The following is a 235433-nucleotide window of genomic DNA, read 5'->3' as shown; positions in this document are numbered from 1 at the left end:
GATTGAATAAAGCATAATCTAAACTGCAAGTTACAGTCAAACTTGTCTATAGCAGCCACTCTTGGTAAAGGCCAAAAAAAATATCTCTCTCTCATACATAGACAAATTCACTGAAACAAATATATAAAACTGCAAGTGACGTTACGAGTTAATTTGGCCTGGATTGTCTTGATACATTTGCCCACAACAACAAATATATTTTTTTAAATACATTTGGCATATATGTATTTTTTACACATTGACATGTTACTGCCTCACCCTTTGTCTCTCTCTCTCTCTCTCTCTCTCTCTCTCTCTCTCTCACACACACACACACACACACACACACATTAATTTTATCATGTACGAGTACCAGTACTTTAAAAATTTGCACTTTCTCTGGTTCTTCACGATGTCAGTAGGCTCAACTTCAGGTACCTCATATCTCTGCCACTTGAATCTACATACCAATGGACTTTGCATCAGGTTTTTTCGTGTGCTACTGCTCGTAAATGCCCCCTCTGGTCTAGGCCACCCAAACACTTTCTTATGGTGTTGCTTTTTTTTAATAAAAACTACAAGCATGCCGGGAGGGCCGAAATTCTTGCTCCACGTCATATGTAATGTTGTTCTTGTTGCGAGCAAGGTCCTGTGGCCCTAAGGCATAGTTGACGCTAGAAAAAAATATCATCCCCGTCTCTTCTATACAGGCCGCTTACCACTGACCGCGCACAGTAATGCAATCTTCTCAAAGACGCTGATCTGCCGCAGCACGTCGCATGTTTGGACATCCGCAGTTGGGCGGTAAGGACCAATGATGAGGAGGCTTCCAAAGACCAAAACAGTCTGTGACTGTCGCGTCATATTCCTGGCCAAAGGCTCGCGCACTCTCTTGACACCTGTACGATGAGAAAGGTCACATATGTGGGTGTCACCAAGGTAAAAGAAAAAAAGCGTGGCTATGACATCATGGCTAGCCTCTGAGAGCTACTACAAAAGTATTCCTTTGGGAAAAAACAACACTTGCCATGCTATAACTACTGAAGGTCCGGGATGCGGCTAGCAGCACCAACCCATCCGAGGTACCCGCCAATCGCGTAGACTTCGCACGCTACCGGTATAATCTGGCAGGATCGTCGCAAGGTCCACGTGGACCTAAACCATAAACTTAAGGGCATCCGGGGATCCGCTGTCGCCGAGTGGCTCAGTGGCATGCTCGTTACGGGCGGGAAGAAGGCCAGGATCTCGGTCGGTGAGCATCTCGCCATCAAAAGACGGACCTTTATGTGCTGGAACGATAGAAGTCCATCTTGCATCCGACTACTACAGTCCCAGGCGTTACTCAAAGAGTGCTAGTAGCAGATGACAGTGCCCCTGAAAGACACTGCCAAGGAGTTTCTAAGAAAACTGACCATGTGACATATCTAACAAACAGCACTATGTAAAATCGTCCGCCGAATCATCTGAGTGTTTAGACCCCAGCGAAGTGCACCAGGCTAACGTATTGCTTCATCTCACCACAAGGTTGGATGGCGTAAGTACATGCACGCTCTGACCGTTGTGTATGTTGCTATCCGCTGTAAGGCAGCAGAGCCATTGACCCTATGTGCATGATAGACTCAGGGGCTTGAGGTCGTGCAGCTTCTTCCTGTGGGTAGACTCTGTGTCATGGCTCAAAAATGAAGGTTAAGGATGTCAGTGTAGATAATCTAGGTGGCAGGTTTAGAGATCTAGATGGTAGGTTTGGAGGGGTCGTAGTCCGGGCACATGGGGTTATTGGCCTTTGCAAATAACTTACTCGCTATAGAGAGACCGCTTCGTAGGCATTGGTCATCAATGAGATGCATGTCAATGTCTGTCAGCAGCTCGAGATCTGCACATGCCTTTAAGCTGGATGAATCAGCTCATCCTGAAGTTCTAAAGTAGTGGGGAGGGTCGATGCCATGTGTCTCCAAGGCTTCAGAAGTATCTGCCAGAAGGAGCACTTCTGTCTTAACATAAAGGTTGTGATAGTCTCTTGCAGACAAATGTATTCCTTTTTGAGCGTACTAATAGTTCTCCGATGATATATCCAAACGTTTAATGGTGCTGCTGAAAGCTCATCAAAAAGACCCCGTTCATCTATATACTCCTAAGGTTAGACACCTTTGGTGCTACCAAAGGGGACGTGGGCATCGTGTTTGATATCAGGACGGGTGGTGCGGAAGCCAGCCTTAGTTAGGTGATTAGCAAGTTTGGATAGGCTGCACGCTAAGAAATTATGACCTTCTATAAAATGAACCATGAGGAAAATAAATTATAATTTGGAATGGGGTTCATCTCACTTTTTGACAATAACAGACAATTCTTGAATTAGATTCTCGTTGCCATGTTTCTGTTTATTCAGTCCCAGGCCAAAATTACATTTAAAAACAGTCTCGTACTCACCTCTTCGGGCAATGCACCATTTGGCTGTTGTCAAAAGTTTGAAGTGATCACTTCTAGGAATTTATAAATTTTTGTCCATTCCATGTATGCCTGTGTTTATGTTACATTAGTTGAATACGTTATTTTTTCCTCGATATGTGTAACTGACAGAACCGGACACTTCCTTGGTCAAACTTCTTTTAAAAGTAAAAGGAAACTATTTACCAATCCTTGTGAAAATCGAATCAACTTTTAGATTTGTCAAAGATTGTATGCATATCTTCATGTAAAATTGTCATTGTCTTCAATCTGTTATATTTTCGCATCAATTATCAATTACTATCACATTCAATTAATGTTATAAAATATTAATTTCCATTTCTGTGATTTTTCCAATTGGTAGTAATAATACCGTTTTATCTCTTTAAATTTGTCGTAGCCTAATTTATGTCTTGAGTTATTTATGTACAATATAAGAAAGAATCTTATACTCAGAATCCATTCTATTGTTTCAAAATTCTTATAGTTTGTGTATCAAGCCATTTTCCGTTACCAATATACCATTTTGTAGTTTCCTATTTCGATATCCCAAATTGCTCTTTTCTCTTTTTTTCCCCCGAGTTAAGCCACTCCGGCGGCCTAAGTTGTTGGAGAATCCGCCTCAGATGCATGAGGTCGCAGGTTCGAACCCCAAACTAGTCATATCAAAGACTTATAAAAATGGTCCAAGTCGCTGACTCGCTTGGCCTCAGCATTATGAGGTTAGTGTTAGAACTGGTCGGCCTGGTGTCAGGATAATGTGACTGGGTAGGACTAGGTGGAACAGGATGCTAAATGCGCTCCAGTGCTAAACATCCCCATAAACTGTCACACTGCAGACATCATAGTGATATGACTCAAATTGTTAAATCTAAGTCAACCCCACACCACAAAAACACAAATACTTTTTACCCGATTTAGTAGTTTCAGTAATTTCTGAGCTTGGCATGTTTCGTCACTTCTCCCCATTTCATTTTTTATTTTCTGATTTTGTGTTGTGTTGTGTTTTTTGTGTGTGTGTGTGTGCTTTTGTCGTAGTTTTGTTTGTGATTATTAATTACGTTCTAACTCCTGGTTCGTTGTTTCTTTCGTGAATTTGGCTCTCGCCTTTCTCCTTTAATTGTCTTCATCGGCAGAATTGTATTTAACTATATTTCCTTATTAGGACAAAGAGTTGGGGGGGGGATCCTTTCAAGGCCTGGGGTAATGTCGCCCTTTTCCTTTTCTTTCCAAGTGTTCTATTTGTTTTATTTTTATTCATAGGATTTCACTTATCACACCGTCTACTCAAACTGACTTCTGTTATGCTTTGTGACTTTTTGTATTTTCTGGTCTGTTTTCACTTCCTTCTCGCCACTTTTCTCAGCGAGGCCATTATTTTTCCAACCTTCTCATCATTTCTCTCTCGTTCTTCTAGTTCATTAAGAGCTAAGAAAGGATTTGACAAGAGGCTTGAAAAGCTTGTGGAGCTTAGTATGAATTCAAGTGTGTCTCTCCCTCCCCCCCACCCCCCGGTCAAAAATGTGGTTTCTGCCGTTTATTCAACTGTTTTTTTTTTAAATGTTTTTTTTTTTCGTTCTGAATTAGGCGTGGGTCCAGTCGAAAGTAAGCACAATTCCTAAAGATTATGGGGAGTTTAAGGAAACAATATCTTATGTTGGTGATTAGAATACGTACACGCTTTTCTTGGCCTGGAGTTACCAGGCTGCCGTCCTGCATTTCTTTATCATTGTCCTATTCTGTTTAATTTCACATATTTATAATGTCCCTATCTGCTATTTCATTCTTTGCAATACTTCTTATCTCTCCCATGTTTAACTACTTGAGAGTAGTTTTGTCCCGGTTGCTTTTGTCCTTGTTTTAAGTTAATTGTGACCAGTCTGTCTGCATTTAAAGCATGACCTGTGGTAAATACACCCTGGGTGCCATATTCCTACTTCTAAAACAACACAGTATAGATTATGGCTGGGGTTTTATTTTTCCTCTCGTCTCCTTTACGGAGTTTAAATAGGCATACCCGTTTATGATATCGAGATAGGCCATGTAGAACCTGTAGTTGTGTTCATTAACAATCATATCAACTTTAGTACTATTTTGTCTATCGGGTTACTATCAAGAATTTATATAGGCAGACCTGACATGTGCATGGTTGTGCATTTTCCTTCTGTCTTACTGGGCAATGCGTATTTTCTGTTGGAAGTATATTTTCCATTAGGACCATAGGGCTCAGTGGTAGTAATGCTCTTGTTTCCTTGTGGATCATTGAAAACTGAAAATGTCCAAGGTTTTGTAATATTTTTTTTAATATCAGATATGTCTTGCATTTACTTGAATGTTGGATAGAATTTCTGTTCCTTTTAAGTAACGTTCCCGACAGAGTGAGGTCTTGTTCAGAATAGTACAATCCTGTTTCCCTTTTGCAACCAGAAACATGGCTGCATTGTTTCATCCTTCTGCCTCAATTCGCACATCATAGTATTGGTTCAGTTTGTGAATATCCGTATGGCCATTTTACCTTGGGGACCGCCATAGTCTAAATCTTGCTATTCACACCTATCGGTACTCTTGATTTAGTGTGGCAATTTCTATTCTTGTTCGACTTAACAATATCGACAATCTGTAGCATGCTGTACTGGCGCCGGAGACCAACGGTGTTATGCACTAATTGTACTGAAGCGTCAGCAGGTGTATTGGCGGATGATCAGACCTCAGATTTGAATTACCCAACCTGACCAACCATACTACATTTCATAGGGTGAAAATCCAGTTTCCTCATGTGAGACTTCGCGGTATGCAAACTACAAAAATGGTAACATCTCATCCCATTTATTCTTGTTGTCTGTACAGAACTTTCGCAACACTGACTTCAACGTTCCGTTAAAACGTTCTACCTTTCCATTCGCTTGTGGGTGATAAGGCGTTGTTGTAACTCCACGGATACCCAGTAGCTCATACAACTGTTTGAATAAGGAGTTAGTGAATTTGGTCCCTTTCTCTGTTAATATGACCCTTGGAAAACCAACGGATAAACAGCTCAATCAGTGCTCTAGATACACTCGTTGTCTCCATATCCTTCAAAGGAAAAGCTTCAATATACATTGTTGCATCATCAGCCACAGTCAGAATGTATTTGTGTCCAGACTTCGTTCTAGATAACGGTCATACAATATCCATATCAATTTTTGAGAACGGTTCTTCTATCACTGGTGGGCAAACCATTGGTGCTTTATCACCTGCAGTCCATTTTGCTGTCTTCTGACATTCGTGACACGATGTACAGTATCTTTTTACATCTGAAAACATTCCAGGCAAAAAGAACAATTTGAGAATCCTCTCTTTAGTTTTTTCCAAACCCATGTGATCTGCAAGGGGTCGATCATGTGTCAGCTCCATTACCATCTTTCGTAATCCTGCTCGTACAATGATTTGCTCCCTTCCACGCGTACCATCACCAGATTGCCATTTCCGCCGCAAAATATCATTCTCACAGAAGAATGCCATTGGCTCCTCCTCAGCCTCTTCACGAGTAGCAAAGAACTTCTCTCGAATACTTTGCAGTGTATCCGCAGTCTGTAGTTTCGACATGTCCACATTCATGTACATACTGTAAGTTCTATCACTGTATTCACAGCCATTGGACTAGTTTTTCTTTTCTATGAATTTCTGGGCTTATTCGTGTACACGCGTTACAGTGGTACACACTTTGCACTTAGCAATCAACAACTGTATGTTATACACACATTACAACCAGTCACTGCTAATATCACACACAGACTCACTGAATTCACAGCTTTCAGAATTGTCAAACATAATTCCAATGTATTGAACAATTCCAAATAATTCACACAGAATTATTGGAATCTCACCGCTGCCTCCAAAATTGTTACACACAGGTTCAAAGGACACACAAACGCCAAGTAAGGGTCCTACAACTTTATGTAAAATAAAACAAATCTTCACAAAAACAAAAAACCACTGTTGCTTACAGTACCAAGCCCCAGCTAGATAACTGCGTGCTCTACTACTCTGCTCTTGTTTTAGTAAGGGTTAGAGGTAAGGGATCTTAATTTAACATTTGTGCCTTATCCAGGGGCATGAACTGGTGGTCCAGGCTCAGTTAGCCCTGGGAAGAAAAACAACAGCACGGAACCTGTTGACAGTCTCAGGTATCAAAAATCCAGAATGCTGGGGTTAATGTTCTGGCCAACTGTCACTACTAACAGCTAGAATCTGACACAGACAATCATACTTATAACACCTACAGAGTTATATTTCACTGTTAAGGGGGTTATTTCAAGTTGTTGCATTATGTTTTCATGACATATTGGAATTTAGTCCTAAAAATCTATTTTAAAGGTAAGAGAGATCTTGAGTGGACTACCTTCACAAAATGAATATTTGGAAGATATTAAACTCCTAAAAGTATTTGTACTATTGCCCAACAGAATTATATTTCACAGTTATGAGGGTTGTTCTAAATTGCTGTACAATGCATGCACACCATGTTTGGAAATTTAATAATGTTAAAACCATTACAAAGGTATGAAAGGTCTTCAAGGGAGTTGTGGCAGAAATACAATATTTGGAAGATATTAAAGGTCTAAGGGTCTTGTTACTATTGTCCCACATAACTTATTGGGGTTATTCCAAGATGTTGCATAATTCTTGTATGCAACATTTTGTTATTTAATCCTGGAAAGATTTATTTAAATTGTTATCATTGTCACCTAGGGTTATGTTGCACAGCCTATGGTGTTTATTCGAAGTTGTTGCATTATGCCGGCATAACTTTGTTCTTAAATTTAGTTCTAAAAAGACTATTTTGAAGGTAGGTGAGACCAGGAAGGGAGATATTCATAACATGAAAAATACCAGGAAGATATTAAATCTCTATTGTCACATAGACTTGTATTTCACACTTATGGGGTTATTCCAGTGGATGTTTCGTGATGCATGCATGCCATTATTTTTTTAAAATCATTTTAAATACTATTGTAAAGCTAGGAAAGGTCTTCAATGTAGTTGTTGCCGAAAAAGATTATCTTTGAGATGTTAAAAGTCTGTAGGTATCTTTGCTATTACCCTATATAGTTATATTTCTCTATGGAGCATATTCCAAAGTTTCTGCATGCCATATTTTGCAATTTAATCCTAGAAAGACTGACTTAAAGGTAGGAAAGGTCCTGAAGGGATTTGTTGCATAAAATGAATATTGGAAGATATTAAACATCACAAGGGACTGTTACTATTGCCCAGTAGGGTTATAATGCACTGCTATGAGGATTATTCCAAGTTGTTGCATGACACTTGCATGCCATTCTTGTGAATTTAGTCTTAGAAAGGCATTTAAATGTGGGAAAGGTCTTGAAGATAGTCTAGGATCAGTAGAGCTAATAAATTATGCATGCAGACATACAAAGAGATTGAAAAAGAAATTTGTGTTGTTTTAGATATCATCCTGACATGATTTTACAACAAATGAGTATAACATCTTCTAAAATGTATAGTACCTATTATTACAAAGGTTTACAGCTGAGAAATGTCTAAAGAAATCGTATGTTGGATTAAAGGTATTGTCATTTAATATGTGGTAGAATGATAAAACAACAACTATCTGATGATTTTAAGAATTTTATTTATGTTCTTATTTACAGTTTTATAATATTAAACAGGCAACAAGTACACATTTTAAGAACTAATTCTGTGTTGACAATTGTCCTGGACGATGACCTCAGTCTCAAGATGGGAGATGCCTTCAACAACTGCAATCATGTGAATGAGTACCTTGAAGTTGATGAAAAAATAAAAGCTACTTTAAAATATTTTATCAAACTTGAGAAGGTGATCTAATGTGTCCAAGTAATTCATTCAATATATATCCATATACATGCCAAGATGTACCGTTCGGACTCTATGATCTTAAAGTCAGTAACAGAAAAGAATGAAAACCAAAGGTTGTGTTAAATTTAAAAAAGATTTTTTTCCCCTGTGACACAAAGTGAAAATTTAAAAAGAACTTACAGTATTGTGTATTCAATTCCAAATGGTCAAAAACATCCTATCACAAGTCCAAAAGTATAGAGTATTCCAAATTAATTGTATCGGTGTTCTGAATGAATTCCAATCTTGAAAGTTCTGATGTACCAACAATTTATAATACTGTTGACGTGCCAACAGTCTTGATATATCACAATGATATAACCTAAAATGTCTCTACATGAATTAACAATAATCCCAAATTAATGTTTTAGTTTGAAAATATTATTGAGCACTTTGTAATGGTGGCGCTCAACAGTTTCGTATTTTGCATAGGGTTAGGATTTTAAAGAAAAAGAATTTTCCTGGGTTTCCTCACTGGTTATACTGGCTATTTAAAAAAGACCTTGTATATCTTAGGTATAATTCAAAGAACCTTTAATTCCCTTTATTTTGGTGTATGATTGATGGGTGTACTATAGAGTATACAGCTTGGCCTTACTTCAAATGTGCACCTTTCAAAAAAGTGCTAGCTCTACTTGGTCATTTTCACTTCCTGAACTTCAGAGGTAAATTGTATAAAAAAGAGCCGATAACTTTTTTTACATTTTATATATTTGGTAATTCATTCATTGCACTTTCAGAAGCTGGTATTGTCTAGTCTGGCAAAATTCATTTTCCCTATTTTAATAGCTGCTATGTATAGTGTACTTTAGACTAATTCAGGCTGATTTTTTAACACAAGGGAGCAGTCATTTTAGTTAGCAGTGTGCTTAAATCATGTCAAATTTCCAAAAGTACAGTATCCAAAAGAAATATCATCCACATTACATTAATGTAGCATAGAGGTATGCCAACATTCTCTCCACTGTGCATGTTTTAAATGCGAACTACTTCACCTTACATGCGTCACTCTCTCAAAAGTACATATTATCTGGTGAGCGCCCCCAATACCAGTGAACAACAAGGGATTGTCCTGGGCTTCGCAATGTCGCAAATCACTATGTTTTTTCCTTATTGGCGACAAAATATACCATCAGGCGATTTTTTGGGCGACAACCTTTTTGGCTATTTAATTTGTACATACAATCATAGATTTAGAGTGGAGACATTCAATGGGACCACGAACGGAAGCCACAAACTTGGATACACAATGCACTGGAATATAAATGTTACATAAACAAATTCTTTGTTCGTATTGACAAACCCATCTTTACAGTGCATTGTTACATTATAATCCGCTTATGTTAACATCTGGCCTGAGTACTGTTATGCTGTGATACCCTCAGTCATGCTACCGGACTATACCTACAATCGACCGACCTTTGAAGACACGAACAGAACCAGCTACAATTAATTGAACAACGGCTAATCCTTCTGTAGTTTATTTATTTATTTTTTTTTTTATAAATGTACCAATAAAATAGTTTTGCTGAAACTTCAGAGCCAACTGAATACCTTTGAAGTACAGATTGCTGTGTATAAATACAAAGCAAATGGAAAAAATCTCAATCAGAATTATATACTGTCAGCAGTGCAACTTTTTTCATGGGTAAACGTAAGTTAGACATTGCGTGTTCATCGTCTCATCCTAAGAGTGGGTAAACAAAATTAACATCATTTGGATTTAGTGCAAATTCATCTGACAACACAGTCAATGAACCCGATGTTATGCCTGACAAGTCCAACATCATCTACATGTAGTGATGGTAGTAATGTTTCAAGGGCAACACTACATCATGATGAACGGTCAGAAGTTCCGACAATTTATTGACAGCTGCAAACTCGGACGTCCGTGGCTGAGATATGATACAAAGTTAAAGCAGATGTTCCGTGCTATATGTATCAAGGCACAAGTCGTCAATTCATTTACAACTGGTTGTGATATTTTGAAGGAGTGTGTCACCAAACAGGAATCCAGGCAGGGTAATTAATATATGGTAATTTTGCTCATTGGTCTTTTACTTTTGCCATCAATCCCAGGGACTTAAACTACGCAACAAGAAATAGCAAAACAAAAAGGTTTTGCATAATTGAAAATAATTTATTTCTCAAAATACAGGAGTGAAAGAATTAAATTAGCTTACAGCATGGTGAATAAATTCCTATTTCTTAAATGTCCTTTCAGTTCCAATAGTTCCAAGAAATCCAAATATGTTCCAACGAAGAATGTCCCTTCTGTGTTGAAGTTTCAAAATGACAGAAAGATTTCCAAAAAAATTCAAATAGTCGTTGAATAAATTTAGTTAATACCGTACAGTTATTCTAGCGTGTCATGCAAAAAATAAATCTTGTAAAAAACCAAGTTGGGAGATTGAAGCCGAATGCACGCAGACTGGGACATACCATTGGGAAGTTTTTCGTGGCATATTTAACATTTTCGGGTCCAATTCACGTGAAATTCTCAAAAGACACGTCGTTTCTCCCTGTGGAGTGCGTTATCCCCCTCCCCCCCCCCAACGTGCCCCCATTTCATATTCTGGTCAGCTGTACCCAAACTGCACAACAGTTTTAACCTTTAAGGTTAGACTCAAGCCTCTTCGACATACTTCAAAGAAACCGCCTGTTCTATAGTGAGTGAAAGCACTAGCAATTGATTGACAAATAAAGAATGTTTTTTTAGTTATAACTAACAATGCCTAAAATGGGTGTGAGGTTATGTTAACAGTTCAAATGTGGTTTCAAGCTACCATACATGTGATAATTATTTCCCACATTTTATATTCCACCTTATTTCCTTATTGTTAACTCATATATATATATATATATGTATATGTATATATATATGCATATAACACTGCTTACTAAATAACATATTCCGATTTTTTTGGGGTGGGTGGGTGAATGTGCTCTGTGATATGTTTCTTCGTTCCTTCTTTTAGTTTAATGATGGTAATTAATGCTTATATATACGGTATAATAATGCCAGGTGTTGACGTTTCATTGGTGGGATGGCGATCCTAGTTTGCTTGTCGAGAAAAAACATCTACAGCATTCGGTGATTATTCTTGGGATTTAGGAAGAAATTCACTACAAGCAAAACATGTAAAGCGCGGCAAAAATAAATTTCCAAACTTCTTTTTGACGGAGATGTATTTTGTGAAGCTAGCCGTAAGTGTGTGTGTGTGTGATTTAATGCCTGATTGCATGAACTCGACGGTCGCATTAAACGTCACTTACCTTACATTGCAAAGTACGATCATAGAGTTTTGTTATTAAAATGTCATTGACTAAAGTTCCTTACAAAATTATTATTTGTAAAATGATATACATACTATAGATTTGCTTAATACCTGACGTTTCTATTAAAGAGAGAGAGAGAGAGAGAGAGGGGCTGTAGATGCCAGGAATGTAGATATTTTACATTTGATAATGCATTTATTTCAGGTATTTTACATTTGATAATGCATTTATTTCAGGTGACAACAGTCATACCTATGCACTAACGGTGATGGGGGATGCAAAGACCATGGAAGTAGTGCAAAACAGTCATGTAATGATTTATTTGGTAATATTATGGCTGTACTGCTTGTTGTCAATAAAGTAATAACTATCCCATCTTTTTCAATTTTCATTGGCAATTACATTAATAGACTTGGAAAAATATTCACTATTTGTACTGGCGACAGTTTTTGAAAAATCCTCTCAAATTAAAACTGAACACAACTGAAGTTAAAGAAAGGAATTTAGAATTTCTGTTTACTTCTCCCTAACACAAAAATATAAATGTCAAAAATATAAGACACAATATAGGGACCAAGATGTGGATTATATAAATGTCAAAAATATAAGACACAATATAGGGACCAAGATGGGGGATTATATAAATGTCAAAAATATAAGACACAATATAGGGACCAAGATGGGGATTATATAAATGTCAAAAATATAAGACACAATATAGGGACCAAGATGGGGATTATCTTAATGAAAATGTCCAGCAAACTGTAAACATTATTCATTTTAGAATTTTCTAAGGTCAGAATGAAAGGCTATGCCTAGAACTAAAAACCAAGTAAACATGTTACACACAAATAATAATCTTAACATACAATCTACAAACGTAGACAAAAATTAGCTATGTAATGTTTTTTTTTTTTTTAAAAAAAGACATTAGTCTGGTAGGCCCAAACTCCTACCCTCAATTATTGACAAGGGTAAATCATACAATAAATTTAAAATACGCATAACATATAATCTTTGACAAAAGTCAGGATACAAAACATAAATTAGACATAACTGGAACAGTACAGTGAATGATCTCTCTCTTCCTCATCCCTCCACCACCATACAATATAATGTTCCCAGGCCTTGTTAGAGTTATTACTCGAGTATGTAGTTCAGTGCTAAATACAAGCAGATGATAGAAAGGAAATAAGTAGATATTTTATTGTGTCATCTTCGTAACTAACAACTGCGGCTCATCCATTTTCATTGAAGTTAATATACTGACAACAATACAAACACAAAGTTTATAACTGTTGAAGTGATTACAATATGTACTGACTTGTATTTTCAAACAATAAGTATGTGTCAGGATTTAACAATGCACTATGCAACAGTGTAACCATCAATCAACACCAAATTTACCAAAACCAATATTTGTTTTAGCCACCAAAATTAAAACGCACCACAATGTACAATAACGATATTTGGTGGCGCTCTACAGTTTTGTATTTTGCATAGGTTAGAATTTTAAAGAAAAATAATTTCCCCGGTTTTCCTCACTGGTTATACTGGCTATTTAAAAAAAAGACCTTGTATATCTTAGGTATAGTTCAAAGAATCTTCAATTCCCTTTATTTTGGTGTACGATTGATGGGTGTAATATGGGTTATAGAGTATACAGCTTGGCCTTACTTCAGATATGCACCTTTCAAAAAAGTACTATATAGCTCCACTTCGTCATTTTCACTTTCTGAACTTCAGAGATAAATTGTATAAAAAAAGAGCTGATAACCTTTTTAACATTTTATATATTTGGTAATTCATTCATTGCACTTCCAGAAGCTGGTATTTTCTAGTCTGGCAAAATTCAGTTTCCCTATTTGAATAGCTGCTATGTATAGTGTACTTTAGACTAATTCAGGCCGATTTTTGAGCACAAGGGAGCAGTCATTCTAGTTAGCAGTGTGCTTAGATCATGTAAAATTTCCCAAAGTACAATATCCAAAGAAATGTCAGCCACATTGCATTAAAGTAGCATAGAGGTATGCCAACATTCTCTCCACTGTGCATGTTTTAAATGCAAACAACTTCACCTTACATAAGTCACTCTCTCAAAAGTACATAGTAACTGGTGAGCGCCCCCTTTACTGTGGACTCATGGTTGTTCGGATCTTACCTTTCGGTCAATGATGAAATCCAAAACAATCCGAATGCAAACGGCACTGCTGTGGACGTTACTTGTCCACATGTCAAGATCGGCGCACAATTACTGTATTTTATCTAATATGTCACAAACTGAACAAAGTGTGACGAGCTGTTTTGAAAATTGAACTATTCTTGATTACGACTTGCCTAAGTTAGAAATTAGCAAACGCAATTAGGATAAACTATCAGGGTTGGAACTACCGAGGGGTTCTGATTCATGTCTTCCCTTGTGTTATATTGTTACAGTACAGGTTAGACCCCTCATTTTCTTTGTAACGAACCCCTGTGGCATGACTGGAACAGAACTGTCATTCATAAACCTCCATAGCAAGATTCCATTTCAATGAAATTCTCCTTTACAATACGTAGGGCACTAAAAGCATCGATTACATTTAGCTCTTTTCTATGACGATCTGCATGTGAAAGTTGCACTGTAACACAATGCTTGCCCGTTTCATATCATTACTTCACGGATGTGGATTTCGATATATACATCGAGTAGCCAAGTTTAGGCACACTATTAATTCCAATACTATTTGTCCAGGTGCGTGTTTTAAAAGAAATCTATCATTTTGTTATGCATCTATAAAATGGAATTTATGGGTTGAAAGCCGTATTGGTTTCAGGACATTTTCTACAATTTCAGAATGGCTTGCAAGTTCTCAGCACCTTGAAAAGATGATCAAAGAACAGGGTGATGTCAGTGCCATGTTGCAAACTGTTGCTGAGAAATTCCCACTAGAAAACTTGGATCCATTTGTAGCTGTTGACTGTTTGAAAATTATAAGAACATTTATGTACAATAAAATGTTATGCAAGAATGCAGTCTTTCAGAATCAGCCACCGATAATCACATTTGCAAAAGTATTTCAGTATCAAAATGAGGCAGAAATTTTGATGTTTGTGTTCCAAAATCCCTATTTCCAAGGTTTGTTGAATCAAATCCAAGGACACCTTTCACAGTTTACTCCTGCAGACAATGCAGAAGTGTTTGCATGCTTGGTTACTCTAGGGATTTCAGTTGAGCATTCAGTTATGCAGGAATTGATTTCCCTCTTCTACGATGAAAAATATCCTATGTGTTTGAATGATTTGGCGACGATTTTTGATCATGTGAAAGTTACACCTCTCAGATGGGATTTATTTTTTTTGCGAGTATGCATGCCAAGACTGCAGAAAAGTTTTGAAACAAACATTGTCATGGAAGATACAAGATGTTGCTTGGAAAGGGTTGCCAGACTTTTAGAACCGTTCAGTTTAATTCAGTGTTCAAAAATGCGAGACTGGTACCTAGAAAGACTATTATCCATGACTGAAGATGATAGATGTATGAATCTTGATAGTGTACGATCAATCATGATCATGCTTAGTAAATCTTCTAGCAGATCAGTGCCGTTATCCTACATGGTAAGATTGAGTGACTTATGTTTTAAAGAAATTGAGAAAAGATTGCACGAACTGAAGCCATATCAAATAGAAGTTATTGCACAAGTTGGTTGGCAATTAGTTGTTTATAAATCACTGAAGGTAACGGCTCATGCATTGGATATTTTGGAAAAGGTCCACTTCTTGGCTTTAAATATGCTTGAGAAAGTTAAAGCATCAGCAACGTTAACAGAGATTTTAACACTTTTGCTTGGAGTAAGATGGCAGAAGCTTAATATAAACGAAAGAGAATCATTGGAAAGATTAGTGGTTAAACATATAGAAGAGGCAAATATCGATGATCTTTTAAAAGTTGTTAATTTTACCCAGTTTCATAAAGTAAAAAACAAGACTTGTCAGTGTGCAGTAGATGCAAAAATTAATGAGAACATGGGTAGAATTATGGATGTACCACAAGCCTTTAGACAGATCAGCAATTATTACCGTTCATTCTCTGCATCACTACCTCTACATAATACACTCATGGATCATATGCAGAAATCGCAGATACTGTTTGAAACAAAGGAATTTGTTTATTTAGCACAGATGTATTTGTGCACATCTCCTGAAGACAAGCCATTTCCTAAACTTTTTATTGACAAAGTTGAAGCCATGATTTCACAGTTCAGAATGTCTGAGATTACTGTTCTTCTAAGAGGGCTGGATCTTCTAAGCAGGAGGAAGTGCACACAGGCACAGGTAAATAAGTAATACAGGTATATGTAATTTTTCGTAACTTTTATGTACACTGTCAGTCCATACATAACCCAAATTACTTTGTGTCCTTTTATTTCTTGATATCTAGACGATTTCAGATTCTGTTCATATTGTCCAAATTTATATGCATAAATGGGCTGGAAAAATTCTGAGATGGCCTGATTGCCTAGAATTGAGTTTTCTTATGGAGCTGCACAACAGAATTTAAATGTTTCCTAATACTTAACACATAATTTAGGGCATGTAATATACAACGTTTAGGTACTCGACCAGTAACATTTTCAACTTGTCCTAGGTTGCCCATGCAGGAAAATAGATTTGTTCACCAATGCCTAATATATGTGGGAGAAAGTTTGCATTCTTTGCAGAGATTGGCAGCTATCAATTAGTTGTCACTATAACAGAAATTCCAATGGACTGCTGACAGTTTAATCCCCAGCTTGTTATGTATCATTACATAATAATATTCAATGGAATTGACATATATGCTCGGGCTAGATTTAAAGTGCAGCTTTTACTGATTTCTCCTTGAAATGAAGATTTTACTGCTTAACAACACAAGCTTTTATATAAATTTACTGACATGCACAATATGCAGCCTCATTGTGAAAACAAACACAAAAGCCAGATTTAGTTATAATAGGTAGAAGGTTGGGTGAATTTTTATAGACTTTAGATAGGGTCTGTTTTAGGACAGTCTTTTGTAGAATTTATGCTAATTTCCAAATAATTAGAAATGTACACAATTCCAGTATGCAAAAATTGTGCATTATATTTTCCTACCTTACCTTGGTCATACTAACCCCACCTATATTCACACAAATTTGTCTTTTTTTATACATCCACCATAAGAATTATGATGATGTTGGTCTATCTGTTACCAATTTTATTTCTACACTTTAACATAAGTTATCAGGACCCCAAGTGGTCTAAAGCGCTCTCCGTTACGGATCACTACCATCTCACCTCTGTCTGCGTGGGTTAGAGTCTCAGATTCAGCCAATGTAGGTATGTGAGAAAGCTTGCCGGTAGCTTCTCGTGGGTCGGTGGTTCTTTCCGAGGTTTTCCCGGGTTCTTCCTCCACCATTAATACTGGCCGCCATGTATAGCCTATTGTGTGCTGAAAAATGGTGTTAGACCCTACAACAACAACAACTTAAGTTATCTACCCTCTGCAGTTATGAGACTTTGTGAATAACTTACAGTTGGGATAAGGAAGAACCTTATCAGCCAAGGTGTGTAAGAGTAGAAACTTGAGTCTCTTTTCTCCAACATAATGGAGATCTGACAGGTAATGGAGATCTGACAAGTAGTGATAAAAGTTAATCAGTGCCAGATTACCCTATAAGCACATGCTTAGGGTGCCAGCCCAACAGGGGTACCCAAAAATGTCAGATTAAATGTTGATGATAAAATTGAATGAATTATATATGACCATTTTGATGTGCATGTACAAGTTTTTTGATTTAAAATGATGGCAGCACTAGTATTTTCAGACCTTTTTATCTTTTAATATTGGTTTTTTTTTAAAAGTCTAACATTTTGTAGGAAGTGTGTGTGGGTGAGTTTGCACCATAATACATGTATTTTTGGTGCTTAGGGCCTTAATCCAGCACTGAATTATTGTTGTGGTGTCAATTGTGAATATCCCAGTCCTCTTATATTTAGCGTATCATATTGTTTATTGCTGCTATATGTTATTTTTAGCAACAATATATTCTGGATGATGTTTTTAAGAAGTATGAAAGCAGTAATTTGATTATCGATTCAAAAGGTCAGTCAAACATGACTTCATATTGGTGCCTATCAGATCTGCTTATTGAAAGTAGATTTTTGGTTTTAATCAGATTGTCTGGCATGAAGACCTTCCTGATTTGTACATATGATTATGATTTGCCACCACATATGGCCACAGTTATAACAAAATTGAAAAACTTGACAAATTCTTCAAAATTGCTGAATAGAATTCAACTAAACTTGACAGAGCTTTCTTGTATAAATAACTTTAATATTTGTACAAATGATGCCAATCTGCCATCAGATATGGCTGTTGTTACTAAAATTAAAAAGCCTACAAGAGCTTAGTTCAGATAAAAATGTAGGTGTGGTTTTACGGAGCAGATGCTACTGGTGGTGGTGTTGTGAGGTTGTGCCTTCTTACAAGGTGTAATGCTTTATTTGGTTATCGTTATCTAGAGGGTGATCGCCCTTGGTATTGTTGAGTAAATATTAAAATGAAGTGAAACTTGAAGATGGAATAAATAGGTCTGAGCAGATATATAGAACAGAATGACAGGAGCCCCTGTTCATGGAAGAACAAATATTTAATCAATTACATGAACAACTGGAATAATACAAGTCTTTTCCCTTTTTCCCTTTTCCGACCTCCCTACTGTCTCACCTCTTTTTGGACCTCAAACTTTGTGTGGGTAGGTGGATACGTAACTACGTAGATAGTTGGATAAGTAGGTACATGGATACATCCGTGGAGTTATTTCCCCATACAAATTAAAGAGAGAAGTGACCTAAATATTCTGTCAGTCGTCATAATGGGAACAGATCATTACTCCCCTCTCATTATGTCAGATATCATTCTATCGGAATTTGAACAGACCAAAGGCTGTCTGGTAAAGCTAAATATGGCAGACCATAAACAAACTTAGTATCATAAGATTAATGTACTTCCTAATGGCTATTTCATCACTGATTCCCATTAACATTACATGAGACATAATGGTTCCATTCTTGTCTCAGTTACACAAATGAATGAATGAAATTCATTATTCCATGGCTTAACTGCATTATTTTCAGCGAATACACACATTCAAGTTTTTATCATGCATGAAATCATCTATGATAGTGAATTCACACGGATTCTTGTAACTCATATCAACTAAAGTAATGCATGAAATTCTTAGAATACCCAATTCCTTTACAAACAAGATGACAAATTCAAACAATTTGTCAAACTAATAAAGATCATAATAATAATAATAATAATATAATAATAATAATGCTTTTTTTATAGAGGGTGACTCATTAGTCAAGGACTATTCTCCCTTGAGACCCTCTTAAGGAGAGTATAACAATGCACATTATATGAAGATAGCAATAATTAGTGTTTATATTAACATGTTTTGTATTAACATACTAAATTGCATTATCTATTAGAAACAGATACATGCTCATGATATCTTTTCTTAAATACTCTAATATTTTCAGCAGATTTTACATGTAGTGGAAGCTTATTCCACAGAACTGTACCAGAGTATTGAAAACTCTTTTTAAATTGCTCTGTTCTTGGTTTTGGTATTAGAAGGTTTCCATGTGATATTGATCTCAGCTGGTATTGTGTTGAAAAAGGCCTGAATAAGTCCTGAAGATACTCTGGTACAGTTCCATGCAGACATTTATGTAAAAGAACTGCCTTGTGAAAATCTATCTTGTCATAATATTGTGCACCATTTGAGTTTTGTAAATAATGCTTTTGAGGGATGATCAACAGATGCAACTAAAATTACACGTGCTGCTCACTTCTGAAGTTTATAAATCCTTTCAAGCTCAGATTTAGCACAGTTTCCCCATACATTAGAACAATAATCCATTGTTGGAAGAATATATGACTTGTAGTATAGATTGAGAGTTTCCATAGGTAAATATTTCTTGATTCTGCTGAGAAGGGCAATTTTGGATGACAGTGTTTTACAAAGCTTATCAATATGGTCATTCCATAATAAATTATTATCTACAGACACACCTACAAGCCTTTCATGTTTGACATTTTCTGATGGATGATTATTTATTGCAAGAGATAGTTTTGGGTTCCCTGACTTGTGTAGCTTTTGTGATGTCCCCAAAATCATGCATTTTGTTTTATCTTCATTAATTACCATCCTATTTTGTTGTGCCCAGTTTTGGACTCTAATAAGGTCTGAGTTTAATCTCATTTGGATAACTTCAGTATCAGAACTAGATGTATACAAGATTGCATCATCTGCAAACAAATCTGTGTTTGTGGATCCATTATTTAATGGTAGATCATTGATATAGATAAGGAAGAGGAGAGGGCCCAAAACTGAGCCTTGAGGGACTCCTGAATGAATAGTGCGAGTTTGAGAGCTAATATTTCCAATGCTTACTTGTTGAGACCTTTGGTTTAGGTATGATCTAAACCAGTTTAAAGAAGGATTGTCAAACCTGTAACAGTTCAACTTTTGCAGCAGAATTTCATGATCAACAAGATCAAAGGCTTTCTTGAAGTCAAGGAAAACAATCCTAGTCATATGTCCATTATCCATTTCCTTCAGCCAAAGATCAATTAATTTGGTAAGTTCTGTTTGGCACGAGTGGTACTTTCTAAATCCTGATTGCGCTTTATGAAATAGAGAGTACGTTTCGAAAAATTTATAGACCTGAATGGCTACATGCTTTTCAAATAGTTTTGACAATACAGGTAGAATTGATATTGGTCTGTAATTTCCTGGATCCTCCTTTTCTCCTTTCTTAAAGATAGGTGTAACCTTTGCACATTTCAGTGTTTTTGGAAAATTACCACTCATTATACTTAAATTTATGATATGCGTTAGTGACTTTGTTATTACTGGTGCAGCAATTTTAAGAATTCATGGACCAATAACATCCAATCCAGAGGATTTATTAATATTAACCTTAATTAGCATATCAAAAACATCCACTTCACTAACATTAGCTATTGAAAAATAATTATCATCAGGAATTTTAGCTATTATAAATAATAGAAGAGCATCAAGTTCAATTGGGATGTTAGTCTGGTTCTGATTACTCTTACTGAAGATGCTTATGAAGAAATTGTTGAACATTTCCACATTGTCTTGTACAGATGTTGCTATATCATCATTTTGCTTAAGTCTAGGGGGAAGACAACTGTTCTTGGGTGGGTTCAGCTCTTTTAGATGCTTCCACAATGTTTTGGTACTCTTACTTTCATTAATAGCCTGTTTATAGTAGTTCTCTTTTGCCTTATCTATCAGGTGCTTAGTTTTATTTCTTCACTTTCTATAGCTTTTCATGTCTTTTTTCTTGTGGAAATTATCTCTTATCTCTTAGGTGCCAAGCCTCATTGATCTCAGGGGTAATCCACTTGGGTGTAATTTGGTGTTTAACCCTTTTTGTTTATTGTATGAATTCAGATATATTAACTCAGTTATACTCATATCAAGAATATTGATCTACGGATTAAAACAAATTCATGTAAATGTAAGCAAATCGTTATATTGGTATCAATGAATTACATGAAATTGATGCAAATACCTTGTGCTTTCAGGCTTTGTTCACTTCTACCTTCAAATTGTGTCTGTTGACTTTCCAGACATCTGGTCCCTTAATTTTGACCAATGTTTTATAAGAGAATTTCTTCCAAATTTACTCTTGGAGTCCCTTATATTTTCACTCTTGCAGGAAAACTGCAGACTGACTAGATTTCTTTCAATGAGGGCAATTTAACCCCCAAGAAATTTTCGTGTGGGAACCATGCCCCTTATTTAGCGTAACCAATCAGGATTAAATATATTTATTGCCTTTTATTATAGGTGCCAAAATTGCAGTCAGCATGACTTACAGAATTCCAAACAACCGATGGAAAAACTCAGCTTCTGACAGTTCTGATATAAAATCGAAGTTATCCATCCCTTTCTAGTCGTCTAATAGTTAAGCAAACGAAGGATTTTTTAAGAATCACTTCCTCTCCTGACATAGACATTAGAGTTCATTGCAGTATACCATATCAGTTTTTTATACATAAGTCATTTCATAGCATTGACTTCATAGTTTTTTTGATTTACACTTTGGCAATTTTAACTGTATAGGCAGTCATTGAGGGACATAGCTGGTTGTCTTCCTAATCAATATTTTTAGATGGTGCTGCGCAATTGTGTCTCTTGTTTGGAACACATTTGATTTTATCACACATGGAGGGTCTGTTGTTGTGCAGTAAGTGTTTGACATTTGAATAACAACAAGCATTATCTCATGCCTGAAATGATATGTCTTGTGCCAAACTGTTCTCAGAAGGATGGGCATATCTTGCCTAAAAATAATCAGAATGCATGGATATGTAAAAGTGCTGGAAAGAGATGAAGTGCTGTCTCTCCACTTCCACCTTTCTGAAAGATCATCACAAGTCAAGCAAGGATCACAGTTCTTATCCATGACCATGGTGAGGAAATAACTGATCCTATTGTGGCAGAAGGCAAAAGTTCTCAAGAAGAGGTAGAGAGAGGGAAATCATTTTCACCCTATTTTCTCTCTCCACACCAGCCTCTCTTTATCAAGAAAGTTTCATTATCGGATATTCAGGTATGGTTAAGGTTCCTAGATTTTGGAATGTCACTCCTCTATTGTCCCAAGTCCCTTCAGCTAGAGGGATGCCCAAAGACCTGCTCTAAGCAGACATTCTACAGCAAGAGACCAACAGCTTGCTCTTGAAAAGGCAGTAGAGACCAATCACAATGTAAAATCATTCTCTTGTCCCAATGAAGACTGAGACTTTGCCCCATGTACCAACATATAACAGTGGTCTCGCTAGGATTTTAAAACTAGGAGTCCAGGACACCCATTTTGGTAAAAATAGGAGTCCCACCAGCAAAAGTTGCAGTCCCTTCCAGGGGTCAAGCCAGACTTGAATTATTTTAGGGAGAACTGACTTCTCCTTTTGGACAGTCAGCAAAATACATGCTTTATTAGTTGACCTGAACTACTTGTAGTTCCAACAGGATGGAACAGTGTCACTCATGATAGGTGGTTATATTGCCTGTAACAGGCTTCTGCTCATAGGAAATCAAGCTTTTGTGCTGAAAACCTTGTCTACTCTGAAAACATATTAAGGTTATCTACATTGAGAGCTCTGATGTGGTACGAGAAAATCACTGAGCTGGCATATCTAGGGAGGCCCCACCTCTTCGAGCCCCCCCCCCAAAGAAAAGGATGGATTATCAGGCTTTTATCAGCACAGGCATATGTTCATCTAGAATAAAATTGGGTATCTGCTCTTCATATCAGGAACTGGCCCAAGATTAAATGAACTTGCTATGCATCTGGACTGATGAAGTTCTGGTGGTTACTGAATGAATTGTTGAGTGAAACTGTTCCCTAGATGACATTGTAAAAGTTTGGGATAGAGGCCAGTCTATTTTTCCAGCTTTTACCTCAGAGATCTTGCATCTAAAAGGTTCAACTAGATCTGGTGGGGCCTATCACCATGGTGCAACAGGTTACCTTTTCACATCATTCAGTTGCATCCAAAAGACACTGCTTCATGACTTTGCTGGATTTGCAGAAGGGAAAACTTTTATCTTTTAAAACTGTGCCCCAGAATATGGAGTTAGTGCTAAAGCCAGCTTATGAATCTAGAATTAGCATCAGCAACCTTTTAGAACTGCTGTGACATGTTCGCTCAGTTGTAGAATGCAGTGTGCCAAGTCATATTAGTTCCTTTAATTATTGTTTTCAGTACATACTGTACTAAGCTACAACTTGTACCACTTGCCTTTCCAAAGAGTCTGACCTGTCACCATTGATACACATGCCATAGGTTGCTGACACCTGATCTAGAAGCTGTCTCACATGCCTTATGAGACCTGTTTGGTCTGGGGTAAGGATTATAACTCTCTCCACCTCTTAACTATGCTCCTAAGGTATTATGATTGGGTATTGTATTTAAAGACAAAAGCAGTATTTTCAAGTAAAAAATGTTTGTCTGATAATACTTAATTTAATAAACGTACACCCTCACATCCATGATTCATCTCCACATTTGCTCACATATATAGAGTGTGTACTCCGCTCCACTTGTAACTGAAGTAAAGCAATAAAAACTGGTACCAAGTGTGACTACCCATGTTACCATGCAGTAAAAAATATAAAAACCAAACACTTTAATCTTGTCTGGAGGATAACTTTTGAACCACTGAAGATATTTGAATGGAATTTTAGCCACTTAATGTTTATTATAGATGGTGTTTGGCTTACCAAAACTGTACCCACAGCCTCAAGTTTTAAGATCACATACAAAGAAAATGTAACGCTGGCTTATAGTCCTTTCTGGAGTCTATTAACTTTTGAACCCCCAAAGATATTTAAATAAAATGATATCAAGGTCACTGCAGAGGCAAGGAAAATAGTGATCTATTTATAGGTATGACTTTTCATTGGTTTGGTGTTGTACATTACAGAAAAACAAGTGGTAGGGGGTGAAGTGTCTTGCCCAAGGACCTATCATGTTAGCTTACCAGGACTGATCCAGTAGCACAAATAAAATCAGCAACCTTATGGTCACTAGGGCAGCACTCTAATCATGGAGCCACCGCAACTCCCACCATCACTAGTTTTCATTATGATGAGGAAAGCATATTCAACATACTCTGTACTATATCTCTGAGCAAATAAGGGCATATAAGTTTTGAACCAGTGAAGATATTTTAATTAGACTTTATCATTTTATATTCATGTAACTTGATTTGAAAGTGTCCTGTGCATCACATGTATTCAGTATCAAGGTCATAACAAGGCATAATGCCAAGTCAGCTGCAAGCTTTTCTTATCCAGGATGTCAAATCTTAACCCCATTAAATATCACATGAAATTTTTCCCAGGCCCATTACCTTAGGTGGCGCTCTCAGTTTCGTATTTTGCATAGGGTTAGGATTTTAAAGAAAAAGAATTTCCCCAGCTTTCAGAGTATACAGCTTGGCCTTACTTCAGGTGTGCACCTTTCAAAAAAGTGCTAGCTGTACTTGGTCATTTTCACTTCCTGAACTTCAGAGGTCAATTGTATAAAAAAGAGCCGATAACTTTTTTTTACATTTTATATATTTGGTAATTCATTCATTGCACTTTCAGAAGCTGGTATTGTCTAGTCTGGCAAAATTCATTTTCCCTATTTTAATAGCTGCTATGTATAGTGTACTTTAGACTAATTCAGGCTGATTTTTTATCACAAGGGAGCAGTCATTTTTGTTAGTAATGTACTTAAATCATGTCAAATTTCCAAAAGTACAATATCCAAAGAAATATCATCCACATTACATTAATGTAGCATAGAGGTATGCCAACATTCTCTCCATTGTGCATGTTTTAAATGCGAACTACTTCACCTTACATACGTCACTCTCTCAAAAGTACATATTAACTGGTGAGCGCCCCCTTATCATACCATAGTTACGTCCTTAGCTTAAAGGTCAAGGTCATTGGTAGGGACAGGGCCATGAAAGAAATGTATAATGCACTGTTAAAAGTATTCTTTCTTTAATTTTAGATCTTGGATCTTCATATACTGCTGGACAATGCATTTGTTCAGAAGATTGAGACAACGGAACTACAGGAACTTTGTGATGTTGCTTACAAACTTGGTTTTTTTGAGCACAGCAAGTACAGACATGCAGAAAAGATTTATTTGCTGTATGAGAAGATGGCAAAATTAACAATGTTGATGAAAATGGATGAGTTGTACAGATTTGCCTTTAGCATTCGGAAGACGAAACTGTACAAGAAAGATGTTCTTGACAGCCTGGCCCAGTATCTGATCAGACATAGTGAGGCATTGATTGGTAAGGTTTTTGTATTGATTGTTATGGTCATTGCAAAGTCTGGATACCAGCTTCAGGAGCACAGTGTATTTACCAAACATTGCCTTGAAATGTCGCAGAAGCATTTCGACAAGTTGGATATCCAGGAACAGATTTCGCTTGCACATGGTCTTTGTCTGTTACAAATATGTCCTCAGGAGATCTTGTGTCGTATTTTCTCTTTTGAGTATCTAATGGCTGTTGACAAGTATAGAGCACAAACTGGATGGGAATTAAAATTTATGACTATGCACTTGAACAGATGTGCCGTGTTAGAATATCCACAGTTAAACATCCCATGGTTCCATGAAAGTTTTGACTCTAACTTCTCCTTGCCTTATTTTGCTATGATAAATCAATTTACTGGTCTGTTAGATGCATTGTCTCAGATTCTTGGTGGTCCTGAATTCTTTCAGCAGAATGTGCTTACACCCTACTTTCATCCAATCACTGTGGAGCTTTTTCTTGATGAGAGCAAAAGACCAGTTTACTATGCAAAGGCCAAACGGGCTCAGGCAAGAACTGCTTCTTATCAGCCAATAGCTATTCTTGTTGCTACAAAATTTAATGATGAAAAACTGAATGGCTTCCTGCAGATGGAAATTCGACAACTCGAGATCCTTGGTTACAAAGTTGTGGTCATATGCTACAATGAATGGAACTCCATGGCATTGTCTGATAATGATGAAAGAGTGAAATATCTTGAAGATAAGTTGTTCACTATATAAAAATGATCTGGTTTGATTTAACGGCAGGTTCTGTATTTTTGTACTAGTCAGAAATGTGTTACTTGTACCATAGTAGAACTAAAAATTGCATTGATTTATGTAAAGAGACTATGTTGTGGAGTGGGAGTTGGTTGGGATTTATAAACCAATTTCATCACCATTTTTCTTGGGTGAAAATAATATATTCTGCACGTAATGTCTCTTGTGGTTTTATTTTGTTTTTGTGGTAATCATATTTCATGCTTTTGCAAAAAAAAAAAGGAAGAAATTTTAGTGCATACATTAATTCATGAATTTGTCTCTCAAAGTTTGAATTTTATTTCATGGATGAACCTCTACAAATACTGCCCCCAATATACTGTCAACAAATGCTGGTCACTTGAATTGTTAAAACAACACTACCACCAATATGAACATATATCAAACGACATGTTCTTGATCCAGTGCTTAATATCAAACAGCAGATGCTTTCACCAACACCAAACTGTGTAGCTACTGAAACATGTCTTTATGATAATTTAATTAAATAACCTTCTATAAAGTTGTACTATTCTTGTGATCCTGTCATGTTAGTGATGTCAACATTTCATATGTGAATGAAACACGTGACTGACTGCCCCTTGCTCAGTGCAATCAGCAGGCTCTGGCAACATTTAATGTGCTGTGGAGGAAAGCAGCTCGTTCTAAAATGTCAGAGAGATTGGTCATAATCAGCAGTTATCCATGGATTTGAGAAACCTGGACTAGCTTAATTTTCCAATTATATTACAGACATTTGTGTGTACTGTACTAGGAAACTTGATCGACTTTATAAAGTGCACTTATGTTATGCAAGTATTTATGACAGCAGTTTTGCTTGAACAAAGGATCAAAGTAAATCTCTTTTAAATCTGTTTTTCATTCATAATTTCATTATTCTTTCTTTCATTTTAGGTGATATTAGTACTTTTTTCTCTTTCCTAACTTGCTCTCACATCACGTGTTGATTTAAGACGGGCAGTTAGTGGAAAAGACAGCCACACATTACTGTGTAGAAATGTGCATTAAAACAATATACATTGTTTTATTATACATTTCTTTTTCAAAATGGTTTGAATAAAATAAACTGTTGTAAAAGACAATATTTTATTACAGTAATGAAATTTAATTATCAAATAACTAAGGATTGTTGATCACTAGTAATGAATTGGCAAGGAAAAAATGGGGATAAGCCTCTGTATTACAGTGGCTTATGATTTGTTGGCTCTTTAAATTTGTGGTTATGAGCAACCTCAAAATCCATAAAAATAATGAAACCTACCGACAGTAACAAAATTTAGTTTAGTGAACTAATTTCTAATTTAGTTAAAAGTGAAATTCCAGCCCTCTCCCTCACTCTTCCATCATTCCAAGATAAAATAGTGTGTAAGACTTTTGAATTTATTTAACTCTTTGTTATTTTATTTACGTGACATACATGTACAAAAAGTATTGAAAATTATTTCTGCATGGCATAGATTTACACTCAACAGCAGTGTATAATACCAAGAAATGACATGTCATTGGACCCATATTGTTGGACTGTAACTGAAGTAGGACACTTCTGGTTACTACCTGCAGATAGTCTGATAAGAATAAAGTGATATTAGATAAGGTTATCTACAGACTGTTGGGGGGTCCCCGAGTGGCCAGGTGGACTAAAGCACTCACAATTATGGATCATTGCCATCTCACCACTGTCTGCGTGGGTTCGAGTCTCGGGTTCGGCCAATGTGGGTATGTGAGAAAGCTTGCCAGTAGATTCTCATGGGTCAGTGGTTCTTTCTAGGGTTTTCACAGGTTCTTCATCCACCATTTATACTAGCCGCCATGTATAGCCTATCTTGTGCTGAAAAATGGCATAAACCCTAAAACAACTTCAACAACAGACTGTGTTGATCCCAATTTAATTGTACTTGTGATGTTGAGCATGATTGTCCCATGCCTAGACATTTTAAATGTTGTTCAAACAATGTCAGGATAATGTGACTGGGTAGGACATCGTGCTACATCTTAGAGTTGTATAATCAGTCCACATGTAGATTTTGGTCTGTGTAGTTTGCACCATACAATTATGGTAGATCTTGAGACTTTATATTTCATTGTACAGTAATAGATCTTTGTGTAGTTTCCACTGAACAGTGGTAGATCTTGACTTTAGTTTGCATATAGTAGATATTGGTCTGTGTAGTTTCCACTGTACAGTTATAGATCTTGGACTGTAGTTTGCACTGAACAAGTGTATATCTTGCATTGTGTAGTCTGCATTGTGCAATGATATATCTTGGACTGAGTCATTTTGCATTTGGTTGCACATAACAATAGTCCTTACATATTGTAACTTTAGTCAATACAGATAATCATGTTTTTCTGTATTGAACATGGACCTGGCAGGAACTATTTAGATGTTTTCAGTGAAGTTTGGGTATGTTATTCAAGTGCAGTGAATCAGATTTTAAAATAAATGTACTTTTTATTATATTTAAAATTGAATGTAAACAAAAGTGAGAAGCTTGGAAATAGGGTAGTAATACAGGTAAATAGAAAACCTATATCTCAGTTTTGGAAAGAACTAGGTTGATGTGGCTATGGAATACCTCATGGCGTTGACACTACATATACTTGTATTTTCAGTTAAACCTGTCCTTTCTTCTAACTGGAAAAAAATATATGGTTTTGAAGCCTGTTCCTGTATACAAGTTCCATAATGTCCATAACAGTTGGTTAAGATACCATACAGAATCCTTTAATATAAATGTATGAATGTTTTATTTTATTCTTGTACTGACAAACTGTATTTTGCAGTACATATATCACTAGTTTTCTTGAAGGGTCAGTCATCAACCAGGATTAGAGTATGTCTTTTGGCAGAGGCCCACAAAATCAGTTATCACTTATCTGTAGCACTTTGTGACCTTTTTGTTGGTGGTGCTAAACATCAGGTGACGTTTTGGGTAGCTGTTCATGTCCTATATGAGAGCTTCACTGAAATCCTGCTTTAGGTCACCCATTTCAATACTCAACAGCAGGCTGTCAGTGTCTATGTAAAGATGGCTTGCCTTGTCCCTGTAGGATACACATCTACTGTAAATTGGGTGGTTTAGCCACAGGTTGACCTTCATGCTGTCGATTGTAACGAGGTTGCCATAAAAAAATGGAACACAGATTAATTATCAGGCAGCACAGCATGCCATCCTCCCTTTATGGCCTCCCCTAACCCTCCCAGTCACTTTCTTCTGATTTTCATGGTCAGTCCCTAGACAGAGACATTCATCAGTTTGATGAAGTCCTTCTCAAACTCAGTCTTCACCTAGGTTCATTGTCCTGTATTGAGCTGTATGTACAGTGCCATCCACAGCAAAGAATCAAACTGGACTCCTAGTTTGCTCACACCCAATTGATACCAGCAAGCAGACACTGCATCATGACTGATCCCTAGAGGCTATTGTTGTTAAAATAGGTCACCCAGCTGTTTGGCTTCACGCTGTGAAAGTCAGGGCACATTGGAATGTTCACTTTTTATAGTGGCAGCTAACCTTGAAAAAGGTGCCTCCGATGCCTTTCTTAATAAATGGGTGTATGTCAGTAAAGTCAGCAGCTCCAGCTTCAAGCCTGTCTTTTCCAGAAGTGCATCCCCTATTGGGCAAGCTACAATAGGGGCAAATTCCAGCCAGTAGTGTCTGAATGAGGTTTTACAGAATGTGTAAAACACGTCTGCCATCTGTATCGAGGTAGATGTTGTGGTGGTCACTAAGATTTTGTAATTTAAGTGCTTTTCATAATTCTTTTCTGCATGCATTGCATATTTCTTCCTTTCCAGAATGACTGAGCTGGATGTAAAATGACTTCATTTCAACACAGTGCTCCTATGAGCTTATATAGATTCTTTAGGTGGACATCTTTCCACATTAGCAGTGTACATTTGAAATAATTTGTGAGCAATGGTGTTGAAAATAAAAATGCAGAGAAACAATGAAATGCTCTTTTAGAAAAAAGCACATATAGAAAACAATTTCATACACTTTAATATAGCAATACTAGCAACTGTTGTACTTGTTTTAATCAAACACACTGAACCTGCTTAGAAAAATATTCAAGAATGTTAAATATTGTCTTGTCATTGTAAGCATTATTTCTCTGCAAACAAATATATATATACATTCTGTAAGACGAGCATTTTTAAACTTTCATATTTCACAGATGCAATCAGCATTTCATGTAACTGGTTTACATCAATTTACTCGTTATTAAATAATTCTTATAATTAAGTGAAATGTGATCATTTTCATGTCAATATATTTTATGTTTGCTTATAATGTATATTTTGAATATAACAGGTGCATAGAATACTCATTTGTCTTGCTTTGTGTCTCATTAACGGGAAAATGTTAATCTATTTGTAACTGACAAAAATAACTAACCTATTAGTCATAATGTTGCATAATTGAAACTGTAATTGTAACCAACATCTGCAAGCACATCGTAATTGTAATTGACAAAAGTAATCGAACTCAAGTCTGAGTAGAATGGTCACAAGCTCAACCAATCAGATTCAAGTTGATAAAAAAAAACTTGCAGATGGATAAAAGAAGAATGCAAGACCATTCCATAAAAAAAACTTGACCTTTGGCCAGGTGAACTTGACAAAGAAAAGATATAGTCAACCACATGGGTGTGTTGTAGAAAGAATTGTCTTAACTTCATAATGATTCATGACAAGTATAAAGAAAATGTATTAAATGGTTTAATTTGGGCAGCATAAATATTTTTAAACCAAATCCTTAATGCATATTTTCTATGCGACTTTTACCCCAAGGTCATAGGGGTAAGCATGTATGTTGTAGAATCAGCTGTCTTTGCTTCGTATGACAAGAAGCCATCAAAGAACAAATCAACCAAAATCTGTTGATGCCAACTGCTGCTGTTGCTGCTGCTGGCAGAAAAAACAATGCCTGTGTCTTGTTTCCAATAAATGTGGTCTTGACAAGAACTGCTGTAATGGTCTTATCAAGAATTGCTGTAATGTTTATGTCTTGCTGCCAATGAATGTGTTTTTGACAAGAACTGCTGTAATGGTCTATGTCTTGCTTCCAGTGAATTCTGCTAACAAGTTTGCTGGCTGGATGTACATATGGACAGGGCAGCAGTGGAGACATAAAGAATCCCAGAAAAGCATTCCAAGTTTTTAAAAAACGCTGAATGTAGTGGGTTGAATACCCTGCGTTTAGATGGAAAATATTATGGATAATATTCAGGGTCTTTATTAGAACTCCTCATTTTTACCAGGTTATGCACACTTGGCTAACAGTGCATAAACAGAGGATACTCTTGTCAACATTTAACAAAAGAAGATATGATGAAAGAGTACACATGAAGTGTATTGACCATATTTTACCCATGCTGTTGGAAGGTGCTTGAGTAAAGTTGTGAAAATATGCCTCTGAAATCTCCCATCACTAGCTATACTTCTCACAACGTGTATAACTTAGACTTAATTCCACTTCAAGACTGAATTCTACATGGCCAGAGTGAAGCTCACATCTGAATTCCACTTGTAATTCCCAGAGATCTGTAGTGGGATGCACTTAAGTGGATAACACAGTTTTGAGAGAAGATGACAAATACATTTTCTGTGTATTGTATATGCTTCAATGAATAACTAGTTAATAGACTCTCCATTTTCCTTTTAAAAACTCCAAACGTTTCTAAAATATTAATTAAACTGTAAAGTCAGCATAGAAACTAATTAAATACAAAACATTCAACATAGGTAAAATATTTATTCTGCATGCAGGCTGCCATTAAATATATTTGTGTTCTTAACAAAGCATTAAAATCCCTCTAATTGCATGAAATGGTATAAAATCTTGTAAAAATGACATAAAATAAATTTGAGCACTGATAAACTATACATTGTCAAAAATGCTCCCTCTATAAAAATGTCCTAGGAAAGCTCCAAATGCAGTTTCCACAACACGGATTACAAAATGAACCCATAATTATATAAACCTAACTTGTGTGCCAGAAACCCTGCAGAGCCATGGTTTACTTATGGTTCTATAAGTACTTCTAAAAACAAGTCCTTGTATTGCACGTGCCATCAATTTTGATTCGGTCAGTCACCCTGCAATAGCTATTCATTGCAGAATTGACCTTAAATTATTTATATTATATGCACACAAATAAAACCATAAAACGCTAAAATGCCAGCACAGCAGTGGACCTTTCTTTATCGACTAATCGCCTTGTTAATAAGCACAGAGTATGCACAACTCTTTGAATAACAAAAGGAGAAAATGAGAATTAGATGTCATGTAGCAGTTAAAACATTTGATATATTTATTAAATGTTAATTGCTAATTTGTTTGTTGTTGCAAAATAAAATAATTAAAATACCCAGTACTTAACTAATGATTGTAACCAGAACTTTTATTTTGACAACATTCAAATAATAGACCAAAGTAACACCACAAGACCGTGTGAAGAAAGATAACTGCAAAATCAGGGAAATTCATTTCCTGAAACTTTGGAATTCAAAATATTTTCAATATACATACTGCTAATAATCAGTAATAGGATATATTTGCATCACGGTACAACAAGTCACAAAGTACAGTGATGTAAAATGATATGCGATACCTTGATTGTTGGTACTTATTGGGCATCAAATTCTTGACAAACCTAATGGTTAAACAACTGTCGTACTTTGAATAAAATGCTATCAAATATATCAAACTAAGCCAGGCATATTTTGAAATTTAATTTTTAGTTTTGTTCATATTTTAAAATAAGCCTAACTTGTAGTGTGTCAGCATTTAATGTGATTTGTTAAAAAGAATTTGACCAATATCTTTGGTGATTTTGACGAACTTAAATTTTTTTTTTAACAGTTCTGAAAACATTGTAAATGGGATGGAGCAAGAATGCCATGCCATTAATCCGAAAGCCGGCTTAGAGCTAAAAAATTTTATAGTAAAAGCAAAGAAAACTTTATGATCCAGGAGACCACACATTCTTAAACATGCCTGTCTAGTATCCGCTGTCCTTTGATGAGCACAAAAGTTCAAGTACGTCATAGATTCCTTTGTGTTGAAAAATGAAATCGATGCTTTTGAAGGTACAATAAAAAATATTTACATGTATTACCATATTAATTTATTTTAAATTCTTAATGGTTGAAATAACAACTGTATTATTAGAAACAATCCAAATGAAATATTTAGTAATTTTAATGTGAGTTAAAAGACAGATATTGTCGGAAGTCACTTAATAGCACTGCATGGGGATAATGGCATACAGGTCAGATTCGTATACTCACTTTCTTACCCAAATGTCCCCCTACATGTGTAAGAAATAAAAATTGCTTGACCAAATAACAAATCTCTGGCTTCAACTTATTGTTGTTTGGTAATGCAAAAACATTTTTGCACAAGAAAGAGGACACTTGTAGTAATGCGTACAATATCTACAACATGTTGTGCTACTACAAAAGCAAATGCCTCTCTTGGTCCACTAAGTGTCTCCATTCACTGCATTGCACACTGCTCCTTGTTTCATCATAGCCTGAAAACATAAAATGACAGGAATACGAGCACAGATTTGAAAATTCATCTTGAGTGTCAGTTAACTACCATATACTATAAAACCCATTAAGAATTGTTTTCAGTAAAAATGTGCTAGCAAAATTCATTGGGATCAATGAATTACTATGAGTCCCATGTTTGTTCTTTGCATATTTCAAAAGAATTATATTTTTATCTGAACAATTTAACATTAGGAAAATCACACCAGTAAAATTTAAATCCAAACTGAAAGCTCCAGACATCTTTAATTTTAGATCAGGAACCTCATGTATTCAAAGTGAAATGCCCATCTGGCTTGTTGAAAAAAAATTAATTTGCCTGTGAAAACTATGGTCAAGCTGATGAAATGTGAAAGTTATTTTAAAATTGTTGAAAGACAGGTTAATTATTAATATTTATCCCCATGTATACCCTTATCTTTATGAAGGTCATCTACTTATTGTTCTTCTGTCAAAAGCTGCAAACTTTGTGTACAAAGTATGTGACCTGCAAATGGGGAACAGATTGCCTGGTTGCATATGATTAGTACTCACATGACTTTAACATTCATGTAATTCTACCTGCAGTAGGATAAAATGCTCTTTTTAAATCTGTCAACCACACATACCATTTTAAAGTTGAAATCTACTGCTTTTGAAAATTAACAAATTTGTAATTAAAAAGTTTGAAGAAGAAAATAAACTGGTAATTTTAAACATTTTATCCATGCATTACAAACACCAGCCAAAACAAATTCACAGGATATCAGAAGTGTTCCAGCAGTCATTACAAATGGTGTAATGATGCACTGCTAGATAACGGGATTAAGGCTGTATATAGGTATCCACATATTTACACGATTAGGATTTGTATATGAATTAAAAGAATGGTATTAAGGTTAAACGAATTATGTATTTTTCAATGAAAATTAAAGGCAGGAAACCAAAAATTTTGAGTTACGTAATTTCAAGTTGTGCGTCTTGGGAATGCAACTATTGTGCAAGTCTGGGATTAGCTGTACAAAACAAATTGTCATGGGATCATATTATATGTTACAAGCTCTATTTGTAGATGAGAAAAAAGGGCTGAAAATTGCATTTCAAGATGGTCAAACTGCAACATACATAGGGCTTTTCTCATCTAGAAACAGAGCTTGTTAAGATATAATGTGATCCCATGACAAATCAAACTGGTAATCTAAGGTGCAAATGATGTTTATGCTTTCACATTAATTTATGTGATAATAAAAGAATATCTACTGCTGTCATTGGTGGGTTGAAAGAGTTTAAATAGACAGTCAATTATTCTCCTGGAACTAAAACTGTTAGGTTTTTATATGCAGTTTTAGAGCAGTGAATAAGCAAGTGAAGTTCTTGTGCAATTGGGCTGTGGAGGTCATCTCAAAGTGTTACTAACTGAAAGTTTAAGTTATCACATATCTCTCTCTCGTAAAATACAATAATAAAAGGATGGTAAACACATACTAATCCCAAGTTTACCTTTAGTGAAAGTTCAGTGATATTAATCAAAGCTGTATAAGAGTTTCAACATGGACACTGAAGCAAGAGTAATCCACACACATAGATGGACAAAGTAAATTCCACATATTGCCAGTTTATTTTTAGTTTTTGTGTTAAGCTGTCAGTAGGTTATTTTATGGTATGTGTGAGAGCCAAGTTCTTCAGATTACTACATATTAAAAGTCATTAATAATTCAACGTCTGTAGTGAATTGTTTTGGAATGCCCTTTCTTTTCTTATATCAACTTCAAGTTGACACTTTTCAAATTCCGAAAGTTTGACTTTAATTATGCATGTACAAAATGTTTGACAGTATTTTATGGGTCAGAAAATTGTGTCTTTACAAGGACTATAATTCCCAAAAGTTTTACAGATTTTTTTTCTTCTTCATGTTATGCAGTAGTGCTCCTTTAAAGTCTTTCATTTTTTTGTATGGTAACTGCTTTGTGTGATGGTTGTGCATAACTTGTCAACCTGAAAACTCTTCTTGCCAAGGTGGTTTCAGTTAAATCTGGTAAAGCCCTTCATGCCAGGATGTTTCAGTTAAATTTGATAAAGAATTTCATGCCAGGGTGGTTTTGGATAAATATGGTAAAGCTCTTTATGCCAGGGTGATTTCAGTTAAGATTTGGAAAAGCCCTTCATGCCAGGGTGATTTCAGTTAGATTTGGAAAAGCCCTTCATGTCAAGATGGTTTCAGTTAAATTTGATAAAGAACTTCATGCCAGGGTGATTTCAGTTTGATTTGGAAAAGCCCTTCATGCAAGGGTTATTTATGTTAAACTTCGTAAAGCTCTTCATGGCAGGGTGATTTCTGTTAAATCTGGCAACATCCTGTTCCATGTGCTTTGTAAAAAAAATTTTTTTTTATCGAAAATCCAGATTTGTTTACCCTAATAAAGAACCCTTAAAGAAATTTAATTTTTTTATATAGGTAAATAATATTTCTCCAAGAATTCTTATCCAGTCACATTACATTAGGAATATTAGTCTGCTAAAATTGTCCATCTCATATAATAAAAGGGCAATAACTCTTGCAAATTACCTCCCCTATCCACAGCCAGGTGTTGCTAGTTTTTTTTTTAGCTGAGCAATATACTAATGAGAATGCTCACATGTTGGGGTGGTAAGGAGGTTTTTAAGTAATATGATTGGGTAAGCATTCTTGGAAAAACACAATTTGCTTTTCCAGTCAAATACATTCTCCAATCATATTATTATAGGAGAATAGTAATATGAGGAGGGAATGCTGAGCATCTACCTCTACCTTGGGTATCCTTCTAGGGACTGATGGCTGGTTTTGATAACCTGTTCTCCTAATTACTTAATTTCAGCCACAAAACAAGGGCCTGCCAGGTGCTATCCTGTTTCTCAGCTTTCTGTCGAAGAAAGAGGCGTTTGTGTGTGCCACAACTTGTGCATTTCAAGAAATGCTTGAAAGTACAAATAGGATCTTGCGTGGCCTCTGTTCTTGATGTATCAAGTGAATGATGACTCTTTATCGGCAGATGGTAACCTTATTTTGGCTACAAAGCCTGGTTGTCCCAAGAGGACCACCGAACCATCCGATCTGAACTGAAGATAGTTCATGTCGATGGAAAGGGCACTGGCTCACTTGAATGCTGAAGCTAAAGTTATCAGGAAACATGTTTAACAGAATAGTAACTTTAGCAAAGTTTGGGCTAAAACTGAGCCATGTTAAAATCTAGTACAGAGTTCATTTTGGAAAGGAAGTGAGGGAATTTGGTTGACAGAGATCAGTGTGTAGAGTCCTGTTCTGGTTCTTGTTGTAACTCTGGATAAGACATATAGGGTGCAATTGATGTACTCTCTGAAAATGTCACTAACTCTCCCATGTGGATAAGCAGTGATCATATGGAAGTCTGGCACTGCCAGAACAGCTGGCTGGTTTGCCTGGCTTATGGTCAGCTTGGAAGCTGGTGGTATAGAAGATGGTTCTGTTATCACTGGTACTGGCCACTCCAAGGGCTTAGCTGGATGGACAGATTTCTCACTGCAGTCTGTTATATTAAGATTATGTTGGCAATGGTAAGCTAAAGAAACAGATCTGTCACTAAGATCCCCATAAATCATAGTTGGCTGGACTGTTTTATGAAAAATAAAGTCCCTCATGTTCTGTGAAATAAATCCATTTTAAAGCACATGCACTCAAGACTTTACCCACTGGACCACCTACAATTGGGGGGACACTCACCAATAAGTCACAATTGTAAGCAATAAACTTTAGGTTTGAGAGCTGGAGGGGGGGACCACAGCATGTTGTTTCCTTGAATTATTCTGTCTTTCCTGCCCCTTTTAATGCCTTCTGGACTATTGTGTTGAACTTGCATTTTATGCTTTAGTTGACACTTTTACCGAAATGACACAAGAAGAGAAAATAAAGCATAAAGGAGTAATTCAGCACATTACTAACATGCTAACACCACCCATTTTTAACAAGAAGAGAAAATAAAGCATAAATGAGTAATTCAGCATGTTGCTAACACCACCCATTTTTAACAGTAAGGGAGAATAGTGTCACATTCTAGATGCCCACTAGACTATCTTTGATCTTATGCATTTCATTCATTTAGTTGACATTCTACTGAAATGACGCAAAGGAAAAAAAAACAAAGCATAAATTAGCAATTCAGCATGTTACTAGCTCTCTAATACCATCTCTGTTACTAACTGGAGTAAGTGAAAACAGTGTAACATTTAGATGCCTTCTAGACTATGCTTTGAAGTTATGTTGTTGTTGTGGGGTTTAACGCCATTTTTCAGCACACGATAGGCTATACATGGCGGCCAGTATTAATGGTGGAGGAAGAACCCGGGAAAACCCCGGAAAGAACCACCGACCCTCGAGAAGCTACTGGCAAGCTTTCTCACATACCCGCATTGGCTGAATCTTAGACTCGAACCGCCGCAGACAGAGGTGAGATGGCAGTGATCCGTAACGAAGAGCGCTTTAGACCACTCGGCCACTCGGGGCCCCTGCTTTGAAGTTATACATTTCATACATTTAGTTGACATTTTCTATTGAAAAGACAAGAAAAACAAAGCACAAATTAGCAATGCAGCATGTTATTAATTTGCTAATACCTTCTTCGTTACTAACACAGTAAACACAAATAGTGTTGCTCTTACTCAAAAATGACAAAATGAGATCAACGATAGCATGGTCTTAAATAGACAAAGTCCATAAAGGCGAAGAGTTATGCAAATTTTGCATAAATTGCAAAAAGAATGTATGCAACCTGCAGATGAATAATTGTTGAATACAATAAATCCAAAACTAAAGTTGGATGGTACAATTTTGACACTAAGATGGGTTGGATTGTTGGAGGTAAACGTACAATACTATCAGTACAGCAGCAAAGCTAAAAAGATAATGACACCTGGCACTGCTAAGGGGAGCTAATGGGAAAGAGTTATTGCCCTTTGTCTATATGAGATAGAAAAAGATGATTTTTGTCTTTTAGTAGGGCTGGATTCATGAGTTAACATGCCAATATTCCTAACGTAATGTGACTGGAGAATGCATTAGAAGGGGAAAAGACCAAGTCCATAAACTAAATACTTGTATAATTTGTATAGAGATAAAAAAACTTGTACATTTTACATTATTTATACATAACACTTACTTTAACTAATCTATATGTCTAACATTTGCTGAATTTTCATTAAGACTACAAATAATGAATGCTATATTACATCTGAAGAACTCTTCTTTCAAAATTTTTCAAGTGCTGTTTATTTGTCCTTTTCCTGATGCAATGTGTTTTTAAGTTTAACACAATCCCACTCATCTAACATTTTTCTGTTAAATAAAAGCCATGAGTCACATCATTAAAGCCTTTTTCGCTTAATATTTGGCACCATTTTTTTCAATATAGACTGGTCTATTGCATAAGTGTGCATAAAAACATAATGAATCTGCGGCACATCATTTCACTTTCAAGAAACCCGTCTGCTTTCTTGGAAATGTTTCATATACAGTTACTGTAAATAGAAACTAAGAATATTGGACAGAGGTCTAATGATGGATAAATGTGCAGCAGCCAATAATTACACAACATGAGCCATGAACTGTACTCATTATTATCTGATGTCTATGAGATGAACTTGGAAATGTTCTTTTTTTTAAATCGGTACCTGGTGGCCCATTTTATTACCTGGGTTACTATCAATGGGTGGGTAGATGACAGCTTTAGGTTTCACACAAAGTCATCTGGTGGAATTCCATTTTGATATGTCATTTTAATTTGGAGGAGTAACTATAAGATTTTAAAGATGGATGGCACTTTGGCCATATTCAATATCAGATTGAAACAATGTCTATTTAGTACCAACTAGACATCGTAATAAGTCCTCTGGAGAAGGCAATGATGATATAACCAGCAATCTAAGAGAGGTAGTTATAACAAAATTTTCAAGATGGCCATTGTGGCAGTCATGTTAGAAGTCGATGAAGTACTAGAAGCCATAATGGATATCAGATTGGCAACATTTTCATTTAGGACCAACCAGACAACATAGGAAGTCTTTGGTGAAAACCCTATGTCAATATTCTTTTCATTCAGGAGAAGTATCAATCATAAACCATCATAGGTCTTTCTGTGATAATCCCATGCTGATATGATGAATGATGCAGGAGAAATTGTGATAACAAGATTTTCAAGATGGCCACAAGTCACAAACATACTGAATGTCCGAATGGCACCCTTAGGATCAACTAGATATCATAAGAAGTTGTTTAGTAATTTAAAAAAAAACATGTTGATATGACCATCTGTTCAGGAGGAGTGGCAATAATGTTTTCAAAATGTGCACTGTGGTGGCCATATTTGACACCAGATTAATGTCATTTTCATTTTGGGCCTACCACAACTCCACGGAAGTTTTTTGGTGACAATGGCATGATAATATTTTGGTCATTCAAGAGGATTAGCAAATAAGATTTCAAGACGGCCACTGTAGTGGCCATGTTGAACATCAGATCTGCACCATTTTTGTTTGGGACCAACAAGACATTTTCTGATGAAAATCCCATGGCAACATTACTCTTCATTCAGGAGAACTAATCACCCATATTGTTGATGAAGTTGTTTATTGGTTTGTCTGATTTTTTTAAAAACAGTGACCATATTTAAAGACAGATACACATCATTTGTATAAATCTGAAAGCCCTTTAAACCCAATTATTTCTTTCCAATTTAGTCAGATTGTCCCAAGACATCATTTACATCTTTTTCTACTTTTAGTAACAGCAGCCATATTTGATGATTTATATTTTGCCATGTTTCAGAAGTTGTTTTTCTATTTTTAGCAGTACTGGTTATATCTGATGGCAAATCTGCATCACTGGTGTACATCTCAAAGCCCTTTATGCCATGGTAATTTTTGCAAAATGTGGTCAAATTCTGTTGAGAAGTTTTTGAGTGACCATATTTGACAGTGATGGGTGCAAGCTGGATGGCTGTCCATACCAGAAGCTCAAATAACCTTAGAGCCAGGTGACATCAAAGTCATTAAGTCTTTTTCCTGTCATAGTCATTAAGCCTTTTTCCTGTCATTAAAGTTATCTTTTTTTTGTATATAAGCACAGTTGATTTATAAAGTGGAGGTAAATGTGATGAAAATATTTGTGTACCTTTTTGGCAAACTGGGGTAACACAAATGCGGCCTTGTGCACATCACTATTGTAAAATTTAAGGTCCATAGCTACTATCTCGTCCTCGGTTAATTTCTTACATGGCTCAGTGAAATCAATATCCTGAAAATAAATAACATGGTTTTAACATTTCTTCTTAAGCAAAGTAAAACTAAACTAATATCAGGGTTATAAAAAGTACACAAATGCTAACATTCTGTTAGGAGACCTGAGCTGAATCTTTTACTAATGGTACATTCAATAGAACTAAAGTTTTGCACACAAAAATCTGTCTTTTCAATTACAAATGAACATGACATTAAACATTTAGATTTTAAAAATATTTAGTAGGCTTCCTTGTATCGTCAAGGACAGCATATTTTTATAACTGTGGTTAAGTGTGTTTTGTTGTTGTTGTGGGGTTTAACGCCATTTTTCAGCACACGATAGGCTATGTATGGCGGCCAGTATTAATGGTGGATGAAGAACCCAGGAAAACCCCAGGAAGAACCATTGACCCATGAGAAGCTACTGGCAAGCTTTCTCACATACCCAAATTGGTCGAAGTGTGTTTTGTAGTACTTAGATCATAGTGATCTTGACATTTGACCTTTGGGTCCCCAAATGAATAAGTTTCTTTATATCTCAAAATGCAACCTTCCTTAAAAGTTTGGTATAGGTATGTCAAACAAAGCTAAGTTATTGCAACATTTCAGATTGTTATTACTGAATACACGACACAGAAGATGTAACAAATAAATCGTTAAACTCAAAATGTCACTCAAGAAAATTATGTCACACTGACCTAGTTTTGCTATCGCTGAATTAGTCTCCTGAAGTTATATCCTGATATTTATGTTTATGTGTAGGTATGCTATGATGCTATGAACCAATATACTGAAGGTGTAATAAATTAATAGTTAAAATACACATGTGTGAAAATTATCATATTAACCAACTTTTAGAGCATGTTACTCTCCTAGATGAATACACATAACTTTAGAAACATGGTAATAATTAAAAACAAAAGTTTGAAAATGCAAAGATGGAAGACTGGAAAACAGAGAACTAGAGGATTATAACTAAATGGTAAAGATGTTAACATTCTGCAAAAATTATAACAAAAGATAAAGTTACAATATATAAATTACTAAAAAAAAATACATGGTCAACATTTGTTATATAAACTGCATCTGCTCAAAAAGCCCAAGATATTTTAAAGTGAAACATTACTAAAAAGTTCCTTAATACAGTTCACATTAAAAGCTTGTCTCACAGGACAGAAGTCAATACACATGACAAGAGTGATTTGATGTGGATGTTTCATTCCATGTATTATACTAGAAGTTGCCAATTTACATAATGCTGGATATATATAATTTGGTTACTTATTATTTGCCCTTTTGTTGCTCTTAATACACCACTCCCTCAATAACTCGCATTCTGATAACCTGCAAACCCACTTATCATGCAGGGTCAGGCGTGGATCACATTTTTTAAAACCAGAAAATACCCCAAAATTGATCCCAATTTGTTGAAGAAAATTGCAGTAAAAGTTGTCAATGTACACTTTGATATATCACTCGTTTTATCATCAAAAACGGTAGATAGGACCTGGAAATTGTAGTCAACAATCTAAAATTAAAAACAAAAGCCTTACAATTTGTTACATTTTCTTTCCAAACGTCATTCCTACTACACAGCAATTAACGATATGTAAGGAAATTTTGATTAATGAAAATGTCACTTATGCTAAGTTGCGGCAGTACTTTAATAAATAAATACAAATTAGGTGTATATCGTCACTCATATTTTGAGTGTCCTAGTTCTATCTTTTAGTTCCATTGAAGTGTAATCATCATAAATTTAATGTGTCCTCTTGTAATTAAACGTAAAATGTGTCAACCTACAGTAACAACTATGTCTGCAAGCATTTCTCTGAGAACCTAATTAGGTGCTGATCGTGTTTTGATAACGGACTTGTGGAAGTATTTGTTGTATTGTTGCACTGAATTAAAAGCTGGCCTCCTTTGTACTATCACATCAATTATTTCAGCTATCTGAAGGACAATGTATGAAGTAACATAAGCAGTTCAACTGACTATGAATAATTTTCAGTTACACTGCTATGAACTATTTTTGATGTAATACCTGAAAGACACATATAGGTGGAGTAGCAGTTCAACTGCCTATGGAACACTATGACATTGTGTGCATGAATTATGATGAGCATTAACCTGAAGAAATTGACATAAATCAAAAGTTTTTCATCACACAGGATGGATACTGTGCTATCAGACCTGCCAACCCTAACAAGATCATCTCAGTAAGGGAGCTGATTTTTTCCATAACATTGGCAAGTTTTCAGTACGGTGCAACAAAATATCAATGTACTGCTATTGTCAAGTTAGAAAATGTGTATTTAAAAAGTTCCACATTCCAAACTGATGCATCGATGGTAAACGTTTGACTGAAACTTTGTGAAGTACACATACACCTTACTGACATCTAGCACAGTTGCACAAGCTTCAGTTGCAGTCCAATGTTGCTATCTCACAATGTAATTCTTGGAATTTTTTTCTCTTGATTTCACATCATGTCAATTGTATCTCCCACCATGTGATGTCCTCAAATCAACAAGTCCAATAAATGTAATTGTGTCCCTTTCTGCTTTTATTCAGAACAATCTGAATATTTCTTTTTATTCTTCTGTACTGATTATTAAAACGTTTTAAAAGACATAGTTTTTCCCTTTCATTTTTAACATGTGACTGCAGCTGGAAGCCATTTTTATAAAAAAAAGGCTATAATCAACAATTTGATTATGCAGACGCTTCTCATGAAAAAATATACGCAGTTTAAAGCATCTGAGGTTCTACTATATAGTCAGTCTGGTTCTCTGACTAATTTCACTAAAGGTAATATGAAACCGAGATCCAAATTAAACACAGACAAGCCAATTTATCTGGATTTTACTAAAACAATACAATATTTCCACAGTTTTTCCATTTATTCATTTTATGGGTCATTTTCATAAGACTTATGGCAAAATCATAAGGGTTGGCAGGTATGTGTTACATATGCTATCATACATACAGGGTTGGTGGTAGCCATGACAAAACCAATCTGGCCACTGGCATAAGTTGGCATACTGGCATAGGCATAGCCGGCTCTAGGGAACAAACGCTGGCATAGTTGGAATAACATAGTAGCTATATGAAGATCAAGCCACAGATTTTCAGCTGAAAAGAGAAGAGCATGTTTGATATTCTACTGAAGACAGAATGTAATCTGTGACCTTTAAAATAAGGTCAAAGTCACCAGAAGCTAATCTGTTCTTGAGAACTAAGATACCTAAATTTCAAAAGCAGGTTCTGTTCATTCTTAAAATACAGGATACATAATGCTTACAAGGTGATGCCCTCTAATAAAAACAAAATAGTTTCAAGTGATCTTATAAACTGGGTCAAGGTCACCAGAACCCAAAAAGACTTTGGGTGGCGCTCTACAGTTTCGTATTTTGCATAGGGTTAGGATTTTAAAGAAAAAGAATTTCCCCGGCTTTCCTCACTGGTTATACTGGCTATTTAAAAAAGACCTTGTATATCTTAGGCTTAATTCAAAGAACCTTTAATTCCCTTTATTTTGGTGTATGATTGATGGGTGTACTATGGGTTATAGAGTATACAGCTTGGCCTTACTTCAGATGTGCACCTTTCAAAAAAGTGCTAGCTCTACTTGGTCATTTTCACTTCCTGAACTTCAGAGGTAAATTGTATAAAAAAGAGCCGATAACTTTTTTCACATTTTATATATTTGGTAATTCATTCACTGCACTTTCAGAAGCTGTATTGTCTAGTCTGGCAAAATTCATTTTCCCTATTTTAATAGCTGCTATGTATAGTGTACTTTAGACTAAATCAGGCTGATGTTTTAACACAAGGGAGCAGTCATTTTAGTTAGCAGTGTGCTTAAATCATGTCAAATTTCCAAAAAGTACAATATCCAAAGAAATATCATCCACATTACATTAATGTAGCATAGAGGTATGCCAACATTCTCTCCATTGTGCATGTTTTAAATGTGAACTACTTCACTTTACATATGTCACTCTCTCAAAAGTACATAAAAACTGGTGAGCGCCCCCTTGGGATTAAAAGAAAAATGTATCCCTTTGTTAATCTTACCAACTGGATAGGCTTACCGACTGCATATTACCAGGCTTACTGATTGGATATTACAGGGCTTACTGATTGGATAGTATGAGGCTTACTGATGGATATGACTGAGCTTACTGATTGGATATTACCAGGATTACTGACTGTATATTACTGTGCGTACTGTTTCAATTTTATTATGCTTACTGGCTAGATATTACTAGACTTGCTGATTAGATACAACAAGGTTTACTTTTTGGATAGTATCATGCCTTCTATTGGAAATTACTTGGCTTACTGATTTGATATTACCAGGAGTTCATCAAGCATCTAATTTATTTTAATTTACTGATGACTTGCTTCAAAGAAGAACCCCCCAAAAAACTGGGGATCAAGGGGACTAAAATTTTAACAATACACAATTCTGATCAATGGTAACTTCACTTTTTTTTCAAGAACTCTTTCAGTGGACTTTTCTTCAAATCAGATATTTCATCAGAGATGGCAATGAAAATTGCACTCCCTTACAAATTAGCCCCTTTATAAAAACACATTTCCAGCTGTCAGGAAGGTGCCTTCATTATAACAGGTTTCCTGCTGTCAGGTGGATGCCTTCATTAGAACATGTTTCTAGCTGCCAGGTGGATGCCTTCATTATAGCATGCTTTCATCTGTCTGGTGGATGTGGTCATGGATTCCAGTTTATTATGTACTAATAAAATTATATGTATAATGTACTTTATTAAAAGGGAGTCTCCCTATAAAGCAGTAGTATACTCCCTCTCTTCTATGGGCAGTAGCATTATAATGAGGGAATGCTGTAATTAACTGGTGAAAAATATGCTGGGTTGGTCAAATTTCATTGATAATAACACTTGATGCTTTTTGTGTAATACATAGAATTCTGTCCAGCACCAAGTTAAATACATTATTTCTTGATTTTGATCTAAATTTGGGCTGTTCTCAATAAGGCTAGCACGAGATAACATAGAGCTATTGCTAAGCTAACAGCCCTACTATTGAGCTGCCACCAAATGACAGCAGGTGAAATTATTAGCTTACCACTGAGAAATGCATGAAATTTGTTTTCATTTGCAAAAGAGCTAGACATGTAAAAAGAGGTTCAGATAGCCTAGATACAGTTAAATTACCATCAATCACATATGAATGATGTTGCCACAGAATTAGCAAAGAAATAACTTGGTTTTGTCTTAAAACTGTTCAACTATTTCTCGTTGTACATGTGTACAATGTTATCTAGGGTGAATGTGTTTTTCCAGGTAAGCGACTGTATTAACATGTACCTAGCCACAGAGATTACTTGTGACGAGGTAACGTGACTAACATGATATGCACGGGTATTCTACCCTGACTTGTACTCACTCTCCTACGGATTTAAGTAAGACCAATTTCTAAAACCACACTGGTCGTTTTTGGATCACGTCAAGGAGTATACACTCTCCATTGTTCTCCAGCCATAGGGGTAAGTGTTAAATTTACATTTTCATTTGATATGCGAAGCTTTTTATTCGGTTTGTAATGTCTTATCGCGTAATAATGTATTTATTACAACGCAGATTTAAAGTATTGAATTACAAGTAACTGTTTGAGGTTAAAGTATTATCATATATCTAGAGATTATACAGAAACTATTATTATGACCAATTTGGTTTTATTGTAGCTGACTGTGTTTGTAGCTGACTGTGTTTGAAGCTGATTCTGACTGTTATTGTAGCTGACTGTTATTGTAGCTGATTGTGACTGTCGCTGTGATTGTGTCTATGAAGTGTGATTGTCAATGTGACTGTGAATATGACTAGAGCGGTCTGAAGCTGTCCGAAGCCGTCTAAAGTTGCTTAGAGCTATTTGGAGTTTCCAGAACATTTAATGCTACGTGCTGTTGATACATATGTATGTATGTACATATGTCTGTGCCACGGACGTAGACGTGGCAAATTAGAAAAAGTGCTGTATGCTGTCTGTACGTGTAACGTATGACTGTACTCATGGTGGATTCATAAAGGGTGTGAGCGGTCGATAAGAGTGTGGACCAACCCAAGGAATCGTGCGACTATACAAGGGGTCTAGAAGCATACATTTGGATCAATTGTTGTTCCATTGCATTTTTTATATCCATAAGATTATTTTGAATCTTCGTTATGTTCATAAGATTATTTTGAATCTTAGTTGTGTTCTTAAGATTATTTTTAATCTTAACAGAATTCATATTCGAGATTATGTGAATCTCTTATTGTGTAAAATACTGTTTGAAGCGTATGTGCAGTCCATGAGGTTTCTTGGATCTGTACTTCATTTTGATTTAATATTTTTGGTTTATTTTCGATGTATGAATGTTGTGTAGAGTGATTCGAGTAAATCGTATGTTGAGAGCGTGAGAGATTCATTGTATTTTTACATCATATATTTATCTTTATTAATTCATTCATAAATTTCCATCTTTCTCACACTGTGTTTGTCTTATTCATTTAGTCCATTTAGTCGGTTGCAATTCTGCGACAGATGTATATTAAGACACAGTTACTGGATTAAATAAACAAATACAATACTAAACTGATGCAACCATCAGCAGCCATGTTACAAATTCCTGCCATAAGATGGGTCATTCAGTTGGGCCTGTCTTCAGCACTCACAGTGCATTACAATCTCTAGTTAATGCAGCCCAGTATTTCTGCCAAGAAGTCTCTAAATCGAATTTCAAGGTACCATATATACTCACAACATAGAACCTGAATTGTCATTACATAATACATGACTGGATCAAGGTCATTTTTGTATGTTCTAACAATTACTCCTAATAAGCTGCATAGAAACAGACATGCCTTATGCAATGGCAGATCTGGGTCTATGCAGTTTGCAGATGGATCCAACTTACAAGTAAGTATTTATGCTAAACAGATCTCTTCTAAATTTCAAGACCTGTAAAGTCTGTACCATGCTACTGACCTTGGCTACAAATTATCCCATTTGGCTTCAAAGCAGCCCGTAGACACTGGTAGTAACTCTCCTGATACAAGCCAACAGCAGCTCCTAAATTAAAAAGATAAAGTGTCAACACTGTTGCAAAAACATTGCTGACAGTAAGAAATGTAACCAAAATAAATGCATTATCTTGTGTGTGTGTGTGTGTGCGTGATTTGGAATTTTAAACATAGCTTTAACAATGTCTGCAGTGTGACAGTTTATAGTGATGTCTAGCACTGGAGCATCATGCTGCAGACATGTAGCATCATGTACCACCCAGTCACATTATCCTGACACCTGGCCGACTGTTCTAACACTAACCTCTTAATACTGATTGCCTAGTGAGGCAGCTGTAAGTACCATTTTTAAAAGTCTTTGGCATGACTTGGCTGAGGTTTGAACCCATGACCTCCTGCATCGTCTATAGCAAATTTGAATCCAATGTGATAAAAGAAACCAATATTTACATCACTTGTACTACATGTGATACAAATTTAAATACCATCAAACCTGCCACAGCAACCACCCTGCATAAATGGAAATCATGTGCATATATGCGTGTGTGTGTGTATGTGTGATTTAGATAGCTTTAACAATTTTCCAGTCATATTGCTATGATGTCTGCAGTGTGGCAGTTTAAAGTAATGTCTAGCACTGGGGCATCATGCCACAGACATGTAGCATGATGTCCTACCCAGTCACATTATCCTGACATCAGGCCGACCAGTCCTAACACTAACCTCTTAATGCTGAGCGCCTAGCAAGGCAGCTGTTGGCACCATTTTTAGAAGTCTTTAATATGACTCAGCCGGGGTTCAAACAAATGACCTCCTGCTTCCGGGATGGATGCTCTAACCGCTAGGCCATCAGAGCAGCCATACAAGAGTTATCCAAACAGAAAAGGAGTAACCCACTTAAAACATGCTAAAAATTCAATAAACACATGTACAAAATTATTTATTTGCCCCTCTGGGGTTTTAATGTTATTAAAAACTTTAAGTTTTCATATATACCACTTTTAGCTTTAGAAAGCAACAGGCTGTCATGTTGCATTTCAAAACACTTTGTACCAGCTGAGACCATGAATGTTTTGCACACCAGTAGAGCACTTAGTTTATTGAGCCTGGATCTGATTTAGGTTTATTTTTCTTAACAATACTGAACAATCTCTCACAGTCAGCATTAGAATGGTAAAGAACCAATATTCCTTTTATAACCTGATAAAGAAGAGGAAATTTATATCTTCCAGTGATTGGGTCTTTTAGTTGGGGAAATAAGGTGCCACTGGAGATCAACTCTGTCTGCATGAAGTACATTGTCAGGGTGTGTGTGTGTGTGTGATTGAGCATAACATAGCTTTAAAAAATTCAGTCATATCCCTATGATATCTGCAATGTGGCAGTTTATAGTGGTGTCAAGCAATGAGGCATCATGCCGCAGACATGATGCATCATGTCCCATCCAGTCCCATTAGTAAGTACAATGATTGGACAGCTTCCCAGTCCCACCCGATCCCATTAGTAAGTACAATGATCAGACAGCTTCCCAGTCCCACCCAGTCCCATTAGTAAGTACAATGATCAGACAGCTTCCCAGTCCCTCCCAGTCCCACCCAGTCCCATTAGTAAGTACAATGATTGGACAGCTTTCCAGTCCCACCCAGTCCCATTAGTAAGTACAATGATCAGACAGCTTCCCAGTCCCTCCCAGTCCCACCCAGTCCCATTAGTAAGTACAATGATTGGACAGCTTTCCAGTCCCACACAGTCCCATTAGTAAGTACAATGATTGGACAGCTTCAGATGAAACTAATATGTACAGAAGAACCTACCTTGAATGACCACTCCTTCTGTTAAAATATCATAGTGTTTCAAAACATGTTGTAACACTATGTAATCAATAAATCTGTGCACTGAGATTCTGTCCTCTCAAGACAGGAGGTATTTCAAAACATGTTTTACTGCACTCTGTTTGAATACAATTCACTGAAAACTAAAGTAGTTGCATTCACGAAATTCTGTCACACATTGCATCCAGCTTTAGTTGAAAAGGGCAATAACCAACAAAACTGCACATGCACTGATTTGTTGATATGCACAGATGATGAACACAATATATACCACCAAAAACTGCAAAACTAGTTCTGAGAACCCTGAAAATATTCATCCTTTGATTAATTATAATCAAAGATTCACCAAAATTTTTGAAATATTTTCCATACTTGAAAATTTTCTTGAAATGAGCCTTGTTTTTATCTTTTATGAAAATTACATAAGAAATTCCCCAATTTATTCTTCAAGAAAAAAAAATAATTTCCCCAACTATGGAGAATTTGTACTATCTCCACCTTTAACAAAATTCAAAGTCCTAAAATTTTCTAAATTTTATATACCGGTAGATCATGTAAAATCTTTATTGAAGGATAAAGTTTGAGAAAATGAGTAAAACTGGGACTGGATCTCTGAATCAATGTATAGCCAAAATGTTCTCCTGGATGACTAAACATACCAATTGGGTCTGGAGCATCAGTTATGATGACATCAAATTCAGCCTTATGTTCCTTCGTGAACTGGATGCCATCTCCAATGTGGATCTGTACTCTTGGGTCAGAGAGACTCTTTGCCATATCTGGCAGGAACTTCTTGCTCACCTCCACAACCATCTGTAGCATAGAACAACAGAAAAAGTGAATCACCATCTAATAAACTTCAATAAACAACTAAAAGTTTAGTGGTACCTGTTTGCTTTGCAGTTTTTGACAATGTGTATTATCCCATTGTATGCTGGTATCTATTGGAGATGAATCATTTTGCCTGTGTTTTCTCCACATCAAAAAACCAAAAGAATGAAAATATCAGGCCTGGAAATCATAAAACTCGGAGCTTGACTTTGAAACAGTTTCCACTATCTACCAATCAGAAACAAACAATCTTTCAAAAGAAACATCATTTATAACTGGTTGTGAAAAGATAAAAAGACCTCCAAGTAAAAAATTCCAGGCTTGTTCCTGCCATTTTAAAAGTGACTCAACATTTCAAGTAATAAATGTCACTTCCAATTTGTAAATTTTACTTGAAATTGACAAATGCAACATTCTGGTTGATCAGAATACTGTACTATCTTTAAACAAGATTTAGAGCCAGGTAAAGTTATATTTTATGACAGAGGGACCAGGTCTACTGCATATGTAAAATTTCTCGAAACAGTATAATATACTTAATTAGACATTGTTTAAATACAATTATATTAAACACATATTTAAAAACACACTAAAACTCTTTATAAAAGCAGTATCCATTTTATTCTTGGTGACTATAAATTCATTTAATTTTGTGGGCATATTTTTTAAACAGAGTTCACTGATATCAATTCCTGTGATTTAGTAAAAACATTGTCATTACAACAGGCTTAAATTCATGGATAAATATGCTTCTAGTGATGAAGGTGGAGGGAAGGGCCTTTAACTTACTGATAATTGGTTCCTCTTTTGTTGGGGTTTCAAATTTATGATTTTAAAGCAAGAAAGAAAGAAAAGAAAAAACAAATTGGTACCTGACAATTAAGAGTGAATTTCAGAGTATTCTTTACATTTTTCTACTCTAATCATGTCTTGTGAGCTTGAGCATACAGGATAAGGCTGATGTGCCCTTCCATACATCGTAAGACTTCACTAATGGACACAACATTTTTGCCCTGGGATGCATTTGGTGTGAATGTCTTGAGAGGTTTCTTTTAAAAAATATGGTTTATAAAAAAAATCATTTTTATATTTTATGGATTTGAGCCTTTCAGCTTTGTCTTTGTTTTGTGTGTTTTATCTGGATACCTAAACTTACACAACGGTATAGCCACGATTCTGTTGGCATGCATTAAACCACATAATGATTGGTACTTACCTATCCCCTCTTTACAGTCTAGATCAAATCTCTTAAAACATATTTTGCCCTGATACCAACCCCTCACAAAAATACCCAACAGAAAACAAAACATCGAAATGTTCTGTCTGTATTGTGACTGTTAGGCTGTTAAAAGATTTACATCATGGTACACATATATGGACAAACAGAAAGGTGACCCATCTGGTTGAGGACATACAAAGATAAGCATAGTGTTTAAACAAATCTTTCTTGGTTTCTTTTGCTCACTAACTTTCAGAAATATTTGGGAAGCTATAAATACTTTAACATTTTTTTAATACAACAGTTCACATCTTATGAAGCAGCCAAATCTATAGTGTAAAAGTGGCCTTGTAAAAAGGGCAAACTATCTTTATGATATTGAAATGGTATAATTATATTATTATTGTACTAGACAGGATGACCTTATAATAAGGATGTCCTCTCTAGAAAGGGCTTCTCAAAAGAGGGGACCACTGTATAAACAATGCATTCAGGCAAAATTCTCTTAAAGAACAGAGCCTCTAACTGATGCCCACCTGCACTGGCAGCCCTAGAGCCTTCCTTTTTTTGCATCAGAATTAACATATTATAGTCCTAAGAAAATCATCATTATATTTTCTCAGATTTTCCTCATGGTGTCCCTTTATACAAGATACAAGAGTGAGCTCTCTTTGTCAATTTTAGGAGATCTTCATTCTGGAGGTTCATTCTCTCAGAATATGGACATGTCCAATAAAACTACTAGGTTTTAAGAAAATTGCTATGTATTGGTAATAAGACAGCTGCACTTAGAAGTGACTATTTTTAGGCAAGTTATGAATGAGGCACTGTATAAACAGGTAATGCGTGTAATAAAGTAATAACAATCTTGATACTGCTGTGAATAAAGTGACACAATGTACAACCATCAGTTGGCAAGTAGAAGGAAGGTATAATTTGACACCATATCCATCTGCTGACAGAGGCATGACAATACAGCACATGACAGATGAGGTATAAAGGGACACCATGTACAATTAGATGGGAACAGAGACAAATAAATACCATACATCAAGGAAGTATGAAATGACACCATGTCCAACAAGATAATATAAAGTACATAAAAGAAGAGGTACAATGGGACAACATGTCCAGCTACATATGACACATATAAGAAAATACAGTACATCATGAAAAGAAGGAAGTGATTACCTCATCAATTTCACACAGAACCACTTTTTCTATACTAGGATGCTTTAGTATCTCACGTACAACTCCTCCATCCCCTCCACCAACTACAAGTACCTGAAATACAACACAACCTCAGATTTCTGAATGGGAAAAAGACTCAAAGATTTCGAGATGCACATGCTAATATGAAAAGCACCAAGTATGAAGAGAGAAAATGCACTTCTTTGTGGTGTATAGCTCCTTATCTTTATAATGAAATAAATTCAAAGAATTTAAGTAACTGTTAAATAAAAAGTGGTGAAGTTTGAAAATGTGGCAATTAAGTGATGTGTTGAAAATTGAGGCATATAATGTAATGTTGATAATGTTATAAAATAATCTAATTGTTACTACTCCATGTATCCATACCGATTGTATTTTTTTTTCTCCTCTCATTATTGGGATAAAAATCTTTGCATTCAATTTAAAATTCTACACAAAAAATGCATACTTAAGAATCTGCTGAGCATTAAAATTATTTTATTTTTAATTATAACTTTTTAAATACCACCCAAAGTAATTAATAAAATGCAATAAAATTGACAGAGAATAATGTAAATTCTGATCTGAGCAGATAATGCTCGAGAAATGGATACTGATGTCAAAAGTAAGGCTTAAAACTATAAATTATATTTTGGATCTATGTATGGATATATATATGTAGGTATGTATGCATGTCTGTATGTATATATATGTAGGTATGACTTTATTTCCATGTAAACTGAGGTTTAATGGCACAAAAGCACAATACTGACTAATTGGTATCCATTTAAAGGTGAAGTTCTAAAATGCAAATATAAAGAACTGCAAAAAGACATTAAGAAGATGAACACTTTGAAGTAATGAAACAGGAAGTACGTGTACAAAACCGAGACAAACGGTAAAGATGTCACAATTCAGTAAAAGGTATATACAATAAAAGATAAAAGTAAAAAATATAAAACATTTAAAAACCTTGAGCATAAGGTCAAATTTTAATAAAAATATATATGCACTGCATTCCCTCAAAGAGTCCAAGATTTTTAGGTGGTATATAATCATGATAGTTGAAGTCGATATAATCAACAAATAAAAAAGTGATTTTAGGCAGAAAGACTGGAGCATGCTAGCCACAGGTAATGCAGGAACTTAAAAGAATGTCAACACCATGATAAAATATGCATCTGTGTTTCGTAAGCATGGATACCTTTATTGAAGAATCATCTGCAATAGTGAACAAATTTTATATCAGTGAGGGAACCATACCTTTATCCAAAATTTGATATAAAAAATGTCAAAACTGAAAACAGCATATTTAGAAAATGCAGAATTTTAAAATTCTGTAGAGAAGTTATTTCTTGCATGCCTGCAGCATATTCCCAACACTGCTGTTTCTGAATTACTCTTTAGCAAATTACGTTATATGACTTTGTTATTTTTTTCTTTGTTATCTTTTTAAAGGGAATAGTACTTACAAGAAATATATGATATTGGTGCCTAATTTGTAAAAGCTAAGTCATTTATGAAAATATTTTGAGGTAAATCACCTGTCTGGGATCAGTATGGCAGCAAAGAGGAAGGTGGACAATCATTTCCTGGTAGCAACACTCATCTCTCTCTGTACACTGGATGCAGCCATCCAGGACAAGAACATTACCAAATGTAGTGCTGCAATGAAAATACTGTAGCATGCAAAAATAAATGCAACTGCAGTGAAAATGGGTAGCTCCAAAGTAAAGGACACCTGTTAATCAAGGACAAGTGTTTACAGCAAAATACCAATAATCCAGACATGGCTGGAGGCAATAATTATTATTTAAACTAGAGTCTGAGAACAAACTCAGGCTCTACTGTCGAAAATGAATTTCCACAAATTCAAGACAAGATTATTTCTTCTTCTGAACTAATGAGTGCTGAAACCATATTCTGATATTCCTTAGCAATAAGATTTTCAAATCAGCCGCTGTTGAAGCCAATACTGGACGTAAAATCAGCACTATTTTCATTTAGGACAGAATAAACACCTGAAGAACACTTATAGTGAAAACCCCACACTGGTATGATTACACATTCAGATTGGCACCCTTTTCATTCAAGACCAACTAGCAATCATAATTAGTCTTCTAGTGAAAACCCCTGGTTAGTATGACTTCCCATGTATGAATTGTAATCATAACAATCATGGCTGCGAGATCTGTACCATTTTTTATATATGACTTTCCATATTATGAGGAGTTGTTGATGAGGTTTTCAATATGGCCAATATAGTGGCCATAATGGACAACAGATTGACACAATTTTTATTGAAGACCAACAAGACATTATGAGAAGTCTTCTGTTGAAAATCCCACTGCTGGCAGGACCTTTCAGGATGGCTGCTTTGGTGGCCATATTGAATGTCTGATAGGCACCTTTTTTATCTAGATGTAAGAAGAAGTCTTTTAGTGAGAACCCCATATTGATATAACCGTCCATTCTGGTGGAGTATATATAATAATATTTTCCATATGGCCACTGTGGTGGCCATATTGGATGTTCAGGTGGCATCCTTTTTTTCATTTAAGACCAACAAAACAACATAGGAAATCTTCTGGTGAAATCTCCATACTGATATGACCATCTGTTCTAAAGAAGCAGTGACAACAAGATTCTGAGGATGCCATTGTAGAGTACATATTGGATATCCAAGTGGAATCATTTTAAATTAGGACCAACTAGACTTTATAATAAGTCTCCTATTGAAAGCCCATGTCAATATGATTTTTCTTAGAAAGAGAAACGATAAGATTTTCAATATGGCTCCAATTGTGGCCAGACAACACATCAGATTAGCACAATTTTCATTTAGGACCAACAAGATGTCGTAATAAATCTTTTAGTAAAAATACCATCTTGAGATGATACTCCAATAAGTAGTGATAACACGATTTTGAAGATGTCTGTTGTTTTGACCATACTGGATGTAATTCAGGACCAACTGGAAGAATGTGTGTATAAAGTTCCATGGCAATCATCAAAGTAGTTCAGGAGTAATTGCAATTTGAAACTTGTGCTAATGGATGGATGGATGATAATAAGTGTCACAAAGGTACGGACACTCTACCGGGGAAAAAGAATTTTCATGGATTCAAGATATGATCATTTCTTCCTTTTAACTGTTGAGTGTTAAAACCAGCTCTGAAATTTGTCAGCAATCAAGTTTTTGAAATTAGCTGCTGTGGTGAGAATACTAGATAAAATATTGGAACCATTTTCACTGAGGACCAAGAAGACATCATTTTAAATCTTTTGGTGAAAATGCCATAACAGTATGATCATCCATTCATTAAGTAGTGCCAGCAAAACTTTCAAGATGGCCATCATTGCAGTCATATTTCATGTATGATTGGCACTGTTATTATAAGTCTACTGGTTAAAACCCCATGTTTCTACAGCCATCCATTTGAAAAGAGTAGAGATAACAATACTGTCAAGATGCCCACCATGGGGGCCATACTGAAGGTCAGTTTGCACTATTTTCCTGTAAGTCCAACTAAACATCATTAGCACTCTTCTGATAAAAACCCTATTCCAAATTACTTTCCATTTAAGAGGCTTAGCCACAAGAGGATTTTCAAGATGGCCATACTGGTCACCATATTGGACATCAGATCTGCACATATTAATGTAGAATCAACATTATAAGAAGCCTTCTGGTAAGAACCCTATGTTGATAGGACTGTTTTTTTTTAAGGATTATTAACAATAACAAGATTTTCAAGATGGCTGTCATGCGTGACTGTGTTTGAAAGAGAAACGTTGATTGACTGGTTCAAACTGTGAAAGGCCTAGCTGGGTCACAATAGAAAGAAAGGTTTACTGCCCTCAGAGTGACCAGTTAAGCAGGGTTATGCACATTCATGAGAAAGGAGGAAATCTCTGCAATTAGCCACCTCTGATAAAGGGGTATAGAAGACATTCATCCGTGGTGTGTGATGATGTTATGGACCCCAACTACTTCATTATAATGGGGAAGTGTGGTTTCTTTTATAGACTTTTGTCATCACAAAAACATATGATACAGTTGGAAGGGCATAACCGACTTTTGATCCGGAAATCGGATTCCACCGGATAGTATGAACTTCCGATTAATCGGAGTCGGACAAGGCAGGAACGACCGATTCGGATAATAAAAATAATAAAGTTGAATTTCTATAGCACCGTGTCTAACACTGCGTGTCATTCGATAGTGCATTAATAAAGTTAAATAAGAAGTCAGAAAAGTCCAATATGGTCAACACAACGGGGTGAAACGATAATACTTGAGTTAGACCGAAAGATTTAAATTTATTAAAATATATAATACAGTCCTACCCATTTATGTCAACATCCTCAATAATGAAGGTATAATATTGAATACATTGACACATGCTAATGAGGTATTAAAAGAAAATGATTCCGCAAGAGGCCAACTTTATAGGACCAAACAAAATCCTGTTTTATTTTTATTTGACCGCGACATTAAAGCATGGCGGCAAGATCAACTAATTGTTGAATATAGTACAGGATGGAACTGGCCGCTTGCCGACATAAATGATTAAGGCGGTAAAATAAAAGCCTGGCGGCAAGATCAACTAATTGTTGAACAAAGAATGGGTCGGAACTGGCAAAAAAATAAAAAATTTCATGGATTCTTTGTGGCTTTGAACTTCGTTGCATTTTGCTATAGTCCTGCCATATCCTTCCCCTTGTGACATCGGTGTGATATGCAAAACGTGTGTAACACGGTTTAAAAAGTTAATTTGAAAAACCTTTTAATTTAGCATTTCCGATTAATTGAATCGTATCCGGAATCGGAAAAATTTCATGCCCAAAATCCGGAATCGGAAATCAGTAGAAAAATGCTAATCGGTTATGCCCTAACAGTTGGCATGAGAAATGTGTATTTAATGCATATATCTATAGCAAATACTAAATTGTACAAATGCAGCACTGCTTGGGTTCTATAAAAAATTCTTAATTCTTGCTGAGTAATTTATAATGTGCATTGTTTTGAAAATAAATTTTATTTAATTTCATTATGTTTCTCACTTATTCTCCACCCAACATATTAGCACTAACTTCCAATTTAAGGAAATTATCAACATGATTTCAACCTGGCATCAAAATGTATGATTTTTCTGATGATAAAATGTAATACTCGTGCACTTAATTACAAACATGCTGATCACACGATAACAGAAAGATAACATTACACAAATTAAGTGTAATGTCCTTGACCCATTTATGAAAGAAAACAAAGTAACATTCCATGTTTACTAGACAGGAAAAACCCTATTCTGGATAGTTAACAATTAAGCATTCGTTGTGATGAAAATGAGTCAATGGTGTAGGATTGTTTTATCACATAAAATTAGAAACAATCTGCCTGTAAATGTTTTTTTTTTTGCTGTTATTATCAGAACCAGATTAAACTTGATTTTCAAGTGAAACTAATACTATCTAATGAAAAAGTCAGAGAAGGGACATATTAGTATTTCAAAAAAAGTATTTATATCTGCAAAAAACATTTATGACTACTAAACCTGTGTAACAAATATGTTAACAGATGGTTCTGAGCTCGACTCTGGCTGGGGAAAACAGCTGGTGTACCATGGTCTTATTGATCACCCACCTTTCAATGCTTGAGTATAGTACAATACACTACTGGTCAAATATACACCTGTATCAAGTCATATATTGGAAACATTTGAGAAAAATACATAGTAAGCACGCTGCAGTCAGCATTTAGCTTTAAAAAAAATGGAGCTGAACAGGGATTTATCTATCATAAAGGTATAAGGAACTACAGAGAAAAATGTTGTTTAGTGGAACCTGCTGTCTCAATCAAGCTCCAGTGCCTCCCACTTTCAGACTTGGAAAAACATTAAAATTGCTAGTGTCACCAGCAAACTACTGGAAGAATGATGCCATGGTAATGCAGGTGAGATATATAGTGAGTGAATGTCTTCTTCAACTGAGCAAGTACATCCAAAGTGGTTTCTAAAATTATGGATTAGTTTTGCCTGGATATACCTCTGTTGATTTTCATCATAAAGAGTCTTAATAAAAGATTAAATACCAGTATGCTACCATTAAAAAAAAAACAAACAAGCTAATAATAGTTATGTTTTTTGGAACCAACAAAGAAGTTTACCATTAGAGAGCATAAAGTATCCAAAACAGTCTACACTCAAACTCAACTGACTTCCATTTATAGACTGGAATTATTTTTAGCAGCATTTATTAATGAAACATTACACAAGAGTAAAGCTATATTATACTGTCACCATGTTTCATGGGGTTGCCATTTTTCTGTACCCATCAGCCATAATGATTTTCAATAATATTATGATATGTACTCAGAAGTATCCAAAACAGTCTACACTCAACTCAACTGACTTCCATTTACAGACTGGAATTAGTTTTAGCAGCATTTATTTATGTAATAATAAATAGAGTAATGCTATATAATACTGTCACCACATTTCATGGGGTTGCCATTTTGCTGTACCCGTCAGCCATAATGATTTTCAATAATATGATATGTACTCAGCAGAGCATCCAAAATTCTGATTTTTGCCTGACATGTCCAATTGATGAGTTGAAATGATGGGAAGAAAACTCAGCATGCTGGACATTTGTCATAGGGTGCCCATTATTACTGTATACATTAGTTTAGTAATTAAGTTTTCTTACTTTTTTTAAACAGCTTACAAAATATCAAACTTGAGTTATTAAGCCATAGTGGCAATAATAACTAACACGGCTACCCTTTTTTAAAAGTCAACCATAAACTACAGCTTTTTAATTAATTATAGCTGCAACATTGCACTGGATGAGAGAGCGAGAGAGATCAATTAAAGCTGCTAGGATGAGAGACAGACAGACATAATTTTCTTTCCTATATTATTTCTGTAATATCTAAACATTTCTATTCTGTATGCTTAGTATCTTCCATAAATTCTCTTATCACAAGAACACTTTATAATTATATATTTTGCATATGAAATGTGCTTTTATTTTATCTATCAAATTTTACTTAGTGATTACTGCTTGCATTTTACATGTGCCTTCATTATTTTCTGACAGATTTGTAATGTGCTTCGACATCTTTTAGAAAGAGACCACTCTGGTGGCCTAAATGGTTGCAGTGTCCACCTTGGATGTGGGAGGTCACAGGTTCGAATCTCAGCCTATATCAAAGACTTATAAAAATGTTAGTAACATCTGCTTGGCACTCAGCATTAAGAGGCTAGTGTTAGGACTGGTCAGCCTGTTTTCAAGATAATTTTACTAGGTGGAACATGATGCTACATGTCTGTGGCATGATGTCCCAGTGCTAGGCATCACTATCAACTGCCACACTGCAGACATAGTGATAAGACTGAAACACTGTTAAAGATATGTTAAAAATCCAAATAACGTGCGCACACACACACACGTCTAAAAATATTATTTATTTATTTACATCTTGTTTCTCATTTATTCTGTACCCATTGCAGGCAATTAAATTAAACTAACTGAAATTTAAGGAAAATACCAGCAATATCTAAACTTGCAATCAGTTGTAGGATTAGGTGTATGTAGCTAAAGTGTAGCATTTATGCATCTAATCATAGTGGGCTTATCAACTGTAAACAGAAAGATAGATAATATTACAAGTATTTAGTCTGAAGATCTTGAATCATAATGGGCTTATCAATTGTAAACAGAAAGATAGATAATATTACAAGTATTTAGTCTGAAGATCTTGAATCATAATGGGCTTATCAACTGTAAACAGAATGATAGATAATATTACATGTACTTCATGTATTATTTAAGAGATAAAACAATGCAAAATGACATAGTTTAGTGGATTGGAAATATGAATGGGAAGTTTCAACAATTGCTCCATAAAAATGAATTGAAGGTGCATGATGGACTGTGTACTGTGCATGCTGTACATAAAATAAACTGGACTGAAAACAGGTTACTAATAATATCCCTAATATTTGGAACTTTTTTTTTTACAAAAGGTACAAGGCATTAAAATGCAAAAGAAATTAAAAGTTAAAAAGTCAAAAACAGCAAGAACTGAAAATATAAAAATTATTTAAATAGCACAATAGTGTGTATGTATGTATGTATGTGTGTGTGTGTGTGTGTGTGTATGTATGTATGTATGTATGTAAGGATGGACTTAGAAGGATGCAAAAGTAAGTCAAAACAACCCTATTACACTTACAGTGGGTTGGGGTACAGTTAGTGTTATTTACCAAATACAAATCATTACTACTAAAAACAAATCATAGGTTAATTGGGAATGTCATACAAATGGATTCAATTTATAAATGACATTTGAGGATTCTTTATCATTTCTTGTGTCATAAAAGTGATTTTGGGATAATCTTTATTTGAATAAACTATATACCAATCACCTGTGTTACCAAATCTCTCCCTACAATACCTAGAGGAATTTCACTAAACCCTGAGGTTATATGCCCTAGACAAATGGTCAAAAAGGAGTGAAAACCTTGGGTTCCACACCTGGAGTCTTGGGAAGGAGGGGGTCAAAGGTGAGATTCACACTGAAACTTTCAAATATTTTCTGCCCAAACTTGCAGGAAGACATATCATACATCTGATGGATTTTGCATGATGAGCCTTGGCAAGGGTAGGGGGATGGGGCCTGGCTATCAAGGTGGGGTTGATGATTTGATATTGTAAGCCACTGCAGCTTTCCAGTCTAGTAAAACATGGAATGTTTAATACTCTTGACGAAAAAGTGCAAAATAAAGACTTAAAACATACAGCTAATCAATACAAATATAAAAGCATACAACTGACCGTTTTATAGCAACAACAAAAAAGACTGGTGAACCTGAGACTGCTTATCTGCAATACATGATAAAAGCAAAAAATGACAACAAATGCAACAACGGTTGCAATTAAATCTAATAACCTGTGATTTTTTTGCTGAGAAAACTAACATTTATTACAGCAATAAATTTAAAAGTTGGAAAACTTTATTCTCAAACCATTTATCTTTTTTGATCAGAACTAAATTCGACCTTAGTTTTGAGTGAGACTTTTATTATCCATGAAGACTGTTAGAAATGGTGCTTTAATATGTACTAAATGTAAGTTATATTAGTGACTACAAATGAAATGCTCATGAGTATCAATTATTTTAACACTAGGTTAACTGCCCATCCTAGGATGGGGAAAAAAAAGTATTTTAATTTTTAAAAAAAATCTAGGATGTGAGAGTTTAAAAGTTTGATTATAAAAATACAAAAATACTGCACACAAAATTTGGGATGCCATCATAAGTTTTGAATTTGTGACCTCTTGTTTAGCAACTGGATAGCCCATCATAGGATGGGGATGATAAAAGAAATTTTAAACAAAAAAATTAAACAGATATTTATAAAAAATAAAAAAATTGGAATGAGCAAAAGAAAGTTTGAACATATAAATACAAAAAGAGTAACAAAAATTATGGGATTCTGCCATAAATTTCAAACTCATGACCTCTTGTTTGGCAAGTGGGACACACAGAAAGAAAGACAGACAAATGTAGGTGTATATAAGACAAAGCTCAAACCCTATTTAACCTACCTTTCAACACTTGATATCATATATAGATATTTGTGAGCCAAGCAATTTTGCGACCAATATTTATGTATATAAAGATGTTCTTGGTGCAATTGCTTAATTTAAAAAGAATGGAGACAAAACCGGTGAAAAAATTCTTTGAATTATGAAAAAAATCCTACAAATATAAATGAAAATGACAAAATTAATATACAAACAATTATTATAATTATTACAATTAGTCAAATAATTTTAATTCATAATCTGATACAATTTTACAAATTTATATTATGATGAAAAAATATCACTCATTATTTTAAAATTGTGTTTGTAATGTCATTCTTCAATAGTTTTATTTCACTTTTTTCTACCGAGTCATCTAAATATTTTCATTATAACTTTGATCCCACATACACTATAGAGCTTGATAATTCCTCTATAATAAAACTAATGCCTAAATTACTTATTATTTAAATGACAGTCAAAATACTGATATCTTACATGCAAAATATGAACAAAAATAATATTCTTGGGTAAAGTTACTTTTATTTAGATCCATTACTGTATAATGATTGGCAGGTTTTAAAAAATGGATACAACTTCTGACACTACTTACAGAATATTTGTATCATTTTGTAAATTTTATCACCTTGAGTCCACCTCCATATTATAACTGAAGCCACTGTGGCAGTTGGCATCTCATATTTTGTATACAGTATACATCTGTACATGTAGTGGCTTCAGATTTTACCTCTGTGAGAGTCTGTATGATGTCACTGCACATCTTTATGTACATTAGACAACTCTATGTCCCAAAAATTGCATGAAATTAACATTGCAATAATTGTAGACAATGGCATTTCAAAATTACTAATTTGTAAGATATGAGAGATGAAGGGATTAAATAATTCTCTAACTTGGCTGTAATTATGCCAGGTTATTACTTTCCAAGATGAAGAAGGCCTGGGTATAATTCACAGTGGGTTAGACCCCATATATTTTTATATAAACTTGTATACTTCTATTTAGACTGGTCTCCATCCTTGTTTATAATTATCTTTACACAAGTACCAAAAAGGTCAAAACCAAAGTATCTGTCTTGGTACCATGGAAGATATATATTTGTACTTCGCTGAGGTTAAATCCAGCTTTATACTGTTATGAACAAATATCCCATTATATTGATATATGTCATTGTGTTAGACAACATATCACAGGAATGTCGGGCATATTTGTTTCTTCCTAGAAAAAAAGATTTATTGAATACAGATATTATTTTTTTTGCACCTGTGCAAAATGTCAAAATGTTACAACTGCAAAAAATGAGAAGGAGTCTAATTAATGCTTGTCATCGCTGATCGAAACATTAATAAAGTGCATCTATCGTTCTTAAGTTTGACCCAAGACCTTTACCAAAGGTTTTGGTCCCACCCGCCCTGTGTACCTTTTGAAGACAAGAACATCCTGATATTTTGATTTTTCCTGGAAAAGAATTTTCTCTATCCCTAGGCCGACACCGAATCCAGCCCACTGCTCGTTTGTCTCCCAAAACCAGCCGTCTTTAATGAATGACATCCTTTCCAATTTCCGAAATATTACAGCAAGGACCTGATCAATACGTGCTCTGTCATGTGCTGGATGTGGACTGGTTATAAATACTTATGCAAATTACCATAGCCAGAAATACTACCCAGTCTTCTTAGCGTCTCGATGATGCAGATTTTAGTTAAAGTGTGAAAAACGCATTTTCTTTTAAGTATAATGTCTGATCCTATCGATAGAGAAAGGGGAAGATCAGGGCGACGACGTGGTAGAAGAGGAGGAGGACCACCAAGAAAGGTTCATTTGTGATTGCAACATGTTATATACTTTTTTAAATTTGTTTTCTGAAGTGGAGAGGCTATACAAACCAGTGGCTTATGTGTAGCCTATTTTCACAACCTAGTCCTACGAGAGAGACGGTCTCTCTAAACACCCCAAGACACCCCAGGAATCCCCAAGACTCTTCAAGAACACCACAATATTACATATATTGGCACCAAAGCTCTCAAAAACGTACTAAAAAGCGAAAAAAAGCAAACACACATACAGACATTGTTACTATAAACGATTAATAGTATTGGCTGATGTCCCTATTTCCCAGATGCTCGACGCGAGCTTGATGTTAAGAAAAAAATAATAATCTAAAGGAAACAAATCATACAGAGTGACAAAAATACCTTAGATTACCCCAATGACCCGTTTTGACATGGGACCCTCTCTATCATAATATATGAGAGAAGGTACGGAACTCCCAAATACTTCGCTCCACCCATGACCCACCCTCGATTTCCTTCTGCTATTTCCGTCTTTAAAGGCACGCGACCATACTATATGGCTTGTTTTACTTCTGATATATTTTTCTATCCATCAAGCCATCATTGACTTTTCTGCGTTGTACCAAACTGAAGTTACGGGCTCCGAAACGTGCGATTTTCGCTAAGTTTTCCTTTGTGGACACTTCCGTGCTCATCTGAAAACCGGTAACAAGAGTGATATGGACAATGTTTTCAACTCTATGTTGCATCTGTTCTTGAATTACAGAACAGCAGTAGATGCAAAAGTAAGTTTTTTACTTACCATTAACTCGATTCAACTTTAGGAATCCTGTTCCATGCAAGTATTATACATTGTCTTCTTCACTGCACAACACATCGTATACATGCATCTCTATTTTCAAAATAGGCGGCACTAACGTCAACACCGAAATATGATTGGCTCAAAATGTTATTCTTATTATCATAGGAGCACGGATACAATAATGACCCAAATATTTTATACCTGTGTCATCACAGACGAAAATACTGCAATAGGTTTTGAAAGTCGATCAGAACTTTTGGAAACAATCATCAATGAACAGCATCCAACATTTGCACCATACTTTATAAATAACTTGAAACCAAGATGATATAAATATTTTTTCCAAAAGATAGCTGCAAAAATGCTGAACGCGTGAATTAGACTAATGACAATGAGTCCATGAATAACATTTTACAACTTTCCGTTGACTGGAAACCACAACACGCGCAAGATCTAATACATAAACTTCTTAGCATGACACAGCTCCATTTCATAGATGATAGAAGCGCTCTTTACAACAGCGGGAATTATCAGTTAATGAAAAAAGAACACATTTGACACATACATGACAGCATCTGGAGGTGCAAATCCGAAAAGCAAAAAAACAGATTTTCGCAAACGTCATCAAGGGCATTAAACGTATACAAAAATCAAAGTACATGAAATCACAAAATGGAAAATATACCATAATTAATAAAGCTATTATTATTATATACTGCTAATTATAAAATATATATTTTGTTTTGGAAAGCTAAATATTATTAAGAATTTACATGTATCTATAATCGTAGTATTGATTTATTGTATAGAAGATTTCGCTACTAACTTCATGCTCAGTACTAATTAATTTAGAAATAAAATACATTTAAAAATACAGAACATGATATATTGGTATTTAAAGTCAAACATCTAATACTTCGCAATTACTGCAAACAGTGTTGAAGTCAGCCTGAAATATTGAAATTAGTAAGATTTTTTTGCTAATCGTTAATTGATTCAATATTTAATTATTTACATTATGTTTTAAAAATAAAGAAATTATATAACTGTATGAAGTTGGTAAGCTTGAAGGAAAAAAATAATTATATATATACTATTATATCTAAAATGTATGAATATACAAGCATCATCTATGTATGTTCAATTCAGAAATAAATAGATAAATAAATAAATATTTAAGAGATGAAGACTGACAGAATAAAAAAGGATAATGAATCATTACACTAACCTGTATCACAAATGTGATGCTGTAGTTTCCCACATCTATTACAAGACAAAGCAAGCTGGCAAGGCCTGACATGATTATGATATTGTACACAAGGATAAAACGCCATTGTCACAATTAACACAGTTCAGTTCATATTGTACCAAAATATATCCGATCGAAATGTCACAATATAAACTATAATTAATATAATGCAAAATGTACACACAAGTATGCCAAACACCTTGATTAAAGCTTAGGATAAAAACTAGCATGTAATGAAAATGTTTGGTTCTTTTGTAAAATTTAAAGCGTGTGGTGCTTTTAATTTTCAAACCTTTTTTTTCTCATTCAAAATAGTGTGCATTAATTAACTTAATAAAAGTGACTTTAATTATTGTTAACTGTTGTACATCTTTTTATATATTGCAGACATCAATGAATAACCATGTGATTAGTGGGAATGACCATTAGCAGTGTGTTAATTATTGTTTCTAAAACAAAATTGGATTTTTTATGCAAATTTCTAGTGTGCAGTAAATGTGATTTCTTTTCATTCAGATTAGCGTGCATTCATTAACTTAATAAAAGTGACTTTAATTATAATTAACTGTTGACATTTTTTTCCCGGTGACTTAGAGATATGTTAGTATCTTCTTTAATTGCAGATGCCAATGAATAATGGCGTGGTTAGTGGAAATTAATAGTAGTGTTAGTTATTATTTTAAATATGCATGAATTGGGGGCGAATTGTCCCTTGACTGGAGTTGAAGTGTCTTGGGGTCGAAATGTCTTGCTCCCATGTGGTATTGCTACTTATTTATAAATGTTGATAAATATTCACGTTACTGCACCCGAACATTCTTCGTCGAAAAGGGAGTTATTTCCCTTGGCAACTCTTTGACCTCGCTACTTTTTCCGTTACATAAACATCGCTAAATATTCACACTTTTTGTTTCTATGTTTGTTTGTGTTGTTGAAATTTAAAGTAGGCAATTTATTGAGTGTTGATGTGTTCTTTGAGAGTCTTCGGGTGTTTAGTGAGACCCCGAGAGAGACATCCACCCTTCATTCCTGTCAACTTTTCAAAAGCCAAGTAGGGACATTGAATGAAGAAAGGAAGATTGGGACCTAAAATGAGGGGGTATTTAGCGTCATTTTTTTAAAGCCTCATTTTCGCTAAATATTGACCGATTTTCCGGGTCCAATAAATGTGAAATTCTAAAAGGACATGCCGTATCTCCCCGTGATGCGCCTTATTTTGTCCCAGGGCATGCCTTCTTTAATATTCTGGTCAGCTGTGGCCAAATGGCACACTAGCAAATAAAGCCAGCGTAACTAATTTAGCAGTTAATCCATATCATTGCAGTTATCTTGTGCAAAGTACTGGCCCTCCGACTTAATTCAAAGAAACAATTTTCCACAGTGCTTGTTATTTTAGCACCATCAGTTGATTGGCAAATAAAAGATTCCCAATTTTGTTGTTACTAGCTACATGTGGCAACTAATTTTCCTACATTTTATATCCCTTGTTTATTCTCAACTCAAAAGGCATTTAACATTGTTTACTAAGTAACATTTATTCTGAATAATTTTTTGAGGGCATGTAAGCTACATGGTATATTTCTCCATTCCTTCTTTTAATTTAATTATGGTAATTAATGTTTGTATATATGCTACAATAATGCCAGGTTTTCACTCGTGTAGGTTTCTTTGGTGGTAATGGAGATGCTACAGCATCACAGTGATCATTCTTGGGATTGAAAAGTAGCATACAAAGTAGCCATTATTGAATCATGCTTTCCAATTCGTGCACTGTAGGCCTTTAGAAATACTTTGAGAATAGTAAGCATCTTTTTTATAAAGTATGATGTCTGTTACTATTACCTACAGAGTAAAATCCAGACTGGTCTCAACATTCAGAAAATTCAGCATTCTTCATACTGTATATGGTTGGCAGGCAAAAAGCATGGTTGGTTGTGAAACCGAGAATAAAGATTTTCTGTTACACGTTGTTTATGCTTCTTTTTCAAATATGCTAAACATTATGTGCCAGAGTTTAAAAAGAGAAGCATAAAATAATTTTCAGTTTTTATATAATTTGAAGAAAATAGCACAGCACCTACCATTGTGTGCATACTAATGTTAGTAAGTCAATTCAGTACTTCCTGAGCATTAAACATCAATATGCTTTGTTCTAGGAGAAACATTATGATGTTGACAGCACCCCTCGGCCAACCATTATCCTGGCCAAACCCAGCACTGGACCCTCTTCATCAGCCACTGGTGATTCTTCACAGGTATATGAAACTTTGTTCTGTTTGTAATAATGGTCATGATAATTCTTGATGATAAAGATACTCTATTCATTTCAATAAAAACAACATCTGGCAATTGAAACTCATGGGAATTGTGCTCTTGTCTGCCAATTTTCACCTTGAAGTTGCTAATGTAAGATAATGTTAATATAATGTATATTTGGGGTATAAATGGTGTAAGGGACTGTCTTGTAACAGATGATCAAACCTTTAATATATTGCAATAAATCAAACTTCTGTTGGTTTGAAAAGACAAATTTTATATGAAACAGGAGACTTTAGAAACAAAATACTACTCAGTTACACTCTGGATAATGACTAAAGTTGAATCAGAATCAGATCAGTGATTGAAAATTAGAGAGTTCAGATCTTCTTTGTTAATGGAACATATGATTTTTTTCAGTGCAGAATTTGGCACCTAATTGGGAAATTTTAGTGTCGATTATTGTTATTTAAAAATAACTTTCATTAAATGGATTTTATGATAAACGATATGACAATGAATGGCTGCCAGGTACAGTCCTCTTATTGAAACTTGACTCTTGAGAGTAATAAAGCACTTGCACATTTAAGTGTGGCTGTTTTTAATGAAGTAATTTGCAGCAAAGGCATTGACAAAAATGTATATGGTACATGTGAAACTATTGTAACATTATATATGATTTAAGGGTCCATGTTGAATAGCTCAGCAAAATAGTTTCACTTTCCAGCCAGAATAGGGAAGAGTTGGTGAATATAAGGAGAAGACGATTTATAAAGTTACAAAATATTTAATGTTGAAAACAGTCCTGTAAACTTCTGATTTTACATATTTTTTTTCAAATGAGGTAATCTCAAAAAGAGATCACAAATAAAAATCAGCAACAGTTTCCATCAATGAAGTCTTCATTTCTTGTGATTTTAGGATGAAATGATTGTTTTTTGACTGTTGGTCTCCATAATTTTTCTCTTAATGACAACTTTGCTACATGCTAAAGTAAATTTTGTTTATTCATTTTAAAAAGTTCATGCATTTTCAAAAAATCTTGTGGCAAAAAAGTAACAAGTATCTCTTTTGAAAACAGGATAGTATGCATTTTTTCTTGCCCACATGCATGATGTATGTTACATCATATATAAATTTAAAAATGCTTTAGATTGATAAATTTGCTGCATTTACCTCTGTAATAGTTTGCTAACAAAAAAAAACACATTTGTTTATCCTCTTGATTTCCTTTAATTAAAAGTTATGTTTTCTCCAGGTTCTAATGTAAGACAGTACTCAGTAGTTTCATTTTCTGAATGCCAGGTTTCTCAATAGGCATGTACTCTCAGGTATTAACACTAGGAATTTAAATGTGGTCCATTTCTGATGTATGAAAATTTCAGCCTGTGTGTTTTTATGCCACATGTATATTAGGGCTGGAGCATCAGTCTGTACTCCAGTATGATTTCTTATTGAGCATGCACTGTTCATAGAAATTTACTGTATGCACTAGTGATCAGCATTAGATCATATCAGCCATTGATATTGCACCTGTGTAAAATCAATATGCACTGGACAGAACTCACAGGTCGCTAATGTCATGCTTAGGTATGCATAACTGAACCAAGGTTAGATTGTTTTGAGATTATCTTTGATTTTTATGATCCTTAGAGTTAGAGGGAATCAGTTATGATTAGATTGGATAGGCATTTGATGAAATATTGACATGTGTTTGGTTATCATTCAAATTACATTCATTTTGACAATGTGATGGAAATTATAGCAGCTCACAATATGGCAGCCGGTTGTCAAAGGGAACTAACTTTGTTTTATTTGTAATTACTTTGCTTCATTTGGCAAAGAGTTTAAAAATTTGGCTGTTTTAATTATTGTATCATTCAGTAAGAATTTACTAAAGATTATGCTCAGTTATTGATTTCTTGCTTTGGAATTACTTGAGATAGAATAACAAGTTGGGATAATTTTGTTATATTTATTTGTGAACTAATACATCACGATGTCCATCAGTCAATAACTTTGATGCAGAAAGGGTTTTTGCTAAGTTAGTGAAGTTTAAAAATAGGATATAATTAACTAATATGTTCTGTTCACAGTTGACTTCACAGTATACATAGTCACCTGTTGATTAAACTGGATATGCCTTGTTCATCTTGTCATTGAAACTGTTCTGGTGGTCTAGTGGTTAGAGCGTCCGCCTCGGATGCGGGAGGTCGTGGCTTGGATCTCCAGCCAAGTCATACCAAAGACTTACAAAAATGGTACTAACAGCTGCCTCGCTTGGCGCTCAGCATTAAGAGGTTGGTGTTAATACTGGTCGGCCGTGTGTCAGGATAATGTGAATGGTAGGGACATTATGATACATGTCTGCAGTACGATGCCTCAGTGCTAGACATCACTATAAACTGCCACACTGCAGACATTGTAGCGATATGACTGAAATTTTTGTAAAGCTGTGTTAAAAGTCCAAGTCACACACACATTTTGTCAGTGATGCATTAGTTTGATGGATGATCTGATTGAATTGGTTTTGATTCAGAAATTAAATTTCTGATTCATATATGACTTTCATATTGGTATGTATATATGCTTGCATTTAAATTGATTTGAGAAGTTAAAAATCGATAGTAAAGTAATTATTTCTTAAGTTACTTTAGTGTGCAAAGCTCTGTACTGGAGGCTCTTATAAGTCACTAATCCTATAGCTTAGCTTAACTGTTAAGGAGCAGAATAGGTACTTCTCAACATATTTAGCCAGTGCTGCATTATCAAGTCAAAGGGAGCTCGGGACAGCTCATTGTTATTTATGCTGGACAAGTGGGCACTAATTGTATGTAATCAATGAACTGTGGAGGAAAGAAATAGTACTATTCCATATTCCTTGGTTGTTGGTTGTTTGCTTTGCTTTATACACAAAGTTTATAGATTAGGAGGTTAAGCAGGTTGTCTTTGTATTGTGGAGGGAACTACATAGCTCTAGCTAGAGGCTGAATATTACTAAATTGCATTTCTTTAAAGAATGTTCAAAATCAAAATACCATTAAGATTAGATTACACTTTTCCAACAGCCACCTACTTACAATATGAGACGGATCTGATCTAGGTTTACCAGTAACTAAGTTGTAAGCATTTATTTACTAGATTTACATATATTTCTCTAAATTCATTGACGCTTTATATTATTAATGTTGAGCTTGCCAGCCATGGAATATTTATTTGCACAATTGTAGTGTGCTCTCCAAATTTCTTTTGTCTTACAGTGACTGTTATGATCTGCTCATGCTACATCAGCTAGCATGTCATTGGATACAATAAATGGACGTACTTGATTCACTCTCTATTCTTGATTTTTAAATATTGTTATTGGATGATATAAACTAGGTGAACAGTATCCAGCCCTCTTCAGTCATTTGCTTTTTGCATATAGGGAACTGCAGCAGTTAGTCGTCAAAGTGGGTCTTCAGCATCAATCTCCCCAATGGGCAGACAGCAAGAGAAACCAATGATGGTTCTGAAAGCAAGAGAAGATGGGAGGCCAATTTCATCTGCCACCAGTATACCAGGCATTGCCTTGGCCTCTGGTTCAGGGGAAGCAACCCAAACAACACCCTACCACCTGCAGCGAACACAGTCAGGTCCACCTGGGTCTCAAGATGGTATGGTTACTTTGTGCTGATTTTGTTATCATATTCTATAGTGATATTGCCATAATAAAAGCTATTGTAACAATAAAACCCATGCAATCACTCAGAATTTTAGTTTTAAAAAGAAAATAATTGTGCAATCAAGAGTTAAAAGTGTTTAATTTCCTTTTTCATGGCATTATTGGGTTGAATCATATACATATACCTTTGTTGAACTGTCCAGATTATGGTGTGTGTGCATGCGACCTCCAATTTTTGTTCGACATCAAGTAGAGTATGTTTTAAAGTAATCATGTTATGAGTATTAGTACTTTTATTAAGAGTATGTGAATGAATGCAGGTACACCACATCCCTCGATAACTCATGCCCTGAAAACTCACGAACCCACTTTCAGGCTTGGATCCCATTCTTTAAAGCAGAAAATAAAAAAAATTGATCCCTATTTGTTGAACTTGAAGAAAATCGTGATCAAAATTGGTAATGGAAACTTTAATATATCACTTGTTTTATCGTTAGAAATGGTAGATAGGACCTGGAAATTTTAATGAACATTATGAAATATTAACTTTTAATAAGAAGTCATATAATTTGTTACATTTTCTTTGCAAACAACATTTTTAGTACACCGCAATTACATAAAATTTGGAAGCCTAACACTACTGTTTGAATAAAAGAGGGAAAAGTTTTACCTACATACCATGTTCCTTTATTTTAAGCATGAAATAATTTTTAAAAATGAAGTTACTCTTTATTTGCAGACCGCATGGTTATGGCTAAAGTAAATGTTCTTGGTGTTTAATGCCATTTTTCAGCACATGATAGGCTATACATGGCAGCCAGTATATTTGGTGGAGGAAGACCTCAGGGGAAAACCCTGGGGAAGAGCCACCAACCACAAGAAGCTAATGGCAAGCTATCTCATGTACCCATATTGGCCGAGCCTGAGACTCGAACCCAGGAGAGAGGTGAGATGTCAGTGATCTTTAAAGTCGAGTGCCTTAGACCCAAGTAAAGTAAAGCAAATAGGATTCATATAATAACCATTAAATTTCAGAACATCAAATGATCCAATACTGTTTATAATGCAATCTAAATCCTAAGTATGATTTCCACTATCAGTGCTATCTCAATTTTAGACAGAAACTGATATTGTTAACAATTTATATCTTTGATTATACTTAAGGAAAAGACTTTCAAAGAGCAGAAAATTCATTATCTGTGCAGCAGTTCAGCAATACCCAATTAGATGTAAATACTGTTTAGTTAGATACATATGAATTTTAACCTGGAATAAAGTAAAAATAGAAGTATACAGAATTCTGTTTTAATGTTCATATATTGTTGAACATAATTTACTATTTAAAAAAAACTTGATTCCCATGCTGTATTTTCTGAGTAAGATGTAATGGTAACGATGGCTAAAAGAAAAAATCTGGTCATGTCACTTGATATAATTTCTGAGAAATTTGTGTTTGTCCATTATTTTGACCATTATCTTAGAAGCTGCAGTGGCTGAATGGTTGGTGTCAGACTTGAGACCAAATGGGTTTTGTTTTTTAAGTAATACCAATTGACCAGTCTGAGTCAGCTACCATGGTGTATCCATGGGCGATGCACATTATTTTGATTGCTGGGCACTAATTGAGTTTCTGTGCTGTAAAACACCAGACCATCATTAATTTATACTGGGTCCACACCATATGCACACATGTTTGGTTTACAAAAGAAATCAGAAATGAATTATTCTGAATAATTCTTAGTACATATTGGGAATATGATTTTTTCTAGATTCGCCAAAACGGGTTACTCAAGAAGATAAGAGAATCTTTAGGAATGAAGCTGAGGTTGATTACCAGTTGATTACCAGTTGTACAATTTGTCAGAAATTTTAGTCTGGCCAAAAATATACATTTGGCAAATGTTTCTGGTACAAAACATGAGTTGCTGTACACATTTTCTGATAGTTTGCCTGTATCTGAGACCTTTTGATTTGTGAGGTACCTCATATTTGACCTTGTTTCTTTTCTAGATTGGTAAATGAAAGAAATAGATTAATTTTAATCACTTGAACAGTTTAATGTCAATTTCTTGAAATAAAATTTTATAATGGATTATTGACAATGATGCACCGAGCATGATCAACTTTATTGTAAACATATTTTTGCAAATTCATTTTCTCTGCACAATTCATGAATAGTTTGCAGTCATAAAAATTTCAGGATTTATGGTTGACCCACTTGTGGGGCCAGCTTTAGTTTTGTAGTGCAATGTTAAAGTTTTTTTTATTTATTTTATTTTGTTTTTAGATCAATTATCAATTCCAAAATATTTTTAAAAATGATTTTTGAACCCTTGTTAGTGGAATGCCAAATATTTGAGCAATAGTTTGAACACAAACTGAAGACTTGTAAATGTAGTATATTTTATATAGAAATACATCAATAAAATTTACATATATTTAGGGAATTACATTTTTGGTTGCATATCGCTAACATAAATCTTAAACGACTCTGTCCTTGGGCATAAAACTTCGGAATAAACAGCTGAAAAAAGTCTTGGTCCCTTTTAACTTTGTATAATAATGATAATGCTATTATTAATATTAATAATATTATTATTATTGACATTGTCCCTAAACTTTTTCTCATTTAATTAATGAGGAGAATTCTTGATTATAGGTTCCTTGAAACTGGCAGTCTCCCCAGAGATGACCAAATCAGTGAAACTCATAGATGACATGTATCAGTGGTGTGAGACGGCAAACGAAGTAAGTTGAAACTAGGACAGTAATGGGTACCCAGTATAGGACTTGAGTACTCAAAGTGGCAGACTTGGCTTGGCCTCTACTACGTCAAATTGCAGTAACCAACACATTATTTCTGGCCAGGGCAGAGAAGATGCCTACCCACCTGTGTCCCCCATCTCAGAGAGTTTTTCAAGTTTGAATCCAAACTTAACCCCCCCCCCCTTTTTTTTAATTGGGTAATCACTTTCTTGTTGGGCTTCATTGCTTCGTTTGTCCTTGTATAAAACCTGCTTTGAAAAGGAATGGTTTATGATAGGTGAAAATAAATGTCTATTGGGGCTATGGTATGCTATGATACATCTGTGGTTGGAGCTACAAATTCTACCTTCTCATTCTGTTTTTTTTTGCTTCGTCATGCCCAAACAAACACTTGAAAAAGTCTGTTAATTCATACTGAATGAATGCTGCTTTTCTAATTATTGAATGAAGCTCCCATTTATCTAAAGTCCATTAAATAGAGCATTTGAAATAAGCACCAGATTACTGGCCCAGTGCTGATGGTTTTCAAGATGAGTAAAAGAAAAATTGAAATCTAGTCAAACCAACTTATTTTGACCTTGGTTATTTCAAGAACCCATGTATGTCATGCATTTTGGTCCAGTCCCTAAAAAATTCTTCTTTGTTATACTAATTTTTCCCCTTTATCTCGACCCCTGTTAAGTTGATAACCCTGTTATGTCGGACATAAGTTTCTGTCCAGAGTAACATATGGACCTTCTTAATTTGATGAAATGCAGCTTTTAACATTCATCTCAGAGAAATTTTGCAAGAAATGATTCTGCATTTCTGCTATTACCGGTACCTTGTACCGGCAAGGATGGTAAAAGTTGTTACAAGACCAAATTTTACTGTTGCAAATGCTAATCGACCAATCTCATCAGTGGTTTATCACTTGCATAGAGTGGAGAAAATTATCTTGTAAACAATACTTTAGAGTAAGAAAATTGAATGAATGCGTTTCTGACCTTTACATATGCTGCGTTCAAAATGGACATTATTACATGTCAACACCACAACAATATAGTTTGTCCCACACAACATCGCGATTTTGAACTTACCTATAGCTTGGTAAATTATCAGGTTAACATCATTAAACGCAGCTACAAATACCTTATTTGTTTTATACAATATATTTAAAACAAATTCATTAATAGTTAAAGTGTCTCCATGCTTGGTGTGAGTGTAATCCTTCAGCTTCAGCATGGCTAGATCACATGACTCACAATAATCTATAAAGAGAAACCTGCAAAATTCCAAGCTTAGATCCCCCCATCCCCTCCACATTGGTTATTAATTTATTTTGAACAAGAGTAAATAAAAGCACCAATGGTATTGTAAAAAAATAATCCATAGCACCCAGTATTTTTAAAAATGAAACATAAAGAATAGTGTTTTCATTTGTATTGTTTTTATTTTGAATATCCAAGTCTTGCAATACTCAAAGAGATTAGCCAACTCTCCTTATGGTGCTATGTTCTTGCTGATGGTCACTGATCAAAGTTGGGGGCCCCGAGTGGCCGAGTGGTCTAAAGCGCTCACCGTTCCAGATCACTGCCATCTCACCTCTGTCTGCGTGGGTTCAAGTCCAAGGCTTGACTAGCGTGGGTACGTGGGAAAGCCTGCCAGTAGCTTCTCGTGGGTCGGTGGTTCTTCCCTGGGTTTTCCAGGGTTCTTCCTCCACCAGTTATACTGGCCGCCATGTATAGCCTATCTTGTGCTGAAAAATGGTGTTAAACCCTAGAACAACAACAACTGATCAAAGTCGGAAGGAATATGGGACTACAAATGTATGAATGAAAAAAGTTGGCTTCTAATTGTATGAATTAAATAAGTTGGCTTTATAGAGAATTTGATGTTGAGACAGTTAACTTTAAAGTTAACTGTAAAGTTAACTTTAAAGACTTGAAACACAGTTTACAGTTTGTTGGTACATGAATACTGACAGCCCTGTCTTTTTCCAGTACAGAAGCAAATTTTATCGGTAAAAACCGGCATATAGTGGTGTAAAGGAACCTCTGACAATCAGAAAAACAAAAACAATTGATTTTCAAGCACAATATTGGTCAGTTACATTTTGCTGCTAGTAAACTCTAACAAAAGAAAATACTTTAAAAAAAAAAGAGTATAGTCCTATATGTACATGTACTCCAATTGGCTTAGATTTTGGATAGCGTCAGAAAATCATTGTCTTGCTGATGCTACCAAAGGGATGAGGCTATTCACGGGAAATAAAAACAACTTTAAACCACTGACATTGTTGCAGTAACTTATTGTTGTAAAAATGTGTGACTTGTTACTTAATCTCATTTAAAACACCGCCAATATTTTTTTTGCAACCAGGCATGACAGAATTATTATTTTTATTATGATTAAAAATGCCATTTGTTTTTAGAAACAAAACTCCTCATTTTTGTTACTTCAGATGCATAATCATTGTTCAGCAGTAAATTTATCAGCTTTACCCTGACATCTCAGGACCCTGTTATGTTGGCGATTTTTGAACCCCCCCACCCCCGATGTAATCGTGATAATCAGGTTTGACTGTAGGTCCTTGTGGCAAGCTCAGAATGTTATGAGCTGATGAAAAGCAAATATGGAGGACCAGTAAATGTTTTGGATGACCAGTAATTTTTATTAGTTGTTAGTCCTTCAGGCTGTAGAGAATTTAAGAAAAAGGGGTACACTAGATATGTGATGATATTTTAGCATTGTTTAATTGTTTTGCGATTTTCATGATTGGGTTTGAGATAACATAAGGTTAACTTTGTTAGCCTTCACTGCATTTGATGTTTCATTTGGAAATAAAAAATATTACAATATATTGTGGCATAAAATAACCCAAAAATTATTTTAAACAGATGTTAATGGACCAGACTGACTTTCTTGTGGTAGGAGTTTTGGGTCTACAAGGCGTGGGAAAATCCACCATTATGTCCCTGCTAGCTGGAAACTCCCCATCCGACTCGTACAGGTAAAATATGTCAGCAGATCTTGGTCTGTGCAGTTTTTTGGGTAGCAATCAGAACAAACAAGATAAACCCTGATCTACCAGTGCATTGTATGAAGGTAGATAAAGGTCTATATTTTTTGCAGTTGGACTTAACTTACAAGCAAGTGGTTATGGTATATTCAGCATTTGACCAGAGTATGCACAGATTGTGTTGTCTATATTACACTCATGCAGGTGAAGGGTGCATTTTGAGTAGACCAATGTTTGCAAAGTCTTTGTCTCTAACTGCACTTTTCTCACCAGGTGTAACTTTCAGCTCAATAATATGAGTGCATTCTGCCTGGCTAATTCGCATATTTCTTCTATATTCCTAAAGCACCTAATTCATGTGCTAATATCCTGAGTCATACATCAATTATTTTATTGTGATTTCACTAATTTTCGTGAGGTACCAATTTTCATAAATTTTGTCATTGCTCATGAATAAAATACCCAATGAAAAATTTGCCACATATGAGAAAGAATCCTCCCCCTGCTTACTGTGTTTCATTCCAGGAGATCAACAAAGCTGTTTGGATAAGTCAATGTAATTTCTGTAATCTGGTATCAAATATTAGCTATTACATACTTTTGTTATACTTTAACCCTTAAAAAGTAAATTGTCAAGCATGTTATATTGTGTTTTTGCTCATCTATCTGTATGGTATCCGTTAATTGTAATTTACACTCACTGCCTTAAATCAGTATGTTGTGACATAAGTAAAAATAGAGAGAAACAAGAAAAAAACATTTTCTGTTCGATGGTATTACTGAAAGAAAGAAATAATAATAAATGTTACCATTACCACCAATTCGGCCAATTCTGCATGATACGTCATTTCTGTAAACATTGGATCACATGTTATTTTTTGTCAAAAATTCATTTTGTATCAAGAAAGAAGGATCATACTTTAATTAAGAAAAGTACTATTCATAAAGTGTACAGAAATATCCCACATTTTGACTTGAAATGCATATGAAAATGTGATTTATAAATGTTAACATGAAGACTCACTCCTCTACCTTCTTGAACCTGTAACGCAGAAAATCCTATTTACTATGTATCTGCTAGAATCATACAAATAAATACATTTTATAAAAGATGGAAATGTATACCTTAAAAAAATTATGCATCTTAATCCAAGTTTCCAATTTTGCAAGAAGTTGTCCCACATGTACAAAATTGTCTGCTACCCAACATGTAGGCTTGCTATTAGAATGGGATTCTCATGAAATTTCCCAGCGTATAGTCTGTTTCTAAATTCTTGGTAATTTTTCCCCGTAAACAAGACGTTGTAAACACATTACACCCTATTCATTGTTGTTTCTCTTCTACATAATAGCTTATTTTTTATAAAATGTTGAACTTTACTAATATTTTTTACAAGATTGATTTAATTGGCTTAATATTGCTTGCATTTATTGGCATTGTTACATTGAATTTTGTAAAACTAGTTATAAACCTGACCTAATTACTCAACTGAACTGCTGACAAACAGTCCAGAGTAAAGTATTTCATATATATAGCCCAATGGATAAACATTACATCTTTTCAAAGCTGTGTGCAGAATTGGCCGACATAACGTGAGTCATGAAAATACAGGAGTGGTATCGTGTGTGTCCAAAATCAATATTATTTTTTAAAAAAATATTTTGGTGACAACTGCCTCTTTTAAAATGGTAAGCATTACAGTATTTTATTTTCATCAATCGGTTGAATTCGGTATGCGTTTTGCTTCAGTATTGGAGATGGAAACCTTAGGGGTGCAGAAATGCCAGACAGCATTGTATATGAAAATTAGATTTAATACTTATCGAAATTGATGCTTCTTTCAGGTGAAACTTGTGAAAAAAATGTAAACCCTTGTCAAAAGCAAATTTCATTTTATCCATGCATGTTTAATTCCAATGAACCACATGACTGTAAAATAGAACATTTGTAGGAAGTACAATAAATCCAGCATTCTCAGAGCCAGAGATAATTAGGTACAGTCTTTCACATAGAGCTGCAGTTATCCATTCAGATGCTTGATTGATGAGGTTTTAAGGTTCACTGATACAGTACACTGATCTTCTTCCTGATGGTCCATGACCTATTTAGAATACAAGTTGTGGGCCCCAGGTAGCAAAGTGATCTACGGAGATCACCTTTACTAGTCAATGCCATCATAAGGCTCTCTGCATGGGTTTGAGTCTTGGGCTTAGCCAATGTGAAAATGCAAGAAAACCTGCCAGTGGCTTCCCATGGGTTGGTGGTTCTTACCTTTGATTTCCTGGGACTTTTTCACCACCATTTATACTGGCCACCATATATAGCCTTTCATCCACTGAGAAATGGCACTGAACAAAAACATAACAACGTCAGCATCATATCAATTTTGGAAATATGATATGAATTCTTATCTCCATTGGTAGTCTTTATTTATTTTAAAGTCTAGTGGTTGAAATTGGCTTGCACATAAGGCAGGGTCAAAGAGTTGAGTGATGCCATTGTTTTTCAATTTTCTTAGCAACTTTGCATTTTGATGGGCTTTGATCACATCAAATGTTGACACTTCTTGCTAATTCCATTGAGCAAAGGGCACCTGGTCACATGCTTGCTTCACGCAGAATGATGACATTATCCAAACCATTGGGAATCTAAGTTGAATTTTACAACTCTTACACCACTTATTTGAGCCATTGAAGTGACCTCCATTAGTTTTTGGCATAGTTTTTTTCTTTTGTATCCTTTATTTTTATGAATTTGTAGCAGTTAATGCAAAAATTGAAAATCTTTAAAAAAAAAAAAAACCTGGCAAAAATTCAGACCTGCAAAAAATATAAGTATATAAGTGGTAAATTACACAACAATATGTGTGTGTGTGTATATATATATATATATATATATATATATATATATATATATATATATATATATATATATATATATAATAAAGCAATTTGATATATCAATATAGTGTTGTATTTCAAATTGTGATCCATTTATATCATATTAATACACATGTAAATGTGGCTTCTTATTACTCATAATATTTTCCCCCTAAAACACTTATTTGTTAAGTTAGATTTTTAATCTTGTATCAAAATTTGGCACAGAGATAACTGAATCTTGAGTCGGGTGAATAATATCCTTTTGTTTCCAGAGTTTTGAACAGGATGTGAGTTTAGATTTTGACGTGAGTGATCCTTTAAATTCAAATTGACTTGTTCTTCAAACTGTCAGACAGGTGTAAATCATGATCATTGTAATAACATTATGGATTGGAGAAAACTCTTTCTCTCATAAAGCTGTCATACAAATACTGTATTCACTTTGTGTCAGTCAAATGCTGACATGTCATAAAGCTGTCATACAAATACTGTATTCACTATATGTCAGTCAAATGCTGTCATACATCTGTCAAACAATGTATTGACAATATGTCATTCAAACTAAAACATGTGCAGATATCTTTGGACCACTTACCAATAACATTACTGTAAAAGGTGTAAAATGTTGTGCAATATTTTGGAAGACATGAAGTTTGTCACATATTTATGCCTAGGGTCTGGCACCTATCCAACTGCCACAAAAATATCATATATGGATTAAAAACATCATGACTTCAACATTTGTCATAAAGGTTTGTTATTATGTACCAAATAATTAACACTAATTTAAATGGGGTAAGTGCCATTATAAAACACTCCAATTTTATATGATGTGCTATACTATGAGTGGTTGCATATGTTATGGTGATAGGTATGTGGACATAATTTACATTAAACTTTGGATGGAATATGAAAGTCAGACATTGTGAACGAATACAGTTAATTGTAAATGACATTACAATTAGTGCTCTTAATGAAAACAAATTCTTGTCATAAAGTTGTGTTATTCTGATAGATTGAACACATATTTGTCATACACTTTTCATGTTTTTGGTAAAGGATGCCGATCTTTTACATTTTTTCAGTGGTAAATATGACAAATTGTTTGCTTGTTAAAACTTCATGATTTACACTAATACAATCTCATTTCAGAAGCTTTGTGTTTACACCACAGAGCAAAGATGCAAGGGAAATCTGTGACCACCAGACTAATGGATTAGATATATTTGTTACCTCTGAAAGAATTATTCTTATCGATACACAGGTATGTTTGTTATTCATTATGTAAACCTTCATTATACTGATGCCCCTGTTGTAACATTGGTATAATTATGGCTTCCATTAAACTGGTTACATTTTATTTTATTATTGCTCCTGTTATTTATTTAACTTAAATTTTGTTGGGAAATGAGAACAAATTAAAATGTGTTTAAACATTTTTTTTATATTTCCTGCACAATTGTAAGATTGGCCCCCAGATGACTGAGTGATCTAAGGTGCTTGCCTTTACAGATAACTGACATCTCACCTCTGTCAGCATGGTTTTGAGTCTTGAGCTAGGCCAATGTATGTATGTGAAAAACTTGCCAATAGCTTCCCTTGGGTCAGTGATTCTTCACATGGTTTTCCTGGGTTCTTCTTCCACCAAATATACTGGCTGCCATGTATAACCTGTCATGTGCTGAAAAATTATGTTAAATCAACAACAACAACTATTAGAGCATAATCTTGTCAGAAACCACCTAAGTATATGATGTCTTTAATTTATAATTGGGGTCACTTTTATGATGTCCCTGTATAGCGTGGTAAAGCTGGATCAATGTATTTTGCATGATATTTCAAAAATCTACTGGTTTCATTTTTGGTTACATTTGTACCATATTTAGCTCTACTAGTCAAAGACCAGGAGATCTTATCTGAATCAGTGATGGACATGCATCCATCATCTGTTGTCCATCTGTCCAGTGCCTGTTAACAATTGTTTATTATAGCTACTCGTCCTACTCGACTTATGCTAAAAGACTTTATAACTTGTAGATGGCCTTAAATGAAATGGTGCTGATCTGATGTTGAACATGGCTGACATAGCAGACATCTTGAAAATATTGTTATCCCTACTCCTTCTGAATGGATGGTCTTATCGCATAAGATTTAAACTAAAAGACTTCTTGTGATATATAGCTGGTTCTAAATGAAAATGGTATTCCTCAAACATCCACTATGAATTCCATAATAGCCGTGTTAAAATCTTATCATTATTCCTCATGAACATTGGTCATATTGACGTTGTTTTCATCATCATAATATTTTTAATGGCTTTAGATGGTCTTCAGTTATACTGGTGCTGATCTAATGTCCAACATGGCTACCTTGATGGCCATCTTGAAATTCTTGTTATTGCTACTTATCCTGAATGAATGATGACGTTGACATTGGTTCTTAAAAAGACATCTTGTGACTTGAAGATGGTCTTAAATGAAAATGGTGCCTGTATGACATCCAGCATTGGTTTTATTTTGAAAATCTTGTCATTGCCAAACCTCCTGAACGGATGGTCATGTTAAGATGGGATTTTCACTAAAAGATTTCTTATGGCATATTGATGGTCATACATGAAAATAGAGCCAACTGACATCCCACATTGCAACCATGATGACCATCTTTAAATTGTGTTATTACTACTTCTGTTTAGATGGTCATAGCAATGTGAGGTTTTAATGAATATCCTCTAATGACTTGTAGATGGTCATAGCAATGTGAGGTTTTAATGAATATCCTCTAATGACTTGTAGATGGTCATAGCAATGTGAGGTTTTAATGAATATCCTCTAATGACTTGTAGATGGTCATAGCAATGTGAGGTTTTAATGAATATCCTCTAATGACTTGTAGATGGTCATAGCAATGTGAGGTTTTAATGAATATCCTCTAATGACTTGTAGATGGTCATAGCAATGTGAGGTTTTAATGAATATCCTCTAATGACTTGTAGATGGTCATAGCAATGTGAGGTTTTAATGAATATCCTCTAATGACTTGTAGATGGTCATAGCAATGTGAGGTTTTAATGAATATCCTCTAATGACTTGTAGATGGTCATAGCAATGTGAGGTTTTAATGAATATCCTCTAATGACTTGTAGATGGTCATAAATGAAAATGGTACTGTACTGATAACCAGCATGGCCACCATGGCCATTTTTGTATATTTTGTTATGTTTACTTTTCCTTATCAGAAGGTCATATTAACATGGGGTTTCACTAAAACTGTTCTTGCAGTATTTAGTTGTTCCTGTTGTAATTAATGCTGGACTAATCTCAGAATGGCTGCCTTGAGAGTCATCTTGAAAATTTTCTTATGGCCACTTGTCCTGAATCGATGGTTGTTTCCACATGGATTTTGCACTAAAACACTGTTTGTAGCAGGTTCTGAATAAAGCTGGTACTGGTTTGATCTCCGTGACAGTCATGGTGGGCATCTAAAAAATCTTGCTATTACAACTCTTCTCGAAGGAATGATGGCACTGACATTGAGTTTGCTGTATGTAATTAGTTCTAAATGAAATTAATGCAATCTGGCTCCAGTGTTGCTTGTCCTATTGTGAACAAGTTTAAAAACCAGATTTATTTTGACCTTGGGGTGAAGGGAAAGGTCACTCCTTGTATTTTTGTACATCAATGAGCCTAGGAATGCAGGTACTTGAACATACACAAATACATTTTGACTAGGCTTTGTTTTTTTGTTCATTTTAAATAAGTTGATAGAACTCTGACATTGATTCCAAAGTCAAAGGTCTTGACCTTGGTTTTTATTTGTGGTGGCTTGTGAGCATGCTGACACAAACATGTAAGAATAGATTTCTGTCAAATGCATCATGTTGATATATCTGAAGAATATCTCGAATAACGCCACTGATATAACATGTAGTTTTATTTTTTTAAAATAAATATGGGTTAAATAAAGCTTGGTAAATGGGTATACCTTTACCAGAGATCAGTCACAAGTTCAGTGATCTTACATTAGTGACATCATGTTAAAGGTGAAAAGCCAGGCTTTTGATATGTTACTTTGCTAATCATATAAATAGATTAAATTGGACACATATGAAAATATCTTTGTCTTGTTGGAGTTTCTCAAGAATATCGAAGCGATGTTAATATTCAGACATTCAAAATGATAGAAGGTGGGAAGAAATGGATTTCTCATGAATTCCTGCAAATTCTTTTGATCCATACTCATGTTCTGATAATATTACATATTATTTTATATTTAAATCTACAAGAACTTGTGTCATCCATATTACTTAGTAGTATGCCATCTCAGCTGAAATGTTTTATGAAATGAAGTGACAGTTGTACTATCAAAATACATCTGTGTAAATTTCAGTTTATTTAATAAAAAGAGCCAGTGTGTATCTTACTTGTGTCAGAACCAGTATTGCAAATTTTAGAAGTTCCTTTCACTGTAATGGTAAGATACAATGTCTTATTGCTTAATAATTTTCAAAATGCTGATAGCTGTTTTCCAATCGTACACTTCTGTTAGCATTGGCAGCAGATCACTTGTTTGCACTGTACACCTTGAGTTTCTGACCCACCCACTTTTACTTCCATATAATAACTCCCTTTATTATTTTTGGATTTCATCCAAATTTGGTATACAGCTTAATATTGATGAAACATTGGCTGAGTTGGATTGTGGGCCTTTGCATCATCTTGTAGCAGAGTTACAGCCTGTAATTGTTAGACCCACTCAGCTTCTTTTCAGCACAACAAATCCATTGATTGGTATTGATTTTTACAAAATTTGGAATGCAACTTGTTATTGATGAGACCATGCCTGAATTTATTTTGTTTGCATCATAATTCTTTATTCTCTGCTTGTCTGACCCATCCACTTTCATTTCCACAGAATGATTCATTTAATTTGTGCATTTCAACCAAATTTAATATGCAGCTTTGATCGTCATCACAGCTTGTCTGAGTTTGATTCGTCAGCATTCTGCATTATCAGTGTATAGCCCATGTTTGTCAGACTGAACCACTTTTGTGATGTACTTGGATAACTCCATTTTTCAGATATGAAACAAATTTGGTTGCAAGTTTCATGTAAATGAGACCTCAGCTATATTGGATTGGTAGTGTTGTTTATGTAGAGGTTTAGCATGTAATATTATCGTTTGGCAGAGTTATGGACTCTTAACAGAGTTGTGGTCCCTGATTGTTGGACACCCACCTTTTTTCATCAAAATAATTATCTTAGTTTTATATATTGCTCTATATTGGTGTGCCTTAAGAAGATTTTAATTATCAGCTTCCTGTATTGTCATGTAATGGAGTTATGGCTCCTGAATGTTGGGCCCACATTTTGTATGCAGTTTTTTATTTACGAGACCATACCTGGATTTCATTGTTACTGTTGTGTGTGATCATTATGATCTTCATTTATAAATGTATTTTATGCAGCCTGTTTTGAGTGCATCAGTCATGGAACATCTGATTCGACATGACAAGAAATTTTCTACAGAATACACATTTGCTGAGAACTGCGTGGAAATGCAGGTACCTATAATAAAATCATACTTTAATTATCATATATTTTAAAGTTTTACTTTGAATGTATGCCTGCAAGGTGGACAAAGCTAAGTAAGATAAGGTTTCAGTAGGAAATGTTAAAGTGTGCATAAATAAAATTTTACTCTTTGTAATGAAAGAACTTTTATGTTAGTCATGATTTTTACAGAGATTAAAATGTTGAGATTCACAATGGTGTTTGTTTTCAGTATGTAAATGTGAACTTATATGTTTTTATATGCTTTTGATTTACTTTTCCTTCTTTACCCAAAATTAGGGTTGTTCCGTTAAAACATACCTGGAACCCAGGGAAGGCACTTTTAAAGTGGATTACTCACCCATAGATGCAACTTAAAATTTTCTTATCATTTTAATATGAACTCTGAACCATAGTAGCCTGGCATATGTTTTTTTAAAAACTGCCTTCCCTGGGTACCATGTATGCTTTAATGGAACAGCCCTTACACAATTGAAACTTAAAGATCTTAGCACACCTGATAACCAGTAAATCTCGTTCTGAGCAATCAATGCAAGTTAATTCAACATTATCAAAGGGTCATATCTTTAAAAATTGAAAGGTATGTAGTAAATTTCACAATCATGACAAAATATGTAGAATTACACTAAAATCCAGCTGTCTTTGTTTCAGCATTTAGGTTCAATGATTAGGGTTTTGCATTTTTTATGTGAACAAGAAAGTGCCATTCATGGGGAACTATTGTTATCAAGTACCACTTGTGTTTCTATGAGTGCCAGTGATGATGTTAGCAAATGTATACCACTTATATTTAAGTCAATATCAGAGATACTATCACTTCTGCAGTCATAAGAACTGATTTGCATGTTCAGCTTATGGAATAGTTCATTTCCATACTCAAAGTAGGTAATTATGACTTGCTTTTTCACACTTCAGTGACTGTGTACACTTTTTATGGTTATGTTAATATATAGAATATTGTTATACAGTCATCAAAACAATATCTGCACAATCCTGAGGAGTACTACACCATCATGCTCATAGTCATCAAATTTTCATGCCATATTTATCATGTACACTTTCATGATCAGATCAGTTTCTGGGACACTTATTTGTGCAGTCATAAATCTTTATAAGTGCATCTATCCTAAGGAGGACTACACCACCATACCAAAAGTAGGTCACTGTCCTTTTCATGCTGCAGTGATTGTGTACATTTTCACATGAAGGCAGTTTCCTGGATACTTTTACAAGAACAGTCATGAAAATAAACTTTTGTATGCATACTGAATAGTGCCATGCTGCCATATCAAAAGTAGATCACTGAGACCTACTTTTTATGATGCACTGATTATGTGTACTGTTAAAGTTTAGGTGTCCACTTTTACTTGAACATATGATACCTTTTGTACTTGTATGCATCCAGAAGAGTACTTCACCACAATAGCAAAAGTAGGTCTCAATGACATACTTTTTACACTTAAACCATTATGTACATCTTTGATGTTATAGGAGTTTCATGCACCTTGTTGCTCATAGTCACCAAATTAAACACTTCCTTTGAAAGACAGCATTACCATTTCAGTGGAAAGAGTAATTGTGACTTTCATCAATGACTTGGCTTGTCTTCATTATCACTCAGAACTTGAGTGCTGATAAATACAAAACTTCTTTTTTGAATAAATATGCACAGATGAGCTATACTGTCATTTGACAGCTTCTTGTAAAGTTCCACACAGTAAACACTGACAGCAATTTCCAAGTGAATTATTCATGATGTGATGGCTGTCATTCACTATAGCTATACTTGTCATGTCAGTAACTTCCACATATTTGTCCACACTTGAATGAACTATTTCCAGGATAATTAAAAATCATGAGAAAATGTGCCCAATTAAATGAATATAATATAGGTGGCTTTGTTCAAACTATCTTGAAAATGACAGTCATTTTGCGGTATGCAAACATGTATCCTCTATTTGGATTAGATTTAGTCAGTAGTCAAGAGTTATAATCAAGATCATCTTTAAACCTCTTAATGTTGTGTGTTTTAACAGTCACTACAATTGGCTGCCTTCCTGATGACTGTGTGCCATGTTGTCCTTATAGTACAAGACTGGTTCGTGGACACCAATTTTATGCACTTTCTTCTGACAGCAGAGATGCTGAAACCAGCCAGTCATTCTGCCAGCCATGAGAGTGGTACAGGACAAGAAGATGTCAATGAGTACAACCCTCATATAGGTTGATGGACCAGATTTGTTCAGATTTCACAGAATCAAAATATCATCTGTTTCGAAATAGAATATATAATTTGAATAGTCATTTCATAATACAGTGAGCTCTTTTTTTCTGGGTATCAAATTATGTGGTTTTACATTTTCACCGAACTAAATTCATGAATTGGGTAAGGGTTCCTATTGTTTCAGCAAAAGCATTATTGTTTGTTAGGTGTTTAAATTTTAAAACTTTAAACTAATGTAGTGATATTATTTTTATGTGATACATATAAAAATTTTGTCTTGGTCTTGTATGGCATCGTTATGTTATCTCTGATGCTGTGACAATATTTTAGCTGTGTAATGTAAAAAAAAATCATTAAATAAGTTTGCCTTTAAAATGAAATCCAGTTATATATGTGGTTATATGTGACATGGTATGTCATATTAGTGCCATAATGCAGTCCAAAAGGCTGTGCATATCTTCTGCACCTAGTTTGCTATATATTTACTGTCTTGGAGAAAGTTCAGTCCCTCTGTGTTTGACCATTCTCTTTTATCACATACAGTTTATATCACAAGTAATAGTAACAAATTGTATGGTCTTAAAAAAATTAGTATGAAAGTATAGTTATACTGGTCAATTTAAAATTTTTTTTATATTAAAATATATTTAAAGGGAAACAACTCAGCTTTAGATAAACTATTAGATCTTTTAGTAGTTATCTCCCTTAGATATTGTTCCATTGTTAATAACAATTGAACCATTAATAGAAAATGGTTCTAAAATGAAATTCCCACATTAATTCTCAAACAATGTTTCAAAAAGTAACAAAAAAGCAAATTTGGGAATAATTTTTTATTAAGATTATTTAGAGCAGTTGTAAAATGGACCACAAATATCAATATTTCTTGAGTAATGTTCTTCCATCCAATCCTATGTACATCACTTCACCCCATAAAGCCATCAGTGTTTTCAGTACTTTGATTACTGTTTATTATCTTTCAGTAAAATACATTGCCAGTTGCGGTTTTACTCAGCCAAGCTAAGTGTGAAATCAGTTGGGCTTATTTTTTATTTTTGCATTTTAAAATCTAGCTAGATATTTGTGTCTATCAACAATCTTTGTTCAGTTACTTAAATTAGGTCCAAGCCAAGCATTTACATTTTATTTTTTTGATCTATGGATGAATAAATGCAAATTATCTTTGACAGTATTTCTTCAGAACAAGGCAACAAGGGCAAACTTCAGTGCTGAGAACTACAGCATGATGAAGAAAACATACAGTAAAATTTTTGAGTCATCCAAGCTGAAGACCAAAGGTTAGTGTGCAGGCTCAGTCTCTCAAAAGATTTTATTGAGTTTATGATTTACAATTATATTTTGGCTTAGAACAAAAATGGTTTAAATACTTCATCCACTTTCACACTTGATTCCAGTCTTTCAATACGTTATGGTAATATGGAGCACTTATACATGTATTTAGAAACACCACTATAACATAAAAAAATAAATTTGGATGTTACACAAGCATGTTGTGGCTTCTTCCTCTGTATCCTCTACACCATTTGTTTATGAATTTAACCAGTGTTGCATAACATAAAAATTGCTATGTGCCTTTTAAATCATTGCTGCCTGGAAAGTCTTTTTATATTTGCCTGAAATGGGGTTAGTAAAACCATTTTAGGTTTTGCTTCTGATTGGATCCAAACACATCTGTTTCTGAGATTTTCCTGGAACTGGATGCTCTGGTGTATAAAAGTTTTTTTTTCTTCAAATGACTACAAGCTGCACTTGAAACAACAAACTGAAACTTGTCATGATTTTGGTTATTTACTTGCATATGTTAATGTGTTTAGTACATGCATTCATGTGTAAGACTAAGATTTTCAGGAGAGCAGTTGATTTTTATTTGAATTTTACATTAGTTCTCAAGTCCAATTAATATTTTGTTGTTTCTTGAGTATGTTTTATGTTTGCTGGTCCTCTCTGATAAATAACTTGCTTGGGTGTTGACATCCCACTCAGAAGTTTCCTTCTTATTAATATCATGACTAGTTAATTGCAGGATTCATTGTCGACACTTCCTATTTTTAGCAAGGTGCTCTTTAAAGTCGGTGCATTTTTTTTCAGTGTGTGTCAGCTATAGTGTAAGCGTAATCATCGAAGTTTAGGTACATGTTTTGGATTACAACTCTTTTTCTTCAAGTAATACAATGGAACCAATATGCTGTTATTTTGTTAGAAATCAGAGCAAAATGTTTTCTTTAGCTATTGACAGATGGAAAGTTTCATCGCAAAATATTATCAGGCTGCTGCCCCAAAACATTAAATTCATGGTCCCCAGCATAATTGCAGTATGCCATGGTTTGTGTCATGGAATGTTCAGAAGTTCCAAGGTGCAGAATTTCATGTTACCCAGCATGCTCTAGCAATTATTAGTCATATTCAGCTACAACGTTTGGTCAGCTTTCTGAAATTATTTATATGCATCATTTTAATGTTCTTATTGCCTTCATCTAAAGAGTTATGTCCCCTTTTGGGTTCATTACTTTGTGTGAAATTTTCAGTAGGTGGACTATAACCCAATTGCTCCTTTACTTTAGGTTTCGTTTCCATGGCAGTGGGAAAGCTCATTCCTGCCCTGAGCACTGGAAATAAAAGTTCATCTAATGACATCAATCTCTTCTTGTTGCCTCAGACTGATGCACCTAAATTAGAGAACCAGCAAGGTAAGGTGTTATTTTAAAAAAAATATTACTTACTTGATTTCATTATTGACCTGTGTATTAGCCACACCCAACTGCAAACAGTGTAGACCGAGATCTTCCATCATATAATTCATCATTGGACTAGAGTCTAGGTGAACAGAATAGACACAGATCTTCCATCATGTTATTCATTATTGGACTAGAGTCTAGGTGAACAGAATAGACCCAGATCTTCCATCATGTAATGCATTATTGGACTAGAGTCTAAGTGAACAGAATAGACCCAGATCTTCCATCATGTAATTCATTATTGGACTAGAGACTAAGTGAACAGAATAGACCCAGATCTTCCATCATGTAATTCATTATTGGACTAGAGTCTAGGTGAACAGTGTAGATCCAGATTTGCTACCACATAATTCACTTTTACCTTAGAGTCTGGGCAAACAATGTAGACCCAAGTCTGCAATCAAACAATTCACTGTCTTGTCTGAGTTAGACCCAGATCTGGCATTACTTAATTTGGCTTGCATGGGTATGAGAAATCCTGCCAGTAGCTTCTCATGGGTCAGTGGTTCTTCCCAGGTTTTTCCAGGGTTATTCCTCCACCAGTTATACTGGCTGCCATGTGTTGCCTATCTTGTACTGAAAAATGGTATTAAACCCTACAACAACAACATTATTACATAATTTACCATCAGGTCAGCAAATTTGTATACTGATTAGATTTGGAACTGCCATCATATAATTCCTGGTCAAGTGAGAGTAGCATAGACTCAGATCCGTCACATATTTAACTGTCAGGTGAGAGTCCATATGAATAGCATGGACCCAGATGTAACATCACATGATTTACTCTTGAATCAAAGTCCATGTGAACAATATAGATTCAGATCTGCTATCATATAATTTACTTAAAATCAGAGTTTATGTGAATAGCATGGACTTGGATCTGCCGTCACATAATTCATTGTCAGGCCAGTGTGTATTTGTGGTTTGGATTTTTAACATAGCTTTAACAATTTTTCAGTCATATCGCTATGATGTCTGCATTTTGGCAGTTTATAGTGATGTCTAGCTCTGAGGCATCATGCCTCAGGCATGTAGCATCATGTCCTGCCCAGTCACATTATCATGACATCAGGTCAACCAATCCTAACACTAACATCTTAATGCTGAGCACCAAGTGAGGCAGCTGCTTGTACCATTTTTTATAAGTCTTTTTTTTGACCTGGCTTGGGTTTGAACCTGCTACCTCCCACATTCAAGGCAGACATTCAAACCACTTAGACCACTAAAGGACACACGTTACTAATTACACGGAAGAACTGTGAACCAGTCTAGAAATGGGTGAACAAATAATAGAGTATTTGCGGGTTTGGTGGTCCATAATTGGGTAATAATGAAAATTAAAATTTTAGTAAAAATATCTTTTGAGAGCTTATCGTATATGTAATTTTAAAAAAATATAGACAAATTTCTACTGATGCAATTTTAGTATTTTTACAGGCTTGACTCAGGAGTACTCAATAATGAAAGTAGCACCTGATTCATTTGGTGCAGAATCAATAACGTGTGTTTCATGCACATGTAGATAAACAAAATGCCGTGGCTCATATGGTGTTCTCCACACATAAGCTTGCAACCAAGGTTAGATGTGCATGGAGAATTATAGGTCTCATCATCAGCACCCAGTCATTTTAAGCTATTGAATTTTGAATATGATAGTGTTTCCATATGTTTACTATTGGAGTTGAATTAGTACTGTGAGTCCTGGAGCGGTCAATGTCAGGTCAGTGTTTATGTGTACAGTGTAAGCTGAAATCTACTTTTAGACAATTTGAACAGCACAAACCCAAATCTACAGTCAGATCATTGACTGGTGAATCACAGTCAATGTGAACAATGTAGACTTAGATCTACCATCACAAATTCACCATCAGATCAGAGTCCATGTGAACAGTGTAGACCCATGTCTGCCATTACACAATGCACCATAAGATCAAAGTCTTTATGAATAGTGTGGACCCAGACTTGGTACATTATGGAGCTGCAGAGCAGGATCTACACAGTTGAATGTGCCTCATAAATGGAAAAATCAGGTACATGGTCTGATTATACAAGATGCTGCTTTCTTTCTGACAATGTCCACAATCTGCATGGCTGGGGCAATAGTTCTGAAGCTTTCAAATCAGTCAAGATTTTGTTTTTGTAATGCTGTTTTTCATTTATACTGCTCCTGCAATTTAAGGTACCTTAGTGTAATGTTGTCCATTTTATAATGCAGGTATGATCATGGATTCTGTTTCTTTGGTTAGTAGTATTTCTGTCTATAAAATACCTCAGTAAATGGTGATCTCATATAAGGCAGTCGTTTATGACTCATGAACAGTGTTATGGTAAGGGAGTACTGTACTTAGAATTTTAAATTGGTGCACAAAAGTCTTTGATCACTGGGAAAGACCATCTGCAAACAGCATAGACCCTAATCTGCTATGATGCAATGTGCCAGCAGATCAGATCTATGTTGTTCATTCTACTGATTACTCCTAACAGACTGCATGGACCCAGATCTGTCAGTGCACTAAATTACATCGGATCTGAGTCTGTAGTTTGCAGTGGAACTCAATTTATAAAAGATAAATAATTGGTATTTAAAAGAATGGGATCGGTTTTATCCAATTTTCAAAAATATGATGCTTTTATTCAGTCAAATCTTGATAGTCATGAATGGCCTTAGCAAACGCAGGGTCTGACTTAGATCATTTTGGCAGGGGCCCCCTGGATTAACATGCAGGGTCCTTTGTGAACACGGCATTTGGAAATAAATTTTTAAACAAGTTTTGTAGGATATTGAACTTGAAATTTTCTTCCATCACTTTAGAATTACTTTCTTTCTATACATATACTTTTAAAAATTACCAACGTGTGGGGCCCCTGTGAGAGCGGGGGCCTGATTGGTCCAATCGGGCTAAGGCAGATCCTGTAGACAAAGCTGCTGAGGGTCCCAATCAGATCAAGATAGTTGTACAAGCTGCTAAGGATCCCAGTAAAATCTACATAGTGGTACGAGTTGGTGAGAATCCCAGGCAGATCTAGATAGTGGTACAAGCTACTGAGGGTCCCAGTCAGATCTAGATAGTGGTACAAGCTGCTGAGGGTCATAGTCAGATCTAGATAGTGGTACAAGCTGCTGAGGGTCCCAGTCAGATTTAGATAGTGGTACAAGCTGCTGAGGGTCCCAATCAGATCTAGATAGTGGTACAAGCTGCTGAGGGTCCCAGTCAGAACTACATAGTGGTACAAGTTGCTGAGGGTCCCAGTCAGATCTAGATAGTGGTACAAGCTGCTGAGGGTCATAGTCAGATCTAGATAGTGGTACAAGCTGCTGAGGGCCCCATTCAGATCAAGATAGTGGTACAAGCTGCTGAGGGTCATAGTCAGATCTAAATAGTGGTACAAGCTGCTGAGGGCCCCATTCAGACCTAGATAGTGGTACAAGCTACTGAGGGTCATAGTCAGATCTAGATAGTGGTACGAGCTGCTGAGGGTCATAGTCAGATCTAGATAGTGGTACAAGCTGCTGAGGGCCCCATTCAGACCTAGATAGTGGTACAAGCTACTGAGGGTCATAGTCAGATCTAGATAGTGGTACGAGCTGCTAAGGGTCATAGTCAGATCTAGATAGTGGTACAAGCTGCTGAGGGCCCCATTCAGATCAAGATAGTGTCACAAGCTGCCAAGAGTCCCAGTAAGATCTAGATAGTGGTACAAGCTACTGAGGGTCTCAGTAAGATCTAGAAAGTGGTACAAGCTGCTGAGGGTCCCAATCAGATCTAGATAGTGGTACAAGCTGCTGAGGGTCCCAATCAGATCTAGATAGTGGTACAAGCTACTGAGGGTCCCAGTCAGATCTAGATAGTTGTACAAGCTGCTGAGGGTCCCAATCAGATCTAGATAGTGGTACAAGCTGCTGAGGGTCCCAGTCAGATCTAGATAGTGGTACAAGTTGCCGAGGGTCCCAGTCAAATCTAGATAGTGGTACAAGCTGCTGAGGGTCCCAGTCAGATCTAGATAGTTGTACAAGCTGCTGAGGATCCCAGTCAAATCTAGATAGTGGTACAAGCTACTGAGGATCTCAGTCAAATCTAGATAGTGGTACAAGCTGCTGAGGGCCCCATTCAGATCTAGATAGTGGTACAAGTTGCTGAGGGTCCCAGTCAGATCTAGATAGTGGTACAAGCTGCTGAGGGTCCCAGTCAGAACTACATAGTGGTACAAGTTGCTGAGGGTCCCAGTCAGATCTAGATAGTGGTACAAGTTGCTGAGGGTCCCAGTCAGTTCTAGATAGTGGTACAAACTGCTGAGGGTCCAAGTCAGAACTACATAGTGGTACAAGTTGCTGAGGGTCCCAGTCAGATCTAGATAGTGGTACAAGCTACTGAGGGTCCCAGTCAGATCTAGATAGTGGTACAAGTTGCTGAGGGTCCCAGTCAGATCTAGATAGTGGTACAAGCTACTGAGGGCCCCATTCAGATCAAGATAGTGGTACAAGCTGCTGAGGGCCCCATTCAGATCAAGATAGTGGTACAAGCTGCTGAGGGTCATAGTCAGATCTAGATAGTGGTCCAAGTTGCTGAGGGTCCCAGTCAGATCTACATAGTGGTACAAGTTGCTGAGGGTCCCAGTCAGATCTACATAGTGGTACAAGTTGCTGAGGGTCCCAGTAAGATCTACATAGTGGTACAAACTGCTGAGGATCATAGTCAGATCTAGATAGTGGTACAAGCTACTGAGAGTCTCAGTCAGATCTAGATAGTGGTACAAGCTGCTGATGGTCCCAGTCAGATCTAGATAGTGGTACAAGCTACTGAGGGTCCCAGTCAGATCTAGATAGTGGTACAAGCTGCTGAGGGTCCCAGTCAGAACTACATAGTGGTACAAGTTGCTGAGGGTCCCATTCAGATCAAGATAGTGGTACAAGCTGCTAAGGGTCCCAGTACCATATGCTGAGAGGCCTGGAGAAAACTGTAGATACCTGGTTAACTTATGTTAAGTCACTGATGTGTGACCACCTAGACATCAGGTTAATTAGTGTATAGTCAGCCATGTGGTTAACAATATCAAGTCAGTGACCATTTAGACATCTTGTTGACTAATGTCAAATCACTGAACAATAAGACATCTGGTCAACTAATGTCAGATCACTAACTAATTTGACATTGGGTTAATTAATGTTAAATCACCTATCAATTAGACATCTCAACTTACCAACCAGTTTGACATTTGGCTAACATTGTCCAGTCACTGACCAGTTAGACATCTGGTTAAGTAATATCAAGTAACTAGCAAATTATATATCTGTTTAACTAATGTCCAGTCACTAGCCAGTTAGACCTGTTGTTTACTAATGTTGTCAGATTTGTGAGTTGAGTTTGAGTGCAGAAATGTCTTTTTTGATTTTGGGAAATGGCCTTTTTAATCTAAGTGTCAGCTTGAGAGGATTTTAACAAAGTTTTGCTCTAATTTCAGATGCAATTTTGACACTTCTACCAGATTACAGAGGGTACCCCAGCTTCCTAAATCATATAAATTCTCTGCGGAGTCAGGTATTAGCCATTCCTAGAGAGCAACTGACACATACACAGCTCTCCGAAAAGAACTGGTAAGCCATAGGAAGAGTGTAGTCCCAAAACTATCACATCTGTAGTGAATACCATTTTTATATGGCAACTGCACCAGCATAACAGATGTTAATTTTCACTTTCAGTCCACTTTGGCTGCTAAGTTATCTTTTTATTAGTGACAGCCCGTCTGATGTAAACAGTAACTGCAATGTAAATGTATCATATTTCCTCCCACCCCACCCCAGCTCCTGGCTCACAAGTTCATGTCAGTTACAACTTTATGATTAATCCTTCAGACCATACCTTGAATGTATGCCTATAGCTGCCATTTGGACCACCTCAGTTATTATGCAACCATTTTTCATTAACAACTCCTCAGTTAATCATATGGTCCTTCCAGTCATAGAAATAGCCAAGTTGATCCAAATAGATTGTGTTTTTTGTGTGTGAAGAAATTAACAGTGAAATAAATGTATGCTTTTTCTACAAATTACAATGCTGATGTATTGGAGGCTTATTTTTGCTTTGTAGAAATAGCCATGGTGGAAGAAAGTTATGTGTTTATTAAAAGTAGATTCTTAGAAGTCATAGACAATTTATGAATTACTTATCTTAAGCAATACCCCAGTGATGTCTGATCCTTTTCTCAGCCATTAACAACAAATGTTTGCAACACTGCTAGCATTACAGTTGGAGAATCACACATAATATATTCTTTTAAATTTTTGCTTTTATTTAAGGTGATTATCATCAATTTTATATGTTTCAGTTTTCACTGCAAATAATTCTTATCTCATTTTTCATGCAATTTTAAGTAATTTTGTCACTAAACAGTCTTTTTTATATATAGTATGGGTTACTTTGTAAAGGATAAAAGAGTGGTGGGGTGTGCAGATGACTTGAATGTATTCTGCCAGTCTCCTATAAATTGATAAAATTACTTCTTAATATGTATTTAGCATGGAAAGTGACAAATTTAATTTAAGCCCCTTCTTTCCACATGGTTTCTGTTCATTGATGGAAACAGCAAAGGTACATGTACTCAACCAGTCAGTGTTAGACAAATATACCAAAAACAGTACTAAATGTAATTGTACAAATAAAATAATTTGTAACTAATTAATTAGCAGTCCATATGCCTGTGACTTGCACAGAAAATAAAAAATAGCGTTTCCTGCCTAAATACAAGTCTTAGATCTAGACAACAACTTTTTGCTTATCTTGGATAGTGGTTCTTGTACAATGCAGACTTTTGATTTGTAACCAAAGGTAACAGAAGAGTCAGATAAGGGTATGCAACTCTTAGTATTTCAGAAATCATCTATAAAAAGTGAACTTTAAGAGTTTTGGTATGTTAAAAGAATGGTTCAGATATTAGAGTTTGGTCAAATGGACATCAGCTGTATTATTACTATTTTTATCCCCTCACTCTTTTAAAAAAGTGCTTGGAACATTGCAATGCTTTCTTTATGTTCATTAACAACCATTGGGTAGATATTCAGAAAACTTTGTAATTACACTGCCCCAGTGGTAGTCATCTGTGAGATGTTATTTTACTTAGCTTTAGCCCCCAGTGTTTCTGGGAGGAAATCAAAGGTCAGATGTACTAAAACTTAAATTACAATGGAATATTCAAATACTTATTGACCAAACTTCATAAATGCAATTATGGCTGGAAGATGCAACAGATTTCTATCATGATTATTAGGTCACTATGTTGGGATATGGTTGTGTGGGTGTAGGAAATTTGTTTCAGTTTGTAAAGGGGTTGGAATTTGTTGTACAACAGTATGCAGATTTTTTTATGCAAGCTATTGAAGTTGCAATATTTATTATTATTTCTCTTCTGTAGGTTTCACTATGCAGCAAGGACTTGGGATGCAGTCAAGAAATCCCAACTTATATCTGAGTACAATCGTCTGCTCTCCTGAACTTGAGCTCTGATCAGCCTTCTTTGGAGGACACAGTAATTCAGCAGTGGTCAAGTCATGAAAGAGCTCCATCGGGTCTTTGCATAGATTGGTGATGTGGTCAAATGTTATGGAAGGCAGTGTAACTTCCCTGGCTTGAAAATTGCATAGTATCACAAGAAGCTTTTGTTACATCAGAGAGAACAGTTGACCGAACTGTTGTTATACAAAAAAAATTGATAGCTCCAACATGTTAAAAATTTTACAGAACATCTCAGTTCTCACTGATAATAGAGCAATCAGCCAAGCTGTGAGGTAAATATCAATTGTTAGTGCTGAGAAAAAACAAAAAATATTTTTCTTACAGCAGATTAGGTGTAGAATATGAAGTATTTCAAGCAAATCAACTTCGTATGGACTTGATTTTCAAATGAACATAATTGTTTTACAAGGTAATTGAAAAATAAACATCACTGGCCTTCATTTCTGTAGTTGTTTTTCTTTTCATGGTTGAAAACTTCTTACATATATGAAGTCGGTTTAGGCCGAGTGCTTTCAAATTGCTTGTATTTTAATTAGGCTTGGTATTCTGACTCAACTCTACATTTAATTTCAAAACACCACTGACTGTGGGATTGACTGGCATGCCTTCTGTGTTTATCCTGCATGTACATCAGACCACATGGGGCTCACATTATTGCTTTCATTGTACCTATAAATCAGACCGCTTCGGTGGCCTAAGTGGTTAGAGCATCCACCTCAGATGTGGGAGGTCGCAGGTTTGAACCCTGGCCAAGTCATACCAAAGACTTGTAAATATGGTACTAACAGCTGCCTCTCTTGGCGCTCAGCATTAAGGGGTTGGTTTTGGGACTGGTCAGACTGGTGTCAGGATAAAGTGACTGGATGGGACATCATGCAACATGTCTGTGGCATGGTGTCCCAGTGCTAGACATCACTATAAACTCACACTGCAGACATCATAGCAATATGATTGAAATTTTTTAAAGCTACATTGAATATCCATATCACACCCACTCGTCTCTATAAATCATACATGTATTATATAGGTAAATTGTCATTAAGAATGTGAGCCCCTAAATCGGACTCACTTTCAGCATCATTTTCAGGTTCAAAATCACTCAATGGTATTTCTAGTAACATTTTTCCAGCTCCAATAATATTTACTTCAAAAATTTAAAAATCATTGTCATCATAGCTATCATCAGCCAGTATTTGTGAAATGAAATCCATGTCTAAAATGAACCATGTTGGGAGTTGGCCTTTTTTAGGTAGCCTGTATTTTAAACATGCATTTATTAAACTTCCTTGATGAATGTACGGTTAAAACTATGACAGAATGCTTGTTCCAGTGCCCAATGTGCCAATCAAATTTAGTAAGCCAGCCATTTATGTCAAGTTAAAGTACCCAGCTGACAAGCCCCTTAGTTAAATAAAAATTGCATACTGCACAAAGTAGATTTTTATGTGTGTACTAATTTGCAGGAGTTCTCATACATCACTGCTCTCCAAGTGCAAAAATTCATACACTTGTGCAGCCTTGCATCTCTGCATGTCACTCACCATCCAGCAGATTTGTAAGTATCTTTGTTTATGCAGCCAGTAGGAGAAATTGAACTTGTATAAGGATGATATGATTTCACCCGAGTGTGAAATGTAATCAGTAAGTCCTCCTTTTGGTATAAATGAGCAGTTTTCCTATGAGAAATACTTAAATACTGAGTTTAAAATATGAATATTGATCAAGCTATAGTGATTAGAGAGAGAAGAATCTATACAACAAAGGTATGTAACTTATCCCATGCCCAGCATTTGAAATTCATCTTAAAAGCAGCATTAATCTATTGGATGGAGGTCATAGTGACCCGATTTTGGTTATAATAAGATTGGTCTCACAAAGACACATCTACAGGCAAAGGAATGATTCTGGGAAAAACAAAATAAGGAGCTAAACTCAAAACTTGAGCCAAGTTTGACCAACAAGGGTAATGCTATATGCCCACATTCTTGAAAGGGAATTGTGCAAATCGCATCTCTGAGAACATGCAGTAATTGTATTACATATCAAGTGGGCAAAAACTCCTGTGCATCATATTAGCAACATCCAGAGCAAAAATGGAAAAGTTAAAATCATATAATTCATAACATCTGAATGGAGAGATGTCTTTGAAAGTTACCCAACTATGTATGTGACTTAATCACAATTATCAAAGATAACTGTGTAGATTTTTTTTTGGTTTTTGAAGGGTATCTGTGCTACAATGAAAATCAAATCTAATTGTCACTAGTTATTTATTACTAGTTTGGAAATGAAGTTGACCATGTTGCTGAATTTTAATTGTTTTCTGAAAAGAAGGTAGAATGAAATAATTCCATTTCACAAAGAAGAGAATTTAGTCTGTCCATTATTTTATGTTTGTTCAATTGACTCTGTTAGTTGAATTTCACTTTCTGTTTGTATAATCATTCAGTGCATACATTATTTCATGATGTATTTCTAGATAGCACCTTTTGTCACTCCTGACAAGCACAATCCATGAAATAAAAACCCAGTCTTAAACAAAATATGTCACAAATACCGAAGCTAAACACTGACATCAACAGCCACAAACAGTGACGACAAAGTTTTAAGAAAGTACCTTGGTGTCTGTTATGCTTGTAAGTAAACACACAAAACCTGAACAAACAAGGAAGTCTAAAAAGATTTATTTTTATTTCTTTTGACAAACTTTGCCTTTTTGTCATTCTTCATGTACAAATTTCATCATTTCAGATAGAATTAAAACTATTTCTAGCAAGTAAATATTTACAACAAAAAAACCCCAAAATGTAATGATAAAATGCAATTCAGAATTTTCTTATAGTCGTGTTAATAGTAACAAATACCAGGTGGTATTTGGATTTCATGGAGAAAGAAATTTCTGATTTAAAGTTACAGATCAAAGAAATCCTGATAGCACAAAAAAAGCCATCACATTTTCATTTTCTTAGATGATGAAACTAGAGCATTAACTTACAAAAAAACTATCTCAACAAAAATAAAGAGTTGTACATTATGTATCCATCACTCTGCAACTGCATTATCAAAAAATACAAATCAACAATGCATGTAAGATAACTCAAACTAATGTACAAACAAACATCTCCCTTGCTGTTTAGCCAACCTCTCAGTACAAAGTAAAAAAAGAAAAAAGAACCCCAACAGCTTAATCAAGGGTTTGGACAGGTGGATAGATATGCACACCGACATCAAAGTAACAGCTATGTCCCAAGTCTACACACCAACATGGTTAGAACCTGTTATGCTTTTCTACCAGTACATAAATAAAATACTGTCTCTGTTGCATAATTAAAAATCGACAAACATTATAAAATTGCATGCAAAACATTAATATAAATTTAAAAAATACACTGCAGCACAGCTGTGTTTGTAGGGGTTTCCAATTATAATATACACTGAAACTGTCTTATGCACATTTAAAATGCACTACAGTACAGCTGAGTTTAGTTAAAAATTTATTATACATTGCAGCACAGCTGCATTTATTGTCTTTTAGCATTTTAAACAACCAAACTTGAAAACACAAATACATGCATTATAGACAGGTTTATCTGGAACTGAGCTAATTTTCATGGGCACTGCCATTCTCTGTCACTTGGAACATCAGCCATTACACTATTGCAAATTCGTCTGTTGCAGCATCAGCTGCTTTGTCTGCTTTGTGTTTACATTTACTGTTTCTTGATTGTACATTATGTTTTTATGATGGATATAAAAGCAAAGTATAAAACAGGTAGTGGAACTTCCTGTACAGTCAATGGATGTACGAACAACTCAAGAAAAATAAATATAAAGAAAGAATCCTTAGGTGAAACATGCCAATAAATCCACAGTGAATGTTCGTGTTTACTTCATCATCTTCTTGTAATAAAATTCATGAAGGCGCAATATCTGATTTTTCACAAAGTGATCATCATACTGAACATCTACAAACTTGTGGTCATCTTCATTATGCAAAATAAAAAGTTTTCACTTTCTCAACCCTGTGCAAAACATGGTTAATTGAACTTGTAAATAGAACCCTCTGCCTCCTTTAACTTTTTTACATTTCCATTTTCAGCCTTTACATCATATTTGCAACTAGCCAAGAGTTGCTTTAACACTGTCTATTTAGGATTAGGAAATGGACTTTTAAGTTTTAGAAGAGTATACATGGTTCCCATGCTACTAGGAAATCGAGAAAAAGTCGCGAGAAATGATAATTTTTTCCCGACCACGAAAAGTTCTGGAATTTCGCAAATCTTGATGAAAAAGTCGAGAAAAACTCAGGAATTTTCTGCCACCACTTGACGCCCAAAACAATCGCGTAACAGTCGTAATTAAACTGATCTTGAGTTAAATTTACCAACTTCTAACCAGAATATTCAGAGGGTGCACTGTATCTGACTTACATTTAATATAATTGAATTTTTCTAAAAAACATTAAAATGGAATTTTTTTGTTGATATCACGTGACTAATGGACTTCCGATGTCGCCTGAGATTTGTAAAGTCACTAGTAATGCAACTGGTGAGTACCGGGTCAGGTTTCATCACTGTCATAGTTTCATCTAGTCTGTCAGTAGAATAAAGACGTAATAATTGCCATTTCTGAGAAAATAAATCATTTTCCTATTGATTTCATGCAGGTATGAGTCGATATAACACAAGTTTAAATTTTCTAGGCTCACTGGTAAGCGACTAGCATATGTTGCTACAACACGGTGGCAGGAAATTCCAAATTTTCGATATGCAATTGCAATGACCCCACACCCCAACCTAAATGTCCAAATATGAAAAATGGGGGGGAATATTCGAAGGAAACCCGGATTAGAAAAGTGACTGCTATTATTTTTAATGGTTGAATGTCACAGCTGAAATGAGAAATTGTTGTCCCTTGTATTATATATTATAAAACTTTTTGAGCCCCTGTATCAGTCCAGGTTTGGGGACTAGTTTAACAAATTACAAGAAGACAAGTTGATTTTCAGAAAATTCAGTCCTTATTTATACAACAGTATATAATTTTGAAGGTCTTTTGTCAAAATTTAAATCAACCCTTTTGAAAATGTTTTTAAAATGATGGATTTTTAACCAGATTGTCTTGAGGAGATTAGGTTGTTTGAAAAATCTTGTTTGGGATTTTACTGGCACATATAAATTCAGGGTTAAACTTTCTTTGTTACAAGACAAGATTCTAATTATTTGCATTTATTGCTTTTTAAATACTGTAATAGGAAATGTTTACTTTCTATAAGATGCACACACACACACATATACATATATATATATATATATATATATATATATATTGCTATAGAATTCTTTAGAAGTAAAGGTTTGAAAGGAAACAACACTAATTTATTTTCATTATGTTGTTCCCACTTAGCAACATAATGCAGGTCAGCAAAATAAAGTTAGAATTTTTATTTTGTACATTTAAATGACTTTACATGTCAGATTTAAAGGAATATAATCAAACTTGTTTCATGAGATACATTTTGTGGTTTTGTACGTGCTCATTCTTGTCAGGCTTAGATGTTTTGGAGAGCCTTGAAAGAGAACCATTTTTAGATTTAGAAAATGCATGTTTTATAATCTAAAATGTTCTTTAATTTCATTCAGTAATGGTCAGATGTGAACCTTGAAATTTGTTATTTCATCCTGGAAATGACCTGGAAATTTATCTTTAGAAAAAGCATGGGAACCATGAGTATGTCAATTTAAAATCGCACCAGGACTTGTACAAAACCATTTCTCCTCCACTGACATGTACAGTCCATAGTCACTTACATTATATCCATTTAAATTTAACAATTGTTTTGCTTTAACCACACTGTCCTGCCCATGTTTGTAATTTTGCTGCCAATAAATTTTGAAGGTAAATGATCCCTTGTGAAGTTGATGCAATCAGCTGTCTCTTTAATGGGTACTTTGTGTGCACTGCTAGCTGTAATTCTCAATTTTCAAGAGTCTCTCCACAAAGGACATTAATACTGACTGACAGTTTCATTTTGCAGTTTATTAATGTGATCTGCATCCAGGCATATATACTTGTGAAAAAATGTTAAACGTTTCCAACAAAAACGATAAGCTTTGATGACTGCTATGATTTACGGTTTAAAGGTTCACTTGTGAAACTTTTGTTCATTGCTGTTCCATTAATTTGAAGTAAAGCTTTATGTGGTGAATTGTCAACAGCGGTTTTAAACTCTGCCTTTGTCAAATAAAATGGTGTGTTTCGGGCAATAGGCACTACTTTTCTGTCATCTTTAATAGGACTGTCAACAATTTTTAAAAAAAATTTAATATTTGCAAGGGGTTTCGGCTCAACATTTCTCTTCGTACCTCTGCTTCACTTAGCTGTCTTATCAGTACAAATGACCCCAGTAAAATTATTTCTCACAGCATGTTCAATTTTCCACAACAAATCAGTGACATGAATGCACGTGTCCTTTCCCTGCCATACATGTACACCACCCATTCTCAACAACCCCCTCCATGGTACAAATAACGTCAGCTTCATTTACTTTATTTACTGACTGCGATGAATATTTCTCCTTTCATGATAATTTTATGCTCAAAGTTTAATGTATTGTACAAAATTGCATCCACATTTCCACTCTGGAGGTAGTTATAACTTTGTAAGCTTTTAAAGTTCTTCATTTCTTTCCCATCTACTGCTTATGTACATGACGTGGCCACTCATGTCGTCAGTCCATTCATTTATATTGCAAAATACATCAGGCATTAAACATCATACGTCAGACATTTCGTTTTACAGTGCTTCACAGTAATGTAATGGCAGATGCAGCAGTGGTGCTCCAAGCAGACTCAATCGATTCAAAGGGTGATAACTGAAAAAGTCTGTCTATACTTAAGAAACCAAAGGTTGCTTTTACATTTTTTTGGACAGATCCATGAAAAAATATATAATCTGTTTGACATAGACTTTGAGATAGTAACTGCTTATTCAACATCGTGTTCATGCCTTGTCAAAAGCATAAAGTAAATGCTTGCAAAAAATAGCTTCATTAAAATATTTACATTTTAGATTTGTTTACTGTGTTGACATTTTTATGTCAATATTGATACAGTTTAAGCAGAGTGCCTTGTTTAGCATCCAATTTAGCATACAGAAATGCTTGTTATACACTCATCACTCAAGCAAATACAGTAAATATATCATTTCCTAATTGTATAAAATGTGAAATCAAAAGATACAAAGATTTCACTATTGACTGAATATAACTAGCTGTTAAATGTTGTCAATATTAAAAAGGGGTAAAAGCCAGTAAAAAATTAAAATAGAATAAGTAAAATTGAGCAGGCATAAAGATACCTCCAAAAATCTTGAATTAAAATGAAATGCTGATAAAACAATAAATAAACTGGAATAACTAAAAGAATCATTATTTTTTTTTACCCTGGTCTGCATGTTGTGTGTGAGTTACAATTTAAACATAGCTAAATCTCAATGACTTGTAACTAGTTCATTAAAACATCCAGGATTACTTTAAAAGGTGACCATACAAGTCCAGGAAGATGCTTAACAAACTCTCTCTCTCTTGCAATATCAAACTTGATCCCTGGATTCCCTCATTTTAAGAACATACCCTTCTGACCTTGAAAATTATGTACATATAACTGTTACAATCCACAAGTGCCACTTATCTTTTCATTGGCCAATATGAGACTTGGCTAACTGAAAATGTAAGAAATGGAACCCAGTAAAGAAGCATTTATCTTCTAAATTAAACTGAATTTCACAATTCATTTTTTTCTTTTCAATCTATGAATCGGGTATTTTTCACAGGGTACCAAATTTTGTAGATTTTGTGGTCACTACAAGCCGTAAATTTAGAAACACAAAAAACTATGATCATTCCATAGAAACAATAGGACACCTTACCCCAATTCATAACACTAAGTATCAAACAAAATGAATATTTTGAAAACAACAAAAATTCAAATATGGGATAGACACTCAACTGGCTAAAAAATAATTTCAACTATCTGTTTAATGGGTAATAACAAGCCTTTCAGAAACTGGGAACTGTTGTAATCATATTGGCTATAATCAGCACCATTTTTTATTTAGGTCTTTTGGTGAAAATACCATGTCGACATGCTCAGGAGAAGTAGTGATAGCAAGATGGCCATATTATGCCAGATAAGCATCACTTTTACTCATGACCAGCTCAGTACCACAAGAAGTTATTTGGCAAAAAACTCCTGCCAATACATAGGGTTGCCATACATTCTCTTTTTTTCCCCCCGAGATGTTCTCCTTTTCAGTCCTTAAATCTCTATACAGATAATGATCAAGATACACCCACTCTCAAGAGCATCCTCATTTTTTCAAAGTTCAAATCTGGTAACCCTACGATATGATCATTATGGCACCCATACTGGAGGTCAGATAGATGCAGTTTTCATTTATGACCAGCTAGCTATCATAAGAAGTCTCTTGGTGAAAACCCATATCGATATGACTTTCCATTAACAAGAGAGTTGCTTTTGTGGCTATAGTCTATGTCAGATCAGTGCCATGCATAAACCCCATGTCTATATAACCATTCCTCCTGGAGGAGTTCCAATAACAAAATTTTCCAGGTGGTCACTGCAGAGGTAGCACCATTTTCAGTCAAGTCCAACTAGACAAAGTAAGGAATCTTTTGGTGAAAATCCCATGCTGATTTTGCACAGAATTAGTAGCAATAACAAACATTTTCAAGACAGTTTTGTTGTATTTTAATAAATGGAAACAATTTGGGCTTTACAATTCCTTGTTTGTGTTGGTGCCTCTTACATTTTGGTATACCAATTCTGTATTTCAATTTCATAAATTTAAATATTCATGATTGACGGGACAGGGCTATCTAAAAACATAATTTACACCATTCAATCAATAGGGATATATACACAGTATCATGGGTGATTTATGCAAAGTTTGCTCTTCTGATCTTACAAGGTTATGCAGTCTTTTAATTCCATGCTGCAGTTCATCAGATTCCGATATTTTTAGTATGATTGATATTTTCTTATTATTACATAACTTAAATGAAACTGTCCCATTATTTTATGACTGCATGCAAAAAATGATATGCTTTTCAATACATTTTGCTTTCATGTCCAAACCATTATCTCTGAAATCTACTGGGAGATGGCAGCTTTGATCAAGTGTCCTGTATGGCTCTGCCAAGTCACTCTGACCTTTCATTCATGATATTTTGAGGTCTGATTCTTACTTTCAAAAACACACTCACTTTTTATTGTTGAATTTAAATTCTATCTACAAGAACAAAATAGTGCAAAGGTAGGGAGATACATTTTAGATTAGTCATTATAGAATTTTTTCACATTTAGCAGTTAAAATGTGTAGTTCAAAATTTGTTGCACTGTTGAATGTTCCTTGTATTAAGACCAGAAATGTGTCCTTTTTTTTTTCATAGATGCCCCTCCCAGCCTCCACAAATAAAGTCCAACAGGGGCCATAATGCCATAAAACTGTCCAAGTTAAAAACGGGGCCCCGAGTGGCCGAGTGGTCTAAAGCGCTCTCCGTTACGGATCACTGCCATCTCACCTCTGTCTGCGGCGGTTCGAGTCTAGGATTCAGCCAATGTGGGTATGTGAGAAAGCTTGCCAGTAGCTCCTCGTGGGTCGGTGGTTCTTTCCGGGGTTTTCCCGGGTTCTTCCTCCACCATTAATACTGGCCGCCATGTATAGCCTATCGTGTGCTGAAAAATGGCGTTAAGCCCCAAAACAACAACAACCAAGTTAAAAACATTGAAAATAACACTTGACCTACGTCTTCTTAACTAAATGATGTGAGATCCCTGAAATCCTTCAAAAGTCACTGAGCAGAAAGTGAAAGGCAAACCTCTCTAGTCAAACAGGGCCAAAAAATGTCCATAACAATTTGCTGGAAATAAGTCAGAATTTAACCTGACCAAGTTATTTTTAATGTAAGCCTCATATCAAATTTCAGTTCAATTCTTTTTGTATGACCATGTTCCTATTCAAACAGGGGCAACAAATCATTAAATTTGTCAGGAAAAAGGTAAAATTCTAAGCCAAACTGGGTCTTCTTAATTAAATGGGTCATGCCAAATTTGATTTCAATCCATTAAATCCTTCAAAAGTTAGAGCAGAAACAAAATTTGTGATACACATTATATGACCAGGGAAGAGGCACAGGTAACACTAAACACCCTCTACACAGATATTGCAGGGATAAAACATTCACTTAGAAGTATGTTTGAGAGCTGCCAGTAGGTTTCTGTGGATCAGTGGTTCTCTGGGTTCTTCTTCCACTAGTTATACTGGCTGCCATATATAGCCCATCTTGTGCTGAGAATAGATATTAAACTCCAAAACAACAACAGAATAATGAATTCGGGTTGAAATATCTGAATTTCACTCAGTCGGCAGAAAATTCTGAAAATTAATCAGATTAATAGGTGAATGCACAAACTGCCCGAATCTGATTTTGTTGGGTGGAATTTTTGGGTTTTGGTTCATAAGACATCTTAGCCAGAAAGCTTTTCTTACTTTAGACCATTTCTAGGTAGGCTGTGCAATAACCTGTTTGACTTGAATTGTGTTTAATAAAGATAAAATAAAATTTCTTGACATACTAAAGATGAGCTTATATTGGCATTTGTTTTAATCAAAAGTAAGTTTAATTTAGAAACGGATTGTGCAAACCATCAATGAAAGTATTTTCCAATATAATGGCTGGTAAAATAAATTGTTTCCTTAATTATGATACTTTTGACATATCATGGTAGCTGACCCAAGCAGGTCCAATGATAGGATTTAAACCAGCACCCTTTTGGTTGCAAGTCTGCATGCTAACCTGAAAGCCACCATGTCTCCCGATAGTACAAGTCACACGGGTCATGCAGGCATTAAACACCAACTATTTCAGTAATAGGTTTCATTTTTTAGAATTTGATTCTACATACCTTTAAGTGGCAAGTGTTCACTTCATTTGGATTCATGTACATTCATATTCCTTTGGAAGGTCATTATTTAGACACCCTGTGAGGTGCATTTGGCAAAATCAATGTTAAAGTATGTAGATATTTTTGGACGAAATGAACCTAAAGGTGTGATCCAGTACAATCCGGATTGAATAATGTGCACTGTGATGTCACAATAAAAGCTACGCATATTGATAAATTCTTACTACCCTCGATTGTGACAGTTCCAATCGATATGCTCTCATTTTGACCCAAGTTTAGTACATGGCCACCATTGTAAAAGTCCATAGTGATAGATAATTTTTGTCTGGAAGATTCTTGGTGACAGTTAAAGTACAGAGCATTCAATAATCAGGATTGAACAGACTGCGGTTAAAGAAAATTAGTGTTCCATTTTAAAAGAACAATTTATATTTAATTTAAAATGAGTAAATGTGCAAAAGTGACCCATGTGACTTGTACTGCAACAAATCATTTTATCGGTCTGCTGTATTCATTACTCTAAATAAAATAGTTTATTAATTAATTTGGAAAAATGACAGTACAAGGATATTTACCAACTGTAGTGATCTTCTCATTATCTTTAAGGTCAAAAAGAATTTTGTACATTTCATTATGGTATAAAACCTGCTCTAAACTCATTGTGTACTTGTGAATATACTTAAGCCTACCTAAAAATCTATTGCTTTTTACTTGTTTAATCAAATGATCAGGCTCATATTATAGCATGTATCTGATGAGGAACAATATGCATCATATTAATGAAATGCAGCTGTAAATTTTAGCTAACAGTGAAGGCCCTGATATCATCATTCACAAGCAGACCAGGCCTGAAAAAAAATCATATATCTAGAGTTTGAGATTATGTTTTGTCCAATCACAAATAATATTACTTTTGAAAACATGTATCAGATTGGCTGAAACTGGAAATAAAAACTCACACTCAAGCTCAGTTGTATTAAAATACTCAGCTTTTAATATCAGAATTTTGTTTGATGGAATAATGCCCATTTACAAAATATATTTAACACAGATGCATGTGCCATCTCTCATTTTGTAGTACATTTTAATTATCAAATGTAGCCTATGAATGTGAAGGAAACAAAAACTCTTCTAGAATTTTTAATACAACAGGCACTTTTAAGAATGCCTTACAGTGATCTCTTATCATAATGTCCCCTCTTGGGAATGACTTATTTACCTGTCATCTTGTCATAATGTCCCCCATGGGAATGACTGTTATTTACCTGCCATTGTGTCATAATGTCCCCCATGGGAATGACTGTTATTTACCTGTCATCTTGTCATAATGTCCCCTCTTGGGAATGACTTATTTACCTGTCATCTTGTCATAATGTCCCTCATGGGAATGACTGTTATTTACTTGCCATCCTGTCATAATGTCCCCTCCTGGGAAAGACTATCAGTTGCTTGCCATCTTGTCATAATTTTCATCATGGGAATGACTCTCAGTTGCCTACTATCTGATCATAATTTCCCCCATGGGAATAACTGCCAGTTGCCTGCCATCTCATCATAATGTCTCCCATGGGAATGACTGTCAGTTGCCTGCTATCTTGTTCTAATGTCCCCCATGGGAATGATGGTAAGTTGCATGCCATCTTGTCATAATATCCCTCATGGGAATGACTCATAGGAATGACTGTCAGTTGCTTCATCTTATCATAATGTCCCTTATGGGAATGGCTGCCAGTTGCCTGCCATCTTGCCATAATGTCCCCCATGGGAATGACAGGTGCCTGCCATCGTATCATAATGTCTCTCATGAGAATGATGGTCAGTTGCCTGTCTTGTCATGATGTCCCTCAAGGAAATGACCGTCAGTTGCTTGCCACTCGTTATAATATCCCTCATGTTAATGACCGTCATTTACCTGCCATCTTATCATAATGTCCTTCATGGGAATGACTGTCAGTTGCCTGCCATCTCATCATAATGTCTCCCATGGGAATGACTCAGTTGCCTGCCAGTACGTCATAATATGAACACCACTGTGAGACTACTTCAGTATCATATGGTGCCACCTGCAATGCAGTTTCACTTCCAACCCATTCCACTCAAAGAACCCACCCTAAAGGGAGTGATCACTGTATAACATGGTCTCACTTACAATGCAATCTTGCCTATTATTTAGTCCACTCAAAGAAGTCAACGTAAAGTGAGGTTTCTCAACTCAGACAAGCCATCGTAAGTGAGATACCACTGTATAAAATAATGCAAAATTATTCTGTATTGTATTAACTGCTTAAGTAGAAGCTGTCTAAATTATATAAAGAGGGGTAACCACTCTCACTAATCATTTTCTATCAGGATTAAAATTTTAGTTATGTCCCTTTTATATATTTTGTCTGTCTTTTCCAAGTCAAAAGGCTAGAAGAGCTAAATATAGCAAGTGCCTTATTATTAGAAACACAAGCTATTTCTTTTAAACAGCAGACAGCAAGCTATTGGATTTGAGCAAAAAAATCCATCTAAACCAAAAATCATTGTTCTGTGCTCCTTTAAACTGTAACAACTCGCACTGTACCAATAAAACTGTTTTCCTGCTGCATTCTTAGCTGCACAATCTAATGTGATAGGTTTCTTCATGAATCAATAACAGACAAAACTGTGATATGAAAAATAAAACATTTCATACTACAGTTGAAAATATTTGTAATTGGAAACATAAATAAATACATGACTTGCTTGAATGTCTCGTACATTCACACTTATTCTTTCATGACATACAAACCCATGGTGGCTTTGTAAAATGGACAAGTTAATCAATAAAAAAGCTGGTCCTAAGTGTGTATGTGTGCACACATAAACATGAACACATCTAAATGCTTGCCTACAGCAAACCCATATGCACACATATACACACACACACATATAAACATCCTAAAACACAACCATGTTTGTGATGAACAAGAACAGCTGACTGCGGCATTACTCTGATGATGGCGATGGTGCAGGTGAGTTTGTGTCAGATGATCCTTTCCTCTTTAACCCAGGTTCTTCACTTTCTTCAAGTGGTCGTTTCTTTGGCTGTGTGCAAAATTTAAAACATAAATGTAACACATCTAATTAGAAAGTATTTGGCATTAATTAAAGCAATACCTGATATTTAACAGATGCCACCCCAAGACAAGCTGCCACCTTAACAGGCACCAAAATTTTAGCGATTTTTTACCTCATGAAAGACTACTTTTAAGGCCATCTTTTCACCATGAAGGATATCAATACATATTTTTTCCTCACAATATAATCTGCAATTACTGATGAGCTTTTAACTCTACTATACACAGTAGTTTCTGCAAAATCTAAGAAAATCTTGGCATTACATGCAAGTTATGCAATTCATTTGATTCCATTTTCCATTTTTAATCTTAAGTTCCTAGTTTACCTACACAATCAACTCCGCAGATTTTGTTGGGTTACTGCACTCTGGTCGAAACATTATCTTTTAATGCAGCTGCAAGAGCCTAGATGTCAAGATCCCATGTCTCTCTTGGAGAAGCTAAGCTCCTCCCATAACCATCTTCACTTTGCAAGACCTAAGTCAATTACCACAAACGTCACTCCATTGTCGCTACAATAGCACTGCACAAGCCACTAACAGAATACATATTATTAAAAAATCAAATTTATTTGGCCACCTCTTCTTTATCATTAATAACAATCGAATCCTGGCTGCATTAAAAGATATTTTTAAATCCATGTGCACCAGCCACAATTACTTAGTTTGTTATATGTTGTTTGCCTACTACCAACCAGCTGTGCTTTTGTCACATGGCCAAAATGGCTGCCCTGCTGGTTGCTAGGAGGTATATAAACCTCACACTGATATGATACAGCAATCAGCTGAACCAATGTGCCAACCATAACATTTCCCTAGTGCAAGTTACAAGGATAACCAAACTGGGCAGAGACCTGGAGTGACTACACCACCACTGCATGAAATAAATTAGCCTGTTATGCTAAGCACAATGATGCTGCAGAATGTGAACCAAACCATGGTGTAAGACCTACAAAAACATAAAACTGACACATAGGTAATTCAGCTATTAATCAGGGTGACCTGATGCTCTAAATTTTTTCTCTGATAGCCACAGAATTTTTATTTTGAAATATTCTAATTTTAAGTTAGTCAATCTTACCTGCTAGAACATTTCCCTCATTTCATTCCTAATTCGTAACAGGATATAAGCCTGCAACCTCCTAAATTCAGCCCAACTAAAAGACAAAAATGTGTTTCTTCTTTGTAGATTATATAGACAAGGGTAATAACTCTTGCCCATTACCTCCCCTTACCATTAATCACTAGTTTTCAAGCTGAGCGAAATACTAATGAGGATGCTTGCATAGAATGTGATTAGGTATGTATTCTTGGAGATACATATTTCATGATTGCATTAACATTAGCAGAATTAGTAATAGAAGGAGGGTATTGTGAGCATTCTATATATACCTCAGGTATCCTTCTAGGGGAGAAAAGAGTGAATTCCCTATGTGATTGATAACACACTCTTCTTCTTAAACTAACACAGCCTGTGGTTATGTGATCCAAGACCACTGTATCTGGTTAAGATGATTATTAAAATCCTCTTACATTCAAAATTCAATGGTGACTCCAGCAAAGCTATGAGTTTGTCTTGGTTTAACTGGGCCTGCAGACAAAGGACCCACCAGATTACGTTGTCTCTGCTGAGCCAAATTCCTTAGGCAAAAACCCAAGAAGGCTGACTCTTCATGTCAACCAGCAGCTTCTATGATCAAAACGTCGCATATGAACGTGAGGCATGGAGAGATTACTCAAATCTGATGAGTGGAAATCCTCAAGAGGCATCTCTGATCATTTATTATTTAAGAGTTCCCTAAGCATACAACCCATTTCAGTGATAAGATAGGATTTGAGAGGTAATATCCTGCTTTCATGGGGAAAATGAGTCATTTGCTATTGCCATGACTCGTCTCTGTGCGCTTCAAGTAGTACTTGAGGGCAGAGGAGGATCTTGTATGGCCACTGTTCTCAACTCATATATAGATGAGAAGAAATGTATGGTGACTCTGTCCACTTTGGCTACAAGGCTCGGTTGTGTCATAAGGATCACCAAAACATCTATTCTGAAATGAAGATAATTCAGGTCAACTGAAACGGTATGTAACTCAGTCAAAAACTAGAGCTATCAGGAAACAGGTTTTGTTAAGAAAACAGCTTCGGTGAAGTTGGGCTAATGACTGAATCGTATCTGCATTGAACCATGTTAAGACAAAGGACTGATTCAATTATGGAAACAAAGAATTTTGGTCTATTTAAATCAAAATGGCTAGTTGGTCTGATAGATCTTTATCATGACTGACATCTCTTCTGCCCTGATGCCTGAATGTGTCATGTATCATGGAGTAGTAACCTTTGTTGGCAATGGGTGCCAACTTTTCTTCTCAAAGAGAGGATAAAAATATTTGATCAGTTGAGGCATTCAAAGGGGCGATGTTACTGACTCTGAAAACATGCCACTTTCCCTCATATGCTTTAGAGCGGAGGACTTTCTTGGTCTAGAGATTCTCTCTGAAATAGAAGGTCTAAATTCTTCTTTTGCAAGGCTGTCCTGACAAGATCCAGGTGTGAATGAAGTTTGGCCATAATCTTCATTGTAAGTCTATTGCTAGGTCAAGTAGACTGTTGACCCAGGACGTAACCCATCTCAGAGGGCTTATCAGAATTGTCTTGCACGTCTGACCCTGTATTTTCTGTATTGTTTTTAGTACTATGATCATGGGTGGATAGACAAAGGCTCATAACTCCTCCAAACTGATTCAAAGTGCATCCACAACCCAAGCCTTTGTGTCTGGAACCAGAGAGACCAAGGTTCCACATTCTCCCGAAAAGGTCAATCATCAGATGCCCAAAAATACATACATCTGATCAAAAACTAATGTATGAAGGGACTATTCCATATAAATAACCTGACCCTTTCTTGAGAAAACATCAGCCAAGACAATGAGTCTGCCTGAAATATTACTGATTTGAAGGCTGATCTGAAACTAGCAGCACAAACAGCCAAACATGGGTAAGGCAATTGGATGCTACCCTTTTCCAAGGCGGTAAGTCACCACCATGGAGTTGTCAGACATAATCAGTCTGTCCTTCCAGAACTGAAACACATTTATGATAGCCTTCATTTCATGTGGGTTGTTGTGACAATTCAGTTCACCCGGTACCTATTTGCAACTGACTGTATCAAAGTCTGGCAACAAGTGGACACAACAACTGCATGTACTGGCAGCTGTACATAACAATCACTTCCAGTTCGACTTTCTCCATAGGAATTCCTGTTATGAGCCAACCATGTTTGTGATAATAACACAGTAATGATCATACTTCATATCTTATACTGTCCTTTCGGTGGACTGTAAAAAGGACACCACTGAACCAGCAAAGTCATATGTAATGGATGCACATCAAGACACACAGCAGGATCACATCTGCTACTGCACTGAATAACTTAAGGGGCTGCAAGAACTCTCTCACTGAAATGCATGTTATGTTGGAAACAGACTCTAAGTGTTTGTTGATCCAGATAATGTGGACATGAGGGAGACATACAAGACAATAAACTCCATACCCAGGTGAACAAAACACTAAGATGGGTGTTGGTCTCACTTTTCCCAGTTCACAAAAAAACCTAGATGATTCAAAAGGGTTGAAGATAATTTCTACCCTTGAGAAGAATAGAACTTACCAAGTGTTCTTGGAGAAGATCATCCAGTTATGCTGCCACTGCTGTAGAGGATGTTGACTGGAACAGGATGATGACACAATAATTTTTGTAAAGACCCAAGGACTGATATTCAGACCAAATGAAAGAACTTGAAATTGGTAAACTTTGTCGTGGTAAGCAAACTGAAGAAACTTTCATGATACTGAGTGAACAGGGATATGAAAATAGGCATCAGTGTAATCAAGACTAATGGCATACTCATTCCTTCAGATGGAAAGTCATATAGATCTTGCCATCTCCATTTTGAACCTTGGCAGAAGAATGAATTCACTGAGATCAGATCTGTGATTGACCTTCTTTTTAAAAAGAAACAGCCATGAATAGAACCTGGAGATGATATCTGCAGTGTGGCAGTTTATAGTGATATCAAGCACTGGGGCATTATGCTGCAGACATGTAACATGATGTCCCACCCAGTCACATTATCCTGACACCATGCCGACTAGTCCTAACATTAACCTCTTAATGCTGAGCACAAAGCGAGGCAGCTGTTAGTACCATTTTTATAAGTCTTTGGTATGACTTGGACAGGGTTCAAACCCGCTACCTCCTGCATCCAAGGTGGACGCTTTAACCGCTTAAGACACTGGAGTGGTCACCACTGCCTATGTGGTAATGAATGATTGTGTCTCCTGCTGAAGAATATCATCTTCCCCCGATCTGATGGCACACCCATGTAAAACAGAGAAAGAAAGATGGGGTTTGGATACATGACATCCAAAGCCTCTCTGATATGACATGGATCAACATCTGGTTTGCAGATATGGGCTGATCTAATGATTGGAATTGCAGGGGTCTGGCGTCCACTAGAAGACTGTCTGTGGTCAGTTGGAGTGTTAAGTCGGCAGTGGGAGACAAGAGGCTTGGAGGTTGAGAAACTTTGTTTCTAACCTGTACTGTAAGGGTGCCTCACAGACTGGTTCAGCTGTTGTCTGCTGTCATAAGGCTGAGATCTGAGATATGAACTGCACTAAGAACATAAATAATTCCTTTTGTTTGGTTTACTTAAAGACCCTCCATTGTGGCAGGGAAAATAAACGAGGGTGCAGTTGGGGCAGAAGTTGGAGGGCTAGTTCTTGAGCAGTAGACCTCTTAACTTCTTCCATATTTAACCCCAAACAACAGTTGCAAACCAAATGGAGTCATCCTTGAAGTCAGAGATGATGAGGCTTTAGAGATATGGAGCAAAAACCCACATCCCAATGAATCAGGTGATGACTGGCAGACACAGTCAAAACATTCACTATTTGATGTTGAACTGCTTTGTTTGTGACCCGAGTAATTCAGGCTAACAATTCAATGGGGTGTTGGTTGTGTAATTATTCCATCATTCAAAAAAATCACCAACATGGCCAAATCCAACATCAAAAATGTGGTGACAATGTTCTGAACCAACTTTCATGTACCATGAAACACACCTTGTCAATTTTATAAAATGTGGGACAGATATGTGAACAGCTAATAAATATTTGTTCTCCGCCAAGCTGTCAGTATTGAAGGCTTTAAGGTGTTTTGTACCAGCACAATGAGAACATTGCTGGTGCCTGGCTTTCAGAAAAGAAAGTCTTAGCCTTCCACAGATGACAGACTCTTCAAGACAGTCATTAATGTCCTTAATCTTCACTGACTGTGGAAGCAAGTGGAAGTACGAAGTCTGCTTCCTCATTGTGAATATCTACTGAAGCCTTCACTGACTGTGGAAGCAAGTGGAAGTACGAAGTCTGCTTCCTCATTGTGAATATCTACTGAAGCCTTATCTGACTGTGGAAGCAAGTGGAAGTATGAAGTCTGCTTCCTCACTGTGAATATCTACTGAAGCCTTCACTGACTGTGGAAGCAAGTGGAAGTATGAAGTCTGCTTCCTCATTGTGAATATCTACTGAAGCCTTAAAGTCATGTATGGCAGTGTGGAGTAGAGGGTATTCTGAAACCTACAACACCCATTATATCTCTTCAATGGCAGCCTTTAAGTTTGACTCAGTCCACTCCCTGGCTGGACCTGACTGAGGCTGTCTTTACAGTCACTGTGTGTTGTATCCTTTTCTGGTTCTACTTCTTTATCTGGATAAACCATCCCGAGATGATGCAATGTCAACAGCTGTATGTAAGTCACAATAACTTCCCTGTGGGTAAACTGAGGGCATATGGCAAGTCTGCTTTGCCAGATGAATGTGTCATACCAGTAAAGATGTTTGGCTTGCTGGAAGTATGGTCATCATGGTTACCACTAAAACAACATCAATATTATTTGGGGAGAAAAGAGTAAGCGGAGAGAATGATTGTATGAAACTAAAGTACAACATGCATCAACGATATTGTATAGCACCATGCAGTATAAATAGGCAAAGTGATAAAAATATTAGACAAATTTAAAAAAGAATGTATACTACTTGTCAAGGAATTATAGGTTACTGCATTTGTTTGGGAAAATATGAACAAGTTTTTCGGACGTAATACTGCACGATCATTCCAAATATTTTGAATTCTTCAGTTCGATAACTGAAAATAATCACGATAATACTAACTGATATATTGAACACAAATTTAAAACAAATGCCTACATACCCAAGAAACCTTTTCCATTTCTGTTACAGAAAAAAGAAATTGTTCAGTCTCTCTACCAGGTTGCCAGACTTACATGACAAGCTGATTTTGGGGTTCTGATACTGAACTGGAGTTTCCTGCTCGAAAAAAAGTTTTTAGAACTCAGAAGCCAAGTAAGCAAAGCTAAACATTACCACAGCACTTGGTGGAACCATTCCCTCCTTGTCGGGATACATTAAAGCATTGGCTTTGCTTTTCATGTCATCATCCTACAAATAAAAACAAAATTCATCAAAAGTAAATTCACTATTCTTTGTGGTTACTATAATGCATTAATTTTTTTAGGATATAATAAGCAATGATGTTCTTGTGGAAATTTAAAGACACAATGAACAATGATACTTCTGTTGAAATTAAAACAGACAATGAACAATGAAACTTCTATTGAAATTTAAAGATACATTGAACAATAATGCTTCTGTGGAAATTTAAAGATGTGATGAATAATTGTGTTTTTGAGTAAATTTTAAAATGTGATGAATATATGTGTTTCTGTTGAAATTTAAAGATAAAATGATCAATGATGCAGCTGTTGAAATTTAAAGATAAAATGATTAATGATGCATCTGTAGAAATTTAAAGATAAAATGATCAATGATGCATCTGTAGAAATTTAAAGATAAAATGATCAATGATGCATCTGTAGAAATTTATAGATAAAATGATCAATGATGCATCTGTGGAAATTTAAAGATAAAATGATCAATGATGCATCTGTAGAAATTTAAAGATAAAATGATCAATGATGCATATGTAGAAATTTAAAGATAAAATGATCAATGATGCATCTGTGGAAATTTATAGATAAAATGATCAATGATGCATCTGTGGAAATTTATGGATAAAATGATCAATGATGCATCTGTGGAAATTTATAGATAAAATGATCAATGATGCATCTGTGGAAATTTAAAGATAAAATGATCATGATGCATCTGTAGAAATTTAAAGATAAAATGATCAATGACGCATCTGTAGAAATTTAAAGATAAAATGATCAATGATGCATCTGTAGAAATTTAAAGATAAAATGATCAATGATGCATCTGTGGAAATTTATAGATAAAATGATCAATGATGCATCTGTGGAAATTTAAAGATAAAATGATCAATGATGCATCTGTAGAAATTTAAAGATAAAATGATCAATGATGCATATGTAGAAATTTAAAGATAAAATGATCAATGATGCATCTGTGGAAATTTATAGATAAAATGATCAATGATGCATCTGTGGAAATTTATGGATAAAATGATCAATGATGCATCTGTGGAAATTTATAGATAAAATGATCAATGATGCATCTGTGGAAATTTAAAGATAAAATGATCATGATGCATCTGTAGAAATTTAAAGATAAAATGATCAATGATGCATCTGTAGAAATTTAAAGATAAAATGATCAATGATGCATCTGTAGAAATTTAAAGATAAAATGATCAATGATGCATCTGGAAATTTAAAGATAAAATGATCAATGATGCATCTGTAGAAATTTAAAGATAAAATGATCAATGATGCATTTGTAGAAATTTAAAGGTAAAATGATCAATGATGCATCTGTAGAAATTTAAAAACAAAATGATCAATGAAGCATTTGTAGATATTTATAGATAAAATGATCAATGATAAATTTGTAGAAATTTATAGATAAAATGATCAATGATGCATTTGTAGAAATTTATAGATAAAATGATCAATGATGCATTTGTAGAAATTTATAGATAAAATGATCAATGATGCATCTGTGGAAATTTAAAGATAAAATGATAAATGATGCATCTGTGGAAATTTATAGATAAAATGATCAATGATGCATTTGTGGAAATGTATAGATAAAATGATCAATGATGCATTTGTAGAAATTATAGATAAAATGATCAATGATGCATCTGTAGAAATTTAAAGATAAAATGATCAATGATGCATCTGTAGAAATTTAAAGATAAAATGGTCAATGATGCATCTGTAGAAATTTAAAGATAAAATGATCAATGATGCATTTTTGGAAATTTATAGATAAAATGATCAATGATGCATCTGTGGAAATTTATAGATAAAATGATCAATGATGCATCTGTGGAAATTTAAAGATAAAATGATCAATGATGCATCTGTAGAAATTTAAAGATAAAATGATCAATGATGCATCTGTAGAAATTTAAAGATAAAATGATCAATGATGCATCTGTGGAAATTTATAGATAAAATGATCAATGATGCATTTGTGGAAATTTATAGATAAAATGATCAATGATGCATCTGTAGAAATTTAAAGATAAAACGATCAATGATGCATCTGTGGAAATTTAAAGATAAAATGATCAATGATGCATCTGTAGAAATTTAAAGATAAAATGATCAATGATGCATTTGTAGAAATTTAAAGATAAAATGATCAATGATGCATTTGTAGAAATTTAAAGATAAAATGATCAATGATGCATCTGTAGAAATTTAAAAACAAAATGATCAATGATGCATTTGTAGAAATTTATAGATAAAATGATCAATGATGCATTTGTAGAAATTTATAGATAAAATGATCAATGATGCATTTGTAGAAATTTATAGATAAAATGATCAATGATGCATTTGTAGAAATTTAAAGATAAAATGATCAATGATACTCTGTAGAAATTTAAAAACAAAATGATCAATGATGCATCCGTGGAAATTTAAAGACATGAGAAATGAATTACGCTTCTCTTGGATATCAGTGACAATCAATATGTAAAACAATATGCTTATGGTCTGAATACAGCAGATGAAAGCACATGACGAACATAAAATAAAACACAAATACGGTACACATATTAAACATTTACTGTAGCATGTTCAGCACACACATACACACACACACACATATATATATATAATATATATATATATATATAGAGAGAGAGAGAGAGAGAGAGAGAGAGAGTGAGTGAGTGAGTGAGTTGTTGTTATCCTTGATGTAAGGTTTAACGCCATTTTTCAGCATAAGATAGGCTATGCATGGCGGCCACTATAAATGGAGGAAGAACCCAAGAAAACCCCGGAAAGAACCACCAACCCACAAGAAGCTACTGGCAAGCTTTCTCACATACCCACACTGGCCAAGATTCAAACCCATGCAGACAGAGGTGAGATGGCAGTGGTCTGCAATGGTGAGCACTTTAGATCACTAGGCCACTCAGGCCCCGAGAAACAGAGAGTATAACAAAGGAGGCCCACAGTATCTTCTACCAAGAACTTCAATCACACCACAACACATTCTCTTCTTAAGTTGCTAATTTTTGCAGTTGCACTTAGTTGTGTATTATCCTAAAACCTAATTTCTTCTATTTTTCCTCATTATTCTATCTTCTATCACCTGGCAACTAACATTTTACAATGCTTCTTTTTCAAAACCATTTTACATCATTTTGTTCTATCAGTCAAGTAATTATTAGGTGTTGAATTGCAATAGTTCAATATGATTATCAATGAACCTGATAATTCTGTATAATTGATTTTCCTTATTTAATAGCAGGCAGGACACCATAAGATGAACAGGACCCCCCTCCCCACACCCGAGCTATCATTGTGAATTTTATACAACAATCTATAATACTACCAAATTATTTTCAAACAAATTTCACATTTCTCCATCAAGGGCAGAAGAGTCTAACTATACCAATTTGATTTCAACAAAAGTCATCAACAATACCCAGTAACTGTAATGTTAAAGTCATAGATTTTGTTTGGTTTGGATTTTTTTACAGCAGAGTAACACAGGTATGCTATTTAGTTCTGAGGCAGTTGAAGTGTCTTGCCCAAAATGCATCCTGGTAATCAACTTGGAAAGATCCAATGGTAGGATTCAAACATGCATCCTTCTGGCAATGTATCCGGCACACAAAACAAAGTTCCTGCCTCTAGCAGTCACCTCATATGACAAGTGGGAGGACATATCAGGTGAGTCCCCAAGCCCACAGATGGTAATGTTCAAAGTCAGAATTTACTGCATGAATGACATATAATACAAATTAACTTTCAACAATTGGTGAATTAAAGCTGCTGGAAAAAGCATAATTTACCTTTAACCACGGGTGATTTAAAGCTGCCGCCAGTGTAATTCTCTTCTCTGGATCAACTGTTAACAGCTTCTTTACAAGGTCAATAGCTGCAAAACAACATATGAAAATAAAAAGACAAGAAATGTGTTCATATGCTACAGACATTCCTGCCAATATGATGAAATTAAACAGTACAAATCAAGGTCAAAAAGGGGCCATAACTCCATTCAGTTATGCCAGAAAAACAGTAACAATAAAACCTGCCCTATCTTCCTAATATACTGCCTCATACCAAAAACATAACTCTAAAAAAGTTTGCCAGAAAATGGTGCAAATCAAACAACTTTCTATATGTAAAACCCATACTAAATTTGATTACAGTCAATGAAGTCCTTCCAAAATAAATTATCAGACACAAACCTGAATGGCAAAGTTCCATGCTGAATTGAAGCCATTACTCCATACAATTTTATTTCAAGCCATTAAGTCCTTCAAAATTTATTATGTAAATGAAAAAAAAAAGAAAGGGAAAAATTCCAAATCAAACAAGGACTATAGCTTCATAAATCTGCCACAACATGATAAATTTAGACCTAGGTTGTCTAATTGTAAAGTCTAAAGCCTTTTATTTTCCTTCAAATTTATGAAATCCTTCAAACCTTATCTAGTGGAAACAAAGTTCTATTCTGTAAAATCTTTCCAGAAGATGGTGAGACTCATACTTTATGTCTTCAATGTAAATTATCATACCAAAAAATCTGATTTCAATCCATTAAGTCCATCACCAGTGACTGAGAGGAAAGGAAATTGAAAGGCAAATTTCTAAGCCAAACATGACATATGGCTCCATATTTTTCTAGAAAACTGAAAACTTAACTTGAACCCAATTTTCTTCATATAAAGCCTTCTACAAAATTTTATTTGAATCCACCAGTCCTTCGAAAGTTACTGTGTAGAGACAAACTAATTCATTGTACTGGAGGTATAGGCATGGCCCTCTCATGGCAGAGACAGGACATGCATTTGACAGTGACAATAATATATAAGAACTTCAAATTTGTTAACATTTACATTAAATGTACAGAAAACATACCATTCAAAATTCATTCATTAAATCCTCTAGTTTTATTAATCTGATGAAAACTGAATAAAGAAAAATTATACAGATTCTACAAGCAACTGCACAGACTTAATCTGAACTAATTTTGGATACAATCCTTGTTATTGCCTTGTATTTTCAAAAAGCAGAGTAATATTATTATGACCTGAGGTTAATGGAAATCACCCATTATTCTTGTTCATCATTACCTGGTGCAATTGTTATCAATGCATTTTAGACTGGTTCTCATCTTCAGACAGTTTTCCAAGCATATAGTTTCAAGAGAGGCAAACCAAAAGGTCTGACAGATAAGTGTGATCAGAAGTAGAAATGTGTATGTAAATTCCATGGTATAACAGCATGTCCTTATAATGCTATCTTTGAAGAATGCTTCAGATGGCATAACAGCATGTCCCTATGCTGTTATTTTTACAGAATGCTTATACATGGCATAACATCATTTCCCTATACTATTTTTAAAAAAATGCTTACATATGGTATAACAGCATGCCCCATTACTGCTATTTATAAAGAATCTTATGTACGTATAACAGCATGTTGCTACACTGCTATCTTTAAAGAATGCCCGTGTTCTGTAAAAGTAACATGGACTATTTTAGTATTAACTTAAGTGAAGATAAGTCTTACCTTTTCTAAAGTACAACCATGTCGTGCTTAAAGGAACAATGAATCATGTACAAAATTGCTCAGAATTGATACAAATATGCTTAAACACATTAGTACATTCTTGTTCATACACCTGATCTGGTGATACAGAGATTAAGAAAATCTTTAAAGAAAAAAATCTGGCAAAGAACCTACCGTCATTTGATATATCCTTCCAATACTGCTTTGGGAAGGTGTAATGACCTCCAAGGATTTGTTTGGGCAACTCCAGATCTTTTCTCTCATCAGAAAAAGGGGGATAACCAACTAGGCTACAATAATGAAAATAAATTCAACTACTGTGAATATTTTCAGGTGCATCACTTTTGATAACTTTTCAGCAAACAGGAGTCATTGACAGATGGATAATTGCTCACTGGGTTTTTAATCAAGGCCTGTAGCAACTACAAATTCTTCTAAAACAGATACTATAAGGAAAAAATAGAGAAGTAAACAGTATTTGAACGAACGACTAACAAACTAACGGTAACAATTACACTTTTTATTAAGTAGTGGTACTTTAAAATAAAATGAAGAAAATATATATATTTTTTTTAAATATCATTTCCACATACATATATAAATCTGTCTATGCATGTGCAAACATTATTGTTGTGAGTACATGAAATTAATAGCAGTGGGAACATCTATTTAAGTCTCAAGGTATAAAATAGAGAAGAGCACATCTACTTAAAATCAAATTACTTAAGACCAAATACATGAAAATAATAGGAAGGCACATCAATTTAAGACTGAAGTCATGAAATTAATAGAGGAGGGTACATCTATTTAAGACCAAAGACAAATTAACAGAGGACGGCACATCTACTGAAGACCCAAGACATGAAATTACTAGAGGGCACATCTATCTGAGATGAGTACATGAAATTAATAGGAGGACACATCTTTCTGAGATGAGTACATGAAATTACTAGAGGACACATCTATCTGAGTGAGAGTACGTAAAATGAATAGGAGGTCACATCTATTTAAGACCCAAGGCATGAAACTGAGAAAGGAAAACCCAATATTGAAATTATTAATTAAAGGTTACATGTACATTTATTCATCAGAATATACTAATATAATCCATTATCTAAAGTAAGGCTAACAAAATTCCACTCACCCACTCAATTATTTACAAATTACATGTATGGAAGAGCAAATAACTTTTTCAAGATGCTTGCCTTACTGGATAAGTGGCATTTTAAGCCAGTTATCGAATAAAATAGAGGAAATATTATCTGTTTTCTCTCATCAATGGTGACCTTTATACAGAATTTTTCTGCACAGTTGACAAATATAACAATGTTGCAGTTTGGTTAGAAGCATATTCAATTCTTATAAGTCTCACTTTACCAGAAGCATACTAGTCTATTATTAAAACTTAAATTAGTTGACATCAATTCAGATAAATCAGATTTCCATATACCAGGAACATACCATTATTTCCTACATTCAGAGCAGAAGTATTTTGAATTCATCAAATGATTATCAACAACTGTACAAATATTTAGTGCAGTTCATTGAGAAATCAAACAAAAGAACTTCACAATATGAGCTGGTTTGCAAAGTGGTTATTTCTGTCAGTTGCAACAGGTTATTTTCAAATACACTCATCCCGAGAAATCACTGGTGAATGTCACCAATAATCATCTGGAAAATAGTTAGGTCTAATGGTCAAAATTAATTTGAGGTAGGGAGATAAAAGAAAATAAGGAAGAAGACTAAAATAAAAGCAGAGAAAATAAAACTGCAGAAAAATGCAGTATTAGTCTTTAAAATGTGTGAGAACCATTCAATAAGCTATAGCTGAGTATGATCTGGAGTTCATTGTTAAATTTTGTCAAATTTGTTGCAAATATCCATCACCACCAGACTCAAAATCATTCTTAGTTGTGTATGGGGGCATTTAGGAAAGAATCATTGAAATTTCATGATGAAGTGTGAAGAGCATGAAAAAGTATCAGAAATGCCTATATGTTATAACACTGCCAAATCATTCAAACAATATCACAGATGAAGTTTCCAAATTTATACACAAGTACAAGATAAGTATAATTTATTCAGGATGAGTAAGAGTTCCAAGTTATCTACCAAGCAAAGTAACTGGGATAAATGAAAATTGTTCATGCCCCGTAAGGAGTAGCATTTTTGTCTATACCATTACATATTTTTCAACTATACCATCATACAGTCTTTGCAAACTTCTTACCAAATATACAGTATAACCCCTAAACTCCAGCAGTCAATAGCCTTGGTGTATGAACCAGTACCAGCAGTCTTCAGGATTTCTGGAGCCAAGTAAGTTGGTGTTCCACAGAATGTTTGCATAATAGACCCAGCATCCACAAACTTAGACAAACCAAAGTCTGTCACTTTGATGAGAGTTTCTTTAGAGTCTGTATGTAACAGAATATTTTCTGGCTGAAAAAAAACAACAAAATAAGCAAGATAAAGTATTACTCCCATGATAAGAGCTGAGGACATGCTTAATGAATATGTTATTATTTGTTTGGAGAAGATTAGTATCAAACAAAGATATCATTGGAAAATCTCTGACAAAATTTTGTAAAGGTGAGGAGTGGCCTTTCTCATCAAGCACGGAGACTCTGTACATACTCCTTGGCAAACAATTGTATGTACAAAAATTAGTGTTCTCAAATCATTCTCAAAAGTTGGATTCTAAAATATTTTGATGCATGTCTTGCTTTAATTCTCTCTCTCTCTCTCAAATCTTTTCATACCAATCACTGTTTACATACCTGCTTTTGCTCTTAAAACTTACTGCATTTCAGCTTTTTCTAATTCCCATATATGTATCTATGTAAGAAAGTAAGTATGTATGTATGTGTGTGTGTGTGTGTATGTATGCATGTATCAATGTGCGCATATGTATGTATGTATATATGTTATGTATGTATGTATGTATCAATGTGTGCATATATATGTATGTATATATGTTATGTATGTATGTATGTATGTATGTATGTATGTATGTATGCATGTACCTTTTAGGCATAGAAATTGTATTACCATGTAGGTATGGACATTTTATTACCTTGTAGGTATGGAAATTGCATTACTTTTTAGGCATAGAAATTGTTATTACCTTTTAGGCATAGAAATAAATGACTTTTTAGCATGTCATATTAACTTATGAACACGACTTTTTAACATGTCATATTAACTTATGAACACGACTTTTTAACATGTCATATTAACTTATGAACACAACTTTTTAGCATGTCATATTAACTTATGAACATGACTTTTAGCATGTCATATTGACTTATGAACATGACTTTTTAGCATGTCATATTGACTTATGAACATGACTTTTAGCATGTTATATTAACTTATGAACATGACTGTTTAACATGTCATATTAACTTATGAACATGACTTTTAGCATGTCATATTAACTTATGAAAATGACTTTTAGCATGTCATATTAACTTATGAACATGACTTTTAGCATGCTATATTAACTTATGAACATGACTTTTAGCATGCCATATTAACTTATGAACATAACTTTTAGCATGTCATATTAACTTATGAACATGACTTTTAGCATGCTATATTGACTTATGAACATGACTTTTAGCATGTCATATTGACTTATGAACATGACTTTTAGCATGTCATATTAACTTATGAACATGACTTTTAGTATGTCATATTGACTTATGAACATGACCTTTTAGCATGTCATATTGACTTATGAACATGACTTTTAGCATGACATATTAACTTATGAACATGACTGTTTAACAAGTCATATTAACTTATGAACACGACTTTTAGCATGTCATATTGACTTATGAAAATGACTTTTAGCATGCTATATTAACTTTTGAAAATGACTTTTAGTTCGCTATATTAACTTATGAACATGACTTTTAGCATGTCATATTAACTTATGAACATGACTTTTTAGCATGTCATATTGACTTATGAACATGACTTTTAGCATGTCATATTGACTTATGAACATGACTTTTAGCATGCCATATTAACTTCTGAACACGACTGTTTAACATGTCATATTAACTTATGAACATGACTTTTAGCATGTCATATTACCTTATGAACATGACTGTTTAACATGTTATATTAACTTATGAGCATGACCTTTTAGCATGTCATATTAACTTATGAACATGACTTTTTAGCATGTCATTAACTATTGAACAGGACTTTTAGCATGCCATATTAACTTATCAACCTATCTTTTCACATGCCACGTGAATTCATGAACCTCTCCTTTTTAGCATGTCATGTGAACTCATGAACCTGTCTTTCATTAGCATGCCATGTGAACTCCTGAACCTGTCTTTTATTAGCATGCCATGTGAACTCATAAAGCTGTCTTTTATTAGCATGCCATGTGAACTCACGAACCTGTCTTTTATTAGCATGCCATGTGAACTCACGAACCTGTCTTTTATTAGCATGCCATATGAACTCACGAACCTGTCTTTTATTAGCATGCCATGTGAACTCATAAAGCTGTCTTTTATTAGCATGCCATGTGAACTCATGAACCTGTCTTTTATTAGCATGCCATGTGAACTCACGAACCTGTCTTTTATTAGCATGCCATATGAACTCACCAACCTGTCTTTTATTAGCATGCCATGTGAACTCATGAACCTGTCTTTTATTAGCATGCCATGTGAACTCACGAACCTGTCTTTTATTAGCATGCCATATGAACTCACGAACCTGTCTTTTATTAGCATGCCATGTGAACTCATAAAGCTGTCTTTTATTAGCATGCCATGTGAACTCATGAACCTGCCTTTTTTATTATCATGCCATGTGAACTCATGAAACCTATTAATAATTTAGTACCTGAAGTGCACTGATTAATATTCTCATAGGAATGCTAAAATGAAATTGCCTCTTATTGCATAACATTAAATCATGATCAAAACTGGTCAGTGAAAGCTCATATTGTGAATTTTATCATTGAGAACAATGATCAGTGTGTGGAAATTAGGAATCAGCAAAATAAAGTTTAAAAATTTTAAGAAAGCATGTATTTCATGAGATTTTCTTTAACAAAAATATTTTCTTAATATCTAACAAGATATCAGATGAAATAATGATCAAAATGAAAACACTGAGAAAGACCTAATGGTGTCAACACTAAGAAATAAATAACAATTAAGAAGGTGTTCCCAAGTGAACTTCATTTCTCATTATGTTTTTTAATTCCATTTCAGTTTAATTATTATGAATGTTACATGACCTCTTCTATTCAAATGTGAAAAGATTCAATGGACTGTCACTGTCATGCCCAAGAGCGCTTCCATGCAAACCTAATTAGGCGCTTACACAGTGGCTAAGGCAAGTGTTGAGAACCTAATGGTCCTATGACATGAAGAGATGCACTAATTAACAGATAATTTGTTACATCCAATTATAATACATGAAAGGTGCAAAATTCACAGTAACAGCCATGTGCAGGATCAGCCTAATTTCCTGTCAAAATCATGCAACACAGACAGCTAAACTTTTTGCTTTCGGTTAATTTATTTCCTGTTTTTTAAAATTAGCACTGATATTTTGGATTTTACCGATTTTCTCTTTTTTGGGTGTATGCTTTTGATTTGGATGTGGTGTTCTGAGACAATGCACATGCTGTGTGCAGATTGTTTTTGTTAGTACAAGCAATACTTGGATTAATTCAGTGAAGAATGGTGAAATTTAAAATCTTTTATCTTTGGAAACTAACTAGTCCAAACATATGGATGAGTTTGGCTCCAATGGTTTTCTAATTGTAATTTTAACACTGAAGAGTAGTTGGTTTGTTTCTGCTTATAATGAATATATGCGTTCTGATCTTAAAAGAGAAGTAACTCCTACTTTACTGATAGACAAAACTACATGTCGATTTAATTTATACTAAAAAGTCTTTCAATTTATCAATATGAACTACTTCAGAGCTAATATCCAAAAACATTAAATATTTGTACAGGACAATGGAGATCATATTTCTCATGAATCAATAAAAGCCACTAGCACCCCAAGCCCCCTTTCCCAAAATGTTACTGCAAAATCCTTTTCTTCATTCATGACAACCTGTGTTGTCTACAATGCTTACGAAGCCCACTCTCTCCATGTCATTAAGGAACAGGCATATAATGATTATCATATTTATTTATTTGCAAGTTGGGTCCAGCAGCAAACAACATAGACTCTGATCTGACACCACAAAATGCAATGGTAGATCTTAATCTATGCTGCTTGTCCTACTGATCACTTCAAAATACTGCATTGAACGATTTCTGCCAGTGAATTATGCAATGGAATATCTATGCAGTTTAACTCGACTTGTGAGTATATAGAGTACTCAATTACCATTTTACACCCCCTGTGTAATAGTGAAGACAAATCAGACAGATTATGCTAAGCAGAGGTAATTAAAAAACAAAATGCTATACATGAAATTTCAATTACATAACATTTAACATGAATTCTGTATTTACAAATTTCATACAAAAATCAAGCATATTCTGTTTCTGAAATTTTATAACATGAAATGGCAGACATAAATTCAAGTCAAAAAGGCATTTTGCTGTACTAACCTTGAGATCTCTGTGTGTAATACCTTTGTCATGCAAATACTGTAATAAAGAGGAACAAAATGGTATTGATAACATTATTACATGTGTGTGTGTGTATGTGTGTGTGTGTGTGTGTGTGTATGTGTATCAGTGGTATAAAAGTTACATTTATACAGAGACTGACAGAAAAGGTTCCTTTTCAGACTGCTGTCATTAAACAAGATGATTGCTACATGGAATTTTCTAATGAAATAGATCGATTATTTCATAATCTTTTTTGTATGCCATTTCATAACTCCATCCTTTAATATCAATACCATACCACACATGTTATATCAGGTCTTAACATCACTCAAAATAAAAGTTTAATTTTAAAATGTACTCCAAAGTCAAAATGCTAGGATTCTCAAGTGTTTTTTTAAATAAATAAAACTGTTTTATGAAGTCCTGTGATGCTATAATATTATCACTTTCCTCAGTTCATATGAAATTTCATGATGAAAATAATATTACATCTTTCTTCATTTTATATCAAACAATTTCAATATTTTTTCTGACCAAAGTTTTGCAAAGAATTAAATTAACTAGAAAGTTAAAGAGTTCTACACTGAGAAAAATTTAAAACAAAGTTAACACTGCATTAATCGTGGGTGTGGATGGACAGACAGACAAAGAAATGATTATTATGCTGAGATTCCAGACCTCAACAAAAAATATGTGCATTTTATAATTTCCACCAGATATAATCAATCATGTAAGATTAATAAAAAGTATGACAACAGGAAACTGGGTTAATGGATCAATAACTTACCTTGACAGCAAGCACCATTTGGTAGAATAACAACTTACCTTGACAGCAAGCACCATTTGGTAGAATAACAACTTAGCAGTGGGTTCATCATATAGACCAAGCTCAACAACTTTATCAAACAACTCTCCTCCCTCAACCCTGCAAGAAGATGTATGGGTGTGTAAAACTGGTCCCAAAGAGACAAGGGATTTTGTTTTCACAATTACCCGTTTAACATGTCTCATTATGTATGGTATGTACTCACTTAGAAGTTGAGTCCAACTGCAAACTGCACAGACTCAGATCTGCTGTTGCATAATGTGCTTGTGGACCTGGCATAATGTGCTTGTGGATCTGGCATAATGTGCTTGTGGTTCTGGGTCTATGTTGCTTGTTCTACTGATCACTTATAAAAACAGTTCAGTTTGTGCAGTTTGTTAGGAGTAATCAGTACAACAAACAAATAAACCCTGATCTGCAGGTGCATCATGCTATGGCAGATTGTGATCTTTGATCTTCGCAGTCTGACTCAACTTATAGGCAAGTATAAAGGGTATAATAAACCTATCAATATACATGAAACTGTGTCATCAACAATGGACTAATGACGAGTATTAATACTGGTAGTGCATAAGGTATTACATGACTGGCACACAGGTATCCGGCAGACATTTCACAAAACTGTTCCATCGCATAGACAACTGGGACGACATAATGTGAGCCATTTCAATCATTATAATGTTCACTATCTTTCATCAATTCTTGATCAAGCAAATAATTCTCTCAGTTAAGGTGGTAAAATTTTCATTAGATAAACTTAATTTCACTAAAATGAAATAACAATTAGCAGACATGATTATCCAAAATTTTGGTGATAAATTTCTGAGTATAAAAAAGACCTTAATTTCAAAGTCAAAACATCATGCAAACAGTATTTACAGCTTCTTCTTGTTTAAGTCTGTGAATTCCTTGAGAATGGTAAATACTGTGTAAAATTCTATTACCCATTATCAACAGCCATATTACTAATCATATATAATGATACCACCTCACTGATCATGTTCCTTAAATAGGATAAAAATGATCAAGACAATATTAAAAATTAAAGTGAAAATTTTGTGAAGTTAACTTAGCTGCATGTTTCATATCATTACAAGCCTCCTCTTTTCTTATATCTTTCTCCCATGACAAAGATGTATTGGTCCAATGCTGTCTGTCATCTGTCAGTCACACTAAGAAAGTAAATCCTGAAAGAGTTCTCCAAACCTGATTTGATTCGGGTAACCTTCAATTAACCATCAAGGACATGAGGTAACATTTTAATTTTAAAATAAAGGACCTTAGCTTGAAGGAAATATATCTCCTTTACTGAATGACCAAACTGAATAAAAATTTGATATGGAAGTGGTTTCTTTAGGTTTCAAATACCAGATTAAGTTTCGGTGTTCTTGACCCATTTTCGGAAATCACAGTGTCACATTCTGTATTAAGGTGAGTGGTCACATTTGCTTTTGAATGCAAAGATAATCGTCTTTGGTTGCTTGTTGAAAAAAGATTTTCCTCATTCCTCATTAATGAAACCCCACCTGACCATAGACCAGCACATTTCTGGACGTTTCTTCTTCAAGGTTAATAACTATGACTCCACTGGTCCAGCATGCTTCTGGACCTTTCAATATACGATTTTAACCTCAGACAGTTCCAACAAGAGTCCCACCTGATCTTCACACATTTCTGAGACCTAGGGACTCTTTCTTCTGGATATAACTTTTATGTCTGAATGGATGTAAAAAAAAAATCCAGTATCAATTGTAATTCTGCTTCAAGGGAACAATTTTTTTAAAAGTAAAATATATATTTTCACAAACACTAACCCAATCATAATACCTTAGGGGAACTACTACTAACTTGCAAATCTGGCCATCACAGATAGAACATTTAACTAAAAAGAGCTAAAAGTTATCTGCCCATCTAAGTGGTGGTTGGGCAGAGTGATCTCCCTTTGATACAGTAATTGGCAGCAAAATATGAACAACTCAGCTACTACTGGAGCATAACGCATGCTCTCTATATGGATGTAGCTGTGGGAGGCTGGGAGGATGTATATGCATCATGACTGGGTAAGTATTTGTGGAGAAACATATTTTAATAGGAAAAATTAGTTTCTTCTTTAAATACGTTACCCAATCAAAATACCTTAGAAGAATAGGTAAGAGGTGGAGGGTGCCATTCCTGTTCTAAGGTATGTGAGATGGCTTCTATTTAACCCGACTGGAGAAGACTCCATCTGTTGGGAGTGGCTTCAAAAAGGGAGACTTTTCCCTCCAACAAATCCAGTAGAAGTCAAGAAGCAGCGACTTATGAAACTGCTGAATGACCGGGAAAAGCAAACTGTTATGCCACAGCTATAGGCCCTACCAGATGAAAGATCTCTGAGGCAGCAAATGGAGAACGTGAACTCAGATCTCCATCCCACTGCATGGATAATATCAGTTAGAGAACAGTTCCAGTCAAAGGCGATGCTTCTAACAACCGCTCTAACTTTGTGAGTTGAAATGCATAATAAATTTATATTAGTTATTTCTAGATATGCAGAGCAAATAACCCATTTAATCCAGTATGAATGGGTCTGTGCAGTTATATTATCCTGTCCCTGATTGAGAGGTAAATATACGTGTGATCTTCCGCAATGCAATGGCTCAGTCATTTTAAAGATCATGCTGGATCCTGTTGGTGGCCTTGAGTGGAAGTGTCCAGAGCAGACAATAATTTCAGTACCAAGGTCTGGTTACCTATGGACAGAAATCTGTTCTCCGTGATGAAAGAGGGAACAGTCCTAATTGAAAAACTGACTTGTCTTGTCAGAACTGCACATAATTTGGGTCCCCTGATAGGGCATTATTTTGCTGATTCTGCCTGCTGTCACTGATGTGATAAGGAAGAAGAACTTGAAAAAAAGGTGACCCAAAGATGAACTTGAAAATGGTTATAATTGTGATTTGTTCATCCTGGTTAGTACTCATGATAGTTCCACCTTGGGCACAGAGGTAACGTTTTTGGCCATGTATAATCAAAGTTGGAGAGGAGGTAGGATAAGTCTTTGGTTTGTCCAATATCCTCTCTTCAATGATGGCAGAAGGTGTCAGTAATCATGATTGTGTCTGGTACTAACTTTTTCTCATCAAAGAGCCAGAGGAGGAAGTTAAGATATTTCAGGTATAGATGCCTGTAGTGGTATAACATGTTCTTGTGTACACTTCTGAGTAAACATTTTCCATTTGCATTTGTACGCTTTCACAGTGGTGGGCCTTCTTGCTTGAGCGATACTCTCCACAACTGGTTAAAAGAATTGTAATTTCTGAGGGCCTGTTTAATATGATCCATATGTGCCAGTTCAGTAGGTCTGGGTTGGGTGTGAAACAATTGCCTTAGTGGTTGTTAGAGCAAATGAGAAAAATTCTCTATCTGCCATGGAATTCCAATTGTGAGATTGATTAGGTTGTTGATCCATGACTTCTTCCGTTTGAATGGTGCAACAAGGATGAGGTGTCACTCTGATTCTCTTGCTTTTGCACCACCATTGGAATCAGAGGTTTCAGAGGGTAGGTGTATGCGTCAAGGCCATTCCAATCTATGGAAAGCGCACCGACTGCCCAGGCTATGGGATCTGGGACTGGTGTGACAAAGTATGGGCGCTTGGTATTCCATCTTGTCACAAAGAGGTCCAGTAATGATTGGTCCCATCAGGTGCATATCTGAATGAAAACCGAGGGATGGAGAGACCATTCTGTCTGCATAAGCAGATTGTCCCAGGACAAAGAATCTGCTATTATATTCAGATGTCCAGAAATATGATGGACTTGAACTTGGATTGGTTGTTGATGACAACACTTTAGAAAGTCCAACACCAGTATGCAAAGGTCTGGAGTCATCACTGTAAAGTTGTCAGAAAGAGGACCTTTCCAATGAAAAATTCCTTCCACCAGTGTTGCTTCCAAAATGGCCTTTATCTCAAGGATATCGATATATACAGGCCAGTCTTGGGGAGAACACATTCCACTGGCTTCCCAAAAAGATGGTAGTAGGCGTGCCCTTAAGCCTTCTGTACTTGCATCTGTGCAAAATGTGATCTCTGGCAGTTGAACTTGTCGGGATATACATACTGTGAGCCAAGTTTGGTCACTCTGAATCTGCAGATGATACCTCATAGTTGTGCAGATGGGAAGAGATGGATTCAGAGAGCAAACCTTTGGCCTCTCATTGGGATAAAGAAATCATTTGTAACAAGTGCACATAAAGAAAACCTAGGATGATGAGGTCTGCTGCCGTGTTGAGCAAGTCTAGAAGGTGAAGGAATTTCTGTACAAAGAAATTCCCTCAAAAGTAACAAAGCCACCTTGTTCCTGAGGGAGATATACTCTGTTCAATGTGTACTGAATTCCATACCTAGATGATCAGATGGTACAAGGTCATATTCGTCACTGTTGACGAGGAAATCCAGATTGTAAGTAGTGTAACAAGGTTTATTACACCATGTTCTAATACATAACTCACCGTGGGTTAGAGTCTTGGGTTTGGCCAATGTGGGTATGTGAGAAAGCTTGTTAGTAGCTTCTCAAGGGTCGGTGGCCACCATGTATAACCTATTTTGTACTAAAAAATGGCATTAAACTCTACAACAACAACAAAGTTAACTAAACTCCATCTGGAACCTGCTATATACCGGTCAGTAATATAACACTTTCTCAACATCAGGGATTTTAGATAAAAGAATATTAGCAAATAATTACTTTAGATGAATACACATTAATAATACTTACAGTTCAAGAATTATATACAGGACATCAGGTGTGTCTATTACATCTTCTATACGAATGATGCAAGGCTGAAACACACAGATTGTATGAGAGATAAATGTTATGTATGCTGTACAAGACTACCACTGAAAGAGGGTTAGATATTCCAATTTTTTGCTCAAATACTAAACTGAATTCTTCCATTAGTTCAGCCTGCAATATTTTTTTTACAGATGTGGAACAGCATGCAGGTCAATGAAAAATAAAAAAGATAATTTCTGAAAAAGTTTTCACTTAATTTTGAACTGAATTTCCCTTGCTTTACACAACAGAAAATATGGATTTATCCGTGTACTGCTTTTCTTGCATCAAAATTTTCTACCAGCACTGGGTTATTTATACAAATTAATATAAACATGATTTCTAGATACCAATCAATATGATGAACAAAAAGAAAAATAGCCAACAGGTGAAAACAATTTTTAAAATGATTGTAATATAAATTGGTCTTTTACATGTATGACTACAGGTTGAAAAAAACAATCAAGCTAAATATTATATCTTTATTTCCTTTATAAAACAAGATTAAATGAACAAATACCATGAAGAGAAAAATATATATTTAGTTTACATAAAGAAAAATTATGTCTGGATGGCATTGTTTAAACCACATCCCACTACTAACACACATACATTCCTCAAATTTTAGCTGTTCTTGCTATACCATGACTTGGTACATAATGCAGTCAGCAGTTATGGATCCATCTGAGAAAATTTATATCAAGGTTACTGTACATTCGATGTCTTATGAAGGTTTATTTTCATGCTGTCATTACTTTTAACCCTCTTGTTCACCTATGCTCCAGCTCAAAAAATGTGAGAAACTATAAGTTACAATTCTAAAAAATAAAAACCAGGTGAAAACGCGAAGCTGTTATATCCCTAATTACTTTCACATGGAGCTGCACATATATTAAGGAAATAAACAAGTGTAGGTTTCATTGCAATTCACAAGAAGAACTTACATGTTTCAAAGCCTTTAAAATCTTCACCTCACTCATAACCTGCTTAGTAAAGTTCTGAAAATTAAAATCATTATATTGAAATAAGCATTTTGTCATGCATCTGTGCCACAAACTCTTTTTTAAAAATCTTGTTTCTAAATTTTCCGCACTGAAGTAAATGTGGTTCAGCTAAAATGTAACATCTGTATTTTTAATGTTCGAAATCAATATCCAAGATTTGTGTACCACATATATAATAAAAACATTTTATGCTTTTGATTCCATAAAATATTTGATATTTCATAAATGTAAACCTAAATACTACTGATAAAGGATAAGCTCAAGAAAATCAGTAGTATTATATAATATATGTTCATATCAAAACCTAATAAGAAATGCAAGTAGTCTGTTTATTCAGGAAATATTTAAAACCAGTCACTATAGTTTAATAATGATAAAACATTCTCAAGCCATGGAAAATAATTTGCAAGTCACTCTCAATGTTCTAAGGACAAGATTTGAATATTTATTTTATTATTTACAATGACAATTTGCATGTCCTTTGGACACAAAAAATGATGTCTTCCCATCATTATCTGAAATACAGAATGTCATTGTGTGACCTAAAAGACTAGGTCAAGGTTACTGAACCTAATATGGTATATGGAAACCTCCAAAGCCATCAGCATACCACACTGTGTCCAGGTTGGTAATAAAATGTTGGCGATATCTTGCTTACATGCTCAGTGTGATTCCTTCTATCACCACAAAGAATGTCACTTTGTAACCTTGAAAACTGGATCAAGACAACCAAAACCTGATCAGGCTTTATGAACATCCAAAGGTATCTGCATATATCTGGTCTAGCGTAGTCAGATAATATTGGTGATATTTTGCTTACTGATGTCCTTTTCCAGGAAAATGTTGCCCTGTGACTTTGAAAGTTAGATCAATGTTATGGCAACCTAATCAGGTCATGGAACCCTCTCAATGCATAAATGGGAGAGGTATCAAAACAGAATGCCAATATTTGCCAGTCATGCCCATTTCAAGTGCTGAAATGTCTTTTCTTAGTATACCCAGGCTAGACATTGGTCATACATTATTTTGATTCATTACTGAGCCACAATTTATTTTGTGAAGTTCATGTAAAGACAACACAAATACAAAGCAACAAAGAATTAATAAAGACCCCCCTCCCCACAGCATACTTCCTTAGTATCACCATGAGCTATGATATGGGACTTCAAGTAAATCATGTGGCAGCCGTTACAGTTCACAAAATCAGCTAAGCTAATGATAAAACAAAATAGCTTCATTAAACAAACAGTTTAGTTGTAACCTTATCTCTCATACATCCTTCAGAATAGCTGCTAGATGGCACCACATACCCACTATTGCCTTGAGGTGCTTCAAAACATCACTAAATCTGATAGCTGCTAAATTGCACCACAAAGCCTAAAGTGCTTTAAAACAGTACAATACATATTTGCTACATGGCACCACATGGCCAGTATTGCACTGAGTGCTTTAAAGCACAATTTACATTATAGTTACTACATGGTAGTACTGCACTGAGATGTTGTGAAACACTACTACATTGGACATTTGCTAAGTACAGTGCATAATATCAAAAATAAAATGTGGACTTGACATAGCTGATGAAAATGCTAACCCTAACAGGAAACGGCTAACTTTCTGTTAAAAAAATGGTCTGAAGAGTTTTCATGGCTCGACTATGTCATTAAACTATGTGCCATGTTGTACATTTTATGCCAAAAACATGGATTAAAATACAATTCTGTAAACAAGCTCTGGTAGATGGCACCACATACCAACTATTGCATTAAGGTGCTTTAAAACACTACTAAATTAGATAGCTGCTACACGGCACGACCAAGCCACTATTTCACTAAGATGTTGAAAAACACAACATTAGACAGTTGCTAGATGGCACCATGTTGTTGTTGTTGTTGTTGCAGGGTTCAACACTGTTTTTCAGTACACGATAGTCTATACATGGCGGCCATTATTAATGGTGGAGGAAGAACACACGAAAACCCGGAAAGAACCACAGACCCACGAGAAGCTACTGGCAAGCTTTCTCACGCACCATGTTGTGTATTTTATGCCAGAAACATGGATTAAAGAACAATTTGTAAACCAGCCAAAAGCAAGAACCATATATACAATGTGAAAGCGAATTACGCTGCTGATGGGAAAATGCTGGAAACTATTTTTAACAATGCTACAAAAACTGTTGTGAAGCTATAAACATCATTTTGAGGAACAATTGCTATACTGGCAAGGAGAATTTACCACCTGACAAGTTCCAGTCTTTGAATTAACTAAGCCAGCTGAATGGAACTTTATTACATCAAAATTGTACCAAGAACACAATTCCAATCTGTGATATCGGATCTGTTAGAGGAAAACATCATATCAGAACTGAAGGAGAGTCCAGCTATCGGGACGATGTTAGATAAAACTACTGATTTATCGAAACAGAAACATTTGATTATCTGATACCTAGCGAAACTAAGCAATATCTGCAACTTATATATCCAGTAAAATTTTTTTACAACTGCTTGCTTATTTAGATTCATATAGGACTTCCCTGCAAAAAGTGTCTGGTAAGGAATCGGATGGAGCACCTGTTATCATTGGGAAGAATGGCAGTGTAGCTAATTTTATGAAGATCCAATCACTGTATTTGCTCGAGATGCATTGTGTGGCTCCACATGGCTGTGATAAAGATTAGCCCATAAAATAATTACTATCAATGTGTTTTGAATTCACTGCACACATATTTGAAAAAATCAACAACAAGCTCATCAACTTCAAATTAGGGCAGGATTTGATGGATGATATGAATCTAACCCCTTTAGAAATTCATCATGTGTGCTGGATTTCCATGACTGCAGCAAACGACAATGTGTGACACTCTTTGCTCTCGCTGTCACATATGTTTGAGGTAGGATCTGATTTGATACCATGGCAAAGTCATTAGACAGTTCCCCGATTTCTTACAAATTTCTCTTGATGTGGGGATCTGATTTGATACCATGGCAAAGTCATTAGACAGTGCGCTGATTTCATACAAATTTCTCTTGAGGTGGGATCTGATTTGATACCATAGCAAAGTCATTAGACTGCCCCGATTTCTTACAAATTTCTCTTGATGTGGGATCTGATTTGATACCATGGCCAAGTCATTAGACAGTGCCCCGATTTCTTTACAAATTTCTCTTGAGGTGGGATTTGATTTGATACCATGGCCAAGACATTAGACAGTGCCCCGATTTCTTACAAATTTCTCTTGAGGATCTGATTTGATACCATGACCAAGTCATTAGACAGTGCCCTGATTTCTTACAAATTTCTCTTGAGGTGGGATCTAATTTGATACCATGGCCAAGTCATTAGACAGTGCCATGATTTCTTACAAATTTCTCTCCTGACTCACATACTCAGCAATATCTATGGACAGAATGGAGTGTTAAGAAAAACTGTATAGATTAGAAATCTTAGCTATACAAAAATGCATCACACATTTGATACACTTCTGTAGTCAATCCAAGCCTAATACTTTAAACAAATACATGTCACATTTGATACACTTCTGTAGTCAATCCATGCCTAATACTTTACACAAATGCATGTGATATTTGATACGCTTCTGTAGTCAATCCAAGCTTAATAATTTACACAAATGCATGACACATTTGATACACTTCTGTAGTCAATCCAAGCCTAATATGTTACATAAATGCATGACACATTTGATAAACTTCTGTAGTCAATCCAAGCCTAATATGTTACACAAATGCATGACACATTTGATACACTTCTAAAGTCAATCCAAGCCTAATACTTTACACAAATGCATGTGATATTTGATACACTTCTGTAGTCAATCCAAGCCTAATACTTTACACAAATGCATGACACATTTGATACACTTCTATAGTTAATCCGGGGCCCCAAGTGGCCGAGTGGTCTAAAGCGCTCTCCGTTACGGATCACTGCCATCTCACCTGTCTGCGTGGGTTCGAGTCTCGGATTCGGCCAATGTGGGTATTTGAGAAAGCTTGCCAGTAGCTTCTCGAGGGTCGGTGGTTCTTTCCGGGGATTTCCCGGGTTCTTCCTCCACCATTAATACTGGCCGCCATGTATAGCCTATCGTGTGCTGAAAAATGGCGTTAAACCCTACAACAACATTTATAGTTAATCCAAGCCCATTACTATACAAAGCATGGGACCCACTCATCCAAATTTCTGCACGCAACTGGTGAAAGTGACAAGTTAAAAGGATGTATCTGACTCCATAAGAAATGCATCATATATGACTGACAGTTAAAAACCAAAGTATGGGAATGTGCCAAAATTCTCTATATCAATATGGAGGAATGTTTTCCAAACAGCAAGATGCTTCATGCATTATCCAGACAATGTACCCAGCTTGGGAAGAGACATATAAACAATAGAAACAGTGCCTAAGTACTATGCAGAAAAGAAGAGGGCACTGACAATGAGCTAACAGTTACGGCAGGTGCTCTATGACCAGAGTGGGCAATCATTAAACACATGATGTTTAACATCTTTAAGGGATTGACGATGACAGATTTACAGCAATACTTTCATAGGCCTTCTCTGCATATGCAGTTTCCAAACACGACAAGGCTTATACTGATTGGATGTATATTGCTGACTTATACTGATTGGACTTGTAGTGCCTATTCCATGTGTCAAGCAAGAGTGCAGGTTTTCAAGCCTGAACTTGATTAAAACAAGACTAAAGGTCCTTCCATTCAAAGAAACATAGAAATAGGGAAGACAATTTTGTAAAAATATATGTCAGGGTATTTCAATTACTCAGAGTTCATATGAATCAATACCAAATTCTAAACTGCATCTAAGGTTGACTACATCACAATGAAAGTGCCTTCCCAGAATCACAAATATGTTTAGCTTATGCTAATTACATGCTGATGATCTGAGGAACTGAAGAGGATTTCCCTGAATGGACATTCCATTAAGTAAGTTCAACCATAAGGTGGCAATTGATGCTTGGAAAGAAAGATGCCAGCAACAGCTCATTAACAGTCCATCAGCTAATACATTTGCAAAGCTGATGAACATTAACAAGAAATAATGTGTCAATGCCTGTTTAGTCAAATTTTTGTTTGACTGAACAAATATGCAACTGAATTTTAAATGTACCATAAAGAAAATATCTGCAATCTGATATGATTTATATTTTTTCTTTCCCATATTAATTTTTTTTAAAAACAAGTGACGAATCATTTTGGTTTACTCATATGATGCAGTTCTCTCAAGGATAGCACTCAATTTTTTTTCAGGTGGCAGGGTCCAGTTTCGTATATTGGTCCTTGGAAAATTTCTTAACTTAAGGCTATGGTGTGACTTTTTCAGCTATTTTTGTTTACTATTTCAAGATATGAATATATTTTGTGAACAAGGTGTTTCAGGCTTGTGTTGTTCTTGAAACTGATGTCAGGCATGTACATCTTCCTTAGTTACTCTGCAGTATGTTGATAGTGAAATACCAATAGTCAGCTAGGAAGAAGAGCTAGCCTCCCATAGCAGTAAACATATGGGTTTGGGGCAAGTAGAATATCTCAAAAACGGCTTGGATGATAACTATTTTCAACTGCATCTGCCTGTTTAGTGCACACTGTTTTGCAGAACTGTCATCTAGGAAAAGGACTTGTTTGCACTGTGAGCATCACATGGTGTCAAAAATGACCTTTGGACATGAAAATTGCAGGTAGAAATTGGGGATTGGGGTGCATAAGCATCTTCTGCTGAGAACTGCTATTGACTTCTTTGGTCAAGTGGATAATATTCTTATGCTTTGTTTTAATATAGGCATCCAAAAATATGGACCTTTTTGACCTTACCTGTGTATTTGACTTTTTATGATTCTTTATACTAGGTTGCTGATTGCGGCATTAAATTTGCACATAAAAACTGGCCCCTGCCCCCTCAGCAAAATTAGTATATCAGGAACAGATCAAACCACTTTCAAAAAAGTGCTGGACTAAGTAACTACACAACTTTACACACAATTTTACAACAAAGTTGAAACCATTAAATTAAAATTGATATTTAACTATTTATGACCTAAAATTATGAGATAACAGAAGATAGTAAGTTGACAAACAAAGGGCATTTTTTTAAAGATGGTTAAATATATACACCTTTAGCAAACAAATATTTTCTTTCTTATTTCATATTAACATTTTCTTCTATCTGTCTTTCTGTCTGTCTCTCTCTCTCATATATCAATAGAGGCAGAAGTCTGATAAGAAGAATCTTTATTTTAACACTTGATTACCTCCCCTTCACTATCGAAAATGACCTTTCAAGGTGTCCAAAGTTGTCAAAATCCAGGTGTCAAAATTATCTAAATTTGTTGTCCTGACTGCAACAAAAATGTTTTCCTTTGGAACACACTACCAAATCATTCAGTAACCTTAACCAACCTTGGACTCTTTTGACTATCCCAGTAATACATGTTTCATTTCCTCTGTTCAACATGTCAGATCATAAAACAATCCATTTATCAAAACAGAATATAGAGTCACTCCATGGAACTCCTATAATTTTATCTCCTATGTGTACAATGAAAAGTAAAAAGTATTTCACCCTGTGACTTTAACTCTTGACCCTTTTATCTGTCATTCTAAAGGTATATAGTACATGTACACTGATGAACTTAGTCCAAAGTTAAATGACTATCCATGGATACATATTTGGCTGCAAAGAAAACTTGGACCAAATGACTACTGTGACCATGAACAATTACCATGTAACCTTCAAATTCTAACATATTTAATACCAATGGCAAACTTCTGTGTAACATGGTAAAAATGAATGTGAATTGTTTTAATTTTCATTTTGTCAATCTGACTGAGTTGTTGTTTAATCATTTTCATATGTGCATGTTAACAAAATTATTTATCTTCATACACCAAAAGAATATAATTTTTTTACCACTTGGTGCTTTCCTCCAACTGAAAATTTCTTTTTGGAAATTACTTTAACAGCAAATTTTTCACAGGATCCTTTCATGAAGGCCAACTTCACTTCTCCACATGCTCCTCTGAAACAGTGGAACAAAAAAAAAATCATAACCACAATGTTTTTTTCTTCTCTTTGATCATTTGATCATTCTTTTTAAAAAAAAAGAATTTATAATCAATACATAATGGATATGTTCTCCTCTTGTATTATTACTGGATATATTTCATTGTGTGGTACAAACATGATATTTTAATCAGTGGCAGAGCCACGAATGAGTTCAAATACATAATTTTTTAACCGTAACACAAAATATATCTTGCTTTTGAATTAATATGAATAATAAACTTGCTCTTCAACCCCCCATACCCTTAATGTTGTTGTTTTTGTGGAGTTTAATGCCATTTTTTCAGCACATGACAGACCATATATGGCAGCCAATATATATGATGGAAGAAGAATTATGGTAAAACCCCGGGAAGAACAAGCAATCAACAGGAAGCTCTGACAAGCTTTCTTACATATCCACACATTGACTGAGCCCAAGACTAGAACATATGAAAACTGATATGCAATGGCAGTGATCCATGCCCTTGCAAGTGAACCTCGACCTTGAATATTGCTATGAGACTTGTGATAAGTTTGGGATGACCTAAACTAATGCAATTAAGGATATTTTTTTTTTACATACTATACAAATTTGACCATGTCCAACCATGAGACTGAGCTAGATATCAACACTGTTTTGATATTTATTAAGGAAGTAGCTGGGCCTATACAGAACATAGCTTTACAGAGAAACAAACAGTGGCATTTAAAAAATCTTTCAGCAAACAACAAAGGTAATACAATTTCTATGCCTATAAGGTAATACAGTTTCAATGCCTAAAAGGTGCTACAATTTCCATACCTACAAGGTACTACAATTTCCATTCCTAAAAGGTAATAAAATTTATATGCCTAAAAGGTAATACAATTTCCATACCTACAAGGTAATACAATTTCTATTCCTAAAAGGTAATACAATTTCCATGCCTAAAAGGTACTACAATTTCCAAACCTAAAAGGTAATACCATTTCCATGCCTAAAAGGTAATACCATTTCCATGATTAAAAGGTACTATAATTTCCATGCCTAAAAGGTAATACAATGTATGTGCCTAAAAGGTATTACAAATTCCATGCCTAAAAGGTACTACAACTTCTATACCTACAAGGTAATACAATTTCTATTCCTAAAAGGTAATACAACTTCTATGCCTAAAAGGTAATAAAATTTATATGCTTAAAAGATAATACAATTTCCATACCTACAAGGTAATACATTTCCATCTATTGCTCTATATAACAAAATATTTCCTATCCTTGTTACCATTAAAACTCATGCAAGGACATGTATTTAAGTGTATACTGCCATTTCAGGGTCTCTTGTATTTCCATGTTTTAAAAAATAATGATTTATATAAACTTGTGTGAAAAATAGAAAATTACTGGTGAAATATTTTTCATATTTTAAAATTCCATTTTTTTCACTAGAGAAAAATCCACATTCTTACATGTGAAAAATACAAGATATCCCAAAATGCCACGTGATGCTTGATTGTGTGTGCTTGTTAAGTTACACTTGACACAAGAAAAATTAGCATTTTGTGAGTTTAAGCAATAAATGGAAACTGCATCACATTTCACGTGTTTTACCAACAATAATTTTATGCACCACTGTTTGCATCTTTATGAAGAAGTTATGTCCCTTTAACAACCCTAACTAACAACCTAAAAACTCTGGTGTGCTGCGACACTCAGCTGGACTTACTTCCATGGTCAGATATAGTATACAGTTTCAAAAATGTCACAAATTTAATTTATTGCAACAGATTATGTCATCCCAAACAACCATTCACAAACTTAGATCATATAGTGTGGGAGTGGTTTCCTGAATGTGGGAGTGGTTTCCTGCATGTGGGAGTGGTGTCCTGAAGATTCAATTTAAAGCTTTGATTCAGAAGCATGTTTGATATAAGATAAAAAGAAAATGTTCTTTTCCAGAACAAATACTAAATATATTTCATCATGAGGTGAAACAAATGACATTTTAACTCATTGCTTTGCCACTCATTAAAAATCACATATTCTGTAAAACACAATGTACTGGTATTAATGTCACAAAAGAAAATATCCTCTACATATATTTAAATTATGAAAAATATAGGAATTAATAAATATGATAACATTTATACTATATTTAACACTTAAGTTTATAAAAAGTGATACATATCTGAAACAGTAAACTATGTAACTGAGACAATTCTTCTGTTTTGGTCCATTTTTTCCATACAACAATTATTTATAAAAAAAACCCACAAGTATTCCTGAAAGATCATGTGTGTGTGTGTGTGGAGGGGGTTGGGTTTGAGGGAGGTGGACAATATGTTGTTTGTTTTCCTCCCAGAATGCATTCATAATTAAAATCTTTAAATTTTAACAAGGGCAAAATTAGACCAATGACTAAATTCAAACTTTCTTTAGATAAAATTTTAACAGCAATGTAAAGACATTTAAATCTGCACTGGGCAGTATGTTATACCTAAAAATAAATGTACTAAAAAACTTTAACAAAATGAATATTAATCTACAATATTTCCAGGTATCTGAAAACTCCAGTGGATTTAGTTGCTTATGAAATATATATACATTCAAATGAACTTGAAAGTGAATTACCTGCCAAGGACTTTTGTCATTGTGTACTTTTCCTTGATTTCTTGAGGAAGATCATCATCTCCATTGGCTGAGAGATCCAAATATACATAGGCTGCAGTCAGATATTAAATTTTTGATAATTAAATCTTTGAAAAAATATAAATGGGTTCTTTATATACAGGCAAAAGTGACATTACTGAATGTATTCGAAATGACAAAGCATAGATGGATAGAAAGATAGATTGATGAACAGGCAGAAGAAATAAAAGAAAGATTTTGGCTAAGGGAAGAAGTAGCCATGCATCACTAATAACTATCCGTTGTTAATCTTAGTACATAATGGTCCTGGGGACTTAAAAAAAGCAGTCAGTGGTCACATTAAGCAGGTGGCTACTATATGCAGCAAACTACAGTATATAGGAAATTTGACAGGAAGTGCAAAATAGTGGTCACTTTAGGCAGGTAGTCATTCTAATGCTGTAGACTGTTTTGACTGTTCAATTCATTCATCTTCTGACCCACTACTGCCCTCTTCAGTCGAATTTTCAACTTCCAATTTTCATATGTCCAAGGGTAAATCTGGCAGACCAACAAAAGTGTTTTCTTCTGTTCTCCTTTTTCCCACCACGTCCAACAGCACTTCCAGTGAGAGGAGAGTCATGGTCCATTCATGCACTCTTTGCCCACAATTATGATACAATTGTATATAAAGTAGAACAATGTCCATTTCTGCGATCAAATACCAAGTGAAGCTAGTAATTGATATTTCTTGTGAATTTATTTACATTGTGCATTTATTTACAGACACAACCTCTGGTAAAATCAGACCTGTTCAATGTATCTTACATAAATAACTAGAATTCTGCAGCACTGCAGTGTCCCTGCACTTTTTCCACTTATGTTAAGTTCAAAATCCAACTCAGCATACTCACCTTCCCCAGTAGTACTTCAAAAGCTGCCTGCCTCCTTGGGATGGATAAAAACTTGAAAAGTTGTCCACTAATTTTAACTTTATAGTATTTCAAAACTCTTCTTTCCCACTTTGCTCTCCTTTTACCATCCCTTGCTAACAATGACTTGTCTCATCACTTATCAATTTTGCTACTATACCAAATATTTTTCTAAAAACAAAATTCAACCTTTTATGCAAATTTCATGGCATTTACTACTATGCAAAAAACAGTTTGATAACTTCAAAACAATATGTCTTGTTACAAATGGTTTTAAAATTCTTATTTATATTAAATCTCAAGTCTTCAATCCCTTAAAGATCAGACTAAGAGGAAATCTGGGATGAATTTGTTGACTAGCTCTCTTCTATTCCTTTTTTTTAAACAAAATTTTATAAAAACATGTTACACTTCCAGAATGTTGAAATTTAACATTTTGCCAATTTTTTAATATTCACTCTTGTATTACAGTTAATTATCATAAAAAAATCTTTTTTGCAGTAAAGAATAGCACAGTGAAAAACATCTTCATTATGTCAAGTAAAATCAGTCATGTCATACAGTATGTGAGTTGTGCTCTCCCTGTATGAGATAATGTGGCTGACTTCCGACAGTGTAGCAATAATTTAAGTCAGTCAAGTTTGTAAGTGTCAGGAATGATTTTGGAAAGAAGAATGAGATTTTACATTTTTAGTAAAAAGCAAATTTTTAGTAAATTGTGTTTCTCTGAGAATACTTACCCGATCACATTAACGTTAGGATATAAGCCTGCTACCTCTCGAATCCAGCCCTAATAAAAGATGAAAATTTGTCTTTTCTGTCCATCTCATATAGACCAAAGGGCAATAACTCTTGCCCCTTACCTCCCCTTGCCACTGCCAGGTGTCACTAGTTTTTTAAGCTGAGCGATATATATTATACGAGGATGCTCGCATAGCGGGGTGGTTGGGAGGGTTTTTAAGTGATGTGATTGGGTAAGTATTCTCGGAGAAACACAATTTACTAAAAATTTGCTTTCTCCTTCAAATACGTTCCTCGATCACATTAACGTTAGGAGTAATAGAAGGAGGGAATGCTGAGCATCCTACCTCCACCCCGGGTACCTTCTAGGGAATGATGGCTGGATTCCCCATTTGAATGATAACCCGTTCTCCTAATTTCATCAGCAACACAGCCTAGGGTCCCATGATATGTGACCCCTATATACGGTTAAGAAGATAGTTATTGAAATCTTCTTACCTACAAAATTTCACTGGCGAATCCGGCGAAGCTGATAGGCTGTGCTGATTGTTTTAAATGGGTCTGGTGGTCATCTGAGCTGCCGACACCGAACCTACCAGATTCAAGGTTTGCCTCTGCGAAGCCAAATCTCTGAGATAAAAACTGGAGAAGGTTGACTCTGCATGCCAGCCAACAGCTTCTATTATATCTCAGATTGAAACATTGCGTTTGAATGCCAGGCTCGCCAAGGTTGCTCTAATCTCATGAGCCGTAATCTTCATGAGGCGACTCTGATCTTGTGAGACCTCAGAGTACGCTGAGCGTATAACCCACTTCAGCCATGAAGCAAGGGCTTGAGGGGTGATATCCCGTTTGCCAGCTTTGACCGGAAGAAAGAGGCGCTTACGTGTGTCCTGACACGCCTCTGTGCGTTTTAAATAGTGCTTGAGTGCACGAACAGGATCTTGCATGGCTGCTGCTCTGACTTATCTATGGAAGAGAGCGAGCGAATGATGATTCTTTGATTGCCAATGGATGGTAACCTATTTTTGGCTACAAAGCCTGGTTGCGTCAGGAGGACCACCGAACCATCTGATTTGAACTGAAGAAAGTCCGGGTCACTGGAAAGGGCATGTAACTCGCTCACCCTGCATGCTGAAGCAAAGGCTATCAAGAAACATGTTTTGTATGGTAGTAGCTTTAACGAAGTGTGGGCTAAAGGTTCAAATTTGTCTGAACTGAGCCATGTTAAAACCCAGGACAGATTCCTTTTGGAAACAGGGTGAGGGATTTTGGTCGATTGAAATCAAAATTGGCTAAAAGATCTGATAGATCTTTGTTATGTCCAATATCACATCTACCATGATGGCAGAATGTGTCTGATATCATGGAGCGGTAGCCTTTGATAGTAATTGGGGCCAACTGTTTCTCCTTGAAAAGCCAGATAAAAAAAGTCGGCCAGTTGAGGGATTGAGACACTCAAAGGGGCGATGTTATTGATATGGCACCAGTCCCTGAAAACATGCCACCTTCTTTCGTAAGCCTTCAGAGTGGAGGGCCTTCTTGCTCTTGAGATTCTCTCCACAATCGAAGGTTTAAATTGTTTGTCTCGCAAGGCTGCCTGGACAAGAGCCAAGCATGAAGAAGAAGATGGTCCAGGCAGGGGTGGAACACCTGTGATCATGGTTGTTTGAGAAGATTTGGGCTGGTTGGAATCTTCCTGGGTAGATCTATCGCTAGATCGAGTAGATAGGTGACCCAGGACTTGTTCCATTTGAAAGGGGCAATCAGAATCATCCGACAGTTCTGACCCCTTAACCTCTGGATTATTTTTGGTACCAAAACCGTGGGAGGGTAGGTGAATGCCAACAACCCCTCCCAGCAGATTGACAGAGCGTCCATGGCCCAAGCCTCTGGGTCTGGAACCGGAGAGACGAAGGTGGGCAGCTTGCGATTCCACCTTGTCGCAAAAAGATCGATCATCGGATGCCCCCAAAGTGTGCAAATCCGAAGAAAGACTGATTGATGGAGTGACCATTCCGTGTGAATGACTTGACCTTTCCTTGATAGAGTGTCGGCCAAGACACTGAGTCTGCCGGGAATGTGTCTGATTTGTATGTTGATGTGGAGGTTGTCGCACCAACGTAGAAACTGCCAGATCAAAATGCACAGGTCTGGTGATTTGGTGCCCCCTTGTTTGAGGAGGTAAGTCACCACCACAGAGTTGTCTGACATAATGAGGACAGTTTTTCCTGAGAGTTGATCCTTCCAGAAATGAAAGGCATTGATGACAGCCCTCATTTCTAAAAGGTTGATGTGGAGAGGCCTCTCCCCTGGCTCCCACGTGCCGCTGACTGTAGCAAAGTCCAGCAACAGGTGGGCACTCCAACCGTAGGTACTGGCGTCGGTACATACCATTACCTCCACTTGGGGCATCTCCAGAGGAATCCCTGTGGACAACCAACCGGGGTTGTGCCACTGATGCAGGAACGATCGTATCTCGGGCGTGATCTTTATTGTTTGATTGAGGGGACTTGAAAAGGGGTGCCATTGTGCCAGTAACGTCATTTGTAAGGGACGCATAAAAAGACGGCCAAGCAGGATCAAGTCCGCCGCCGCACTGAATAATTCGAGGAGTTGCAAGAATTCTCTTGCTGAAATCCACGTCCTGTTGGAAACGGACTCTACAAGTTCGACGATCCGGATTACACGAGTGCGAGGAAGCCATACCAGATTCAGATCGGTGAGAAACTCTATACCCAGATGGACAAAACGCTGGGATGGACGGAGATCGGACTTTTTCCAGTTCATGAGAAAGCCTAGATGATCTAAAAGAGCTAAAAGATCGTTTCTGCCTTTGAGCAGAATAGAACTTACCATATGTTTCTGGAGGATGTCGTCCAAATACACTGCCATCCCTGTTGATGAAGTCGAGCGTAACAGAGTGACGATGCAATCCATAACCTTGGTAAAAGCCCATGGGCTGATGTTGAGGCCAAAGGGTAGGACCTGGAACTGATAAACAGCGTTGCGGTAAGCGAATCAGAGAAATTTCTGTGACGCGGGGTGGATTGGGACGTGAAAATATGCGTTGGTCATATCTAGACTGACGGCATACTCGTCCTGCCAGATGGAAAGACGGATTGATCTCACCGTTTCCATCTTGAATTTCAGTGGTAAAATGTATTGGTTGAGGCGACTCAGGTCGATGATCGGCCTCAACTTGCCGTTTGCCTTCTGGATAAGAAACAGCCTGGAATAAAACCCCAGCGATTGCGTTTTTTTTTCACAATCTCCACTGCCCGTTTTTCAATGAGCGACCGTATCTCCTGTTGTAGAAAGGTATCCTTCTCCCGATCGGACGGTACGTCCGTGAAGAGGGGAGAGGAGGACTGGGGAGGCGGTTGGATAAATGAAATCTGAAGTCCCTCCGAAATGACCTGGATCACCCAATCGTTCTGAGGAAAAAAGGTGGTCCAGTGGTCCTGAAATTGCAGGAGGCGGCTGCCCACAGGTAGGCTGTCCACGGGTGGTGGAGAGGGTATGTCAATTTTTAGAGTTAGGAGGCTTGAAGACAGAGAAACTTTGTTTCTTACCGCCTCTGTATGGTTGCCTCCTAGCTTGATTAGACTGTTGTCTCCTGGCATTGGGTTGGGATCTATACTGAACATTTGATTGTAAGGATCCCTTGTCCCTAGTCCGCCAATCATCCCTCTGCTGTGGCAGGGGCTGATTTTTTCTAAACGCCTGCGAGGGTTGGGCAGCAAGTTGGAGGGGCAGTTCCTGAGCTGCCTGCTTCCGAACTTCTTCAATTTTTCCTCCAAAGAGTAAAGGCGACCCAAACGGAGTCATCCATAAAGCCAGAGTATGATGGGGCTTGAGCGACATGGACCGCAGACATGCGTCACATCGTATCAGGTCTAAGTTGGCAGAAGCAGTCAACGCTTCAGTCATGGAATGGTGAGCTGCCCTGTTAATAGCTCTAGCAATCCGGGCCGTCGCTTCCCAAGCGTGGTCATTGTCGGATTTTTCTGCGAGTCAGAAAATGGCTAATGAAGCCAAGTCTAACATTGAAGATGTAGCGACTACGTTCCGGACTAGCTTTGATGTGGCATGGAACACATTTTTGTCCACTTTGTAAAACAGTGGAGCGGACATGTGAACTGCTGCCATATTTTTGTCCAGGGCCGGAAGATCCGTACTGAAGGCGTCTGAATGAGTTTTGTACCAGCGACACGAGAACATCGCTGGTACTTGGCTTTCTGAAAAGAACGCCTTAGCATTCTCTGGATCACCTATTCGTCATGATAGACGATCACTGATCTCCGTAATTTTTGCCGACTGGGGAAGGAGCCGGAAGGACGGCGTCTCTTCCTCCCCGTCAAGATCTACAGATGCCTTAACTTTTTAGTCTTGAGTGGCGGTAGGAGGTGGAGGGCATTCTGAAGTTGCCAACACCCTATAAATTTCTTCAACTGCCGCCTTGAATCCAAACTCAGTCCGTTCCATGGTTGGATCTGTGTACGGCTGATTTGCAGGAGTTTCGTCACCCTCACTGCGTGCCTAGTCGTGTTCTGTAATAGCTTGCATTTCTGGATAGAGCATACCAGGTGGCATAGATGACGCGATTCTGTCATCCTTAACCCTGTCACTAACTCTACTTTGTGGATAAGCCGTGAAAATATGGACGGCCAGCCCTGCTGGCTGGTTTGTCTGGCTTGTGGTCGGTCTGAATGTTGGCGACGGTCCTGCTATCACCGGTACCTGCTGCTCCAATGGCCTGGCTGGATGGACAGATTTCTCACTAAAATCTCCACCATAGTATTGGTATGTTGCCGGCAGTACAGCTTGACGGACGGATTTATCACTAAAATCCCCGCAAGTCATGTTTGGTCGGACCGTTTTAGCAATAGGGTCCCCATGCTGGGACAGCTGGACGGCCGGTGACGTAGAGGTTGTATAAAGAAATGGATCCGATGGATCCGGTAAAAACCCCATGCATCCTGACTTACAGGCCCGAAGGCCATGTTCGGACATGCTGGGGGACTTACGCCCACTGGGCAGCCTAAAATTGGGGGAACATTCCCCCAAAGAGTCAGAAAAAGCTGTGGAAGTGAGTGAGGGAAATAAGGGTAATATCTGGCCTGATGTCAATAGCTGCGTCGTCGTTTCCTGAACCAAATGACGCATCTGTTCAAAGTTGGACTGTTGTACCCTGTCAACATTATTTTCCTCCATTGCCTCTGATGTTACTGTGGCTGACGGTTGCAAACGACGAATTTTAGGTGGAGGGGGGACCCCAACGTCCCCCACGTCTATCCCTCCCTTTTGCTACCTTCTGGACTACATCAGCCCACGTTTGCTCTGTCCAAGTATTACACATGCTGCATGGTGTAGATGATGTACACTTGTTACATACAATACAAGAGTCATGGTTGTCTTCTTTTGCTTTGAACTTTTTGCATTTCATGCATTTGGTTGACATTTCTACTGAAACGACACAAGAAAAGAAAACAAAGCACAAATTATCAATTCAGCATGTTATTAATTCGCTAATACCACAACCGTTGCTAACGGAGTAAGCGAAATTAGTCAGTGTCGCGTTAACTCTTAATTGACAACACGAGTTCTGCGATAGCGTGTGTATCATGGTCTTCAGTAAACGAAATCCGTAAGGGTGACAAAGTCACTCAATTTTGAAAATTTTTTTTAAAATAATGTATACAACCTGTAGAAGAATTATTGTCCAATGCAATAAATCCAAATTTTACTTCGGATGGTCCAATTTAACGCTAAGATGGCTTGGATTGTTTGGAGGTATAATGTACGTGTTATCAGTACAAGCGAAGCTTAAAAACTAGTGACACCTGGCGGTGGCAAGGGGAGGTAAGGGGCAAGAGTTATTGCCCTTTGGTCTATATGAGATGGACAGAAAAGACGAATTTTCGTCTTTTAGTAGGGCTGGATTCGAGAGGTAGCAGGCTTATATCCTAATGTTAATGTGATCGGGGAACGTATTTAAAGGAGAAACTGGATTGGTTTTATCCATAATGTTCATATGGTCTATAAATTAAATACATTTTGAAATAAATTTATTTTTGCAGCTTTGCAGCAGTTTTCTAATTTTATTTAAATCCAAATGCAATATTTCAGCACAAATGGAGATGGGTTAATTTTATCTCAAGATTGCTTATGACTTACAGTGACTCCAGTAGCATGAATGGACAACCATTAAAATTTACATAATCATCTTCAGCATGACACTATTCAGGCAACTGGCAAGAAAACTAGCATAACATTGACGAACCAATGTATTTTTGGAAAATCAGCATTTTCTCTTTGTCGGTAGCTGCGAAATGGTTAAAGAATAATTCGTGAATGGTGAAGGACAATCTAAATATAGATTGATTTCTTGTTGACAAGACATACAGCTATGTTCATGACTAAATGTCCACAATTTAATGTGTCCACACTCTACCCTTTACTTTGAGTTGCCAACGAATATTTGCCAAAATCACTTAATTAAAAAATGTAAACAGATAATTACCTTTGTTTTTCTTCAGAGCTAAAGAGATTTCATCATTGTTGTTCAAAACTTGTTTGTTTCCTTTACCTGCAATACACAATACAATACACAATAGTACTGTCATGAAAATGAAACATAAGTGAAAGTTTTGAACATGATTTCCAAGGATTATACTCACTCAGCATTTATAACCCCCATCCCAAAAATCAAGTGATTTGATTTTACAAGCCCCTTGACACTACCAAGATAATTACACCCATAGCTCCAGACATGTCATTATACACTATCGTGATAATTACACCCAAAGCTCCAGACATGTCATTACACACTACTATGAAAATTATACCAATAGCTCCTGACATGTCATTACACACTAACATGATAATTACACCCAAAGCTCCATACGTCATTACACAAGACCATGATAACTACACCCACAGTTCCAGACATGTCATTACACACTAACATGATAATTACAAGCAAAGCTCCAGTCATGTCATTATACACTACCATGATAATTACACCCAAAGCTCCATACATGTCATTACACAAGACCATGATAATTACACCCACAGTTCCAGACATGTCATTACAGACTAACATGATAATTACACCTATAGCCCCAAAACATGCACATACACAATAGCATAATAATTACACCCGTTACTCCAATCATGCCATTGCACCCATAGCTCCAGACATGTAATTATACACTACCATGATAATTACACTAATAGTTCCAGACATGTCATTATATTCCTCAAGATATGCACAGGAAAATGTCAAAGAAAATGACCTATGCAAAGAATTGCACATGCTCTTTGAAGAACAAAAGTTGTCTTTAGTGTCCTACTTTTGGTATGGTGGTACAGTACTCATCAGGATGAATGAATATTGCAAGTTTTGTAACTACAAGCAACAGCATCAGAAAATATGGCCTCCACAGCAGAAGTTAAATTCAGTCACTGAAGCATGTAAAGTAGGTTAAGGAGAACTGCTTTTGGTAGGTCAGGTCCATTTTATATGGGGTAAGTAATACTGGCAACTTCCCATTTTTTTTCCAAATGGGGTGTGTGTGTGCTAAAGGCAAAACCAGCCTCTGGTAACAATTCATTCAGTGTAAACTTGTGACAGCCCTGGGTATAGTAGTGCAATAATTCTTAAATACATGCATGACTGTTACAAATTGTATAACTGCAAGTGACAGTGTCTTAGAAACTGACTATAAACATAAAAGGTTGACAGCTGATAATGCCAATAAAAATGAAATTTATAAAGACCTTGAATTTCAACCGCATTGACACTACAGTTACCAAATATACATGCTTATAAGTCAAGTCCAACTGCAAACTTAATGGGACCAGATCTGCAGTTTCTTAGGAGTAATCAGTAGAACAAGCACCATAGACCCTGACATGTTGGCTCATTATGTGATGGCAGATCATGGTCCATGTTGTCTGCAGTAGATCTCAACTTAAAAGTGAGTATACATGTTATAAATATAAGCCCTTGTGGAATTTCTTGCAGGGGACATTAAAAAGCATTATACAATTCTTATCTAGTTGATTTTTTTACATGCAAAGAGATTGCAATTCTAACAATTTACACCATTCTCAATTTGCAGCAACATAAATATTTTCCAACTTGCAGCAGTGATTAAATTTAGGATACTGTAATTCAAGCTCTCTTGAAAAAAGGCACTGGTACCAAATCCTGTAAATCATCAGTTACTATGGATGGATGTCTAAGCCTGTAACATATGTAGCTGCAAGGAAGACTTTGGAGGGTGTATCCATATTATGATCAGACAAGTATGACTGGAGAAACATTTTACTCTCTTCTTCAAATACATCACCTGATCATTGGATGAATATATATAAGAGATGGATGCTGTTATAGCCCTTACCCAGAGATGTACCTAACTTTGGTGCCAATCCCACAAGGGAAGGGAAAACCATTCATATGACTTCTACCTTAGCAACCTGACAACCTTTAAGCACTTTTGTTGATAAAAAGAAGCCAAAGATGTGATTAATTCCTTTTTATCTTTTGAGTGCTGATTTTGTGTAGTAGTGAATCAACCTGCAATATATTACAATTAAAGTATTGGAATAAGCAACTTTATGCTAGTCCTACAATGAAAAGAACAAGAATGCTAATAACAATGTCTTGTTAAGAACTTTCACTAGGTATTTTCTACAAATTCCAAAGAAAGAAAGAAAAGATTGAGACTTAGCTTTGACTGTCAAACATATCATTCTGAAAACATCTATCCACATGCTTTCAAACAAAAAGTTGGGATTATGCCAGCCTGTCATGTTGGAACATGGATGTATCTGCAATGTCCACCTACATTGAGATGGTGACTTCGAGCTTTGCATGTGTAGAGTAGTTTTGAAATTTTGATGAATCCCCTGGTTGAAGAGCTTGGGCTGGGGACACAGCATTATATGTGTAAAGAGAATGGGGAGGATGATTACTGAAAAAAACACTGGGATAATATGTGTAAAGAGAGTGGGGAGGATGATTACTGAGAAAAGCATAGGGATAATCTGTGTAAAGAGAATGGGGAGGATGATTACTGAAAAAAAGCACTGGGATAATATGTGTAATGAGAGTGGGGAGGATGATTACTGAAAAAAGCATAGGGATAATATGTGTAAAGAGAGTGGGGGAGGATGATTACTAAAAAAGCATTAGGATAATGCTGCCGACTTCTGGTTAAAATCTTACTACAGCAAGTTACACAGTAAATGAAATATAAATAAAATTGACTTGTAATTCTTTGATCTTAAAATAAGCAGAGGGTTGTAAAGGAGGTTTGTAAGAGAACAATAAATGTTTGCAAGTGGATTTTTGTAACTCCTGATTAAACATTACACTTACCCACTTTCTCGCCATTGATGAAAGTACCATTGCTACTGGTGTCCTCTAGAAAAACATGCACACCTTTACTGGTCTTCTTCTGTATAAAAAAAATGTATCAGCATGAATTCCAAGCTTGATTATTATCGGGTCATAAACATAAGCATATATTTCAAGTTGATCAAAACTGGTACAGAAATATGGTTTCCAGGGTGGTATCATCTTTAGCCAATCAGATGCAAGATCACCTCAGTAACATGCCTAAATCTAACTCATTAATGAATTCATCCACAATTTTGATGATATATACCCATATTCCAAATTTTATCAAAATGATCAGAAATATGATGCCAAAATGGCATCAAGAAATGGTTGACAGATGGATGACACTCAATTGACAATGCATACAGTACCATGCCGTAAGTTCACTTGGCCTTCGGACACGAGCTAATAAAAACTAGAAAAATTACTGAAATGATCATATTTATCTGATTGGGATGAACTGATGACTGACCTTTAGGGTATGCAATTAAAATGGTGTGTGTCTGTGTGATTTGGATTTGTAAGAAGTTTTCAATCATACTGCTATGATGTCTGCAGTGTGGCAGTTTATAGCGATGTCTAGCATTGAGGCATATTTGGCATCATGTCCCACCCAGTCACATTATCCTGACACCAGGATGACCAGTCCAAACACTAACCTCTTAATGCTGAGTGTCAAGCATGGCAACTGCTGGTACCATTTGTATAAGTCTTTTCTATGACTCATCTGGGGATCGAACCTGTGACCTCCCACATCCGAGGTGGATGCTCTAACCACTGAGGCCACTGCAGTGGTCCAATTAAAATGATATTGATTAGATGATCATACCATGAAATAGACAGCATAAGTAGCAAAATATGCATCTTCCATGAAGACAGAGCAAAAATCAGTAAGGATACAGCTGGAATGTATCTTCCACCAGATCAGAAAGCTCCCAAGGATTGCTACAGCTGGAGAAAAGTCTCAGAGAGGAAGGTATTTGTAAGGTCTTTTTTTTAAGTACGATGACCAGGGATGTACTGAAGTAATAACTGATGACTGATGGGATTCGGCACCAATCCCTATATGCAAACGGCAGACCACTCTTGTCTGACTCCTGCCTTAGCAAGGACACTACTTTTTGGCATCTTTGATTGCTCATAATAGTAGTAGCTCAACAGCTTCTTTACCTTCGATAGGGCTGAGCAGGAAGGTAGTGGATGTTCTCTTAATGTATTATGGGTAATGTACCTGATGAAGAAACACGGAAACCAAAACTGTACTTTGTTTCTCTTGGTGATGATAAATTTTCTTTTCATGACACTCATGTTTTTCATGGAAGAAAAAAAAGGTTACAATTTATCTGTTTACATGTGAGGCCCACATTTCATTGATTCATCCTCTGTGTTATTCAATCTACATGTAACTGTGTATTTTTCTTCTTAACACTGAGTGCTGTACTTACTCGTAATAATCTGAAATGGATCTTGCTATAAGCTTGAAAGCACTGATGTTTCTTTGCAACTGGACCATTAAAGGGAATATCACAGTCCTCTCCCCTTCCCAACGTATACTCTTCATTAATCAAATCTGAAAATAAAGACAAAAGCTCAGCATTACTTAGTATTTTTGTTGACACCTAGTTTTTGATAGTGCGGAAAGAACTGTATTTGTGACTCAAGTGAAATAAATGAGACTTCTGATGAATTTCATTATTTTTTTCATTTGAATACTGTAGTGGAAAGAGAGATTCCTATAAATAAAATTTATAATCACATGAATTGTAATTGGAAATATAAATTTATGTTTATAGTGGGCACCAACAAGTGAATTTTCCTCCAAAACAAGACATGCACCAATAATTATCATCATTTACGCTTCCTCTTGAACAGATCTTTTGCAGGATTAAGCAAGATTTGATAGTCAATGATAGTCTACTCAATAAGAATCTATATATAATATGATCCTCTTGACAGTGGCATCTGAAATTAGTGAAGAAAAAAAGATTTCAAGCAAAAATTAAAACCTGATAATTTTGTGTAAGATTTATGTTTAGACTTCGAAAAGTCAATTTAGTTCAGTTAAATACTATTAGAAAGTTATGCATTATAAGCTCCATCATCTAGTCATTGTTTTTTAAGATTTTTAAAGTACACCATGCAGACACTATACATAGTTTTTATTTGTAATGTAAAAATTCCATTATTCTGTAAAATGCTTTGGTTGTCATAAGTTCAAGAAAGAATGTATCATTATTTTCCCATGGAACTGGAACCCTTATGTTAAATGACACTTCACTTGTGGAGCTTGATTAGTGAGCTGACATATTACATGACACTTCACTTGTGGAGCTTGATTAGCGAGCTGACATATTACATGACACTTCACTTGTGGAGCTTGATTAGTGAGCTGACATATTACATGACACTTCACTTGTGGAGCTTGATTAGTGAGCTGACATGTTACATGACACTTCACTTGTGGAGCTTGATTAGTGAGCTGACATGTTACAAGACCACAAAACAACAAAAAGAGTCTGATACAGGATCATGAGTGTATATGATTTTTAGAAAAATGGTGACAATTTGTCAGTTCTTTTGTTATTTTTTCAATGTCAAGAACAGTCTGCAAAGAGTAATGACCTCTAGGAAACAAGCACAAAACTCAATAATAAAATAAGTCAAAATTAAAACATTTTCTGAGAGATACATTCTTGATGCCTTTATTAAATTGTAAAATTAACGAAAAGAAAAATTGCCTATAGTTACCCTTCCAAAGTGTATTAGACTCATCACTTTAAATATGCATAATGTTTTTAATGGAAACATGCAAAACATGGTATGAACCTCTAATTAGAAAGTGTTATTTCATGTTGCTACATTATAATTATAAAAGCTGCAATTAAGTGACCAGTTGAAAATATTCACCCACAAAGTCTTGACTTTCAGTCGAGAAGGTTAACAATTTAGTTACAACTTAGTGCACTGCTATATTAATGTGTTGTTGTTGTACAAGCTGCTACAAGCTGCCTATTTTTACTTCTAACTGATTAAGTTCCAATATATAAATAAAATTACAAATCATAATATTGAAATACAAATAAGCAGAAAAATTTCCAATATATTTTTTTTACATGGTTGTGTAACCAGTTTTATCCATATTCAAAATGTACTGGTCAACTGTTATAGTTTTTTTTCAATTTCATAAGATTTAGCTGATAAAGAACAAGTCTGAACATTCCAAAATACTGTGAGGAAAATATATCATCTATTAACAACATTTTGCTGTGCTTGTTCATTTTAATGGCACTTTAACACATTTCTGGCAATACTATGATGAGAAAATGTGAGCTCAGTTTCATTTACAAAAACAATGAGGCAGCTGACCAGCTTAGTATGAATGGATATTGAACTGACAACATTTGCATTATAAATCTGATGCTCAAACTGCTCCATACCAACATTTAAATCAGCTCAAATGTGGTCTACCATTCTCCCAAACAACTTCCTTACAACCTGGAATGGCACTTTGAAAAAGGTGAACAATCAAAATCTAATAAAAAGTAACCCTGAGATGAAATCTCTTTAATGAAGGTGGTCAAATTTGTTGGGTTGAAAATTATATTCAAGGTATCCATTTCAATAGGGTTGAAAGAAAACAAAAAGGTAAATTCCAACAGTCAGTAAAGCTTTTATTTCCAACACCTCTCACAGTTTAAGATTAAAGCACATAAATATTACATCATATTATGTCTTTTTTGGTCTACTGGCAGAATAAAAAAACTGCTAAGTCTCTTAAGTAATAATGGTATACAGTTACCAATGGGAACTGATGCATGGGACCATTATGACACATTGAGTGACAGCAATTCAAATGTGAGGTCAACAGTCACTGGATACACAGCTGTTCTGTTCTGACAGATTAATACTAAAATAGTGAACATTCTAAAGGATTAAACACAACGAATCACTAGAAGAGGGATTATACTTACCATCTTGATACAAATTTTTTTGAAATAAATTTATTAATTAGTAGCAAGTGCTCCAATAAACCAACATTGAATTACAAAGTGGATGCCCCAGCACAAATCGTGTCTTCACCGAGTTCTTCTCCAACGGTCATGTCAGAAAAAAATGTTGAGAGCAGCTTATTGTTCCACCCAACCCTGGTGCACTTCCATATATATATATATATATATATATATATATATATATATATATATATATATGACGTCCTATTACCACATTATAACTATTAAGGCCTCATTTGAGTTTGCAAGAACCAATGTCACGCAAACAAACTGATTTATGCAGTTATGACATGTATTGCTGTTCAAGTGCGATTTTGGATAATGTGTTAAATTCCTTTTCGGTATCGTTTCTGAGTAGTAATACGGTAATAGGACGTACCGGTCTAAATATAATGTTGCTGTTTTTCAGGGCCACCTGCCCTTCAGGCTCACCTACTGCCGTGAAGCTTGTCCCCAGGGGAAGTAGCCTGCCCCACGCCTGAGACTCGGGCAGCTGCTCGTCGTCCTCGCTATAATCTCCATCAATCACGTCCTGAGTTGGTAGTGTCTCCATAACATAAACTGCTTAAGTAATTTGCTTTCTGCTCACGACTAAGTTGTTTGTGCTGGTCGATTCGGTGTTTTGATACAGATTAAAAACGTGAAGACGAGTTGACCCAACTTGTTGGTGCATTGATTTTTAAAGAGTAAAATAACGAAGTCTTCCAAATTGACTGTAGACTAGTTCCCATCTTTTGGTATATATCAGTCTACCCTGCACCAAAATATCCAGTCCTGGTAAATACTGCTCAGAGCTCTAAGAGGCACAAGTTATAGAAAGTGGCAACAAGTAGTCATCAAAGCTCTAATTAAAGAAAATACAATGACAATTTTTTATGGATAAAAATAATTTTTTGCATGATACCAGCGACTTAAAAACGAAGAAAGACAACTCTTTGTAGGCAGTGTGCTAAGACTTCGTGCATTCTCGTTTATTAACGGTTGGAATTCTGTCGGCACAGTTATTGCTCAGATACTTCAGTAAAGAAGGTTATAGTTAAATGCTTCATAACTATACCAGAAATTTTTGACCTGCACTGAGACTTATTATCATGCAGAATATTATTTTACAGTCAATACATAATGACCAAAACAATGTGAGCAGGGCGGAACAAGTAAATAATTATAACATAATTCAGGTAAGAACATTTGTAACAACCAATAAACATTGATAAAGCAGAGTTTATTTATATTCATTGTAAACTGGAATGATGAAGCCATATTTTCGAAACATCAGTCTGATATGGCAATCCAAACCTGATTATTTTCTTTTAAAAAAAATAAAATAACATAAGAGATACGTCCTGGCGTCAGTTTCTATATATATATATATATATATACAGGGCCGGCGCTACCATCTAGGCAAACTAGGCAGCCGCCTAGGACGCTGATTTCAGGGGGCGCATTTTTTTTATAAAACAAAAATATTGTTTATAAATTTTGAAATTGATATTTTCCGGGGGGGGGGGGGCGCCAGAATCTAACCTTGCCTAGGGCGCCAGATAGTCTGTCCGGGTCTGGCGCCGGCCCTGTATATATATATGTGTGTGTGTGTGTGTGTGTGTGTGTGTGACGTCCTATTACCACGTTCTGACTATCAAGGCAGTATTTGAGCATTTCCAAGAACCGCTGTCACGCAAACAAATTGATTCATAATTTCGAATTGACATTATCCCTAGACCATTGGAACACTGCTGACTCATTCGAGAAGGTGATTGACTCTGTTTTTATCCTTTTAGACCATTATCTTTGATGGTGAAGAAATTCCTTCTAGCGTGCTATTTTTGTAATCAGACTCAGTCGAATTTCCACAGTCAAATAGTATTATTGCTGATGTTATTCACTGAACATAATATATATTACACGATGAGTCACATCAAATATTATTTTTATGAGTTAAGGAATCCTAAAACATATCCATACATAATAATTATCTCTCCATCTTTTAATACAATATTTTTTTAAATGTTAGAGATGGGCAGAATAAAACTTATATAGCCAATATGGGTCATTATAAATATGGGATTATAAGGCAAGCATCTGACAATGGGTCAAAGACGACTGTATTCGATAATGCCACAAACAACACATACTCTATTCCATTTGATCATCAATAACACGATGACTAAAGATAAGTTCCGAAAAAGTTATTTTTGAATGAATAATTTATCAATTTAATCAACTGTTGTTTTTTTAAGATTATTGTTTTATGAAATAAGACGCTTGTGATTATTCAACTGATTAACTTGTAATCAATTATAACGATTTTAATTCATGTTTAAATTATATGCTTATTTTTTTTTAGAATAGCTATCGACTGCCTCGCTTGCGGGAAGTCCCCTCGGAGAGACGGCAGTACGCGTTAAGTCCTCAAGTACGAAAAACCAGCACTACTCCAACCCCTGCACGAACTTCTCTGCCTCTTCTGGAGACAGGGATTCTTCCCCCAGGACAAGCAAGACGCCAACATCGTCACTTAGCACAAGAACAGTTCAATATCGCCCGTCTCCGTGCTAAGACTAAAGCCACAGAGGTTCTCATCCGTGAATTGCTCTTCGCTGACAATGCAGTTTTGACATCACACACGGAAGATGGACTGCAGCAGCTGGTATGTCGCTTCTCCCACTCCTGCAAGGAGTTTGGACTGACCCTCAGTCTGAAGACGACAAAAGTCAGGACGCAGGACGCAGACTCCCCTCAGACGATTTTCATCGATGGATACAACCTGGAAGTTGTTGAGAACTTCACACACATTGGGTCCACCATCTCCAGCTCGCACTCCATTGATGCTTAGGTAACCGGCAGGATTGCCAATGCCGCAGCAGTTATGGCCAGAATGAACCAGAAGGTCTAGAACTACCCCAACCTCAGTAAGAAGACAAAACTGCACGTCTACCAGGCCTGCGTGCTCAGCACACTCCTCTACAGCAGCGAGGCATTGACCACCTACACGAGTCGAGGAAACTCAACAGCTACCACCTGAGATGCCTGCGGAACATTCTGCGCATCTAGTTGCAAGAGAAAGTACCCAACACAGAGGTTCGGGAACGCGCCAGAATGAACAGCATGTTCTCCATTCTCAGCGAGAGGCGCCTTCGGTGGCTCGGCCACGTCAGGAGAATGGACCCAGGCCGCATTCCCAAGGACCTGCTATACGGAGAGCTAGCAGAAGGCGCACTACTGAATGGATGGCCACGTCTGCGTTACAAAGATATCTGCAAGAAGGACGTGAAGATGGCCAACATTAACGTCAATACTGGAAAAGCTGTGCTGAGGACCGCACCGCCTGGCGTCTTGCTGTCAGGCAGGGAGTTCAGAAGGCCGAGAAAGTGATAAACACAAACCTAGCTGCAAAGAGAGCCAGGAGGAAGGCAAAACAACAACAGCGCCACAAGCATCGACGTTCACCTGCAGCAAGTACAACAGAGACTGTCACTCTAGGGTCGGACTCTTCTTCCATTCGCGAAGGCGCAGATAGGACACCCAACCAGAAGCTATACCATCGTCTCTCAAAGACGGACGCTGACGACCTATAGAGGAAAATAAATGACGAATAGATTTTCTCCTTCTTTTTAAATATATATATATGTCAATTTTTAATTAATAATTTCTTAACGCATTCATAAACTGGCTAATTCATTTTCCTAAAACACTATTGTCTTCATTAAAATATGTTGTTTTTTTAAAGATGGAGATAACATAAAATGGGTTTCCTTGTTTTAATCAGTGGTATTAAATCCAAGAAAGTTAATAGAGCAGTATAAACCACAATATGTAAATTGTTTTCTTTTGTGAAATTTGCCTGTTATTTATATCGCTGAAAATAATATGGTTCTTCATGAAAATTAACAGTGAATAATAGGATTTTTCATTGTATTTTCTTTAATAAGTGCTTTGAGGACTAATTAGCGCCACTTCGTGCGTGGCATTTAGTGCCTATTAGCGCTTGTTAATATATCTTAGTGCTCTTAACAGTTTTTGACAGTATTTATTAGACCCAAAATATCCGTAGCCACTGGCCCAAATTTCACAAGTTTCGTATTTGTTTGTTTTGTTTTTTTTAAAACTGATTACATCCATTAGGCATTATGGAATTACGACATACACTCAAGATTTACGTGCCTCCACGACTAAAAACCTTAACATTGGAGATTCTTGTATGACCCTAGTAATATTTCCCAAACTGGCAAGTTTTGTTTTTGACGGACGAACATTCCGCTAAATGTGCGAAGAACAGGGTGTATATCATGACAGGTCTTGAAATATAACACTCCACAATTAATAAAATACATGCAGCAGTTATGAAATTCGGATTTAAGATTTTTTAAAATTATTAATCCGCGTTCTCGCATTCAACCCCCGTGACTTTACCTATTTTATACGCGTGAGTGCATTCACATGGCTGGCCGTGCACAAAAAACACGCGAAAGATCTCGCTTTTGGTGAGCGTCCGTGACCACCTCTCCTGAGGCCACCCTCACACCCACCACACTCATAATGGAAGCTAACGCTGTTTTCGATCACGTTTGCCTGCAGCTACGATGACATTTGGTTACCTTGTAGGGAAAAGTTATTTAGGAAAAAATTCTCGTTTGTAAATTTCTTGGAATAAAACCCTGGCGGCCAAACTTAGCAATAGTGGATGTGAAAAGGAATTGAATTATTGTTGGTGAACGCGTCAATTAATAATTTTAGATTCGTTTCACATTAGTACAAGCCGTGCATTACGCGTTTTACCAGAGCTGTTTAGTTAAAGAAAGAGTTATTTCTCCCTTGTCAAAGATTTTCTGCGTGGCCTAATCGGTTAATACATCATATTCTTGATCGAGGCATTCCAGGTTCGAGCCACGTTCGCTGGAAATTGTATTTTCTTCGTAATTGTGGAAACGTAAAATTCAGGTTTAGTTGCACACAAAAATCAAAGTAAAATCTGACGATATAATCTGGGTGTCATATTTCATTACCTAATATGAATGCATAATTCTTTGAGGGATTTCCGGTCTGAAACAACTCCTGAACTTTCCACGATGTCGTTTGGCGCAACGGCGAAAGGTTGAGCACTGCACTTTTCACCACATGAAATGGTTTTCCTTTGCACGTTCAATGCAATTATTTTATACCTCTACACAAATATAGGTTTTTGCAGTCCAAAATGTCAGTTTGATTTATTCAGAATAATTTTAGTTTCAATAAAGAACAGGACAATTGACATATCCTTGCTTTTCTTCCTTTTTAAATCAAGGATGACATATGGTGTATAAAAATATCACAATATACTAATTTCAACAAAGGACTTCACCCTTGATTTTTTTCCGTGGTGGTATAAATATTAAAAAAATAAAAGGTATATTTGAATAATTTAGAGTGACTAACATTCAGATACAATAACACAATGACTCAGTAATATTTATTATTGAATCAAAATAAATATTTCAACTTTAGAGTTAATTCCAGGGAAAACAACCATTATATCTCACTGAAAATAATGCAAATCACACATATCGCCGTCAAGCAGTCAATGATAAACTCAGTAAGAAAAATACATAACTTCTAACAAAGGTTAGATATGAACTTTAGTCTTGTTCTCCGAGTCTGTTTTCATACACTTTGTTCTGAGATTCAATGAAATATTGAAGAATTAGCCTACAAACCACTGAATACACTCAAAGGAAGTCCACTACACACATAGAACAACAGCTCTTCAACTGTTTTATAAATTGCGTTATATGCAAATCAGCCGGGATGAGAGCAAATCGGTTCCGCTAATGGCCGGGCAATGAGTCACGCGGGAATGAAATTACCTATTTCATTTGATTAAACAATAATTGTTATCTAGTAATATGAATAAAGAAAACAAACGTAACTACCAAAATTATCGTCGAATAGTTTCTAAACAATGCTATTTTTCTTGGTTATTTTCACGTAGAAAAAGTCGTAGTTAAATATTTTCTTGTATAATGTATTATCTCTCCCTTGGTAGCCAATTAGCAACCGGGAATGGAGGAGGCATTATAACGAGGCTACAGCGCGTGATCAGGTCATCAAAACAGAATACACGAAGAAAGCGATTTCATGAAATGAAACCGGCTAATTTTGAAAATTCTATGCATCTGACGGGCAAATATGATCACTGAAAAAAATCAATTTAGATGCCAATGTTAGTTAAGGAACATGTGTTTTGAATTCCTTTAACATATACTAATCTAACAGTAGCTGACAGTACTGTATGAACCCAGCCCCCTTTGTGTTTAATCATTAAAAGTTTGTGCTGAAACACAACAAACGTAAATATATCAATTTATGAACAAAAAAAGCACAACGATTTTAGACAATCTTACCAAGGCCTTTTATCACATTAATAAGTATGCATAATTTATTGAAATGTAGTCAGGTCTCAGGCAACCTCTGAACTTTCGAGGATGTCGTCGAGCACTAGAGGAGTTCATCTGGGGATGCAAAATCACACCACAGTAATCGATGCAGATCACAACACGCCTGTCGACTGTAAGAAATTATTGAGCAACAACTTGTATGTATGTATGTATGTATGTATGTATGTATATATATATATATATATATATATATATATATATATATATATATATATATATATATATATATATATATATATATATATATATATATATATATATATGATTGGCATTATTTTGTTATGTGTATTTAATTTATATTGTTATTAGTTTTTCTCCATGATTATATGTTATGTATAATAGTTTTTGGACCTGACCTTGTCCAAAACCAAATTCATGTTGTACCTGACCAATATCATCTGTTTGTGGACAACAAAATACATAACTAATATTTTCCTATAATTTTTTAAATAAGAATTGATTATAATTAATATAAAGATGTTTATCTTAGTTTGAGTCTGGCAGATTGGAGTTCCCCCATATAATAACCTGGTCTACATAACGTTTGCCACAGTCAAGTAGAGGGGCTTATAATCTTATTATCTTGTTTACTTGAGAACTTATTAATTCTTGCTATAACACCAGAAGCAGAAGCATTGTTATGTTCAGTTTTTTATTTGGGTAGAATAATTTATCCAAATTATCATTCTCTGGCATTATAAAGAGCTTACTATTATTCTTGAATATAAACATTAATTGGGAATTATAGAAAAGTCAGACAAGGAGACCTTGGATTATATTATTGTGATTTAATGGAAGACTGTCAGCACATCAGCACACTTCAGGCCACTAGTACACTAGTACATTCAGGACTTTAGGCACATAAACACCTCCATTTCTCGATCTTATTTCAAACACCACTGGAATTTAATTAGAACTTTATTAATTAGGACTGGTGATAGAACGTTTGGACTATTTTGGATTAAATTCCAATATTGCATGTTCTTTTTAAAGTTTTACTTTGTATTCTAAGGAAATGAATCATTCGCTGAATTTTACAAAACTTGTTGGTTTCTCGTTTTTCAATTACTTAGTTTAAGACCATAGATTTGTAATAAGTTTCAAATAATTCTTGAGCAGAGCTAATACCGGAATTAAATTTCCCGACCAATGGCGTGTTTGTGCAGTCACAGAAAATATCACGCTGTACAATTGATCAAATACATTTCTGAAACATCTTGATAAATTGGAGCTGGCACGTTGAAAACTCCACAAAGAATACAATAATAAGCCAGAAAAGTCACAGTGTCATGTCATGCAAGGAAACTTTAAGTCGCTGACGTTTGACTGAGTCACCGGTTGGTGAAGAAGGCGATGTATATCGTTTAAGAGGACTTTGAATGCTTGAACGTTCCCGTGAACGACAAAGGGGGAAACAAATATGATGCAGGTTACTGTAGAAATCCCATGCAGGTGTGGTTACACTGTTGTCTGATTCGTCGGAGCATCTGAGCCGCCAACGTTGTACAGAGGTAAGGACTCGGTTGACATGTTTTTATTAAATCAGTTATTGCGAAATGAATCCCACAACTTACCTCGCCCGCTGACATTGTCATGACCTGCGATGACATTAGTGAGTTTTCAGCGACAACTCGTTCTCTGATATATGATGGTCCGTTTCACACCGACTGTTGAGCGTGAAGCTCCAAAACGTGTGACTTCTCTCGCATCACTCGAGCATACAGAAGAACCGCATATGGTGCATGCAACATGCAACTGTTAATTTTTATTCAAACGAAACAATAATTTTGGCTGAGCTTCGTAACCTGCGCATGCATTATGATCACTTGATGTGGTTAATAGGTGCTGTTCCCAGTAACATGGAATAATACACTGCATTTCGGTTGGGAAAGCTGCAGTTCATTGACTCGCTACAGTTTCTCAATTCCCATCTTGACAAACTTGTCAACACCTTGCTAAAGAAGCACACATTCACTTTATGATCCCTTGTTGTGGTCGCGAAGAATCTCTGGCACAAATGTACGTGGAATGCTATAGCCAGCGGTGCTAACTGACACATGCAAAAAGTCTAATTCAGCCGCGAAAACATCTTCGTGGGTGTGTACGATTTCACCTAGGTAAGTTCTCCCCGTTGGACATGAAGTAGTACATGTTCCCTACTGCAATTACTACTTTGGAGGTAGTTCTTTCCACATAAATGTTCTACTTTGTGGTCGAGATCCATTAGTGGCCGTACACGATAGATGGTAGAGATCTGGTTGTTCCAAAATATTAATTCGGTCCGAGATCGTGAATACACGAAAGGGACATACAGAGTGAGAAGCATGACGTTTTCCGCCTCCACGGTCCCCGAAACATACAAATATCGAACCAGAATTTCTGCCGAATTATTTCAGCGTGTCTTATAGCCGTCGTACGAGGAGATTCTATTATTTAACGCTGTTAAGACCGAAAAAAGTCGCTTCACCCACGTTTGTGATCGATAATTGATCAAGTATTCTTGAGCGCGCTGATACCTAAATAACGGTTGAATCGTAAAACAATGGATTGCTTACAATAAATGTTGACATGTGAATGACGAACCCATACACGGTGTTTTGCCAACAACTCAGCAACGGCTGTGAGAAATCCTTTACCTAGATTCATATGCAGAAGCCGTAGCCATGTTAAGGGCTCACGGGCATAAATGCATTTGAATGCGTCTGCGACCCTTTTTGAATTTTTGGACGTCAACAGCTCGACTTCTAGTATCTGCAGATAACATCTACAACGGATAAAGTGTAGTTCTATGTGTGCCTACGATCTCATCTGGCGCCTGTAACTGATCCTGTTGGAAAAACAAGAAGTCGTCCTTTCGGACTCGTTTAGAGTTCGCGCATCAAACCATTGACTGGAAATTTTAATCGCGTTCATGTCATGGATGATATCCATGTTGGCGAGTTGGAGTGCCCAAAAATGACTTGGTGTTTAATACGCGAGATTATGTTGGTAACATCGAGCATCATGTCCAAGATTCGGTCAGATGTTTGAATCAAGTCGTATCACCGGCCATATTCCAGACCCGCAGTAATTGTATCTCCAGGATGTTTTTTTAACAGAATATTCACTGTTTGGTACCCATGTGAGGTTTTGTTATTGTCACAGGGACATCATATCCAATTATTTATACCCTGCTCGTCTACAACAGTTAGAACGTAGCGGTCCGGAACTAGAAGATTCAAAGAACTTAAATGTCTTTGCTCCACACCGGACGCAAGTTTCAGCGATTCCGGCTCGACCATTACGTGCGTGTATGGATTTGCAGTACTTAATTGTATGCGGCATTGCAAATATGATGATGGTTTGTTGATGTTGTAAACAATAATTGGCTTTTAATATGTTATCGACGCTAAAGTTTTCACCCTTTGCCTTCTCTGCTTATGTGAAGCCTCGGCCACTCAAGCATAGTTCCGATGGAACGAGTTCCTTGTTTCCGAACTCGGTTCTCGTGCTTATTATTGGCCTGTCCGGAATCGGGTAAGCTCAATTGCTGATCAGTCTGATTATACGATTGTTAATTTGGGGTTATGTTGTACGTGATTGCACCACTGGAGGATGATTAGCCGTGTTCTGATGTACTCAGATATTTCGCGGATTACTTGAGTGCCAGGGAAGCTATGAATCGCCGATACCGATTCAATGATTGTAAATATAACACTAGAGAGCCGATTACGGTCACGCAAAAAGTATTAGAGGAAACCGATAATGTATAACGGATGTCTAAATTCAAAGATGTATCCGATCCAATGTGGAATGTGTACGCGCCTGTGTTGTGATGTATAAGCTTTAAAAATACAAATTTACGCGACAAAATCTAATTGATCAACAGTTGCATCATGGCATTTATCAACAGCCCACGTTTTCTTATAGACAGAAAGGAAATCGAACCCTGTTTCGACAAGGCGGACATTGTCACCACAATATTAGGATTCGCCAGATAACGTGACGATTATCCAAGATCCGGTGGAAAGTCTATGATGTTTTACAATGACCCAAACAACCATGCAGATCATATTCAGCATTAAGCACGTCAACTTGCTCAAGTTGCTTTTGCGGACCGGGCAACCGGGTGATATTCCTGCCGGACCTGGTACTGACTGACCCCTTATATTATATCTAAACGCGAAGTTTCATCTTCGCTTTCCGGCACAAATTAATGCTGACGAATTTTATTTTTCTTTCTGCAAATATGTTCGTAAGGTTATTCTTGGGGCCAAACACACATTCATGTTACCCCGTAAGGGTAAGGGCAACGCCTACAATGCTGTTTGGTGATGATGTCGCTGATGGCAAAGATGTGTTATCCAAACTTGTGGTTTGGATGATCTCAATGAACCCATCTCTAGTCAATGAAGAATACTTGACATAAATCATCGGGTCTGGTGGAATATCTACTATTTCATTCCTTACTTTGCGCACAGACTCGCACCAAAGCCTTATCCGAGGAGAATTCTCATGGCAAATAAATGCCTCAAAATGTATCAGCTCACTACATCAAATGTTTGTGGCATTTCAAATCATAGACAATTTGAAGATTTAACGGCAAGTTTGATGATATTTTCAAAATTGAACATGATAAAAGTTTCTCTGAGTTTAAACGGTCACCAGAAACCAACCCAAGACAGGTTGATCGAATTTCAATGCAATAAGATCGCGTGTGCTTATAATCTGGTGCTGAAATACTTTGGACCGAGACCTAAACGTTGACAAGGGCTTGAAGTTTTTCCAGAAATACTTCACTTCGTTGTGTGCGAATTTCTAACTTTCTGACGAGCTTCCAGACCTGGTTAATCTTACAGTGGTGGACATTTACTTCAGATCATGCTAGGCGATGACGCAGACTATGAATGTAATGTCATGATTCTCTTCGACAACACTATGTGTTGCAGGGCTCGGTTGACCGAATGAAGGTCGTGGACGCACCTGTGGATAAATCGTAGTGGTGGCCGCAAACACGTAAACTGAATCTGTAATATTTCAAAGGAGATTTTGTAACAGCCTAAACATGTTATGTTAGGCCGGAGTAAACTGCAACCGATCTCGGCTATGATTTAAAACAAAGTTCTCCAGAAACGGCCCTCTGATGTTGAAACACAGTTGCAACAGTACGAAGAGGACAAATACTAACGTCGTATGATAATTCTTAAGTTGTTTGTAAAGTGTCGAATTTTGAATTGTACTGAACCTTAAAGTTGAATGCATTGAGCATTAAAATTTTATCACATCTGAGCCAGAAAAGCCTTTATGAATTGTCACTTCGACCTTTCTTCTTCCCCCTCCCATGTCAGTGCTAAAAGTTGAAAGGCTAGCTTGTATGACGTTGATACATGGTCAAGGGAGGAAGGTAATGCAATTAGTCGTGTACGTTGCGCTCTTTTCACCACTTGTTATTATGATGAAATAAATCCAAATTAGACACTGCAACGCTGCCCTGAAAAAGTAAACATTTGAGCTACCAACCATAACCGCTTGATAGGAACACATGTCAAGATATCATTTTCAAAGGGAAGTTTAGATGCACCGTAGTTCAGAGATTCTAAGATGTCTAAATCTGACGAAAGAAATGATTATGTTGGGCTAATTTAGGAACCGCTGCTTAAGATTGGCCAGAGTAAATTGAGCCGTACACTTTAGAAGTAGCGTGAATTTAAGGTTACGACCTTGGTCGAAATTCTTTAGTCTTAAATTTCCTGAGAGAGGAAGAGTGGCTACGATGAATCCTAAAAGAATGGTCCTTTCCTCGTTAAACAAGAAAGGGGACAATATAGCTGTCTTGTAAGAAAAGACAGGGTTTAGTGCTAGGACATACACTTTCTGAAAGAGAACATCATTAAGGAACAGCTTTCTGGAGAGAGACGGGACAGTCCGAAGACGGAAGTCCAAAGAAAGAAGTGACGAGTTCAGAATAAAGGACTAGGAAGTCCAAGAAGGGGTGAAGCGTAGAGAATAGGAAGGCTCGAGGAAATAGGAAGACGTTGATACATGGTCAAGGGAGGAAGGTAATGCAATTAGTCGTGTACGTTGCGCTCTTTTCACCACTTGTTATTATGATGAAATAAATCCAAATTAGACACTGCTATTAAATTCTGTTGACATAACTTAGATTGAATTGGAGTTGCTGTTATTAATTCGTTATTGATTCAAATTTCGTTATTTTTCTTGTCTAAGGAGGCTCGTATTGCATTATTTCTTCCCAATAGTCTTGCTCAGTTCTCTACTGAAATTCTATCTTACCACTCCCACCGGGCTATAATATTGAGGCAGGTCATCCTTTAGATAATGCCAGCCAAATCCAATTAACCACCCCTCTTACTAAGAGGGCGACGTTACATTGTTCATGGCTGAGGTTGTCTAAACGAAATACGATGGAAGAATATTTATTTTTCTCTCGGCGATTTCAATGCAGTTAATGGTTGTAGCTCACATGATTGCGAAAGAGGTTCCATCAGTGGTCCTCAGCGGCGCTTCCGAGATTTCTGCAACAAAGTTGCTTCTTGACGAGTCTTCCAAATCTTAAAGGAATGGAATTTTTTTTTTGACTATCCGGGATGACTTGGGGTTAATGTCTTCGATTGTGGCTTCGCCATTGATGACCTTGTACGCGCATACGTTGACCAGTTTTGATTTTCTCACCAGGATAAATCAACCAAGCACTTCCGAGACGTCTTCATGTAGAATGAACTTGCTTCGATGATCCCACGCGCGCCGAAAACAGACATCGTCAGCTAGGATTCGTCACTAGCAAGCCAACGAGGCGCCGATGTGGATCTGAAAATATTTGCCAATAAAACGGACTTGGTCATGTTTAGTGACTGGGTTGTCCTCGGTGTTGACATGGGCGAGCTCGTGATTTTAAAAAAGATAGCCTAAAAACTGCAAACGTCTAACGTGGAAATCAACGAATTTGTTTTGAAGCTTCAAGGCGCTAACGCGAAAACACTGGCCGAAATCACTTAGAACCAGGGAATTATGGATTCTGGCGTGTTGCTTGTCTTATCACTGACTACGTCGATGTAATCACAGGACTAAAAGTCCGAAAATCCGGCGATGTAATAAGTGCAGATCTTTTCCTAAACGGAAATCGAATTCTACGGATGCAATGATGATGATGCTACAAAACAATAAGTGAACATAAAAATCTGTGTCCATTTGAAACCTGATATCAAGGTCGTGGCTGGTAAAATCAGATTATTAAGAAACTTTAAGTAGGTTATTTCTGGTACAGAAAAGTAGACCCTGGACTATTTACTATATCACATATAAATATACATCCATGGGGAAACGTTAGGCTCGTTGCTGGTAGATCCTGATAGTATATCATTATCGTGTAAGAGTCTGCCATCAAACTGGGGTTTCTTAGTCTTCAACTAGTTTATAAAATTCAGTCGTTGGAAGATCCTGATGCTAAAGCTACAATATCAGAATCTAGGGATTTTCTCACTGGGCAGATCCAGACAGCAAGTCATAAAACAATTTTGGTTTTAGTCTCTTTTAAGATCAACATTTTTGAATGAATAGATATACGTAAGATAAATATTGCGCATGAATTATACGATATTAACCGTTTGGGGTATTTGTATTTTAAGAACCCAACACTTATACACCGCAGTTACACCGATGGGGTATTTGATCAGCTGGGAGAACATTTTAACATAAATGACGCATTTATGCCGCTTATCAACGAATATCTGCGTCAAAACAGTATTAATAATTAATAATATAAATTTATTGCTGAAATTATGATGTTCCAAAGCCAGTTTGGAATTATACTGTTTGCGCTCAAAAATGTCCGGTCGCTGAAAGCTACATCATCGTCAGACGTGAAACCACCCAGGGAGTTTTTCGACAACAATGAAGTGGAATTCACTGACAAATCCACCGCGATATATCGAACACGCAGAAAAAAACCTTGCTCGATATTTACCGAAGAAGCGCCTGTCCGTGTAACAGTTATTGGGCGAAAACGAGAACCGTTGGAGACACTAATCAAAAGCTTAATCCATGTAGTTTTGGTGAACATGGTGACAGTTCCACAGAACTCTCAATCGCCGTAAATATAAAATCTAATCTGGAAGATATTTTATGTGATAATGGCAGTTAAACCATTAAAGAAAAATGCTTGGTTGGATCTGTGCATGTTGCACCCGAACAAGATCAGCCTTTGGATCAGTTATACTCCGCGGTGACAATATTCATAGATATGTGATGGACCCTCAGTGCTTGCGACGCGACAAAAATAATCGAAGCAAAACAACAGCTGCGAGAAGAAACAACCAAAAGGCCGATGTAATCGCGAGATACAAATACTTGTGTGTGTGTGTGTGTCGTAGATGCTATTTGTGGAAATGCCATCGCAGGCAGTGTTGACCTTGATATTGCTGTAATTGCGACTACCGTAATCATCATAGGTACATTCGTCGGACTTGCTGCCTGAGCTTCATCGATAGCAATCTGTGTCGCTGGACAATTAATTTCGTTACGGTTCCGTAAACGAATACGCGTCTATTAAGAAATCCATCGCTTGGCGCTCAGCATTAAGTGGTTTGTGTTATGACTGGTCGGCCTGGTGTCAGAATAATGTGACTGGATGGGACATCATGCTACATGTCTGCGGAATGATGTCCCAGTGCTAGACATCACTATAAACATCACACTGCAGACGTCGTAGCGATGTGACTGAAAAATTGTTAAAGCTACGTGAAAAATCCAAATCACACACACACACACACACACACACACACACATTTACATGTAAGCTATGGTGACGATGATAACTGGCCCTAATTATCAATTGCAGTTTTAAGAACCAGTCTAAAAGATTAAGGGTTTCAGGGGTAAAGGTAAGTACTGATGAGATAATATTAAGATTGTGCATATAAATAGACATAATTATATATTATATGTAGTGGTATATTATGATGCTGTTTTTCATTGTTTTTGTTCTTCAGATTTTCAAAATCATATAATAATAATAATAATAATAATAATAATAATAATAATAATAATAATAATAATGATAATAATAATAATACTAATTTATATTATTCTGCTTGAGCAAGTAGGCAGTATACAATTGCAAAACGATATATTTCTGCAAATTCTCTTATCCGATATATTTTGTCGTTTGTACCAAAATGTTTCATCGTTGCTCTCACGCTAAATTGGGTAATTTTTAAAAAATGTATCTGTATGACCAGTCATGTTCTATATATATTTTAACTTGCATGCATTAAATTCCTCTTAAAGAGTCTAGTACGCTTATCCTGACTATAGAAATTATTTTGGAGAAGATAAGTAGTCTGGAAAAGTTAGGCTGCACCCTGAACGCTAATTTAGGTTACAGCGGATGAGAAACAAAATTTGACTTACACGCAATTTATTATTGTACCTTTGCAACATTAGTCAACTCATTTTCGGTACCACTTCTTTGAAAAGCGTATTTTATTTTTAATAAAGGTGTGGATATGCCCAAAAATGTTTGTCTTTCAAAAAGATGATTGATGAAACCACATTGGGCACTCCAGGTGAATCCGCCACTGAGGGACACAAACATACAATAAACATATGCTACATCACGGACTCTATCCGACTGTGTATGTATTAGGACAGAACTTTTAAGTAAAAGTATTAAGATTGAAAACTTCTCTACATTGTATTAAAAGTAATTTTTCATTAAATTATATTGAAAGTATTTTTCCAATAAAATATATTGAGATAAATTTTATCTATTTGTGTAATACAACTGTATGCTATTTTATAAAGATCGCGCTTTACGAGCAGGTGCAGAAATCCATATCGCTCGTATCTAAATGTTAGCAATTGTCAGCATAAAATACATTTCGCTTGTATCTAAATGTCAGCAATTTAGATTGGGGGAGGGGTAGCTGCTGAACAGGCAAATTATTAAATCAATAATGAATGAGTTACGCAGATGATTCACGCGTTTTCCCTGGGTAAGGTCGCGAGTTTTGTTCTGACTGGACTGAGTGTCACGGAATTGTATAAATTATTTTATTTATTAAATACATGTACTCAGGTTGCATTTTTTGTGTACAACGATACCCGAGGGTGATTTATGTATATTGCGTTGTATTTCGAAATAGTGAGTTCGGTTCATCCCATGCCGCACGTGCGAAGTGCTTTCGATAGGAAGAATCGAATGTCTTCAGTGCACAGACGATATCTGTGTAGAAATACCTCACCGTAGGTAAAACTCTTTACATTACGGATAGTCTTGTCAGTCAGCGGTCTACTATAAGGACTTGCATATCTTCAGCTGTAGAGGTATATACGTTTATTAATTTCTTGTGTATAAGAAATAAATATTGTACTACCACGTTTATTTTTGTATGTTTGCTATGTAGCTTTGGTTTACGCAGTATAATGCACGTATTTCTATTTTTGTTTGCGACTTAGCAAGGGATTTATATTAGTAATATAAAGCTACATTTTTAAGAAATGTTTAGTATAGTAGGATTCTCATCAAGCAGGGTAAAGTTTACTTCTTAACCTGTTCTGTAATTATTGTACCGGTAATGTAATCCGAATAACTTACCGTGTACAACGTCATTACGTCATTATGCCCGTGTCGTGTATAGTACACAGTACTGGATATATTTTCAGCTGTTCGGAGTGTCTGGAGTGTGTAGAGCTGTGTTGAGCTGTCTGGAGTGTCCTGAGTATCTAAGGTGTCTAGAGTGACCAGAGTGACCCTAGCGTTCAAAGCTATCACAGTGATAGGGGTCGACGTGGTGCAAGCTGTAAAGCCAACCAAGGAGTTGACCATAGCAGCTGAACTGTAGCAGCCGTGGAGCTGAAATAAAGTGTGTTGATGACGGAGTGGATCTCCTTACATATAATCAATCAGCCGTTGGCTAATTTTGGGGTTCGTAAAACCCATTGTATCTTTCGGGACTGTAAATATAAGTTGTATATCTGTCCCTTTTTTATCACCATAATTTCACTACCTGAGTGAATTCATTTTACTACATGAGTAAAAGCTTACATTGTTTACTACCTGTGTAAACTATATCCATCTTATCATTGTGAAATCGTTTTGAACCATTCACACCTGTATTTTTCATTAAGTCTGTGCGTTCTTATGTTAATTAAATCCAATATTTGGATTATATATACACGCACATATTCATAATTTATTGCTCAATCCAATCATTCATTATTAAACATTGTATTTATATCGTGAAAAGTGTTTTGTTGTGAATCCGGAAATCTCACCCGGTTATCTTATTACACTGAGCGAAAGCAAAAACTGTATAGAAAGAGACAAGACGAACGCATAATTAGTTCGTTCCTCCAGCCAAAACAGCTGTCTTTTCCTTACAGGCAAGAATCGTCTGTGTTCGCAAACTTCTTTTAAAGAATGGGCACTTTTTAATATTTGAGACTTTAATGGTAAAGTTCATATTTTTCCAACATTTTTGTGAGTTCTTTGTATTTTATATTATAATATAATGGAATGTTTCATTGTATTTGTGGTATGTATTATTGGAAAAGATGAATTCGCTACCAACTTCATGTTTAGATTTAATTTGGAAATAAAAGATTCTTTAAGTAATAATGAGTAATGTTGAGTAACCTATTCCAAATTAGTATTCTATTTTAAATTTAGCACGATACATTTCTTCATAATGATTGTTGCATTAATTACAACTATTGAATTTTATACTCATTGGATATCATGAAGTAATCAAGATTTAACTATCTGTATTACATTCTAAAAGGCAGAAATTATACAAAAGAAGTTGGTAAGCTCGATGGGAAAGTGTAATATAATAATAATAATAATAATAATAATAATAATAATAATAATAATAATATATATTTTTTTAAATATATTTCTTGTATTTTAAATATAAAGGCTTTATAAATATATCTTTAGAATGTATATATAAAAGAGTTCGTTCCTCAGTCAGAACAGATGTCTTTTTCTTTCAGCGATTCCGTACCTAATTCCCCAAGATGTAGCCGTATCTACACGGTTAATGGTGACACCCTTGTTAGAGAGCCTGAACTCCTCCTTCTTCTCCTTCTTTTTCTTCTTCTTTTCTCTCTCTCTCTCTCTCTCTCTCTCTCTCTCTCTCTCTCTCTCTCCATGGGCAAGGTTATTTATTAACTAATGAGTAATCCCTTCTCATAGCAAGAGATGAGAAGAAGGTTATGATACAAACCTCTATCAAAATTTGAAACCAGTATATACTTGTTTCGCTGCCTACACACATAGCAAGGTCTTACCGTATTTGCCTATCTTAGGGAGAATTGTAATTTCCGCCTAGTCGTCTCAAACATATTGATGTCGATGTTTATTTTGTCAGCCCAGTGGGGTTCGATAATGTTAATGAGGTTTCTCTCTCACGTTTTCATACGAATCCTATGAATTTGTACCTTATGGTATTGTGTCTCGGCGATAACGCCATGGAAACGGCTCTAATGGCTTTAAACCAGCCAGAAGAGGTGTTTCCTTCCCCTGGTTTGGCAGCATCAATCCATGTTGTCGTGTTGTACATTATATATGTATGCTGAAATGCTAAATTAGTCAAAGTGTCGGAGCGATTGCTCGACACCGAGTTTTTTGTGTGTTGCATGGCTCTCATAAGACATGAGCAGCTATTGGCCTATATACGGTCAACTTATGAGTCAAGTTTGTTTGAAAAGACAACGGCGATACATTCTCTTTCACACGTCAAAGGTAACGTCGGTAATACACGCCCATTTTAAAGTTGCACTGAACCTCATCGAACTAGTTTTACGATTATAATGATATTTTCACTTATTACTCTTCGGTTGGCTTAAATGCGATTTCTATTTCATACACTCATAGGTCAAGGTTTGATTGCAAGTGAACATACGTCATTGTTATTAGGGTAGGACTAATACAACACTGAAACTTTCACTTTCCTTACTCTTGGTTGATACCAAATTCTTACGCCATTCTCTTTGCAAACATTTTTACTTCAATGTCGCTGGTTTTTCTTTGTTGATATTATGTATGCAGTGGGAAGATAAACTCAATATCGGCTCACTAGCACTATCCAGAAGACTGAGAATTCATTTCACCACACTTGGCTGAAGCAAAATAATTACAAGAGTCACCCATAAATATGTTCCGCTGATGTTACACAGGTAAAAAAAATAATAGCAAAGAAAGAGTGAACTAACATATCAAAAGAAGAATAAAGAAAACAAGAACTGTATGCCAATATTAGTGTTATAATTATTTAACAAGACTAGTCATAAATATAGATAACGTAGAATTTTACTGAAATATTTTAAAACTTTTTTGGTCATTGTATTCTTTCAATTTTTATTTATTGTCGTGCTATGTTTTTTCCTTGTAATTTTGAATTTTATTGAATGAATTTCACTAAATATTTTGCAGTGTACTTTTCATTGTATTTTTTTTTGGATGCATTATACTGAGTATCTTGCAATTTTCTCATAGTATTTTTGAACTTCACAAAATGTCTGGTAATGTTTTTTTCACTGTATATTTTGAAATATACCGACTATTTCAATTATTATTGTATGTCTGATCTTTCACCTTTATAAACGTAATTTTTTTTCCTCTATCGAGCCTCGAGGACTCGGCTCAAATGACCTGAAGGGTATTATTAGGACAGAACCTTTAAGTAAAAGTATTAAGATTGAAATTTTCTCTAAAATGTATTCAAAGTAATTTTTCATTAAATTATATTGAAAGTAATTTTCCACTAAAATATATTGAGATAAGTTTTATCTATTTGTGTAATACAACTGTATGCTATTTTATAAAGATCGTCCTTTACGAGCAGATGTAGAAATCCATAAAATACATTTCGCTCGCATCTAAATGTCAGCAATTGTTAGCATAAATTATATTTCGCTTGTATCTAAATGTCAGCAATTTAGATTGGGGCAGGGGTAGCTGCTGAACAGGCAAATTATTAAATCAATAATCAATGGGTTACGCAGATGGTTCACACGATTTTCCTGGGTAAGGTCGCGAGTTTTATTCTGACTGGACTGAGCGAAAGCAAAAACTGTATAAAAAGAGACCAGACATATGCAGAATTAGCTTGTTCCTCGAGTCAGAAAAGCTCTGTCTTTTCCTTACAGGCAAGAATCGTCTGTGTTCGCAAACGTCTTTAAAGAATGGGCACTTTTAATATTTGAGACTTTAACGGTAAAGTTCATATTTTTCCAACATTTTTGTGAGTTTCTTATATTTTTTATTATAATATAATGGAATGTTTAACTGTATTTGTGGTATGTATTATTGGAAAAGATGAATTCGCTACCAACTTCATGTTTACATTTAATTTGGAAATAAAAGATTCTATAAGTAATAATGAGTAATGTTTAGTAACCTATTCCAAATTTGTATTCTATTTTAAATTTAGTAAAATACATTTCTTCAGAATGATTATTGCATTAATCGCAACTATACTTTTTGGATATCTTGAATTTGTATTACATTCTAAAAGGCAGAAATTATACAAATGAAGTTGGTAAGCTCGATGGGAAAGTGTACAATAATAATAATAATAATAATAATAACAATAATAATAATATAATAATGATAATAATAATATATATTTTTAATATATTTATTGTATTTTAAATATAAAGACTTTATAAATATACCTTTAGAATGTAGCATTATATATATATATATATATATATATATATATATATATATATATATATATATATATATATATATATATATATATATATATATATATATATATATATATATATATATATATATATATATATATATATATATATATATATATATATATATATATATATATATATATATATATAAGAGTTCGTTTCTCGAGTCAGAACAGCTGTCTTTTCCTTAAGCGATTCCGTACCTCATTCTCCAAGATGTAGCCGTATCTGCACGGTTATTGGTGACATCCTTGTTAGAGAGCCTGAACTCCTTCTTCTTCCTCTTCTTCTCTCTCTCTCTCTCTCTATCTATCTCTCTCCATGGGCAAGGTCATTTATTAACTTATGAGTAATCCTTTCTCATAGCATGAAATGATAAGAAGGTTATGATACAAACCTATATCATAACAGTTGGTAGAAAATAAACAATTGGTGGAGAATATGATGAATAGGGGTGTCACTCAACATAATTATGATCTACGGAACGGACTCGCACCGAAACTCTTGCGACCATCAGTCTTCACGCCGCCCAGCTATGCTACATAAACTCCAAAAGTGACAATGCCATCATATTCACAACATAGATCGCCGATTCCTACAACTTCGCTCCTATTGGATGGTGCAGCAGCCATCTACACGACGCCAGCGATAATCTACCCACCACTGACCACCTTGCAGACCATTTCAACAAGTTCAACAGGTAACTTGTACACACCTAGGTCCACACCTGTGAGTCAGTCTCCATTTGACTACGGTTCAACTGACCTAACACCACAAACGCCCAGTCTAACACCAGTGATCCAGCGCCCAGTTGATATGACCACAGCAACGTTCGAAAGTTCGAAAGTTCCAGGCAGCTGCAACCAACGTTTCCGACAATTTCGCCAGTGCTTGTGACTCCAAAAAGTACTCTTTTCACGGCAAACCCACTGAACATTACACAAACTTTGCCTGCTGTGTCAGAAACTAGAACATTTACGGTTCAGTCGTCTAATTCAGTGCATGTAACTCTAACTCCGCCAGAACATTTTTCTAGAAGTGCTAATAGTTTTGGAAACAACCGATTCTCGCAAACAGGTCTGTCTTCTGCTATAAAATTAGATATTTTTAATGCTGTTCAGTCTCAGAATCCTGTTAAATGGTTAGATCATTTTGTACAATGGGTTATATTTTATGAATTGTCAGAAGCTAAGGCTTTGAATGCTTTTCCTTTTCATCTTCAGGGGCGTGCTAAAATCTGGTACGATACCTTACCAGATATGTTACAAACAATTGACACGTTCTAGTCACAGCTTTTAATTCTCGATTTGACAATGATGATGTCATTTTTTATCTATTAATTTTGCAAACTCGGCAAGGATCTTCTGAATCAGTTATGGATTATCTAAGTCACCTTTTGCAAATAGCAACTAAAAAAACTATCCCAGATCAAGTTTTATTAGCGGTGGCATTGAATGGATTGAAACCTTCTGTAAAAAGGATCGTATTGAACAAAAATCAAACAAACATGGCAGATTGACGCCAAGCAGCAGTTCTAGCAGAAATATCCATTGCCACTACTGATAACACTGACACGTCTGCCCTTAACACAATTTTAGATGAAGTAAAACAACTCAAAAATGAAGTTAAGGTTGCAAACACAAAACCAAACCAGTACATCAATTCGTGCTCTCAAACACATGCACATATTAATGCCACTAAACAGCAATTTCGCCCTCAACATTCAAACTTCCAACAACGCGGTATGTAATACAAACAAAATACAAATTTTTAAGGACAGCCACAAGCATTTCCAAACAGTCATTCTGGTCATAACTACTCACGTACGCGTTGCCAGCCACAACCAAAAGTCGACCTCCCACTCCTTGTTTTGGGTGTGGCGGACAATGTACGTCACGTTCAGTGCGTCGCGCCCGCAATGTACAGTGTCACTTTTCTCACAAGATAGGTCACTTTTCGTGTGTGTGCTTGACAACTAGAAAACAATAGAAATGCGCATCTCACGAGAGGACACAAACATGTCGTGAGTATGATCAACAGCCACAAATTACCTTAGTCACACCCATTCACAAAAAACCTGGTTCCGATTTTTGTTAGAGACAAACCAACACGTGTTTTAGCAGACGAAGGCGCGACAATTTCGGAAATTAATTCAAATTCCCTTCGTCGCGCAGGCTTAAATTCAAGTCAGTTTCAAAAATCAAATATTTCTAAAATTGTAGGAGCCGGTGGTGAACATCATGGTGTTTCAGGTCTAGTTCAACTTAATATAAAAAATAGCAGGCATACGCTTCTCTCATTCATTCTATGTTGTACCGGCTTTACAACATTCGGTAATTTTGGGTATAGATTTTTTGACTAAATGCAAAGCTGTCGTGAATCTAGATACACAAACGCTCTACTTGCTACACGATACGTTAACTATACATTTAATTCACGATAAGACTTGTCTAGTACGTACCACGAAATTTGTGATCATTCAGCCTAACTCAATATGCACAATCACAGTACGTATCAGTAAGATCCCAAAATGAACACCTGTTTTACTTGATCCGTCTTATAGCATGCCAAACTCTACAATTCTTCCAGCTAGATCAATTTTGACAGTTGCCAAAAAGAACTTTTACAAATTTTTACACCTACTCCAATGGCTATGCCTGTACGTGCCAATACCGTATTAGCATGTGTGGACGTACTACACCCACAAACAATATTTACCATCAATTAGGATACTCTTGACAGGAATGACACACCTAACCTCATGAATACACAATCTAGTCAACCACAAGAACCAATTAATTTTGATTTACACTCTTCAGATTTGAAGAAAACCAAAAACAGGAACTTCACTCATTTTTGAATCAACATAGGGATATTTTTGCTGTTAGCTTAGACGAATTGGGAAGTACTACCGTATTTACCCACCAAATAGAAACAAGTGATTCCATGCCAATTCGTTGTCAACCTTATGTGCGGCACCGCACATCGATAAGGAAATTGATAAACAGGTAGAGGAATTATTAGAACTTTCAACTAAATGAACCCACTTCATCTAGTTACGCATCCCAAGTCGTATAGGTAAAAAAGAACAATGGTGACTATCGGTTTGCTATTGACTATTGGAAACTTAATGTGATATAATTAAAATAAGGCCTTAACATTCTACATTTTTCGAAAAATTTTATTTTTTTCTCTCTGATAAAAATATTTACAATTTCCTCAAAACTGAGATATTCCTGAACTTTGTTTTGAAAGAAATAAATACACTCTTCGGTGTGTAATTTAAAACTAATTTAAATCCCTTGTATTTTCTCTACTCTTCCCCAAATGTCATTATTGTCGGAAATATTGTATGAAGTAAAATGTAAAATCTTAATTTAAAAAAATTAAAATCGAAAAACGTAATGAAACTGGGGTCCAGATCTCCACTGTTAGTTTGACATGACAATAAAAAAGAAACGAATTCCCTATGTTTTAATAAATGTATTTTATTCTGAAGCTCAGAGAATACTAAATATCTGAAACTTCCTGTTGATCTTTATAAATGATGGCTCTATCGTATGGGAGGAATAAAAATTAAAAAGTCATTTCAGAAACCTGAAAATGTGCATAAGAAACGAAAAGATAGTTGTCTATGGGTTAAAGAATCAGTCACAGATTAAAAGGGTGTGATTGACTGAATCCTTCTTCATTATCCGTGTAACCTTAGTGTTTTACTTATTCTTTGTCTATTTTTATAAATATTTGTCAATTTCATTTTCTTGTTGCATTTATCGTCAAAGTTTTCGCATAAAGTTCAACTTTATCAAAAACATCATGTGCATATAGAAAAAAGATAATTCAAACAAGCTTATCTCACATTTTAATCTGCTTTCGACACTCATGCGACAAAAATAATCTCATCTGTATCCATTCAGAAGTCTGACATTATAAGTTGATGGAAAGACGAAGAAGTAAATACTGGAGGCCTTTTTATTGCATTGTTTCATGAACAGTGAAATATTTGAATACAACGAAAAGAAAGTAGTCCGCAAAACTTGATGAAATATTGCTATATCACTGGTACATTTTCACATTCGACCTTCAAACGTATCTGCTAATGTCACTGAATACTTGGAAACAGCAGCAGAATTGTAAAGTCACAAATACAACTTAGGACCCATGGATTAATAAGTATAGGGATAAATAAATGAGTAACAAGGCTAAAGACATATTAAAACTACGTCGGGTTTCCTGAACATGCCCAGTGAAATCAGAAACCCAGCGCGATTCGAATATCTTTTTCAACTTTATCAGACGTGATGTAAACATTTTGATTTAATAAAAGAAGGTTTAGTGCTATAACGGTCCAACGATCCTTAAACAGGGCTTTGAAGTCTTAATAGAATCGCCTCTATCAAAAAGTGCCTTAAAGACATACTCAGTAGCATGTAATATTTTCGTGCGACAGGCAACTATCCATTGCATTTTATGTACTCTCGGCAATATCAAGTTAGTAAAAGATTTTCGGAAGAAAACGACCAAAAAATAAAATATTGAAGCAAACATTCAGATTATGGTAGCTGATGATTTTCAGCAGTGCAGTTGAAGTGATTGCCCTTTAATTCCTATTTATATTTAAGTACAGTGGTCTTTAAACGTAAATGTAAACAATTGTCTTAAGCATTTAACATATATGAACGAAACATGCATAGTATTTCTCCCCTCATGACATTTACCTGTATTTTTATGATGTACCACCAGAGAAAATTATGGACAATTTGAAGGAGAGTGGGGTTTGAAAATGTCTTTAATTTTTTCAAATTCCTTTTTACCTTTTTCTTTTATTTTGTATAGTTTTTATAGAATTTTAACATTTCTACCTTTCGCTGTTTTTATTTTGTTGGACTTCACGTTTACTTTCATTTGCAAGGGCAATTCCTCCACTAATTTATTTGCAAGTGCTATGTTTCCTGCTTTAGAGCTTTAACTTTGATGGACACAAAATAGCAGAGATTGTGCTGACGTGCCGTTAAACGCACATATATAACTTAAATATAATGGCTTGCTTTTTTCTTTTTCATATGCTATTTTAGCCCATTCTTTTTATTTCATTCGTTTGTACTTGATTACGATGTTTTACAAAATGTTAACATAGCTGCAAAGAAACCGTGACGCTTGCGTTCACAGAACAGATAAATTCGAGAAAAATATATTTTTAGATTATTTTAACTGTTTAAAATATTTAATATGGAATAAAATTGGCCATATTCTCTCTTAAGTATCAACAGTACACTTTAGTAATGGCATATTCAAATAAAACTACATTTTGAGTACGATTGGACAGCCTTGACTGCTAGTTTTTACACTTCGGAAAGACTTCAGGTCCATTCATGATTGTCGATCCTTTCATTATCTTCTTAAAAAATCCAACTTATTCTTGCGTTTTTGCGCGGTATGGATTATAAGCCCTATGCACGTTCAGCCTACGGAAATTACGTTTTTGCACGGTATGGATTATGGGCCTTATGCACGTGCAGCCTACGGAAATTATTTTCGAGATTCTTGTGTAATGCATAACGTTGTTCTCACATCTTTTTATGAGGACCGGTATCCGATAGATCACAGGTTTGCACTCATAGTTCCCGAGGCACCGTGAGCACTTGCATTTTGCAACATACAATGTATCTGGGTATCTATTCTCGTCGTAATCTCGTTCCACCTCCCATGGGCACAGGGATCGGTGATTGACTAGAGGAGAGATTATTCGATTTCCAGGATGGCACATTTCATCGTCAATAAAAACGGACATAGTTAAATTACTAATATCCGGCTGTGCGAGATGCTGCCACTTTAAGCGCCATATTCCCGTGTCCAGTAATTGTGTGTACTCAGAGTTGACACAGTATGTTGACAAGCAGCTGGGGATGAAATACAGGTACACAATTAGCAACAGTCTGTAGAAACCTCCTGAGCTCTGAAACATAAAAAAAATACTATCTCAGTGTGTTACATTCAGATTGCAGCCTATTCTCTTCCAATGTGTACAGTTATAATTCGAAGGAAAACCACTACTGGATTCATTCGATCGTTTTAGAAGGCAGAAGTGATCATTTTGTAGGTAAGGAAACTGTAGTTGCGCATGTTATATTTTACTTGCAATTCTTAAGGATATATTGTTATTCTCACGGATAAGTTCGTTTAGTTACGTATGCCGATGATTAATGTGGAACACAATGGAGTGATTACAACAATGGGTTCCTTCATGTTGTTTGTAGACATTAGCGTAAACATGAGTACTGCTTCTTAACAAAGCCTTTTTAAGCCTTTTGCAGATACATACATACATACATACATACATACATACGATTATGCTACACAACAATAGCCGTGCCAAATCTTCATGAGTTTTCAAAACTGCTACATTCAAAGGAAGATTGCTCTTTCTTGAGGTTAATCACTATTTCCTCTGAATCCATGATCTTCTTTCTACGTGTAGTGAATGACCCGCATACGGCTTCTGAAGATTGCATTTTATAGTGCATGAGAGATTGGTGACTGTAATTGATAGATCATAAAAATCACCTTTTTCTGTGACTAGTGTGTGTATGTGTGAGCGTGTGTGTGATTTTGAATTTTTCAAATGTAGATTTAACAATTTTTCAGTCATATTGCTACGATGTCTGCAGTGTGGCAGTTTATAGTGATGTTTAGCACTGGGTCATCATGCCGCAGACATGTAACATGATGTCCGACACAGTCACATTATCCTGAAACCAAGCCGACCAGTTCTAAAACTAACCTCTAAATGCTAAGCGCCAAGCGGGGTAGCTGTTAGTACCAACCATTTTTTATGCTTCCTTAATGTCTTTGACTTGTCTGTGAAAGCTGTATCATGTTATGTGAAGAACTGAATTATATTTTCTTAATTTTGCAATAAAACGAGAAAAGAGTATTTATGAGGCAAATATGATTTTATAATGGCATAGCTTTGTTTTTCAAGTTAGCATTGAACATTGTGTGCAAAAGTGAAGCAGAAACGTTGTTTCCAAAATGAAGTCGGGTTTTGTGCTTATCTTGTTCGACGAATAAAAGCAATGGAACCACCCATCACTTTTGTCCTCACTAGACAGCATGAGTGTACCATCGAAGTTAATGGCTTGTTCTCTGTTTTAGAATAAATAGGTTACGAGCATAACTTCTGAAACGGAAAACCAAAAGCCATTAGTACACGTAATAGCCGGGATGAGTTCCATGACAAAAAATGTTTTTTCTTTGTGCAAGTTTATCCGTCACAGGTTAAGGCATCCCAGATAATCTCGATGGAAGAATATGGGTGTTTATTGCTTATTGCTTAAAATTCATGAATGAAACTGTTCTGTTCTTGCCTATTAAACGTTATAATGCTGCAAAATGTACATACTGATTTCTAACACATTTACAAGGTAATAATGGTCAAATTATTCATAAAATTATGTAAACGTGCGGACATAAAATATGGACGACAATAGATGCAAAAAAGTTTTTGGCGACATTTAATCCTACATATAGCAGATTGGCAATATATGCTAATTCATTAATAGTACAATTTATAATACTTTATAAGCAAAAGACAGATGTTTATTAAAGCTCAGTTCATTGAAGTCGTAGTTCTACTAAAAAAAAGATTCTTTTCTAAAATTTAGACAGAATAATATATGGGATCATGGTGGCTGGAAACGAAAATATATATGAAAAAGCCTAGCAACTCAAAATGGCAAAGTTCAAGAAATTGAGACAAATGTAATTCCACAACAATTAACAAAAGTTGACAGCAATTTGTTTCTAAGTAAGAAAGTTATTCTCTTTTATTAGAATAGGACCTAGAACGGCGGTATTTTTGCAGGAAAAAAAATATTTTAAAAAACCGTCTGATGCAAGCAAGCATGGTAAAATTGCAGCGATAGCATCGTTCATACCGTGAGAACCTGATATGGATAATCTCTAGTTTATAACAGAAAAGCCAGTTTTCTGTGTGAGTTTAATTCCATCTTTCAGCACACGATAGGGGGTATACATGGCGGCCAGTAGAACTGGTGGAGGAAGAGCCCGGGAAGAACCACCGACCCATGGAAGGCTACTGGCAAGCTTTCTCACATACCCACACTGACCAAGACAGAGACTCGAACCCACAAATACAGAGGTGAGATGGCAGTGATCGTTAAGGTCGAGCTCTTTAGACAACTAGGCCACCCGGGGCTACCACATAAGGCTAGAAGTGCTAAACAAGTGCATGCGTATTTACCACAGTATTATGAACCTCAGTGAAAAAGTCCGATTAGCTAAGGTGTGTTTTGACGCCCTGATTAAAAATGTCTTTTCTAATCAAGAATCAGGGAAGAGAAGACACGGATTTGCTGGAGTACGGAAACGGTAATTTGGAACAATGGCGAATTGATGATAACCATTTCGATTCAGTGTATGCACTAGCACTATATTTGTCGGCTTCCTACGGTCGCTTCTGTCGGTCCGAGCATAAATTTAGGTCACACTGTGGTTGACAACCCACCTTTATAACTAGAGTTTGTTAAAGCGACAGGCCAATCAAATAAGCAAACCGCGTTCCTGGTCAAAACACCGTAGATTCCACTCCTCTTCGTATATGATCGTTTGTATAACACTTGTAGATGCTTTCAAAACTTCCGACCTTTCTGTGCAAACTAAGCCGACCACATAAAACTGCGGGAGAATGAATCGGATCCTAAGAAGTTTACCTATCCAGGCTTGTTGCTTTAAAATACATGCATTGTCTATGTTCTCTCTAATACTTCGCTGAGACGTTGATCCAGAATTAGAAACGTGTTAGAAGTTGTCTTCTTAATTCACTTCAAGGCTCATTTCGAACAGCAATTGCGTGGACTCTTAGATACATTGTGTAATGTTTCTATTTAGTCCATTTTTACGGATATTTTCGAAAATAGCTGGCAATTGGCACAACCTGCTTGCTAAGTATCTTACTATAAAAATGTGTGTGTGTGTGTATGTGTGTGTGTGTGTCTGTGTGTGTGGTTTGGACTGTTAACGTAGCTTAAACAATTTTTCAGTCATATCGCAACGATGTCTGCATCGTGACATTTTACAGTGACGTCTAGCAATGGGGCATCATGCTGCAAACATGTAACATTATGTCCCATCCGGTCACATCATCCTGACACCAGCCCGACCAGTCCTAACACTAACCTCTTAATGCTGTGCGCCAAGCGAGGCAGCTGCTTGTACCATTTTTATGTCTTTGGTATGACTCGACCCGGGTTCGAACCCGCGACTTTCCGTATCCGAACATAATTTTAAATGTGACTTTATATACTTAGACCTTACATGATTAAACTCCGTATACACAAACTCTATACAATAGTTATTGGTTCTTTTGAGCGCCACTAAATGTTAGACTCTTTACTTTATGCTAGACAGTGTTTTACTGGATTTTCCAAGAGAAATAATGTTGATATATCACTGGAATGGAATACCAGAAATATTTTTTCAATGCCCCGTGAGTAGTCATCGTTACCCTTATGGCAAAAAAAATTGAACTAATTTTAAACTCTGCTATGTCTAGTGAAACGTATGACCACATCGCGTGCATGTGAACCTTGTTAAAATAATCCCACAATACGCATATCCTTTTTTATCTTCATTATTGTATGTGCTGTTTTACCTTACATTAGGAAGGAGAATTGTTACTACTGATATTTTCTGTACGAATACGAATACACAAAGGACAGCAGAACATAAGCGAGGTAATAAACGGTAAACGGCAGGGTGCAGTAAGAAATCTGCTATTTCAGTCTGCTGTATATATTGCTTACCAATACGTTTGAACACAAAAAGACAATTTGTTCTCTCCTGTGAATAATAGATATAATTCATTCCGTGGGTGAAAAAACTCGGGTATATCCAATTGTATGCACATGGTCCTTCTAGATCTAACTCAAATGCAATATTACTTTATGCTACAATGTTATTTTCCGAACATCACTACACTCAATGCAGACAACATATCTTTATATCCATAACCATTCTTAACATAATTCCAAAGACGACTTTTATACCGCGTAGCAGCAGCTCAATAATTTTGCATTTGAAGTTGTATTAAGAATGGTAATGTAAAATAGTGTCTTCACGCGTCCCAAGTCCAGAGCGGCTCGGTACGAAATATTTTTATCTTGTCAACGACTAGTGCTACTCGGTAAAGAAACGTTCTTATCTCATCAATGTCTCGAAATTCTTTGTAAAGAAACGTTTGCATCTTGTACCTGCAGAGCTGCTCGGAAAGGAAATGTTCTCATTTTACTTAAGTCTAGAACTGCCTGGTCAAGAAATGTTCTTGTCTTGTCAATGCCTCGTGCTAATATTGTTATCCCTACCTCCTTCGTGGATGGGATACCAACACGATGATCTGTCTATCAATATAGCAGCCGGGTGTGATTCACACCGGGATTTTTTTTATAAACAGCTTCACTCATGTTCGCAACAATGCATACTTAATATTACAGACCGAAGTTTCCTTATGCCTAAAGACAAGGCTTTACCCAAAACGAATCTGAGCGTCCATTAAACAACCAAAGCGTAATAGGCCAACATTTGAAGAAAGTATGTGAGTGGATTAGCAAGACACGTAAACAGAAACGTTCCATGTCATTTAGACGCTCATGCTTTATAACAAGAGACAAAAACTGTTTGGTAACTTGGAATGTAGTTATATTGCACCATTAGCTAAAATTTGATCGTTTTGTAGCTAGTCAGTACCTAGAGCTGCTTTAAATAGATCTATGCTTGAAGCGAATGAATAATGCATATACTTCATCGAGTGGGTGAAAATACTTTGTATTTTTCACACACGAGTGGATAAGCCACGAATAAATACTGCATGTACTTTAGTAATTCACTTACGCGATGAAATATATGCGTTATCAGGACCGGCCTTAGGGTAAGGCGAGCAAGGCGGTTGCTTTGGGCACTTAGCCTTCAGGTCCCGGCGCCCTCATTGACAAAACAAACTACGCATGATACAGTAACTCCACCGGCCAGGCCCCGCTGACAGCGTGGTGCCTTAGGCCCCGTCAACGATAAGGCCGGGTCTGTCCGTTATTCCCTCGGAGCAAGCCAATGCTCTTTTTATTTTATACTCAAACGTATTGGCTGCAGCAACAGAGGGGGTGAATAGACAAGAATTTCAGACCGAAATAAAGCTTCATATGGAGGGTAAAAACATGCAAGCGTCAATAATGCTAAAGTAGGGAGGGTAAATAGACCAGAATTTTAGACCGAAATAGAGCTTCCGACGTCGGATGAAAAAGTACAAGCGTCTCTAATCGGATTATGTTTTTGCGCGTCAAAATATTTATTGGGATCGTCACCATGTGAGTTACCCGACAGAGTCAAGGGTGTAAAATATGTGACAGGTCTCTCAATCAAAATTTGTATCGAGACCTACATAATATCGTGACCGATGATATTTAAATATATCTTGATAAAATCCATGACAAATTGTTTGAGCGCGCAAGAAGAAATTTTTGAATTTAATCATATCCATGTCTCCTGAACACAAAGTCTGATGAATGTTTCGCAGAGTATGTGTATCGGCTCCATTAAAGATAATCAGAAGATTGCAGTTTTCTCTGATCACTTGAAGTATTTGTGAATATCGCTGAGTAACATAAATCACGTCTATGTTTTTGTGCCTGCCTCGAGAAAATATCTGAGTTGCATTTGATTGTTTGTCTAGTACCACTTCATCGTATACCACAAGATTATTCATACATTCATCGAGATCATCCACAGATCGAACATCATCAATATTGGTAACAAAATCAATAATAGCATAACCGTGTTCGTCCAACAACTTTGCGTTTTCATTAAAATCTTAAAGTACGTTGCAACCGCGCTAATCATCTACAGATGGTGCCACTAAATACAACGTATCCCACTTGAGCAATCTCATTATCAGGTTAAGCAACAATTGCGTCTTACCAGACCCAGATGGACCTATGATAATTGCTCTGATAGAATTTGGTAGCGGTGCATAATGTTTGACTGACTCTTGCTTTCGTGTCGCTGAGAAATCAGTGATATCCATGTTGTACAAATGTAATAAATAACATGAATTTATATTGTGTTCGATGCAGAGCACCCACCCCACCAGTGGATTAACAACAATAACGACAAGGAATAAAAGCATGCACTTACAGGCAAATGTATAAAATATGGTACAAAAATACGAATTTGTCTCAAATAAAACAGGTAGAGATATCGCTGCTTCGCTGGGAAAATGAACAGGATATCCATGGGCTAAGTATCCTAGTGAGAAGCATCTTCCTGGACATAATTAGTGTGGTCCTGGAACCCGACTTGATATCTGACTCGATGAGCAAAATCAACCAAGACCTGGAGAGTAGCCAGTAAATGCGACTGATCAAGCGTGCCACGTTCGTGATGTCGCGTATAAAAATCCAGATTTGCAACAACGTCATATTGCTGTTGTTGTTGTTGTAGGGTTTAACGCCATTTTTCACACACGATAGGCTATACATGGCGGCCAGTATTAATGGTGGAGGAAGAACCCGGGAAATCCCCGGAAAGAACCACCGACCCTCGAGAAGCTACTGGCAAGCTTTCTCACATACCCACATTGGCCGAATCCGAGACTCGAACCCACGTAGACAGAGGCGAGATGGCAGTGATCCGTAACGGAGAGCGCTTTAGACCACTCGGCCACTCGGGGCCCCACGTCATATTGCAGAAATGAAGTTGATACACACGTTAAAGTGTGTAAAAAATAGATATCTCAGAGAATCGCTTGCTTATTGTTTGGTAAGATCTGCGATGAAAGATAAACTAGTTCTAAGGGCTGGTAATTAGTTGGCCGATTATTATGATATTAATGGAATCGATTTATTATATCCCAAGAGGATTTAGCTTCCACAGGAGTTGTTTTATGGTATGTGCTTATTAAAAGCCAAGCAGGTGAAACGCTTTTTACCTTGAACTGAATTTTCCACTGTAAATATTTGTTCTATACCTTATCTTATTATTTACTGTGAATTTGTAAACTCCAGAAATCATTAAAGTCAGTTGTAAGTGAATTAGTGTATGAGAAGAAATTTCTGTGTTAAATTTATTGAGTAATTGTATATGTATGGTCAGTTTCAGTGGCTATTTATCAATGAATTTATTTATTATGTCACTTTCTAAGTTTAACAGGGTCCTACACATCGGTTTATCAATATTCCAGCATGGTCTAATGTTAATTGATTAAACTTTGACCTTTCCAGATTAGCTAGACTGTTGTGTTCTGAATACCCCCCCCCCCCACACACACAACACTGATGCTGCTATTAGCATCTCCAGAATGATACTGAAATTTTAGGAACTGCTTGTTTTATATCAGTCTAAAACTACTTCTAAAGCACATTATTTACTTAAATGTGTGATTCTTTAAAGTTTGCTAGAACAGTTTATATAAACTTTTTACTTCTCTCACTGACAACTAACATAGCATTTCTGTCATTTACTCCTAAAATTTATAACTTCCAAATCTCTTCTTGACATTCATGAAACATTGCAAAGGAATTTTGATTCTATCCTGATGCTATGGTGGTAAACAAAGACCAAAAGCATTGTAGGTTGCAAACAATTTGAAATCTTTCAAGAAATGCAATCAATCATAACTCACAGTGTAAATAATGCAGTGCTTTTTGCGGCAAAGTAGTCACTTCTCTAAAAGCGTAATACCATCTTTAGTTTTATACACAAAAAGTTTTCCTTTACCCCATTGTACTACATAATGTCTAAATATGTGATATGTACAAAACTTTTGACATAAACCTTTTTCAGCCAAAATATTTTTCAGCTGTTATTGTTTACTAATTAAAGATATGGATATATTTGTAAACTAGGTGTTTAAGGCTTGTGTTGTTTTTGTAATTGATGTCAGGCATGTACACCTTCCATAGCTACTCTGCGGTATGTTGATAGTGAAATACCAATAGTCGGCTAGGAAGAAGAGCTAGCCTCACATTGCAGTAAACACATGGGTTTTGGGGAAGTAGAATATCTCAAAAACGGCTTGGATGACAACTATTTTCAATTGCATCAGCCTGTTAAGTACATACTGTTTTGCAGAATTGTCATCTAGTAAAAGGGCTTGTGTTTGCACTGTGAGCATCACATGGTGTCAAAAATGACCTTCGGACATGAAAATTGTCGGTAGAAATTTGGGGTTGGGGTGCATAAACTTCTTCTGCTATGAACTGCCATTGACTTATCTGGTAAAGTGGATAATATTTTTATGCTTTGTTTTAATATAGGTATCTAAAAATAACGACCTTTTTGATCTCACTTGTGTATTTGATTTTTTATGATTTTTTATACTAGGTCACTGATTGCGGCATTAAATTTGTACATAAAAACTGGCCCCTGCCCCTAAACAAAGTGAATGTGTTAAACAAAGGGAATAATTCATTTCTGACTATAAATTAACAAAATATTTGTTTGATTCTAAATCAGAATATTTTTTAAAATTCTGAATCAGAATATTTTCTTGAGTTTATCAATTTACTACAGGAATGTGCATAATTGATAATTTGATTTCTATCACATACAACTGTAATAATATTTTCTCGCTGCAGCTCATTCAACTGTTCCTGCATTAAGCGCAACTTTTCATCGCCATATTCATCAATAACTATATTAACACAAAATGTTTCTGTGCGGGGAAGTGTCAAAATTGTTCTGACGCACTTTTGAGTACCTCTTTGTGGTATACAAAAACTATCACGTGTTGGTACATTATATAATACCACATCAATAATTGTTTGACCAGACTCAAAAACATAAAGATTTTTAAAAATTTATTTTACAAAACCTGATTTTGAAGATCTCTGAGAGTGAAGATCTACGATGACGCTCTCTGCGTTTTACAAATGCTACGAACGTACATACAAATTTATATTAAAAAATTCTCTTCTGAAATCAAGCAGATATCCGCGCTGGTCATTTAGTTTGAAATGTGTCCGTGACAAAAGCGGATTATGACATCGCAGATAAACTGGATTAACAGGTTCTATCACAGTCAAAAATTCGGGGGGGGGGGGGGCTTGAAGCGTAAATGTATATAAAAAATGTATCCCTTCTGGGCCTGGATGGCTTTTTCAAGATCTACTTTATAGCTGTCATCAATTGCATTACCTACAAGATTGACTGCGATCGTTGATGTGATCGCGACAACACCTGGTAAAATATGACGACCTGCACCGTGGGGATCATTGTTGTGCTTGAGGATGTTTGCCGGTGGAACCATTTTTCTCCATGATCTAATATCGCTGGAAAATATTCATTGATGACGGCGTTTGCTAATTTTTCGTAATTAAAAGTCCCGAGTATTACGAATTTTGATAATTCTGCTACGGTTATTTTAAAGTGTCCGAGAAAAATTATTTAATTGTTGTTGTGTAGGGAGTCTGAAAAAATCGACGAAATCATTACTGGTTTCGACGATAACTCGATTTACAAACTCTGATGCAACCTGGTTTTGTTATTGTATCGTTTCAATGACCTGTTGACGCGTATCATCGTTGCAGTGTTGTGTTATACTGAAAAATAAACTTCATAGATCACTGATTACCCGTTGATGCTCATAATTAATTAATGGATTTATTGAGTGGTGTATATAATGCTGATCCAGACGCTACTGTGTGTGTTACACCATCAGTAATCCTTTTAATGTCAGAGAATTTAATGTCGATGACTGCTGGACTTCCAAAAAATTATTTAATGGTTCTATTTGTGTTTCTACGAAAATTTGTAAACGCGTTTACATGATTAGAATTTTCATATCTGAACGATATCAATCCATCTTTAATTGCAGTTAACGAGTTCATCATCGGAATGTTGCCATTGTCGACGTATTTCTTCGTTTAAGCGACATCGCTTGATTCTGGTTCTCCAGGGCCAGTAATTTTATTATTAGCCAGATTGAGATAACCAGTAATTGTATCACCTGCGGTTAATAAACGATTATTGATCTAAGTTCTGATCGTGGTGTTGTTGCTGTCTACGTATTTTTTGCTGCCACACCCTAGTCTGATTTTGGTTCTTTCACATTGGTAATTGTATTTTTGATCATGTTGAGATCTCCATATATAATATCTCCAATTCTTCTGCTGCGTCCAGCAATCTTTTTCATGAGTGTCAAGATTGATCTCTCCGAGTTTTTAATTTTACCGTTTTTAGCATACACTACTAGGTTATCTTCGGTCGCATCTGGAACCCGCAGAATACTATCTGTTAACGGGATATTGCTCGTCTTTAATCGTGCTTGTTTGTCTTGAAAAACAACGACTTAGTTTTGGTCCACATTTGCGAGACTCAAAAGATCAGTGACTTAATTCTTGACCTGGTCAAGGGTTGCATATTTGGACCAGTCACCTTGGGGATTGCCCTGAGTCTTACTTAGAGTAGTTTTTCCGTAAATATCCACCATTGTATATTCACTAATACCCGATTAAAACATTGGACGACGATGTGTAATCGTGCACAACTTTATGAAGCTGTGCCAGCGAACTTGACACAGTGTCGAGCACAGCGTGTACTTCACGGCCACATATTAGTGAATCGGTTATTGTCTGTGTTGGTAATGTTGAATACCACCAGATCGGCGGAGTGCTTTACACTCTGCTAACATATTTTAATAATTTAAAACCGTTGGTGGAAGGACATGAACTTCCATCTAGATTAATGATACCGTTTTCAACACGGTTTGTTTTTCTGGTAATTGATCAAGCATTAAAACACTTTTGAAATTTTTGATGTTTTTTTTTTAGCAACATTAAGTAAATCAAAATTGGGCATAGGAAGAATCAGCGAAGTGTCTCGGGGAGTCTTAGGCCTGATCCGCAATCGAGAAGTTCCTGAGAATCCTAGACCTTTCTCTTTTTTTGGAAGTCTTGATTCCGTGACCTGTTGATTTCCTTATTGCCATCGCATCAAGTGCAGCTGCTTTTGCAACAGCTGGGGCTGCAGCGGCTATCAACGATGGTATAGCTGCAAGAAGTGGAAATATACTACCCGTCTTGACTGCGTCTTTAATAGCACCCGCAGAAAGATTAAGTCTAACGCCGGTCTTTGATCGTTTGGAGTCACTGAAGTGTCTGAGTTGACGTTCTGTCAGTGATTGTTTATTTGGACCACCTGCGATCGGTTATGATGTCAGTAATAATTTTATTCCACAGTTTCTTTTTGATACTGATTGTAGTTTCTTAATATGACCAGGAGTCAGAGTAATACTAACATGATGATAGGACATTATAATATCATGAGTGATTTAATTACAAGTTTTCTACTCGGGCATTAATGACTCTCATTCGTCCACCAACACCTTCAAGCAACATTGTTTTGTCTGAGAGTATAACATCGATTGCTCTGTAATTAGCTAAAGCTCCTCTTGTCACACGAGCTTGAAAGTGTATACGAACAAATGAGTGTCTAAATAAATCCATGTGTTCCAGCGAAAAGTAATAGATCGGATACAGCTTTGTAAAATCTAGTTGTGATATTTGCAGACCAGAATCAACAGTTTGATCACGTCCCATGAATGTCATCAAACGATGATATGCACGTGCAAACTGATTATTCTCAAAGTTCAGTAGTATGTCCTCAGCTGGTTCTTGATGTCCCTTTATCCATAATGAAACTTCAGTAACACCGAGTTTGTCAAATATCATTGCGCTGTGTGTTTGTGAGTTTACTCATTCAGTATTTTGGAAAGCAACGAAAATATGTCGCGGTGAAGAGACACTTTGCTGCGATGCTATCAGCCATGTGAATAAACCATTAATTTAATTTAAACACTATTTGCGGTCATCGTCAACCATGATAATGTTGATTTACCGAGTCCGTAAAGAGAGCAACATTTGTTCTTCAGCAATTGATGGTATCATTGTTGGCATCCACAACGAAAGTTTTGTCAGCATTACTTTACCTGCAGCCGGTCAATACCTTCAAGTATTTCCTGTGTTTGTGGTTAATAAGTAGCACCAGCTATTTCACCTGGAAGTTCTCGTAAAATCTCGTTTGCCTTTTTTCTTTAGTTATTTTTGCTTTTTTTCCAGTTGCTTTAGAGGTTTGTTCCAACGTGGGAAGAAAACCAACCGTAGCCTTCGTAACTGGTTTAAATAATTGTTCTGCACCTTCTGTTATTTCCACCTGAAGCTCCTGAGGCTCTGGCAGTTGTTGCTTAACAGAATCATGAACAGGGAGATATTTCTTAATTGCCTCTAATCGCTGTCGAGCTAGTTCAGTTGTGCGAAATTCCATGCTTAGCGTTATTATTTTTGATGTTATTAATGATGTAATTATGCCACCTTTTTTACACCCTTGACTCTGTTGGGTAACCCACACGGTGACGATCCCGATAAAAATATTTGACGCACAAAAAAGAATAAATAACCCGATTAGCGGCCTGTATTTTTTCACCCATCGTAGGAAGCTTTATTTCGGTCTGAAATTCTGGTTTATTTACCCTCCCTACTTTAGCATTATTGACGCTTGTATTTTTATCCTCCGTAAGAATCTTTATTTAGGTCGGAAATTCTGGTGTGTTCATCTAATATGCTGCTGCTGGCAACAGGCAATATATTAAATTAGCAGATTTCTTACAGTATCCAGGCCGGTAATGTCAGCAGTATACCGTTTTATGTTATGTTGTGTTTGGTACAGAAAATATTAGTAATGTCATAATTCTCCATCGTAAATCAAGGTAAATCAGCATGTGCAAATTCTTTTTAAAATGTTTGTGCATTGCAGGATTTAAGCTCGGTTCGTCTGCTTGCGAAACGACCATACTTACCACTTTACCAAACGGGCGTCTATAATTGGCTCATACTTTTCTCCATACTGTTTTCAATGTCTGTTGATGGGCAGTGATCACAAATTTCTAGTATTCCACTCCAGTGAATTATCAAAATTAGTTCTATTGAAAAATCCAGTAGTTCATGGCCTAGCATAAAATAAAACGTCGCATTTGGATTTATGGTCATACCAACTCTGTAAACAGCTTGCGTACAAATCACAATAAACTAGATTGCTAAAGAAAAGACAAAAATGATTGCACCCGATTCCTACAATTTGAAAACTAAGAAATGTAACATGAGAATATAAATTTTTATCATTTGTTTCAAATTTAATAGATGGAAAAGGAAAATACGTGCAATTTAGATAAGATATTTTTAACAAAGGTATATAAAGAAAAGGACGTATTTAGAATACATGCAGATAATGAAAAACATAGAAATAAAATGTGAATATGAAAGATCCAAAACACTCTTTAGCTGAGAACGATAAGTGTATATATGTATTTATAAAAATGAAAAGAGAACTGTAATACGCAAAGGCGAACCTTTAACTATAAAGCCCTTCATTTATATATCATTGTTCTTTATTTCCTTTATTTCCATCTAGATCTTGCTGTAATTTTGTTTTAAACAGAGACAACTACTTACTTCCCTTATGGACTCCAAGATATCCCCATGTTAGGAAAAAAAAATGTCATTTGTATAAAATCAACAAGCGTTATATTCGTGCAAACAAGCACATCTGCCAATGGCAAATTTACATGCATTTTGTAACAAAACTCATTTAATGAATATTGCTTCTTCATAAATGTGTTTCATTTAAAATAGTGTGTATAACGTTTTTAGTATTAGCGTATACATTATTTCGTTTATAATTATACAGTTTACTTAAATATAATTTTGGTTTCAGCTTAATTGTGCTTTAAATGTAAATAATCTGATGCCTGCATGGAAAATGGCCTCTATCCTAATGTATCGCATGATTTACACATGGAAAATAGCCTCTGTCCCAATGTATCGCATGAGTTACACATGTAAAATAGAATTTATCCCAATGTATCGCATGATTACACATGGAAAATAGTCTCTATCCCATTGTATCGCATGATTTACACAAGGAAAATAGTCTCTATCCCAATGTATCGCATGATTACACATGGAAAATAGCATCTATCCCAATGCATCGCATGATTACACATGGAAAATAGCATCTATCCCAATGCATCGCATGATTACACATGGAAAATAGCATCTATCCCAATGCATCGCATGATTACACATGGAAAATAGCATCTATCCCAATGCATCGCATGATTACACATGGAAAATAGCCTCTATCCCAATGTATCGCATGATTTACACATGGAAAATAGCCTCTATCCCAATGTATCGCATGATTTACACGTGGAAAATAGCCTCTATTCCAATGCATCTCATGATTACACATGGTGGAAGTAATATGTATTCTCTTTCTGCATGTTGATATTTAGGCATATTGGTTTTACTGTAAAAGTAAACTGTCAAGGACTAAGGCTAATTTTTGTAATTTTTAAATTTTTCAATTAAAACTTTGACTCATACGGAATAATATCGGGCGAAGACAGAATAGACTCATGGATTTTCAAACAATAACTGATCTCTTCTGTCTACCTTCAATATAATGCCTTAAGTGTAAGTATGGGGTTTAATAATTAGGTGTTCAGTTTGTATTAACACAGAATATACATGTTTTATCTTATAATGAGATTAATTCAAAATCAAAATGTAAATCAAGCTGAAGTAACCAAACGACCTGACATGCCTCTAATTTATATTAAAACCAATACAGAATAGATTATCATCCAAAGTGCGGTAAGTCAATCTGCCTGACACTCATCTGTCGTAAATTAAAACATTACTTTTAATATCATACTGTCTTTTACGAGTCCCCCGTATAAAATATGCTAAAGTATCCAGTATTTCCACAAATCAAAGTAACACAAGCTAAACTGAAACAGACAGACGAACAAACAAACAAATAAACAATTAATTAGAAGGAAAAAAATACTCACGATCGAACTAAGGGAAAGAAAGAAATACGTTTCTTTGATTAGAGTAAAGTTAGTCTCAGAGAAGTGTGAACGTTACTCCATTATAAATTAAGTATATGTAATGGCAAGGTGCGAAGTACCGCATTTAACATTCAACACTTATTACCAAATACGATATTTATTATTACCAAATACGATATTTAACCCTGGAGACTTTTATTACCAAATACCGTATTCAACTTTTGAGATGTATATTACCAAATATCGTATTTAAGTTTTGGAATGTATATAACCAAGTAGCGTATTTATCTGCTTGAATCTGTATTGCCTAGTACCGTTTTCAACTGCTCGAATCTGTATTACCAAATATCGTATTTAACTTTTGCAATGTATATAACCAAGTACCGTTTTTAACTGCTTGAATCTGTATTACCAAGTATCGCAGTTAACTTTTGTGACTTATATTACCAATTACTGCATTTAACTTTTGTGACTTATATTACCAATTACTGCATTTAACTTTTGAGACCCTTAATACCAAGTACCGTATTTAACTTTCTATACGTTGTTTTACCAAGTATCATGTTTAACTTAATATTCTTTGTAGTACAAAGTACCAATTTAACTTTCAGGTTTGAGCTTATGTGAACGTTTATGTACTGAACGATATCTGAGAATATCAGGCTCGGAGAGAAATTCTGCTCTTGCGGTAATGCCTTTTTATGGTTTCTTGAGAACTTTATGAATGTTCTCCCAATGAGTCATTTTGTGATCTTGTGATCTCTTGTACACTGAGTACCACATTTTCGGGTCTGATTTTTTTCTGTTTATTTTCAACATTTCTAATAAGCCGATTGCAATGGTTTGTGTTGTGATATTGTGGGTCCCTTGTTTGCACTTTCAACACCTTATTGGCTATATCAAAGAAATATGAGATAAGTGGCTGTTTGATGGAACACATTGAAGTAACCGACCTGAACTGGCTTGGGCGGTTATCGAACTCGTGCCCCATGTATCACGAGTCCCTCGCATTACCAATTGAGCTACCGCAAAATAATTCGTATGATTTCCAACACGAATATAGAGGAAAACTTTCCGAACACATAAATCTAACTAAAATCTTTAATTACAGTGTAGTTAATTCTTCAGAGGAAAAAAAAGTAATTTCGTCTTTCAGCACTATACATTTAACATAATATTTCATACCTAAAGGTACCAAAAGAATATTTCATCCCACTGCCTATGACCTTGAAATTCTAATCTATTTATAAAATTGTTCCCTGTTACCTGTTGTACTATTCGTTGTTACACTACCATGTTCACCGTTCTCAACAAGACAGAAGGAAAGTGGTCTATGTATTAACGACAATTGAACTGAGTAACACTTTTGCACAGGATGTACTTACAGCTCAAGTGGTTCTATTTTTATTATTTTTTTCTCGTATAAACTGCCATTTAGGTTTCACGGGGATGTATTTTTCATGAAGTAAAGAAGAAAATTGCTTTAATGCAGTTTAATGATAAACCACGGTCGTACAACCAGCATACCCAAAATTACTATTTCCTAAACACTGAAATTTCTTCATTTTATGGAGTGTGAAAGGCAGACTCCAAATTACAAACTGTAATGTGAATAGCGGGACTTTTGTGCGTTGTCCAAATGTGCAATTTGGTATCCTTCCTTCTGTTCTTCATCTAAACTGTTATCTAACTTGAGTGCAAATGAAGACTACGCGTATTATTGTGTATCTCAAAGAAATAGTGTAGACTTGCCTACGTCTACTGCTAATGAATGGAGAACGCATCAGTCCTACATTCTGATGGCTAACCAGTCTCTTTTGCAGAATGCAGACCGTAGAGTCAGTCATATTAATTTTGTTCAATATAACGCTAGAAGTCCTCGAGGTCTCGTTTAACGAGATTACAAACAAGGCAAGTCCGGACTAACCTGGCTTACATATTTTTCAATTTTGTTGAAGTTATTAACGAACAGAGGATAGGGAACCAAAGAAGAGAATGTTCTCGTTCCATAACACTCTCTTGAGAACACGGCAATGATAATATAACGACAGTTCCGCAGAACATCGTTAAACCTGTCCTGTTTAAAAGAAATAATGACATAAACAGTTCGCGACATACAGCTACTAATATGATGACCTCAAAATATGCATGAATTGGAGACAAGAAAATTTACCTTGGTTACATTGGATACAAATTTTTAGTTTTCATTTGATGTATATAGGTCAATGCAAGTTTGGTTTATTTCTGTAAAAGATCGCTTGATCGGACTTCTTAAAAAAATTTTAATATCACATCCAGTAATTTTTATAATTGGAACATCGCTGACATTAATCTAATGAAAAACGGTTGCAGGTTTTAAAAGTTTAGCAGTGCAAAACTAAACTGACATTTCAAGTAAAGTCAGGAATAATTTGTACGTGATTAAAGCATAGAAGTTAAATTATCTGGTAAAACGCACTAACACACTATTTAAATTCTGAGGATACACTTTTTATATTTCAAATTCTTTCAAGAGAATTGGGATGATCACACTCGTGCATATTAAATTAAAAATTAAAACAGAGCAACTTTAAGTCTTAAAACTATATTAAAGTGATTTTTCAAAATCTTTTTTTCAGTAATGTGAGTTATTGATCGAGTCATTATTACAATAAACGTTTTGCAGGTCATGTTTTAGAGGACGTGAAATTTGTTTTGAACATGCAAAAATCATCAGCTGATAAATGGAGGATTTACCATAGATATAATTGTATTGCTGAAATATATATGGAGTTCATTCTTGATAGTTTAGTATAACTGCGTCAGAAGTACGGTAAGAAATTTCATTTTTCAGTTTTTTTTTTAAAACAAACACCACCAGGCTAATATTGCTTTTGGAAACAGAGACGATAAGACTTTGTATTTTATCTGGCCCCGTTTAATTTATGAGTTATACAAGTTTATTATACGCATATTTAAAGAAACATAAGCTTTATTTATTATGGTGGTTTTCATACATATATCTAGTTTTGTTTTTAATTTGTCTCAGTGAAGGCAAAGGCTTCCAATAGTTTCTTTAAGCAGAGATTTATTGCTCAAGTTTTAGAAAGTTACAAAGTTTGCAAGAAAATGATACAATGCAATTCTAAATTATGCAATGTGACAACGATTGTTTATTGTTTCAAATTATAATTATGTTTATAAAATGACCTTTACAAAAACTGTTCATCTATCCGTCTCGAAAACACAACCAATACGAGGCGTGCACAAATTCAGAAATTTCACGAGCAATCGTCGACATTGTACAGATAGTTTTCATAGATGCAGTTTCAATATGGTCGCATACCGCAAGACTTGTCTCGTAGCTGAAGACATTATCCAGTCCTTAGCTAATAATTCATCCCCATGCCTTACTAGTAGAGTTACATATATCACAATATCCATAATTTTACTAATAAATCATCATCGGCATTCCACCAATCAATAACCGTTATTTGGCACGTACGAATAGGTGACTGACTGTTTTTCCCCCTATAAGCATATGTGTTTGAAGGTGATAACATGCATCTAGCATGCAATTTTGCTTTAAAACTAAATGTTTATTGCTAATAAGATTTTAATATTGATCGGCAAGATTTTGCAAGACTAATTTTGAGAAATTCTTGTATTACATAGATTTAGCATTATATGTCAAGATGAAGGATAAGACCCGAGCAAACCAAATGTGTCCACTTACTGGGAAACATTAATCCAAAACGATGTAGTCCGTATGTTAATATTATGAGCTACATTTATTTATGTACATGTATATTATGGCTATACAATGTTTATTTGACTAATTATTCACGTATACTTATGTACCGTGTTCTCGCTGTACTAAACAAGAAACGAATCACAAATAAAAGTCAACCAGTTTCCTGTTTATCGAAAGTTGTTGTACTTGTTTATTTCTCGTTTATCTCCAATACTGTATTTACAATTAGTTACCTACTACGTATTCATTATCGGTTTTCTTGTAATGTAGTTATCGATTTGGATTTCTGGTATAGTTTCATTTATATATTTAGGCACATCGTCAATCAATTATATCGATAAATAGAGTCATATACGATTGCAATATTCCCGGAAGAACGAACCTTAATCGCTACCAGTTTAAGGCAATCAGCGATATATCAGCAAGGTCAATCATGTGACTTTGCTTATATCGGTGTAAAACATCATCAAATCGATGAATTTTTTCAGCTCGTACATCATTTTTGATGATGAGGGCTTATATTTATGTTAAAAGATACAGCATTTCATCCTAAAGATAATCACAGTGAATAAACAAACGGCATAACAGTATATCAACACACACACACACACACACACTTATTTTAACTGAGATCTTTATAATTTTAAATAAAGTTACTTATTACTTATATTATTTCTTTCTCATGCAACTGCTCATCAAATTATGACTTTAATAACTAAGAGGTATACTCACCAATTGTACGAAGGACATTTCCTGATTTCTCCGTCTATTGTATGTTCGGTGAGTGATGCTAAAATTCGAAGATAAGGATTTGTAAAGTTTTTCAACCAAAGTCATAATATCCACTTGTTGACTTGATCACGGACCAAGCACCTATAGTATACTAGAAAAATATGCTGTCATAGATTTATAACGTACGTATTGAAAAAGCTGACGTTACCATATGCTGAGGCAGATTGCGAATTGTGACCGTTGGTGACAAAACCGAACTATTTATAAGAAACTATATATCAAGGGCCGCTTTGATGACGCGGCGCCTGCGGCCAAATTGTTATTAGCTTCTGAGGCGGAAAGAGTCATTAGACACCTACACAAATGTGATGATGGGATTATTAAAAATTCAATAACCCTAAATTTCTAAATGCTCTTGATCAAACCTGTATTTCTTGAACTGGAGAGCCATGATTGGTTGATAATACAAAGGCGAAAACGAATCTTTTTAGAATTTACGACACTTACAGTAACTGAAAGAGATGGAGACGCTGTTCTATTGATTAAATTTCAGATCTTTTTCAGACCTGACTAAGGGAAACTCGTTACTTAACTTAGCACCGAATTATTAACGTGCAAAAGTTTTGAAGGCGTGTTTCATACGCATGTAGATCAAAACAATGCTGAGGTTCATACGGCGTTCTCTACGCAGAAGCTTGCATCAAGGAAGGTGCTTTGGTAATATATCTTCTTAGTATAGCCTTTGACGGTGGCATTGTACCATCATATTAAGTGGGGGTGAAACGAAGCATTTCAGTGACGAGGTAATTGTTCAGTGATCAAACTGAAAAGAAAATGTTATCTTTTTTTAAAGTAATAAATTATAAGATATTATTTTCATACGTCCGAATAGAGAAACAGTGTTGGAATATTCAGTTAGGCGTTTTAATTAACAGAAGTTGCTTATTTAATAATTATGAACAAGTGTCGAGGCATCCAGATTCTGAAGGTCCCAAAGGTCAAAGGTTTCTATTCTCAGATTTGGAAGGAAGTTTATGCTCATTTGACAAAGACTGAACATTAGATGTAGATGTATACGTTATCTACATACTAGTATCGTCGACGTTCGAGTGAACTATTTAAAAGTTTTTTGTATGTTTGTGCTTGTATTATTTATTTATGTGAAAGGAACAGTTTGAAAATGCTACCTAAAACAATTTCTAAGAATATGTAACAACCTAAATCTTTTTTTGGACACAAAAGTACTAATAACTTTAGGGTCAGGCATACTGGCTATTTCTCAAACGCTGATGCTTATTAATGGTCACGTGGATTGGGGTTGTGATAAAACAAACGATGTTACAAAGCCTTTTTTATGGAGATATCCGCGAAATGAAAATAAAATGTTTCATAAAAATAATTTTCTTGGGAAACACGTCGCATTTGCAAGTCCAGAAAGTCACCTGTATTTCAGGTACTTTGATTACACAATGTATCTGGATTTAATTGTTTGAAATAAATATTCGTTTCGGCCGTTCGTCCTAATGTTTTTGAAAAACTTTTTTTAGTAGCAAAAATATCAAAAACTATACTTTCACAGTGATACCAACATACAGGTACACGAAAAAGTACTTTCTATTTAGTATGAATTGGTATCTATCTGTCTATCTATCTATCGATATATATATAGACATAAACAATAAAAGTTATTTTGTACATCGTCATTTAATCAAAACCAATAAAACTTAATCAATTGTTCTTGTAACGATAATGAATTAAAATACTTCTTCCATAGTAAATTCTCACTGAATGAATCCCATTTTGGTTATGTGTTTGTCTTGACACAAAATAACGGCGACTCGAACAAATCCGTTACGTAAAGTTTATGGTCACGTTAAATAGAGACGACAAATACTATTACTATTTTTCGATTGTCCATGAACACTTATATTTCCGCAAGGTAACCATACTTTATCTTTATTATGTGGCATATTCCTTTTCTTGGTTATATTTCATCCGCAAAAAAAGACGAAGAAATGATAAAATCATGCAAGAAATACTTGTATGTTCAGACCTAAAAAACGACCGCAAATTTATAACATTCTATACATATCGCATTAGCAACAGGAATTGACATCATTTTCAATTTTATTACAAATATGATTTAAACAATGAAATGCTATTTTTGATTATTGTTTATTTCATTAACTTATTATCTAACTGGGGCCACAACTTACACATTACAGATTACAAAATGGATTGAAAACTATGCCATGTATAGGTGGATTTGAGTGATCATTAAAATCGAACAATAATACTGCAAAGACATTTATGTTTTGGCTAAGAAATAAAATTGTTCTACGTTCCCATCAAAGATGTGTTCTTTTTTGACAGACTGTGAGACTTGTATGGCATTAATGGTTGCGATCTTACCATTTCTTTCCAATCGTCCTTCACCTATCCGTATCCACCTCTTTCACTATTATGTTCTCGTCATTTTCTCTCATCCTTCCTCTATTTTAACCTTGGAGAAGAATGACAAGTTTTTCCCAACGTTTCGAGATAAACCAGCTATTTGTCATAAGAAGAAAAAAAAACGCATCCACAATACTAAGTACAAAATCCAAGACAAATGTTTCACACCTACACGTTTGAATGAAGGGAAAGTATACAAACGAAGAAACAAGAAAGGAAGGAAGTAAAGTTATGCTTATGCTTTTTTTCTGCTGCCACTCACCCAAGTCAGTTTTATAATAAATAATTACTGGCATTATCGTGCTTATCACCCAGAGAAGTAAAATATTTTGACCAAATTCCAGGCTGGGAACAACGGACAGACACCATACATCGAGAAAAGCCAATAACATCTACAAAATGTATAATATAATTATATACTTGTAACGCTATGCATGGAGGTAGTAAGGAAATATGTAATGGACATGGTGTAGCAGGATAATGGGAAATAATAATAATAATAATAATAATAATAAAAGATACTGCTACTACTACTACTACTAATAATAATAATAATAATAAAAGATACTAAAATTGAAGTCATGGGGAGGTCAGTCTTTCCTAATTCACCCTTAGTATAACTACAACCATCCATTTAGTTTATCAGACGTACGCAGTATTTGCAATAATATTTACGAAATCAAATATTCCGTAACTCTTTACTTGTGTTATTATACACATCTATATACACAGACATACATGCAAACCCCATTCCGCCCCGCCTACACCCACTAACTGGAGAAACGGATAGTCCTGATTTACATATGATTCTTTTTTCACCCCGAATAATGCTATTATTCATTCAGCATTAAAAACATTAAATGGCTCTCGATTCGCAATTATCTCTTAAGAACGTGCAATGACGAGTTATTTACAGGTAAGATTAGAGCCTTTGAAACATCCATACTGCAGGTGTCCGGTGTCCTGTACGGACAGCTGCATACCACTTTATAGAAGGTTATTTGGTTTGTCGACTGGAGTTAGATTTATTGACAAGTTCAAGGAAAGAGAAAAATATAATAACATATTTGGAAATTTTCATTTACCTCTCATATATTGTGAATGCAGTTTGTAAAATACAAGTAAAGACTTCCTTCATGCATTAGTCAAAGGCGAAACGTTTGTACGGGTGAAAGAATAAACTGTTTAAAGTTTCGGTAGTGAGAATGAGGTTAATTTTTTCTTCCACTTTAGGCCGCACGCATGATAACAAAGTAACCAGCATCAGGTAAGAGTCGCAATACCGGTTGAAAGCAACAATGATGGACTTTTCGTAATTATTCGCAAACGAACGCGTACAGGGTAAAACGAGTCTGTGCACACACATGTGCATTAAGAACCCTGAGATTGATTGTGGACTTTACACGCACCAGCACTGTGCACCTGTTGGACTAGGGATCGAACAAATGCTCAAAGAGGTGCAAAGCAAGATATACGCCGCTCTGCTGTATCCGGTAACTTTATTGTGTGCTTGCTCTATATCATTTCAAAAATTAAAATAGTATAAGATTTTCGGAATATAATAGCGGCAGTACTAGCCAAAATACTTGTTTCTGAGTGAAACTGAATTTTCATCATTTATTCTATAACCAGTATGTCAAATCGAGACATGTTGTAAACGATCAAATAAAACAGTAAATCTTCAGAAATTAATGTCTGTTTCATGAGACTTTGAAGTAAACCTTGTTGTACTTATATCAGCAGGTAACTAACCAGACGACTGGACCATTAAATAAAAAAATATGAACTAGTAACATCTCTTTCGGAATGGTCTGTGACCGATGCACAACAAATGAAACGATTATCTTAAATGCGATCTCTCTCATTATTTACCGACTGTGTACCACACCCTATCCTTCCACAACCCACTCAACCCCCACCCTTTCCACTGTGTAAAAAAACAAAAACAAACCCTACTCAAGTCCATTGACCTTGATATGTACACAATCCCTGCTATCGTGGAATGGACACATACACATTATCGCGTCGTACTGAGACTGTTGTGTTATGTTTGAATTCATAGTGTATATTACCTTCCTGCTTTGCTCCATTATTTATACTGTGCAATGTAAAGCATTTCAGATTATGTATAGGTCCCAATTAAATTTACAATCAAACGTCTTCCTAAATGAGCAGCCTATATAACTTTCCCATCCTATATTTCATGTCGTTTGTTGATTTTTCAATACCTTTACTGAATCATTTTGTCATCGTCATTTATTTTAGATGAAAGAGTTTTTCAAGAACTGGCAGCAAACAAGTATGGACCTAGAGTATACGGTATATGGAAACTCGATTTATTGTCAAGTAATGATGTTTCAAACAGTAAGTAAGGTGGTAGAAGATTAGGGTGGCGGGTGTATGATATCAGCAAGCTGTTTCAGAACAGGAAGCACGATAATCCAAACCTTGAGTACATGGTATATGGCATCAGATCACAATTAATAGTCTCCGTTTATTTTTCGAGCACTTTTTCCTGCTCCTTTTGGTGGTGATACAAGAGTTAGATTTAGACTTCTTGGTATAGATTTAAATGTAATTGTTTATTCTTTGGAATATGAGCATATGGTGTGGTTTCATATTTCGGCGACAATGCACAGTGGGTAACAAGGCATTGGTGATGATCCGGAAGCGAAATCTGTGTTCCACTGCACATTGCTTTGTCTACAGTCCAGTCTCTCAAAGAAATGCCTGTGAACCTATGACAAGGGCTTCACCGTGAAGTCATCTATGAAGGTATTTTAGATTAACATATGACTTGTATTTATTGTCACAAAGTAGAACGTTCATAACTGATAAAAAATGTAGAGACTATATAGGACAAATAATTGTGATCTGAGTCTACATGGCATCTCCATTAATTAATACTACGTTTGCATCACATCGGACACAATGATAGTAGATATACATGGTATATCCTAAATGACAGTTTTGGTAATAAACAAACTTCGGCGTATTTAGACCGATTGTACCCTGCTGACACAATCATGTGATGGCCTCGGAATGTTACGTCATACATAGCAGTACTATTGGTGAGGTCCGTGCTATGACATGCTCCTTACAGCTCACATGCTTTCAGAACATATCACTGCCATAAATCTGTTCTGACCCCATGGGTCATATAAACCTTAGTCCATTGTCTCCGCGCAATAATACACGAGCACATTGACTGTTTCCTTTCTTTTTTCTCTAGTTAAAACTTGAAGAAATAAAAAGCCAGACTATGAATAGCGGCTCAGCTGTGATGTTGTGAATATATTTTTATTTCTCACCCATGCTACAGAGAACTCTAGCTGTTTTGCTAACCTTTCTTTTCATATCTCAGTCTAGTCATCTCAGACCAGTCGTCTCAGTCAAGGTGTCCACGCGTTCAGAAGTACTTAAAAAAAGAAACCATTGCTGTCTTCTGCTGCGCCTGACGTATTTGTTCTAAAATCAAACAACAACAACAACAACAACAACAGCAAATATATAACAAAAATAGTAACTTAAGGTAAATCCATCTTTCACAACACACCATACAAAAACATTTCGAGAGAGACAAAGACACACACGCATATGATTTCGAGCTTTTTGGTATTATGCTAGTTCGTTCCACACAGCGTAGTCAATTTTATCCTATATGCAGGCCTAGGTCAGTACGTTTTCAGGTCAGCGTCATTAAATGGAGCTAAACCTACGTAACTAGTTCTAAATACTTCGAGTGAAACAAATTATATACTGTTAGCCACATTTAATGAGCTGACCTGAAAAATGACTGCTAAATCGGGAATTTAAGATTTTGACAGTGGAAATGGCTGATGAACATGGGATATTTTACGTTATACAAAAAACAAGTTAAACCATTTTTACAACAAAATGTTACTAGTTCAAACTGCAATCAAACCATTTACCAATATTACTTTAGTAAATTATTTTTCCAAATATAAAATGAACTAACCTTTAGGGAAATATTTTTTGACCTCTTACCATATATGTGTGTGACCACTGAACTGGTCGGCGTAGGTATAATATATAATATTGAATAGTGGATCTCCAAATTGCAGAGTAGTTTTACTTATCGGCATTGATCCATCGTGGTGCAAGATGTATACCACTTTGACGCTATGCGTTGTAGAAAGAGACGCAAAGGGTTCATTCTAGGATAACGGATTAGCGGTATATTGTAGCCGTACGTGTTAATTTATATAAGATGTGTGGGCGTAATTATTTTACTTGTAGTACTTCTACTTACGTTATAAATAAATATAATTATCTACCTTTCGTTTTATATGCCACAAAGATGTTGAAAATTATCAACTTACTGACACGAATGGGGGCATGCTATTTATTTATGATATTAATTTGACTGCAACAAGCTATCAGCATGTTGCTTGTTTCCTAAAAGAACTTGTGAATTCAGTAGGCGGAGTGGAAAGGCCATCCAAATCAAATCATCTTTGCCTTAGATACCAGGATTGTATTCGCAATTTCGCCCCCCTTTCCGTGTCAGCGTGTTTCTTATACAAATTACGGCTTGATTTTATTCACAGAGCACTGTCGACATTTATTCAATCTAATAATTTTGAAACATGATACACAGTTAAAGGTCAATTTGGTGGCTCTTTTAAGATGATCGCTAATGCTAGTTAATGCAATATGGTTTTTTTTAAATTAAAATATATAAAAAATGTCTTCAGCGGGGACAATTCTGTTATATTAAATGTTTCTGTCTGTTAATTTCCAGGGTTTACGTATCACTTTATTTTATAATTTTTAGATGGTTTTTGTATTCTATAAATCTTGCTTAAGAAGTCTTGCTCATTTTATAAACCCTCCCAAAATGGAAAACGTGAATGGAAATCTCGATTATTTAAGCCATCTGGCAATGGATAGAGAGTATCGAGTAAGTTCTTTTTTTTTTAAATTATCTATAAGGTATCGTTTTGTTCCTTTATCAGCCCAACAGAAAATTGAAAAACGTAGCTGAGAAATATTTACTGATATTTCTTTATTCATTGAGTTTTGTTACACTATTTTTGAATTACGTGGTTTAAAATAAATTAAAGTAATTAAACAGACCCAGCTGGATGATACAGATTAATCTGATCGGTAAGATAATAAATATAAATAAGTAAAAACCAAAATGAATTTGTTTGCTCATTTTAAATTTCTTTCGAATGAATTATATTTTTAAAGTCTGTTGAAGTCCGATACTTATTGTCCAAGATCTCTTTATATGTTTCAAAATGTTTTAGCTTTAGTCATAAAAATAACAGGAACCATTTATATTTAATGACGGTTAGAAATATATATGAAGCAAAAAATTAAATGTTTCTTTGCGAAATGTAAATGTATATATTTTCGTACTGATTTATTCAGTCTGCCTGTTGATGTATATTTAAAGATGTGAGAAAAAATATGGATCCACTAACACCGAATATATAATTGTTTAGGACAATAAATCTCATTATATTAAATTAAATTCAAATCCATTTCTTGACCACTTCCAGGACACGGTATATTTCCGAATGTCGTACATTTTAAACAAGCAGCATAACAACTGTTTATAGAATTTATTTAAATTAAGCTATCTCGAAAAATCACATCATTCTTTTATTTTTCGCGAAAGAGAACTAGATAAAATTATGCACTTTAGGTACGATTGGAGGAGTTTTGCTGTGTTCAGTGGTGGCGGGGGTGGTGGTGGCTGGGCATCCGGTACGCATCCACCAGCATCTGAAAATGAGCCATATTCGTCCGGAATGTTGACTAGATGACATTTTCTTTACAGTGAAATACTTAAAATAGTTCCCTGAAAATAGGAAAATCTGAACCGCCCAATGAACCGCCACCTAGAGTTTTCATTCGCCCAGACCCCTCGCCTGCTTGTTTATGATCCTCTCTTAATATTTCTGGATACTCCCAGCATGTTGTCCAGACCGAAAGGAATAATTTAGTTTCAACCCAGCATAATAATGTTCCTCAAAGACAACTTGTTCAGAAATCATTGACCGATATTTTCTATTAAACACACGGGGACCGTTCAGATCAGTTGATCCATGTGGCTTTCTTTATAAATTATCATCGCTATAACCTTGTTGTTTGCACGATTGCTTTTGTGAACAGCAACATTGTTCTATCCTAAAACTCTGTTCGTGCCTTTTCGATTTTTTTATATAGCTTTTATTGATTATCACTTTCATGACACTGTTAAGATAGCAGTGCAAAAATAATCAGTGCAGAAAGTATCAAATGTTTCAATAAGATTTTTAAACACTGATGAAACCATATACACTGCATCAGACAGAGATTCAGCAGTGCTGCTGTGTTGGAAAGAGCACCCCACTCGGTCAAGTAATTTCGGAGACTTGCAAAGCTTTGAAAATATCATTGTTAAATGTGTTGAGAAATAACATAAGCTGTAATCCTTTAAATCGGTAAAATGGTTAGAGAGACTTACCTAGTATCATTGACAGCTCATTTGTGTTTTATTTTATCAAATCAGACTCCCATTATTGCATGGTAAAAGCCTGCCATGACATTTTTATCAAGTGCAGAAATTAGAATTTGTCAGGTAACATTTTATCTGTCATCCTTAAATTGACGTAATGTATGTGTGGTAACCACAACTTTTAGTTTTAAAACTCCAATGCGTATAGTATAGCACATGTGTAAATAAAGTTTAGATTAAACCCTAGATAATAAATAGTTTTTATACTAACTTTGCTAATGGCCAAAACTATGTGGGTTAGTCAGTTGAAAAAGTAGTATATATATATATATATATATATATATATATATATATATATATATATATATATATATATATATATATATATATATATATATATATGACCTAGCAAAAGCTTGTTTTAATGAGTGAACCCTCAACCCCTGTACATTTACTACGATTGTTTTACCATATCGATCTTACTCTGTAAATTAGAAAACTTGTGCTTCCTTAGCCTTTGTTTTTGTCATCGCAGAATTTCATTGAGTACCTGAGTGAGTATAATTATAAACGAAGGAAAACTAAAACATTACGTGTGTAAATAACTATGGACTGTACCGATTATTTACACAAGCTATGTTAGTTACTTATTTATGATACAAATACTCGGGATTTCTTTATAATAAAAGTTACACTTTTTCTGTCTGAACAAGTTCATGGTCGTGCAGGAAATAATCGAATTTCGACTCTAGCATCCCCACATACACCCTTCAACAATAGATGGAAGAAATAGGTTATAAAGATAAGAGGAGAAATTATGGAGAAATGTCCATATGTCTTCTTTGTACCAAAACACTCAATTTCATTTCTAACACAAATCAAAAGACACGAAGCGGTGTGTGTTTGTGCGCGCGCGCGCGCGCGTGTGTGTGTTTAGATGAACATTTATTTAAATTAGTAAATTGGTAAATATTGACATATATTAACAAATATGTTTGTCTAATGGTATATATTTATCAGCAGTCGAAGCCAAGGTAGCTTAGTTGGTAGAGCGCATGACTCGTCATTCAAATTCAAAGGTTGCCGGTTCGATGCCTGCCCAAATCATTCCCAGTCGTCTGCCTCTGTATGTATTACCTGCATTTACTTGGCATGATATAGGCAATAGTGTGTTGATGGTGTCATCATAAATCAAACAGGTCAACTGTCATATCAGAATATGCCTCTGTTACACCGTGGCATCACTTTATAAAACATTGAGTGTAGTTGCACAGAAGTGTCATACTTACAAAGAATGATAATTACAATTAAAAAATAAATATTTAAATCTATTTGCATATCATTAGACGCTCTATATTCTTGGACATTTCACTCTGTAATGGAAGAGAAACAGAGTACACATAAAAGGTGGACATAGGACACAATTAATTTTACTATATGTTATCTACATTGGTTTCTCAGTACTGACCTTTCCACTGTGTGACAATCAATACAAATCATATGCTAATCTAAACTACCTTCAAAGATGACTTCACGGTGAAGTTCTCGTCAAAGGTTGACCTGCTCTTTTTTTAGATGCTGAACTGTCAACACATCACCATGTAAACAGAACACAGATTTCACTTCCGGAGCATCACCAAGGCCTTATTACTCACTGTGCACTGTCGCCGAAATACACACATACAACAACACCCTGAGCTCATATTATGAAGAATAAACAGTTACCTTTAAATCCCTACCAAAAATGCATAAATAAAACTCTTCTATCACCACCAAAATGAGAGAGGAAAAAATGTTCTAAAAATAGACTAGAACTACATTCGTGGGTACTGAACTGGAAGTATTAATTGTGAACTGATTCCAGGTAGCGGATAACACGCGTGCCACATGGCGGCACGTCAAGAGGTTTTGTGTGGCACGCGAAGGGCAGCCAAAATTCTCAATTTCAACAATGTTATTCTCTTACTGGTGCCCCACGCTCGTTCATTTTGTAATTAACCTGGGAAAGAAAGGTGGCACGCTATGTAAAATAGATTGCCTACCCCTGGGATTTTGCCGACCCCTGGGATAAATGAAACGACGATATTTGGCCATGCCAACTTACCGTAATACAAAACGTAACATTGTAAAATTATTTTTTAGAAGATATACTGTATTATTGAAATCAGATAAAAAAAGTTCTAAATCACAGAAATGTGTCCTAGATTAGTTTTTCCACAAAAAAACAAAACAAAAAAAACAAAAAAAAAAAACAAACAAAAAAAACAAAAAAAAAAACAAACAAACAAACAAAAAAAAAACAAAACAGGCAACGTCCATTATTGCAACATTGTTATTTTGGCACTAAATTTCAACACTGTGAATGAGTAAAATGAAGAATTAACACATTTCGCTGGCCAGAATAAAATTATGATATTTTAAAATTCCGATGTATATTTTTACAAATATTCAGCTCTATATGATTTTAAAAAAGGGACTGCATGAAATAAATTTTGGGAAAATATACGGCGAAGTTATTCTTTATAGGATCAAATGATCATGGATGGGTATTTATGGAAATGTACTTTTGACCTGATCATGCAAAAAATGAAAAAAGCGTTCCTACGGTCTTTTGTTACTTCAGGCGTATATGAGTGATAAGATAGAATTTACATATGGATAAATACCCAAACAATGATAATTTTTGTTGTAATTCCAGTCGTTTGCCTTTCTGTCATAAAATCAGCAGATAGCATCAGCCACAAAAATAAAATGATTTTAGGTAGCAAGTCGTTCGCCTTCTTGAGCGTTTTCACAAAGAGCAAGAATTTCTAGCGTGAAGAATCACTACATAAAAGTTGATTAGTGATTTGTATTGAGTAATTTCAGATTATATATGTTTAACAGCCATTGTTCTTACTTGCTAAGCATTTAATTTTTTGTAAAAATATAACTTCGTTTCCAGTTTTACTGAGATCAGCGAATCGTACGTCATTTTGTATGACCCTGAATAATAAATAGCTAATTGATTCTGTAGAAGCAAAACTGCAGAAATTTATGAAATTTATGAAGACAGAGTTGCTCACAAGCCCTTCCAGATGAGTTGTACGGTGAAAATCTCTCTCTCTCTCTCTCTCTCTCTCTCTCTCTCTCTCTCTCTCTCTCTCTCTCTCTCTCTCTCTCTCTCTCTCTCTCTCTCTATATATATATATATATATATATACATACATACATACATGTGTGTGTGTGTGTGTGTGTATCAAAAAGACGCTATGGAATATCACAGTCATAAAATATTTAATGCAGTAAGGGGAATGCTATTACAGTTGGAAATGTAGTCAAAATTACAGCAAAATTTCGAAATGTGTAATCAAGCTGTAGAACCAATGACATAGCTCATGTAATTCAGACTGGCAGAACTGGGAAAGTATATTCTGAGGAAATTCAAGATGCAATAATGTAAGTATATTTTTTGCCATTCTTATTTCCAGCTAAAGAAGACATGTCTATGCTTGCACTTTGTGGGAACCACAACTATGTTATGACCTGTATGTCGTCTATTGTTAGCATAAATCCGAAACATTGTATCGGCAAAGTTAACGCGGAAAATTGCAAAGCAGCTCATGTGTGGCAGTCCATTCAACCAGCGGAAATAAGAATTCGCCGTCGTCTTGTCTTAGGTCTCACTGGATAGTTTCGTATTTTGACACCCCCTAATTTTTAAGGTAGAAGGCATGAACCTAATTATCACAAGCCTAGCATTTATAAATTCACACATCAGCTAAATCTATAATGTGGTTCAGATTTACTTTGAGTTAGGCTTGGAAATAGGTTGGCTTGTTGGTGACTGCCTGTCACAGTTAGATTTACATTGGAGATCAAATGCGTAACTTGGGCTGCAAATGAGCTGTCGACTTGGCTTACGTATTTATGTGTGTCTGCTACAGAGGTAAATTTTTAAAAACCTAGATGGTTGAGGGGTGATGAAAAGTATGCGAATTTGTTATAGTACTAGTGAACTTTATTCATGCATCAGGCACATACTGATTCTTTTAGCTGCCTTGTCACAGAAAAATATTCAAAATAGCTATTTCTTGTCAAAAATGAATGTAAAATTTAGGGGTTGGTGGCAGTGTTGGTTCAGTATAAAAACCACCAGTTGCATCAGGAATTAACCTGATTACTGCAGTCAAAATCTCACATGTATGCTTTCTACAAAAAATCATTAGTTTGTTTTTATTTGTATCTTCAGTGTAAAATTATTCTCATTTTTCTGTAATTGGTCATCGTGGGATGAAACTTCATCAGATAAACTGTCCAGTGAGACCTTATTGGCTCTGAGGCCCTTACTTTGCTACCAAAACCTTCAGCTGCATTTTTCCCCACGAACTTAATACTTGGACTTATAAATTAGTACGTATCTGATAGATACGCGATAGCTCTTGCCCTCAACATGCTTTTCTATGCTATTTTTATATACTCCAGAGAGCACTCGTCATAGTCTGAACCATTCCATTAACGAAAAGTTACGAACATTTCTCATAAATAACTGTTTAATTTTCAATAATGCGTCTCTCACGTTTGTTGTGGACATTGCGAATATGACGTTCATTCATTTGCTTTGAAAGTTTCATTGTGACTCAGTAAACTCTGCCACATTGTTCAAGTTATCATCTCTTCTTCCAAATAGATGAATCAGCTGTTTTAGTTCATCCATAAACAAATCTAATAAACTAAAACCTGAAGTCTAGTACATGAGTGTACATGGTTTGTTTACTTGGTTTGTTGACAAAGTAGTTCGTAATACAATATATTATTTTTTAGATACACGTGTCGTGCACGTGAGTGCATTGTCAAGGTGTTCAGTATCGTAAAATACTGCACAATTCTGACAATGTGAAGTTAACAGAGACTAAAAGGAGTATATAATAAAAAGCGTTATTACGTGCACTAGAGTCTATTCGGTGGAAGAAATAAACCCATTCCAAGTTAATGTATAAAACATAACTATGTGCACTAGAATCTGTGAGAGAAAAACACATTTCAAGTTACTGTATAAACAATTACTGTGAGTACTAGAGTTTATTTTGTGGAATAAAAGAAAAAGTTCCACGTCACCGTAAAAAAAAAACCACATTAATGCTGCGTCAGTGGCAAGTCTGTGGAAGAAAATTGTTCCAAGTTGTCGGCAAAACACTAGAGTATTTTCTGTGGAACAACTAAAAACATTCTAAGTTACGGAATTTTTTTTATAGTCTGCACTAGAGTCTGTTCTGTGGAAGAAAACAACATTCCAAGTACCGTATAAAACATTATTTTGTGTACTAGAGTATATTATGTAGAAGGAAATAAGAAACGTTCAAAATTAACGTATAAACATAATTGTGTGCACCTGTACTCACTCCTGTATTAGTGTACATTCTTTGACATCTACCATTTTATGCATTTTTGATGAAATCTATTATCATCATATCGATATCATAAAACTATTGTTGCTAGAAGAAATATAGGATTAAAATCCAAATTCAAACACTACATTGTTCCTTGCACAAAATGGTAATGGGATAGAATCATAAGTTATAATCTAGATTCATTTTCATTATAAGGACATGGTGTTCAAAACATCAAAAAGCGTCAATAACCTTTAAATATTACAATAACATTGCTAAAACATAATGTATGTAGTTAAGTGATGTGATACAAATGAGAGAGAGAGAGAGAGAGAGAGAGAGAGAGAGATTGAATTAAGAAACGTGTATTATTTTGTGTAGACAAAATAAATTTCCCTGTTTAGTTAAGCATCATTGGATATAAATAGCCACATTTGAATATATTGGAGAAACACTGATCTGGCTAAAATAATACATCTGACACATCAGTAATACATCTACATGTCTTGTTCGTTTGTTTGGTTTCTTTTCTTAAACTGAAAATATTATTTCAGTCTCTGATCACCAATTATTGTTTTAACTTAAATAAACTCGAAACAATAGTAGTAAAATGTTTAAAAAAAGGGTAACGTTTTGTAACTGTCTGTTTCTGAAAGACTATTGGTGATCTTACGAAATTATATCCACAGCTTAAAAATTAGGACCTTGTGTTTGAAACCGAAAAGTTATCGTTCATGTAACAAATCCCATATTTACCTGTCTGAAGCAAAAGCCTCTAGAAAGTGATACCAGTGACCTATAAATACACGTGGATGCTTAGACGAGGTTCCGTGTATGTGACTTGGTGTATTTTGGTGTATGTGACTGGCAAAACTGTTTAAGACAGGTGTTTGTGACTGGGAAAGCTGTCTTTTAAAGACAGGTGTATGTGACTGGGAAATCGTTATGTTTTAGACAGGTAAATGTGACTTGGAAAGCATTGTTTAAGACAGATATATGATATATGTGACTGGTAAGCTGTCTGTTTAAGACCGATGTCTCTGACTGAGAAAGCTGTCTGTTTAAGAGAGATGTATGTGATTTGGAAAACCGTCTGTTTAAGACAAGATAGACGTATTTCACTAGTTAATCTGTCTGTCAAAGACAGACAGATGAGACTGGAAGGCTGTCTATTTAAGACAGATGTTTGGGACTGGAAAGCTGTTTGTTTAAAGCAGATGTATGTGACTGAGCAAACTGTCTGTTTAAGACAGGTGCACGTGACTGTGAAAACTGTCTGTTTAAAACAGGTGTATATGACTTGGAAAACTGTCTGTTTTAGATAGGTGTATGTGACTCGGAAAGATATCTGTCTAATACAGGTGTATGTGACTGGGAAAGCTGGCTGTTTAAGACAGGTTATGGGACTTGGAAGCTGTCTGTTTAAGACAGGTGTATATGTCTTGTAAAACGGTTTGTTTACGACATGTGTAATGACATGGAATTTTTTTGTCTGTACTTAAAACCTTTAAGGCAATTTCAGACGTATCTAATAAGGCAAGTATTTATAGCCAATTGTAGACCACGATTCTACAATTATATTATCAACATACGCAAGACACAATTATTTTAGTTCAATAGGGCATTAACATCAATAAATATAAGAGCTCTTTCCAGTTCAATGACATACAAAGCAAAATCAGACAATGACAAGAACTCTCCTGAAAAAGTCACGCAAGGAAATGGTAATGATGTTTAATTGTTTGACCGAGTTTTGATTTGTTGTAGATATAAAAGCTGTTTGAATGTTACCAGATATTTCCTAATATCATTCTTTCTCTGCATATCTGAACGCAGTTCACTGTCAAAATCCATGAACATTTGAAATATATTTTATTGCTTTCTGTTGTTGTTGTTGTAGGGTTTAACGCCATTTTTCAGCACAAGATAGGCTATACATGGTGGCCAGTATAACTGGTGGAGGAAGAACCCTGGTATTTTATTGCATTTAAAGTAATATATTTGCAAAGGACACGACACAAGTTCCTCTCCATTATACAATATGAAAACTGGAAATAGAAAATAAAGAATAATAACGTAAACGAAAGATTTAGCACAAAATATATAGGAATGAAGAAAGAAAGTGTATGATAAAAAGCAATTCAAGGGATGGTGGTGGTAAAGGAAAGGAAAGAAAATGGCAAATTTTGCCCAAAGCGATCTTGTATAAATTTCAGTCCATACAATGTATGCGTGACTGTGTGTCTCTGTGCGTGTTTGGTTTTGGATTTGTAACGTAGCTTTAACAATTTTTCAGTCATATCGCTACGATGTCTATAGTGTGGCAGTTCACAGTGATGTCTAGCACTGGGACATCACGCCGCAGTCATATAGTTTGATGTTCCACCTAGTCACATTATTCCTGACAACAGGTCGACCAGTCCTAACACTAACCTCATAAAGCTGAGCGCCTTGCGAGGCAGCTGTAAGTACCATTTTTAGAAGCCTTTGGTATGACTCGGCTGGGGTTCGAAACCGCGACCTCTCGTATCCGAGGCGGACGCTGTAACCACTAGGCAACCGGAGCGGTCACATAATGTCTGCTTCAACACGTAAGTATATTAGAGTATATAACAAATGTATATTATTGCTACTAGATATAACCGACATACTTTTGACAGTAATTACTTAATCATTAATACAAACAAGTGTTAAAGTTTAGCTGTAGAAAAAATATAAATTAAATAGTTTATCAACCGTCGTCATCGTCTTTATTGTCATCAAACACATCATCATTGTCATCATCATATATCTTGTCGCGTTTGCCATCTAGTTACATGCATAATATAAATGCTCTGGTCACGAGAAAACAATGCACGAGATATGTATATTAGAAACATATTTTGATATATTTTGTGCGTTTTACTAAAAGGCAGTATAATCATCAATGAAATTATACTCCGAATAAAAAAAATAATTGTGCGCGTTTTACGTATGACAACATATACATCCATACACCCATCCATCCATCCATCCATACATACATGCATACATACATACATACATACATACATACATACATACATACATACATACATACATACATACATACATGCATGCATGCATGCATACATACATACATACATACATACATACATACATACATACATATACACAGATATACATACATACATACATACATACATACATACATACATACATACATTTATTTCTTAATCAGCATACACATTTGCTTTCAAATCCGAAAAGCTATTATCTAAATTTACAATATCTTTATCACTTCATAAAAACATTTAAATAATAATAAGATAGATCTAAAACAATATAAGATAATTTGTTACAAATTTTAATATTCATGCTCATCATGACTGGAGAAGACGAAAATCAAAATGTTATCGATAACAACAGTCATCATTGGTAGTGATAAACGGATGTAATTAATGAAGAAAAGCTTTATATATTTGATGAATAAATTCGTGAGTGCAGCTTTTGGTATAATAAAATTACAGAAATTAAAACTTGTATAACAACAATGATAAAGTAATAATGATAATAATAATAATAATAATAATAATAATAATAATAATAATAATAATAATAATAATAATAATAATGATAATAATGATAATAATAATAATAATAATGATAATAATAATAATAATAATAATGATAATAATGATAATAATAATAATAATAATAATGATAATAATAATAATAATAATAATGATAATAATAATAATAATAATAATAATAATAATAATAATGATAATAATAATAGGAGGAGTAGTAGTAGTAATGATAATGATAATAATAATAATAATAATAATAATAATAATAATAATAATAATAATAGTAGGAGTAGTAGTAGTAGTAGTAATGATAATAATAATAATAATAATAATAATAATAATAATAATAATAATACTGATAATAATAATAATAATAATAATAATAATAATAATAATAATAATAATAATAATAATAGGAGTAGTAGTAGTAGTAATGATAATAATAATAATAATAATAATAATAATAATAATAATAGGAGTAGTAGTAGTAGTTGTAATGATAATAATAATAATAATAATAATAATAATAATACTGATAATAATAATAATAATAATAATAATAATAATAATAATAATAGGAGTAGTAGTAGTAGTAATGATAATAATAATAATAATAATAATAATAATAATAATAATAATAATAATAATAATAATAGGAGTAGTAGTAGTAGTAGTAATGATAATAATAATAATAATAATAATAATAATAATAATAATAACGTTGATGTGAATGAATGTGAATTCGCACAGGAACGGATTTACATGTAAAGGAATTCCGAAGACTTCCAGACCATAAAGTCTTATGTGATATATATTTTAGGTGTTCAATTTTAAAACAAAATATATATTAATCGATCCGTTGCAACTATTTATGATATATAAAACCGTTTATGAAATATTATTGTAGGAGGACAGGTTTTTGACTCGGATGAAACATTCACAAATTTTATATTTTTCTTTTAGGATCTATGTTCGATCACGTTACACATGAATTGTATAGATGTGATATGAATCGCTGTTATGAATTTAAAGATTTCCAAGTAAGGCAAAATGGAACAATTTATCACTTGTACATAGCTGCAGTCTCTCTTGTGTTTTGGGGTTTTCGTGTAATCTTGGAACACAGCGCATAAGGCTATTTGCGAAGCTGCTCCTATCCGCACATATTTGCTATGGTGTCCGTTGGGAAATAGATGTCGCTTTGATAATCTAATGCAGGTAATTATCGTATAGTTTCATTTTTGATGACATTTCTTAAGTAACGTCGACATATCGTGATAACTGCTATGATTCAATGAAACAAAAGCAAAATGAAAACATAATAAGACATATGATTACATATTAAAAGTAAGCCCACAGTTAACTTCCGGAACGGTCACGCAAGTTCTCATCAACGGAAGGGCTCTAGAACTACTTGTTGCTAAATATAACTAGATGAAGATGTTAAATATCCAGCAAACATCTTTATTTTCATAGGATATTCTTTGATATTGCAGTATTGTGAATTAACCTCTTCGTAAAATTTTGCAGACTAATGCGTTTACGTGTGGCCTTTTCGAACTTAATGCCAACCAAAGAATTCAGACTGTTGGACAAAACCCAGTGATGACGTATTTGTTGGTCTAAGAGGTTTATTTAATGACGTTTATGACAAAATGGCTTACAATCACGCGATAATGTTTTTTTTTTATAAAAGTTTTGTTTCTTAAATTACCTTACTAACAGAGAGAGAGAGAGAGAGAGAGAGAGAGAGAGAGAGAGAGAGAGAGAGAGAGAGGGAGAGTAAACATTTGCTATTCTTGGAATTTTTCTTTCTTGTACTTAAATTTATAGAGGCAATAGACTGCATTTTCAGTATCTGATTGGTCTCAAACACTTACGACTTTGGACCATTTTAGAATCATTAAAAGTTAAAATTTTAAAATTCAATAAGTTATGTTTATCTAAAGATGCAAGAGGGTCGCTGGAAAATGGCATAGCTTTATTACATTTGAGATATATAACTGAAATATAAATATGATTTTCTGCAGCTTTGATTCCTATTTTTTCAAGTTCTTTTCGCTTCCTTATATATATATATATATATATATATATATATATATATATATATATATATATATATATATATATATATATATATATATATATATATATATATATATATATATATATATATATTCGACCAATGAATTTCGACCAATGAATTTCAACAGTCCATTTGGCCAGGGATAAAAGTGTTCATTTGTTTATTTTGCATCTTTTTTGGGGCTGACTATCATGCTTATATTAGGCCAGTGTACAAGTATGCTTATATTAGGCCAGTGTACAAGTATGCTTATATTAGGCCAGTGTACAAGTATGCTTATATTAGGCCAGTGTACAAGTATGCTTATATTAGGCCAGTGTACAAGTATGCTTATATTAGGCCAGTGTACAAGTATGCTTAGTAATATGGCCATTTTTTAAATTTGATTATGATACAATTTCTTACTGTGCAAGAAATCTGAACAAAGTTGGGCATGATTTTGCTGGAGTCAGTGATCTTTTAGACTCATCGTGTAACGGATCTTACCGTTATTACGACTTTGTGGTCTAAAGAATTTGCAATAGAAAAGAGTGAGCTTTGTAAAATTCAACAAAATTTTTACTTCCATAGAATACAAAGTGAAAATGTAAAAAACAAACAAACTTGTGGTATTGCAAATTAAATCCCAAATAATCCTAGAATTACAGACACATGTCCGAATGATAAATCCAACGCTGGACGTTTCGTACCTGTGGTGGCCTGTGTAGTAATGAGTGCCAACAGTGTTTTGTTGTATCACTACAATACAATCCAAGGATACATTTTTTTATTTGAAAATTTGCTATAAATTCAAGTCTTTATTTCCAGGAATGTTACTTTTGGTCAGCACTTTGTATTTCCAGTGAATAAAATATTTTGATTAAATACAATTCCCAGCCCAAATGAACTACTGGACACAACCATATAATACAATTGATTCTTCTCCGATCTTGAAGCACAAATTAATAATTTCTAGAAAACCAAGATTATATTGTCTACGACATTAACTCAGGCCACAGTTAAAATTTTCAAATTAAAAACTATTACCTAACGGAAAATAACCTTCTAGAATGTTCCTTATTTTTACTAGATAATTATAATTAGAATATTAAATGTGGTAAACACAATGTCCTTAACATAGGCAAAAATAATAATCCTAGAAGTTAAACTATACTCAAAGAGAAATTATTTAGCTATGTATAAATTGTTTACAGAATAAAAAAAGATAAATGATTCAGGTCAAGTAGAAAATGAACTTGATTTTAGACAAGGTCAAGTCCAACATACAATGTTACATTATCCATAGCATATAATACAAAATAGAAGAAAAAATTTAACACCCGATGCAAATTAAATATATAGAACACTTCAGAGGATAAGCTTCAACCCGACTACTTTAATTTATTTCACTTTTTCTATTGTTTTTTTCTGTTATGATTTTGATACATTGACAATTTCAACAATAAATTAAATACTTGTTTGAATTATTATTATTATTATTATTATTATTATTATTATTATTATTATTATTATTATTATTATTATTATTATTAATCTTCGGTCGTTCTTTAGAAAATGCACACCATATTAGAGTGAGAAAGAAATTTATATGGGACATAAGCGATGAGAGAGTCATGTACATATTTTGTTTTTGAGAGAGAGAGAGAGAGAGAGAGAGAAAGAGAGAGAGAGAGAGAGGTAGATAGTGTTCTGTATATCTATTTTGTGTGTTTCGCTTTTGGTACATGTTTGTAGTTTCTATTTTAGGTAGATTGCGTATGAGTTATGAATTGACGTTTACAAGCTTTAATTTCATTATTATTAAGAATCCTGTTCACGAGTTGGAATGATTTCTGGCTGGATAATTAAGTCAGGTTGTTGACAACTGCAATGAAATTTACGTACGTGACGAGGTATTATAAAATGCGAAGTTAACTAATGAAGTTTGTCACGTAGGGTTATATTGTGACGTATAGTCGTAATGGACGGTTATATATATATATATATATATATATATATATATATATATATATATATATATATATATATATATATATATATATATATATATATATATATATATATATATATATGTATAAGGTGAGAGCAGACCAATTGGTTCATTCATAATTTCTTGATTCCCATTTGTCCTTATCTTATGTTCAGTCTACAGATGTATTTAATATTTATTGTTCTTGGAATTTGTTGGAGTGGAACTGTTCTTTTAAATTATTGGAGTAACAGAGTGCTCATACAAGTAAATATAACATTAAGGAATTATTGTGATTCATTCAAAGACTTTCTGGAAAATGTAATTGTGATATACCAATACTGTTGGCACATCAGCACATTCGAGAATTATGGTACAATGGCACATTCGGGATCTGGAATTCTTTCAGAACATTTCATTCTTTTGGACTGTTGATAGAACTTTTTGGGATTATTTTGGATTTAATTCATAATATTGTATGTTCCTCTTAAATTTTTATTTTTTGACTTGGAGACTTAGATTATGTTAAATGTTACCAAATGTTTTGGTTTTCTTTCTTTCTGTTGCTTAGTTTATGACCATAGATCGTAACAAAAGTGAATATTCAGATTATGCATTCAATACATTCATTGTTGTCACTATGCAAAACAGTATTCGCTTATTCGGGTTGAGAACAATAATCTATTAAGATTACAACCAAAACTGAAGACATTGTCTCCTATATCTTACATAATAGTACGTGTATTAAGTTTTACACATTAAAGTAGCCTTTTTTACTTTGGATATAAATGATTTTTCTGATAACAATCGAGAAACACTTTTGACAATCCTTCTTTTGTTGAGTGAGTAATTTTTGCAGAAAATTAAAACTTTTGAAAGAAGTAAAACTGATAATGCTGATTCTTGTATGTCAAGTTCCTGATTATATTTACTACCCATAGTACATCTTCGCTAAATACTTCGTTCCTTTTCAATGTGGGCCAATGACCGATGGCTAGCGAAGACCTACCCCGTACAAAATCATAATAAATGAAACAATGAGGGTCATACGTATTTTGTATTGAGCAAACTATACATGAACTGTTGAGCATTGATTTTTTTATTATCTTTCTATGCTTTTGGATCGTTAAGATACAAATTCTGTCTATTTTTAGCGAGACTGCTGCTTTTATGTTGTGTGGCCATGACTCTAAATAAAATTGATTGAGACACGAGTCAAAGAAAAATGCAACAGTTTGCAAACCTAGAATTGCTCATAGAATACCTTGTTTGCTTGGTTCCAGAGGTTGTGTTGCAGTGGTGCAGGAGTGGTGCAGGCAAGACTGCGATTGTAACTCTTGAACTTCTAACTTTCATTTGAGGTTGAACATGTTTGATCTTATATCACCAGATGCTTACGTAAAAAAAACAAGTGAATTGTATCTTGTATGTCGTCATCGTCATCATCATTGTCATCATTATTATTATTATTATTATTATCATTATTTCTATTATTATTATTATTATTATTATTATTAGTAGTAGTAGTAGTATTAACTTTATTATACTTATTTCTTACTAAATTGATGACTGATTTCTTTGCATGACAAGTTTTCAAAAATAAAAGAAGAATATATAACATTAATAGGCCTATAGTTAGCACATATTATTTCCTGCACTTTGCAACGATTTTATGGAAGAAATAAAAATATTGTTTTTCGAAACAAAACTTCTGAGCACTAATAGATCTATGACTAATAGGGTAGATTACAGAAAAGAAATAAGCCTAAGACTAACATGGTAGCACAAACTATTTCACGAGTGTGTTATGAATTCTTTTCAGTCGAGCCTACCATTACTAGACTTACGACGCTGTGTGGCGAAAGCCGCGAGCACGTGGTAGCCATAAAGTATACCACCCTTTTATCAAACAGGAGAATTAACATCGCAACATGGAACGTGAGGCAGGAAAAATAGCACAGGTAGCAGTAGAAATGAGGAACTACAACCTATCCCTACAGGGCATTAGCGAGATAAGATGGACTCAATATGGACGAAGAATACTGATGACAAAAGAGATGATACTGTATTCAGGACGGGAGGAAGATGACGCGCCTCATACACAGGGGGTGGGGCTCATGCTGTCGAAGCAAGCATATAATACACTGATACGATGGGGACCACACGGGCCCAGAATCCTCACGGCAACGTTTAGGACCAAGAAGGAGAAAATAAAGATGTACGTCACACAGTGCTACGCTCCAACAAATGACGGCGAAGAAAAAGATAAGTACCAGTTTTACGACAGATTACAGAACATAGTAGAGAACTTCTCAGACAAAGACATCAACATCCTCATATGTGATTTCAAATGCCAAAGCTGGGTCAGACACTACAGGGCACGAACCTCATACGGGATTTCAATGCCAAAGCTAGGTCAGACAACACAGGATACGAACAAGCCATGGGAATCCACGGCCTTGGGAAGCTGAACGAGAATGGAGAGAGATTTTCAGACCTTTGTGCACTGAACAACCTGGTCATCGAGGGTACCATCATTCCTTACAAGAGAAGCCACAAGAACACATGGATATTACCAGATCATATGACAGGAAATCAGATTGGCCACATCTGCATAGCCAAGAAGTTCAGAAGATCCCTGCATGAAGTGAGGGTGAAGAGGGGAGCAGGTATGGCATCTTACCACCACTTAGTTGTTGCAAGGCTGAAACTTAAACTGAAGAAGAACTGGATGGGCACAAAAGAGAAGAAAACAAAGCAGAACATCAGCCAGATGAAGATGCAAAAACTAAAGAAGAATCCAGACTGACGCTTAACAACAAGTTCCAAGTGCTAAAAGAGCTTTTTGAGGATGAGAAAAACAATACAAACAACACATGGCAGAAGGTTCAGGAGGGAGTAAAATCATCATGCCAAGAAGTACTAGGTCTCATGAAGCACCAGCAGAACGAATGAATTCGAGTCGTAACATTGCGCAAAATCCAGGAGCGAAAACAGAAGAAAGCAACAGAAAATAGAGCTACGAAAGTATAGGTACAAAATGTGTACACTGATGCACATAGAGGAGTGAAGAGAAGCATCAAGATAGGCAAAAAGAAACTACGCTGAAGGACTGGCAGCAGAGGCAGGAGAAACGGTCGGAAGTGGAAAGATGAAGAAGCTGTTCGACATGACCAAGAAGCTGTCCGGCAAGTACAGCAAACAGAGATACCCGTAAAGAACAAGCAAGGAAAGACCATAGCAAGTACAGAACACCAAACGAATAGATCGGCAGGAAATTTTGAAGAACTGTTGAACAGGTTAGAACCACTAAATCCCAGAGAAATCCACCCAGCCAGCGCAGATCTCCTCATAAGCTGTGACAATCCCACAAGAGACGACATCAGGAAAGCCATCATCCAGCTGAATAACTGCAAGACAGCTGGACCTG

At 35.4% G+C, this 235433-nt stretch overlaps 4 protein-coding genes across 6 annotated transcripts; 2 read left to right on the top strand and 2 right to left on the bottom strand.

The window, feature by feature from the left end:
• The first annotated feature begins 11310 nt into the window (after positions 1 to 11310).
• LOC149775293 (uncharacterized) lies at positions 11311 to 30613 on the top strand. 2 transcript variants are annotated; one of them, XM_089942945.1, is made up of 3 exons: positions 11311 to 11908; positions 14420 to 15897; positions 25205 to 30613. In XM_089942945.1, the coding sequence occupies exons 2-3, from the start codon at positions 14452 to 14454 to the stop codon at positions 26240 to 26242; spliced, it is 2484 nt and encodes an 827-aa protein (XP_089799071.1). In that variant the 5' UTR covers positions 11311 to 11908; positions 14420 to 14451; the 3' UTR covers positions 26243 to 30613. The 2 variants fall into 2 exon arrangements, with proteins under 2 accessions (XP_089799071.1, XP_089799070.1); XM_089942944.1 differs by lacking the exon at positions 11311 to 11908 and having other exon boundaries at positions 13789 to 15897.
• Positions 30614 to 32020: 1407 nt separating this feature from the next.
• LOC149775292 (spermidine synthase-like) lies at positions 32021 to 64485 on the bottom strand. The gene is made up of 8 exons (XM_089942948.1): positions 64269 to 64485; positions 54772 to 54892; positions 53228 to 53320; positions 50646 to 50799; positions 48120 to 48203; positions 44095 to 44240; positions 40999 to 41121; positions 32021 to 33823 (listed from the first exon to the last, which is right to left on the bottom strand). The coding sequence occupies exons 1-8, from the start codon at positions 64397 to 64399 to the stop codon at positions 33773 to 33775; spliced, it is 903 nt and encodes a 300-aa protein (XP_089799074.1). The 5' UTR covers positions 64400 to 64485; the 3' UTR covers positions 32021 to 33772.
• Positions 64486 to 64509: 24 nt separating this feature from the next.
• On the top strand, positions 64510 to 99764 carry LOC149775291 (nonsense-mediated mRNA decay factor SMG9-like). Of its 2 annotated transcripts, XM_089942946.1 has the most exons (12): positions 64510 to 64663; positions 68849 to 68947; positions 72376 to 72604; positions 75272 to 75360; positions 78258 to 78370; positions 82415 to 82526; positions 86728 to 86823; positions 88870 to 89056; positions 90248 to 90355; positions 91640 to 91765; positions 97277 to 97409; positions 99224 to 99764. In XM_089942946.1, exons 1-12 carry the CDS (start codon positions 64586 to 64588, stop codon positions 99300 to 99302), a joined length of 1449 nt encoding a protein of 482 aa, XP_089799072.1. In that variant the 5' UTR covers positions 64510 to 64585; the 3' UTR covers positions 99303 to 99764. The 2 variants fall into 2 exon arrangements, with proteins under 2 accessions (XP_089799072.1, XP_089799073.1); XM_089942947.1 differs by lacking the exon at positions 99224 to 99764 and having other exon boundaries at positions 97277 to 97413.
• Positions 99765 to 101992: 2228 nt separating this feature from the next.
• LOC149775290 (serine/threonine-protein kinase Chk2-like) lies at positions 101993 to 164415 on the bottom strand. Its single transcript, XM_089944139.1, has 15 exons — positions 163989 to 164415; positions 160992 to 161116; positions 159526 to 159604; positions 156661 to 156726; positions 148465 to 148555; positions 145720 to 145828; positions 138721 to 138774; positions 137720 to 137784; positions 132959 to 133058; positions 132131 to 132169; positions 127747 to 127958; positions 125688 to 125803; positions 123788 to 123873; positions 119857 to 119931; positions 101993 to 113381 (listed from the first exon to the last, which is right to left on the bottom strand). Exons 1-15 carry the CDS (start codon positions 164107 to 164109, stop codon positions 113283 to 113285), a joined length of 1437 nt encoding a protein of 478 aa, XP_089800265.1. The 5' UTR covers positions 164110 to 164415; the 3' UTR covers positions 101993 to 113282.
• Between the last annotated feature and the right edge of the window lie 71018 nt (positions 164416 to 235433).

This window comes from Sinohyriopsis cumingii, chromosome 19 (assembly GCF_028554795.1).
Source record: "Sinohyriopsis cumingii isolate HCF-2022 chromosome 19, ASM2855479v2, whole genome shotgun sequence".
NCBI lineage: Eukaryota > Metazoa > Mollusca > Bivalvia > Unionida > Unionidae > Sinohyriopsis > Sinohyriopsis cumingii.
This window is presented reverse-complemented; position numbering and strand designations above follow the sequence as displayed.

Excerpts from the sequence above, each read along its gene's own strand:
- LOC149775291 (XM_089942946.1), top strand. The coding sequence starts at position 64,586 with ATGTCTGATCCTATCGATAGAGAAAGGGGAAGATCAGGGCGACGACGT. Across the intron at positions 68,948-72,375 it reads CCACTGGTGATTCTTCACAG|GGAACTGCAGCAGTTAGTCG; the intron begins GTATATGAAACT and ends TTTTGCATATAG. Across the intron at positions 90,356-91,639 it reads ATCCAAGCTGAAGACCAAAG|GTTTCGTTTCCATGGCAGTG; the intron begins GTTAGTGTGCAG and ends CCTTTACTTTAG.
- LOC149775292 (XM_089942948.1), bottom strand. The coding sequence starts at position 64,399 with ATGTCATTCATTAAAGACGGCTGGTTTTGGGAGACAAACGAGCAGTGG. Across the intron at positions 54,893-64,268 it reads GATGTTCTTGTCTTCAAAAG|CACTACATTTGGTAATGTTC; the intron begins GTACACAGGGCG and ends TTTTCATTGCAG. Across the intron at positions 53,321-54,771 it reads GCCATACTGATCCCAGACAG|GTACTTGTAGTTGGTGGAGG; the intron begins GTGATTTACCTC and ends GTTGTATTTCAG.
- LOC149775290 (XM_089944139.1), bottom strand. The coding sequence starts at position 164,109 with ATGGAGACACTACCAACTCAGGACGTGATTGATGGAGATTATAGCGAG. Across the intron at positions 161,117-163,988 it reads GACAAGCTTCACGGCAGTAG|ATTTGATTAATGAAGAGTAT; the intron begins GTGAGCCTGAAG and ends CTTTATTTTCAG. Across the intron at positions 133,059-137,719 it reads CTGTATATAATTCTTGAACT|GGTTGAGGGAGGAGAGTTGT; the intron begins GTAAGTATTATT and ends ATCTTCTTGCAG.
- LOC149775293 (XM_089942944.1), top strand. The coding sequence starts at position 14,215 with ATGCTTGCCCGTTTCATATCATTACTTCACGGATGTGGATTTCGATAT. Across the intron at positions 15,898-25,204 it reads GGAAGTGCACACAGGCACAG|ATCTTGGATCTTCATATACT; the intron begins GTAAATAAGTAA and ends CTTTAATTTTAG.